Here is a 271,781-nt window from a genome sequence, read left to right as displayed (position 1 = left end):
CAGGGAAAAGTGGCGCGGCGTGAGGAAGCTAATGGGGGCTGGTAAGCGGCTAGAGGTCGCTGGCAGCACAGTGGATGGCTCTGAGTAGCTACCAGGTGGGCGGTGGGGGGCCTGTGACTGGAATCGCTTGTTCTGATCGGTGCTGGACAGGCCCCGGGGGGCTGGGTGTGGGCTGCTGCCAATGGAGGGGTGTGCTGGCGGTGCTAGGCCTGCAGGGCTATAACCAGAAGGTGACCGATGCGGATGAGGTGCTGGTCAACTGGAGCGTGGACCCGGGCGAGGGCTAACTCCTCCCTCCCGGTGCGTGTGGCTCCGTCCCTGACGCGGTGAGTGGGCCCCAGTTCTCCTTCCTGGGATACAGGCCTGCTCAGGATGTGCCACCTGGACATGGGACTTGGCTGGTGGCTTCGGGACCTGGCCCTGCAGCGTCGGAGCGGCTCTGGGTGATCAGAGCACAGGGGCTCTGAGATCCGTTGGGAGCCCAGGGCCGCCCTTAGGAGAGTGTCCCGGGGTCTGTGGACACTGAATGTAGCACCGTGCGGGAAGCCGAGGTAAGCTCAGGAGGGACCAGCCCACCGAGCCGGGTAGAGCCAGCCTCGGCGTTACCAGCTCCTCTGCCTGAGCAGCCGTCCTGTTCTCCCCCTCGCTCTGTGCGCCAGCCCCCTCGCTGGGGCTTAGTTCCTGTCTGAAGGGCCCCGCCTGCTCCCACTCCGGCCTAAAGCAGGGCCCGTTCCAGCCAGGAGGAGTTGTAGCACCACCAAAATGGAGCTCTGCCCCCCGCCCCAAGCGCCGGTCTGTTGCCTGTGGACACCAGTCCCCATGAGTTAGGGGCCTGTCCCGCTGTCCTCTGCTAAAAACACACCACTCGCACCCCTATTCGGTGCGCTCCTCCCCAGGGGTGGCCACACTTCCCTGGTGCTGCCTGCATATAGTCCGCAAAGCACTCATGGCTGAAAGACACCGTACAGACGTGTACGGCTATGATTTTTCTTCTTTAATCCTCCCCACCATGAACCCACCGCTCCCCAGGAGGAGCACCCCTCACGGCTCCATTCGGCACTCCACAGCCCTTTCGGAGGGGCTACTCAATGGGGTAGAGTCGGCTGCAGTGTAATCAGAACTGCAAAGCGCACCAGCCCTTGCTTTGCTCTGAATCCCGTGTGGTTTTCTCCAGGGAGCCCTGTGGAGGCTGCCCGTTATCTGCCATCGATAATTTGGGGGGAGCGGTTCCTGCTTGGTCTCGTGCCATCGGGAGCCGGTGGTGCACTCGATTCCAGCTGCCTCGATAAGATTGTATCTGCTCACTAATAAGCATGGCTGTGCCAAACCAGGCCGGGCAGGAAGGAAACCTTCAAACAATACAGCCGCGCACAGGAAGCCCTTTGCAGCCCTCTCACCTTCCGTGCAAAGGTGTCGGGCGGGTTTTCTGCTGCTCGGAGCCCAGCGGCTGCTGCTGAGTGAGTGCACGGTGCTGCTCGTGGGGAGGAGGGGGGTACTGGGGATGTAGGTCGTGGATGACATTTTCATAGCACCTTACAGGCAGCGTGCAGAAATGCGGCCACCTCTGGGGTAGCGGGCGGCGGGGCGGGGGGGGGGGGAATGGAAGCCAGCCATAGTGGGGATGAGCCAGTATGCAGCGCTGTTACCTGGGTGGGAGGGGAAGTGCTGCAGGGTTGTGGCAAGGTCTCCATTGAAAGGAGCACAGCTCGTCCGCCTGGCTGGGTTTGGCCCTGTGGCTGCCGGGAATCAAGGGCTTGGCGCTGGGACTGGGTCTCAGGCTGAGTACGCTGGCAGTGGCAGCACTGTCCACTCGCGTCAGGCAGAAGCTGCTGCGGGCACACGACACCGGTGCTCTTGGGGGGGCCTTCGCAGACGCCCCGAGGATCTGGTTTCTCTTCTACACAGCCTCTTCGAACACAGGCGTAAAGACGGGAGTTTGCCAGCTCCAGTCTGAGCCTGGCTCTCTGTGCCCAGGGAGATGTGTATGGGGCCGGGGGCAGACTGGTCCAGTGGTGTCCAGGGAGATGTGTATGGGGCTGGGGGCAGACCGGTTCCGTGGTGCCCAGGGAGATGTGTATGGGGCCGGGGGCAGACCGGTCCTGTGGTGCCCAGGGAGATGTGTATGGGGCCGGGGGCAGACCGGTCCTGTGGTGCCCAGGGAGATGTGTATGGGGCCGGGGGCAGACTGGTCCTGTGGTGCCCAGGGAGGTGTGTATGGGGCCGGGGGCAGACCGGTTCCGTGGTGTCCAGGGAGATGTGTATGGGGCCGGGGGCAGACTGGTCCTGTGGTGCCCAGGGAGATGTGTATGGGGCCGGGGGCAGACCGGTTCCGTGGTGCCCAGGGAGATGTGTATGGGGCCAGGGGCAGACCGGTCCTGTGGTGCCCAGGGAGATGTGTATGGGGCCGGGGGCAGACTGGTCCTGTGGTGCCCAGGGAGATGTGTATGGGGCCGGGGGCAGACCGGTCCTGTGGTGCCCAGGGAGATGTGTATGGGGCCGGGGGCAGACCGGTCCTGTGGTGCCCAGGGAGATGTGTATGGGGCTGGGGGCAGACTGGTCCTGTGGTGCCCAGGGAGATGTGTATGGGGCCGGGGGCAGACGGGTTCCGTGGTGCCCAGGCACAGCGAGGCTTGCCTTTCTCCTGGAGGGGTGTGAGGATTGGCTCGGACCTGTGCCACGCTTTGGTGCCGACGCAGTACTGCGTGGTGTGACGGCGCGCCTTTCGCATGGGCACGGGCGTGGTTTAACCGACGATCGTAGCTGGAGGTCTAAGCCCTGACCCCCAACGTGCCAGGTTTCTGTCTCACTCCCTTCAGACATTGTGTGCCGGGGGGGCCTGGGGACCAGTCCAGCTGGGAAAGCCCAGGGCTCCAGAGAAGAACGACCAGTCTCTGCTCTACAACAGAACCGCCGCTTCTTTGCCGGATGACCCCGATGCCCTGTTTATCAGCCCCACCTCCCCCAGAGGAGCGTGTGCAGCGGGAGGGAGAGGACGTGGCGGGAACGACTTTCTTGTGCAACCCCAGTGTCCCGCAGCTCTGCTCTGAGCTACTGGCTGGGCCCAGGTCCAGTGAGCACTGGCTGCCCCCCTTGCACCACGAGGGAGGGGATCTGCGGAGGCCAATCTCCCAGTGAGCACTTGCTCGCCCGGCTGCCCCCGGGGACGTCTACTGCTGCTTGTGTCACTTCCTGTGCCAACCAGGCTGCTGGGTCCACGTCCCCTGGGAGCTGCAAGGAAAGTGTTTGAAAACTCTTCCCCCTGGGTGGGTGGGGGGCACTGGCTTAGCCTGGGGGAGGGCTGCGGAAACCAGGGCAGCGGCTCAGGTGATTGGAACATCGCTGCTCTGTTCAGAGCGGCTCTCTCGAGCCAGGTCCTCGCAGGAAAAGTTTCTGCATAACGCACAATCCCAGGGCTGCAGGGGATTGATTGGGATGCAGCCCCCACACACCTGCTCTTCCAGCCCCAGGTCACCCCCACAGCTCTGCAGATGCCCCTCAAATCCTGACCCCCCAGTCCCCTGCTCTTCCAGCCCTGGGCTCTTTCTCCTGACCGGGGTCCCCAGAGGTGAAAGCACCGGGTGCAAGGCGGGGCCCTCGCTTCACCCTCTCTCTAATAGAGACTTCAGCACAGTTCAAGGGTGTAGCCTCACGGAGAGATCCCAGCCCCAGCCCCTGGACTCTGCCCCAGTACTCGCTGAAAGCTCTGTTTTAACGGAGGGACGGACCTGGGCCTCACTCTCCCTCTGGTCAGCGAGTGTGTTGCAAGTTCCAGTCTGGGTGTCAGGATTCCCACTGCAAAGAACTGACCAAGGACGTCCCCAGAACAAGCCGGGTCCCTGTACTCTGCCACCTCGGGTTAATCATTGTCCCTGCCTCCAAATGACACCCTTTCACACCCTTCCCGCTGGGGTCCGGCTCGGTCTGGTGAGCGGCTTTGAGCTGCTCCAAGCTCCTCTCCTGCCTGTGACTTTGTCGGCTGCCTCTCCCCTTTCCAGCCCGCTGGTGCAGCTTTGCTTTCACGCTTTGTAGGGTTGGGTTGGTCCTAAGCAGCAGTGGCATTGCTCTTCCCCCACCTCTAATGCACCTTCTGCCATGGCACCGGCTCCACCCAGCCCAGGGCCGGTGCTGGTCTAACCCACTCTAAGAGCCTCTCACCAGCCACTCGCAGTGCTGTGTAACGGCCAGAGCCACCCGCAAAGCAGGTCCAAAACGACATGCTGCCTCGGCCGGTCCGTGTGCCGAGCATCCCGGGACTTGGGAGCTGGGTCCGTAGCATGGGGCTTTCGATGAGCTGAGAGCCCCTGGTCCTTGCCATTTCTGGGCTGGTGCCAGCTCCTCCACTGATGCAAAACAGCAATGTAATAGCAGGTGGGGAGCCGACAGGACAAACAGGGCTTTATTGAAACCGGAGGGGGTGGGGGCGTCCCCCCTTCAGAGAGCCGCTATCGGGAAGCGAGATGGAGGAGCGGAAATTCGGGCTGATGGAAGCTGCAGGCTCGGTACCAGACTGGCTGTCACTGTGTGAGAGCCAGGTGATCAGAGCTGCTTTCCCCTTCTCCTTGTCACTGGGCTCACTCCGTTCTTCGCTAGCTGCCCCGGAGCAGTGCAGAGCTGGGGCTGCTCCCTGCCCCTAGGAGCGGGTGAACGGCTGACAAAGGTTGGAATAAAAATATGCAGTGACGAGTGCACCAAAAAAAAAAAGGCAGGCCGAGCAGGACGTGGGCCTGCCTCTGGCTGGGGAAGGGAGTGGGAGAAGATCCCTGCTGGAGGGGGTCAGCATCAGGAGTTAACCTGAGTCACTGTCATCAGCCAGTCACGCTCTGAGGTTTCCCGATCCGGGAAGGGAGGCGTTAAATATAGGGGAACTGGAAGCTAAAGGAAGGTGGCGTCTGCCTGGGCCGTTGTGTGTCAGGACTTGTATTGCACCAGTGTAATGCCGTAGGGGGGGCTGCAGTGTGCAGGGTGAGAGAGTCCCTGCCCCAGTGAGCTCGCAGACCCGACAGAGCAGGGCAGTGAGTTGCCCACGGTTGTGCCAAGCCAGGGGTAGAACCCGCGGTTTCTGAGGCCCCATCCAGTGCCGTACCCATGGGACCGTCCTGCGATGAGCTCCTCTCTATGCCTCCCTGGGAGAGGGTCACGCCCTGCAGGGTGATTGCTGCCTGCCTCTGTGGCAGGGGCCGTGCAGTGCTGCTGAGGAAGGCCTTGCCCGGGCACGGCTGAGGACACGAAACTTCCAGGGATGCCCGCTGTGCGTCACAAGGACGGCCCACCTAGCCCAGTGTCCTGTCTTCCGACAGTGGCTGGAGCCAGGTGCTTCAGAGGGAACGAACAGAGCAGGGCAATCGTTGAGCAATCCAGCCCCAGCTTCTGTCAGTCAGAGGCTTCGGGACACTGAGCATGGCCTGGTGTCCCTGACCATCTTGGCTAATAGCCATTGATGGACCTATCCTCCAGGAATGGGTCTAATTCTTTGTTGAGCCCAGTTATACTTGTGGCATTCACGGCATCCCCTGGCAATGAGTTCCGCAGGTTCATTGAGCGTTCGGTGAAGCTGTACGTTCTGCGGTGTGGGTTGCATGCCATGCGCTCCTCTCTCTTTTCTTTGATAGGTTCTGGTCACTGGGGCAGTGCCAAGTCCTTGCCCGGTGGAGGGCAGGGAGCTTGTGTTGGTAACATGCCAGGAGCTTGGGGCCTGCCCCGATTGGCCCTGCGTGGGAATGAATCACAGCTGCCCACATCTGGACCATGGAGGTTTGACCCTGGCAGACATAGTATGCAACCCTCAATCCGCTGCTCCGCTCAAGCTGGAGCGCTGCATGCTGGGACCTGTCGTCTCTCTGTGACCCACCCCTGGTAAAGATGGCCCCGATCAGTGGGGGCCTGTGCTTGAATCACCATGTTGAGGCCCTCACGTAAGCTGGAATGTCTGTGATGGCTGTCGTGGGCCAGCCCATCTATAGGGGAATTACAGCTCTGGAAATGGAGAGCCCTGGGCGGGGAGGCGCTGGCACTGTTCATTAGGACTGCAGGAGTAATTGCCCGTTACGGAGAGAAATGATTCCTGCTGGTGCATTCTCCCTTTCCGCTCAGGCGGAGAACTCCTTAACAAAGAGCCCTGCAGCGTGGCTTTCCCCAGCAGCCTCCTCCCGCGCTCTGGCCTGCATTAGCTGGAGTAATCGAAGCCAGCCTCTTAGATTCGATCGGGCTTGGCAGGCAAGCGGGGCCGCTAACGACCCTGGAGCCCTCGGTGCTGGGAAATGGCTGGGCAGGCGGAGGGGGTGCAGTAGCAGGGTCTGCAACTTGTTAGCGTGTGTTTAGTTCCCACAGCACTGCGGGGAGGGGCGGGGGGAGAACTGCAGGGAGGGGGGGCCCATGTGGCTGACACCGGAAGGTTCAGCTCCATAGAACCCCGGCCCATCTGGGCTTGGAAGCTCAATCCACGATTCTCCCCCAGGACTCGTTTCAGGCTGCAGTCGAATGATAGTTTAAAGAGAGATGAGGCGGCTGCAGTAACCTCTCTCGTATCCTGGGACCAGCACGGCTGCCCCGAGGCCACACATTGCACCGGAGGATGTTTTGGGCCCTTTCTCCTTTCAGCCACATAATGACAGTTTCATGAAAGGCTCCAGGGCTGCGGAGCCCCCTGGAACTGGCGCCATGTTGTGGTTCCGGGAAACACGGCAGTGGAATACGAGCGACGCGCTGACGATGCTCTGGCTCCGTATCTCCTTCCTGGCTGGCCCCACGCTGGGTGGGAGGTGAGAGCTCCGCAGGATCTAGGAAGCTGGTCAGGTGCCAAAAATCTGGGGCGGGAAGTCCCTGGTGGAAAGGGACAGCAAGAGTCACACCCTAACGCACCCCCTGCCGGGCGGGGAACAGACTGGCCCTGCTTCATGGGTGGGGAAAGTGAGGCAGAGCTGTGCAGGGTCAGTGTTGGGTCTGGGGCTGTGCGTCTCTTCCCCTCGATCCAGGAGGGGGTTCGTTGTGTGACCAGCCATTTACACTGGAACCGTTGCAAATGTGAGCCATCGTTAGTGTAAAGATTGTTGTGTGGATCTCACACACACACACACACACGCACATGCACACACAGTCTCTCTCTGTCATGGGGGAAGATGGATGAGTGGCGCTGGATCTACGTCTCTTTCACTAGAAACCCATTCTTGCCCTGTCCAGCCCTGTAATGAACGAGGCCTCTATTGTTAATGTGTCATGTGCTCCCTGAATTATGGGACCACTTTGCCCTTCTTCGAATTCAGTGACCCACTCCCTGCTTTATGGCTTCAGCAGCCTGCACAGAGGGGCCTGAGATGCCACTTAATCAAAATGTGGAATACTGAAAAGATCACGGCAGGCCACTGCGCTTCAGGGGGACAATACAAGCCATTAAGATGTCAATCGATCTCTTTAATGACAACCTGTAACTAGCCAGGAAGCAGCCCCACGCTCTAACCGACTTGTAGCACGAACGAGAGGCAATTAACCAGATACGCCCTCCTCTCCAGGCATCCTTCGGGAAGTCTGGAGCCCGATTCTTGGAGCACTCTAGTGGATTGCATGCTGCCTGTGGCAGGGACTGCGCCACTGTCTGTCTTGCAGGGTGATTAGCGTGCTGGAGGCGCTTAATACGTGCTTGCTGTTTTGGAGAATCCTTAGCGCCTGGTGAAAGGAGACACCCCTTCAAGTGGGGACAGTCCCTCCTTGGGTCACGCGGGGGGGGGCAGGAAGGCGGGGGAGCGGGAGCCAGTGGATGTGCTCTTGCCTCCTAGTTACTGTGTGTTTCCCTGCTGTCTGGTCTGTCCCAGACAGGCTGCTCCTCCACTAACCCACCCCCTGCCCTGACAAATGTTGCTCTAGAACCAGCCCCAACCATCTGCAAGCAGAACCTCGATTTTGTGAGCCCCACGCTTACAGGTGCCCATCTCTCCCAATCGTTTCTCCTGACCAGGACTGGGGTGGGGAATCCCGTAACAGCGACATTGATGGAGAACAGGGCGTCGTCCCTTCGCGTTCCGTGCGCGGGCCGTGGCTTCGCCGTGGTCGCCGGGCAGGAGAGCAGCGACGCAGCGCGCCGGCTGGAACTCGGGGATGTTCTGTTTTGTGACTGTCGATTTTTTTATGAACTTCTCAATCCCCCGTTAGTTTGTAAAAGAGGGGTTCTGCCGTACGTGACCCAGTAAGAATGCCTCATGCGGGATGGGCCGGGAATGGGTCCTGCTGGCCTCCATCTAGAAGATAGGTCTTGGTTAGGTCCCGTGACGGTGACCTGCCCTCTGGATTTGGTAAATTTGCTGGACGGGAAGGTAGCAGATGCCCTGGCTGGGTGCAGTTATGCTCGTGGTATTGTCTGGTCACGTGTCAGTTTTCACTTGCGTCAACTCTGGCTCTCATCGGATTCACTCTTTTCCTGCTGTTGCTTGTGGTATTAAGGCAGCCGCTAATGGAGAGGAGCAGGGGGAGTCCGGGGGGAGGAACAAGCAACAGGAACAGCTGAGCCGGAGAGCCTGGGACAGGAGATGCAGGTGGTGTTGCTCTGGGATGGGGGAGATCCCATGCATCTGGCGCTGCCTTCCCCCATGTCGAATGGGGGGTGAGGGTCATCGGCTCGTGCGTCTCACTCGATATCTAATGGAGACCGATGAGGGCAGAGATTGGTCGGAGGCTCTTGTGCCTTCAGCGTGGCAGGCCTTAGATCAGAACCAGACCCCCTGAACTGGCAGCTCGCAAACCAGGGGAGCCAGAGGCTCCATGTGTGAAACAGGGGCGCCTTGCCAGGCACATCCTGCGCTGGCTGAAGACGGAACGATGTGCCGAGCCCATCGCGGCAGCCCGGGCTGCAGGGGGTGTGTAGGGAGCGGGGGCTGTGGCTGCAGGGGGGTGAGATACATTGCATGCAGGAACTGAGCAGGGTGCCGTGCTCGGTACTGTCTTCCTCGCTCTCAGGCGGAGATGCCTGCGGGGAGGGCCCGGGTGGGCGATTTGAGCAAGTGCCCAAGAGCAGTTCAGCTGTCTTGCTGCCTGCCAGGTGGATAAATATCTGTAAGGGAAGGTGACCTCCCATGGGGGGACCCATGTCTTGGGGTCTAGCTCAGGAGGAGATGCTCCTGACTCTGGAGTGGGGGCCATGGTGCTGGTTCTTGGGGTAGCCGGGCAGGGAAGATAACCAGTGTCTGGGGTTCATGTGTTTGCCTGCTGCATCTCATGCTGGCTGCGGCGCCCCCATGTAACGGGGTGACCGGTAAATCGCCTGCCAGGTGTGAGTAGGCACCTTGGGGCGCATTCCTGGCTTTGTGCCTGGGCTCGTCAGTGTCTGTGTCTGGCCGCACTTTTCCACCTCCCCAGCCCTGGCTTGGGAGCAGTTATTCTTGACTCCATGGTGAGCACCTGGAAACAGAGCCAGGCGACTGGAGGGAAAGGCCAGTTGTCACTGTTTGCGTGACGTGCTCGGGACGGCAGTTCGGCTGCCGTGCTCAGCTGGGCCACCAGCTGGTCTGGGACGCGGGGAGCAAGACTGGGGCATGTGGCACATCCGCTGAGCAAGGGAAAGAACTGCTTCCTGGGCAGCCAGCGCTTGCGTAGCCTGGAGCTTCAGCGCAAGGCGTAGCCGTTTAGGGTGTGTCTGCACTGCAGACAGGGCGGTTCTGAACTCGGGTTCAAATAGTAGCACAGACACTACAATGGCTTTTAGCTCCAGGTAGTCGCTCCAGCTCCACCTCCGGCTGCCTTACAGGTTTGAACTCGAGCTGCTAACCTGAGTCGAGAGCACCCTTTTTTTTTCCCAAGTTACTCCTGTTTTTCCTGCGCCACTGCACATCCGCAGAATGTATGTCCCCTGCACATTTCTTTGCTTTCCTGCAGAAAAATGACTTTCTGACGGGGAAGCCCCAGGAGCGGTCATGCGACCCTCCCCAGCCGTATGTTTCAGGTGCCCAGAGCAGCCAGCAGAGAGGTATATCACTGTGGGGCAGGGGGTGAGACTGGAGACGACTCGGCTGGTGGCTCCTACCCTGCGCCAGGCTCAGCTGCTAATCCCAGCTAGACTAGGGAGGACGGAACTTCTCTTTCCCTGCACAGCATCGGGGGCTGGGTCAGACCCACCCCCAGATTTCTCCCCCAGCTGCGGGAATCTCTGCAAACTCCCCCTGCACCGCTTCCTGCACCCATCGCACCTCAGCTGCAGGGGGAGGGATCCATGTACAGGGAACTGCTCCTCCATCCGCCCAACCCCCGTGCATCCAGACCCCCTCATGCCCAGTCCCTCCCACTGAGGCTCACCCCCCGATGAGCCCCACTCCCCCTGCACCTGGACCACCCTGACGAGCCCCAACCACCTTCACCTGGACCCCCTGCAAAGTCCCATTACCGTTGCACCCAGAACCCCCCAAGAAGCCCCTGTGCATCCAGATCCCCCCGCACCTGACTCGCCCACTGAGCCGCCCGCACCCAGATTGCCCCACACAGAACTGTCTCGCCCCACACAAAGCCCCTCCACACCTGGATCCTGCCTTGCTGAGCCTGCCTGCCCACACCTGGCATGGAGGGGCAGGGCTCTGGGTGTTTCTGGGGCAGGCCTGGTCCTTGAGCTGTGTCAGGGTTGGGTGCAGCTTCACCGCTGAGTCCGTGTCCTGGGGTGGGGGGAGCTGCAGAGTGATCTCCCACCTCTGTGCAACCAGTGGCCTGTGCTCCCCAATGCCATGCTGGAGCCTCCACATTGATTTGACAAATAAAACTTGTAGAATTTTAAAGTATTGTGCGCAGAATTTTTAATATTTTGGCACAGAATTCCCTCAGGAGTATGCAGTGTAACTGTACCTGTACCCTGTGAGACGAGACCGGGAGAAGTTGACAGGAAAGGAAAGGACAAGTTAAAAATTACTTAGACAAGGCCTGATGAAACCCATCCTAGAATACTTAAGACGCTGACTGAGGAGATCTCTGAGCCATTAGTGATTATCTTCGTAAACTCCTGGAAGATGGGAGAGATTCCAGAGGACTTTAAGAAGGCAAATAGTGCCAATCTATAAGAAGGGGGATAAAGAAACTCCCGGGGAATTAGACAGGCCAGCTTAACTTCAGTACCTGGAAAGATAATGGAGCAAATAATCAAGCAATCAATTTGCAAACACCTAGAAGAGAATAAGGTGATAAGTAACAGCACAGATTTGTCAAGAACAAATCATGTCAAACCAACTGGATAGCTTTCTTTGCCAGGGTAACAAGTTTTGTGACTAGAGGGGTAGCGTAGAGGTGGTATATCTTGACTTAAGTAAGGCTTTGGGTACTGTCTTGCATGATCTTCTCATAAACAAACTAGGGAAATACAGTCTAGATGGAGCTACAGGGTGGGTGCAAAACTGGTTGGAAAACCGTTCCCAGAGAGCAGTTATCAGTGGTTCACAGTCAGACTGGAAGGGCATATCAAGGGGTCCTGCAGGGATCAGTTCTGGGTTCGGTTCTGTTCAATATTTTCATCAATGATTTAGATAATGGCACAGAGAGTACACTTATAAAGTTTGCGGACGATACTAAGCTGGGAGGGGTTGCAAGTGCTTTGGAGGATAGGATTAAAATTCAAAATGATCTGGACAAACTGGAGAAATGGTCTGAAGTAAATAGGATGAAATTCAATCAGGACAAATGCATTTAGGAAGGAACAATCAGTTGCACACATACAAATGGGAAATGACTGCCTAGGAAGGAGTACTGCAGAAAGGGATCTGGGGGTCAGAGTGGATCACAAGCTAAATATGAGTCAACAGTGTAACGCTGTTGCAGAAAAAGTGAACATCAGTCTGGGATGTATTAACAGAAGTGTTGTAGGACAGACACGAGAAGTCATTCTTCCGCTCTACTCCGCGCTGATTAGGCCTCAGCTGGACTATTGTGTCCAGTTCTGGGCACCGCATTTCAGGAAAGATGTGGACAAATTGGTTAAAGTCCAGAGAAGAGCAACAAAAACGATCGAAGGTCTAGAAAACATGAGCTATGAGGGAAGATTGAAAAACTTGGGTTTGTTTAGTCTGGAGAAGAGAAGACTGAGAGGGGACATAATAGTTTTCAAGTACATAAAAGGTTGTTACAAGGAGGGAGAAAAATTGTTCCTGTTAACCTCTGAGGATAGGAAAGAAGCAATGGGCTTCAATTGCAGCAAGGGCGGCTTAGGTTGGACATTAGGAAAAACGTCCCATCAGGATGGTTAAGCACTGGAATAAATTGCCTAGGGAGGTTGTGGAATCTCCAGCATTGGAGATTTTTAAGAGCAGGTTGGACAAACACCTGTCAGGGATGGGCTAGATAGTATTTGGTCCTGCCCTGAGTGCAGGGGGCTGAACTAGACGACCTCTCGAGGTCCCTCCCAGCCCTGTGATGCTGTTACCGTTTGAATGCTGGCGGAGGGTAAATGCGTGCTGGGTGCCAGTTGGCAGGGCTGCGTGTTTGTGCCTGGGGGAGGAGTGCACCCACAGAAATCTCCCTGAGGCTTCAGAGCTGGCTGGGATGAGGCAGCACCAGGACGCTCGTGAACTATGCACCAAGTGAATTCCCCGAGGAAAAGAGCCCGATGCCCAGCACACACCAACTAAGGGACAGGCATGTTTGCTGACCACTAGCAAATGCTCTAAATACAGCCGAGGCGGAGGCCGTGGCTGGCTCAGTGCAGTGGGATTAGGGGCCTTTCCCATCTAGGCTACTCGGCTGGGTCTGGCCCAGTTGGCAGGGACGGAGAGCTGCTCCCATCTGTCTGCCATGCTCGGTGCAGCTCCCCTCGGCCGTTCCCTGTCCCATAGGCTCTGATTGGCCGTGGATTGAACCTCACGTCGCCCCTGGTCCCGAGGCTGTTCCTTCCAGGCCGGGCGAGGTGCGCTAGCAGGGTGAATGGTCTACGGGCAGCTTGCACGACAGCTGCCTGGGCTGGCCTTGCTCCATGGGTGGAGAGGGCTTTGGTCTCCAGCGCTTGCATCACACACGCACACACCCGCTCCCGTCTCTCAGCCGGAGTACCCCCTTGGGGAGGGCAAGCGCCCATCATCGGCCAGGATCGCTGAGTCTCGAGGTGCCCACTGGTGGGGGAAGGTCTCGCTAAAAGGGCTGGATCGAGAGCTTTCTACAGCATCGTCTCTCCAGCCCAGGACAGAGCTGCGGCCTCTTAGGCTGGGGCAGTTCTGGTCAGAGACCTCCCCACTCCGACCGCCTTGCCGCCGTGTTAGGACCTGACTGTGCGCTTGTCTGGGCTGTGTGTGAACGGGCCCCTTCTCCAGGCTGGGCACGCCTAGACCAGAAGTGGCTCGCCGTGGGCTGGGAGATGCCTCGTGCTTTGGAGCTCTGGGGCTGGGGTGTTTCATCAACTGCTGCTCTTCGCAGCTGTGGGAGGGGGCTGCGGATTTTCCCAGTGCTGAGTGCGAGCTGGTCACTGCTGGAGCCCAGCGGATGGTGGTGAGCAGCCCCCTGCCGGCATTGGCCCTTTCTAGGGAGCCTGCAAACCGAGGACCTCGGGCGCCTTCGCTTTGCTCTCGCGTCCCGAGCCGTGGTACTGTGCAGCCTGCATGGAGCGTGCACTGACTCTGGCGTCTCTCCCTTCCTTAGTCCCTGCTGTTCCTGGGCCTGGTGGCTGCCGTCTGCCTCGGCCTCAACCTGCTCTTCCTCACCATCTACCTGATCTGCCTGTGTAGCTGCAAACGAGATGAGGAGTCCGAGACCAAGCGGCCCAACTCCTGCTGTGTCACCTGGACGGCTGTGGTGGCTGGCCTCATCTGCTGGTGAGTGTCCCGCGTGACTGCTGCCTTCGGAGCCCAGCTGTCGGGGCTGGGGGAGACCTCGCAGCCGCTGGCCACAGGAAGCATGGCCCAGTGGTAAGGCTGGGACTCCTAGGTTCTATTCCGGGCTCTGCTACTGACTTGCTGTGTGCCCTTGGGTTAGTCCCCCACCTGTCGAGGGGGGGCAAACACCACTTCCCGGGGGAATACGGCTGAGGTCCTGGCAGGAAAGGCAGGGGAGCAGGCGCAGTGCACAGGCGCCGGGCAGAGGTTCCTGGCCGTTCTCAGCATCGCTCGGTGGGAAGGAATTTCTAGTGGGACGCCTGATGAAAAAGAGGCACGTCACTGAGCGCTTCGCGAGCAGTTGATATTCACAACCCGCCCAGGTGCCGGGGTGATGGGCGGAACACAGACTGTCTTGCACTGGGGAGGCCGCTGCCCAGAGAGGGGAAGGAGCGTGCCTGTGTGAGCCAGCCCGGCTGCCTTCAGAGCGGCTCTCGGGGCGGCTAGCCCCCAAGCCCGAGTCGCTGGCGGAGGGGGAAGAGGCAGGCGGCTTTTTTTCCCCGTCATCCCTATTGCGTGCCCAGGATTCTCCTCTTCTCCCCGCTGAGCTGCCTTCCGACCCGGCTTCGTCTCCCGCCCGGCGCTGGATTTGTGGGCCAGCCGCGCACGTGAATCGCTTTGATTAGATCCAGCTCTCAGAGGCTTAAATACTGATGGCTCCTCTCTGGGCGTAGGCTCCTCGGTCCGGGGCTGGAGGCGGAGGCTGCACCTCCCCTCCCTGCTGTAGCTGGTGGCTCTGGGCCCCGTGTGCATGCGGCCTCCTAGAAGTGCTGGCTAATCCCGGGGGGCAGCGGGGAGTTGGGGTCACTAATCCCAGTCCTGAAGCAGATGGCAGCCTGCAGCCTGACACAGCTGGCAGCCTTTGGTCACATGAGGTGCAGGGTTAATTACAGATGGAGGCTGGGTCAGTTAGAAATGGGGGGGGCAGGGAGTGGGCCCCGGAGGGATCCCAGGCGGCTGGGAGAGGCTCTGCTGTCCTGCTGGGGGTAGTGCCATTCTGGGGTGCTGGCAGAGAACATCCCTGTGACTGGCATGGCCTGGCGCGACTGGCCTTGGCTTGGCACGGCAGGCCTGAGGGGCCAGGAGTGGCACGGCTCTGAGGCCAGGGCAGCAGTGAGTGACGGGGGGTCTCTAGGGGAGTTAGTGGCTCATCCGGTTCTGGGTCCGTGTCTGCATCTAAACCTGCCTGGGGCAGGGAGAGGCCCAGGCGCTCCCGCAGCCGCTGCTCTGCCCGGCGTGGCGCCGTCTCAGCTTGGCGGCGCTAACCCGCTGGGCACTTCTGCTCCAATCTGCTGCTTGGCTCTCCTGCGGTGGGCGGGCAGCTGATGCCCGTCTCCTGCTGCCTGGTAGTTGCATGTCCTCACCGGAGGCGGTTTTAAGCCCTCCCCCGGTTTCAGAAGCTTGTAAGAAAATTTGCCAGCAGCCCAGGCTGGTCGAGACAAAATCCGGACGGTTCGTCAGCCCGTCCTCGCCCTGCCACGCAGGTCGTGTCCGGGGGGCTAGGGCTGCTCTGTTGCTCTCTGCTTTGCGTTGCTGGGATTCCCCTTCTCAGTGCATCCAGGCAGGGCTCCTGCCCCAGGCGGCGGCGGCTCCTGATTGCTTCGGCGTGATCCGCTCCCATGGGAAGGGAAGAAAGCGATGGTTCTTCCCTCCCATTAGACCAGACAGAGCATTCAGTGTGTGGCAATAGACACGCTCTAAAGAGGAAGCAAACGCTGCTGATTAGCTCAGCATGCCCTTCCCGTGACAGCCGGCTCCCCCCACTCCCTGGGCCCATTCCACCACCGCTCCATGTGACTTCCAGGGACAGCTCGGCTCTGATTGCCAGCTGCTTGGAGAGGAATCAGCGTTTCCTCTTCTCCAATGACAAGCAAATACTGCCCAACTTCCTCACTCCCCTGGGGCTTCCCAAGAGGCTCGCAAGTGCCACGGGCAGCAGCTGTGCACCACTGAGAGCGCGTCTGGGCTCTGGCGTTGTAGATTAGGGTGAATGCAGTGTTTGTAGCTGGCATGCCAGTGGCCCCATGGCTCTGCTGGTGCTGCACCACCTGCCCTTGCAAAGTTCGGCGCCACCACAGCTGCCGAGCCCATGTGCCCAATCCCCTGCCGTTCTGGTGTCGGGCTACCCCGCAGCTGTGCCACTGGGCCCCAATCCCCTACCATGACCGCGCTGGGCCTCTGCCGAGCACAGAATACCCAGCTGCCCGGTAAGGACTAGGGCAGGACTCGGAGTCATTTCATTGGTGAGCAAAGGCAGGATTTGAACCCAGCTCCCAGGGGCGTGTTAACCCTCTGTTGCCCCAGGGGAACACGGTGGGACGGGTGGGGCTGTCGGAGCACTCCCTTTGCTAGGGTCCCCTGGCACTGCCCGGTGCCTGGAGAGCTCTCGTAGGTGGCGGGTGTGAGCATCTCGCTCCGTGTGCGTTAGAAGTGCTGGGGGCAGCTGGCGCTGCTCCGGGCCGTGGGGGCCTGTGGAGTGCTGTGGCTTGGGGAGGAGACGGAGCTGGGGCTTTATAGCCCTCCAGAGGCGCCCAAACCCCCATCCATGGCTAAGTGGAGCCTCTTTGGAGCAGAGCGCAGCCATTACCAGGCTAATGGGGAGAGCTGGCTGCTGTCCAGCGTGGTCGCTGACCGCTGCACCTGGGAGTGCGGGAGCAGCGAGGGCCTGCTTTCCAGGAGCCGGGCCGAGCACTCCCCGCTCCTCCCTTCCAGGGCCCCCCAGGCTCTCGGTCCCAGCAGCCCAGCCTGAGCCTAGCCTACGCGCAGAGGGCGCGGGAGCCGCTGGGCTTGGTGCTATCGGGGGCCCTGTCCTTGGTGTGTGTGCTCCCCAGCTGGGAGCGGCAGCAGCCCTTCGCCTTGCTCTGCGGGGTTCACCCCATGCGGCGGCCGGGCCCCTCAAGACAGGTCTGTAGGCCACAATAACGCCCTGCGCTCCCTCTGGGAGGCCCTCAAAACCCTGTAACGACCCAGCAGAAACTCCCTTCGCCTTTCTGAGGCGGGCGAGGCCGAGGCGGGGCTTGAACCCAGCTCTCTGGCTGCCCGGTGCTGTGAGATAGCCCTGCCTTCCCGCTCAGGACCCTGGGGGAGGCATGATGGCTCTGTTAGGGGGCAGGGAGAAGCGTGCACATGATACAGTGGAGCACCTGGGACAAGAGCAAAGCCCGTAGACCCCTTCGTCCGCCCGGCTCGGCTCGGCGGTCGGCACTTGGGGTGGATGCGGAGGGGACGCTGCTGGGGGTATCTGTGAGGCAGGCAGCAGAGCTGACGTCACTGGAGCTTGAGCGGGTGCCTGTGGCATGGCTCCTGGGCTCTGCTCCGGGTCCCGGAGGCCAGCTGGCTCGCAGGGCCGAGGAGGGGCTAGCGGGAGATGCAGCTTTCACTCCTTGTCCCCTCCTGGGGATTAACCAAGGAGCAAGTTTCATCGGAGGCAGCGTTTTCTTTTCTGACAGATTCTCGTAATCTGTTTGGCCAGGCTTTGCGGCCTAAATCTCGCAGCATTCGCAGGGGCTGGCTTCAAATCCAGCCTGTGTGTCTGGCTTCGAGCTTCGCTAAGCCCCAGCGTGAGCAGAGAATCTCCTCTCACCCACCCGGAGGGGCACCGCTGCCTTCCCTGGGACCCAAATCGGGGGTGTTGGCACTTCCGCCTTGAAGCACCTGGATGCTCGTGCCCAGCTCGGTCTCGGGTATTTCTGTGGCTGCTGTCGCTGCAGTATCTGAGTGGATTTATCCTCACAACACACTGGTACAGACGGGAAACTGAGGCACAGAGACCTAGTGAGTCACCCAAGGCCGTGTAACAGGGAACTGAACCACTGGGCCGGGGTGCGTAGGGCAGCACTGACAGTTCTGCAGGTGCCCGGTATCTCCTACCCTGCTTCTGCCCGGCCTGTGTCTCGAATGGGGCCTGCTCCCTGTGCACAGGGGAGCAAGAGATCGCCTTCTGGTGGCTGGGGAAGGGCAGGAGAGAGGCAGGGGCAGGCGACGAGATCGTTGGCCGGGCAGCTCTGGGCTGCACTGAAAGCTATTGATGGCTTTGTATCGAGGATTGAGTTTGTTTCAAGCCTGGACCCCCTCCAGCCCTGCCCCGCTTTTCCATTCTTGTAAATGACGCCCCCGCCCCAGGAGTCCCAGTGTGGGGCGAAGGGGAGCTCTGATGGGTGGGGATCTCCGTGAGCGGCGCTCCTGCGGGGCGTGGAGGACTCTGGTGACGGGCGACGCCCTCCCTTCGCAGAGCAGGTACAGCCGGGGCAGCGATGGGGCAAACCTTCCCTCTCCCGCTCAGCGGCCTCTAGGGCCGAGGGCGATTCAGTCCTGATGTCTCTGACCCAAACCCATGGGTGGGCAGGGAGAAGCGATGGTATAGTTGGCCTTGGCTCCTCCCCTTAACGAGCCCTGAGCCGCCACTCCTGGTGACGCCCCGTTCTGGAGGAGGGCACTGGCCGGATACAGCCCGGTGGCACCCGCAGGGACCCTGCTGCCCTGGCAAGCAGTTGCAGGGGCTTCATTCCATTTCCCAGCTGGCCGTGCCGGAGGCCCAGGACTGGCCGCTCCCCCCAGGAGGCCTGTCCAGCTGGGGTGAGTCACGTCTCGTGCACACACTAAATGTGCTGTAACGGTGCTCAGAGAGCTGCCTTTCGTTCGCCTTCCTCTGCTACAGCAGGGCCAGGTCAGCAGTGGAGAACGTGCCCCTGGCACCTAGAGCCAGCTGTGCTGTTTCCTTCTCCTCTAACCTGCGTTTTCTCTCGTCCCTAGCGCTGCCGTCGGCATCGGGTTCTATGGGAACAGCGAGACCAACGATGGGGTGTACCAGCTGATCTATGCCCTCGACAATGCCAACCACACCCTCTCTGGGATCGACACGCTGGTAAGGGCCTGCTGGGGTCAGCCGCACAGGTGCATTGTGGGATATTCCACCCGCATCCGAAGCAGCTGCTGTTGGTCTTTCTCCCTGGCAAGCGCTGGGGCTGGTGGGTCGGTCGTTGCGGCCTGGGGAGAGTCCAGGACTGCCCCTTGCGGGGTGTGATGCTTCTCCTGAGTTCCTTAGCTTGGGTGGCAGATACGTGGGGCTTTGGGAAGACGCCAGGCATGAGACGCTAACATAGCAGAAACCATCACTGGTTCTCAGTCCCCGGCCTTCAGTCTGTTACAGAGCTGGTGGGTATCGTTAACCAAGGCACAGAGCAGGAAAGTGATTTGACCCGTGCTTGGCCTGGCCATGTTTTCCTACCAGCCATGGGCTTGCTGCATTCACCGGTTTTTCCATCCTCGCTCCTGCTCTAAGCTGCTCGGATGATATAATCGGTGGGTCTCTTGGACGGGCCTTGTCTTAGAGACAGCTGTGTTCCTCCAGAGATTACGGGGATCAGCTGGCATCTCTGCTGCGGGGGCTGCGCTGGCACTCCCTCCTGCAGCTGCTAAGCTGGCTGAGAAATTAAACCTCTGAAAAACCAGGGGTTTATCCCAGCGCGATGGAGTAGGCCGAGGCAGCGCTCCCGGCGTTGGACATTTCTGGAGAGCCACCAGTGCTAGGCGTGGCAGAGGAGGTAACTCGGAGAATCCTCGTCATCCCCTCTCCGGCACACTGCGGGGGTTCCTCGGGGCCTGTCCTGCATCCCCTTCTCTCCTCCCTCTGTACCTGGGTGATCTCATCCGCAAACCCCCGTTCAGCTGCCATCTCTGTGCTGCCGACGCACGGATCTGCCTCTGCTCTAGCCTGTCTCCTGGCCAAACGCAGATCTAGCCCTGTCTCTCTGACAGCTCCCCAGGGGTGTCCGGCCACCCGCCCGAGCTCAGCATGGCTCTTCACCATCTTCTCCCCGCTACCTCCTGTGTCAATCGATCATGCCTGTCACTCAGGCCCGCACCTGGGTGTCCTCTTCACCTGAAACCCCTCGACAGTGGCTCCCATCCAGCCTGTGTCTAAATCTCGCCAGTTCTCCCTGCCTGACGTCCCTGAGCTACGGCCTTGCCTTTCCTGTCCATCCACACAGCGAAACCTCTCGCTCCGGCGCTCGCCAGCTTGCATCTCGATCACCGCAGCGTCCTTCTCTCTGCTCTTCTCTCTTCTCTCGTCCCCGCTCGGCTCCATTCTGAATGCTGCTGCCACGATCCTTTTCCTAGCCTGGTGCTTGGACCGTGGCACCCGTCTATGTGCATCCGGCCGCCTCTTCTCTGGCACATCACACGGAACTACTTGTCTCTACGTTCAAAGCCCTTCACTGTCTGTCCCCACTCTCCCTCTCAGGCGCTATCAGCCCATGAGCCCAGCCTCCGGTGCCCCCTTGCGTTTTCAAACCAGCCCCTTTGTGCTTTCTCCCATGCTGCCCCTGGAGCTTCGGAGGAGCTCCCTGAGACCATCCACAAAGCTCCCTCTTCATCCTCCTTCCCCGCCCTCCTCAGAACGCCCCCTTGCTTGGAGGCCAGTGGGAAAACTTGGCAATGGCTCCGGAGCTGGTGAGCTGAGTGCACTATGCATCCTGCCGACCAGTACTGGCTCCCTGTGCTCCCCGCTCCTGTGTCTGGATCCACCTGTTGTCTCTTGTCTCATACTCAATCCCTGCCTCAGACAGCTTTCGTGCCGTCTTGGACCTGTTTGTACAGCACCTAGCGCAGCGGGGTCCTGGCGCTATGGCCGTGCACGGAATAGTCTGTCCTGATGCCCAACGAGGCTGGGAAGGGTCTGCACATCTGCCCGGCGAGGTCCCCGCTCACGAGGAGTGCAGCGGTGGGGATTGTGGGGCAGAGCTGGGGGGGGAGGAAGGCAGGGTGAAGGAGCGAGCCCAGGATGGGAGTAACAGGGGAGCTGCTGGCTACGGCTCAGATGCGTCGGCCAAACAGTTTGGCTCAGCTGCAGCGCCGCCGACGGCCGAGTCAGCGCGTTGGCACAGCCTCGTGCCCACAGTAACGTACCTGGGGACCACCGGGCTCTCTGGAACGTGCCCGGGAATCCCTGGGAGTCTCATGCGCGGGGGGAGGCAGGCACAGGGTCTGCCATCCTTATCCCCAGTGGTGGGGCAAAGGGCACGGTGCCCTGTGCCAGCCCGTTAGATGGCACCTGGGGAGATTTCTGTTGGCAGGCTCTGGACCATTGGCCATGGAACTGGCCTGCCTGCCAGCTAGGTAATGGTACATGCCTTCCCTACAGGCTGTCGGGGCTGGCCTTGGGCCCGGGAGAGCCGAGCTCGGTCCCCGAGGCGGTGGTTGCTGGTTCTGTGCTTAGCAGGCCTGGGCCCGGGCTGGCGATGGTTGGTGAGAGCTGGTAGGGGCACCTGGACGGATAAACCAACAAATAACAGGGTATTAGTGACCCCTCTGGGGTCTGTTTCCCCTTTGTGGGGTGAGCCGAGAGGGGGATGCAGGACTCCTGGGTTCCGTGCCTCACATCTTCCCCGACACGCCGTGTGACCAACACGAGTGGCCTAAGCCAAAGCTCCCAAATGTTCTCAGCCCCCAGGGAGCCAGGGGCTGGCCAGCCACCTGGACGGAGCTGAAATCAGCGGGAGCGCTGGAAACCAGGCCCAGGGCATTGCAGGTTGGGCAGAGGCACCCAAAATCGGGGGCTGCTTCTGTTAAGCGGGTGCAACACCCCTGGAGATACCATGGGGGCATGAACACGAGCACTTGGCAGTGATGCCATCCTGTCCTGTCTCCCTCTGTTTGGAGGAGCACCGGGTCCCGGAGCGTCTAGCCCTCGTGCTGGGCCTGGCGTCCGGGGAGCGCAGGACGGTGCCGTTGTGCAGACCGCGTGGAGATGGCAGCCGGCCCCGCTGGAGCGGCGGGTTTCTTTCAGAGCCGGAGGCAGCGTCGCAGTCAGCTGAGTGACGGATCTAGGTCAGACCCCAGCTGCAGAACTGCTCCTCTGCGGCACCGCGTCGCTAGATGCCGAGCTGGGAGGTTTTCCAGCAGAGGGGGCTGCTCCCTACAGGCTGATTCCCCGCCCCAAGGCACAGGCAGCTCCCATCCCAGGAGCTGGTGTGCCGGCTGTGGCGTCTGCCCTGGCTTGGGGGGATACAACCAGCCAGGCCTTTCCTCTCCTGCCCACGCCGTCCGGCCTTGCCCTCGCCGAGCTGTCTGTCAGATCTCCCGCTGTCATGCCAGCGCCCGTGGTGGCGACCTGGGCACCGGCAGTTTTGCCACTGGGGCAACTTGACCTGCCCTGGGTCGGGTTGGTCAGCGTGGGGGAGATGTCTGTACGAGGAGCCCCTTTGTTCCCAGGGTGCACTGGGGAGAGCAGAGCGCAGAGCTCTGGCCCTGCTGGGGGCCCCGGGCTGCACTGATCCATCCGCTGCCGCTTGGGGAGACCTTTACAGAGCTAATGCAGGGGCTGGATTTAAACTCGCAAATGCTCCCTGCTGGCCTGCTTTGGGGGGCGAAGGGGGCCCTGTTTGTGCCATTGGCTGGAAACGAGGGTCCCCTCTGCCCTTGATAGACACCCAGCTGAGTCGCTCGCTAGCTTGGGGCAGCCCCTACCGTTGCCAGGCTGGTGCTGTTGGCAGCCCTGCCCCCACTCCCTGTGCCCCTGCGCGGCGCCCTCCCCTTCCTGCCGGGTTACTCCATGCGGGGGTGGGAGCTGCTGTTTGCTGGCTGTGGCGCTAGCCTGGCCAGGGCAGGCGGGGCGGCCTGGTCGTGTGCAGGGCGGCCTGGGCGCTGGGCTGGAGAGGCAGAGAAGCAGATGCTCTGGTATGAGCACTGAGTCACGCCCGGAGCCTGTTCCCAAGGACTCGCCCGGCAGGTCCCTGGGGCTCTGTGACTCCATCCGTAGATCAGGGAGAACCCCCCCCCATTGCGAAGAGCTCTGCTCCTGTTGCTCATCAGCGGCTTGTTGATTCTCCGTCGCTGCACAGCCCGCCGAGGTGGGCACTGCTCCCACGGGCTCTGTCCTGCAGGGGGTCCCTTGGGCCAGCGCTGGGTGGGATGGGGCAGCACACGGGCTGCAGGGGCCACGCTCACTGTTCCTGCTCCTCTCCCCTGGGCAGGTCTCGGGCACCACGGTGCAGATGAAGGTGGGGCTGGAGCAGCACCTGGCTCGGCTGAACGAGATCTTCGCCACGCGGGGCGACTACGTGCAGACCCTGAAGTTCCTGCAGCAAATGGCTGGCAACATCGTCCTGCAGCTCTCGGGGCTGCCGGTCTGGCAGGATGTGAGCGTTGACCTGACGACTGTGGCCGGCCAGGTGGGCTACGTGGAGTATTACAGGTGAGCGGGGGGGCGCGGATTGGGGTCTGCACTGCACCGCCTGGGCCCGGCCAGCACGGCACCGTGGGGCTGGGTAGGGGAGGAGCCCAGAGCTGCGCCAGGGTAAATTCCTGTCTGGTGCCCTGGCGGGTTGCTGCGGTGATGACACTGCTGAACTGGGGGCTCTGCCGATGGGGGATTTCACCGTCCTGTTGCAGACATGGCAGGGAAGGGGCTCGGGGGTGCGGGGAGGGAGTATTGGGGGGGGAGGGGGCAGGAGCTCCCCAGCCAAATGGAGCAGACCCCGGAGCTGTGAGTGCAGCCGTCCGCAGCGTGCGTCCCGCTGCGCTGGAGTCGAGGATTTTAATTGGCTCCTTTGGCTGTGGGCAGAGATTCTAATGAGCAGAAACGGGCTGACTTCTCCCTCCCCTGCAGGGTTAACGAACCAGAATGAAACCGGAGCGCCCGTTGGGCTCCTGCGCCTCAGGGGAGAGACAGGGCGTGCTCCCCTCCTGCCCCCATGCGCCGGCGCTCCCGCTGGCTCCCCACAGACCCGGCCTGCAGCACCGCCTGTGCCCCACGAGGGCTGCTGCAGCCGTATCCACCAGCCCCACTTGGCCTGGTGTCGGGAACTGGCTGCGCCCGGGGGCTGTAATTGGCGTGTGCTCAGCCCCGTCGCTGCCCGGCGCGCTCGGGTCGTATTCAGCGATGCAGCGTCTGACCCGGGGAGCAGAGAGTTTAGGCTGAACCTCGAGGGGGAGGTGCCTGCAGCTCTGAGCTAGTCTGTGTCCCCCGAGGGAGAGCAGAGGAAACCCCATCCCCTCGGGGTCTAACATAGGGAGCTGACCTGGGCTGGCTCCTGGGGTGCTGGACTTGATAGGACCAAACGCGCCTCCATCCCCGCCCACGTGGGCAGCCTGTACACCCGTCCTGCCCGAGCCAGTGCTGTCCCATCTGCCTCCGTGGCAGGGGGAAGCCCTTGCTCAGAAACCAGCCCCTGTGGCAGAGGCGTGAAGCGTGCAACAGGCACAATGGAAGAGCGGCCGGGTCAGGGCCGCGGGTGCACGTCTGTTGCCATCGAGGGGAGAGGCTGAGATCCAGCCGGGCAGCCAGAGACTGCAGGGCTCCTGCCGTCCCCACCCTGAGCGTACGAGCAGCCAGACTGGGTCAGGCCAGAGTCCATCTCACCCCATCTCCTGGCGTCCCTGCGGCTGCAGCTCACGTGCTGGCCTCTCCGGGGGAGTGCGGCTGGCTCTGGGGTAGGTGGCCCTCCAGGGACTCTGACAGCCTTTCCCCTTCCTCCCCTGGGCCCAGGTGGCTCTCCTACCTCCTGCTCTTCATCCTGGACCTGATCATCTGCCTCATCGCCTGCTTGGGGCTGGCCAAGCGCTCCAGGTGCCTCCTCACCACGTGAGTAGCCACCTCTGCCCCACTGTCTGGCGGGGGGTGGGCACTGCCCGTCCGGCCCCACCCTCCTGCGCTGCGCCGAGGCTGCTGCTAGCTTTGGGAGGGGAGATGGGCACCTGCCCTTCCCCAGGCCTCGAACTGGCCCTGCGCCTGCCTCCCTTGGGTTGGCACAGGGGCCCTGACGCACTTGCAGGATGGACATTGCTGCACCACCGAGAGCCCTGCTCTGCCCAAGGGTCAGCTCCCCCCCGCGAGCAGCAGGACAGCGCCGTTATAGTCAGTGCTCGATAAGAGTCACACACACCCCTTCCCAGACTGGGCCAGGGTGGCTCGTTACAGTGCTGCAATTCCCAGCCCGCCCGTGGCAGACGCCCCCTACCAGAGCGTCCGGCTCAGAGCCCGCCTGGGACAGGAGAGCAGGCAGGATGGATCCTTGCAGCGCAGCAGCTCAAGCCGCAAACGGGATAAAGCCAGAGCCCGACTGCAGCGCTTGTTAATAATTCAGCTGTTGAACAGGCTGGTGTTGAGGGAGGCTGGTCCTTGGGGTCACTTGCTGGCTGGCCAGGAGATGGGGAAGAGGCCAGGCGGGCGGCTGGGCATTGCCCTCAATCCCGTAGCATGGGCGCTCTCCCTGCATGGCCATCGCCAGCCCAGCCCTGAGGAGAGCAGCTGTTGCCACTGGCCCAGTCCTGGCACATGAGACCCCGGGGTTGCCCTGGCCAGCAGGGGTGGGCAGCTTGCTGGGTGCTAGGAGTTACGAGGAGCCAAGGGCCCGGCAGCCATTGTGCATCGTAGCCTGGAATTGCAAGGGGTAGGTGGGGTGCGCCAGCAGCAGGAGGGCAGAGGGTCAAAGTTCCTGACCTCTGAACCCTTACGGGCCACATGCCTTCTCTCAATGGCAAATGGCGGGTTTCCTGTCCCCACATTGGACCATCTGGCTGCACAGGGCTCCCCTTGGAGCCACTTGGTGCCACTTTGCACCACTCCTTAGTTGCTCACGTAAGCGTGCAAGGCCCCGGTGCAGCGTGGCGTGATGGGGACTCGGAGCAGTGACTCTCCCAAGGTCATTGGTGAGGCAGAGGCAGAGGCCCAGCCCGTGTTCTGTCGAGTCGAGACCACACCCCCTGCCCTGGCCTGGGCACTGGGAGATCTCGGGTCCCCGTAACTGAGTTGTCTCCCTTTCTCCCGTAGGATGTTGTGCTGCGGGCTGGTGACGCTCATCCTCAGCTGGGCCTCCCTGGCTGTGGACACGTCTGCGGCTGTGGTGAGTGAGAAGGACCAGAGCGGCTGGCCTCGCAGAGCGGGTGTTAGCAGGAGTAGCTCAAGGCCTGGATCCCATTAGGACACCACGCAGCTGCTGCCCACTCCCTGGGGAAGCGGGGCCCTCACTGGCTTGCAGCTGCCAAATCCCCGTCTCTCTCCTGTGCTTCGAGCAGGCGCGGCGATGACCCACGGCGGTGCAGGGGCGCGGTGTCTATTGCGTTGGTTTCTCCCCCCTCAGGAACCGGCCCCTGCTCTGCTCTGGGGGGGGGTCTGATCCTGCAGTGCCTGGGACTAAATGCAAGATCCCGAGGGTGGTGGTGGCCAAAAGGGGCGCTCCCCCCTCACGCTGGGCACGGGGCCCTGTGCGCACAAGCTGGCGGCACCGTGCGGGAGGGGCTGCACGAGGTGGTGCCGGAGCACGGGTGTAAATAGGGTTCGGAGAGGCCAGAGGAATCGGGCTGGTGTCCGCTGTGGGAGGCATGGGGAGACCTGCTTAGGGGACAGACACTGTAAAACTGGTCCTCCACCATCTGTTCAAATGGGCCCAGTTTTGTGTGTGGTGGAGCTGCTGTGGCTCCTAGCGATGTGCTCCCCCCCCCAGCTGTCATTTTGCCCCCTGGCCCGGGTGCTTTCCGAGGGGCCGGGCAGTGCGGTGAGCGTGTGTTCTCTGCTTGTTGCAGGGCACCAGTGACTTCTGCGTCGCCCCGGACAAGTTCATCATGAACCTAACTCGGGGCGATCTCAGTGCAGGTGACGGAATCGCCTCTCTTGTGCGTAGCGCTTAGACACGGGCCCAGCGTGCCTGGCGGGGTGCGGCTCTGGCGCCTGCGGGGACGCCCGTGGGTGGCCAAGTGGGGTAAGAGGCAGGGCCGTGTAACTTGCAGCCATCGGGGATTCCTTGAGGGCTAACCTCAGCCCTGGTGTAAGCGAAGGCAGCTCTCTCCAGCTACGCCAGATTGGTGCAAGTTACGCTGCATTGCTGCTCGCGTCCCCACCTGGAGTGGAGCTGAAACCAGCGGGCACGTTGCAGCATGACTTGGCCCGCTGCCGTCCATGGCAGACAGCCACCAGCAGAGCCGCCCATCTCTCTCTCGTCCAGGCCTCTCGGGAGAGGCGAATGGTTCTCTTGTGCAGAGACGCTGCTTTCCCTGCTCCCGTGCCGCGGGGCCTGGTACCCTGTTGGTGCTGGGGTGGGTTGTTGGGAGGGCTGGAGGGATCTCTCTGGCTTGGCTGAGAGGTGCCCGCGAGGGGCGGGCCGCGTGTCCCCCTGGGTTCCGACGTCTCCCCTTGTGCTTGCGTTGCAGAAGTGGTTCACTACTACCTGTACTGCAGCCAGAACCTGAGCAACCCCTTCCAGCAGGTACGGAGCCCCCAGCCCCTCCTGCAGCCCCTCTCCCCAGAGGCCGGCGCTGGAAAGGAAACCGGCCCGTGCCTGGGTGTTCCCCCTTGCCGTGCCTGCGGGGGGTGGGAGGACAGGGGCTGACTCTGTCTAGGATGGGGGCCAGCGTGAGAAGGGGTTGGTGAGGAGCCCAGTGTCTCCTATGGGAGTTGGGGCAGGAATGCGGCTCCCGATCCCAGTGCTCCAGGCATTGCCAGCGCCAACCGCAGCCACAAGACAAGTCCACGTAGGCACCTTGGGGTGGAAAAATCGAGGCATCAAACTCTCTTCCCGGGCTTGTTCTGCAGATCCCAGGCCCAGAACGGGCATAGCTGGCACTGGCTGGATTTTCCTCTGCAGGGTTACAATGCCCAGCTTGGCCTTTGGGTCTTGACAGCGTGGGGGTAGAGGGGGGGGTTGCTCTTCCTGCCCTCCTGCGGGTGGCATGGGCAGTGCCATAGAACTAGGTCTTGTTTTCTGCCATGCAGGCCCTGACCATCTACCAGCGCTCGCTCACCACCATGCAGATTCAGATCCAGGGCCTGATGCAGTTTGCGGTGCCCCTCTTCCCCACAGCCGAGGTAAGGCGGGGCCTGCGCTGGGCAGTCAGATCCGGGGCAGCAGTGGGGAGGAGAGGCTGCTCCATGCTTCCTCATACCGGGAACCGAAACCCATCCCGTTCCCTCTGCACAGCGGTGCATGCCACCCACCGTGTGTGCCCAGCGTTGAGCCCACAGCGCACCTGGCTGCCCTCTCCCCAGCCACTCTGCAGGACGGGCACGGCTCCTCCTGGGCTGAGAGCCGGGGAGGGGAGGGAGGCGTTCTAGCCCCACCCTAAATCCTGCACCCGAGGCCAGAACGGTTCAGAGGTGTCTGGAACGCACAAGACGTTGGGGATGAAAGTTCAGCTATGGCCAGGGCAGGGGCCACATGCCATGTCCCAAGCTGCTGTGTTTAAGGGAGAACCCCCCGGCCCATCCTGCGCTGTGCATCAGCTCCTGCCCCCCTCCCCCCACACGCCATCCCCATCTGTGCTGCCAGCTCCACCAGCTGCCCTGTTTGCCCAGCTGGCCTCAGTGCCTCTGCCTTGCCCCTCCTCTCTCGGCTGCAGAAAGACCTGCTTGGAATCCAGCAGCTACTGAACTCCTCCGAGACCAGCCTGCACCAGCTGACGGCCATGCTGGACTGCCGGGGCCTGCACAAGGTGGGTGGGGCGTCTCTGCCAGGGCATCGGGGCGGGGGGGAGCTTTCCCTCCCGTGACATGGCTCACCCTGGGGCTGGCACGGTGCCGCCTGCCAGCCCAGTGGTAGCACGGGGGGAAAGGAGCAAGATGGTGTGGTCTGTCCCCACTGCAGGATTACCTGGACGGGCTGATGGGCGTCTGCTACGACGGGGTGGAGGGCTTGCTCTATCTGGCGTTGTTCTCTCTTCTGGCCGCCATGTCCTTCTCCACTCTCATCTGTGCCACGCCGCGGGCCTGGAAGCACTTTGCCGACAGGTGGGTCCGGTCCTGGGATTGCGCCGCTGGTGCCCGCTCTAGGGGGAAGGTGGGAGTCGTTTCGCTCCCCACCGCTCTGGGGAGCCAAGCTGTAATGCTGCATGTGGCCGGTCAGGAACCATCCGGGAGTATGTGCCCACAGAGGGTGGGTGATCTGACTCGGAGCCTCCTTACCCTAGGAGCCGGCTCTGTGAGCCGCCTTTCCCTGGCACACTGGCTGCCTCTGGCTTCTGGTGACTCCTGGGGAGCGTCGCTGCCCGGGCCTGGGCCCTGAACGCTTCAGGCAGTGGCAGTACCGGGTCATGTCTCTTGGCTGGTCCCTTCCTCCAAAGTCATGGCGTCCAATTGCCGTGGGTTTGCCCTGTGCCAGCTCTCCCAGCCCTGGGGCCCTGCCTTCCCCGGGGAGGTGTAGGGGTGGCGGGAAGAGGGCGGATTGGAGGGGAAGTGGGGGGGGGGGGCGGGAAGAGGGCGGGTTTGAGGGGAGGTGGGGGGTGAGGGGAGGAGAGCAGGTTGGAGGGGAAGTGGAGGGATGGCGGGAAGAGGGCGGCTTGGAGGGAAGGGGCGGGAGGAGGGCAGGTTTGGGGGGGGAAGAGGGTGGGTTTGAGGAGAGGTGGAGTGAGGGGAGGAGGGCGGGTTTGAGTGGAGGTGAGGGAGGAGGGCGGGTTTATGGGGAGGGGCGGGGGTGGCGAGAGGAGGGCAGGTTGGAAGGGAGGTGGGGGGGCGGCGGGGGGCAGGAAGAGGGCGGGTTTGAGCGGGGGTGAGGGGAGGAGGGCGGGTTTATGGGGAGGGGCGGGGTGGCAGGAGGAGGGCGGCTTGGAGGGGAGGTGGGGGGCGGTGGGGGGCAGGAAGAGGGCGGGTTTGAGCGGGGGTGAGGGGAGGGCGGCGGGTTTATTGGGAGGGGCGGGGGTGGCAGGAAGAGGGCGGGTTTGAGTGGGGGTGAGGGGAGGAGGGCGGGTTTATGGGGAGGGGCGGGGGTAGCGGGAAGAGGGCGGGTTTGAGCGGGGGTGAGGGGAGGAGGGCGGGTTTATGGGGAGGGGCGGGGGTAGCGGGAAGAGGGCGGGTTTGAGCGGGGGTGAGGGGAGGAGGGCGGGGTGGCGGGAGGAGGGCGGCTTGGAGGGGAGGTGGGGGGCGGCGGGGGGCAGGAAGAGGGCGGGTTTGAGCGGGGGTGGCGGGAGGAGGGCGGGTTTGCGGGTCCTGTTCTCCACAGAGCAGGCACGAGGCCGGGCGAGCTCGGCCCGGGTTCAGACTCCACGGCCGTGCTCTTGTCACGGTGCCTGTGCTGAGGCTGCCCAGAGAGAGGCCCCTTTACCGTCCCCGGGGGCTGCCCCCCTGGGCCGGCCGTGCTCCCGCGTCGTCAGAGGGTGACTAACGGGCCGCGCTGCCCCTCCTCCCTTCCTTCCAGGGATCGGGATTACGACGACATCGACGAGGAAGACCCCTTCAACCCGCAGGCCCGTCGCATCGCCACCCACAACCCCACCCGCGGGCAGCTCCGCAGCTTCTGCAGCTACAGCAGCAGTCTGGGTAGCCAGACCAGCCTGCACCCGCCAGCACAGACCATCTCCAATGCCCCAGTGTCCGAGTACATGTAAGGCTGCTCCGTCCTCAACACACAGCCCCCTCGCCCGCTGGGGAACCCCTCCGCGGTGCTGGGTGCTCATGGACTGGCTGTGAAAACCGCACGCTCAGAAACTCCAGTTCTTCCCCGGCGGGACAGCTAGAGGCACCGGGGCTGCTGCTTGGAGGGGCCTCGGGGGGCTGTTGGGGAGGCTTAGAGCGGATCCTTAAGGCATCAACAGACAGAAGCACCCCTCCCCCATGGGGGGGTGGGGGAATATACAGCTCTCCAGCTCAGAAGGGTGAGAGCCCTGTGCTCGGATCTGGTGTGAAGAGGAAGAAGGCTCCTGGGAAAGATTGGTGCGGCCCCCTCGCCTCTCCGCCCCTCCTTCGCTGTCTCGCTTCACTGCTGACTTCTCCCTGGGGGAAGGCTCAGCGCTGGGGGGGATGTCCTGGGGCAGGGAACTGCTGCTTGGGAGGGATGGGTTCTGTGCCCCACTTGGCTATTGAGTCCCCGTCCTTGGGAAAGTCGCTTCGCCTTGTTGGCCCCTCAGTAGGAGAGAGAGAGAGGACTGATAGGTGTCAGTCTGTAAAGCTCTCTGACCGTGGCATGCACGGTGCTAGAAAACCGCAAACCCCACAACCGTCCATGAGTGCTGAAGGCATTCTCGACCCCACTGTTTGTCTGCTTTACAGCTCTCTGCCTCCCTCCTCCAACCAGTCCCAGAACCAGTCCAGTGTTTGTAGAGGGCTCTGGAGTGTCCCAGATCCCCTTTGCATGGAGGTGCGGTATCCCACTCCATGACTGTCCTCCGACCCAACGAGAGAGGGAATTGGCGCACCCTCCCCCTGGTGCTGCTAAAGACGAGAGCCCTGGGAGATCTGGTCCATTCAGCAGACATGTCCCTCTGGGGTGGTGCTCGGTCAACGTGTGGTCTCCATCTCTGAAGGGCTTTTCCTCCGTCTCCCCACAGGAACCAGGCTGCGCTCTTCGGTGGAAACCCGCGTTATGAAAATGTCCCGTTGATTGGAAGAGGCTCTCCTCCCCCTACGGTACGATGGGCATCTGAAGCCAAGTCGTTTTTATAATAGGGCCTCTTTGCTTTCTCAGTTTTTATTATTTTAATCGTGTTGCTAAGTGATGGGGAATCCTTCCACTTCATCAGAAACCAAAGGGGTTTGTTTGCTGAGCTGGTGACAATGGCTCGTGAACAATTCCTCTTCCAGCCCCTCTTGCTTTTGGGCATTAATGGACGTACCCTGTCCTTTGAACACGGTACCTCTGGCAATGATAATCCCAAGCCAGGAATCGGCACGTTCAGAAATGTAGTGCCGGGACAGGAAGTCCCGCCTTTTGGACTCGGAGGTGGAACTTCTTGATACGCCACTTGAGCAAGAGGGAGAAAATGGCTCATGAAAGAGCAGGTGATTCATTCCCCACGGCTCTCCAGCTACATCACCGATACGTCATATGGCTTCATTTTATTGCATCTTGTCATGCCCTTCTGCTTGATGCCATATTTAAAAACAAATATATCCGTATCTAACTCGTTAACAGATTTCTTCTCCAATCTTCTCCAAGCATTGGCTTTTTTGTTTAAAAAAAAAAGTGGGGGGGAGGTGTCCTAAACATTTCAGAAGACAAACTCAAGTTTTGCTTCATTTGCTTTGGTTCTGATCTTTTTATTTTGTTTGTTTCTCCCAAGATTTTTGTAGAATGTATTCACTGTAACCCAAATCCTGTTTCCATTTACCTGGAGTGTTTGGCTTAATGTTCTTTACAAACATCTTGCCTGCTAATGTTTGCTTTGTTTTTGCATCAACTATTTTGGAGCTAAGTTGCCCATCAAGAGTAAGTTTGGGGTTTTTTTCTTTTCTGTTTTGGGATGGTCATTTTGTTCCCCTAATAATGTCCATCGTTTTAGCTGTCCTGTTTGCCATTTTGTATATTTTCTTTGTACGTGTTTTGCTTTCATTGGAACAGAAATGGGAAACCATTGACAGTAGGGGTTCTGGAGCCAGACCCAGGGGTTCTGTGTATCTCAACACCAGTCCAAAGCCTGAATCCGCCTGGATTGTGTGGAGGGCTCCCAGATTTTCTCAACCCATTGAGTTCTTCAGTATACTCTCCTTGTGTTCCTATGTCAGGAAGGGAAACTAACTAGAACGAGGGACTGAAACTGATCAGGAGGCTGTTTGGAAAATCTCCATCAAAATGCCCTTTCCACAGAAAAGGGGGACGCTTCCCCCCTCCCCAATACTGCTTCCACCTCTCTCTGCCTTAATAGTCTCCTCCCTGCCCTGTCTGAGTGAAATATGACCAGAAGCCAGGATGAGCGTTGAGCCCAGCTGGAGTAAATCTAGCTGGAGGAGGTGGCAGTAACGCTGGGAAGGAATTTTTAGAAAATAACTTAAGTATCTGATCCTCTTTGCCCAGCCAATATTCCTCAGAGCTGCTCCCCACCGGCTTCTTGGAATGAACGCGCTGTGCCAGGGGGATGCCTCTTGCAGTGAGTTACAGCCTCCATCCTTGGAATTGCTCAGACACTGGTGCTCTAGATGACTAGGGAGATCTGGCACCTGCCCAGAGCGGCTTGCAATTAGCTGTGCGAGCACTTTGTACTAAGCAGTGTCAGTTTAGGTGTAAGGGCTTCCTGTTAACGGCTGAAATGCAGGCCTGTCGTTCAGCTCTGCCCAAAGAGGGCCCAGCCAGCCCTGCCCAGTCAGGTGGCGCTTGTGTAATGGCCACCACTGCCCCCGGGAGGGGTGGGGCCACAGCATGCCCAGGGCCCCAGAATGCCTTCACCGGACCCTGTTGCAGAGGCTGCTGCACAGTGGTTTATTGGGGGGTTGCAAATGGGGACTAGGCTGAGACCTGCTGAACTCATCGGACCCTCGGAGCCTGACTCGAGGATTTGAACCCAGACCTCCAGAGCGCACGTGCCTTTCAATGGTTGCTAGAAATCATTAAGCTCCAGCCTCGATAGCATCATCATTCATTAATTCTTCCATGCATTGGTTGCTTCCCCCCCCCACCCCCGAAGACGATGGGCATTGTCCATGAAATCCCATTAGACACCTCCATCTCTGGCTGTAATCCCCCCGGGCCGGTGTCATGTAGCCTATGGCTAGGCGCTAGGCCATTGTGGCCAGCTCATGCCCCGCCCGGCTCTTTGCCATCCTTGCACTGAACAGTCTAATTGAGGTCCCTGAGGAAGGGCTTTTGAGTTCCAAAATAACAAACCCTGAATAATCTTCCCTAATGCCTTGCCTTGGTGGGGACCTTTTTCCCTCCCCTCCCCCTCTTTTAAACTAAATGGGGGAGAGAATTTCCTTTTGCATTGTTGTTGGGATGGGAATTTCTTGAGGCTGTCTGCTCTATCCTCTCCCTTCAAATCTCCCACCCTTGCACCTACTCCAGGGCAGCCAGCCCCAGTCCCCCTGGTTCTGGGAGCAATGCTCATGTCCTACTGCAGAGTTAGCTCGGGCGAGCGACGCCCAGGTTGGCCTACCCCAGGTGTGAGCAGCCACACTGCAAAGCCCTGCTGGAGTTACCGTGTCCTCCACTGGTTCTGCGCTCCCACGTGCGTACCTTCAGGGCCTCTGTGGTATCGCATCGTTCTTTGTGCTAAGACATTCTGATTCATTCAGTGAATTGTGGGAAAACGGGGGGAATTGTGGGAAGGCACTGGAGGACTATAAGCACTTGAATGACTTGGCCTGTGTCCATACTGCAAAGTGGGCGGGTGACCAGTACGGGTTTTAGTTTGTAGCCCCAGAGGAGCCAGCTAGCCCGGGTTGGAAGCACTGCTGAACTTGGGGTCAGTGAGTTTTGTGTGTGGATGGGAGAGGGGCAACACCTGAGTAAGAGCCTGCTAATTCTGCAGTGAAGACAGACCTAGGCTATGTCTAGGATTATTCAGAGCAGGGTTAGCTGTCCAGTGCTCCCACTGATGGAGCTGTCGGTGCTAGTCTGGTGGCGAGTGTGAAGCCGGCTAGTGCAGATGCAGCCTTTCATTACCTTTTCCCACTGCCTGTCTCATCCTATGGGAACTAGAATTGGAACTGGTAATCTCCATGTACTAATAATTCAACAGAAGGTCAGTCGGCAAACTTGCGTCCTATAGAGGGAGTTCTGTGAGCCGTGGCATCCTCACACTATCTCTGGCGTGTCTCGGTGCATTCCTCTTCCTCTCCCTCAGTGCCCCCCTCAGTGATTGGTGCACACACTCTGTGCATTGCATTTGTGCCTTTTCCCTCTTGTCACGTGCAGTGTGTTCTGCTCCGGGGGGCAGCCCGGCATGGCACAGTTCTTTGCAAGGAGGGGTCATCCCAGCAGGCGTACCCCTTTGCCCTCCAACTTGCCACTGTCCAAATCGTATTTGGTAGACCTGGAAACCAAGCACTGATACGTGTTGCCATAGTCAGGACAGAATTACTATAATGAGTGACGGTACCTCTCATTGAAATCCCTTCACCTCAGCGCAGTTAGTATGTGAACCTGAAAGGAACATTTGGATACACTGGGGCTGCTTGGTGCTATCATCATAAAATAAAAGTAGAACAAAATACTTTCAAATCAATTCCTCCTCCATGTACCATGACCTGTGAGCCACCTAAATCAACTGTCCTTGTCTCTCCTGGGCGGCCGAAATAGCAAATGATGCAGGGGAGGAGACCCGTTCATTACTAAGGCACTGCTGGGTGGCTTAGACCCCACACCCATCTGCCGTTGGGTCCCTTCGGGTTTCTTATGGCTTAAAGAACTGAAGGGAGAGTGGTGGAGTTTTTTAATTAGGGTTTAGAATTTCCCCTGTCGTATTTACAGTTCAGTTTCTGAGCTAGGGCCTGAAAATCAGAAAACAAAGGTGAGTGATCTCATTTCGCTGTCCCAGCAGAGTGAAAAAGAAATGCTGGAATTGGGGTAAAATTAGATAATTAAGACATAAATAAAATAATCTCGTTTTACAGATAACACTTTAGATTTCACTTCACCAGGCTAGGAAACTTGCCCATAAATAGGATCAAATTCCTCTTACTCACGGGATCTTGACCGATAAATAAAGGACTAACTCAAAAATTAAAATGCAAAGACTTCCGCAAATCCCCTTGGGACTTCACTATTGCTATTGACTTCATGTGGAAGTTGCCCAGATACTGTGGTGATGGGTGGCAGAATAAAACTCTCAGATAGATAGGTTTGCAACTGAAGCCTACTCTTGTACTGACTTGGGGTCTTAAACAGACATTTCCAAGTTCAGCAGCACAGCTTCTACTACCAAGCGGCTCACCTGATTACTGACCATAGCCAGAACATATTTCTTAATCTCCCTCTTCTCCTCCACAGTACTCTCCCAGCATGCGAGCTACGTATCTTTCTGTCAACGATGAGCATATAAGACATTATGGCAACGAATTCCCAGCCTAACGCGTGCTCTCCCTGAGCAACTTCCAAGAGATGAAAACATGAACAGCGTTTCTGCAACGGAAACCAAAGGCAACTGGAAAGCGCATGAAACAAAAAGGCCTCTTGCTGGAGAAGAGAAGGGACAGGAGCCAACAGGAGAGATCTGGAGCTGGTTCTGGCTGAAGGACAAATTGCAGGTCAAAAGCTGATGGTTGCTGGAAGCCCAGAGCATGTTCCGTGTGCTCTGCAGATCCCTCCTGTATCATCTGGCAGCTTTTGCTCACATTTAGTCTTCCTCTCTGAAGTGCACATGGGACGGTGCCCACAGCCTCCATTCTCAACTAACTTCCCTCATGCCCTTCGCTTGAAACCTGGTTTCCCTATCTCCACCCATCCCCCGCGTGGAGCAGGGATTCCAGCTGGCTTGTGATGCAACAGGCTAGGTGCTGCCACCTCTCTGCCTCGCCGGCCTGGGGGGCTGGATATGGCTCTCTGCCATTTCTAGCATGACAGCCGCTGCCAATTTGAAGACTGAAGCAGCTTTGTGCATGGGGTGGGTCCCTCTTTGCTTCCTATTTGCACCAACTTGGGGTTATTTTATGTATTGGAGGGCCTTTGGCGGGCTTCCTTTTATAACTAGTTAGGTGTGAATAACAAGACCAGTACACTGTCCAAATACACAGAACACAGGCACATCCACTGTTCAGTATCGCGCACAACCACCTTGCAAAGTGGGGAGATGCTCCTCACTCCTGCAGCAATGCAATACCAACCACTAGTGATTCCAGCTTCCTTTTGAGGGTCCCAGTGGGTGGGCTTGCATCATGACGGCATCCTCCCCACACTCTCTGTAGCACCTGTTTGGTATGTACGATACCAGACCTACACACTTCCCCTCACCTGTCCTGCGGTCCATTTGCTACTGGAATAAGCCAGGATGGTCTCAGGTGTTCGAGACTTCACAGTAAGTAGAATAACTATTTGTCCTTGTATTATTTTTTGCTGGTATCTTTTTTCCACCAGTGGTTTTATCGACTATCCAAAGAACAGACATACACAGCACATTTTTTTGCCTTTTTTAGAAGGTTTTTTTTGGTTTTGCATGGTTTTTATATAAAAATCTTTTGCAGGTCTTGTCATTTTTTTTGGCACCGATTTTTGTTCCTAGAACAAATATTTAGAAAATATTTTAATCCAAACCCTGAGATAATTTTAAGAATCGTGTGAGAGGCTGCATCTCGTTCAGGCCCTTTTCTCCTGCCACTCAGCGTGGAGGATAGCAGCCACTTTTGTCCCATCGTGTGGTGGGAAGTGGCAGCTCTGCGACTCCGTCCCCACAGCCGTTGAAATGGTGTTAGCAGCAAGTGGTATGTGGCACTTCTTTCAATTCTGAGGAGTGTGGACGTTGCTGAGCTAAAGAGTGCTATAGACTAAACCCAACAGAAGGTTCTCAAGAAAACTCCCCTGTTCACACTGATCAGAGAAACCTGTTAGCTACAATAGTCTTGTAACACAGCTGTTGCCAACACTATTTTCTCTTAGTGTAGACAAGACCTCAGTTACCTCCTCTCCCTTCCATAATCAAAGAAAGTACAGGTTCACCCTTTGTCATCCTCCTCACTTCTCCTTTGGGACAGGAGAGAATACCTAGTCAGCAGTCAGCAGAAATGCTAATTTCTGGATTCAGAGGATTAAAAGACCCAGATGGAAAGAGAGATTTTTCTACCCACTTGATCCGTCTGGGTCCGTCCTCTTCCCATGGTTAAATACAGCCCTAGCATAAGCATTTGAGCTCCATTTGAAATCAATGAGGTTGCATCTGCTTGCACCAGAACTGAATTTGAATCATGGTTCCTCCTAAGCTGTGGAGCTGTACCCCCTACAAGACTGTGCTCTCAAACAGGGAGAAAAGCCAGCCTGCAGCCACCACCTCAGAACAGAGCAATTGGTCCAGGGTTCGTTCCACCCAAGTACAAAAAAACAGAAACTCTCAACCCTGGATCGTGCCAGGTTGGTTGGATGGCATTGGCCCAGCCTGCCCTGCTGGTGCTGAGCTATCCTTCCACATTCATTTTTGCTCTTCTTAGCCTAACGCTGTGGTTGCGATGCTAAAACTGAACAGGCTCTTCGTCCTCAACTGTGCGGAGCTGCCCTCCCAGGCATGCAGACGCCTCGTGGAGGTTTTATTACCTGGGTCTTTTAAAGATAATTGTACATATCAGGCACCATAACATTGTTTGTACGTCCATATTACGCGTGACTAGCGGTAGGGTATGGTTGAAAATCTTCATTTTTGCTTTTAATGTTTCAGTGTAACAGTACTGGTAGAAGAGCTGTTTTTAAACGCATGTGAATTAACCTCATTCTGGGCTCCTTGGAGGAACTGGGAGTCCAGCTTGATTTGTATGTACCCTCCAGGAAGGAGACAATAAAAACTTGGACTAAACATTCATCTCCTTTTGATCCTTATTAGGGCAAGATGGTGTCTGCCAACATCTTCCTTGACTTGCATAGATGAGGCTTCAGTCTATCCTAGCCTGGTCTCCAGAGCTGGGCGCACACTGCAGCCAACAGTTAGCTGCAGGAACAGTTTGCTGCAAATGCTGAATTGAGTATTTTATCTCCGCAATCCAAGATATCTTTTGATTGGGCACAGGTCACGTGCTATTGCTTCCATTCCCTGACTGACTCATTTATAATCAGGTTTCTGCTGCAAATGCTCACAATCATGCACGGATTATTTAAATGTTGAGGTGCCCTAGTCCTACAGTGCTATTCAAACCCACATAGATCTGTGGGTTTGAACTTGACTTTCTGCCAATAGACTACAATATTCACTTCATGGTTTGCCTTTGCTGCAAATATTCACACCAGCAAACGGATTTGCTAGAGTGTTTACAAGGAACACAAATGCAGTTAAACAGAAGTTGTTTAAAAAAATCTCTGGAATGCAGGGTTTTTTCCCCCCAGTACTTGCCTAGCTCTAATTGTTTAATTTCAGAGCATGAGAAAGTTCTTCCAGATATAAGGATGCTAGGGCCCGGCTATTTGATACAGAGAGCAGTGCCACCTTATGGTCTAACTTGTTTGTGTAATACAGTGGAACCTCAGCGTTCCGAACACCTCGGGAATGGAGGTTGCTCGTAACTCTAAAATGTTCGTAACTGAACAAAAACTTACGGTTCTTCTTTCAAAAGTTTACAACTGAACATTGACTTAATACAGCTTTGAAACTTTACTACGCAGAAGAAAAATGCTGCTTTCCCTTGTTTTTGTAATAGTTTACATTTAACACAGTACTGTGCTGTACTTGCTTTTTTTTTTTCCCTCTCTCTGCTGCTGCCTGATTGTGTACTTCCGGTTCCAAATGAGGTGTGTGGGTGATTGGTCAGTTCGTAACCCTGGTGTTCGTAACTCTGAGGTTCTGCTGTAGATGGATACCGCACAATGTATTTAATTTGCATTAAATTAAAAACACCCAAGTCGCACTCCCAACACCTCGACTACAGTTAGTGCCCTCTAATTCATCTTCGGAACCCACTTGAGCGTAGCAAATGTTTAGTTTTTAAATTGTATTAAACACATGCCGGTATCTAAGGATATTAATCTAGGTTGTTAAAAGACTGAAATGGCACCATGTGTGTCATGGTTATTACCAAAGCTGTTTTTTAGGGCCAGGATATCAAATTTTGGTTTTATTGCTGCTAACAAGGATGGCAGTAAAAGCTCCAGAACGTGGAATCCAGGGAGCAGTTTACAACGCAGGTAGGTGTGGTGCCTCAACTGAGGACAGCTCAGTCTCTCTGGCCCATTTTATTCTTGACCTATCTGCTGGACATGCCAGCAGGCCTGGCTATCACAATGGCTGGTTTTGTGAGGTAGTGTTAAATGGGCAGCTCTAAACAGAGGCTACCAGGGCCGTGCCTTTCCTAGGAAATCCCATACTGTGTAAAACCCATAGTCAATCTGCCTCATTATCTTCTCTAACCGTGCCAGCACCAGATGCTTTAGAGGAACGTGCAAGAAACCCCATAAGATGCAGTGAGATCATCTTCTCGTTAAGGAAGTCTCCTCACATCTAACCATAATTGGCCTAAGTCCAGAACCATAAAAATTCTTATTCCATCAAAACTTTTTTTTAGTATTGGAACTCTGGATATTTTGGTTATCGATATAAATGTCCAGTTCCTCCATGAATTTTGCTAAATTGTTGGCTTCACTACCCTGTGTCAGTGAGTTCCACAGTCTAACTATGCATTATTGATTGCCAAGCTGCCGCTTATGGAGAAAGGAAATCAGATGTTAACATCTGATCATTGCTGACCTGGGACAGATTTGTACAGGTGGTCACCTGTGGGAAGGTTCTATATCCCGTTAGTACAGTACAATTTTGAATAACAGGATTAAAAAAATTTGACAAAATAGTCAGGGGTGGGGGAATTTCAGCTCTTTCCCACGCACCCCAAAAAAGGGGGCCATGGCAAATTGTAGGCAATGCACATTCCTCCTTTAGCTGTTAAAAGCTATTTTAGCCAAGCCATGGTGTCAGGTGAATTGACTGTGCTGTCTTAAGGGTTGCAGTAGAGTTCAGCATTCTCCATCTTCCTCCTCTGGTATCCCAGGATTCTTTCAGTGACTCATGCTTTTACTGAATGGTTTCTAATGCCATCTAGTTTTCACATTGAGCTCTCCTTATTATGTATTCTGCTCCATCTCTCCCCGCTCCTTGCAGTAGTGTCTGGAAATAAGCTGGGGGTAGATAAGGGCTGTTTTGATAGCGAATGGAACTGCTTATAACTGTTGGCAGCACATGGCTGTTGCGTCATTCAGCGCTGTAATAAATCATTAATATAATGTAAAAAAAGTAGCTGCTTTTCCCTCTGACTTTTTGTAAAGCCCCTCATCTATGCACTGAACAGCTGGCTGGGCTGAGATCTAGTCCCTGTGGTGGGCTTGGGCTGAAAGCTGTTCACTTCAATCAAAACTTCCTCAGAGTAGTGGTGGGGTTTTTTCCCCTAGGCCGCCAGTGAGTTTTAAATTTTGGCTGCCGTTTAATGGATGAAAATAATGGTCTGTGTGCACCAACGTGCAGCCCATTTTCTTTCAGCTCCTAGGTTCCTAAGGTAGGAGTCATGACCTGGTCCAAGGGCGTGTGATCATCATTCTGTAGGGCTAGATGGGCGGAGCCCCGACCATCCTTCTTTCTGATGTAAAATGATTGTGCTCTGGTACAGAGGGAGCCGCTACTCTGCCGCTGTATCTCAGTCCAAACGTGTAACGTCCCCTACTGTTCCAGCCCTGGGCCTCCATGCAGTCCTAACGCACTCCGGCCTGAGCTGCCTCTAGCCTCTTCCACCCCCAGCTTTGGCCGAGCACGTCTGTCCACCCTCCCGCCTGCTGTGCCGCGGCTCGTCGGAGCAGCCGTCGGGGCCCCCGCCCCTCCCCGCGTAGTGCGGGCCAGTAACCAGTCTGGGGGCCAGGCGGGGCTGTCGGAGCTGCTGCATCCCAGGGCAGCACCGAGCCTCTTCGCGGGCTGGTCCCACCAACTCTTCCCGGCCTGCAAAGGCCTCGTGCTTGGCCATGGGCCGGGAGCCAGCCCACGCCGCGTGTTCCCCAAGGCAGGCCCAGGGTGCGAGGCCAGGCTGGGTGGTGCCTGCGGGGGCAGGGGCCTAGGCCATGGTGATGGGGGAGTAGCACTGGGGGGGGGGGGATTGGGGGATGGGCCATGCCCTTTCTTCCTCCCCCCCCCAGCCCTGCTCCCTCCTGTAACAGCCTTGCCCTGCCCCTCCCCTCCCCCCAAGATGGCGGCGGCGGCCCTCGGCCCGTCACGTGACTGCTCCGCTTCCAGTCCCTGCCGGCGTTGCTGGGCAACGGGGACACGCTGCCCGCGGCTGCAGAGAGCCGGGCCCGGAGCGGATCTACCCCCCGCCGGGTAAGGGAGGGAGGGGCCCTGCGGCTCGGGGCCCCCCCCGGGTAAGGGAGGGAGGGGCCCTGCGGCTCGGGGCCCCCCCCGGGTAAGGGAGGGAGGGGCCCTGCGGCTCAGCCCCCCCCTTGTCAGCCCTGCCCCCCTTTCTCCTACCCAGCACTGCTGCCCCCTGCCTTGGGGCGCCCCTCGTGCAGCGCCTGGCACAGTGGGCACCCGCAGGCCCCATGCACTAGGGCTCTGCTGGAGCAGTGCATGGGCCAAGGGCGCAGAGCGGGGCCGGCAGCCGGGACTCCTGGGTTCGCTCTGCTAGGAGCCATGTGTGGGGCTGAGGGCGCAGAGCGGGGCCGGCAGCCGGGACTCCTGGGTTCGCTCTGCTAGGAGCCATGTGTGGGGCTGAGGGCGCAGAGCGGGGCCGGCAGCCGGGACTCCTGGGTTCGCTCTGCTAGGAGCCATGTGTGGGGCTGAGGGCGCAGAGCGGGGCCGGCAGCCGGGACTCCTGGGTTCGCTCTGCTAGGAGCCATGTGTGGGGCTGAGGGCGCAGAGCGGGGCCGGCAGCCGGGACTCCTGGGTTCGCTCTGCTAGGAGCCATGTGTGGGGCTGAGGGCGCAGAGCGGGGCCGGCAGCCGGGACTCCTGGGTTCGCTCTGCTAGGAGCCATGTGTGGGGCCAAGGGCGCAGAGTGGGGCCGGCAGCCGGGACTCCTGGGTTCGCTCTGCTAGGAGCCATGTGTGGGGCGAGGGCGCAGAGCGGGGCCGGCAGCCGGGACTCCTGGGTTCGCTCTGCTAGGAGCCATGTGTGGGGCTGAGGGTGCAGAGGTTTGTACTGCTTTAACTGTATTGGTTTGAAATTGTAATCTTAAAGAGGTCTGATCCTCTAGCATGGACACGGTTCTACCAGCATAAAGGTGCTTGCCTCAGTTTATTCCTGTAAACACTCCTGTAATAATGATTAGAGGAATAAGCTCTACCAGCGTAAGGCACCTTTATACTCCTATAACTGTGTCCATGCTAGGGGTGTATGGCTTTAACAATAAAAAAACCCACCGCCTCCCAACTGAAATAGTTAAATGGGGGGGAAACCGTGTAGACCAGGGGTTGCTCTTTAAAGGCCAAGGCCCCCATCTCATGACTGTGCAATCATAGGTCAAAGGAAATGGTGGGAAAGACTGTTGCATGCTAGATCCATGTAAGGAAGTAGGGATACGCTTACAAAACAGAGCGATAGAAATCAAAGAGGCAAGACCCACTGGATCATCCAGTCCAGGATTGTTCCCTAATTTAAACTCTCTCATCATTTCTAAACACAGAATGTAATCCCTTGCGGTAGGGACTACATCTTTCTGTGTCCCCCATGGAGCATCTGCTGTGCAACACAGCAGTAAAACGGCAAGTTTGAAGCAGTGCAAAGGTGCAACGTTTCCTTCTCCCTCGCCTCAGCAGGCACCATGGAGATCGTCTACGTGTATGTGAAGAAGCGCAGCGAGTTTGGCCGACAATGTAACTTCTCCGACCGGCCGGCTGAGACCAACGTGGACATCCAGCCAGACCCGAGCCAAGCCACAAACTTCATCGAGAGGGACCCCATTGATGCTGCAATACAGTGTGCCAGTGATATGTCAGAGCATGAGGTACAGTTGGAGCAAACAGAGCTCTCTTTTAATGAATACTTGCTTGCAAGGCTCCCTCTGACAGGATAAGAGGGATGTGTTGCTGAGGTGGTTGCAAAATTTGGTATGCTCCACAATGCAAGGTGCCCGTAGTCAGTGATAAACTGGAGCTCTTCTGGGACCCCGTTTGTAGGCGGATATAGGTATCAAGATCTCCTCTGGAAGAAATACAGTGGTGCTGCTGGTGTAATAATGGTACAGTATTCAGATAAGTTTGCAATGATATTATCTCCGGGTTCTCACCCATCCCAAAATTCACAAGATGGAGCTAGTGTTTTCATTGCTGTCTCCTGCAGGACAGTTAAGAGCTCGGAGTTTGTCTAGTGGCTAAAGCAGGAGACAGGGTTCTATTGGTTCTGATTCGCTGTGTGACCTTGGCAGCTCTAAGATGCTAAGACATAAAGTGGATTTGATCTTAGCTACCTCACAGGAAAGCAGGTGTGAGGCTCCGTGGATGTTTGTAGCATGGCTTGAGATCCTCCGAGGAGAACCACTGCCATAGCAGGAAAGAGACTAGTGTGTTGCAAACCTGGAATTCCATGAAAAAAGGGGGCGGTTGGGGGGTTCTCACTTCTCTGCAGTCAGTGATGGTAAATAAAGAAAACGATTCATGAATGATTTCTTAAGAGCTCCCAGAGTCGGACTGATCCTTTGCAAAGCCAATCTGCTCCGCTTGGGTAAGATGTGAGAAGCTACTTTGGGTTTGAACAGTGGAGAAGTAGCCAATAATTCTTCATTCCAACGCTGGCCCCTGTTTGCAATCACGTCGTTGGAAACCCCTTTTCCTGTGTGCGGAGTAATAAAAGTAACAACTTTGTTAATCCCATTTGTTAACGTTCCCAGATGAACTCTGTGCCTCCCTTGTAATTTGCCCAGTATACACAATAAGGGATTGCTCAGTTATAAGGTGTAATGCTACATGATCCCCAATGCACTCCAGTAGATGGAAGTTGAGTGAGAGCACTACGGACATTTGGTGAAGTGATTGTCCATAATTCCATTGTTAGCCACAAAGGGGATTACAAGTTCAACACTTGGTTATGGCCAGAAAAGTGACTGTAATGCTGGCAGCTTCTCCCCATCTGCGTGAGTGTGTGTTCAAGTCAGATCTGCTGATGGCACTGATGAAAATAGTGTTTACTCCCCTTTGCCGTGCAGGAGCAGTGCAGCCGGAGAGGAGTGTGCAGGGTTCCAGTCTGCTTTGTGCATCAGTAACTGAACAGCCTGTTCTATTCTGACTGCTGGCTCTTTAGTCTTGGCGATGCCATAAGAATCAGAGAGAAGAGGGCTGAGTTTTGAGAACCCAGGTGGAGTTTGCAGCACTGACAAAGCCAGGGAAATCTTGATTGGTAGTCTGAGCACTGGCTGGATCTGGAATCAGCGAGGGAGTAAATGCTAGACCTCACGGAGCAGCTTTAAAAACCAAGCCCATCAGCTTTGTATCTTGCTTCTCTCTCTCTTTGTGTAACACTTCAGGTCAACACGGAGAGATTTGAGATGGAAAATGAGGGGGTTAACCACTTGGAAGGAGGGTGGCCAAAAGACGTCAACCCGCTGGAGATGGAGCAGACCATTCGCTTCCGGAAGAAAGTGGAGAAAGATGAGAACTATGTCAACACCATCATACAGCTCGGCAGTGTAAGGCCACTGTCCCATCCCTTCCTCCCCCTCTGCCTGTCTGCGTGTGTTACAGCTCCCTTTCCCATCATGCTCTGCTTGCTGCCTGTCCTCCCAAGACAGTAGCTTTCCCAAATGTCACATCACGGCTTATTTGCATGGCTTGCTTCACAGCTGATGGAGCACTGCATCAAACAGAACAATGCGATCAATATCTACGAGGAGTACTTTGACGAGGAGGAGACCGCAGACGTAGCAGATGAGCCTCCGTCTGCAAAAACCATCAATGTCTTCAGGTATTGGCAACCAGGAGGTGCTACGCTGTGCTCTACGCATTCGCTGTTCTGTTCCAGTCCATACTGACCACTTGGCCAGCTGAGGCGGCTACTTCAGTTAAGCCTGCACTGTTAAGCTGCATCTGCTGACAGGAGCAGGCGTAACTGAAGCAGCAGGTCCTAGCCGCAGTCCATCTCAACCAGAATGAACTGCAGGACGTCCCAGCTATTTGAATGGAAGCTGTAGGTATAGCCTTTCTCCTGATAGAGACAGTCTCTCTCTGCACTCGGACCAACCCTGTCAATTTCATCCTTGGAGAGGAATATATAAATATAGATGCTCCTTTAGGTATTTCCAAATAATTCTTCTGGGGGTGGCAATTACTACAAGAGTTTAATGCCCCGCCTCACTCTGGTTATTTGTTCCGATCACTGAAAGCAGACTAGTATCAGAGGGGTAGCCGTGTTAGTCTGAATCTGTAAAAAGCAACAGAGGGTCCTGTGGCACCTTTGAGACTAACAGAAGTATTGGGAGCATACCTGCCTCTGGAGATTTCCATTACTTGCATCTGAAGAAGTGAGGTTCTTACCCACGAAAGCTTATGCTCCCAATACTTCTGTTAGTCTCAAAGGTGCCACAGGACCCTCTGTTGCTGAAAGCAGACTGTTTTTCCTTCACTGTATTTTGAGCAGTAATTAACATGTCCTTCAAAAACCAGTCAAATAATGTTCATATGGGGAGGATCTAATGGACTTGGGGTATTATGGGGCTCTTCAGTGAGTATCCCAGGTTTTAATATCTTTTGTATCACACAGTGTCAAAGGAATCTTCCTTCTTTTGTTTCTCAAATATTTTTTTCAGTGTTAGGGCCTGTGTAGTAACTTTTAAAAGTTAGATTCCGGAATGTAATTGAATTTCTATAAATTTCTAACTGGAAAGGTTTATTAGCTCATCTAGGTCTTCCTTTCACAACCCACTGCAGGATTGTTTCCTGTAATCAATACTCAAGGGTTTTAACCTGTTTTAATTGAGGTTCCCGCCACATCCCTTGGGCAACTATTGCATAGCCTGGAGCATGACAAAATTGTTAGCAAGTTAATGCTATTGTTTTATTATCAAAAAGGGATCCAAATGTAATCAAAAGGACAGCCACCCATCTCTCCTGGCACCCAGATGGAAGCAAGAAGCTGGCAGTAGCTTATTCCAGCCTGGAGTTCCAACGAAGCTCTAAAGATATGAGCTATGAGTCATACATATGGGATCTTGGTAAGAAGGAAAAATGCTAGAGTTAGTCATGCTTGCCACTAACATGGTCCTTAATGTCTATTAAGTGCTCTGAAAGTATTAACTAACTAATCCTCACAACACCCTCCGGGGAAAGTAGAGAGGAGGTTGACTCCCATTTTACACATGGGGAAATGAGAATTGGGGTTTAAGGTATCTGAACCCCGACCAAAATATGGAAAACAACCTATAAAGACCCACTCTCTGTAGGGCCGGATTTACACCTTATGTGCCACTAGGCACAGCATCTTCAGGACCCCCACTGCCTACAGCTGACCTTGGTGTTTTTCGTAAAAAATGAAATGAAAAGAAATATAAACATAGCCTCCCTGGGAAGGCACAAGACCCTCCACCACGCATGGCAATCCCAGCCTGGGCCGGGGCGCAGCCCACCTGCCCCAGGAAAGGTGCAAGGGGGGGGCGGACTGTACCTTTTTCATGGCGAGCAGTCCCCGGGTGTCTTCTGTCCCTCCCGCAGCCTGGCGCGGAAGCCGCGCTCCAGCTCTGCCCATGTAAATGAATGAGGCATTGGCCACGCCCCTCCCTCTCCCTCTCCCTCACTGGCATGGGGTGGAGGCAGCAGGGTGGCTGAGATTGGGAAGGGGCTGGGATGCTCCCAGCCAGCACCTTCAGCAGCCATGGCTCACAGCGCCCCCAGGCGGGCTAATTTGGATGCTCACCCTGCTCCAGCCCCACACGCTGGGCAGCCACCAACCCACACCAGGAGCCTGGCCGCCCCCAGGGGAGCTGTATGTGTTAACTTTTAACCCACTTTTAACTTTTAGGCGCCCCCCAGTGCCTAATTGGAAATCCGACCCTTACTCTCTGGCTTCCCAGGATAGAGCCCTTCTCACTTTTCCCAATGAGCTCAGTTTCGTTTTCCAGACACGCTGGATTGTTGAAGTAACTTAATTGCCCATTCTGTTAAAAAACAAGAAGCAACAGAAGCCCTGGGTTGGGAAAATCGTCTTGCTGCGGAACTTCCCAAGTGGATAGAACTTCAGTGCAGTGGGCACAGGACGGGGGTGAGAGAGAGATGTGGACGTTAGAAGCAGGACTCAGTCCACCACTGAAAAACAAAAGGATGACAAGCAAAGGGGGCAGTGGCAGTGGAGTGTGAGGAATGGACACCTCTTCCTCCCGCCGTCCTTTCACATGTGACTAGACCTTTCACAGCCACAGGGGGCTGCAACCCCAATCTGACAGATAAGGGAGCTGGATACCTTCCTTCTTCTCACAGCTGTCTGTCTAGTGACTTGCATTCCCAGCAGCTCGGAGCTTCTCGGTAATGGTCCCATCTGCTTTTTTTTCCCCTTTAGAAGCAAGGTGCTAAATGGGAGAAGAGTCCTGCAGAATGGAGGCAGAAAGCGAGCACTCAGTGCAACACTCCTCCTCTTTCTGCCCCAAGACATGGCATGGCTAATAGTCTGTTTTGGGGGGAGACGATAAGGTGCATTTTTATCTGAGACAGAGAGAGGAATTGCTGGTCTATTTCAGGCCCAGAACTGGAAGTCAGGACTCCTGGGTTCTCTTCCTGGCTGCTGTGATACCTTGGGCAAGTCATTTCCTCTCTTTACCTCCGCCTGTACAACGGAGAGAATACTTGTAAAGTGATTTCAGGTGAAGAGTGCTGCAGAGGTGCTAGACAGAGATTACTCCAGAGGAGTACATTGTAGTAATGGTTTCTACCCTGCCTCTCGCTAGCATTGATGCTGGGCAGACATGGGTGCTGGAGGTCACTGGCTAGTGTCCAGCATTCCTGAGCTGAATTAGTTGGAAATGTTGTTTTCCTTCTGGGCTTCACTCAAACTTGGCTTTTCTCTGTTTTGTCCCTTCCCGATAGAAAATCCCAACAGACCAGACCTGGTTCTCAGGCCATCATCCCCGCTTGTGAGCCTGGAATACAACCCCAAAGACTCTCACATCCTGGTTGGAGGATGCTATAATGGACAGATCGGTAAGGGACATGGATTGTATATAAAGCAACACTACCAGGGGAACTGCTTAATTTTAATTCTGCGCTAGCCTTGCTCCAGTGCTAATCTGCACAAAGACTCCTTGGTGTCATTAGCTCCAAGGCCTGGAATACTGAATTGGAATTGGAGCCCTGGGACTGGCATGACTCATGAGATAACACACGTTCACCTGATTAGGCAGCAGGTGGTGGCCGTGCAGGCTATGTGGCTAGATAATTCACCGTGATGCACTTGTGATCCGGGGGAAGCCCATTCTGTCAGTGGCGAAGGTGGGTCGCCCTGGACGAAGAGGCTGTGTTATTTCCTAGAACACCCACTTTAAAAAAAGGTGGCCATTTCATCTGTTTATCCCTCAAAATGTGTCAGGCACTTTCCAGGTGGGAAACAGACACAGATGTAGCTGGAGGAATGTTCTGAATTACTAAGTAACTCCAGGGCTAGTGAAATCAGCAGTCCCTGGGGACCAGAGGCTCATGCTTGTCCATAAAACAGGTACAGCCCAAACAGTGTCAGTAAGAGCTTCCTGTGCCCTCTACACGCACTCCCTGGCACCAGTGTGACTCAGCCCATTATGTAGAATGGGCAGGTGGGGCTCTGTGTCCATCCAGTCTGCCTGTGGGCGCTTGTCCCTTCTGCCTCTCACCTGCTGGAGACAGTGCAGTGGGGACAGGAGGGGTGTGTGTGAGAGAGATGTGGACATTAGAAGCAGAACTGTGTCCACCAACACCCATCAACATTTTATTTATTGTCAGCAGTAGCCCAGATGTATCCCATTGACATCAGTGGGGGAACCTCCCTGTCCCCGCCCCGAGATGACGCTGATCCATTGTGTTCAAATAGCTACCATAGCCAATACAAATGTTCTCTCTGGCGGTGCCCTGGGCATGTCTTTGCTAACCAGAGCGTCCTTCCCGGCAGCATGGCTGTAGATACACCGTCTCATCAAGCAGGCTAGAGTTGAGGACAGGAGGCTGTGTTGTCGAGCCCACGTGCTGTACAGAACACTGTGTATCAGGTAGCTGCTGGTGGATAGTGTTACCTGCTATTGCTCGCTTCCCCGCTGAAGTGCCTCGGGAAGTGAGCAGTGGCATTAGAAAAGCTTGGAATAATTGCCTTCATTTCATTTGGAGAATAATTTTTGTTCCCTTGTTTTAAACATTAAAAGAGGCTCCCCCTTTGCCAGATCCGTGTAAGAGTCTATTGTTTATTCAGCCACGCAAGCCTTTCAATTTAATTACGCTCATTTTTATGTTTTCGCTGCCCTTTGCAGCTGCAATCTGATCTGGCAGGGCATACATTAGAAGGGCATTATCATGCGCTCCTTAGGTGATGGAAGAGAGAGTCGATTTCACCTCATCCTTCACAGGGCTCCCCAGGCGTGCAGCTGATGGCCCAGCAGAGCACAAGCTGTCACATTCAATTGTTTAATTATAACCGAGCAAGAGCAAGCGAGTGCCCCTCTGCCACGTCCGCAGAGAATCAACCCGGATCCCTAATCCTGGCCAAAGCAGGGCCGGGCAAGTCATTTACACCCAAAATGGGAGCTGCCTTTGTGCTGCACTAGAGATTCTCCTCAGCAGCATCTGTGCCTGTCTGACGCAGAGATGTGCGTCTAGAACACCCACTGTTTACGTAGGACCTCCGCTGATTTGTGCTCCTGCAGAGCCGTTAGAGGGTGCATGAGTTACAGGCTGTGGAGTGGCTTGACGCCAGCCTGCTATGTGACCTTGGGGCCTGGATTTAGAAGGGCCAAGCACCCAGACCACCAGCTGGAGTAGATGGGAACTGGGGTGTTGCTGCATACATCTCTACTGGGGATAGTGGTCATCCCCTGCCTCTCCAAGGGCAGTTGGGACACTTGGACTTTCCTACACTGGAGTTTTTGGCTGCTGGCGTAGCTGCATCAGTGACTTGCTTACGCCAGCTTCAGGCTGCCCCGGGGAACCCACAGTTTAGCCGTTATTCAGCCCATCCACACTAGGAGTTGCAACAGTTTATTGGCAGCTAAAAACCCCAGTGTAGGTGAGGCCCAAATCAGTGGCTGGTTTGATGGCTCTTCTGCATGAAATGCACAACGTAAGTGCCAGGTAGTCGCAAACCCTGCTCCTTATTCCTGGCATCACTGGGGGCTGCTGAAGTGATAGCCAAAGGAAGACAAACTCCACGTTCTCTTCATCCCGTTAGAAAGCACCGAGAGGAGAAACAACCCATGGGAGCCAGGTGGAGCAGAACCAAAACACTGGGGGGAAATGGTTATTCGCCAGGTCCTCTCTGGGAACTGCAACCAATGGAGCGGGGCAGGGGATATGACAACTGACGGTCTCCTCCCCTTCACAGCTTACTGGGACACCAGGAAAGGAGGACAGCCGGTGGAGCTTTCCACCGTAGAATTCAGCCACAGGGACCCCGTGTATGGAATGATCTGGCTTCAATCCAAAACCGGCACAGAGTGTTTCTCCGCTTCTACCGATGGGCAGGTAAAGGCCAAGAGACAAGGCGGGCTGTGGTCTCCGCACGGCCAGCGCTTGGCATCACCAAACGGCCACATTGGACTTGGTAACACTGACAGTCTCTGCTCCGAGGAGAGCACTCTACTGCCTCCCACCCACAGAGAGGAAGCGTGGATGTACGTGTCTCCTGCCGTTGCAGGTCCAGTCATTCATGTGTTTGAGTCCAGAGCCGCTGCTACCTGATGCTGGGTAGTAAAAGTGCCAGCATCTCTATACGAGAAAGACAGTCTGGGGATTATGAGAGCGAGCGGCTCTGATGTCTCCCATCCCCTCCGCCAGGTCCTGTGGTGGGATATCCGTAAGCTGACCGAGCCCACTGAGACACTGGTGATGGACATCAGCAGGAAAGGAGTCTTGGAGAACGCTTTAGGAGCCATCGCGCTGGAGTTTGAACCAACCATGGTGAGTGCCGCTTGCTGTCTTTCCCACCAGAGCTCACGCTGGAGGCTTTGTCCTGTGGTAGCCATTGTTCCAAAGACCTCAGGTGTCCCATGTCACTTCCCACTCAGGCTAAGGGTGCAGTGCTCCTAGGCCAGAAGCATGGTGGGCAGGATGCAACGCTTCAGGGAAGACGTACCCAGCGGTGGAACCCTTAGGCACCGGCTTGGGTTGTGGCCAAGGGGATGGGGAGGAGGGAACGTACATGTCTGTTGTATTAATTTAGATGGAATAAATGAGCCAAAATTACTGTCTGACATTAACCAGTGTTAAACGAGGTCTGGGGTTCGGTATACAGAGGCATTTGCTTGCTTAGTACTCTGGTAAACACTCGGTTAGGAATCCTTTTAACCTTTTATTAAAGATGCAGCAAAGAAGAGCAAACGGTAAAAACCTTTGAAGTGCTAAATGAGGCTTTCATTTTAAAACAGCCCTTGTTCCCTTTCCCTTAGCTGGAGAGTCTTTAAAGGGAACCCCCCTTGTTTGACAGGCTCTTAGATGGCATTGTCATGGTCAAAGACACCCACGCAGTGATTTTAGTTCAAAGACTCAAGCCTGAGGCCAGTTTACTGACATACATACCAGTGCACTGGGGTGCAGTCCAAAGACTGACACACCGAGGGCCGCTCGCAGGCGGGTTTTTATTTCATTAAACCGCAAGCAAAGTACAAACAGTACGTCATGAGTTAAGAAACTAGGGTTGGGGTCAGTCCCCCCCCAAATCGCGAGTTAAGAAATTAGGGTCGGGGTCAGTTCCCCCCCCTTCCCCCCTGGTACCTTCCTCATTAATTTCTGAGAAGTGGGTGTTTATTTGGGTAGAGGGGCGCTTGGTGGTTTTCCCTGGGGTGGTACTTGGCACCAGTTTGGGTACATTTCTCAAGACATGTTATTTTCCGGGGTCTTTTGGTTAAAGATTGGGGGGGGGGTTCCATGGGACGCCTAAAGAGGATCTATGATTGGCTATTTTTGCAGATAGCCGGAATCACGGAGTGGGTCACAGATCACCCAAAGGAGAAGCTGCATGAGTCAAGAAATGGCATTTAGCTAAAGTTACCTATTGCTTCACACAAGTGGTTATTATATGTCATTAGTCATGAACATAGTTCATTAGTGCTGCTGCTGGGGCTTTTTGTTATTCTTTCCCTCCTTGCCCCCGCCCCTCTGGTCATGACCCTTGACCGCGTTTGGCAGGGAATTGTGCAGTCTAGTCTAGTTCGGGCCCTGGCTTGGGCCCTGGCCTGTACTGCTTTGTGTAAGGGTAGTTAGCATAACAGATCTCTGTTGGAGGGTTTATTTTGGGGCTTTCAGATTCACAGCTCTGGCTATGAAAAAGAAGGCCCCCCCTGCTCTATTTCCCGATAGCGTTAAAGCTGGTAATAATTGTTCTTTTGGGAGAAAAGAGAATAAGTGAGTTAAGCTGGGCTGGAGCTGGCATTGTCACTGTTGTTGTTAAAGTTCAGTCCCATTTCCTTTATTAAACGAAACATGACAGATACCCGGAAAAGGGGGCAAGAAAAGAACAGCTTCTGTCTCTGACGTTGACTCTCACTTGCAGTCTCGCTGCTGGAAAAACACCGGCACAGAACGTGGTCTTATCAGCCACTCCAAGTTCTGGCAAACTTTTACCAGCATGGGGCAGTTTAGGGCATTTTGTTTAGCTGCCTTTTTGGTCAGAGGCTGTCAGCAGTATTGTAAAATGTACCATCTTGGGATGGCTCAGCCAGACTCTTATTACACAGAAGGAAAGAGAGAGAGAGGAAAGAGAAGAAATAAGGCAGGGAAGGAAAAGGACACACGGAGGTGTGGGGAGAGAGGGAGAGACACACACACCCAGATGGTGTTTGGGATTCAGCCAGGAGAAGTGGCGGCATCAGCTGGGTCCCTCTCTCTGCCCTACTCTGGCCAGGACATTTCTCAGGATTAGAATTAAGGTGGTCCAGGGTCCCAAGAGGCGGTGGTGATGGTAGCCATGATGGTGAAGCTCACTCCAGCAGACTGTTTTTCTCCCAAAGTCTTTCTTCGAGGACCCCACAAGGCTGTAATGGGCAGAATAGCCTGTCCACTCATTATTTTGTCCACCAGTTAGGCCTAGTTTCCAACGCATCAGTTGTGGTTCACTGATTTCTGGTGCCACACTTTTCTCGTTTACTCAGCATGATCTTAACACAGTCCTTGAGCTATATCAGGAGGCCTTTGTGTTTGGACTAATTCAGTCTGGCTGCCTCTGCAGCTTTCCCCATCAGCACTTGTTATTACCGGTTACTGGGACATCTTATGAATTTTCACACACTCCCGACAGCTGAGCTCACAGGTAGGGTGAGCAGGGGCTGAAGAGCGTGAGTACCAATTTCAGGGCAGACTATTAGGAACCAGGGCACGATTGTTCACCTACCAATTACCAAGTACAAACTCCTCAGGCACTATAACGGCCGTAACATGGAGTCACAGACAGTTCTCTTGGGTACGCCGATCTGCCTCACCACCCAAGTCAGCCTGCCTTTCTGATGGATGGTCCCTTACACCAAGAACCACAGCAATATTCAGGTTACTCCCAGCCCCAAAGGACCAGTCACTTACCCCAGGTCAGTTGCACCTTAGATCTCACACCAAAGACAATGCTTGTAGCCAATGCTATAATAAACTATCTAAAGATTTATTAAATCAGAAAAGGAAACCAGAGGGTTATTTACAAGGTGAAAGCAGGTCAACATAGAGAAACAAATGAATTACAATCTTAAGTTTCAAAAGATAATAGAAGCTTCTATAATAAGCAAACTCTACGTGTTGTTTAGGGCTAACTCAGTCTCCGCAGCTGGGGATCTCTTGCTTATGCCTAGAAAAACTTGCCTCCCCAGAGTCCCAAGCAGCATGGAGATAATCAGTTCCTCTTCATTAGGGGTTTTATTCTCTTTGGGTTGCAAAGCTCAGCTGATGGGTGGAGTCCGAGCCATGGCTTGTCTTCATGGGGAGGACGCAGAATAACAGCAAAAGTCTTTTGTCCTCTTCCTGACGGTATGTAGGGAAATTCCAGCGGCAGCATCCCACAATAGCCCATCTGATATTGATGGACTTTTCCTGTTGGGAAGAGCATGACACCTTCTGTTGAAGGTCAACCCGTCACACTAGTTAATGTCTCTCTCCTGTCTGGTGATTGACACAGTCACTGAGGTTCACAATACAACTGCTCAAATATTACTTTACAATAGGGGATGTGGATGCTATAAGTGAGCTTAATGCCGGCTGCAAGTCCCAAATATTCAATAAAGTCTAAACACTAAATGCATTTGTAAAACTCTCATACCTATTTTAACAATACTAACCCCGTTGAGCCAGACAGATGCCTACTAAGTATTTGTCAGTGTTCATCTGAGACCGGGGGACCTTGGCATGAACTCGCACCTGGCCTGCCAGCATTGCCTAGGGTACATTTGTAGGCCCAGTTAGTATGACATCTCATACGGTCCTGGCGTTGTGTAGGGTGCAGCAGGCAAACCAGGTTCTCGACACACTGGTTTATATTTCTCAAACCTGTCGATTGCCTGAGCTTCCACACCGTTCACATGCTTCATTACCATGCACCACATCTGTCTGCATTCAGAGTAACTCCACTGGCTTCCATGGGGTTACTCTGGATTTACATCAGCGGTGCTGAGAGCAGGATGTGGGCCCACATGGGTTGTGTACAAATCTGCTTGGATTTCAGAGAGAGGCTGGCCAGTGCCAGAAAGCATCTCGAATGCTGCAGGTGGTAATCTCTGCGCACAGCATGGATTTCCTTCATGGAACCAGCACTTAACAAGCCAGGAATTTATTTATTTTCTCCTGATCTTGGCATGCAACTAAAGGTCTCTGTTAGAAGACTGGGGTGATAATGGCGTGAGATGGTTGTTTGTTGCTAAATAGAGTATTTGCAGCATACACAGGGCTCTTCCCTGGGCAGCCTGCTGGGTTCTCCATTAGTAAGTGTAAATTATCCAGTGCTGTGTTTTGGCTTCCCTTTCCCTGCTATCCCTGCAGTTGGTTGCTGTTCAGAGACAGGAAAAAACAGATGGAGACTCTAAGGGATCTCTGATCTCCAGAGCCAGCAGGGGTCTAGCCATGATAAGCATCTTTATCTCTGTGGTGCAAGCCAAGCAGTGCTGTAGTTGTTGAGAATGTGCGTCGAGCCGGTGGGGGGCTGCAGTTGATAAGTATCCTACTCTGTGTGGTTACAAAGCGATGAGGCCAGCAGTGGCTAGAGTTGGGGGGCTGCTTTGACACTGCAGAGCAAACATGGAAGTGCCTTTGCTTTAAGTGTAGCCCTGAAGACAGAGGAGCCGAGCTGTCTATGACCATGTAGGGCTGGGGAAGGCCTGTTGGATGAGACTTCATCTCTCCAGCAAGGCATCAAGAAATGTAACCTCCGTTTACACACACAGTACATGAAGCGTAGGCAAAAACAATAGCTGGTGCATGTCCAGGGAAATGCCAGAATTCTAGGCAGTCACTTGATCTTCAGCGGATTCCACGCTACTTTTGCCAGCTTCAGGAAGCCAGAGTTGGGCTTGTTCCTAGAACAGTGGATCTCGCCAACAGCGCTCTAGTTAATAGTACACCTGCCAGTTTTCAATGCCGGGTTCACTTCTCCTCTTGATGCACGTTGGAAGAAAGTTTGCCCGCATAACTCCTACGGGCATTACTTGGATCCAACTATACCCTCGCCCTCCACTCATCTAGAGGAGAACAAACCCCCTTGCTAGGACCTGCCCTTCATGTGGGAGATCCTCTCCTGCTGGAAGAGCATCCCCACACCCAGTGACAGTTGCGTTCCACTGTGTTTCCAACCACAGCCGACCAAGTTCATGGTGGGGACGGAACAAGGCGTGGTGATCACCTGTAACCGCAAGGCCAAGACACCTGCGGAAAAGATAGTTGGCACATACAGTGGGCACCATGGCCCCATCTATGCCCTGGCAAGGAACCCTTTCTTCCCCAAGAATTTCCTGACAGTCGGGGACTGGACTGCTCGGATCTGGTCTGAGGACAGCAAGGAATCATCCATCATGTGGACCAAGTAGGCGATGGGTTTTATTTTGCACTTACTGTTTCTGTCCCTGATTTATAGGCACAGGATGGGGTTTCAGAAGCATCTCAGTGACAGAGGAGCACAATTCTCAGTTAATTTTAATGGCACTTCAGTGCTGAATCACTGGGCTTTGGAAATCCTGCCTGCGGCCCCTGCGAGTGGTGGTGGCAGGAAATTGTTCCTCCCTCAACAATTAGGTTTCTTTAGATTTCCCCCTGCAGAGCCAAGTAGAGAAGATAGAAGCAGAACAGGAGTGAAGGGACCTGGGTTCACTCTGTGTCCAGTTGTATGTCCCAGCCCCTGTATATGTCAGAGGCAGCTGCCTAGCGTATCTAGCACAGCAGTGCATGGCGTGTAAAAGCTACGCACTCAGGGAATGTTATGTGGCACTTCCTCCAATGTAGCATAGCTCTTTCACATGGATTCTTCAGCACCAAATGGTGTGAATGAGTTGTTCTGAGAGCTGCTGGATTTGTTGGCAGGTACCACATGGCTTACCTAACAGACGGGTGCTGGAGCACCATCCGGCCAGCTGTCTTCTTCACAACCAAAATGGACGGGACCCTTGATGTCTGGGATTTCCTCTTCAAACAGAACAACCCCTCCCTCAGCGTGAAGGTTGGGTCAGAAACACGTCTTCTTTTACCTTTGTGTCTCCTCCTCGCCCGCTGGGTGGGAGCTGCGGGGATCTGAACCATTGCAGGGATGTGGTAGGTGCTTCGCAGACCTCTCCCGAGGCCGGTGGAAGGCTGCACCCCGGCAATGATTTGAGTTGCCTGTGTTGAGCTCTGCAGCAGAAGTGAGTTAGCAAACACATCCTGGCCAGCCCGGCTGTGGAGGAAATCAAGTAGTCAGCATAAGCTCTGGTGCATACACGGGCACTCACCAGTGTCTCACTGTTTGGGCAACCCAAACCTGTAGGAAAGAAATGTTCCCGCCAAGCTTTTGCAATGTCCGTGTCTCCAATGTGTCCATCATCGTAGTGGCATTCCCGTCTGCAGGAACCAGGCCTCCCTCCTCCCCCGTTTAGGCCACGTCACACGTATGTGATAACATCTTTTAAAATCATTTGCAGCGAGTATTAATGACTAGTGCCTGAGGCGCTTGTGTCAGTCAGTCCTGATGTGCCGAGCCTGCCCTGATACAGGTGCCCTGACTCTCTGGTGATGGGCAGCACCTAAGCAGTAAACTCCCCAACTGGTCCTTCCTCCCCAGGTCTGTGACGAGCCTCTCTTCAGCCTGCGTCTGCAGGACAACGGGCGTTTCATTGGCTGCGGTTCTAAGCTGGGCACCGTGACCCTGCTGGAGGTCTCTTCCGGGCTCTGTACCCTGCAGAGGAACGAGAAGAACCTGGCCACGGCGGTGAGTGTCTCGTGCTGCAACTGGCAGCGTGGGCCTGGCTATGCTCGCTGCCACAGGTGAGCTCGGGGTCTGCTTTGAACCCGGACACTTCCAGTCTCCCTCGTAATGTTTGCCAATAGAAACTGGCGTGATGCAAGCGGTTGGCATGGATTGTCGTTAGCGGTTTGGGAGTACGGCTCTGGGGCACCCAGATTATCGATACACAGAAGCTGTCCTGTTTAACTTCAATTGGATTTAAACCAGATTTAGTTAAACCAGTGCAAAGCCCTGTGTGGATGCACTTATATCTGTTTGTCTAATTCCGTGGGTTTCACTTTGCCCCCAGGCGTAACTAACCTAGGTAAGAGCATCCACACACAACATTGCACCAGTTTAACTAAAATGGGTTTCAAATCAAACCTGCTGTTAAACCAGTGCAGCGTTGGGTGTAGTCCAGGCTTCCCACGGGGTCTCTCTGGCAATAGGACAGTGCAGTGTCAGGAGGGGTACAGAGGCAGGCTATCCTGGGCCCATGCTGCAAAAAGGGGGGCATTCTGGTGGCATTCCAGGTCTCACTAACACCAGGGACATGGACCCCTGCGTTCTCCAGCCTTCCGCCTCTGCGCTGTGCGGGGCTGGCGCTCTCCACTCCCCTGGCGTGTGGAGGAGTTTTAAGTCAAAGACTCACCCCTGGTGGCAGACACCAGGGAAAACACTTGGGTTCCTAAGTAAGTGACCTGATTTCTCCAGGGTGCTGAGCACCCCCAGCCGCTGTGGCAGCTCCTCGGCGCGGCCCGTGGAGTAGGGTTAGGTGCCGAGCTTTAAGCCCTGGAGCTCATCCTGAGGCACCCTAATCCGACAGGATGTAACTGCGTCACAGCGGGGGCCAAAGCGCCAGAGACCCCACTCGCGGGGACTCCCCGCCCCGTGCTGTGGGAAGGAGACCTGTGGCTGATCCCTGGAGGGAGGGGGATTGCAGGCATGCCGAGGGCATGGCTAATGTGCGCACAGAGCAGCGGGGCCTGCTGTGGGGCAGGAGGGGCTAACGGCATGGGTTCCTAGGGGCTCTGCTTCAGTTCAGGAGCCAGGATTCCTCCCCACATCCCTGTCGCTGGGGGCCCAGGTCCCCGAGCCCTAGCCCTCTCCTGCCCCCTGTGCCTCTCAGATGTTTGAGCGAGAGACAAAGCGAGAGAAGATCCTGGAGGCCCGGCACCGGGAGATGCGTCTGAAGGAGCGCACCAAGGCTGAGGGCAAGGAGGAGGACGTGAAGGTGGAGACGGAGGAGGAGAAGCCTGAGGAGCAGCTGGCCAGAGTCCAGAAGGAGTTCTTCGAGATCATCGAAGCAGAGATCAGGAGGAAGGAGCGGGCAGCCAAGCTGTCGAGAGCCCAGGTAGCACAGAGACCAGGTCTGCCAAAGGGATGGGGTGTGGCTCTCTGACCGTGGTGCTGCATCCTGGAACTGGGGGCTAGGAGGCCAGTAGATAAGCTCGGGATGGGCGGGGGAAGGACGCACCACATCACGTGCTGTGAGGAGACCACATGGAAGTGCAGCTCTGCTCTGCTAGGTCCCTGTGATGAGGGACTTGCTGATTCCAAATCAGGTGGACTCAGTTAAAAGTCAGAAGTGATTTCCCTACCTACCAGTCCTGCCATGTGTCTTAGACCTGGGACATTTATATCAGCTGTCAAGCTACAGGATTCCTGCCTGAGAACATGGCAGGGCAGGGAGAGCCCAAGGATCACACCGCTGTTGCAGGCTAATGGTCTGTTTGCCTTTGCTTTCATTTCATTGCAGGGGACCCTTAGCTGTGTCCTGTAGGTTTGCTGGATGTGAGCCTGGCACTGCATGGTTCACACCATTGTCACTGAACATCTGCAGTTATTCACTAAACCCTCCAGTACTGGCTTCCCCCCCTGAAAGTACAGGCTGTTGGACAGAATCAACTGCACTCCTATGGAGAAGCTGATTTCTGACTGGCTGCACTGTCCCATTTCCCAGTGTGCTGCCCATTCTGGGGAGCTCTGCCGGGCTGGCACAGATTCCACAGGAACGGGGGGCTGATTTTTATACCGTTTCTAAGTATTCACTGATAAAAGGCCAAAGCCGCAGAGCTGGGCAGGGAGCCTGTTTCAGAGAGAAAGAGGGTCGGTAAGAGCAGGTTTTCCATGCCTGGGGACTTGGAACGCAACGATCTCCCTGTTCCTTTCAGGAGAAGGAAGTTACAGATGAAAACGAGGACGAGGACCCTTACAAGGTCAGATTACACCCCAGGGTACCCCCTTTCCCTACCGTAGACTGATTCCCCTGTTTCTACCCCCCCAGACTCCTGAAAAGCCCCCACACTGCACCCTGTAGTGTTTTCCGGTGCTCCTCCTCTGAGCACCCCAGCTTGCCAGTCACACGCCAATCCCCATGTGACATTCACACAGGGGCCAAAATTAGGGGCACCCCTGTCCCAGCCGTACAAAACCTCACGCTGCAGCACAGCTGGGGAACGCGAGTCCGTCTCGCCTGCGCCGCAAGAGGGAACCGGGTACCTGGGTCCCTCACAAGGCAGTGCCCAGAGTGCAGCTGGAGCCCTGGGTGCTGTGGGAAAGGAGGGGTTTGAAAGGTGTGTATTCTCAGGGGGAGGAGCCCGTCTTCCTCCTTCCGACCAGCCCCACTCGGGATATGCTGTGGGGCCGGTCCCCTTCCTTAGGATACCAGGCAGGTTTGGCCAATCCTTTATTCTCAGCTGCTGCTTCTGTCCCTATGAACTTCCCCTCTCCCCTTGCACGTGAGCAGCTAACACTACCTCTCCGTGCAGCCAGCCCCCTCTAAGGCGGCCCCCATCCCATCCCTTCAGTCAGCTGCCGTGGGGCCGGTGCAGTGCTCGGACCCCGGCGTCCTGCGTGATGACGCAGCATAGCCAGTGGAGCCAGAAAGAGGAAGCGTGAGCCCCCTTCCCCTGGCTGGCAGGGCATTGGGATGCTGTCTATGGGAAGAGACTCTGGGCCCCAGGAGATCCTCCTTGGCCTAACCCCTGTTCTCTGTCCGCAGGAGAAGTGAGCCTGGCGTGTGGATCGCACAGTCGCACTTCATTTATTCTCGTACGAGTGCAGGTCCTTTCCCCTTTGGATCTTTTCTACAAGAGAGACTGGATTAATAAACTGCAGCATTTTTAAGCCATGTCTGGTTGGGTCCAACAGACGTCAGGGTGGCGGGATCTGTATGTTACAATCCGCTTTGCATCCTGGACCGATGGAAGAGGCGGGCAGCCATTCCCCGGGCGCCGCTGTCTGCTTAGAGACCGTGCTGCCTCCCCTACGCAGACCCGCAGCAGCAGCCGCTGGAGGTCTGTGCCGTGTTCTGTTCCGCCTGCTCTCCTTCACCCACCTGCCCACAGGAGCAGGGGACGTTCCCCTTCCCCTCAATAACCAGGTGGTTTTACGACATGACAAAAGGCCAAACAGTCCTGGTCAAACACTTGGCTCCTCTCCTTGTCCCACCATACACCTGGCAGCCACTGCGCCAGCTCGCCAGGCCTAGTGATCCCAGCTGGGGCGGCCTGTCTAGTCTGTCGAGGTTCCCCTGGGACACTCATCCATGCGGGATCTGCCTCGGTCGTGGAACTGATTGGCTGGTTCCAAAGCCGCAGGCACACTCACCACTCTCCTGCTGACAGCAAAGGGGCCAGGCGCTGGAATACTCCCCGGGGAGGGGTACGAGGATGCACCGCGTGTGTGTGTTTGGCTGCAGGCGTGCATGTGACCCGGAGAAGCGGGGACTGAGTGCCTGTGTAGCAGCAGCAGGAAGATGATCATGGCAGAAGCAAAGCCCCCTTGTATAAATACAGGTGCACTGCTGCGGTAATGTGCACACCTGGCTAGAAACTTCAGGCAGGGATGGGGAGATTGCTGCACATTCGTGGCTGTAACTTCAGTCTGCTCCGGGCAGGAGCTTTCTCCTCCTGAAGCTGCTACTCCGCGGGGAGAGCTCAGAGCTGCGGAGCTCCCGTGCATTGCCCTGCGGAAAGGCCTTTCCAGTGTCTTGCAGTTGGGAAAGTGAAAGCAGCTCTCCGGGCCACTCACCCAGCGTTTTTGTACAGAGCCCCTTCTCCATGTGGCCTCTCAGGCACGTCAGTGTAGTCATCCCCTTTGTACAGATGGGGAAACTGAGGCACGGAGTGAGGGAGTGACTCACCCAGAGCCAGGAATAGAACCCAGGAGTCCTGACTGCATCCGGTAGAGCAGACTCTGTCCCTCAGTAGCCCTGCCCCCTAGCTCCTCCCCCATCCTGCCCCACGCCTGTTCCCATCTGAGTGTTGTTATTGCTGCTATTGATTCTCTGTGTCACCGTAGTTCCCAGGTGACCCAGTCGTGGAGCAGGGGCCCAGTGCGCTAGGCACTGTACAAACACAGAACAGGTACGCGTACCCTGGACGTACGCAGAGGTCTGCTGGGGGGACATCAACTCCTCTAGAGATTTGCCTAGTTTTACAACAGGCTACATTAAAAGCACTAGCGAAGTCACTACAAACTACAATTTCACACAGACCGTGACTTGTTTGTACTGCTCTATGTCCTACACGCTGCAGTAGAAGGACAGTATTTCTATTCCACTGGATTTATTTTATAATTCTGTGGTAAAAAGGAGAAAGTCCGCGATTTGTCAGTAAGTGGCTGGGACACTTTTGTGTTTCTGTGTCTGATGTTGTAAGCAAGCAGTTTTGAAGTGAGGTGAAACTTGGCGTCCGCAGGACAAATCAGACTCCTGAACGAGGGACAGGAGTCCGGAAAGGTTGAGAGCCGCTGTGCTAGAGAAGGGCAAGCTGGTGGAGGGGCTCCGTGCTCCAAGCGCCAGGCTAGGGACGGGATCACTGACAGGAGACAAGCAGGGAGATGGCACGTGGCGAGGCCAGAGGAAAGGAGGTTGCGGAGATCGAGAGGTTGCGAGCCTGGCGAGGACAGGGAAGGCCGTATCTCTGCAGAAAGAATCTGCATGAGCTAGCTAGATGGAGACCCTCCCTGCACCAGTTTCTCAGCCATTAGTCCAATCTCCCCAGTGCGGATTCTCCCTCCCCCCTGCTTGCCCTAGCCTGAGGGGAGGGGTCTGGCCCCACAGCTGGGAAAGGAGCCCAGGCTAAGAAAGGAGGGGTGGGGGTCCTCATCCCTCCCCAGCAAAGCTGTGTTCCCCTAGGGAATATGCTCATTCCCAGCTCTCAGCCGCCCGGGCCTTAGCCAGTGTCATAGGTGGTGCGGTGCAGGGGCGGTGGCAGCCAGGGCTCCTGGGTTCTACACCCAGCTCTGCCTCTCGCTCTCTGTGGCCTTGGACAAGTCATTTCCCCTCCTTGTGCCTCACTTTCTCCTGCTGTAAAGGGGGATGACGCTGAGGCTGCGAGGCCGAATTCCTGCTCCAAGGCCAGGCGCCCTAGAAACCCAACGGCACTCTGGGGCGACTGAGCAGCCAGCAGATTGTGCTGCTGGGATCGCATGCGATGCGGCCAGCTCTGGGGTGAAATGAGGCGCACAGCAACCCAACCCAGCAGTCCGAGGGCAGGAAGTGAAGAGTCCTTGTCTGATGGAGGTTGCCGGGGAAGTTAGGTTAGTAGCCTGTAATGTCCAGAGAGAGATTTGGACAGGATCCCTCCTTTTGGTAGATGTGCCCGGGGATCTTTGATTCCCTCAAGAGGCCCGGCCTCCATTTTCCATCACACCCAGACACTGGATGTATTTGCTGCTTGGGAAACCAACCAAGTGATTTTATGGGAAATAAAACTCTCTGCCCAGAAGCCAGTTCACCTGCTGTCCCGCAAACGCTGGGTGATCTAACCCCGCAGCCCTGCCCGCCTCCGTCTGAGCTTGACTCCAGCTCCGCAAACGGCCACTGTTTTCTGCTGAAATAGACACCTTTAACAAAGCTCCCACAGGCCACACGGGTGCCAATCAAACCCCACAGCGCCTCCTACCGTCCTGTCCAACTGGGGCTCTGCGGAGGGACAACCTCTGCCTCCCTCTGTAGGAACATGTCTGTTTCTGTTTATTTCAAAAGAGCCTGGTTTGATTTCTGAGTCTGAAACCCTCTGGTACATCTGGATTCTGGCCGGGCTGTGTTCTTCCAAGCTATTGATTAAATCCTGCTGATGATTTATAGCATCTGTCCATTCTGTTTCTCCACGTTGCACAGACGCTGGCTGGTGTGTCTACACTGGAAGCTGCTTCGTGACTTTTACACCTTTTTTAGCCCAACCCTCTGTCCACCCCTGACAGTCCCCACACATAAACCTTCCCCAGAGGTCTTAACCTAGAAGAACCCCAGCTGGGGGAGCAAGCACAGGTTCAAAGCATGCAAAAGCACATGTCTCTCTCTTTAAGGTGCATCTACACTGCACCAATCTTACCGCAGCGCGTGGAGTGCACACGCTGCACCTTCCCCAGCACGGACATCGATAGCCGTGCAGATGGTGTGTCCCCTGCACGGCCAAGCGGTGCCTCCCCCGTGGACACAGCTGGTTTTAGCAGCGTAGTGCCCCTCTGCCTCCCCGCAGCCGGAGCCGTCACAGGCGAGTAGCTCCCCACCGCAGTGTGGACCCGGCCTGCTGTGCACGCCCCCTACACGCTGCCACCAGCAGTGTGCAGTGCAGACGCGGCCTGGATTGCAGTAAGAATGTAGACACCACACCCAGGCACTTCCCACACAGCCACCCTTCATGCCCAGCACCACGCGTGCCCACTTGCTGCATAGACGCAGTTCACACGCCCAGCTCCCGTGTGGCACAGCTGCAGGGCACACGCACACACACACACACACACCCCCCACGCCCAGCTCCCGTGTGGCACAGCTGCAGGGCACACACACACACACACCACGCCCAGCTCCCGTGTGGCACAGCTGCAGGGCACACACACACACACACACCAGGCCCAGCTCCCCTGTGGCAGAGCTGCAGGGCGCGCACACACACACACACACCCCACGCCCAGCTCCCCGTGGCACAGCTGCAGGGCGCGCACACACACACACCCCACGCCCAGCTCCCCGTGGCACAGCTGCAGGGCACACACACACACCCACCACACCAGCTCCCCTGTGGCAGAGCTGCAGGGCGCGCACACACACACACACACACACCCCACGCCCAGCTCCCCGTGGCACAGCTGCAGGGCGCGCACACACACACACACCACGCCCAGCTCCCTGTGGCACAGCTGCAGGGCACACACACACACCCACCACACCAGCTCCCCTGTGGCAGAGCTGCAGGGCGCGCGCACACACACCACGCCCAGCTCCCCTGTGGCAAAGCTGCAGGGCACGCACACACACACACAAAACACACACACACACACCCCTATACTTGCCGCCAGAGGGCGACTGAGCACAGCAGAGCCCAGCCCAGCCGCTTGTGTGCTCCTGTGTCACCAGGAGCCGGCTGCGCTGCGGTTGTTGTGTACAGTTTAAAGATCTCCAGGGGACCTGGCGAGATCCCGCAGGCAGCGAAAGCAGCAAGGCAGAGCTGGGCTGGCCCTCCTGAGCACAGCCCAGTCAGCTGGAGAGAGAGGCAGAGCTCCCCGAAGGGAGCAGGAATGCTGCACCCCAGCCCTTCGTGGCTCTGTAGCCTCCAGGGGGGCGGAGAGGACAAAAGGCCCTGAGCCCGTGGATGGGAAAGGGGCAGGCAGGGCTGGCGGTCCCCCCCGCCCCTTTGTCTCTGGGAGGATTAGCTGAAGTCTCAGGTTGTTTAGGAAACAGTTGATGTAAGTGACAGGGCTGTGGAGGGGGAAGTGGCGGTTGCGGGGCCGGAGAGCCATGCCTGTGCCAGCTGCTGGCCCGCCCCTCTAGCCCCTCTGTGCACCTGCCAGGATCATGAAGGAGGTGAAGGAGTCCAGAGACCAGCAACTCACGGTAAGTTCTTCTTTTCTGTCACTTGATTAGCACTCAGGGCGGGGGGGAGTAGGGCTGGCAGGGACTGGCTGCCCACTGTGCCCAGTGATGCCCGGCGGGCACACCAAGGGAACCCGGGGAGAGTGGGGAATTCCCCTCCGCGCTGCCTACCTAGTACATGCTGGTTAATGATGCTCGCGTCCTGTCCGGCAGGGTGAAAAGGGCTGGGTGGCTGGTCAGAACGGGAGGCAAAGCTGGAGTTTGGATGTTGGCCTCAGCGGATGGGGGTGGGAAGGTGGGCGCTAGTCACTTGTCTTCCCTTGCCCCCTGCTCAGTCCGGAAATGCCCCTGTAAGTGTCTCTAGCTGCATTTGTATGTAATGACTGGGCTGCAGCCAGGCCTCTGTCCCCACGCTCGTTCCTGGCTGGGCAGGTTCTCTGGGAACTGTAGTAATTGTGCCTTTGTTGATTGAAACGCTACCGCTGCTGTACACAGTGAGCTGGGGAAAGGGTGTGTGCATACCTGGGTAACATCCAGGTGTATAGACCAATGCGTCGATTGACACGTGTGTGTGTGTGTGTGTGTGTGTATGTGTGTGTGTATCCCTCTGGAGCTCTTACACACCTGGAATAAAGCCGCACAGTGTGATCAGAGATGCTCGGTGCTACAGACCTCCACTGTGTAAGCGTGGTGGTGGTGTGCACGTATATGCAAAATAATGTGTGTATGTGGCTAATCTAGTTGGTGTGTGCACGACTGTGTGTGTGTGTGTGCGTGCGCACGAGTGTGTGTGTGTGTGCGTGCGCACGAGTGTGTGTGTGTGTGCGTGCGCACGAGTGTGTGTGTGCGTGCGCACGAGTGTGTGTGTACTATACCAATATATATTTGTTTGTGAGTACTTGCTATAGCCTCCTAGGACTGGATTTTGCAGCCTTTGTCCTCCTGCAGTTTGCCGTCATGAATTGCAGCAGCATTACACACACACACAAACCAAAGGATGATGCCAGTATTTTTAAAGGAACTGTTTACTGGAGAGCAGTAAAACTGTCTTCTAAAAAATCCCAGCGCCTCTCCAGGTTTCCTGTTTTTCAGAACAGAAGGAGAAAGATACTGCAGAGCAAAGAATGTAAGAGGAACAATAAGAACCCAGAGTGTCCTCAACTCCCTTTGGGGGCGCTTGTGGGATCTGAGGCCAAGCAGTGCACGTTGTAAAGTGTGCACTGGATGCTGCATCGTGTGTGTGTAGGTGCACATGCCCTGGAGTGTAATCTCCCAAAGTGCATAATGATATGGCTGGACTTTTATCTCCGTGCTCTTATGACCAGCCCCTCTCCGCCTCCCCAGCCCCGTCTTGGTTCATATGTTGTGGGGAGAGGCAGCCTCCATTGGAGGGTTGTGTTGGAGTGTCTCTGTGTAAGCGTGTCAGTGTCAATAACCCTCGGGTCCGTTTGCACTGCAGAGTTGTGGTGCTGCCCTCATAGCAGGGCTCAGGAGACGCTCCCCACACAATCCCACGTGTGCCGATGTGCGTCAGTGGCTGGAAAGATGCTATTTCTTGATCTGTTCATGCAAGAGATTCTGGTCAGCGCCACGGCCCACCGATCGTGCTCACACACTCGTGCTTCATTAACATAGATGATGTTTAAGTGCCCAACTCAGCTTGGACTTCGCTAGGAAGCTAGGCCTGGTGTGGGGGTATCACACAGGTCCGGGGATGCAGTATTTGCTACAAATGAGTAGTGGCTCTAGCTACTCACCAAGCTTCCGCCGCGGGATGGGTTCTGCCAGTTTTACAGCGGGGAGCCTATCGGGTGCTTTGGGATAAGAGATAAGTAGACGGTAGGGACGGAGACTAACTCAGCCAAAGTGCAGAGGAGTCTGGGAAATTGGAGTTGCTCGCGCAAGAGAGTTGAAGGTAAGTTGGAAGCAGAGCATTCTGGAAAGGTACAAGTTAGCAAGGCCGGGCCCCAGGGTTGGGTTCCTGGGTTGTGAGTTGTTCACGCGAGGTTTCTAAGCAGTGTTGTTGAGAATCTTGAATGTTTTATTGAAATGCTTCGGTGCTGGCAGTGTGGGAAGGACGCTGATGCAGCTGTTCACCTAGATAAAGTGCAGTGGTGGAGACAGAATGAGGGTAAAGGACAGATTCATATGAATGAGTAGTATCATGGAGTAGAAACGGAGCAGTTTTGCTAAATTGCAAGTGAGCGCCAATTAACATCCAAAGGATCCGGTGAGGCTCTGGGATTCTAAGACTGTACTTCACGCTGTTGTCAGGGGACTGACCCCCTTGATAGACTATTTCATTTCTGAGTGGGCGTATAACTGTAGCATTATGTATGTGGAAATCGATACCTGTTTGCTTCACGGATCATTTTTTTAAATAAAGTTTGGTTGGCTCGTTCCTAGTGGTTCTCTATCACCGAAATGTTCTGTGACCGCCCTAGGGGCTCAAACTTGAAAGCTAAGTTGGGTTTTATTGCATCTTTATCTTTAACAACGTAATGTTCATTGGGACCGTTTCAACATGAAGGATACAAAAGGTTACAAATCCGGGTGTGTTGCCACTGGGTGATGAAGATCGTGGCGCTGTGTCCTGGCTTACAGACAGCACCTGGCACATTGCGGGCACTTCCAGGGCTCAGACACCCACTAGTACTTGAATTGACCCCCTCCCAAATATAGGGCTTCTCCCCTCCTCAGTGCCCAGGCCTCACCCCCATTAGCACCGGTGATGAGTGGGGGCCCGGAACTGACCCCACTTGGCTTTGGACTTTCTGGGTGGGACTCGGCCTCTTCCCAAGTTCCTGGTCCCTTTATAGGGAACGTGACCGTTAGAGAGACTCTCCCCCAGACACGCAGGGGACCCGCTCAGCTGTGAAACACACACGGGGTGAATGAGGCGAAGGAGGGAACCGATGCCACAGTGTCTGGGGAGCTGGTCTGGACACGGCTGCCCCGTCTGGTTTGCACGGCTGCACCAGGAATCACTAGCCGTCAGCACCTTAGCTCTCTCAGACCAAACTTTTTTGCACCTTGGGCTGATGGATCAAACAGCTATGGGGAGCTTCGCTAATTGATGGATTTGATAAGCGTTTTGCAGCCCAGCCCTTCCGGCGGCTGGCCAGGCAGTGAAGAGCTCAGGGTGAGAGGGAGGGAAAAGCCCCTCTGTGGACAGACTGGCTGAAGCTGTCCCTTTAAACTCGCGACAGGGCTGGTGTGTGCAGCCGGAGCCGCTGATCTGCTCCCAGCGGTGTTTTCTTTCTTCCAGGAAAAAGCTGCAATTGCTGCATGCGTGGCCATCGGGGAGGGCGCGCCAGGGCCTCTGCGCTGCCTCGCTAGAGAGGCGATGCCTCAGGTGAGGCGTGGGGTGGGGACTGGACATCGCAGCGAAGTCGCTGCGCCAGGTGGGCGGCTCGCACTCAGCCGGCTTCCTAAGTGCTAGGAACTTTCAGAGACTCTCCGTGCCAGGTGGCACCATGGCTCACGTGCAGGTGCCGATTCCCCGTCTCTTCTGCCTTCCCTCCACCGGCTCCGTTCCCTGCCTGCATCTCTCACCCTCTCTTCGCTCTCTTCCAGGTGGCCCTTCGGATCCGGCCGATCAGCATGGTGGAGCTGGAGGAAGGAGCTACTCTCATAGCTCATAAAGTGGATGAACAGGTAGGGCAGGAGCATTCAGGGCAGGTGGGCGAGCGGGGGGGCTTGCTGGCACCGTGTGTCGGGGACATCGCCCTGGCAGATCCAAGTTCAAATCCTACCTCAGGTCAGAGTAAGTGGCTGTGATTTTGGTGCATTTCGTCAAAGCCCGCGGTGTCCAGTCTAAAGAGAAATGAACCTAAAAGATGGTGTGGCTGGGGGGCTGCGGGTCAGGATGGAGGGGCATTGGCAGAGTTGGGCTAGCAAGGAGGGGCCTGCAAGCTAAGAATGAGGTGCATTGGCAGAGCAGCGTACGGAGGAAGCTCGCGCTGCCCTTTCCCGCATTAGGTGTGAATGGAGGATACTTGGCAGTCTCTCTCTTGCTAAGGGTTGTGATGGGAGACGGGGATGCAACAAGCAAAATCTCCCAGGAGCTCTTTTTCTCGATGCCCTTTAAAAAGCAGAGAGCAAGGTGTTTTCATGCCGGTCCACTCGGTTTCCTGTGTTGCTAGTTTTGCATTGAATCACCTGCTTCCCAAGGTGCTAGAGAAGTCCAGGTAGAATTGTACCCCCTGGGCCCATGTGCCCACAAAGAGCGCACCTGCTGGGCATCTGAATACGGCTGGGCTGCCCAGCACTCCAGCAGCCCCCCACCCCATAGGGGCCACTGGCTTTAATTAGGGGTCATTCTGGCTTTCCTTTAAAATCCAAACCAGCCAGTAAAACCCCCTCCCAAGAAGAAGCATTTTTAAACGCACCCTGGGGACCCTCCCCCCGACGTGGCAAATTGCCTTGGAGCATTACAATTCCTGCTCCCGGTTGTCAGCTGCAGCCTGTCTCAATTCCTGCGCGTGCTCTCCGCAGCTCGCCGAGCAGGGGCATGGGTGGCAGGGCGGCAGCGTGGATGAGGCACTGGGCTGGGATTCTGGAGATGGGGGCCCGATTCCCCATCTGTGAAAGTGAGGCTGTTATCTTTCCTTGAGCGCACCGTTGTCTGGTTAGTGCGTGAGCTCTTGGGGGCCTGGCCTGTCTCTCACAATGTGTTCGTGCCACGCCCAGCACTGCAGGTTGTTGGAGGGGTGGGGTGTATTTCACGCCGCGTGGGAATGCAGGATGCAAATGATAAAGGAAAATGTCTCGTGATGGGGTCAGTGAGGAGTCGATCGCTCACCCTGATCAGTCACAATTCAGATCAGCCGCCCACCCCCAGAAGCTACCGGGCATTGGCATAGCCAAAACTAAATGCTGAAAGGGAGGGAAACAGAACCCGGCCCCAGAATCAATCCCTACCTTCAATGAGTGAGGGGAGTGGCGGGGAGCCGGATGAGAAAAGGTTAACCGCTGCGTCTTCCTTTCCCCCTTCTTGAGCCTTGCGTGACCTTAGGCGATAGCTCTGGGTAGCCCATCCGTTGCTTTAGGAGACCAGGTATTCTCTGGTTTGTTGTTGTAGGGTTCATCAGAAACACCAGGTTGCCCCTGCTGGTCTGTTGTCGTAGGTGGCGCGTGAGCCCCAGGCCTGCCCGCGCTGGTTTGTTAATGGAGGGTTGCTCATGGCACTGAAGCTGCTCTTTAGTGTAAGAAACCCTTGGAACAAACTCCCCAGATCTGGCCCTTGGCTGAGGGTCTGGGCCTATCAACCTTTCCCAACTCCCCTGGCGCTGTCTGACCCTTCGGCTTCCCCTCGCGCCGTTCCATTATCGACCCAGCTCTAAGCACTGGGGCCAGGTCACCGCTCGCCAGCCCCAGTGCGGCCTCATATCAGGAGGAAATTAAGCTGCGTTTATTAGCAGGATATTTTTCCTCCCCTCGAGCAATTACGGGAAGAGCAGGCGGCCGTGAGCTCCGCGCTGTCTCTACCATCTGTGTTTACCTGGGCTGAGCGCGGCGTTAGGGGACTCTCCAGGCAGATGGTAACTGGCTGGGCTGGAAGCAGAGCTGCGGCTGGGCCCAGGGCTGACCAGGTGGGGAGCTGGGCAGACCAGGCCCCCTTCGAGGTGCTGCCGGATTGTGGGGGGAGAGGGGGCTGTCTGTCAGAGCCAGCAGGGGACAACGGACGTTCTGTTTCACAAAGGATTTGGGGATTTCGACGTCTGCCTTCGCTCTGTAACGGAGCAAAACCTCCCAAATCCCCAAAGCCTCGGTGAAGGGAAATTCCTCTGGGGGCAATTGAAACATTTGGGTTTGTCAAAATAGCACCATTTTGTTTGGCTTTTGGCGTTGTTTCAAAAGCGCACTGTTGGATTCCCTTCTGTAACCCGTTTCTGAAGGAAAAGGTCTTTTGCAGCGTGAAATGCTTTGTTCCAAAAAGGCTGCAATGGGACATTTCCGAACTCCCGAGGGAGGGCCTGGCTGATGCCCGGACCATGGGGACAGGGAAGGGGCGGTTACACAGCTTGCGGGGTAGGTTGGCAGGCTCCAGACCAGCAGGTTTTAGAGGTAATTCCCCACGGAGATGCAGGGGCCGTCCCCACTCTAAGCGACTGCCTCAGGCTCCCCATGTTTTCACAAGGGCTAGACACTTCCTGTGGCCCTGCTGTAATCACGAGGCTCTGGCAGCCGGCGCCCTCGGCCTTACCCAGGCCCTGGGTGTCAGATAAGAATCGGGCAGATGGCGGGTGCCTTGGGGCTGTGCTGGGAGGAACGTGTTCCCTGTCATGTTCTCGTGCCATCCCCAGGCCCATCTTTCCCTCTAGGATTCCTGCCTTTCTTTTCCCCTTCCTTCGTTCCCTTCTTTGCAGCAACAGCGGGTAGGCACATCCCCAAGCCCTCTCCTCCTCCAGCTCCCAGGGCATGGCAGGATGGCTCCCTATTGCACAAGCACTCCGGCTCTCACATGTGGTCTCCTCTGCACAGTCTGTTCACACACGCACGGCGCACCAGGCAGGACAAGGGTGGGGTCTGTCCTAGACAGCCCCAGAGCTGATTGGCAAGTTGTCTAGCCCCCAGCAGGGGCTGCTGCAAGTGAGAACAGAGGTGACCTGACATGTTAAGGCCCTACGTCCCAGGGTGTTGTGGGGGGAGCCCAGGCCTGGGATAGGAGGGGGCTGCGACGGGTCTGGGATTGAGGTGCCAGCACAACCGAGTTCACTAGCCAGGAGGAAAAAGTGCCCCCCACTGACCTCCAAGGAGTGCCCGCCCCTGCTTCGCCGGGATGCCAAATCCACAGCCTCCCCTTCTGGGCCTCTTTGGCTGATTTTCTTCCCCTGGTAAAACCGAGAACAAAGGCCAGGCCAGGGGAAGCAGCCATCCTATGCCCGTGGCTCTGCCCGCGCCGTGCGGGGGATGAGAGTGGGGGGTGTTGGCCACTCCTGTGGGGGGGGGGGGGGAGGTCAGACGCAAGCTGCTTCTCTGGGTTGCCTTGGCTAGCATGTGCACCCTCCCCCGGGTGCACAGGGGCCGGCGTGGGCCCCGCTCCGGCCAGGGGACAATGCTATCTCAGACGTGCACTGGCATGGTTTATCGGAGCACCTAGTCGCCGTGGCAACGACTGTGCGCAGGCCGGAGGACGGGGGGGTCAACGCTGGCTCCAAGCAATGGAACTTCTGGAGACAAACCCAGCTGCCACATCAGGATCTGGGGCGACCAGGGATGCCAGGGCCTGGGGGCCTGGACAGGATCTCTCCTGATCCCAGCACCTGGGCATGGGGGCTACGGGGGTTTCCTTGCAGCCTGTCTGATCCTGCCCCCGCCGTCCCCATGGTGTCAGGGATCTGTCCTGCCCAGCTCTGCCCTTGCTAGTTCCTGCTTGAACCCATTCTGTTGGGGCGCCAGCGTGCGGGGCCCTGTCGCTGCCCTGTGCTGGAGGGCAGGGGGCGGGTAGCAGGACTTCTTTCTCCTCTTTGTATTTATAATACAAACGTGGATTTTAATAACAAAAACCAGTGCCCACCACCCTGGGAGACCCTACAATAACAAACCAGCGGGTGTAGCCCTGCCCTTATGGGAGACCCTACAATAACAAACCAGCATGTGTAACCCTGCCCTTATGGGAGACCCTACAATACCAAATCAGTGGGTGTAGCTCTGCCCTTATGGGAGACCCTACAATAACAAACCAGTGTGCGTAGCTCTGTCCTTATGGGAGACCCTACAATACCAAAGCAGAGCGGGACACTACAGGAGCCCTAGAAGTCCTTGCGATAGAAGGAATGCCAGGGGGTGGGGCGGGGGGAGTGATGTTAACCCCTATCTGGTGACCTGGCACCCCAGTAAGTGGCTCTGGGGCAGGGGGATGTCCACAGCCCGGTGGGGGGGGGCACTCTGTTTCTCACCTAGGAGATGCTGGCCAGGCTGGAAGTAGGGCAGGTGGGGTGGAGTGACGCTACCCCGCTCCCCCCGGGGTAGGGTTACACACACAGACACCAGCCTGCCAGCCCGGCACTCGGGAAAGGTCAAAATCTGCATTGAAATGGGAGACGGGGAGAAGGCAGTGGGAGGCGGGGGAAGGGGGCAGTGCTGCGCTGGCTGTGTGCCCTCCCCCGTATCCTCGTTGGGGGGAAGGGGCTGGAGGAAGTGTCCGTGGAGGGGCCAAGGACTGGTGGGGACGGAGCATCTATGGGTCAGGTGGTCTGGTGGATCCAGCCCTTCCCTCCCTGATGTAGCATGGCCAAGGGGGAGAGTCAGGGAGAGCACCCCCGGCCAGCGTGAAAAGCTCCCCACCCCGACTCCCTGGTGGGGGCAGCGAGAGTGCCTCCCGCTGTGTTGCTGCCAGAGTGTGTGGGGAGTGCTCCCTGCTTGTCCCCCCTGTGGAGGGCACCTTGCTGGCGCTGCCCGGGGCGGCCTGCGCGGCACAGAGCCACTTTTGTGTGTCGCTGGGCCGCAGAGGACTGCGATCAAAGCCCGGATTGGCGCAGGGGAGGACAGTTGGATTCTCTTGGCACCGTGCACAAAGCGCTCGTTAAGGGCCGGCCCTGGCCCCGGGAACAATGCCCCGATTCAGGAGGCACAACGGGAGAGCAGCCCATCCCTCCTGTGCCGCTGTCCCGGCAGTACTGGCTCGCCCAGGCCTGGCAGCCAGCACAGGGCGAACATCCTCACCGCAGCCCGTCCACCGCCCGATCTGCCCTGTCCCTCAGCCTCCTGCATTTCCCACCGCTGTCCCCGCAGGAGTCAGTCTGGAGGGGACGGCACCTCAGCGGGGGTCAGGCGGGGCAGCTCCGTCAGCCTGCTGGAGACCCTGGCTGATGCCAGCTGGAAATCTGGCCTGAAGCATTTTAGCCCTCGCAACCTCAGGCACATGTACTGTCTCCCGCCAGCTTGTGAGCTTGACGGGCCATCCCCCACACCTCAGAGGGGGATGTACTCGCAAGACCCCTGTAGCTTCTGCTGCCATCTCTTGGTTGCCTTGACAACAGTCTTAGCATGGATACAGCAAGCCCTTTGTAAGAATGAGCCGGGGCTCGTTAGTGCCTGGGACTCGCTGTATGTATGCGCTTACTTTATGTGCAGAAGGTTGTTAACCCCTGGAACTTGCTGCAGCAGGATATGCTGGAAGCTGAGGGAGGCTTTAGTGGCTAGAGCACCGAACTGAGTTCTAATCCCATTTTGACCACCCGCCCACTGGGTGACCCTGGGCACGTCATTGCATCTCTTTGTGCCTCAGATTCCATCTGTAAAATGGCCTGAAATATCGGCCTCCTTTGTAAGGTGCATTGAGATCAACTGATGGAAAGCGCCGGAGAAGAGCTAGGGGTTGTACATTTCTGTGACTAGCCCAGGCATATGCCAGGATGGAGGTGAGCATGCTAGTGACAGCTTGAGGGCACCATCAGATCAGCTGCTGGGGTTCCAGGGCCATCCCCTGTGCAGCACTGCAGAGCTGGGGGTGTTTGCTGGGGGCTTATGGCTTCCTCTGAAACATCCTGCCCCAACACTGGGGAGCTCTGCCGTCTGCCTGGGATGGCGACGGGGTGGGATGCCAGGCTGGTGGTCCCTTGGCCAGGCCCCTTCCCTGCTGCGCTCATGTGCCTCGCCTGGCCGGGCTGGTGGCTGCTGATCAGATTACGCTGAGCCCTGGCCAAGAGGCTCTGAGGACAGTTTTGTTCTCTCCTTCTCTGAAACCCAACCCGAGCCTCGTTCCCACCCGTTCAAAGAGGAACCTGATGCCAGGCGGCAGCACTCGGGGGTGCGGCGGCATTTCCAGGGGAACCGCCCCCGGAGCTGGACCTGGGGTGATAGCCACTGGACTCGCCTGGACCCTTGGCCTCCAGCTTTTCCCAGCTGCCACTGGTGTGGTGCATGCAAGTGGAGTGGATCCCTGGATCTAGAGCCATCGGGGATCCCTGGATCCCTCCATCCCATCCCCCTGCATTTCCTCCTTATTTCAGTGCTCTGGGCAATCTGCCTCGCTGGGCTCCCCACAACGGACCCAGGCACAGCCAGGCCCCCTAAGCCACCCCCTCCAGAGCCAGCCTCCGCCTTCCTGAAGAACGGCTTATCTCCTCCCGTGGGGCCTCAGCAAACAGCCAGGTGCCTTGTGAATGGGGAGGGATGTCCCAGCAGCGAGTATGGGCCTGTCCTCTCCGCCGCAGCCCTGGGCCGCGCCCGGGAGCAGGAGCCGGGGGCAGCAGAGCTCACAGGAGGACAAAGGAGGATAAATGTTTCCCTGGCGGGGGCTGGGTGGGTGAGGAACGCTGGGTAACGCACAGAGCCCGCAGTCCCTGGCACTCGCCTCTGGATTCTGTGTGGCTCGTGCTGGACCAGGGAGCCCCGCTCTGCCCCTTGCTGTTGCCTCTCAGTCCTGACCTCGCACCCTCCGGCCCCAGCTCTGCTGGGGACCCACAGCCCCCCACAGTCCCCGCCCTTGTTCTCCTCTGCATGCTGCCATCTGGAAAGCGGAGCTGCTGCTCCAGGGCCCTGACTCGGCTCCACCACCCATCTGTAGCAGTGTCTCCCCAGCCGACACCCGAGACCCAGATAATCTTTAAATAAAGGCCACTCCGGCAAACCTGATCTCCTAGCTCCCCTGAGAGAGCAGCAGTGACATTAACCTGCAGGCCCAGTTCTCGGGTGACCCCCATTCGGCAGCAGGGAGGTCTCTGGCTAGCGTTCCCTGGGGAGCGCGGAGACCGTCTCCTTCTGGATCTACCTTCTCCATTTGTCCCTGCTGGGAGGAGAGGCCAAAGCAGAGGTCGGTCCCTGCTAGACAATCCGTACCCCGTACATGCCTGCAGAGATCTCCCCGGAGTGCAGCTGAGCTCCAGGTTAGCGCCGTCTAATTGCCAGCCGAGCCCCCAGGGGCCAGCCCGTCTCACATCTCTGAATCAGGTCAGTTATTAAAAGGCTGCAAACCCTGAGCCCCCAGGGGAGGGTAGCAGCAAACAGAGACTGAGAGAGGGAAGGGCAGGAGCCATGCCAGGGCGGGGGCAAGATGGAGACAGGAGTTGTACCAGGGCGGGAGGCACCATGGAGCTGGGAGTTGTGCTAAGGTGGGGAGGGGAGGGGCGATGGAGCCGTGAGTCATGCCGGGGTGGGAGGTGTGATGGAGCCATGCCAGGGCAGGAGGCATGCTGGAGCTGGGAGCCATGCCAGGGCGGGAGGCATGGCGGAGCTGGGAGCTGAACCAGGGCAGGGGGTGATGGAGCCATGCCAGGGCGGGGGGCATGACAGAGCCGGGAACCCAGCCATCTCGGAGGGCGCGATGGAGCCGGCTGTCACGTGGCGCTCCCCTGATGTCAGCAGTGAAGCTGGCTGGGGAACGGTCAGCGGAACAGATCCCCACTCGGAAAACACCTTTTTGACTAAACCAGTTTCTTTTTTCAAACTCGTGTCTGTTTTGACAAAAAATTCATTTTGGAAAATGTGGGGGGAGAAGCGTTGACCAAAGCGACACGTCCTGCTTTGCCAGGGTTTGTTTTCAAATGGACGTTTCATTTGGAAAGTGACTGTGTTTTTTATATATATAAACCAAATGTAACATTAAAACATGGCCAATATGGAAACAAACCATTTGGACTGACCCCAGATTGGGGCAGCACCACTTCCCAGGCCACGTAGCTGCCAGCTGGCACCAAGTGCCTGCGCCCCCAGCTGGCCCCTCCCCCTGGTGTGCGGCCTCGGGGTGTCTCCCCTGTTGGGGAGTCTCTTGGGTCAGGGGCTCTCCAGGATGTGCAATCCCGGAATCACAAGGAGCTGCTTACCCGTCGCAGAGCGGAATGGCCCCCTGCCCCAGCCGGCCCCCCTGGGAGATGGTCTTTGCCCAGCCTGGTCAGTGGAGCAAGCCGGGGGCTGTCCCAGAGACCCAGAGGAGGTTCATTTCGCTGCCATCCTGTTGTAGAAGGTGCATGACAGCCCAGCGCATGCCGCAGCCCAGGTGCCAGCCTCTCACCATCCCTCGTCCCCCCGACTGCTGCACCGGGACACGCGGCTTCCCAAGGAGAGTGCGGGTCGCAGCGTGTGGGGCAGGCAGGCCTGATCCCAGAGATGCCCAGGAAAGGAGGCTGGCACGTGGCCACACCCCGCTGACCCCTGGCACCCGGTATCCCGGCAGGTGGTGGTGCTCATGGACCCCATGGAGGACCCCGAGGACATCCTGCGAGCCAACCGCTCCCGCGAGAAATCCTATGTCTTCGACGTGGCCTTCGACTTCACGGCAACTCAGGTGAGGAGCTGGGCCCTGGGAATCCTGCCGGGCTCCAAACCCTTCGTATGGGCCACCCAGCCCCGAGTCTGCAGGATTAGGGGGGCCCTTAGTGGGGGGGCCTTGCTATCCCAGAATCCTCTGCCCCCGCCCTGCCCCCTCCCCATCTGTGCGACACAGCGGCCGGGCAGCGGGGCTGGACCAGGCCAGGCCAGGTCTGGTTTCAGCAGCTCCATTTCATGTTAATTTCCACACTATGCTGACACCGGAGAGGCTGCCCCCATCAAATGCCCCCCCGCTCCCTTCTGACAGCCAAGACAAGGGGGGGCAGGGAGAGCGTGTTGGGGGGGGTACCGTGCATCCCCCCTCCTCCAATGCCCAGAGACCAGCCCTTCAGCAGGTTTCTGAGCCCCTCGTTGGCCCTGGGTGGCGGGGAAGGGGATTGGAACTCATCTAGTGGATGGAATCAGAGCTGCCCAGCTGTGTGTCAGCAGCCCTATACTGCCCCCCATTAGTGGTGATTCTCCTGCACCTTGGGTGGCAGGAGCCAAGGCATGGGGCACAGGAGGGTCTGAGCTCTGTCTCTGCGCACTGGGTCTGTCCCAGCACACCGGGGGTGGCTGCATGCAGGTGGGTGAGTAGAGCAGGGGAAAGGTCAGTAAAAGCGGCTGGGGAGGGGCCTGGGACCCGGGGGGAGGCTGGATGGTACACGCGCACCCCACATTTTCAGTTGAGGGGGGTTGGTCCAAGGTAATTGCCTTGGTGTTGTGGAGGGGGGAGGTGACAGGACACGGGGAGGGCAGGGGGGTGTATCCTGACATGTCTGTCTGCGCCGCCTCCCTGCCCGGGGCCTGTCACCCTCCCGCGCTCTCTGGCTGCAGGAGATGGTCTATCGCGCCACCACCAAGGGCCTGATCGAAGGCGTCATCTCTGGGTACAACGCCACCGTCTTCGCCTACGGCCCCACCGGTAAGGGCCGCGCGGCGCTGGGAACGCTCGCCCGCAGGGGCCGAGGCAGGGAGCCGAACGGGCCAGTCGCCATCCGCTCCTCTGGCCAGGATGGCGGTGTTTCAGCCTCGCCACCGGGGTGGCGGGAGGGCAGGGTCTGGGAGGGACCCAGGGCCTGCAGGACCCCAGCCCTGGCACTGCTAAGGAGTCGGCTCAGAGCCACAAAGGGGAGGGGGCAGCATGAAGCAGATGTCCACAGGGGATGCCTGCGAGCCACGGGTGGCTGGGTCCCCTCCCCTCCCGGCACGGACCCGCAGGGAATGCCCCGTCCCCACCCCGCCCAGCATGGACCCGCGGAGTTCCCTGCCCCGCAGAGAGCCCAGACTGCCTTCCTGCCACCCCCCCAGGCTGTGGGAAGACATACACCATGCTGGGCACAGACCATGAGCCTGGCATCTATGCACGCACCCTCCACGACCTGTTCAGAGCCATTGAGGAGACCAGCGATGACATGGAGTACGAGGTGTCCATGTCCTACCTCGAGGTAAGGCCCGAGTGTGTAAGGACAGGCGGGTTGTGTGTGTATGGTGTGTGTGGTGCTCATACAGGGTGTGTTGTATAGTGTGTTTGTGTATGGACAGATGGGTTGTGTGTGTATGGTGCTCATACAAGTTGTGTCTGTATATTGTGTGTGTGTGTATGTGTGGTGCTCATACAGGGTGTATTGTGTTGTGTGTGTGGTGCTCATACACAGTGTCTGCATAGTGTGTGTGCACGCGTGCGTACAGACAGGCGGGTGGGGTGTGTAATGTGCATTCGTGTGTATGATCTGGGAGGTGCCAGGGACTGCGGGGACTTGGCTTCCCCTTCCCCCAGCTGACGCGGAGCCCCCGGGGTCGCCCCGCCTCCCCTGCCCATCTCAGTCGCCCGGCTTTGTGGTCCAGCGAGCACCCGCTCGGTGCCCAGCGGGCAGATAATCGCCATGGTAACGCATGGGGACTCCGCCGCCAGCTCGCTGCCTGCACGGGCTAGTACAATATTGACACACGCAGCCAGGCTGCCGGGGAGGAACCACCCACAAAGACTCCCTGGGAGCCAGGCAACCGGGCCGGGGGGCCGAGAGGATAAATATCCAGGAGCGGGGCCTGGGCAGGGACCGGGGGCACGCCCAGCTCCCTCATGCAGCCAGGACCCAGCCCAGTCCTGCCGCCAGCCTGGTCCAGAGGGGCAGGGCTGAGGGCAGCGTGCCTGCTCCTGGAGCCTCATGCCAGGGCTGCTACGGGGCAGGGTGGGGAGCAGACGCCTGGTCTGGGGGAGCTCACAGGTGCCAAGGAGCAGAGGACGCTCCTGTTCCTTCTCTGAGCGATTCATCCCTAGTAGTGTGGGGGGTTGGGAGCCAGGCCCAGGCCCGGGGCCCTGGAGCCTCTAAGCCATCAGCCAGCGGTGCCCAGCGTGCCTGGGTGCAGACGCTGGTGGGCACGGGAGCTCACACGCAGCACTCGCCAGCTGCTATCAGTGTCCTGACCCTTCCCTGCATATCAGCTGCATTTCCCGGCTGCCGCCTGGCGCTCTGCCTGGTCCCCCCCAAGGAGGGGGTGCCCTCAGCTTGTGGGAAGGTGAGGCCCCTCCTCGGCATGTCCCACGCTGGCCCCATTGTGGGCCTCAGCGTGGCAGGGCTTGATCCCAAGAACCAGGCAGCCAGGGCTGATGGGGAGTGAAGGCAGGCTGACTGTGGAGGGTGCATTGGGTTCCCTGGTGATCTGCTGCAGCCCGGATGAGTGGGGTGGGGAGGCTGGCATGGGGAGGCACCAAGGTGATGCCCCTGCAGCTGGCACAGGATGGCTCACCCCTGCCAGGGCCAAAGGCATGGGGGGGAGGGTTGTTTGGCTGCCGCTCTCCTTCCCCCGTGCCAACCCCCACTCGCTTGCGCCTTCCCACCACGACTAGATCTACAACGAGATGATCCGGGACCTGCTCAACCCGTCACTGGGCTTCCTGGAGCTGCGGGAGGACGCCAAGGGAGTGATCCAGGTGGCAGGGATCACAGAAGTCTCCACCATCAACGCCAAGGAGGTGAGCGTGGGGCACAGACCCTGGTACGACTTTCGATCCTGCAGCTCCCCCGCCCAGCAGAGCCTCTCCTGGCCCCGAGTGTAGGAGCCTAGAGACTCGCCCCATGCCTGGGTGCCGGGCCAGTGGAGCTGGGTCTGGACGAGCCGTGGTTCGGCTGTTGGCCGTGGGCGCCCTGCCCGGCAGTCCCCTCCTCCGTGTCCTGTCAGCGCGCTGTCCTGGCGTGGCACCACAGCCTGCCACGGTGCTGAAGTGACATCCTGCGAAGGGGGGACCCAGGGTCCCTGTTTGGGCACTGGCGGGGCGTGTACTGACCCGGCGCGCTGGGCTGGGGGACGGAGGGGAACGAATGTTCAGGGACACAGGCTGGATGTGCTGCAGGGGTGCCCACCGGCGACGCGAGGCTGCCACGGGCAGCGGGGTGCTGGAGGGGCTGGGTGGCAGAGCGACCGGCCGTGTTCCACTCTGCCCCTCTCTCACCCCGCACACCGTCTCCCTCTCGCCCCCTTGCCGCCCCACAGGTCATGCAGCTGCTGCTGAAGGGGAACAAGCAGCGGATGCAGGAGCCCACGGCCGCTAACCAGACGTCGTCGCGGTCCCACGCCGTGCTGCAGGTCACCGTCCGTCAGAAGAGCCGCATCAAGAACATCATGCAGGAGGTGCGGGTGGGGCGGCTCTTCATGATCGACCTGGCTGGCTCCGAGAGGGCGTCTCAGGTACGGAGAGCGGGTTCCAGGGGGAGCCCGGCGGTGCCAGCGGCCGGGCGGTGCAGGGGGAGCACAGTTCCTTGCACCGTGGGTTCGAGGGGCAACAGGAGGGTGGGCGTACAGAGATGTGGGCAGACTCTCGGGTGGGGTGGAGAGGCTCAGCCCGGGTGCTGCAGCACGTTTTGGGCTGGGGACGTGGCAGTTGCATGATGCACTGAGGGGACGTGGGCTGGGGCCGGGAGCCAGGATGGTGGGTTCTAATCCCAGGGCTGCTGCAGTCTGGCCGTGCAGCCACGGTCGAGCCACGTCCCCTGGCTGTGTCTGTGAGACGGGGCTGGGGACCTGCCCTGCAAGCTGGGGTTTGCAGATCTCAGCGAGGGGGTCACTGAGGCCAGGAGACAGGCTCTGACACAATCAGTCGCTGAAGGGAGGGTTCAGGGGTTCCCCCCCCAATTGCTAGAGCCCCCCAACTCTGCAGCGTGGGGCTGGCCCCTCCATGTCCTGAATGGAGAGAGAGGGAATGTGTGAAAGGCAGGGCAGAGAACCCATCCCTTGCCCGGAAAGCTGGGCCTGCCAAATGCATCCACCTTGGTCTAGGTCGGACGTCCCCCGTGTGCTGTGCTGTGCTGTGGGTACACTGCTGCCAGTCTCTGGGCACAGGTGAGCCAGGGCTGGACTAGGAGGGGGCAGTGGGTCGGAACTGAGAGGCACCGGCACAGCTGGGTGATGGACCAGGAGTAGGTCAGGCTCATGGGCATAATAACACACGCGCTGCCTCCCGCTTGGTGTGCCAGCAATGGATACCTTCGGCCCCTAGATACCGCGGTGATTGGCGCTTCCAGGGGGCCGTGGGTCAGACTGTATGTTTGACAGGCGCCGGAGCTTTGGGGCTGGATCAGTCCTGGGGCGTAGGGCCCCCATGTGTCACAGTCCCAGGCGACTTCGTGTGCCGGGTTCGTCTGCAGGCTGTGCTCCCCGGTGCTGCGTGGGGGACTGGAGTCCTCGTTCCCGGATCCGCTCTGCCCACGCAGTCCTGGTGCCAGGCAGAACAATGGACTTTGCCAGCTGGTGCTGCCCGGGTTTAGTCAAGCTCGCAGCGCCCCCTAGTGCCCCAGGCTTGGGATTAGCCCTCCAGACCAATCCCCTTTTCCACACTCCATTTACTGGGCACAGCATGTATTTCAGGGGGGCTCTGGCGGTTTCCTGTAGGGGGCCAGGTCAGATGCCTGGACTCCTGGCTGGTTCGTGTTGTAACTTCGCCTGCGGCTTGTGGTAAGGTGGCACCTGTGGGGACAGTGCCAGCACTGGGTTAGGAGAGGTTCTGTTATGGAAGTGCTGCCCGCAAGCGGTGGGCTGGCACTGCGCACTGGGGTCTGCTAGAGGTGCTTGTGAGTATTGGTGTGTTGTTGTAGGGTCGTTTGTGGGCACTGGGCTGTGCACACTGATTTGTTATTGTAGGGTTGCGTGTGTGTATTCGTTTGATGTTGTAGGGTTGTTCATGGGCACTGGTTTGTTGTTGTAGGGTCGCTTGTTTGCACCGGCTTGTTGTTGCTCAGAGCTGGGCTGTTGCCTTTGATTTTCTCTCCTTTAAAAAGAAAAAGGCCATTTAAGCAGGGAGGGGCAAACAGCCGAACACCCCTAGTCACGAGCGCTTTGCCAGTGGGGGATGGGGCCCTTGGCCGCGCCATGCCCTGCAGGGGGTGCCGGCAGTGGCTCTTGTGTGGGCAGCACAGTAGGTACAGAACCCGTGCCCTGCGCCGCGCCTTCCCTGATGCCCGTGCAGCCCCGGTTGCTCTGCCGGGCGTTCTCATGGCCAAGCCAACTCTTCCATGTGCTGCTAGTCACCCGCGAGCCGGGGTGTAATCCGGGCTCGGGCGTGGCCATGCACAAAGCCCCGCGTGCCCCTCCCCCAAAGCCCCGAATCCCTGCCTCATGCCCTCGCCCTGCCCCCACAGACCCAGAACCGCGGGCAGAGGATGAAGGAGGGAGCCCACATCAACCGCTCGCTGCTGGCACTGGGGAACTGCATCAACGCCCTGAGCGACAAGGGGGCCCCCAAGTACGTCAACTACCGCGACAGCAAGCTCACCCGCCTCCTGAAGGTACAGCGGGACTAGCGCCCGCCGGACCCTGGGCCAGGGCAGGGCGATCGGCAGCCCCTTGGAGCGGGCACCGGACCAAGCCAAGGGCAGTTGGGTGCAGGCCGGGGGAGGGGACCCAGGGCTGGAGCATCCAGCATGGGTCACACAGCACCAGCTCTGCACGGCTCAGCCTGGCCCACGTCAGCCAGGGTGCAGTGCATGCTGGGAGGTCGGACCACCGATGCGTGGCCAAGGGGCCAGCACAGCGCGGGCCCAGAGCACCAGGCTGGGGGTGAGCAGACGGGCCTGGGCCCAGCTCGTTCCAGGGCAGGGGCTGGGGATAGGGCTGCAGCCTCCAGCCCCGGCAAACACCCAGCCCCACGATCCTCTGCCACCAGGACTCCCTCGGGGGCAACAGCCGCACGGTCATGATCGCGCACATCAGCCCGGCCAGCAGTGCCTTCGAGGAGTCCCGCAGCACCCTCACCTACGCCGACCGCGCCAAGAGCATCAAAACCACGGTACGGCTGGGACCTGGCCCTCCCACCCGGGGCCCCGCCCTCGGTCCACCCTCACCTGGCGCCCGGCCCTCTGTCCACCCTCACCCGGCGCCCGGCCCTCTGTCCACCCTCACCCGGCGCCCGGCCCTCTGTCCACCCTCACCCGGCGCCCGGCCCTCTGTCCACCCTCACCTGGCGCCCGGCCCTCTGTCCACCCTCACCCGGCGCCCCGCCCTCTGTCCACCCTCACCCGGCGCTCCGCCCTCCGTCCCCTCACCCGGCGCTCCGCCCTCTGTCCCCTCACCCGGCACCCCGTCCTAGGGCACCTGGTGTCCTGCCCTCCCTTCCCCCACTCTGTGCCCCAATCCTCCCCCACACCCGGCATCCTGATCCTCCCCCTCGCCTGGGCACACAGCACGCCGCCCTCCTGCCTTCTAGGAGAGACCTCTCATCCCTCTTCCCCGGGAGCGGTCGGGGTGTGGTGCTGGCGGGGATCACCTCCCCGACGCGCTGACCCTTCGCCCCCTGTCTCTGCAGGTGAAGCGGAACCTGCTCAATGTCTCGTACCACATTGCCCAGTACACCAGCATCATCTCGGACCTGCGCAGCGAGATCCAGCGCCTCAAGTGTAAGATCGACTCGCAGGGGCCGCGCCCGGCCCGGGGCGACATCCGCCACATCCAAGGTAACGCCCGCGGGGCCGGCCCTCCCCGCTGCCAGGCCCGCCACCGCTCATGGGGCACGGGCTGCGCCTGGCCCCATCGCACTGCCCTCTCCGTGCCACACCGAGCTGGCACCACTCCCTGCTGCCGCCAGAGCCAATTGCTGGGCTCCCAGCCACGACTCCTCCCCGGCGGAGGGCACCTGGGCGGCCACGCCCCCTCCCTGGCGGAGGCACCTAAGCGGCTGCGCCCCTCCCCGGCGGAGGGGGTTCTGATGACCCAGGAGGGATCCCTGCATGCCCCCATGCGTGCGGTGTCCCAGGGACGGTGGCTGCTCTGTACGTGCCATATCCGGCAGGAGGCGCCCCCACGGTGACCAAACCCACCCCTGGTGTGTTACAGCCGAGGTGCAGCTCCACGGCTCCCTCTGCGACCGGCAGGAGATGGACCAGCTGCGGGAACAGCTGATTGGCGCCTTCCAGGAGCAGATGCACGTGCGGCGCCAGCTGATGGAGCTGGAGAACAGCTCCATGGAGCTCCAGATGGAGAGCACCCGGCACCTGCTGACCATTGCAGAGTAAGCACGGCCCTGCCCAGCCCCCCAGAGAGCCGGGGTGTCCCTGGGGCTCCCGGAAACCTCCCCCCTCCCTGTATAATAGAACTGGCCTGGGGGCCTGGCGGGCTGGGTGTATTGGGGAGATCGCCCTGGCTCAGCGGCCAGTGGGGGCTGGTCAGTATAGCCAGGTAATGCCCAGCCAGGTTTACTGCCCTGTGTCAGTGGGCGAGGAGCGCCACGCGTCAGCAGTTGGGCATAGCCCGGGGCCCTGCCCTCTGCCAGCGACTGATGCTCGCGCTCTCCGCTGGCGGCTCCAGCTGGGACCAGGAGAAGAGGCGCCGCGCCCAGAAATGCAGGGAGGAGCTGAGGAAGGACGAGAGCGAGAAGGATTCGGACACCGGGGACGAGCAGCCGGACGCGCCGGAGCCGCAGGACGTGATCTCGGCCAGGGAGAACATCGCCGCCCTCATGGGGGAGCAGAAGAAACTGCGCAAGCAAAAGGTTCCAGGGGTGGGGGGGTGAGGGAGAGCTTGGGGGGAGGTGCTGTGGGACTGGGATTTGGGGCCTGATGGGGGGGAAATGAGTTTGGTGGGTCTCAGCCCAGGGCTGGGTCCCGCCCCCCAGCCCACCTCCGCCCTACCGCTCGATTGGCATCAGCTGTTGTGACTGCCAGATTCTGGTCAGAATTGGTCCAGGCTGGGATAGCAGGGGGCTGCGGGTCGGGATTGAGGGGCACCAGCAGAGCTGTGGGGGCTGCAGTGGGTCGGGATTGAGGGGCACTGGCAGAGGTGTGGGGAGCCCAGGGCTGGGCTAACAGGGGGCTGTGGGTCGGGATTGAGGGGCACTGGCAGAGGTGTGGGGAGCCCAGGGCTGGGCTAGCAGGGGGCTGTGGGGCGGGATTGAGGGGCACCGGCAGAGTTGGAGGGGGGGCACCCAGGCCTGGGATAACAGGGAAAGTGGGTTGGGATTATGAGGAACTGGCAGAGCTGTGGGGAGGAGCACAGGTCTGGGCTAGCAGGGGCTGCGGGTTGGGACCGAGGGGCACCGGCAGAGCTGGGGGTGGGGAGCCCAGGGCTGGGCTAGCAGGGGTCCATCTGGCCAGGGGTCCAGTCCATGGCATTGTGACCCCTTGGGAAGGGCAGGCCCGTGACGCGGGGCCCTGGGCTGCTCTGCACCCGCAGGCGGAGCTGGAGAAGCGGTTCAAGGAGATCCGCCAGCGGGGGCGGCGGCTGGAGGAGGTGCTGCCGCGTCGGATCAGCTCGGAGGAGCAGCGCGAGGTGCTGAGTCTGCTCTGCAAGGTGCACGAGCTGGAGCTGGAGAACACGGAGATGCAGTCCAGCGCCCTGCTCAAGGACAACGTCATCCGCCACAAGAACTACGTGGTGCGGCGCTTCGAGCAGCACCGCAGCCTCTGCGACCGCATCATCCAGCAGCAGAGGCAGATCATCCATGGTGCGGGCCCCCCCCGGGCGGGGGGACCCTGGGGGGGGGTCGGGGGGCTCTGCGGGGCCCTGGGGCCAGTGCCGTGGGGTCACATCGCAACGCGATGCTGTCGTGACGTGCTGAGGCCGTCACGGCAGCCTGAGCCCGCGTCGCAACGGGCTGCTGCCGTGGCATGACGTGGCGAGGCTGTGTGGCCGTGCAACGGGGCTATGTCGTGGTGATGTCATGTCGCGACGTGATCATGTCATCTCACGCGCCCCCGTCTCCTGCTGGCCTGGCCCGAGCCCCTTCCCCCCGGGCTCGCCTCTGGCCCAGGGACCTGTGTCCGGATTAATGCAGGGCTGGGGGCCCTGTGTAGGTAGGGGGGTGCTCCCCTAAGTCTGTGACACCCCCCCTTCCATCTACTCCTGTCCCTGGCAGAATATCACCTCTCGGTCCCGCACCACCTGGAGGAGCTGTATGAGATCTACCTGCGGGAGCTGGAGGAGGGCAGCCTGGACCGGGTTGCCAGCCTGGACCGCGTGGCCGCCAAAGCCCTGAAGGTACCTGTGGGGGGCACTGGTCCGTCCCTCTCGGCTCACACCCCGTGGGGTCCGGACATCGCTCCGCCCCTTGGAAACAGAGCGGGTCCCTGGGTGCTCTCTGGGCCCTCACGTACCCTGGCCCAGGAGGGGGTGACCAGCTGCAACCTGGGCAAAGTGAGTGCTGCTTCCAGCCCCCAGATGTGCAGCACACACAGTGGGGAGCTGGGGGGGTCTGGGTGTTGGGAGGAGGCAATCAGAGAGCAAGGTAATTTTCCAGGGGAGGGGGTTGGGGGGCTCAATATGGAGAGGTTCCCTGTAGCCCCACAGAGCCAATCCACCAGTGAGTGAAGGGCAGAGAAGCTGCAGCCAGCGGGCTGTGTCCTGCAGTGCCCCCCAGGGGACCCCTAATCTGCAGGGCGGCTGGGCTGGGCTGGGCTGGGCTGGGCTGGGCGTAACAGCGGCTGATTCCCCCGCAGGACACGTCTCTGCCCAAGATCCCCCAGCTCCCGGCTGCAGAGAGCACCCTGGACTCCGACCAGGAGAGCGTGAGGACGCTGGGCTCAGAGCACCAGCTGCTGCTGCAGCGCGACTCCCGCAGGCACGCCCTGCCGCCCCTCGTGCCGGACGCAGAGAGGTAGGGCCTCGCCTGGGGGCAGGAGGGGCCAAGCGCCACACGTCCGGCCCAGGGAGAGTCCAGCACACGTGGGTGTCTGTGTTTAGGACCCAGCCCCGGGCTCTGGCTGCCCGTGATCCTGGGGCAGCACGAGCGGCTGGATGCAGCAGGTGGGCAGAGAGGAGGCTGCCGGGCTCAGCTAGGCCCAAAGAGGAAGAGCCAGGGGGGTTAAGAGGCCACGTTTAGAGCAAAGGGAACCTCCTCGCTGCCCTTCCCTGATGTGTGGGGCTGGGAGGAGAAATGGACACGGAGTCAGCGACGTTTTTGTCCTGTTCCCCCGAGCTGCAGGCAGCTTCCTAGCTCAGAAACCCCCAGGGCCGCCCCTCCTGGCACTCTGTGCCCAAGTAGCTCTGTCTCTGCATCCCACCCGTGTCACGTCACTGCTGCTCCTGGCATCCTGCTGCAACGCCCGGCTGCAACCCACAGCCTAGTCCCGCGTTTGCAGCTAGGGAAACGTCTGTCCCTTCGGCTGGGCTCTGCCCTGCCACGCGGCAGCTCCAGTTTGCTGCTGCCTTTGCTAGATACGTGGGCTTGACTGCTCCTCCTTGAACCTGCATTGGGGCAGCTGGCAGAGCCGTTGGCTTTCCTGAGGCCTGGGCTGGGCTATGGATCCAAGACTCCCGCGATGGGAGCCATTAGCCGCTTTCTGCACAGCATCCCGTGTGTGTGAATTCACACCGTCTCTCTGCTCTGGGTGTGACGGGCGTCTGTCCCTCTCCGGCAGCGACCCGGCCCAGGTGTTCAGGACCAGCCCTCGGGTGCGGCAGATCAAGAGTTCGGCTGTGCTGACCCCGCCCCCGATCCACGTGAACGGCATGGTGACCCAAGAGGTGCGTGGGGCAGCGTGGGAAAGGCCCTGGTGTGGGAGGTGCTGGGGGCCCAGGGCACGGACGCGCCTCTGTGAAAGGCAGCGTTGACTAGTAGCTGGAGCGCTGCACAGAGCCAGGAGTCCTGGGGCTACTTCCGGCTCCGCCACTGGGCTGCTGGGTGACCTTGGGCAAGTCACTGTGCCTCGGTTTCCGCCTTGTCAGCCTGGGCTCTTTGGCCCAGGAGCTCTTTGGGGCAGGAGCTGTTCCTCACTGTCTGAGCAGAACCCGCCCCCCGGGGCTCTGAGCTCGACAATGGTTACCGAGTGTGAGTGATTCAGAACCGAAAAATCCAATGGAAACCTGGCCAGATGCCGCTCACGCTGCCTGGCGTCAGGCTGGGCTTGCTCTGGGTTTACCCTGGGCAGGGCTGGGCTCTGGGCTTTTTACCGCCTTTCTGCCCTGCCCTGCCCTTGCCGGTCCTATCCCAGCCCAAACGGGCAGGCAGTGAGTGCAGAGCAGCGCCCTTTGCTAGCAGGTATTTCTGCCACAGGCAGCGGCCAGACGCGCTCACCTCCCGTCTCTCCCCCAGTACCTGCACCAGGGGAGCCTGGCCTGCCTGGAGAGCCACCCCAACTCCTCCCCGGACAGCAGCGAGAACTGCTCGGACGTCGCCCTGACGCGCAGAGGTGAGGAGCTCTCGGCGCGGGGTGGGCCCAGTTGCGCCGTCACTTCCTCTCTGGGGAAGGGAAGGCACAGACGGTGCCAGGACAGTGGCAAACAGCTCCCGCTGCCCACGCTGGGGCCTCTTCGAGCCCCCCGAGCCCTAAGGGTCAGGGGCTTCTGGGTAACGTGGGGGTGGGGTCGTGTCCTGCACGCTGCCCCCATCTTGGACGCTCTTCGGTTGGGTTTGCGGCCATCCCATTGCAAGGCCCCCGGACTGTGGGGAGATGGGGGTTGGGCAGGGAGCCTCAGGCCCCCAGTATGGTGCAGACTATGACGTGTAGCGTTGCCGGCCCAGCACACCAGCTGCAGTGTTTGCCCCAGGCCTTGGCCATGGGCCATCTTCCTCCCCTCCCCAACCCTGCCTGTCTGATCACAGCCACGGAGCCAACGCAGGGTCCAGGGTAGCCGGTGCTTGTCCCATTTCCCCCCCCCTCCTCCACAAAATGCTGCAGCAGCTCACAGAGCCCTGGGGGGATGGATCTCTTCCCTGATGTGGGTTGTCTGCCCTCCGGGCGTTCGGGGCACTGCGGGCATGGTGAAGATGAAGCTGAGGGTACGATGCTTCCAGTTTGCAGATCCGGGTGGGGGGGTTCAGGGAGGGGCCCAACCACCCCCCTCCCGATCTGGACCATGCGACTGGGGGGACCCCTCGCTCTCTCACGCCGGCGCCCGCTCTTTGCAGAGCGCAGGGAGATCCTGAGCAGCACCAAGAGCATTGCGGTGAAGGCTGCCCGGCGCCGCTCCCGGGTCCTGGAGTCCGACCGGCTGCACCTGCTGGAGCCCATGAAGGAGCGGAGCAGCCTGTCGCTGCACTCCCTGAGCGAGAGCGAAGACCCCCTCTCCCCGGAGACCCCTGCCTCCCGGCGCCCGCCCTGCCCCGGTCTGCAGCATGCCGCCAGCGAGGACAACCTGTCCAGCAGCACCGGGGAGACGGCCTCACGGGCCGAGGGCCTCCGCCCCAGCCACTCCCCCGGGCCCTGGCTCCGGGGGCACAAGAAGGGTGGCAAGAAGCTGGGGAAGAGGGAGGAGTCGCTGGACGGCAAAAGGCGGAAGCGACGGTCCAGGTCCTTCGAGGTCACCGGCCACGGGGTACGTGCCGTTCCCACACCAGCCGATCCCAGAGGAGCTGCTCCCGCAGAGCCCCTCTGGGGCCAGCCCCCCGGCACCCGCGCTAGCAGAGCGGGTCTGTGTGGACTCCCGGGGGAGGGGCTGGGGCTGTGCGTTTGGGGGTGGGGGCCAGGTGCCAGGCAGGCAGGGACGAGCCTGCGGCTTACCCACAATGCACTGCATGCTGGGCTCTCTTTGGGGGGAGCTGTAACCCTGGATCTGAGGCTCAGGGTTTGGGATCCAGGTCCCAGGGCTCTGGCAAGTCACCGAGCTGCCCCCTGGTTTGAGCTTTGCCCCCGAGCCGCTGTGACCGTTTCTCCCCCTCCCCTCCCTCGCAGCTCCCAGGACCGAAGCCCAATGTAACTCGGTGCCGCCCCCTCGAGAGCAACTCTGAGCACAGGATGCCAGCGGGGGGCCCGCCGGCACCGCACCCCCGGGCGCCTGGCAAAGCCAAAGGGAGGCTCCCGCAGAGCCAGCATGCAGGTGGGTGAGCCTCGGGCTGGCTGGGGCCAGGGCGCCCGGCCATCGCAGTCACTCCTGCCTGGGCATCCCCCTTGGTGCCAGTGGCAGCGTGCTGCGGGCAGCACACGGGCATGGGGTCCCGCCTCCATTGCAGGCAGAGCGGGACCCTGGCTTGCTGGAACTGGGCCTGGTGTCCCAGGCCGGGCCCGAGCAGCTCCCTCAGCCCCTCTCTCTGCTCACACACCGGGCACTGCCCAGCCCACAGCAGAGCCAGCTGCTCACCCACTGCCCTCCCAGCGTCCCTCCGCCCCACCTCAGGGGGCAGCCTCCAGCTCCTTCTGCTGGCCATGCTGTGTCCACTGACGCCGCCCCCAGCCTCGGTGCCCCCAGGCCGGCGGGCGGCGAAAGCCCCAGTCCTGCCTGTCCAATCCCTCCCCCAGGACGAGCTGTGTCATGGGCCGATTCTCTGCTCCTCCCGCAACGAGCCCTGTGGCTCCGCTTTGCAAACCTCTTCTGTTTGTTTCCCTCTCCCCCAGGTCCGGGGGACCCGGCGTCTCTCCCGCTCCCCCTCCCTCAGCCCGGCAGCTTGAAGAAAGGCCCCCAGCCCAGCCAGCGCCCCCGCCTGAGCTACATCACCCTGAACGGCACCAACGCTTACGCCAAGGACGGCAGGAGCCGGCGCTACTGACGGGCTGAGAGGAGACAGCCCTGGACTGGGAGGGCCTGGGCCTGGGCTACATGCCCAGCTGCTGCAGGGCTGGTGGGGCGAGCAGGGCGCCGGGGGAGGCTCCTCTGGGCAGAGCCGGCAGCAGGAAAGGGGTTTACCAACATAGTTCTCATGGACGGACGATTCTCTCCCTCCTCCCGGCTGCCCCGCAGCCCTGGCTGCTGGAGTCTGTCCCTTCCGCAGCCGTCTGGACACGTTCTCTCTACCCCTCCGTCCAGCCGTCTCCGCCCGGGAAGCGCTCAGACCGCCGCGTCCCCCTTGCCGAGGGTTACGGGGAGCTGAAGAGTGGCTCGGCTGGTGGCCAGCCGCCTGTTCCCAGCAGGTTGCTCTGTTCACAGCCCCATGCCCCAGCTGCCGTGGGGCAGGTGGGGGCAATGGCGCGCCAGGCATCCCGCTGACCCCGTGTGGACGGATGCCAAGCACCCATGCAGCTCAAGCCCTGTGGTTTGCTGCCCTGTGCCTTCCCTCCGGACTGCTGGTCTCGCCCACCCCTCCCACTGGCCTCCGGGCATGGGCTGGGCTTGGGGTGCCACGCTCCCTATGCACCCCAGAGCTTCCTGTGACCGCTGCCACCCATCTACCCCTGCCTGCTACCCCACCGTGCCGGCTGCACTGCGCCCAGGGCTCTGCCCCACGGGTGCCCCGCACAGCCAGTCAGTGCTGCAGCTCCCTGATGCCTTGCCTGCACCGCTGGCCTCGGGCTTCCAGCCCCCCATGTCACTCCCTTGCTCCCCAGGGGCTGCAGATCCCAGTCCCTGGAGGGTCTCGCAGTGCTCAGCAGCACCTCCTGCTGGCAGAATAGCAGCAGGACTGGCCTGCTGCAAAGGGAGTGTGGCTGGAAAGCCGGCGGCCATGAATCCGGCAGGGGGCACCCCCGGCCCTCCCTTATTGAACCCACGGTGCGTGTGCCCATCAGTGGGGAGTTCAGGGCCCCCCGGTTCTGCTCCCCCAGGGCCAGCTGTGGCTGAGGATGGTCTGCGAGTGTCTTGGGGGGGAGGGCAGGGGGTGCCCCCAAAGTGGTCTCCAGCCCTCCCAGCTCCTGGGCTGAGGGGAGGCAGGGAGGGGATCTCCCTGGCGTGGCCAACAGGCAGGAGGGGTGTGGACCCTGGTGCTGGCTTGGTTACGCTGTCAATAAATCGTGTTGCCAAACTCTTCACCTGGCCGGGGCCCGATCCTGCCCTAGCACGGCCAACGGGACCTGCAGCGCTCAGGATCAGGCCCTTGTGTTGCAGCTGGGGTAGCACTGGATTGCAGCCAGGCCTGAGAGCCTGCAGGGGCTTGGGGCAGGGGGGCTCACTGCTGGGCGCAATCCAGGGGCTCTCAGCGCCTGGGTCTGGCCCATTGGCTGTGGGGCTGCTGGGGCCACCCTGGTCTCTGGGGGTATGTCCAGGGACTCCAAACCTGGGGTTTTTACCTGGCAACGTTGTTTTTTATTCCTCTTGTTAAGGCTAAATTAAAAGTGATTTGTTGAGATTCTACGGCCCGGTTCCATTGTGCTTCTGCAGCATTCGGTTGCTGGTTTTCCTTGTCTTTGGGGAGGCTGGCGCGGGTACCCAACTCGGGCCCGCTCTGAGGGCCAAGCCAGCTGGCAACAAGCCCTGCGCTCTGCTCCAGCCTCTGCCACTGACTGTGTGACTTGGGCAAGTCATTTAATTCCGCTGTCTTGGCTGGCCCCTTCCACAGGGCTGGTCACCTCTCCCTGTGTCTCGGGGCGGGGTTTGCTCGCGGGTCGCTGGGTATAAAGGGTTAATAACAAGCACTACCTGTTAGACGCTAGCAGCCATGGCTAGTGTGTGTTCCGGATGGCTCCGGAAGCCCAGCGGTACAAGGCGTTACACGTGGGTATAAACAGCCTCTTGGCTCCTAACAATTGATTTAACCGTTAACTGAACCATCTGTTCATCATGTATTACCCCTCCGTAAATGAGCCTTACCCCCAGGCGGGACCCGTTCCCGACTGTGCCGTGCTAGGCGAGTCTGCCCAGCGTTTGCTATGTTCACTGGTGCGGGAGCCCCCAGAATTGTGGGAACCGTTCGAACCAGAGAGAGGCGCCGGGCTCCAGGCAGGGTGAGGGGCTCTGGCCTGGGCGAGGCAGGTCAGACTGGATCAGAAAGGCCCCAAAGCCAGAAGGGACCGGTGAGCCCCCAGGGCAGAAGGCCGGAGGTCACCCTGCTACCTGTTGTGAGCAGCGTTTCAGGCCGACGTCCCGACAGAGGGAACGTCTGTGATACTACAAGTCAGCCCCCCTGAAAGCAGCACCACCCAGAGGCTCTTTTTCGGCTGTTTATTTGGAAGTTGGTGCAAGTGGCGTTTGTCCAGGAGGCCCCGAGCATCGCCCGGGAGGCAAAGAGAAGCAGCCGGTGTCTGTCTGTCCGTCAGGTCCCTGGAAGGAGGAGAGGAGAACGCAGAGCATGCTGGGAACTCCCAGCCCGGCACGTCCCGTGATGCAGCGCAGGGGGGCTCAGAACGTGAAGCAGAACCAGGGGGGAGCCAAGTGGGGAACGTGCTGAATTCCCTCGGTTACCCCCACCAGGGTGCCCTGCACTAGCACTGCCAGGCTGGCACTCCCACCGCGCCGCCTGCCTTGGCCGGGAGCCGGGATGACTGGCCTGGAGGGACGCCTGGAGAGCCAGCGATGGGAGCGTTGGGTGGGGACTCAGCTGGTTCCCACGGTGGAACCTGCCAGTGCGGACAAGCCCTCCCTGCTCAAAGCCTGGAGTGCCAGTGTGTGTCGGACCCTCTTGGGAGCTGGGGGACGGGTGCACGCAGCGGACAACAGAACTAGCTTTAAAGGGGCAGGGGGTGGGGGCGGAGGTTGAATTTTGAAGAGAGACACTCAGGGGCTTGGTTTTCAGTGTGCTCCCAAGGGGCGGGACCTCTTCCATTGCCTGTATCCGCAGGCTCTGACCCTCCCAGCATCCCGAGAGCCTGGCCTGGGGGAGACGTGGCATCATGGTCGTCCCCCGCCCAGCTGCAGGGGCCCTGAAGTCGGAAGGGGCGGAGCAGGTACATCTCTGGAAACAATCTCGCTGCTTTAATTCACTTCTACCTAGGAACCCCTCCACCCCTAGCTTTGTGAGCTCAGCGGTTCTCTGCGCGGGGCACAGGCCGCCCTCTCCAGGGGTCTGGGCCCAGCACGCTAGGCTACGGGGTCACCCTGAGCAGCCAGTCCCCAGCACCTTTCCGCCTGGCTACTTCCTGACCTTGATCAGCGAGTGGTAGACGGGCTTGACAATCAGGTGCAGGTGCAGGGAGTTGTCGATCAGGTACTCGGAGGTGCGCTTCTGCAGGTCGGCATGCGCCAGGAAATCGGCCAGCTCGTCCGTGCTCTGGTGGAAGCTGTAGGCGTGTTTCACGAAGATTCGCCCCTGCTGCCGCACCCCCACCAGGATGGTCTTCTGGAAGCTGACGCCCGCGAAGTCGGAGCTGGTCATCGCCGGGGTGATCACCAGCCGGGGCCGCCCGTCCTCGATCCGGATGGACTGGATGGCTCCGGAGACAGAGTCTGAGTAGACGGGGCGCAGGCTGACGGGCAGCCAGCGCGGGGAGAAGAGGACGTTCCAGGTCACCCGTTTGCTGGCGTCGTGGTTGCTGGGGCCCAGCTGGGTTTGGAAGCTGGTGCTGCGGTCGTCACGGGCCGGGTTGTTGATGACCCACGGGGAGCCCCAGGAGCCGGAGAGGTAGTTGCGGGGCACGAACATGCTGCAGTTGACGTCGAAGTACTTGGCGAAGTGGATGGGGGAGGCGGAGTGGAACTGGAAGGCCTGGAAGAGCAGGTCCTGGATGGCGCCGTAGTGCCGCACCATCACCGCCGACTGCTTCTGCAGGTGGAACAGCTGGCTGGGGGGGATCATGGCATAGCGGATGGAGCGCAGCACCTTCACCACCACGGGGGCTTCGGGCTGCTTGCGGCCCACCCACTCCTCGACGGCGGTGTACAGCTCCAGCTCGCTCTGCAGCACCAGGTCCGAGCGCTCCAGGAGCAGTGCCAGCAGCTCCGCGCTCACCGTGGCCCACTCGGCGCCGCCCATGACGGCCGAGAGGTTCCAGGCCAGGAACTGCAGGCAGCTCTCCTGCAAGCCCGCGTCCCCGATCTTCACCGCGTAGTGATACCAGCCGACCACGTGGCCCTGGCTGGACTCGCTCGCCAGGTGGCTCTTCATGTACTCAGCCACTCCGCGCTGGAGCGTGGAGACGTGGTATTTGCTAGCGAGCCGGTGCAGAGGGATGGCCTGGTGCAACAGGATGGAGATCTCCCCACAGTACAGATACCTGGGCGCAGAGTGACACAACACCCCCGGCATTAGCTCTCCCCACACCTCACAGGGAAGGGCAGCTCTGCTGGGGCCCCTCACTCCTGACCCACAGCCCCTGCTAGCCCAGCCCTGGGCTCCCCTCCCCAGCTCTGCCGGTGCCCCTCACTCCTGACCCACAGCCCCTGCTAGCCCAGTCCCGGGCTCCCCCCTCCCCCAGCTCTGCTGGTGCCCCTCACTCCCGACCCACAGCCCCTGCTAGCCCAGCCCTGGGCTCCCCTCCCCAGCTCTGCCGGTGCCCCTCACTCCTGACCCACAGCCCCTGCTAGCCCAGTCCCGGGCTCCCCCCTCCCCCAGCTCTGCCGGTGCCCCTCACTCCCGACCCACAGCCCCTGCTAGCCCAGCCCTGGGCTCCCCTCCCCCAGCTCTGCCGGTGCCCCTCACTCCCGACCCACAGCCCCTGCTAGCCCAGCCCTGGGCTGCCCCCACACACTGCTCTTCCAGTGACCCTCATTCTTGACCCACAGTCGCCTGCTATCCCAGCCTTAGGTCTCTCTTTGGCATAATCTCCAGTCTTTTAACTAAACAAGGGTGACCAGACAGCAAGTGTGAAAAATTGGGACAGTGGGTGGGGGGTAATAGGAGCCTATATAAGGAAAAGCCCCAAATATCGGGACTGTCCCTATAAAATCAGGACATCCGCTCACCCTAAACTAAACTGATGGTGTGGTCTGGGGCAGACTGGGACATCTCTGTACAGCTCCCCTATGAGGGTTTGAGCCCAGCTCCCTGTAGCCCTGATACCCTCCCTCCCTTCTTCTCTCAGCCCCTCTGCCAGTATTTTCCTGGCTCATTTTGTGACTGGCATCAGGCCTGTCCGGCTCTCCCTGTGCCCAGCCTCTCTCCAGATGGGGGAGTGGTGCCTGTGGTCTGGTCCCCTGTGTGAGGAGGTTCCCCCCAAACTGCCCAGGGCAGTCAGAGGCCCCCCCCCCACACACACACACACCTGATGAACTTCTCGAAGAGCGCGGCGTTGTCGGCCGGCTCGTGCAGCGTCACCACCGTCTGGTTGTGCAGGAGGCTCTCGAAGGCTTCGCTCTGCAGGGCCAGGAGCAGCTGGTGGGTGTGGAAGACCTTGACCTCGTCGGAGCCGGCGGTGCGCACCCGCAGCGTGGTGTCGCTGGCGTTGCCGTTCTGCAGCAGCTCCTGCAGCCGGTGGATCAGCGCCAGCGAGTGGTTAATGGTGGCCCCGGTGGCCTCGCCGCTGAGATCCGCTTTCTGGGCTGTGCAGGGGGACAGACACACTGAGCTGTGGCAGGAGCCCGGGTCCAGGGGCTGTGCGGGCAGGGTATGTGCAGGGGGCTGGCGGTGGGCTTGGAGAGCGGGTGCCAGACCGTGACGATGGGTGCTGTGGCACCTGGGGGCGATGGCTGGTGGGGGCTGGGAGAGGAAGGGTAGGGGGAGGAGGATGGGCACAGGGGGGACGTGATGGGGGGCTATGGGCAGGCACAGGAAGCCCCAACACAAAGTGCTCTAACCCCCAGCGCCTCTGCACAGCTCGCGAAGGGTTCACGGCCCCCTGGCCCAGCCCCCCTGCAGTCCTCTAGGATGAGATACAAACGCCCCCAAGTCAGGGCTGGAAGAGACCCAGGAGTTCGTCCAGCCATTCCCCAGCCCCGGAGGACTCAGCCCGCGCCCCCCGGTGCCCTGAGACGAACCACAACGGGCCAGCATGACCCGTTCCATTCCTGGGCTTGGCCTGGGTCCCAGCTGGCTCTGATCACAGGCCCTGATGCAGGTGCCGATCGGGTCTCTCGGGGGGCAGTGGGCGGAGAAACCCGCCCGGGGACGTTATCATCGTGCTGCGAGTCCGTTCTCCCCGGACGGCAGAAGGGCCCCCTTCTCCCGAACAGTTCCTGGAAGATCAGCATAACGTGTGCGCAGGAGGGCACGATCCGAGCCCTGGGCCGGGGACACGCGGCTCCCAACCCCCGCGGGGCTGGCTCAGGCCAGTGCGGGACTGGCAGGGGCTGGGAGATTGCCAGCTGGCCTCGGGTTCCAATTCCAGACCTGGTAGCCAGAGGCTACTCGACTGTGGGGCTTCGGGGCCGCGCCCTTCCCCTGGGTAGCCCACTTGAGCTGCGGGGAACCCCCTGGCAAGAAGAAACGGCTTAGGCAGCTGGCCTGTTCCCAGAGGAGCCCAGTCTCTTGCATTGGCCACGGGCTCACTGGCCGCCCACCCCGTGGAGTGACTGGGAGCACGGCACACACTTCTGCTGCCCCCCAAGTGCTGGGGCAGCCCAGGAGCCCATTCCCGCAGCTAGTGGGGGAGGTCCCCCAGGCCCCGGCTACCAGAGCAGGTATTGGCTAAGCCCAAGGCGCTGGCTCCCAGCCCCCCTGACTCTGATTCACAGCCCGTCATTAACTCAATGAAAACGCTGCCACTTGGCTAACGGGATGAATTAAACCAGCGGCCGAGCCAAGTTTCACTTCGCTGCTTTCCAGCCGCTTCCTGTTCCCGCTGCTCAGCCAGGAGGGGAGGAGATGCAGGGCCGGGGGGAGGAATCGCTCCTTCAAGGGAACTCGCGCTGTTTGGGGATCCGTCCCGAAAAGCCAGCGGCGACTGGGTTTGTGGCTGTTATCCGGAGAGCAGGAAATGCCCCCAACTTGGGCATGGCCTCTGAGCGCCAACTGCAGGGCCTGTCGGCTCTTTTGGATTCGCTCCCTCTGCCAGGCACCCCACCCCGTGGCACTGGCCTACGTGGCAGGCCCGATTGCCTTGACTTCCCTGGAGCCGCAGCCACTTGCACCCGCAGTGAATTTGGCCCACTATTATAGCTCTTAAATCCACGTTGTCGGCGGTTCTCCTGCGGATTACCCTTCCCCGCACAGACGAGCGCCCCACTAAGCCCAACTGAGCGGGGATTAGCAACTTGGTTGCAAGCCAGGCCGGAGGGGCGGGGGGCCATTCCCGTCCCACCGCAGCTCGGGGCCTGGCCACTCCGTCCTGGCGTGGATTCGCTGCGCCCATAGGCTTGGCTGGGGCGCGGTCTCGGCTGAGAGCTGAATGGCCCAAGTTGCGACGTCAAGGTGGATGCCCCTGTCTGGCTGTTCTGTGGCCCCCGTTGGCTGCCAGCACAGCAGTGCCAGGAACGCTGTCTGGCTCGCCAGGACCCTTCCCCAGAGCCATCTGCTTTGCCCCACCCCGGCCCCCCACCCCGCATCACTCCCTGGCGTTGCCCCCACAGCTCAGCAGCCAGGCGCCCTCCCTTACCTGCTTGGACGGGGAGTAGGAGCAGCAGGAAGGTGGCCCAGCTGCAGCCCCCTCGCCGGGGCACGGCCGGCCTGGCCCCCAGCAGCCCAGCCATGGCTCTGCCCGTGCCCGGCAAAGGGAATCAGCCCGGCACTGAGCGGGTGATGTGCCGCCCTGACTCTTTATGTAGGACACTGACCCTCCCAGCCCCGCGCCATTGATTGGTGGAAACGGACAACAGCTGTTACCAAGGAAACCCCTTCAGATGGTGAATTGATTCCTTTTCAGCACAGTGGCGCGCCTGCCCACCCGCTGGCAGCTCGTCCCCGGGGTGGCTGGGTCATCCTGGGCGCCCCCACCCCCCCGCCAGTGCCAGGCAGCCCACGTGTGTTCAGGCCACGAAATGTCCCTGCGTGTTCCCACTTGATCCCACTCTCTGCGCTCGACGGGCGTGGGCACAGCTCGCACGGGCAGCCCTGCTGGCTTGGAGGGGCTCGTGCCCGTCTGCACCAGGGTCACGGGGCAGCGCAGTCAGCAGAGTCGCTCCGGATTTACGCCAGGGTCAGGAATTGGCCCCCCCATGGCAGCTGACCGTTTGCCCGGCGCCCAGCACGCTGGCGTCACATGACACTCTCCTTCCAGGGCCCTGGTAGGACGGGCCTGGGCCGTGCAGATGGGTCTCCTCACTGCACACCCGGGAGAGGTGTGCCTGATGCCAGCCTGCCCGGGTGATGGGCACTAGCTGCTGACACAAGGTGTTTGACCTTCCTGTGAGCGTGTCCCGCTGCAGCCGGAGCGGCTGGCAAAGCACAGCCGGTCGATCGTTTGGGCCTGGGCTGCCAGGACATTGATCACGTGTCCTCGCTTCGCCCCGTTGGACGGCAGAGCTCGGCACTGGAGGCTGGCGCCAGCAGCCGTGATGGCACTGCTTTCTCCCCGGCATCGGGGGGCGCTTTGGTGGCTAATCTGAAAGTCCAGGTCTCCAGATGTCTACAGAGCTCAGACAACAGGCCAGCCCCACTCCAGTGCCCAGGAGACCCCACACCACTCAGCCCCCCACCATGCCCTCAGCCCCCTTCATTCCCTCCAGCCCTCACAGCTAACTGTCCCCATCTGCTCCGCCCTGGGAGACCCACTGGCCCTGTCTCCCCCAGCCCAGGCACTGTAACCGTCTGGGGCAATGGGGCAGGCACCTTATCTGCAAAGCACTTCGTGTGCTGTGAGAGCCAGGTAACGAACCGGTATCACTTTACCTGGTGGGGCTGCTAGCTGAGCAGGGAGAGGGGCCCCCTCCCATCCTACTTAGTTCTGTGTGTTACTGGAGCAAACTGAGACCGAGGCCCCGTTGGGCTGGGCGCTGCCCCAAAGAGCTCTCAGCCTGAGCCAAGGTGGGACATGGAGAGTCATCGAGTCCAGGGCCAGACGGGACCGTTGTGGTCATCTCATCTGAGCCCCTGCAGAGCACAGGCCAGAGACCTGCCCCACAACAATCCCTCGGGCAGAGCTTTGAGGAACACATCCCATCTTCATTGCAACATTGCCCGTGAGGGCGAATCCACCAGGCCCCTTGGGGAACCGTTCCTGTGCTTAGTTACTCTCACCGTTAAAAACGTCCACCTTATTCCCAGGCTGACTGGGTCCAGCTTCAGCGTCCAGCCGCTGGATGGTGTGAGACCTTCCCCTGCTAGACTGAAGAGCCCGTTATCCAAGCTCCCCAGGTCGGTACTTCCAGACTGGGATCCAGTCCCCCCCGAACCGTCTCTTTGTTATGCTAAATCGACCGAGCTCCTGGAGTCCGTCACTACAAGGCAGGTTTTCTAACCCTCTGATCATTCTCGTGGCTCTTCTCTGCCCCGTCTCCGATTCATCCGCATCCCTCTTGAATTGTGGCACCAGAACTGGACACAGGATCCCAGCAGGGGTCGGACCAGTGCCCAGTACACGGTGACATAACCTCTCTGCGCCTCCTCCAGATTCCCGCTTGTGCATCCCACGAGCCCATCGGCGCTTTTGGCCAGTGTCGCACTGGGAGCTCACGTCTGGCTGATTCCCCCCCAAACACCCCAAATCTTTTACAGTCGCTGCTCCCCCGGGCAGAGCCCCCCAGCCTGGCAGCATGGCCAGCGCTCTGTTCCCAGATGTGTACAGTTACAATTCTCCTTATTAAAACACCCATTGTTTGCTTGCCCGCAGGTTACCAAGCGATGCTGCTCGCTCTGTCTCAGTGACCTGGCCTCTTCGTTATTTCCACTCCCCCAATTTCTGTGTCATCTGCAAACTTCATGAGCGAGGAGTTTCTGTTTTCACCCAGGTCATTGGTAAAAATGTTAAATAGCGAAGGGCCAAGAACCGATCCCTGCGGGACCCCACCGGAGCCACACCCGCTCCAGGGCGATTCCCTGGTCCCAGTTACATTCCGAGCCCTGTCAGGTTGCCGGCTGTTAATCCCGTTCAGGGGAGCCCTTCTTCCAGTTTTTTAATACAAACGATTCTGCCCATTTTACAGAGGGGTGTAACTGAGGCCCGGGGCGATGCAGTGATGTGGCCAAGGTCACAGGGGGAGTCTATGGGAGAGCAGGTGCCTAGCCCGGTGCCTTATCCACAAGGATACCCTTCCTCCTGGCTCAAGGGGCCCCTGTTTTGCCCCACCTCCCCCGCCCCCAGCAGGATCAGCAGAATGTGCCTTTGCTGGCAGTCACATGGGGCTGGGGACGGGAACAGACAGCCGCTTCAATGGTTCGCACACGCACCCCACTCCCCCAGGGCACTGCTCGAACAGCTGCTGTGACCTTCATCGCTCACAAGCAGCCAGTCCAGGCCGGTGCCGCGGGACGGGGAGGGGGAGAGATTAGCCCGTTCCCATGTATCGAGTAGCTGTCGGGGCTGATGGGATTAGAGCTGGCATCTGCTTCAGTGCGGCTTTTGTCCGAAGCTGCCAAGTGAAGTGAAAACCCTGCCCGGCTGGTGTGCGCTTCACGCCTGGCTCCGCTGCCCGCTCTCTCCCCCCTTCCTGCCCCTCCCCACGCTGGCAACCAGCCAGTTGTTTCTCTGGATCAGTAACAGAAGACAATGGAGCCCTTGGCCAGCCTCATATGGCCCCCTCCCCTCCCGGCCGCCGTGCAGAGCAGGCACAATGGCTCTGCCAGGCCTGCCCAGATTTCACCACCCCAAGTGCCAGGCAGTCCCTTTCACCCAGCTCTGACTTTTGGCAGAGTCCCTGACCCTGAGCGGCCATTAAAGAACCCGCGGCGTCTGAACCCCTGCGTTCCGGCCAGGCTCCCGCTAGCCGGACGTCACCCTACGGCTCTGCTACTCTTCTCCGGGCCCCGTCCAAAGTGACTGGGCGTTGCCACGGGTGCTGCACTCCATCCCAGAGGCAGCCGAGCGCGCGGCGCGGGGAGGGGGGGAGGCAAGCACCCTGGGATAAGCTGTAAGCGTGAGTCCTTGTTGCATTTACACTCAGAGGGGCGCCTTTTGGGGTCCTGGACGTATCGAACCCCCCCAGACGGACGGTGAGTTAATTCCGCTGCCTTGGAGGTTTGCAGAAACTGCTGCCCACCACGGGCTGGGGGCCCAGACTCACCTGGGAAATCCACCTGGACTCAGCTGAGTTGCATTGGAGCAGGGATCCCCTAGGTGTAAAACGCAGGGACAATTGTGGGAATCCTGGGCCAGGGCAGAGGGGCCTGACCCGCTTTCCGCTGCATGTGGCTGGCGCCGCTCACAGGAGCGAGGTATGTTCCGTAACTCAGCCCACGGCAGCGAGGCCCCGTCCACGCACTCACACTGCACCCGTAGAGCCAACACTGCGATGTGGAGCTCGGTTAGTGAAGGGGGGCAAAGCCCTGGCTGGCCGCTCTCGCTTTGGGTCCACAACCAGCTTGTTTCGGTTTGCTCTAAACAGATCGCTCTTCGGCTCACCACTGAAATCCGCCTGTCCACCCAGGCCCAGCCGCCGGCACCTCTAACTCAGTTTCCAATCAGCCCTTTAGGGCACTCGCAGCAGCTCTGTGGTCTAGACCGGGCCGAAGGGAATCCGGATTCTGCACCCGCGATTCCTGCTCTGAGCCTGCAGGGCCCTGAACGCTGCCTAGCGCCCGGTCCCGGCAGCCCTGCTTCATCCAGCCTCAACAGGGAGACCCGCTGGAGCCCGTGAGCTGCTGCTGTTCTCCGAGTTCTGCCAGGCAGGTGGGAGCTCGTCTTGGGGTGCCCAGGGCATCTACGGCACCATCTGCAGATCAGGGGGGACCCTCTGCTCCCAGCCTCCAACGTGCCCAGGGGTCTGTATGACCAGGGAACCCGCAGGCCCTCAGCACTGGACAGCAGGGCCCAGCCTCTGGGCACAGGGTGAGCCTGCATGAAAAGGTGTGACCCAATGGCAGGAGATGGAGGGGGCCCTGGCAGCTGGGGTGAGCAGCTGGTCTCATCTTCCTGCTCTGGGTGGCACTGCCCCATGTCCCCCCAGCTGCCTCGGAGCGCTCCATTGCAGAGCAGGCAGCGTGAATTCCCCATTAGCCCTGCTCCCTCCCCCCAAGGCCTGTCAGTCCTGGGCATCCTTGGAGGCTTTAGATACAGGGCTGCCAGATGTTTTGCTAGTGCAGATGTTGACGTACTTCCTGAGTATCTGGCTGTCTGCCATGGGGCTCGGGGAGGGGACCCCGCTAAGCTGCAGTGGGAAGATGGATTGTCAGCTCCTAGCCCAGGGCCTGTCACAGCTTCCTGTTGTGGCTGGTCCCCTAGGGGGATAAGAGCCTACAACCGCTGCCAGGTAACAGGGTCGCTCCTCTGGCTCCGGTGTGCGACGCTCCTGCTGTTTGAGCGGCAGCCCCAGGTTTAGTCTGCTGCTGGGGGTCGTTTTGCTTTGAACAGGAACGGCGCAGGAGGAGCGTGGCAGTGCTGATGCGCGGCTGGAAGGAAACGCAGCCAAGTAATCCGTTCAAAGGCAGGGCCCGATCCGGCAGCGCTACTCACAGGAGTACATCTGTTACAGCCAGGGCCCGGTTCAGGGCAGCAGGCTGGCAAGGTCAGCCACCGTGAACTGCACCTACAGAACATTAGAGTGCAGCGCATGCATCTGCCCACCAGAGGGCACCTCGGCACCAGAGCTCATGCACCTGGGCTCAGCAGGTACGTGGCCAGGTGCTGCCGGGGCAGGTGTTGGGGGGGACCAGGAGGGAGCTGCCGGCACTACCTGTGCCAGCCAGAGGCAGTGCTCACTGGGGACAGTGCGGGGAAGCCAGAGCTACAACTGCAACCCTGAGCAAAACTGGAGTCCCGCCCGGCTGGCGGAGCAGCAGGGTCTGGCAGTCAGGCTGGGCCGGGGTCCCCAGGGCATGGCAAAGCGCCCATGGGTGGCTCCCCGGGGCCAGAGCACGAGCAGGGCCACATGGGGATCACGGGTAGCGCCAGGCTGGGTTAACATTCCAGGCTTTGTCCTGCACCCAGCACCACGGTACGTGAGCTCTGTGCTCTCGCTTGCCACGTGGCTCTCACCATCCCAGGCGTGCGAGACAGCACGTTCCAGCAATGCCCCTCCAGCTGGAGATAAGCACCCTGAGTCAACAAGCTGGAGGTGCTAATGCAGAGCAATCGCGCCGGTGTGCTGCCTAGGGTCACCGCGCCCGGAGACCGCTCCCTGGAGCCCTCCCCAGGACTGGTACAGCATCCTGCTTCCCTACGGGTTCCTGAAAACCTTCAACCACTTCAGCAGGACTGTGGGAGAAACCCCCTTCCCGAAGTGGGTGCCAGCTGTGGGGCCTAAGGGATTAATTCACTGCTTGGTTTGGGGGGGTGGAGAGCTAAGAGCGGCCACACTGGGTCAGACCGATGGTCCATCTAGCCCAGTGTCCTGTCTGCCGACAGTGGCCAGTGCCAGGTGCCCCAGAGGGAATGACCAGAACAGGGCAGTTATTGAGTGAGCCATCCCTTGTCGTCTGGTCCCAGTGTCTGGCAGTCAGAGGTTTAGGGACACCCAGAGCATGGGCATCTTGGCTAATAGCCACAGATGGACCTGTCCTCCAGGAACTTATCTAATTTGTTTTTTTTAACCCAGTTGTACTTCTGGCCTTCACAGCATCTCCCGGCAACGAGTTCCACAGGTTGACTGAGCGCTGTGTGAAGAAATACCGCCTTTGTTTGTTTTAAACCTGCTGCCTGTTCGTTTCATGAGGGATCCCTGGTTCATGTGTTGTGTGAAGGGGTCAATAACACTTCCCTGTTCATTGTCTCCACACCAGTCGTGATTGTATAGACCCCTAGCATATTCAGCCATCTCTTTTCTAAGCGGAGCAGTCTCAGGCTTTCTAATCACTCCTCAGATGGAAGCTGTTCTAGTCATTTTTGTTGCCCTTCTCTGTACTTTTGCCAATTCTGAATCTCTTTTTGGAGATGGGGTGACCAGAACTGCAGGCAGTATTCAATAGGTGGGTGTCCCATGGATTTATACAGTGGCATTATATTTTCTGTCTTATTAGCTACAGGGGGTCCCCGGTGTACGTCAGGGTTGTGTTCCTGAAAAGGGCGACGGATACGGGGAATTTTTCCCCATAAGAAATAATGGCCCTACTTCTTCCTCCCCCCCACCATTCACCTCCGACCCGCCTCTTGCCACCCAGCTCCACCCTGTCCTCCGAGCGCGCCCCATTCCCGCTCCTCCCCCTCCCTGCCAGTGCCTCTTGAATCCCGGGGAAGCACCCAAAGAAAAGCCACGCAAAAGGTGAAGTGACAGAGATGCGGATCAGGACTGACGTGTATCAGAACACGTTCCCCTGTTGATGAACACCGGATACGCGAAATGACGGAGACGTATACCGGGGACCCCTATCTCCCTTTCCTAATGGTTCCCAATGTTCTGTTCGCTGTTTTGACTGCTGCTGCCCATTGAGTGGATGTTTTCAGAGAACTCTCCACAATGACTCCGAGATCTTTCTTGAGTGGTAACAGCTAAATTAGACCCCATACGTTTGTATGCATAGCTGGGATTTTCCGATGTGCATTACTTGGCACCTATCAACCTTGAATTTCAGCTGCCATTTCGTTGCCCAGTCTCACAGGTTTGTAGCTCTTCGCAGTCAACTTTGGACTTAACGAGCTTGAGAAATTTTGTATTGTCTGCAAACCTTGGCACCTCACTATTTATCCCCTTTTCCAAATCATTTATGAATATGTGGATCAGCACAGGTCCCTGGGGGACCCCACTATTTACCTCTCCCCATTGTGAAAATTGACCCTTTATTCCTACCCTTTGTTTCCCATCTTTTAACCAGTTACTGATCCATGAGAGGACCTTCCCTCTTATCCCATGACTGCTGACTTTGCTTAAAAGCCTTTAGTGTGAGACCTTGTCCAAAGCTTTCTGAAAGGCCAAGTACACTATAGCCACTGGGTCACCCTTGTCCACATGCTTGTTGATACCTGCTAAGAATTCTAATAGACTGGTGAGGCATGATTTCCCTGTACAAAAGCTGGGCTGACTGTTCCCCAAGGGAGACCTGAGATCCCAGCTGGCCCTCACCTCTTCCTTCTGCTTCTTTGTGAAGAGCAGAATTGTGCCCTAATCTTTATAGACCCTGTAGGCGGCAGGTTCGAATCCTGGCCAGGGCCGTAGGGGCAAAGAGCCACTCCCCTTTGAACTGCCGGGTGGGGCCGGAGCGGCTCCTAGTGGACGTTTGCCCACACTGCAAGCCCAGGCTCACCCTTGGCATTACCCAGCCCCCTTGCTGGCAGCCTGGGGATAAGGAGCTGATGGGACAGGGAAACTGAACTCCCCTCTCCTTCGAGGGCCTCCGTGCAGGGGATGGAGGCTTGGGGGGAAGGGAGCGTACGGTGCTGCCACCTGGGCAGTACCTGCTCGCTGGGTGTATACCAACCCTAAATGAGCTGACAGCAGAGTCTGAAGGAGTAGCTCCACTAGCTGACAGCTATAGTAGACTCTTATCCTCTTCTACCGCCCAGCCGCTAGCAGGGGACGCTCCCCTCGTGTGGGTTTTGAGTTCCTAGAAGAGGTTTGGCCCTGAATTTCCGGCTGGACCCACCATGGTGAGCAAGGAACTCCCCAGCTCTGGCTGCAATATGTCCTAGGCCTGCGGCATCACCCCCAGCACTGGCCATTGGGGTTGATGGCTGAGCTGAGAGGTGCTTGTGTAAATATCTCCTCACTTGATCTGCTGAGCTCAGAGCCCAGCCTCCTCGGGGGACGCAGGCACGGAGAGATAGGGGACAAAAGGCTTGTGAGGTCTTTGCTGACCCTTGGCCTTCCAGATGGCCGGCATTCGCTCCCATGCACACATGCTATCTGCTGCGGAGCGAGTGAGGCTGGGGGTGCGCAAACAGGGCCGTGCTGGGATTCCTGCATTGCCTGGGAGCGCAGGGGGATGCCGGGGGACGCTGCGCTCCCTGCCTGCTCTTTGCAGGTTAATGGCTCAGGCTGCATTTGCCAACGGCTCATTTAACGGCCTGCCTGGAAAACAACAGCTGGCGGGGTGGGGTGGCAGCCTGGCTGGATCGCTGCCAACCATGGGGTCTAATGAGCCAAGTGCCCACCACGGGGCTGTGCACCTGGGGGTGCATCAGGCAGGTTACCCCAGCTGAGACCTCAGCAGTAGCCCCCGGGGACACCAGCACAAGCTTGGGGAGAGGAGCCAAGCGGGGAGTCTCTGGGAACCATCTGAGATGGGAGTTGCCTCCCCCTGGCCAGGCTGGGCAGGGCCAGGCTGGGCTGGGCTGAGAGCCCCTCTGCATTCGGCATCCTTCGGAGCATGCCAGTCGCTGGTGGCTTACCCCGTGCTGTCCTGCCTGGCTCTGCAGCAGTTGTGGGGCTGGATCGCACAGGGCTGTGGGGACGGAGAGGGGAGCCCCAGGACAAGAAAATTCAATAATAATGGGGGATTTCAACTCTCCCCATATTGACTGGGTCCGTGTCACCTCAGGACGGGAGGCAGAGAGAAAGTTTCTTGATACCTTCAATGGCTGCTTCTTGGAGCAGCTAGACCTGGAACCCACCAGAGGAGAAGCAATTCTAGATTTAGTCCTAAGTGGAACCTAGGATCTGGTCCAAGAGGTGAATAGAGCTGGGCCGCTTGGTAATAGTGACCAGAATATAATGAAATGTAACATCCCTGTGGCGGGGCAAACACCCCAGCAGCCCAACACTGTAACATTTAATGTCAGAAAGGGGAACTACCCACAAATGAGGAGGTTAGTGAAAGAGAAATTAAAAGATCCAGCGCCAAACGTGAAATCCCTGCAAGCTGCGTGGAAACTTCTTCAAGACACTATAATAGAGGCTCAACTTAAATGTATCCCCCAAATTAAAACCATCGTAAGAGAACCAAAACCGTGCCCCCGTGGCTAAACAACACCGTAAGAGAAGCCGTGAGAGGCAAAAAGGCATCCTTCGAAAAGTGGAAGTTAAATCCTAGTGAGGGAAATGGAAAGGAGCATAGACTCTGGCAAATGAAGTGTAAAAATACAATTCGGAAGGCCAAAAAAGAATCTGAAGAACAGCTAGCCAAAGACTCCAAAAGTAACCAAGCGTTAACTCGGGTTTCCTCCCTTGCAGGGCCATTGAGACAGCGGCAGAGAGGAGAGAGGAAAGGGCCTGTCAGCTGCAGGGCGCACTAGTGCCTGGGAGTGACTCGGGCCAACCTCCCCAGCACGGTGCATCTAGACTGGGAGAGTTCAGCTCCCTGGGCTGCTCACAAGCTGCTAACAATGCTGTGGGTTCAAATCCCGGCTTAGAGAGAAAAGCAAGCGCGGGCGTTCTAGACCTCGTTTACGTGCCCCACAAAATCACTGCACGATTGGCAATCTGCTCACAGGCAGCCCAGGGCTGGGCTAGCAGGGGGGCTGCGGATCGGGATTGAGGGGCACCGGCAGAGCTTGGGGGGGAGGATCTTGGACACCCCCTGCCTGCAGTTTCCCCAGTTTGCCTGCAGCTGTTAAGGGCAGGAGTGACACAAGCGTTGGGGTCTGGCTTGCCGAGATGAAATGCCCTCGGTGGCGCGCTCCCGCTGGCCGGGCCAGCCTGGGGGAGGTCTGCGCAGCTGGGGACGGGCAGGTGGAGATTGATGGAAAGCGTGGCAATAAACCCCCAACTGATTAACCAGCCTATTTCCTCCTGGACCCAAGCAGCGCTAATGTGCTGGGAACGCGCGGCTCCGAACCTCCCCCGCTCTCGCCAGCCTCGGCCCTGGTGCTGGGAGCCTAGCTAAACCTTGCTGCTGGGCTGCCGAGCCCAGGGCTGGCGCTGCCTGTTGGCACAGGCTAATCTCAGGGCTGGCGAGGGGCAGCGGGCGCCAGGTGTGGTCCTTGGAACTCCACAGTCCAGCCGGGGCCGAGGGCGGCGGGGCAGCCTGGGAGGCCCAACTGGGGATGGGGCTACGCTCGTGGTTTGGTGACTCGGGGCCTGACCCGCCATGCTGGGAGGGATGAGACCCTGGCTCGGCGGCTGGACGCAAAGAGCCGACTTTTCGCCCAGGTGAACAGCGAGGGTCTGGGCCAGGCCCCACATGGGTTAACGCAGTGAGCTGGACAGGGGGGCCGTGAGCAGTGCCGGGGCAGGAGTCACTCGGGTCAGTTCAGGGTTGGGGAGACTGTGGGGCAGAGCAGGGGGACCCACCCCAGCCAGGGGACGGGCAGCACAGTGTCAGGTGAGCATCGTTGCTGGCAGGGTGACGCGCGCTCGAAGGCGAATCCTGGGCTCCGTCTCGTGGCTGGGGAACTTGCCAGCACAGGACGTATTTCGGAGCGAAGGGCTTAGCAGGACTTGGAGGAAGGACTGGCTATGTACATGGCTTTTGAGAACAGCTCTGCAACCTGCCAGGCTTCCGGGCATCAGCCCGCCGCTAACTAGGGGGGGCTCCGAACAAACCTCTGCTATGGGCAGGTTCCTCCATCCAACTGGCCGCTCGGTGGGGAGCTTCTTGCACCTTATCATCAAGCATCTGGGGCTGGCAACTGTCTGAGCCAGGGTCCCACCTGGCTAGCTGACCCCCACTGGCCTGAGCCAGGTCCGGGCGCATCACAGCAGTACAGCCCCAAACACAAGGAAAGGCTGGCGGGGGGAGAGGGCAGCTAGGTTGCATTGGGCAGGATGTTGTGAGCACAAGGCCGAGGTGCCGGCTGAGGGGGATGGACAGTGGCAGGTGCTAAGTGCTGTGACTTATCACTCCGAGTAGCTACGGTGACAACTGCAGCTCTCCCAGGGCCGGACAGACAGACAGACACGGTGCAGGCTCAGCCTGCCAGAGGTACACACACACACTGTGCAGGGCTCAGGACACACACGGACGTCCTTTGTGTAGTATACACCAGGTTCTTTTATCCCTTCTTTTACAAAGAGGGCCTTGTCCGCACAGCGACATATCTGAACCCTGGGGGTGTTTGTTTACTGCCAGGTTGGGGTGTAGGGTTTGCAGTAATTGTTCTGGTTGTTTTCGCTGCGTTGCACCTTTAAATGCCCCAGGCGTGTGTCTGTCAGCAGGGGCAGCTCCCGCAGCATGGTACCGTGCGAGTCACACACACTGCGCTCTCCTCTGGACATTCGATTTCACTCTGGGTGTGCTTGCGTGGTTGGCTGGTTAATGCCAAATCGAGGTTGGATGAACCGAAGAGGGAAGGTTGTTCTTTGTATGTAGAATGTAACAGCAGGGTTACTTTCGTGCAATGTGGGGCTTGTGGGTGGGAGATGCATTGGTGACCGGACAGGAGCTCGAGGGCTTTGTATTCAGTGAGGAGCAGATGGCGGCTGCTGTTAGTTTTAAATCAGATCTGCTGGCCACAGAGGCTCCAGCTCCCAGCATGCAGTGCAGCACCTGGGTCGGCGCAGAGGTGGGATCGGTGTGTATGTGCACGGTGTGTGTGGGGAAGGAATACACCTCGCACCCAGGTTTCAATCTGGGGAGCCCACCTGGGAGTGCCCGGTTCCATACCTGAGCACTGGGATTACCAGCCTGAGCGCTCGGTGCGGGGCCAGGCACCCTGGTTTGGGGGTCCCACATGCCAGCTGAGCTCTCTGTAGTGGCAGGGTGGGCACACGCTCCGCACGCCCAGTGAGCTCTCCCGCCGGGTGGGTGTGATCTTGCACAGATGCGCACTAGTGTGCGCCAGAGCCCTGGCTAAGCCTACCACGGGAGGAGGGTGCACGTGAGCTCCGGGAGGCCCTTGCCAGTGGGGAAACGCTTGGTCCTGCCTCAGCGCAGGGAGGCTCCACTCGATGACCTCTCCAGTCCCTTCTGTGACTCTAGGGTTCCAGTGCCTGTGTCTCAGCCCCCCCTTTGCCCCAACGACCCCCCCCCAAACCCAGCAGGGGCACCTTGGGGTTCAGCGCCGGAGAGGGAGAGCGGAGGAGGAGGGCCATCCAGAGGGCAGGTGAACAAGGCCGCTGCTCTGAGCTGCCAAAGCTACAATCCTAACCAGCAGCCTGGCGAGTCATTCCCCTGAGCGCAGCCAGAATCCGCCACCATCCTCCCCACGCCCCTGGGAACTGCAGCCCCTCCCCAGGGCGGGGCCTGGGCACAAACCGGGCAGCCTGACTGCGACCCATCAGCGTCGCTCCCCGGGTGTCAGCTGAGCTCTGGGCTTGGCTTAGGGTATCCTGATGCCCATCAGCCTGACCAGTGCGGGGCCGATCCCTGGCATCTTCCAGGGCTTTGCCAGCTCTCCCCCCACACCCTTTGGAGACTTTCATCCCAGGCCCAGGGGGACAAGCCTGGCTACTCTGGCCCCATCCTGCTTGCCCTGCCGCTGCCCAGGGGCTCCCTCCCCTGCCTTCATTAGCTCAGCCCACACACACACACACACACACACACACACACACACACACGCTCTAGCATCTCCTCCAGCCGCTCCCCCTGGAGGCTGGCTGCCAGGAGCCCGTGCACACACTTCCCCGGTGATGGTGCATGGGGTGAGATGCTTGGGCGCGCCCTCGGGGGGCAGGGATCAGTGACGACAGCTGTTCGGGTAGCGTGAGGACAGCGAGAGACCCCAGGACAGGCGCTGCTGAGGGGCACCAAGGTAAGAGCCCGTGGATGCAGGTGGGGCCCACGGGGCAGTCTGGGGAGTTCGTCTGGCGGGCGCTGGAGACCCTGCAGCCGAGGGCCAGCTGCTGTCAAAGAGCCAAGGGCAATGGCGAGCGTGGGGGAGAGTGAGGGGAAGACACGTCCCCTGGACACAAGACCAGGGCACGTGACCGGAGCCCGCCCACCAGAGCCCACCGCGGGAAGAGCTGGACCTAAAGACAGGCGAGAGGGTCCTATTTTACCGGCTTGTCAATAAAGGAATCTCTTGGGTGGGAGTGGAGGGTTAGGAGTTTGCCTGGTGGATTATACAGATATGATTTACCGATTTGATTGACACATACCCTATCTCTCTCTCTCTCCCCACCTACCCTGCAATCTGTCTGTCCATCCATCCATCCATCCCCACATACACCCCATCAGCTATCTATCCATCTATCCATCTATCTATCCCCATCCACTCCCTCTATCTATCTATCTATCTATCCCCATCCACCCCCTCTATCTATCTATCTATCCATCCCCATCCACCCCCTCTATCTCTCTCTCTCTCCCCACCTACCCTGCAATCTGTCTGTCCATCCATCCATCCCCACATACACCCCATCAGCTATCTATCCATCTATCCATCTATCTATCCCCATCCACCCCCTCTATCTATCTATCCATCCCCATCCACCCCCTCTATCTATCTATCTATCCATCCCCATCCACCCCCTCTATCTTTCTCTCTCTCCCCACCTACCCTGCAATCTGTCTGTCCATCCATCCATCCATCTCCACATACACCCCATCAGCTATCTATCCATCTATCTATCCCCATCCACCCCCTCTATCTATCTATCCATCCCCATCCACCCCCTCTATCTATCTATCCATCCCCATCCACCCCCTCTATCTCTCTCTCTCTCCCCACCTACCCTGCAATCTGTCCATCCATCCATCCATCCATCCCCACATACACCCCATCAGCTATCTATCCATCTATCTATCCCCTCCACCCCCTCTATCTATCTATCTATCTATCTATCTATCTATCTATCTATCTATCTATCTATCCACCCCCATCCACCCCCTCTATCTCTCTCTCTCTCCCCACCTACCCTGCAATCTGTCTGTCCATCCATCCATCCCCACATACACCCCATCAGCTATCTATCCATCTATCTATCCCCATACACCCACTCTATCTATCCATCTATCTATCTCCATCCACCCCATCTATCTATCTACCTACCTACCTACCTACCTACCTTCATTCTCCCTGCCCGGGTTGGTGGCTGGTTGCAATCCAGGCAGGTGGCGTGTCAGGTGGATTCTCCATGGCACATAGCTGCTGGGGGGTCCTTTCTGGCAGGGGCCGTGCTCCAGTCTGGGGTTCGGCTGAAGCGTTTTGCTGACGTGACGGGTTCTCCGCTGTAACACTTCTGGCTTGTTCATTTCCCTGCGCTCGGGAGGCAGGACAAGACCCTGAAGTGTGAAGCCCTGACAGTTTCAGAGGCCAAATGGGAGCAACTTGGGGCAGGAACTGTCTCTTCCTCTGGGGCTGTGCAGTGCCTGGCACAGTGGGGCCCTGCTCTCAGTTGGGGCCCACAGGGCGCTACCATTATCCAGACATGAGGCCACCACATGCCGGGACCTTGGGCTGGAGTCAATAAGATTCACTGCGTTAAGATCGCTCCTTGGTATCCCCAGTGCTTCCAGCCTGCCCCATTCTGCAAAACCTCAGAAAACCAGGCCCCTCTGCGAGCTAGCAGGAGCCGCTGGGACTTAGCTGCATGCTCTCCAGCCGCAGGCACTCTCTGTGGGTAGAGGACTTTGGTGGCGAAGCTTGGCAGAGCTGTGACTGTGATATAGGGCAATCTGGGGGGGCCCTGCCCCGTGGTGGGGCAGGGGGGTCTGAGCACCTGCCCTGAACCCCGTGCGTGTGATGGAAGGAAACAGGTGCCCGGGTACTCTTCGGCATGCCGTTTGCCTCACTTCAGCAGAGCTGGACAGCGTGGGTCAGTAGTGCACCATGGGGCTGGCCAGCCGGACGTGCCACTGGTGTGTGGGCGTTGTGCTGGGTAAGCCAAAGGCATTGTGAAATCCCCCAGGTGTGGGGTTATTTCTGGGGCGCGGCTGGGCGGTGCAGCTCACCTGAACTTCACAAAACGTGCGAAGAAGGCGCGAGGCTCCATCCCAGACTGGCCACGCGCCCTGTTCCCAGCACTATCGCAAAGGCTGAGCGCAGGGTTGTGCTGTGGGCGTCTTGGGGCATCGCTCGAAGAGGGCAGAGGGCGGATTGTCTGGGCACAGGCCGTAGCGCTGTATGTCCTGGAAGGGCACCAGATCCCACCGGGCACCCTTAACTTTGCGCTACTAGACTTCCCTACAGTGAGAACAAAGGGAGGTGCATAGCGGGGGGCGAGCCGGCCAGCCAATCCGAAAGCACCTCACCCTGATTGTAGTAATGACAGATACTTACCTGTCCGTTACCCCAGGGCTACCTTCTGATTGGCTTAGAAAATCCCCTGTCTCAGCCAATCGTGAAAGTGCCGTGGTTTGTGAATAAACCCGGGCCCACCAGGGCTCAGTCCAGGCCTCACACCTGGGTATCCAGCTGTCAATCTGAGCTGCTACGCTGCAGGGGTCCGATCTGCCTCCCCACGCCCTGCCCCTTGCAAGACTGACCCGGGGCCTGAGCCGCCTGGCCCTGCAGACCACTTTGTAACTCGAGTGAATAACAGCAACGCTGGCACTGGCGTCTTCCAGTCGGGCCCGTCATAAGCCCCCCGCTCTCTGTGTTGGCTCCGCCTCCGATCGCCCCCTGCAAATATTCCCGGCCCGCGAGATGAGGCTAAAACTAACCACAGGCTGTTGTTCCGTCTGCATGGCTGGAGCGTCCCTGGCGCAGCAGAGCAGGACTGGACCGTGCGCTGGGCAGGGACGTTAGGGAAGTAGTAGCTGCATCCCCAGCACACGTGGTTTGATCCAGTTTTCTCCCAGTCGGTAACGGGGTTGAGCAGATAAACAGCGAGAGTGTTTGCCTGCCTGGGCGCTTAACCCCAGCCCTCCCAGAGAGGGGAAGTACCACAGGGAGGGGGAGAAGCCCAAGATCACCCAGGGCTGGACCTAGGCCACCAGCCCATTACTCCAGAAAGGAACCTCTGGGACTGGGAACCTGTAGGTTCTGCAAAGCATCACTGGCCGTGGCTAGCATCACTGCAAAGCTTCACTGGCCATGGCTAGCATCACTGCAAAGCTTCACTGGCCGTGGCTAGCTTGGGAAATGCCCGCTTCATAATATGCTGTGTGCAGCTAATGAATTGTGCATCTGGCGCCTACACGTGGGTGCTCACACGTGCTCATGTAACTCCTCTACTCCAGTCCTGAGACACCGGGTGTGCTTGGCCGTGTGAGGTGCATTGCTGGAGCCTGGCCATGCCCCTGGGGCTAAGCAGAGGCAGTTGGGGAGCCCGCAGCGTGTTCTGATGCCCTTGACTTTCCCCCGCCAGCTGCCAATGGTGAAGGATGATGCTCTTGCTGCCCAACAGCACAGCCGGGGCCCGGGTGAGCCACGCCGAGCCGCTGGAGTGGGAGGAGCGGTCGCCCTGCGTGGAGGGGATCATCCCAGTCATTTACTACAGCGTCCTGCTCGGCCTGGGGCTGCCCGGTAAGGCTGGGACGGGGGAGGGAGGGTTCCCTGGCCCCATCGGGCCGGGTGCTGATGCGGGGCCAGGGATTCAGGACTGCCCAAGACACAGCCGCCACCTCACCCCCGGGGGGAAGGACGTGATTGGCTGTGGTGCGTTTTGCCGTGAGGCTGCGTAACCCAGGGGATTCACAGAAAGGCCAGGCGGAGAGGGGACCTCCGCCCTGCTGACGGCACCAGAGGTACGCTGAGGGCCTTCCCTGGAGCTAGCGGGGCTGATCCTGGGTGGCTTGGGCCCCCTGATCTCAGTGGGGGGTTGTGCTGACCTTGTGTGTCTGGATCAGGCTGGGGCAGAGACGAGTGATGGGCCGGGGCAATACAGGGGTCCGGGCAGCCCGAGTGAGGGATGCCCACAAACTGGAGCATGGGAGGAGAGGAGGGTGCTGCGACTGAGGGTGTGAGGCTGTCTGGGCTCCCCAGGGCCCCCTGCGCCCAGGCTGGTGGGTTGGCATTGAGAATTGTGCCCCCTTTGGGGGGTAGCCAGGGAGGATGCTGGGTGTGGGCATCACATCCTGCCCTCGCTCAGAGGGGCTGAGCTCCTGTGAGAGGCACAAGGCCACAGGCCCGTACCCGAGGGCACAGCTGTGACCAGGACGGAGAGCAGACACCGGCGCCTTAGTTTGCCATTTCCATCCCTGTTTGGCCTGTCCCGGCACCCTCCGGTGGCCAGTTGAGCCCTGACTCCCCCGCTGCACCCCAAGGGCTAGTTCTGCCGGAGCAGGGTGGGAAGTGGTTTTCCCGGCCTGGGAGAGTTCGCCATTTGGGGGCTTTTCCCCATCCCAGAACTCAGATGTTTTTGCAAACCGAGACGTCGGGTCGGGGCCGTCGAAACCTTCTGATCATTTTGCAACATTTTGTTTCCATTTCAACCTGTTTCATTTTTTAACCCTGTTTTAAAGGATAAATTCACTCCAATTTTCCAGTAAAAAATTAAACTTACTTTAGAAAACGTTGGAGGGGAGCCCTGGGACACCTCAGAGTCTTTAGAAAAACATTCGCCTCTGGCGATGGTGGGACCCCCCTTCACAGACAGCTTCGTTGTGATGAATTGACATTTCGCTAAGGAAAAAAATGTTTCCTTGGAAAACTCCTGCCCAGCTCCAGTGAGTGCGCCGAGGGCCTGGTGAGGGGAGTATTTCAGGGTAACATTGGGCCTCCTTCCCCGGCCCATAGACCCACCCAGGCTGTGCAGAGGCAGGCCTGGTAGCTAAGACCGCTCCTTGTTTGACTGTGACGCCTCCGTGGTGAGCCGGGATCGCAAGGTCTGTGTGTAGTGATCACATCCTCTGGCCATTCCAGGGGCACTCGCAGCCTTGTAGGTTTCTGTTAGCACCTGCTGGGTGAATTCAGAGCTCGCTGGGCGGAGGAGCCGATGGGGCCAGGCAGAATGTCGGAAAGGCGCGTGCTGCAAACTTCCCTCCGTTCCTGCACCCGGAGCGCCCTCTGCCAGCACCGTCCCACTGTGCCAGGCCAATGCCAGTCACTGACGGCATCTACAGCTGCTCCCTGGGCCTCCCCACCACACCCGCACGCCAGTGGGTGGAGTTGCAATGATGGGTCACGGGCACCCAGAGACGGCGGGCATGGGCGTGCGCCAGCCCCCGGGGAAGGAGGGAGCCCTGATGCTGCCAGGCAGGAGCCGGCTGTTGTGCTGACCAGGGCCTGGCACTGGGGAGAGCCGCGAGCACACACAGCGGGAGGCGGCTGGCATCTCCAGGGCAGCTTGGGAGGTTCCGGGTCAGGGTTAGTCTCTGGAACGTGCCTGTCACTGAGCCTCTGAGCAGAGATCAGCTTAACCGATCCCCAGGGGGGGCAGGTGCAGGCGGCTCTCACCCCAGCTCCTAGGCAATCCCAGGGGCTCGGGCCGACAGGCGGCACCGAGAGCCCCCCAAAGTGCCACCCCCGGCCTGTTAACACCCCAGGCAGATCTCAGGAAGAGAGGGATTCAGGCCCCTAATCTGTGGAGCTACATCCTACCGTCTCTTCGATGGGGTTAAGACGGTAATAACGGTCTTTGGGAAAAGGGATGACTTTAGTTGAGGGGAGCTGGAGCTGGCGCTGCTGGTAAAGTCCCATCCCGTTTCCTAGAGGACAAAACAAGACAAAGACCCACAAAAGGGGAGAGAGAAGAACAGCGATGAGAGAAAATGCAGCTTCAGTCTCTGGTGTTAACTCTCACTTGCATCCTCGCTGCTGGGAAACCCCAGGCCCAGCCCACGATCTGATCAGCCACCCTGAGACCTGGCAAACTTGTACTAGCGACGGGCTGTTTAGGACCTTGCATTTCGCTGCCTTTCTGGTCACAGGCTCGCAGCACTGTTGCAAAATATACTGTTGTGGCTGGCTAAGCCAGACACTTCTCAGACAGACGGGGAAAGGAGAGAGAGAGGGGAAGGGAAGAAATCAGGTGGGAAGGGAAAGAACCCTGGGAGAAGCGGGGGAGACACAGGATAACTCAAGGAGCGGGAGTTATGGCCTGTTTGGACTAAGTCCATCTGTCTGTCTCCCCTTTGCACCTTCGCACAGCAACATTTGTTCTCCTAGGTTACGGTGACCTGAACTTGCAATTACAGCGGGCTGCCAGGAGGGGGCTGCCAGGAGGGGGCTGCCAGGAGGGGGCACCATGCGGGCGGCCCCCCAAGGTTGGCTAATTTCTGCCTGGCTTGCTTTGCCCAAAGGGCCGTCAAACCTGGGTGAGCAGAGGCCGAGTTGCCGCAGCTTTCAGGGACAGACGGCACCTGCATCTCTCAGGCTGACCCAGAGGAGAGATTAACCAGCAAACGCGCCCTGCGCGGTGGTATTTATAGCTGCCCAGCCCAGCCTCCATCCCCAGGTGCAGCTTACCCCCGACCCATTCCCAGCACCTGGCACTTTGCTTTCAGCCCAAGACACCCCCCATAGCAATGCAGGGGCTGGCAGTCTCCCCGCACCCAGCAGCGAATGTCGAGATTGAGAGGGGAGGATGCTGGTTCCTCTCTCCAGCTCAGCGCCGGGTTACCTTGCAAGCAGTAACTTCACAGGTGGCATCTCCCTGCAGATTTTGAGACAGGGTGGCAGATGCTCAGGTTACCCCAGATGCTGCCTGGAGCCATGCTTTGCTCTTGGAGCACGGGCATCCCCAGATCCGGCCGATCTCAGACCTTCCCTCTGTGCTGGGCAAACGCCTTCAACGTCTTGCTGTGATTTGTCCCTATTCCAGTTAACATCCTGACGGTCATCGCCCTGTCCCGCCTGGCTGCCAGGACAAAGAAATCGTCCTACTGGTACCTGCTGGCCCTGACCGCCTCTGACATCCTCACCCAGGTCATCATTATCTTCATGGGCTTCATCCTGCAGATGGCCATCCTGGCCCGTGAGGTGCCCCACACCTTCATCCACACCATCAACGTGCTGGAGTTTGCGGCAAACCATGCCTCCATCTGGGTGACCGTGCTGCTGACGGCCGACCGCTACGTGGCGCTGTGCCACCCGCTGCGCTACCGCATGCTCTCCTACCCCGAGCGCACCCGGAAGATCATCGCCGCCGTCTTCGGCACAGCGCTGGCCACCGGGATCCCCTTCTACTGGTGGCTGGACATCTGGCACGACTCCCAACCACCCACCACCGTGGACAAGGTCCTCAAGTGGGTTCACTGCTTCACCATGTACTTTGTCCCCTGCAGCATCTTCCTGGCCACCAACTCCGTCATCGTCTGCAAGCTCAAGTGGGGGAAGCGGGTGGACGGGCACCGCCGGCGCGTGGGCAAGACCATCGCCATGCTGATGGCCGTCACCACCGTCTTCACCGTGCTGTGGGCGCCCCGGACGTTTGTTATCCTCTTCCACCTCTACATGGGCTCCACCAACAACGACCAGAGGCTGCACATGGCGCTGAACCTGGCCAACATGATTGCCATGCTCAACACCACCGTCAACTTCTTCTTCTACTGCTTCGTCAGCAAGACCTTCCGCCGCACGGCCGGCGAGGTGATCCGCTCCTGCAGTCCCTTCTGCACTGGGCACGGCCAGCCGCCCGCGAACGGGGGCTTTCTGCACTCAGCTCTGAAACCGCTGGGGCTGCTGGAGAATGTGTCCCTTTAGGGTAATGGAGTCGGTGGGGTCCTGCTCTCGAAGGGTTCCCAGTCACCGGAATGTGCAGCCCGGCTACCCCGTTCCCACGTGTCCCCGAGGGGCTTGGGCTGAGGGCGAGATGGGGCGTGCGGCAGCCAGGGCAAGGCGGTGGGTTACAGTGTGCTGGCTGGAGGGGAGGCAGCTGGCACTAGCTGGTATGGGCAAGATGCCAGCTGGTACCGGGACCCCAACAGAGCAGGAACCGCAGAGCTGGTGGCCTGACTTGAGGCATCTGCGATTGCTGTGAACTCATGTTATGGCTGTGGAAGGGAACCGGCTGGCCCGATCCTGTGCCCATGACACCGTACTGGGCAAGCACCAGGCCCAGTGCACTAGGCCGCTCCACCCAATGCCAGTCTCCCACCGGGTCCGTCCGGGACCTCAGCAAGGGTCAGGCTGTGGGGAGGCTGTTTTAATGCCTGGGCCCGGAGGGAGGAGACGCACTGTTGTGTGGGGATGCTGCAGGGGGTGCTAAGCCCTTAGCATCCCACGGGAGGCCCTGCGGTTGTAACACGTATCCCAGGGACGTTTGATTGCCAGGTGGGGAAGCCGAGATGGTGTGGAACTAAAGGACATGCCCAGGGTTACCTGGCAAGGTTGTGATGGAGACGGGAATGGAGCTCAGGAATCCTGACAAACGGTTCCCTGTTCCAACCACTAGGCCAGACTGCTCACCCGGCCATTTGCCGCTTCTGGCCCCCCCAGATGCCAGTTCAGTCAGGTCGGAGCATTTCATCTCTCGCAGCTTTATTGCCCATCGCTCCTGAAGCAAAGGGCTACGCACGCGGTGCTTGGCCAGCAGGACGCCGGTGTTGCAGGATGTTCTGGGGCCCTGGGACCAGCTGAGCTACGTCTGTGAGCGCCACCGTGTATCAAAGCTTCCCCTAGGGAAGCCGGGCAGCAGCCCCAGGGACAGCGGCTGGCTGCCAAGGATGAGCCGAGAGCGCTGGACAGAGTTGGTGCTGGTGGGGCCGTGGCAAGGGCCCTGCCCACACTGCCAGGGCGAGTCCAATAAACCTCCAGGTCATGATCAAAATGCTCGCTTTGGATCTCGTTCTTCCCAGAGCGAACCTGGCGCCGTGTCCTAGGGGGACGGGGGGGGGGGGGGTCTGGCCTCCCTCCCACTCAAGGCTTTATGGAACCAGCCCGAATGGGTCTGCAACGCACAGGCTTGGCTCCATGACGCATCCTTGACTGGCTGCCCCAGTGCCCACAAGTGACCCTATAATAAAGCACAGGCCCAAGAGACCCTACAATAACATGCCACCATGTACAGCCCTGAATGCCCCTACAATAACCCACCAGGCACAGCCCTGGCGCTCACAAGTCACCCTCCGATAACAAAATCCTCGCTTCAAAGTTCCCCCTCAAGCTCTCGCCTATCCCATGGGGCCTGCCCCAGTGGGTGGGGACTGTGAGCCGTGGGCAGATCGGAGGGGGGGGGTAGAAGAGACCCACGGCTGGAACAGCCAGGGGGCTGCGGGTCAGGACTGAGCGGCGTCAGCAGCGCAGTTTCAGGTTGGGGGGGAGCGAGGTTCCCCCAGAGTCGCCTTGGCCAGAGCCCAGCTTTCCAAGCTGCCAGCCCAGCGCACACACCTGCCTCCTCGCAGAGCTGTGCCCCGGCCGGATCCCCCAGACACGTCTTTCCTCCCTGCCCCCCAGAGCCCAGTGCCAGCGACTGACCCCTCCTGTGCGCTGGGCTCCCCCTCTGCCGTTTGCCTCAAGCCAGTGACTCCCAGCCCAACGCCCCCTCGCTCCCCGGGACTTTTACACCAGCCCACTGCCAGCTGGGGAATCCAGGCCTGACTTTTCACCCGTGGCTGCTCAGCCCGATCGCATGGGCCTCGTCTCGGGGAGGGGCGGGGCGCTGAGTTCCCAGGCCAGAGGGTCTCCAGCTGGTCTCCCCAGACACTAATGGCAACGGCTGAAGGGGGTGACCAAAGCTCGATCCATCTCCCGGCTGCCAGCAGAGGGCAGGAGACCCGGCAGCCCCGGCACAGCCAGATGAACCAGTTCTCCCAGCGAAGCGGGAGGGAGGGCAAGGCCTGACGCTCCTTGCAGGAACCCCCTCCCTCCCCCCACCCCTGCCTTGGAGCTGGGCACGGATGAGTCACTTGTTCCTCCCCATGTCACCCTCAGTGGCGCTCTGCTCTCCCAGCCCAAACCCGTCCCTTCACAGCTCCGCAGACCGGCCCTTTCATTGCCACCACCTGGACATGGCAGATAAACAGCAGCCACGCTCCACCCCAGAGGGGGCTGCATGGCAGTGCTGGGCACAGCGCTCCCCTGGGCATAGTATGGGATTGAAACAGCAGGTGCCTTTATCATTCGTTCCTCAGCAGGGCTGGGGCAGGTTCCCCACGCCGAGTAACTGCCCCGTTGGCTTCCCTGACACCTTCCGGAGGAAGCTCACCAAGCACCTTCCACACATGAATGGGTGGCGGGCAGAAGCTGGCGACCCACTTGCCCCGTGGTGAGTCTGGGGCAGAGGCAGGAGGGAGCCCAGGCGCCCTGGATCCACCCACAGGGCCTGATTTTCAGAAGAGCTCAGCACCCCCGTGCACCGAGCTTGAGGATCCGGCCCTGCCACCATAACCCCCGGCCCCTCACCCCCTGGAGGAGACGCCCTTGATCCCAGCCCTGCCCTGCAGCCCTTACAAAGGGCCTTGTCTTTCCTGCCGGTTCGTCGCAGCAGGGAGGGCGCTTGCGGGATATTTAGCAGCGGCTGGCTTGGCAGCCCCCATGGAAAGGCAGGAATCTGCTTTTTCCATGGGAAAAGGGTTTGTTTAAAGGCTCCTCACCCTGGGAAGAGGGAGGCCTGCGGCATTGCGGTGGGACGGAGGAGGAGCGGGAGGGATGGGGTGTGTTACAGGGACGGGGGAGCAGAGGTTGTATCTATATTTATCTGCACACCCAGCTGCAGCCCTCACTGACCCCCACCCCCCCAGCACGCTGCAAACAGGCAGCTGCCGAGGTGCGGACAGGAGGTGCCAGCACTCCTGCCGGCGTTTAATTAAGGTTTCAAGTGGCATGTGCCCCTCCAGCCCAGGCCTGGCACTGTGCCATCTCCGGGACTCCAGATGTCACCTTGGTGATGGGGCGGCTGCGGGGAGCACTCGGCTGCCAGGCGAAGTGGAGCCAGCCTCTGCTAAGCTGCCAGCCGTCGCCTCATGAGCCCCCGAAGACCACCGGGCCAGGGCCAGTGCCACTCAGTCATTCCAGGCCGAAGCTGGGGCCCCCTGAACCCAAAACGGCCTGGGCTGGAGCTGCTCCTGCCTGTCTCTGCCTCCCAAAGCCAGGCTGGGCTCTGGCTTCGCTAGCGGGGACGGAGCTGGCCGAATTCCTGGGATAGGAGCGCAGCACCGGCTGCTCCACCCGCGCTGTGTGGAGCCTGATGTTGCCCTTTGAGACACTGTGGCCCAATGGGTCAGGTGCTGGGCTGGGAGCTGAGAAACCTGGGGACTAGCCCGGCTCTCCTGGGTGACCATGGGCACCTCCCGTCCTCTCTCTGGGCCTCATTTCCGCCGTCCCTAAAGCCGGGCTGATGAGACGCCGGGTCCTAATGGGGTTGGAGACAGAAAGCTGCTCCCTGATCATCCTGCTTGTGTCCGTGGGAGGTGGGGCTGCAAAGACAGCGTGCTCCAGTGTCGGACCTAGATGGGCCCTGCCCCGAGAGCTGTAATCCCCCCCTCACCGCTCTGTGCCTCAGTTTCCCCTTCTGTGAAAGGGGGATAGACGCCTCCCCTGCAGCAGGGAGGCGGCTGTTGTGAAGGGCGTTGAGCCGCATGGATGGAATTCTGTACATGCCACGTGTGATTATTGCTTTGATTTTTCCCCACTGTATATTTAATCCAGAGGTGGATGCTAGCCCAGGCCCGGACTCTGCTGTGCCAGCGTGAAGCCAGAGGAACACCGTGGATGCACCCACTGTAGTACTTTAGGCTCCCATGGTATCTGGACACCTGACACTCTTTAATGTGTCTATCCTGACACATCGCTGTGCGCCAGGGCCCATGCGGTTAGCCCTGGTTTACAGCTGCGGGGGGCTGAGGCCTGGAGCGGGCTCTACGCACTAGACCCCCCCTCTCCTGCCATCGGGGGGTTACACTGGAGTAAGTGTGGGATCGGGGCACTGTTTCTTGGTGCCATTGTAGGGCTCCTGTCTTGGAGCTGAGCCCGGGATGGCCTTTGTCACGGGGAAGCGTAGCTGATGGAGTCTTGCCCTGGTCCCTCTGGGCTGTGACTGGGCGGGAGGAAATCGGGAGCAGCTGCGTTTTGGTTTGTACGGAGCAGCTCACCTGCCGCCCCTGTGGACTCTCTCAGCCATGCAGCGCACCAGGATTGTCTGCCCCACTTTCCTATCCTAAGTCGTCTTTAAGATCCTTAGCGTAATCCCGCCGAGTAATTCCCCAAGCCAGACCGTGCTTCCCACGCTAAGTCTGCATAAACCATGCGGCTCGGCACCCTGGGAGTCCTGCTTGCACACGGGGCTGCCGCGAGCTACCACACCCCACGGGGCCAGCCGTGGGAGAAACCCGGACGCACAAGGCAATGCCTGCTTTTGTCAGTGCTCCTGGGCATCTGCAGCCGGGCATGCCCGGGGCAGAGGGGACCTGCTGACCCGCCTAACCCAGTCCTGGGCAGCCGTGGGCGTAACAGGTCCGTAGTCTCCATCCAGGGCTTTGTGTGCCATCCGCTCTCCTCTCAGGCTGCCCTGGCCCACAGGAGGCTACCAGAGCCAGGGGTTGGCTGTGCACCCATCAGAGACAAGGGCTTCTCAGCCCGCACACGGACTTCGGACGGGCTGCTCCGGATTTGAAGCGGTGAGAGCAGCATCTGACCCAGCGATCTTCCCTCTCTGCCCTGCGGTCCTGCACCCAGTGCTGACTGGGTAGCCCGGGGCCTTGGCATAAACAGCTGCCAGGATCCCCTCACCGGCTGCTCACGGCACATCAATCCAGTCTGGGTACGGGGGCATTGGCTTTTGCCCTGCTGCTGGCACCCCTGGGCGAGACGCTTAGCTGAAGCCGATGGTGTGATGCTGTCTGGGAATCGGCCCTGTCCCTTGTTCACACTCATATAACTGGCGGGGGGAATGCCCTGGAGTGAACAAGTGATATTTGGCAGGTGATCGGCCCATTAATTTTGGCATTTGAGGGACATTTGTGAAGAGATTAGCTCGCTATGAAACGCTGGGAGGAGGTGCCTGCCCGTGCGAAGTAACCGCATCTCATAAACATTTCCAGAGGATTTGCTAGCACTGTGTCCAGTTCCGTGCCGCACCAGGCCGGGGCGAGTCACGTGTGCAGGTCGAGGTGCTGGTGAAGGGGGGGGGGGGCGCGTGCATCTTGATGAATACAGCTGCTATAGTGATAAGTCAACAAGCTGCAACTGGCAATGGAGAGTCTGGGGGGCCTGCTATGGGGTACTGTAGTGGGGGGGGGATCTTTTGAGAAGCAGGGGGGCACTTCCCAGAGGGGAGGCAGCAAGAGCAGTGGCTCAGGCCCTGACCTGCTGCTCATGAGACCTGGTGTCTACTCCCGCCTCTGCCACTCCCCTGCTGGGTGACCTTGGTCACATCACTTTTTCCCTGTTTTTTCAACCTTTTGTGTGTTTAGACTGTAGGCCCTTTGGCGCAGGGACTGGTTCTCCTTCCATGCCTGTGCAGCGGGGCCCTGCTCTTGGTTGGGTGCTCCTATAGTACACTAATAACTCTGAATTTTGCCCAGTTCACCCTGTGGTGAAAAACAATCCCCCCTGCCCCTTTGTTTTAGCAACGGTGTTTTGTTTTTGCAAGAGGAGAAGGAAAATCTGCAAGGCTTGTGAGTTTCCACCGAGGGGCTGATTTCTGGACAAGCCCAGCTGAGACAGGAATGTGCCCACGAAGCCACAATGTAAGCAATGGGCCACTCATCGTCCACAGTAAAATGTTATCACCTTCTCCTGAAGGTGAGTCTTTCTGCTTGCTTAAAACAAACAAAGGAATTGTTCAAATAACAATGGAGTGGTGACACAAGCCGATAAGAGCCAGGAAGCCTGAATATGCTAGCTGATTTTCTATGCTAGATAAAACCGAAACCAGCATGACTAGAGAGGAAAGTTTAGCCTGCAAAGAAATCCAGCAACCAGTTTTGATTTAGCAGAGTGAATCCTTTCAGTCTCTCCTTCTTAGCAGAGGGAAAGGAAATTCTTTCCTTATTAGGGCCTGATCCTGCAGCCAGTTGCTCCCGCAACCCAAGCCCATGGTGCTAGGCAATGGCTCCAAGTTCTTTTGCATCTCTTTGTGTATTTTCCTTGCTGGTGATAGGGCGACCAGACAGCAAGTGTGAAAAATCAGGACAGGGGGTGGGGGGTAATAGAAGCATATATAAGAAAAAGACCCAAAAATTGGGACTGTCCCTATAAAATTGGGACATCTGGTCACCCTAGCACCAACCAGCAGATGGCTGGGCTCAGCAGGGGGAATTGGGTGATAATTTCTGTATCACAGAATATCAGGGTTGGAAGGGACCTTAGGAGGTATCTAGTCCAATCCCCTGCTCAAAGCAGGACCAATCCCCAGACAGATTTTTGCCCCAGATCCCTAAATGGCCCCCTTAAGGATTGAACTCACAACCCTGGGTTTAGCAGGCCAATGCTCAAACCACTGAGCTATCCCTCCCCTCCACCTTTTGTAAAGGACCTATACAAATGGTGGCCTGCATGTTAGGAAGGTTGTGAATGGCCAGAGATGGGGCGTGAAGCCTCCCCTGTAATAGCAGCAGGGGGAAGGCCTGGAGGAGCCTAGACACGGTCTCTGAGCAGCGGCACCATGGACGGCTGGACCTCTGGCTGGTGGGTAGGAGCTACAGGTCGATCCCTCAGTGCACAGCCTGGCTCGGCGCTCAGTCCCTCTCGAGCCATCTGTTCGCCCTCATCGGCGAGCGGAGACGCAGTGCCTCCACACAGGGCCCTGAACAGAATTTACCGGCCGGGGGGCGCCGGTCGGGCCGAGTGTCAGGTGCAGGGCTGAGTCAGCTTCTGGCAAAATAAACCCGGGCTCCGGGCTGCGGAAGGAAACAGCTTCAGGAAGCCGCGTGTGGTGCTAGCCGGGGCCGGGGTGATGGGTCAGCACTTACGGCCGGCAGGAGAGGGAAGCCAGGCCAGATTGTGCTGTTTGTTGTTGTTAGCCAAGGACAAAACCCTTCTGGGGAGGCAGCAGCCGCCAGACTGGGCGAAAGCCTCGCTCAGCGCCAAGGGCAGCACGGGGCTGCACCACGCCACGGGGGCAGGGGGCAGCATCCCAGTGCCTAGGCCGGGAGGAGGGAGTTCAATCTGGGGGAGGAGATGCAGCTAACCAGACGCCTGCCACCCCTGGGCTGGCTCCCTAGGCCAGGACTGGACATGCGGGGCCCCAGCAAGGTTATTTGGTGGAACGGACAGATTCCCTCCCTCTCCCCACAAACCCTCTCAGTGTTCCCTCCCCCCCAGTGCCCCCAATCCACACACAGCCCCATGGGGACTGTCCCACCAGCCTCCCCACATGTCTCAGGGGTCCCTGTTCAGAGGCAGGTTCTGCTGTTCCCCAAATCCAGCCCCGTCCTGTGCTGGGCAGTGACAAGTGCAGGCCCTGGGGGCTCCAGCTATTGTGGGGGCCACGCTCCTGGATTCTCCACCCCCTTGCCCGTCCACCTCCGCACCCTGGTCTGGTCTGGGCCTGCCCTGCACCAACAGCAAAGCCCCCGACACCATGAGTGGCCGAGCTGGGGACGGGCAGGGCTGTTGGCAATAACCATCTCTGCTGATTCTCACGGCCGCTGGCATAACGGCTTGATTTGTTTCATTTATTGATTGGCATCTCCATGCCCTGCTCCCATCCTCTAGTGTCTGAGCACCCTGCATTCATGAATGGACTGATCCTCCCAGCCCCCTCCCCCAGTGAAGTAGGGGAGTATCCCCCCATTTACAGATGGGGAAACTGAGGCCCAGAGAGGCCTTCCCCAAGGTCCTATAAGGCGTCTAGCGCTGCTGGGACTCAAGCCCAGTTCTCCCCTTGCTCTCACCACTTGTCCTACTCTGCCGTACCTGGGGATGCAGGTGAATTCCTAGATGGCTTTCATGGGGGCATAGCTGGATTCCAGTTTCTGCTTTCTCACCTGCATTAACCAATCTGTGCCGGGAGTCCTGGCAGCTGGGGGAGGCAAAGGCATTTCAAGGCCTGTTTAAAAGCAAAGCCTTGTTTAAAACCAAACCAAACCAAAGTGCACCATGGGAGAGCGAGTCGTATTTTGAAATCTAATACAGCGCCGGAGATTAAGGGATTTCAAGGGGAACTGAGAACAACTTTCTGCTTGGCCAAACGGTCTCAATTTAAAGGGATTACAGGGGAGGGGAGGGAGGGAGTGTGTGTCCACTCTCTAACCCCGGGGGAGGGGGGGAAGCAGAAACTGCCATAGTAGGGTTGAAATTTCAGCTGAATCCTTCACCCTTGTGCCTCACTCTCCCGAAATAGCAGCGGTGATGGTTTACCACATCCTGTGCTGCAGTGGGCATCTGACCCTACAGCCTCCCACGGCTCAGCCTTGACTCCCTGGACTCCCCCGGCCCCACCAGTTCCACAGGGGCTGATCCACCTGGGACTGGGAGCCCTCGGGTTGTCTGGGTTCCTCGCGTGGTTCTAGCTTCCCTCTCCCTTCCCCTGGGGTTGAGCGTGCGCCGCTGACCCAGCTAACCGCAGGGCAGAGCAGTACTGGCTTCGAAAACCTCCCTTTTTCCTTCAACAACGGGCTTTTCTTCCCACTCCAGGGGCTCTTCCTGGATTGGCCTCTCGCTGCAGAGAGCTGCCGGCTGCCAAGGCCAGCTTTTCTAATTATACCTGCGCCCTGCCAAAGGCTCTCCACAGTCAGGTGATTTTCCATACAAGCATTTCCCAGCTCCTAGGAGCCCCCCAGCCTCGTGCGACAGTAGCAAAGGGCTCTACTCGGGCTCTCTTGGGCCTCTTCACTCACAGCCCAGTAAGTGGAGGCTGCATGCACAGCTGGCTAGGCGCCACCCCCCAGTCCCTCCCGAGCATCTGAGAGCTGGGGGTGTTCCCATTCACATGGCAGCTTTGCAACACTCCCCATCTGGGATCACCAGCAGGGTTTGAACCTGAGATTTTCCACCTGGAAGCACAGAGTCTATTACTACCTGAGCCATCGGGGTAACTCCATTAATGCATAGCAGTAGTAGGCTGTTATCCTCCAAGTGGCTCGCCGGGAGCGAGGGCGTGGCCTGTACTTTACAAACGTGTTACACGAACGTGTGGACTTTTTCAATTATCCTGCTTTTCGACTTGAATAATTTAGTGCGGGGGGAAAGTGCCTGATTCTCAGGAGTGTGATGTCCCCGAGCCCTGGGCAGCCACAGGCCGAACTTTCCCCACACGCAGCCCCCTGCCAGCGTTCAGCCTGTGTGGGTGAGAGGGTAGTGCAGCCTCCATTCACCCCTGTGCTCACCAATCAGTACCAACTGGGCTGTAGCTTATCTGTTATATAGAACTGGGCTGAGACCCCAACAGCTTATTGCACCCAAACAGTCCCCCGTTGGGAACAACTGATAGGCATGAGTGACCCTAGCCAGATGTGAAAGCCCTTTCAGCCTGTGCCCAATCCCTGAGCCCCTCAGCCCCTCACTATTTGCATTCAAACAAATGATGTGGTGAACGCTTCCTCCTGCCACGGACCCACCAGACCTGTGTCTGCACTCAGATCACCCAGGCCATTGCAGGAGCTGCGCTGGTTATCCGGCCTCCTGTGCCCGCTCTACAGCAAGGGAACCTCGAAACCCTGAGTTGGGGGCTGGCAGCCCAGCGCGGGACAGACTTGCTCCAGTGCGGCGCCGCGTGAGTATGTGGGTGACATCTGAGCTAAAGGGGGATTTGACATTATTTCCTTTCTATTCCCCCCACCTCTCCATTAGCTCCTTTATTGTCACGCTCGTTACACCTGGCCTGTGTGGGTTCTGAGAGCTTTGTCTGCATGTTAGCCAAGCACATGTTCTGCTTACTACCTACTGCCCCCCCCAGCACACCCCATTCCCAGGACCCCCCGGCACATCCCTCCCCCCCACCTCCTGTAGGAATCCCGCCGTCCCCCGCATGCCAGAGACAGCATGGTGGCTCTGTAGACAGGCTGTATGTGGGGGGGGGGGGGCAGGGCAAAGGGCACTAAGACTGGAAGGTCACCAGGACCCAGGCTGGCAGGGATGTGGAAGCTGTGGCCCTGGGGGTCAGCGCCTCCGGGTCGGGAGTGCAAACACGGGGGGCTGAGTGGTTTATTGATGCTGGGGAACCTACATCTCCCCAAGCGGCCTCCCCCGCCCCCAGCTGCTGGCCGGTTCCTCTTCGCTTAGAGGCCTCTAAGGGGGAAGCAGGAGACTCCTGAAGGACTGAGACCCTCCTGCGTGGAAGTCCCTGGAGCCCCACAGAGCCGCCCCTTTGTGCCCCAGGAGCCGAGGGGGAGGGGTGAATCACCTCTGAGGCCCCAGCTGCATCGTCCCCACCCCACAGGGCAATGCGGGCACCGGCCAGGCGGGGTCAACGCTGGGGGCTCAGTTCTGCCCTCAGCTCCACTCGCTTCCCCCTTGTACGTGAGGGCAGGGCTGGGGCCTCCCCCCTGTGATCGGGAGCCATGGGGCCCCCTGGGGTTTCTCAGACGCTGCCTCTGCATCCTCGTACCCAAAGTCCTCCCCAGAGACAGCAGTGGGGGGTCAGAGCCAAGCCAGGCCCTCGGGAACCCGCTGACTAGAGGAGCGGCCTGGCAGCTGCTTCCCCGGTAACCCAGCAGCGATGCAGGGCCTGCTGCGCAGTGAAACTGCCCCACGCCGGCCGGAGTCTGCCGGGGCAGAAGGACAGAGGGGGAAGGGCGTGTTCATCCCCCGGGCGCCATCAAATCCGCCCCGCGACACAGGAGCTCACAGTCGCACCGCTGAGCTTGGCCGAGGTGCCTGGGGTGTGAGACACACCCACCCCGTTGGTCCACAGGTTCTGCTCGGCCCGGTGTCCGTCAAGTGACTGCCATGCACTTCAACGGTGCTGGCAATTTGGTGTCATGGCGGGGAAGACAAGGGGTGTTTACTGGTGTTTTGCCCCAAATTTTCCCTCCCTGGCCCTCGCCCAGTTATGTGCTGTCCAGCAGTCATATAGTTGCTACCCTCCACCCCAGAGTCAGCTGCATTCCGTGGGTGCCATATGTACCTACTTAATGTATAGCCCCTTTGCCATCCCAGATGAAAGTTTACACAGTATCTCTCTGGGCCATTCGTGTATCCGCCTCAGCGCAGGCCTGCAGATAGCCGGAGTAAACGTCGGCTGCAGTCTGCAGGGGGGGCAAAGGAGGATTTTTGTAGGACCTATAGAAATGATGGGCAGCGAGGAGGTTCGTGGCTTTCATTTTGCAGTTTCCCGTGGATGACGGTGGCCGATTGCAGAGTGAAGCGAGGGGCTAGGACAATGGGGGAGGCTGACGCTTTCTGGTTGTGGGTGCCCAGCAGGATACACCTGGGATCTGTCGGGGGGGGGGGGGAGCTCAGCACCCACAGCTCCTGGGAGCGTTGTACTAGGGGCTCCCTCCATTCCCCCACTGTGTACGTCTCTCCCCTCCCCCTCTATTTCAGGGACTCCCCGCAACTCCTCCTATCTCCCCAGTGCCAGGGGTTGTGTGTGTGCCCCCATTCCCCCTGCTCCCACACACACCCACCAATGTCTCCGTGTGCCCCGCATTCCCCCATCCCTCGTGCCAGGGTCCCGTGTTGTCACCCATGCCGGGGCTGTCTGTGTGCCCTGTTCTCCCCCACCCCATCACTGCCTGTCTGGACGAGAAGTCATGCAGGGTGTTAACCCTGGGCGGATGAGCAGGGCTCAGGGTATTTGTTCCGGGGGAAGGCACTAGCTGTGGCGGTGCTAGACACATGCGGGGGGGGGGCTCTCCTTGTGTTCCCCATGTGCGGGTTTGCGACCCCCCCCCCCCCCCCCCAGGATTCCGCTGCTGTGTGTCCAGAACACGCCCCGAAACTTTGGACCTGCTGGGACGCGGCGTTCGCAGGTTCTGCCCCCCGGCCAGGGACAAACCCCTTTGGGTGCCCCAGGCCGGGCTAATCAGCTGTGACGTGGCCGGGCCGGCGCGCGAGGCGCTGAGTGCGGGGAGATCCCGAAGCCCCCCAGCCCAGCAGGGCGCAGGCAGCCCCCGGACCCGGTCTCAGGGTAGGAGACGCCCCGTCCCCCGCGGCTTGCGCTGGCTGGCGGGTGCGGGGCTGCAGTCTGGGCTCGGGGGCTGGGGAAGCGGAGCGGGCGAGCTGCGAGCAGCCCCCCGCCGGCCGGCCGGGGAGCGGGGCCCGGGACCCGGGCTGGGCGCGCCGCGCGGGGCCGCTTCCCCCGAAGGGCCAATCCCGGCTCCGCGCACGCCGCGATCACCGCCCAGGTAGGAGCCCGGCCGCCCCCCGGCGCCGCTGGGCGGCAGAAGTTGGCAGGCTCCGGGGTTTTGCAGCCAGCCCGCCCCAGCCGGAGCCGAGGGAGCCGGGGCCCCAAGCGCCCCTCGCCGTGCGGTGCGGAGGACCCAGGAGCGGAGGCTCGTTAAACCCCCCCCCCCGGGGGGAGCGGGGAGACCCCGGATCCGGATCTCCGGGCGTGAGTTCTCCGCGGCGAGCGGGTCGCGGCTGCCGGGGCGGCTACGAACAATGGGGCAAGTTCCCCGCTGGAAGCGAGCGGCCCCTGCCCCCAGTGCCACGGACCCGGACGGGCAGGGGCCGCCTGGGCGTGCTTGGGACAGTCCCGGGGGGGCTGGCGCCATGCTCTGGGGCACAAGGGGGCGGCTCTGGGAGGAGAGTGGGGGTTGGTGAGTTAGAGCAGGGGGGGCTGGGAGCCAGGACTCCTGGGTTCTCTCCCTGGCTCTGGGAGGGGAGTGGGGGCTGGTGGTTTGAGCGGTGGAGAGGGGGGGTGGCAGCCAGGACTCCTGCGTTCTCTCCCCGGCTCTGGGAGGAAAGTGGGGGCTGGTGGGTTAAAGCAGGGGGGCTGGGAGCCAGGACTCCTGGGTTCTCCCCCCGGCTCTGGGAGGGGAGTGGGGGCTGGTGGTTAGAGCAGGGGGGGCTGGGAGCCAGGACTCCTGGGTTCCATCCCTGGCGCTGGGAGGAGAGTGGGGGCTGGTGGGTGAGAGCAGGGGGGGCTGTGAGCCAGGACTCCTGGGTTCTCTCCCCGGCTCTGGGAGAAGAGTGGGGGCTGGTGGGTTAGAAGGGGGGAGGCTGGGAGCCAGGACTCCTGGGTTCCATCCCCGGCTCTGGGAGGAGAGTGGGGGCTGGTGGGTTAGAAGGGGGGAGGCTGGGAGCCAGGACTCCTGGGTTCCATCCCCGGCTCTGGGAGGAGAGTGGGGGCTGGTGGGTTAGAAGGAGGGAGGCTGGGAGCCAGGACTCCTGGGTTCCATCCCCGGCTCTGGGAGGAGAGTGGGGGCTGGTGGGTTAGAGCAGGGGGGCTGGGAGCCAGGACTCCTGGGTTCCATCCCCGGCTCTGGGAGGAGAGTGGGGGCTGGTGGGTTAGAGCAGGGGGGCTGGGAGCCAGGACTCCTGGGTTTTCTCCCCGGCTCTGGGAGGAGAGTGGGGGCTGGTGGGTTAGAGCAGCACGGGAGAGGGGCTGGAAGTCAGGACTCCTGGGTTCTATTCCCACAGACTTGTTGTGTGACTTGGGTGAGTGGCTTATCCTGTTTGGCCCTCAGTTTCCCCAGCTGTATCAGGAGCGGAGTGACAGACACACCCTGAAAAGGGAAGTGCTGCGCGGAGGGAGGCCGTGGCTCTGTCCTGGTAGGTGTTTTATGGGGAGAGGAGGGGACATGGTTCTCTTCTCCCCATCTTTCCTCTGTCATATACACATGCACCCCACGCCCATGGCCAGACCCAGGCAATCCAGGATGGATGCGGTGGCCACAGCCAGCCCCCCGGGGAGGGGGTGGGAGACGGAAATGCTGCCTGGCTCCTGTGTGAGCACGAGGTGCCTGGAACCGGAGAGGCTGGGGGGCAGTGGGGGCTGCCCGCAGAGCCTGGGTCAGGCTTGTTTCACCGCCCACGTTCTGTGGCTCGATTCTGCTGTGAAACCTCAAAGAGACGTTTGCCCATGGCTGGTTTGTGCTAAGCACAAGGAAATGTGTCCTTCATGCAGAGCCTCACAGAGCGGGGGAGAGAGGGATGGGGATGGGGATGGGTGGAATGAGGGACCAGCCAGTGGAGGAAAGGGCTTGGGAGGGGCCTGCAATGTACTAGAGGGGTAAGAAAATCTCCCTGTGGGCTGGGTGCAGAGTGGAAGCAGGAATAGGGGCCTTTCTGCCCAGACCTGGGTCTGAAACCAGCCCGTGTGGAACCCAGTAGTAACCACCTGCCCCGTTCTGTAGGCCGGATCCTTCTCCCACAAGGCTCTGTCCTTGCTCCCCTCCCCGGACACGACATGCTGCTTGTAAAAGTCTGGAGAAAAATGGCATCAGCCTAGACTATGCCAAACCAGCTCCTGGAGCGTGATGGCATCCAAGCCGTAGGAAATTCTGAGCCAGGCTGACGTACGTGGGGCAAACATTGGCATGAGCTTTACCCCGGGCCTGGGTTTGGCCTGCTAGGAGACAAGTGAAAGTGAAGGGATCTTTCTGTCCTGGGGTGTAAAGGATTAAGTGCGGCGCCCGTTCCTCCGGAATAGGAAAGGCTCCGTAGCTGCTGCCTGGGGAAGGGACGGATCAGTCCGACTCCCCAGTGCTTCCCCATGTGTCCCGATGGCGAACCAGTCAGAGCACAAGCCTGGGAACCGGGATCTCCCGAGCACTTGGGTCCTGGATTTGCCATTCTCTCTCTTTGGGGCCTTGGATTCATCCAGCCCCTGCAGGCTTCGCTTTCCTCCTCTGGGAGAGGACAAAGCAACGTCCCTGGCGGACTCCGTACGATAACGCGCCTGTCCAGGGAAAGCTGTCCCGACGAGAATGAATCCATCATTCACAGCCACCTCTGGGGCGGAGCCAGAGCAGCCGTTTAACAAGGCACCTTCGGCCCGTTTAGGACAGGAAGCCACATCCAGTTGGATCGGGGCGGGAGGGATTTAGGAAGGATGCAGTCCCCTAGACTGGGATTTGGCCAGGACATCCAGGCTGTGTGATCTTTAGTGATCGCAAGCGATCTCACGCAAACAGCTGCGCTTCAGCACTCCTAGTACCAGGGTTCTCTACTGATTCTCCCCCTAGGGCACTGTGGGTCTCCTAGCCAAGCACCGGCCTGGGCCAGGCCTACTTAGCTTTGGACAACAAGTGTGAAAAATCGGGACGGAGGTGAGGGGTAATAGGAGCCTATATAAGAAAAAGACCCAAAAATCAGGACTGTCCCTATAAAATCGGGACATCTGGTCACCCTACTTTGGAGAGGGGACACAGTTGCCAAGTCACATCCAGGAGGAGCAAGGTGCAAACCCAGGAGCCTTAACTAGGTGGTGCAAACCGGCCACCGTAGCATCCCAGCTCGCTGTAACTTCCACTGGGACGGGAGGGGCAGGGCGGCAAAGAAGCCAATTGTATTAAAGTCACGGCTCTTGATTTTGAAGAGTACAGCGGTGACATTGCAGCGACGGGGTGGAGTGGAGCTGGGAAAGTGACGGGGGAGGCGGGGATCAAGGTGGGGGAGTGTGTGAATCCCGGGGATACAGAGTCTGCCAAAAACAGAGCGAGTGGCAGAGAAGAGCAGGAAGATTGAGGCAGTTTGAGGCGAAGGTGCAGTCGGGTGGTTCTTGGCCTGGGCCTGCAGGACACGCTAGAGAAAGCACTGCGTGCAGGTGAGGGAGGCCGGGGCTCGGTGACTGGAAGAGCCAGGTGCTGCTGGCAGGTAGAGGGAGACGACCCCCCGAGAGCCTGGGAAACTTGCAGCAGGCCGTGGCGCAAGCCTGAGCAGCAGCCCCGGACAGGCGTCAGCAGCTGGAGAGATTCCAGCCAGGCTCCCAGGCCCATGCCCCTGGGGGGGTCCCGATCTCCAGGGCTGATGAATTGTTTTCTCAGGTTACCAACCTCTGTTTCTCCATCTGTCCAATTTTTACAGGCTCCTTGGGAACCCCGCCCGGTGCCTTCGTGACAGCCCAGGATGGCCGCGCCCTGGTTCCTGCCGATGTCCGTGTGGCTCCCGCTGAGCCTCCTCCCTGTGTGCCAAGCTCAGGAAGCCCCTCCGTCCGGGTGCGGCACGGATCTGGCCTCACTATACTACAACCTCTGCGACCTGTCGGCGGCCTGGGGCGTCGTGCTGGAGGCGGTGGCCAGCTTCGGGGCAGTGACCAGCTTCGTGCTCACCATCATCCTGGTGGCCAGCCTGCCCTTCGCACAGGACCCCAGGAAAAAGAGCCTGGTGGGGACTCAGGCGTTCTTCCTCTTGGGCACGTTCGGCCTCTTCGGCCTGACCTTCGACTTCATTGTCAAGCGAGACTTCTCCACCTGCGCCTCACGGCGCTTCCTCTTCGGGGTCCTCTTCGGGATCTGCTTCTCCTGCCTGGTGGCCCATGCCCTCACCCTTAACTTCCTGGCCAGGAGGAACCATGGGCTGCAGGGCTGGGTGACCTTCGGCGTGGCCCTGCTGCTGGCCCTGGTGGAGGTGATCATCAATGCCGAGTGGCTGCTTATCACCCTGGTGAGGAGCAACGGCCCCTCTCAGGACCCCTGCACCATGGCCAACGAGGACTTCGTCATGGCGCTCATCTTCGTCATGTTCCTCCTGTTGGCCGCCTTCGCCACTGCCTGGCCAGCCCTGTGCGGCCGCTACAAGCACTGGAGGAAGCACGTCGTCTTCATCCTCCTCACCACCTCCCTGTCTATGACCATCTGGGTGGTCTGGATCATCATGTACCTCTACGGGAACCAGCAGAGGGGAGGCCCGGCCTGGGACGACCCCACCCTGGCCATTGCTCTGGTGGTCAATGCCTGCGTCTTCGTCTTCTTCTACATCATCCCTGAGGTCTCCCAGGTGACGCGGCCGGGCCCAGAGCAGGCCTACGAGGACAACATGTACCCGACCAGGGGCGTGGGCTATGAGACCATCTTGAAGGAGCAGAAGTCCCAGAGCATGTTTGTGGAGAACAAGGCCTTCTCCATGGATGAACCCGCCTCAGGTAGGCAGGAGAGCTCTGGCCAAGGGGGCCGCGGGCACTGGGGGCGGAGAGGCAGCCGTGGCTCTGAGTGATTGTACTGCTGGGGTGCGGTGGTGGCGGTTCCACTGTCGCGGCACATTCCAGCTGACTCGGGGTCCGTCCTTCGTGTGCACACGCGCTCGTGCACACGGACGTGTGTTCCGTGAGCTGCCCGACAGCGCCGTCCTATGGGAGCCGAGCCTCGGGTCAGGGGACCGGCCTGCGAGCTGTTCCCTGAGCCCAGCCCAGCCCTGCACGGCCCTGAGCAGCCTCTGCCGCCTGACTTCCATGGGAGCTGGCTGCATAGCACCTCTCGGGGGAGCTCGGCGCCGTGCAGGATTGAGCCCTTTGCGACACAGGGCGGCTTCCATTCCCAGTCTCCATTAGCCAAATATTTGGGACGGGGCCAGGGAGCGGTGGTGTTAGGGCTGTTGCCGCTGACAGAGCTGGCCCATCACGTGGACAGAGCGGGCTGTGAGCTGTGGCTTTGGCAGGGAACTGGAGGCTACGGGCCCCGGTGCACGAGGAGGGTTATGTCTGGCATGATACCCAGGTGTCTGATGTTACCCCCGCTGAGGGTGGCGGGGCCAGTGCCTGGGGGCGTGACTGAGATCAAACTTGTTTGTTTATGTTCTCTAATTGTGTGACTCAGTAGGTCCAGGCTGCACCCTGGGCAGCTGCCTGTCTCTCTCCCTGCTCCCCTCCGGCCGCCTCACCCCCATTGCCTCTTCCACTCAGGTAGTGTCTTGGTGTGTTAGGCGGCGAGCTCTCTGGGGCAGGGCCCTGTGTGTGTGCAGCGCCTAGCGCCGCGGAGCTCTGATGCTGACGGGGGGCCCCCCAGGTGCTACAGCAATACAAACACCGCTTTGTGGAGCAGTTGTCAGCCAGGCAGCCTGCCCTGGTGGGAAGGTTTGTTGTGACACGGTCCATTCAGCAGGACCTGGACAGAGAACACCTGCGCGCTTGGATCTGGTGAGGGAACAGCCAGATATCTGCTCACTACCAACCTGGACCGGTTTGAAATAATGACTTCAATTGTTGTCGTTCCGGAAGCACACACAGGCTGCGTGCTGGCCTGGGACATTTACAGCTGGGAGCCCAACTGTTTTCTCCCTTGTGCCTGTTGCCAAGAGCACAGCGTTCTTCACGGGCTTTTCCTCCGCTAAGAGAAAGTGGAGCTGCTACCTCTTCTGGCCTCCCCCTGCTAAGCCCAGCAACGTCCAGGAGACCCTGCAAGAACAAACCTGGGCGGTGCCACAGCTCCATCGAGAAGCCGGACAAGAACAAAGCAGCACGTGTAACCGAGGGCTCACGAGCCACCCTACACTAACACACTTGTGTTTGCCACACATGCGCAGCCCCCCCATAACCAGCCCGTGTGCACAGGCCAGAGCTCCCAGGTGACCCTACGATAACAAGCCATTGCTTGCGTGTAAATAACACGGACTGGGGCTGATTGGCTAAGACTGCATGTGACTTAATTGCTGCTGGGACTGGGGCCAACCAAGCCTGGCCTCCAGCCCCCAGCTGCTCGCCCCCGGGGGGAGGCCCTCTTGTGAGTGAGCTCATTAGAACCTGCTTGTTCGTGCTGTGCCATAAACAGCTCCTTGCTTCACCGCTGCCTCCTGCTCTGTAGGGCTGGTCTGCGCACGCACGTTGTACCCCATTAATGACACCGGTCTAGGGAGGGGCCGTAGTCAGACCGGGACACAGGTGCTGGTACCAGTACCCGCTGGGGAATAAGATAGGAACATGGGAGTAGACGGGTCCCTGAGTCCAGTTCCTGCTGTCGCAGGCAGTCCCATGTATAACCCTAAAAGATCCCAGTATAAGGCCCCTGGAGCGCCGCGTAACTGCGGCCCCACGTGGGGTTGTACTGGTGTAACTCTCGCTGACGTGGCTCTCCCAGTGCGTGGAGCAGGCCTAAGCCAGCTGGTGCACTGGGCTGGGGTGGTCTAGGTTTGCCTGCCACGGGGGGCTGGACTGGGTGATTTCTCAAGGGCCCTTCTAGCCCCAGGTCTGTGTGATTCTATGACTCAACAGTCTGTATGTCACCTCCTGAGTGCTGCCACCTGCCCGCGCTGGAAGGCTGCCCGGTTGTTAAGGCAGCGTGAAAAACAGCACATTGATTTCAGTGGGCTTGTGTCAGACCGCAGCCATCGATGCCGGTGTCCAGCCAGGAGGTCCCTGCCCTCCGGAGAGAAGTCTGTCTACTCCCTTTCAGCGGGGCCAGTGGCTGATTAACGCACGGGCTCATGGGTCCTGTGCCCAGGAGCCCCGGCCACTTTGGGGGTCCCAGGAATGCCAGAACCTTGTAGACGTGGGGGGGGGAGCACCGGTGCCCGAACTGTGACCCCGTCCCCTGCTCCTCCTCTTCCCCGAGACCCCACCCCCTGGCCAGGCCACAAAGCTGGAGCTGGGCAGTGGTAAAAGCAGCCATGGGGAGCCCTGGATGGGAGAGCCTGAGAACAGCCCCTGACCCGTGTCCCTGCCCCCTGGGAAGAGGCTGGATCAGCTCCCCTGCCGCCGCCGCTGCTCCGCGCCTGCCCGAGGCGACTGTGCCCATGTTAACGTGGGTGGGCATGGGCCCCTGGCCAGGCACCTCTGCCCCCGGCATGCAGGGGGCCCAAATGTTCTTTGTGCTCAGAGCCCCAATAAATCTGACTCCACCTCTGAGCGTGCCCGGTGCTTTTTCTCTTTGCAGGCAAGAAACCAGTGTCACCTTATAGCGGGTACAACGGGCAGCTGGTGACGAGCGTGTTCCAGCCCACGGAGATGGCTCTGATGCACAAAGGGCCCGTAAGTCAGACCGGGACTGTGTGTGTTCTCCCCACGTCAGCCAGCCGGCGGTTGCTTGCCTGGGTATCCCCTGGGCGCAGGATGGGATAATGTCCCAGCACAGGCCCCGCTGTCCGGCCAGGACACGAGGCTGTGGCCGAGCAAGGCAGGGCGCCGGGGGGTGTATGTCCCATCCCCGGCTCTGCTGCTAGCCTGCTGAGCTTCCTTGGGCAAGTCGCTCCTCCCTCTGGGCCTCGGTTTCCCCTCCCGCCCTCTGCCTGTCTGGCCTGTTCAGCTTGTGAAGCCGTGTGGGCAGGGATCGTCTCCCACACGGTGACTGCAACGCCTGGCACGGTGGGCCCTGATCTCGGTTGTGTTACGGGAGTGAACTGAGCAAGGGACTGGTCCCCAGCACCCTGCCGTGAGCTGCTCCAGATACCCGTCACGTTAGGGTGCAGCCGGGCACAGCCTGGCATGGTTGGGCTGGGGGCGGGTTGCACCAGGTGCTCTTTACCTGGGCATCCCTGGCCCCATTGCAGATAAGGGAGGTGAGTGGACAGGCTGTGCACTTTCTACCTAGACTGTGAGAGCTGATTTGAATGGCCCCTGTTGGTGCCTGGAGAGCCCCTCCCTGCAGGGACAGGGCTGGGTGCAGGGGTGGGGCTGGGTGGCAAGCCAGGAGACCCTTGGGGAAGCTGTGGGGGAGATAAGCCACTCCGAAGTGCCAGCCATGTCTCTTCTCAGCCCTGTCCTCACTTGTTCTGTTTCCAGTCCGAAGGCAACTACAACGTCATTCTCCCCCGGGCCAGCGCCAGCAGCCAGGTGACCAGCAGTGCCAACTCCACCCTGCGCGCAGAGGATGCCTACGCGGCACAGAGCTGGCACGCAGCAGCCCAGAAGGATGGCAAGGGCGTCCAGGTCTGTGATAATGTGGAGCTGTGCCACTGAGGCAGCATGACGAGTGGTTACAGCAGGGGGAGCTGGGAATCGGGGGCGGGGGGGGGAAGGGGACTTTGATTCTACTGCCACTGTCTCCCTATGGGGCCGTCGTGCTCTGTGCCTCAGTTTCCCTACCTGTTAAATAGGGATTAGACAGACACCCCCCTTTGTGAAGGTGTTTGGAGACCTCCCGGTGGAAATGCCTCCTGCGCGTAAGTCCAAGGGATTGTATTGCTACTGGACCCATCGTCCTTGCATCCTCTTGTTAACTCCAGCCTTCCCAGCTGGCCTGGGGATCTGCAGGGATCGGAGATCCATCATGCTTCATTCGAAGGGTCTGGGAATAAAAACCCTCCTTCCACAGCTGGGGATGAGATTTCCCGGTTCCCTTGCGCGGGGGGTCAGGACTGGTGTCTCCGATGCAGAAACTGAGGCAACGGGCCTTGCCCACCTCCTCACTGCAAGTAGTAGCAGAGCTGGAATAGAACCCAGGAGTCCTGGCTCTAACCCTAGCCCATCCCTGCCCCTCTTGCGTTAGAATTCAGAGACGGTGGAAGTGGGCTGTTCCCCGCTCTCTGAATGCAGCGAGCTGAAGGTTTGTGTGTCCAGGCCTCTCCCCTCTCCAATAAATCCACCCTTCAGATGAAACCCCGCAAAGCCCTCGCCTGCGTGCGACTAGAACGCACTATTCTCCTTGGCATCGTGGGGTTCTTATCGCTGCCTTTCTGATGGGGTCTGACCTGTCCCGGCCAGGAACTGGCTCGTTTCTAGATTCTCAGAACAATCGGTTTGTTTATTTCAACCAAGGCCCAGACTTGGGTGTGTGACAAAGTGAGAGGCCGTTGGGCAAACCCCTGCTGACTTCAACTTGGCCATGTCTAGGGGAATTCCAGGTCTACGCTCCGGCTGCGGAGTCCTGATCTCCGTCTCTCTGCTTTAGGCTCCCTCTCCGTACAGCAAGAGCAGGTGGTAGAGATCCCCGCCCTGGCTTCTGCTGCTCTAGAAATCACCGGCGATCCCCTTCCTCCAAAGAGGGAACCTGTCTCCTTCCCCACCCGTGGACAGTCAAGCCAAGGCCAACGACGGGAACTGATCCTAGAGCCTCCAGCCAGGCTGGGCCTAAGCCCAGGAGAGGAGAGAGAATCCAGCTCCTTCCCCGCCCAGCCGTCCCCAGAGGGAATCCAGAGACTCTGCTAAACACTGGCTTGGCCCTCAACCCCGCTGTGCTATTGATCCTCTGGCAGGGGACGCTGGACTGCACAGGCTCCCTATGAGCTGGGATACTCCGGGGACTGCTGGGGTTGGGTCCTGAACGTGGGAACGGTCCCTCTTGGCAGCGTTCAGCCTCCTGGCAGCGGTGAGCATGTGCTGCCCGGCGCCTCGTCCCGGTGGGAATCGCCTCTCGGCTGCATGAGCCACGTTCGCTTTGCTGCAGGGCCCACTCTCCCCGCTGGCTCCATCGATTCGCTCCCCGTCTCCTCCTGAAGCCCCAGGACAATCTGCCACTCGGTGTCCGGGTGCAGGAGAACCACCCGGCTGCAGGCTTCGAAGGCAGTAGCTTCACGTGGGAGACCGGCGAGCAGCTCTGTCTGATGGAGCCTTCACTTGCAGGGAGCCGAGCTGAGCAGGTCTCGGCTGGGACCTGCCTTGGACAGAGCCACACAGATCTCCCCGGCTGTTGCCCTTGGTGTGGGGCTCTCCAGGGGCTGCGTGGCATTCCCTGCCCCAGAGCCACACCCATTCAGCCCAGCATCCAAGAAGCTGGGTCCCACGACTGGCGTCCTCCACAGGCCCTGCCCTGGGGTCCATTCCTTCCTGTTGCAAAGCCCGTGTGGTATCTTCCCCACCATGTCTTGGCTGGGAGAGCGCAAGCTCTGGCTGGGTCCCTGCCTGGCTCTGAGACGCGTTCTCTCGGTAAGCCCCTCAGCTGACGCGGGAGACCTCATGGTGCTTTCTCCTGGGCGTCTCCGTCCTGGGTTTGGAGAGCGAGGTGCATAGAGGTGTTTGCTCACGGATCTGCTGCACTGCTGTATGGGAACTGACCCTTCTGCAGCAACTGCTGTCTGTTCTCCTGTCCCAGCCGGTGCTCAAAGCGGGGGTCTCCCCAGCCAGGTGCAGACTGGGGCCAGCAGCAAGATGCCCCATGCACATGTGCGGTGGCTCCTGGGGGAGCTGCTGCAGCCGGGTGCGTGCTGTGTGGGGAGCTGGCAACGGTCTCGCATGGGGCCAGGGGCAGCAAAACCTGGCAGTCCACTCGTGTGGATGTGCAGGTGGAGCAGAACTGGGGTTGGGGTCCTGTCCCCCTCCCATCCTGTGAGCACCCTGCGCTGCCAGCCAGCTGCTCTGAGACCTGCCATGGTCTCCCAGGGCTTCCTCTTGGCTTCAGCTGTCCCGGGATCCCTCCCCTCCTCCACCATAGGCGTGGAGCTGTGGGAGGTGTGGGGCTGGGGTCAGAATGCAGGCCGGGGAACCAGCAGCACCACAGCTCTCACCCCAGCCCTGACTCCTGCTGTGCCTCAGTTTCCCCATCTGCCAAGAAGGGATGACGGCACTGATCCCCTTCCCATGCCGCTGGCTGCGGAGAGGGCGAGTGATCTCCTGGCACAGAGTGAGATCAGAGGCAAGAAACAGGCCGTGGTGTGGGGGAAGGGGAGGAGACTGAGTGAGGAAAGACCGAGATCCAGGGCTGTCCCGGGTTCTTGACAGCCTGGTCCGCCTCCCCCCTCTGAACAACCCTTTGGCCTCTTCTCCAGCCTCTCAGAGCGCCGCATTCAGGGCCTTCCTACAGGGACTGTAAAATCATTTGGTTTTTTTACCGATCCCGCAATTGTATGGGATGGGCGTGGCCTACATCATGTGGGCGTGGCCAGTCCCTCTACCATCTTTGGTCCCCGACATGCAAAGGACCAGATTCTGCTCTCGTTCGCCCCGGTGTCCAGGGGGAGCGAGTCCATGTTGGTGTCAGCAGCGGCGTTCCGGGATCACTCCAGTGCCGCCGAGAACAGGGATCACCCTCCCCAGGCTGGGTACCCAGGGCCGCAGGGGTGCTGGAGCGAGCGTGCTGTTGACTCGAATGTTATTCCCCCTCCCCCAGCGCAGAACTGTCCCTTTGCCTTTTCAAGTGACTTTTGGCTTTTTTTCAGTCAGTGTGTGTGCAGAATAAAGCTGGTTTTTCCTACGTGGCGCAGTGGTTGGTCCCTGTCCGGCTTGGAGAGGGCAGCTTCGGTTGAATAGATGTGAAACGGAGGGGAGGGGGAGCATTGCACATGTAGGTCTTCTGGGGGGGAAGTGGGACAGGGAATGGGGACATCTTACAGGCCAGTTGAGTGGAGGAGGGGAAAATTGGTTCCTGCCTGGGGAATTCACTTATCTCTCCCCCGCAATAACATAGGAGGGAAGGGAAGGCGGGGGGGGGGGGGGGGACAGCTGCTTGTGGTGGTGGCTGGAGCTCAGAGGGCCAGACTGAATCCAAGTGCCTGGAGCAAGGGGCTGAGGGGAAATCACCGTTCCAGGGGTCAAGCCGCAGCCTCTGACAGCCCCTGCTTTGCCCTAGTGGAATTCATCCAGTCAACGACGTTTTCCCGGGGCCAGTTGTAAACCCCACCGAGCTTCCTGCCTTCGCCGTCTTGTTCCCCCGCAGGAAGCGCTGGCCCCATGGCCCGATTTGTTCCTTCCGTGGGTCGAGTCGCGGTGCCGCCGAGCACGTCCCTTCCCGGCACGGCTCGGCCTCGTTCCCGCGAAGGCAGCGCCTGCCCCTGCTCCCCGGGTTGCCCTGCAGCAGGAGGAATGTGGATGAGTCAGGTGGCAGGGGTGGGATCCTGCCATGGGTTATAGGAAACAGGGTGTCCCAGCCCTTCCCAGGGAGCCCGGACAGTGTAGGTTGGCTTCCTCTCTTTTTTTGGAGGCAGGATCCTCTCCAGCCTCCCCCAATTTCCCTCTATTCCTAACCACCCCTCTGCACCCTGCAGCCACCGACCCCCCACTCTGCCACTCCTTAATCCTGCCCTGCAGCCCCCTGGTATCCCTGCCCTGGGCTCCCCATCCCCACACCTCTGCTGATGCCCCTCACTCCTGACCTGGAGCTCTCCTGCTGGGCCCCTCTGCAGAGTGGAGGCCGTTAGCCAGGCTGAGATGAGCAAAGGTGCGGGTCATGGGCCTGAACAGGGAAGCAGGGCTGAGACCTACCAAACTCATTCTCCTGGTGGTTCTCATGCACGTTCTGAACTGGAGCCCCAGAGGTGCCAGGCGGGTGCAGCTGCTTGGCTGCATGTTGTGTCCCTGGGGCGGGCGATCCGGCCAGCCAGCTGGGGGAGGGAGGGTGGTAAAGGACGTACCAAGGTCAGGTGAGGTTTCTCGTGCACGGATTGTCTTTCCCCCTCTGCAGTGATTTTCCGGCCAGGCAGGAAGCGGGAGCCTGAGCAAATAGTGACTCCATGAATTATTTAGCACCCGGAGCTCCTCAGTCAGGCCTTGTGTGAGCCTGTGACCTCTTCCTCCTTGAGACGGGGGCACGCTGGGGGTGGGGCAGGTTAGCCGGCCTTGCGGCTGGGGAGTTGCTCGTCAGCCCCTGGGCAGCCGGAGTCGAACCCACATTTCAGAGGGAGGGACTGCGGTCAGGTATTTACCCCATGGCACTGGGGCTCCGGACGCCTGGGTTCTCTCCCCGGGGCAAGTCCCTTAATGGCTTTGTGCTGGAGTCGGCGCTTGGGCTTGGGCAGATCAGTGAGGTGAAGTGGCTCCATGTTTGAGACGTGCCCGTGGGCCCTTCCCTGTAATGCCAGAGCCAGGAGCCATCAGCTAGGCCCAGCGGGAGGAGCCGTGTGCTGGGCCTGGGGCCGCACAAGGAGAGACCCCAGAGGCCATTTCTGTCTCCAAGCCCGCTGCCCGGAGGGTGGCAAAGGGGCTCGTGGGCGGCCGTACCACGGGTGGCATTAATCGGGGCACTGCGGCCAATAGCACGCAGCCCTCGCAGGGCAGGGAGCAGCGGCGAGAGCCCTGGGCAGCCGTTCCACCCCCAGCTATCCTGGGCACGATGCCAGCGTGTCCCCTGCTGGCAATGGAGCGCCCACCCCTTCTCAGCAGGCAACCGGGCATTGGGTCAGGAGCAGCTTCCAGGCAGAGCCTGTCGGACTCCTCCTCCTCTGGCTCCCGGTGCAGACCTGCCAGGCCTAGCAGAGGAAGGGCACAGAGGGCACTGGGCATGGGTGTGAGAGGCGATGTCAGCCTGGCGTTGCCAATAGCTGCTGCACCGAGATAAGAGGAGCCCAGGCAGGAAACGGGCTTGTCGAGCCAAAGCGGGGCTCTGCTGGGCCTGGGGGTCCGGGGCTGCCTGGGGTTCGGCTCACGGCCCAGCTCTGGGCCGAGGCTGTTCAGTTAATCTCCCAGCCCCTGCCTGGAGGGGCACGGACCAGGATGGGGTCCTGGGCACAGCACCTCATAGGCAGTGTCAGGGCAAGGGTTGTAGCCTGCTATGGGTGGACTGGGCACGTCCCACATCCCCACAGCCATACACCCTGGTGCTGCAGGTACACACTACTGCACCCCGCACATTCATGCACAGCCTGCCACTTGCTCACATGCACACACTGCCTACACTCTGTCCCACCCCCTCACCCTTGCACGTGCTCACACACACACACACACACACTTGTGCACACACTGCCCGGCACACTCACTATCGCTCTCTCACACAGCTGCCTGCCAAGTGCGCACATGCTTATCTGCACGTGCCCCATTGCAAAGGCACTTGTCACCCACCCAAGGGCCCTCCCGCACTCTCCCAGTCCCGGGGTGGAAGGGGCGCTCCTGCGTGTGCGAGGAGGTGCGTGTGCGCTCACTGCCCACTCTTGGCTTGATTGCCAGTGTACATTGGGCTATCTGCTCAGAGACCGTGTCCCGGTTACTGAGTAACCCTGGGGGCAAAGGCTGAGAGAAGAGCTGAAGGCACGCTCAGAAGTGGGGCTGGGCAGGGCCCCCCCGGCAGTGAGACCGGCCCGGAGGGGTCGGGGGCAGCTGGTCTGTAAAGGAAAGGCACAAAGCCGGGCAGGGGGCTGCTCTCCTCTTGGCCACCATTTGAGCCTCTGGCTTTCCCTTCCCTGCCTCCTGCAGGTTAGTTGCAGCTCAGGGTTTATAGTGGGACAGCCCCCTCGCCCTGCAGCCGTTCCTGTAGCCCCAGCAGCCCTGGCAGGAGCGCAGGCCCTTCCGCGTCTCCCCAGGGCTCTGCCCGGCCCCGCTTGCTGGGGCGGATGGTTGTGCTCAGGGGGTGGGGTAGGTTGGAACTAACCCCACGATCTGCACCACAAGCCCAGCAGTGGGAGTTGGTGGGTTTCCCGCGGTTCTGAGCCACGGGGCGCAGGATTCGCTCAGCAGGGGCAGCCCCTGGGCCCACTGGGTCAGGCTCTGTAAAGGTGAGAGGGGCGCGGGTGACAGGGTCACAGATCTCACGCTCAGGTCCCTCCTCCAGCGGGGACGTGGTGCGACACTGTGTGGCATCACTCAGCAGCCCCTCTTCCCCGCCCCTCTTCTCTCTCTGCTTAGCGCTCACTCCCGCTTTCTTCTCTGGACTGCGCCACACGGGGCTGCTTTGTTTTCTGTGCACTCGGAAATCCTGAACCAGACTCAGCCCAGGCCCCACGTGACCCCAGGGGCCCTGCTCTAACCACCCTGCAGGGGCTGGGAGCCAGGGCCCCACGGATTTCTGGATCCCCCTTTCCGAAAGCCCAGATCTGAGTCAATAACCAGCTGACGGCACCCAGCTAAACCCTCCAGGCCGGCAAGCAAACCGGGCTAGTGGACCTGTGCCCCTGCATTGCCCACCCCGGAGTGACCCACACATCCCGCCTCACCCCCAGCCCCATGGGGGAAGGGCAGAAAATGGGAAGGGGGGAGGATTTGGCAGTTATCAGTGGCTCTGGTAACATATTAACAGCCCAGAGCTGGGAAAGGCCATAGGTCGGTTGCCTGGTGCAGGCTGCCCTGGACCCACCTGGGCTAGTTTGCAAGGACACCGATTTCCCAGCCTCACGGATCCCGCAGCTGGGGAACCGAACCGTGCCCTGCGAGCCAGCCGCCGCTGCAGCACGGCTCCGTTCCCCACCGCTACCCAGCCTCCAGCTCTGCGAGGTGCACGCCAGGCGAGGCCCCGGGCCCAGCCCGAAGGCTCACGAGGGGGCTGCCATGGGAGTGCCCCAGCCCTGCGCCCCAGCCAGCTGGTGTTTACCAGGCACCTCGCCAGCAGCATGGGGGTAGCCAAGCAACGAGTGTGTGTTTAAGCTCCTTGTGGCCACGAGCTGGCCTCATAAACAAACCACGCTGGCCTTTCCAACAGCCCATCCAGGGAGCGCAAAGGGCAGAGGGGACGGGAAACCCAGCTGCCTCCAGCACTCGCAAGCGCTTGCCTTTCATGCCATGGGCGGCGTTCGTGGTACTGTTTATGTCCCTCCACCCTGAGCCACGCAAAGCCAGATCTCAGCCAAGACACCCAGCTGGGGCTGAGCGTGGGACTGGGACCGGGCCCAGCGGGGGGCCGAGCCCTCCTGGCCGGGGGGGCCTTGGCTAACGTCTAGGACGGGCGTCCGGGGGTAGAGAGCCCTGCTCGGTGCAAGGAGCCCGCTGCGGGTACTTTAGTTGACGCCAGCTTCCAACCGTTGCTATTAGCCAGTCCCTTCTCTGCCAGGCCCAGCCTGGGGGCTGCTCAGGACAGGCGGAAGTGACGGACCAGAGCGTCGGGGGTAAATACAGCGAGGGTGGGGGTAACCGGCGCTCTCCAGATGGGTCTGACTAGCCCAGCGGGGTTCGACCTGCAGCGGCTGCCTGGGGAGGGCTCGGGCTGACGTGGGCTGTGTCTACGCTTGAGACGCTCCGTGCGTAGGGCTAGGTTGGCAGCTCCGGCTCTCAGGGGGTGGATTTTTCAGGGGAGATCAGCGCTCAGAGGCTCCCACGCTGGCTACTGCCCAGCCCGTTGTTTCCTGGGCACGGAGATCAGCGCTTTGTCCTGCCTGCCCTTGGGCTCCCTGGGCTGCCAGCAGACGACTCGGGGCTGCCAGCAGGTGAGGTGTGTGAACAGTACGGCTCCTCTCGCGCCTGGCAGGCAGGGCTCGCTCTGTTCATTCCGCCGGCCGCGGGGGCTGTGCCCAGCTGACGCAGACCCTGGCCGTGCCCTCTCGCGTGGCACAGACGGCTCCGGCCGCGCGCCTGGCCGCCTGGGGCTCGGAAGGGAAGGGAGTAAACAATGAGCCAGCTGGCTGAGGGGCTCGTCCGGCCGCCCTGCCTGTGCTGAGAGCCTGGTCTCTGGGCGTCTCAGACAGCACAGCCCAGGGGCTATCTGCATAGCGCTGGGCAGGTCAGCTGCAGCCAGTGACAGCCCGGGCTCGCGGCCAGTGGGGCTTTGCTTCATACCCAATCCCCTGGACATGATGGGCAGAGTGAGGGGCACAGGGGAACGACCCCAGTAATGACAGGCGAGGCCCCGTCCAAGGCGGCAGGGAAGTGCTGGCTCTAGTGCGAAAATGCCAACCAGAGATGGGGATTTTCCCTCCGGGTTCTCAGCGTGTGGCCAACGCTGAAGATTAGCCCACAGACCTGGCCGCTTTCACCGCCCGCTGCTCTTCCGGAATGTAACTAAGGTCCTGAAGCCACTGGTGGGTCTCAGTCCAGCTCCAAGGGCCCGTCCTAGGGAAACCTGGGCAGTAGCTGGCACCCCGTTGGCACAGCTGAGATGTCAGGGTCCAGCAAGGCCATTGCAGAGCGCGGCTGCAGAGACCAAAGGTCACCCCCATGGTGGACAGCTGTGGCTCCAAGCAGACTTGGCTTTTGGTGTTATGCAGTGCTTGGGTAAAAATCACAGCTCTTGAACGTAAGCTCTTGTTGCTTGAATGCAAAGGACAACGCAGCTATGTGGATTCCACTCGCCCCTGCAGCTGGGCCCTGCGGCGCTGGGCACAACCCGCTTTATCCAGCCTGTATCTGTTGGGCGACAGAGGACGCCAGTCGGCAGGCCTGTCCGCCCAGCACCTTCCACCAGCATTGAATTTCTGTTTGAAAGAAAACCCAAGAATGGAGTGACGCGATGCTGTCGTCAGAGCCAGCCAGACCCAGGCAGACAGGGGCTGCGGAGCAGATCAACACCAACAGGAAATCTTTTGTGCAAACACCGCGAGCAAAGCCAAAGTGACACTCCGCTGGTCGGCGGAACAGCCCTGCCTTTGTCCAGGTGCAGCAGGTGAAGCAAATTGGCTTCTAGCGACTCCCCTTGCCAAGAGGGACCCCTGCTGTGGAATCCACCACAACAGGGGCGGGAGCTCAGTGCCCCCACTGCCTGGCTCTGGGCCAGTGCCCACGCTTTGGATTCTTTCCTTATATCCTTGGTTGCTGTTGGAGGAGAAAGTGGGTCAGCGGGCGAGTGAATTGGCCGGTCCCAAGGTGGCTGGCAGAGCGTACCCCATGGGCACCTGCTATTGGGGTCCACAGCTTTTCATTCACATTGGGCAACCCCTGCTGGAGGATCTCGGGGTACGTCCCCGGAACACCTCTGCACCGGGCCATGCAATTCCCCCCACCCCCGAGCTCTTTTGCCAGAGCCACCGACTTCCAGAGCATTATCAGGAAACCTGGCGTGAGCTGAGAGCCCCACGAGCAAGGCAGCTGCACGCCAGCCTGCCAAGGGAACGCAGGCTGCTCTCAGGGGGGCCCGTTCCCAGCCGTCCCCGCCAGGCTGGCTCTGCTTCTGCACTAACTGCCTTTGGAGGAGCAGCAAGGGCTGCAGCAAGTTCCATCTCCCCTGGGGCTCCCTGTAATTGTTCCCAGTGAACTCAGCCCGGCATCGGGCTCTTTGTTTGCACCTGGTACAAACACCTGCAGCGGCCGGGGCTGGGGGAGGGGCCCTTCCGCTTCACCCAGGGTTTGCAGAGGAAAGCAGGACAGACACCTGCCCAGCACAGAGCAAGCCCTGCGATCCATGGAGCTGCTGCCCGAGCCAGGCAGGCCCTCCCCGGCACGGCGGAGCCAGGGTGCTAAAGCCCCAGGGACTGTATTCGCTCAAGGGCCCTTGCTCGCTGTGGGCCTCCTGCAGTGCAGCGGTAAGGTTTGCAGAGGTATCAACGTCCCTACATAAAACCATGCATGGAAATGCACCGAGCAGGGAGCTAGGCCGACGCATGCAGGGAATGAGGGGCTTCTATGGAGTGGTGCGTGCAGGGAGCCCAGGAGCCGAAGGGGGATGCACCAAGCCTTCACTTCCAAGAGCACAAGCACCGGGCGCTAACTGAACTGTTCCCAGCTGACACAAGCCCTGTGTCTGGACAGGGCGCGTCACACGACAGCCAAATTCTAGAGCTGCATTAGACACGGGAAAAAACTCTCTTTCAATGAACCCTGGTGAAACCTCCCCAAAGGCCCAACAAGAACGGAGCTGGCTGGTCCCGATCAGTCAAATGACCCTGGAAAAGTGAGGAAACCAGCCGTCACGTAGGGCGAACGCTCCACTGGTGTGGGAAACGTCAGGTGTATCGCAGGCGTCCTGTGGATCCAGCTCGGGGTCGGGGCCCTCCATGGAGCTGGGCACAGGAACTCCCGCAGCCAAGGGCGAGTCCCTGCCCCAAAGAGCTTCCAACCCCGGTAGTAACAGAGCCGGGGCCTACGCCAACCTGATTACAGAACAAGCCCCACCTGAGGGGCCCGGACACTGCCTTATAAAGGGCAGAAGGTGGCTGCAGCGGAGAGGGAGAGCCTGGCTTGAGTGGGGATGAAGCCCAGCTGTGGGGGAGAACCAGGTAGGCTGCTCAGCGCAGGGAGGCCTGGGAGAGACCCGGCTTAAGCAGGGAAGAGACTGGGGAGAATGTAAGAGGCTTAGTAGGAAGTGGCCCAGGGAAAGCAGAAGACCTAGCTCTGGACTACAGGGGCTGGGGCTAAAGCCCAGAGTTTGGGGGTGGGGGGGAACTCTTGCAGGGGGGGCTGCAAGCTGAGCCCTGAAGGCAGACTGAGGAATAGCCCAGAGAGGGCGGGAGGGAGAGGTTTGGTTGTGGTAGACCGGTTGGGACACTTGGTTTGGACAGTGGTGACCGCGGAAGGGGGGGACTGAAGATGGTGACCCAGCTGAGTCACGGGAGATCCCCGCGGTGCTGCGGGGGGGGGAGGGAGAGCTGCTCTGCCACAGCTGGTCACTGCAATGGAGCAGGGCAGGGGGCAGTCACCTGGGGGGTGTCCCAGCCCTCAGCAAAGAGAGACACAGAGCAGGGGCTGGATCAGCTGGAGCCAGGCGTGTGGGGCCTCTCACTGGGCTCCCGAGCACGCTGGCCCAGCACCTTTGCCAAGTCCCCATGATGACACAGGAGGCAGCTGCCAGATTTTCATCTTGCTGACTTGGGGACGGGTGCCCCACCCTGCTGGGCTGCAGGGCAGGGCTGAGTGCACGGCCCAGGAGCTCAGCCCAGAGAGCGAGACAAACCGGCAGGGGCAGGGGGAAGATGTTTCCCACTCCGGCGGCTTCGCCAGCCTGAGCTATGGAAGTAGCGGGGGCCTGGCCGGCCCAGGCCATGGCCAAAGAACACTGCCCAGGAGAGCGGAGTTTGGCGCAGGGGCTCGGTGGGCCCGATACAGGGAGGTGCCAAGTGCCCTCTGCTCGCCAACCCCACCCTGCCATAATCCTCCCGCCGCCCAGGTGGCTGCAGGGCCGGTTGGATTCCCCCAGCCGGTTCCGTCACAAACAGCTGCTGTGCCAGCAGCCCTCTGTGCTCGGCCTGACGTGCCAACCTCCGGGGCCATAGATCCGCCCAGCAGCCAGGTTCTGCTCCTTCCGGCTGGCTACGCCCTGGGCTGGGGTGCAGCACGCTGCCCGGGCTCAGGGGAACCTGGGGCAGTTTCAAGCCCATGAACCGTGGTCTGGAGAATGGCAGAGTGGGGCAGAGAGTGAACGTGGGTGGAAGGGGGGCAGCTGCTGGGCTACCTTACCTGGCAATGCTACCTCAGGAGGTGGGTTGGGGGCACTAGGCTGGTTACATAGGGCTTGGAGCAGGCAGACCCAGAGCCCCAGTACATACACCCAGCACCCCACGGGGCAGGGATTAATATTCCTTCCTGCCCCCCGTCTCCAGGCCCAGGCTGGCTCCGGGTTATGCTGGCAGAGGCTTCACCCACAACCCTTTGCAGGCTGTGCCAGGGTAGAACGTGAGCCTCCCGCCGGCCAGGGAAGGTCACTGAGGTCGGGCTGGGAGTGGGGGCAAGGGGCTGAGCCCCGGAGCTGATCTGTCTCTGTGGGGCGGGGCTGGCAGTGCCCAGGCCTGTGATTAGCGCATCAGGAAAGAGCCTGACCCTCACCAGCCATAATTACCCCTTGGAAAGACGTGTGGAGTGAGTGGAGTGCGGCTCATGTCCCAGCACAAGGCCCCAGCGTCTGTTCAAACAAACAGGGGCTGCTCTCCTTGGTGGAGTGTGTCTGGGGGACAAATGGGGGGACCCTCAGCAGGGACCAGTCCAGGGCAGCCTGATGTCTGGCCCAGCAAACATCAAGACACCCAACAGCTTAGCCTCTGCCCCCCAAACAAGCTGCCACTCGCCTCCCCCGGGGGCACTGGAGCTCCTGGCCTCAAGAACGGGATCCACTCTCTAACGCCATGGTGTGGGGGTAGAGGAGCCCCAGCCCTGCTGAATGCAGACAGAGTTCTCTGCTCAGCCTCGCCACCCTGCTCCTGCAAGGGGTGCAAGGGAGCTGGGATGGGGGAGGCTCAATGGTTAGAAAGGGAGGATCCCAGGGGAACTAAAAGCTGTTAAAACTGATGGGGAACCCCCTCAGGGACCAGGGAGGTGAGGGCTGGGAATGGCATGTGTGTAGGACCTACTCAAAACAGTGGCTTGCTGAGGAAATGCCCCAAAGCTGTTCTCTTCCCCATCTCTCCGGCTGGGAGCAGAGGTGCTGGGTCTCTCCGGCTGGGAGCAGAGGTGCTGGGTAAGGGGACCCCAGCCTCAGCGACAGGCAGAAGCTGCGGGAGGAGCGTCCAGCACGGAGGCAGACAGAGGGCTCAGGAGCAGCTGAGGCAGGAACTCTGCCCGACCTGGGGCAGGGTTTGGATGGGGGCCCCCCTTGTGCGTGCAGACAGGCCTGCAGGGGGCAGGCCAAAGACATGCTGCCCTGTCTAGCACCACCCCGGGACGGTCAGACCACACCCTGCCTAAGGGAATCCCAACTCAAACCCTGGTTTTCTCCAGAGCACATGGGGAAACTGAGGCACAGGCACACACAGCCCACCAGTTGCCCAGCAAGGCGGCAAAGAGAGCCTAGGAGTCCTGAGTTTCAAACAGCGACTTTAGCGCACGGTCAATCTGCCTCGGGCTATGGAACAAGCCGTGCACCTAGCGGGAGCTGCAGCGATGGGCGCAGTATCCATGTGATAGTCTCCCCTTGCTCGAGGCCGGCAGTCATACCCACGTTGGGGAATGCAGGTCAAGGGGAGGGGGCCAGTGGCTTGGCTAGCCAGGGCATGCTGCTGGGTGCAGACTGCCACCTGCCGGGGAGTCGTTGCTATTGCAGGGCAGGGAAGGAAGCAGATCCCTGCTCCGGGATTAGGGGCAGGAAAGGTGGGTTCAAAGGGGTGAAGAAATGCGGGGGAGATTTCCGTTCGTTTTCCTGCTGTTTATTCAGTTTGCTCCTTCAGCCAAACATTCCCAAGCTGCGGCTGGCAGGAGCAGCCTGCCGGCTCTGCGGCCACCCCGGGGGCCTGCCCTGCGTGTGCCCCCTGAGGGTGAGGTGCTCAGGGACACAAACAGGCCGCTCAGTGCGAGTGTTTCGTATCAGCCGGTTCAGCACCTCTGGGCGCCGGCCCAGTGAGCTCCCCCGGCTGAGAAGGCAGGCGGCACTTGGAAAGCAGCAGGGATACATGGCCACGAATAGGGTTTTCCAGCGCCTCCCTTTACCCTTCCTTCCGCACAGAGCCCAAGCCATGGCGCTGTGCCTGCCTCCAGTCTCTGGGCTGGGCCTGCGAGCGACAAGGAGCGGATCCCAAAGACTGGGTCTGGGGGCTGGAGTGACCTGCACCCTCCCGTCCCAGGTGGTTCTGCTCCGGCAGGAAGGGGGCAGAGCAGAGTTCTGGGGCCTGATGCAGCATGTGCACTAGGTGAGGGGCTGGCTGCTGTGGGTGCTTGGCTAAGAGCCTTGTGCTCCACACACTGCGGGAGGGGCTGTGAGATCCTGCCCTCCTGGGCCTGTGTCCTGGTGACTCAGTCAGACTGACTGGGGAGGGCTCCTCCCTCTACAGCAGATCCCTGGAACACCTGAGGACACCTCTCACCACATCAGCATCCCCACATGTACTGAGAGACCAAAGCCACGTCTCCGCCCCAGGACGGCACTGGCTGCCCGAGGGCTCACACTGGCGTCTCCTGCTTGTCCCCCGCGAGGCAGCTCTCAGGCGCCTGCTGCTGTCTGCGTTTCTTTAGGTTCCTGTAGGCCTGGATGACCCTCTCCCGCTCCTCCTCCACGATGCGCTGGCGAGCGAGGGACATGGGGGCAGCTTTGCAGGCAGGAGCCACGTGGCCAGGAGCCAGGAGAGCCGTCAGCAGGAGCTGCCTCGGACCAGCCTACAGAAATGGAAAGAGAGCCGCTGAGACTCGACACATTAAGGGACAGAGGGTCAATGCCAGGAACGGAGCCCACTGCAGAGGGGGCGCAGGGAGAAGGCACCTGCCAAAGGGCAGCAACTGATGCCAGGGGCTTCCAAGTCTCTACTGTCAAGAGGCCCCATGGTGCCAGCAGCTTGGTGCCACTCCGCTTTCGTCCTTCCGGAGAGCTGGCTTCATGTCCAGGGCCCTAGCAAGAGAGTTTGGCAACCCCATAACTTGCAAATTCTGCTCAGGGCTGAAATGAGATGGGAGCAACAGCTTACCTTCTCTTTGATTACCCCCTTTCTGGGCTTCACAGTAAGCGCTGGCGGCTGCATGGCGACCTCGCCAAACTGGACTGGATCTGAAAGGAAGGGGCAGAGGAGGAGACGGATGTTGCTCGAGATCTTGGACGTGGTGCGAGTGTAGCCCATAGCATTATTTTGCCAGCTATTCTATCCTACTAATCCAGCCAGCTGTATTAATTAATAGGTTTCGTTTTCTAAAATTAATCCATTTATTCTTATATTTTATCAGTATTAATTCCTTGGAATTTAGGGTGCGTTGAGACATGCGTTGCCTAATAATAGGCTTCTTGCATTTCAGCAAAACTTACCGGCCTGTCAGATCTGCTCTACAGCAAAAAGTAGAATTAGTTATGAATAGGTCAGCATAAAAGCTGGCAACCCTTGGCACCGATAAGAATGGTCCCTGAACATCGGGGAACTAAAGGGAGGAACTATCCACATCACATCACAGGTTTATCCGGCTTCTGCAACCGGTTGGTAACCACAGGGTACACCACAACTCGCGGCCATCAAGAGAGCCTAGATTGGCAGTTTTGGAGTGAGATAATCCTTATTAATATATTTAGAAAGTAAGTGTCATAATCCACTAACCTATAAGAGAAGGGTCCCCATAAATTTCTTAGGGTACAGAAATAAGATGTGGGTATAGTAGGTTGGGCCTATATTACATAGGGCAGGATCCTATAAAATACCTTGTAAGAGAGCTCTTAGTAAGTTAGGTTAGTTTTCACTCCTCTAAATTCTAAGCTCTTCACTCCTAGAGCTTCGGTGTCTCGGACTGCTTTTCATCTATCTATCTATCTTCTATCACATTGTCACCTCAGCTTGTGCAGCACAACTACTCAACGTTCCTAGCCATTGGGGAAGCCAGCACCATTGTGCAATCGGGCCTGCCAGAAGTGAGGCTGGTCCTTCACCTCCTATTACCGGGCTCTCGAGGAAGGGTGTGAGTATGTTAGGTTAAGGTACTTATAATAAAAATGTTACCCCCAGAAGTTTTGAAATTCTTTTACAGTTTTGCAGTTAAGTTTCATTGCATTCCTTATTTTTATGTTCATGGCAATAAAATGTTTATCAATTTGGTACTGTCCTCAGTGTATGCGTTCTTGCCAAGCACCCCCAGAGTCCTCTCCTAATACAGAACTCTCTGAGTTCTTAAACTCTGTAGTCTAAATTGGATAAAAACCTATAAATCTTCTGATTGAATGCGATCAGTGGCGAGCCATAAAAACTAACCCATCAAATTCAGGTCAACACGAGTCAGCAGAGACACCCAACAGCTCCCACCACCCCAAAGCTCTTTAAAGACCCAGTATGTACAGTGATTGCTATGGAAATGCAGCCGCCTCTGGGGAGAGCCGCTTTGAACAGCACTGCAGAACAGCCCAGCGCAGGGAGTGAAGCAGAATCCCAAGCTTAACAAGGATCTGCGGGCAGCATTTCGCGAGGCAGGCTGGAGGAAGTACTGCCCCATCAGCAAGCTATTGTCTGGGCCCCACAGTGTGTTCCCAGGAAGCTCCCTGGGCGTATGCAGCCCATCACAGAGCCAGGAAAATGAGGAGCCAAGGAAGCAAGGGAACTTGGGACCAAATTTCAGGTAACGCAAACCTCCTCTACACCCCTCCCCCCTGGGTATGGCGAAGGGCCAGGGCTCCATGTCCCAGCCCGGAGCCAGCACAGGACTGCCGATCCGTACCCGCTCCTACCTTGGAACAAGCTCTTCTCCAGCATCGCTGCTTTCTTCTCCTCTCGCTTCTTTCGCAGTTTCTCCAGTCGTTTATTCTGAAATCTAAGGATGCCAAGCCGGGTCATTTAGAGGGGACGGAGAGCTTGTTAATGAAAGGGTGCTGGGGGTGGGAGGAAGGGTGCTAACGCTCTGATTAGAACAGTCCCATCTGCAGGATTTAAACCTGACTCAGACTGACTGCGAGCTTCCGGGGCAGGGGGCGTCTCTTACTACTTGTGTGTGCAGCACCTTGCGCACCGAAGGCCCCTGATCTTTAACCTGACACTATCCCTTTAAGAGCTGAACTCCACTCCCTCACCCCAGGGGTACACCCCCCACCCCAGCCTTCTGGGTATCACGCAGGTGCAGCAGCCTCCTCAGAGCGGGTCTGCACAGGCTGCCCTGCGTGAACTCAGTACCAGCTGCTGGATGGCTGATGATGGACGATGCTACCCCCAGGAGGGAAAGTTCCTGTACTGGCCCCAGGGGGAGGATAGGACCCGTCTCTGCCATGGCTGGTGTCAGTTAATTGCTCCCTCTGGGGACTGGCTTGGTCTCCTCCCCTCCCCTCAGTAATGCAACTCCAGTGCCAACAAGATAAGCAGCGATTTCTGAAGGCAGAAGCGGATTCTGCATTTGCTGCTCAGGCAAGCCCCTGCTGCAGCCACTAGGCGCCGTGACTGGGCCCCACGCAGCAACATCGGAGCATTCCCTTGGCCTCCGCATGAGCTAACCCCCAGACCTACTCCTTCTTCTTCTGTGACTTCTGCGGGGCCGGCTCCTCAGTCTCAGGCTCGCGCTGCAGCTGGTTTTTGGTAAGGAACAGGACATGCTGGGTCTCCTGCTCCATGCGCTGGATGTAAGCCGACACCGACTCTTGCTTCCGCCTCTTGAACTTGGGCACGGGAATATCACCCTGGGCTGCAGGATCTGGGGCCGCAGGTTTCCTTTTGCTCACTGTAGCCAAGATCATAACAGCATTTGCCAGAGGAAGGGAGAAGAAAAATCTGTGGGCTCTGGGAATTTGGAACTCAGATTTTTTTCGTTCCTAAGAAGAGCTGTAAACCCTCCTGTGTCAGAGCACGAGACAACTGTCAATGGACATGGGGTAGGAGGAACAGTACCTGGTGGCAGATTATGCCAGAACTGCCTCCAACAGGGTGTCTGCTACTTGCTGGTACTGGCCACCACTGGAACCAGGATATTCAATGGGAGGGACCTATGGTCTGATCCCCTGTGGTGGGGCCATGTCCCATTTTCAGTGAAGTCAACGTAAGCAGTGTAAACTAGGCCTAGTCTGTGTGTGGTGGGATCTTTCAGTTAATCTTTGAGTTAATAAGGTAGGTCCCGGGGAGGCTGGCCTTTACCTGCTTTCCTTCTCTTCTTGCTCTTGGGGTTTTTCATCTCCTCTCTGCTCTTCATAAGCTCCCGGAGCCGATAGGGGATTTCCTGCTCATCAAGATGTTTGGGCTTTGAGTTGGTTTTCTTTTTCTCTTGGCTGAAAAGGAAGAGACGTACCGAGGTCAGAAGCCGGGGACAGGGAAAGGTGCAGAACTCACTGCTGCAGCACGGACAGCCAGGTAAATGGGAGGCAGGGTCTGAGCTGAGAGACAGGCCCAGTATCCACCTGACCGTCCCTCTTCTCGCTGAGACAAGGCGGGTGAGGTAATATGTTTTAGTGGACCAGCTTTTGTTGAAGAAAGAGACAAACTTTTGAGCTTACAGAGCTCTGCACTAGGTTTAAAACACACAGCCAACCTGTGGAACTCCTTGCCAGAGGATGTTGTGGAGGCCAAGACTATAACAGAGTTCAAAAAAGAACCAGCCCAGTTCCTGGAGGATAGGTCCATCAATGGCTATTAGCCAGGATGGGCAGGCATGGTGTCTCTAGCCTCTGTTTGCCAGAAGCTGAGTATGGGCGACAGGGGATGGATCACTTGATGATCACCTGTTCTGTTCATTCCCTCTGGGGCACCTGGCATTGGCCACTGTCGGCAGACAGGATACTGGCCTAGATGGACCTTTGGTCTGACCCACTATGGCCGTTCTTACGCCTGTGTAAGCTCGACAGCTTGTCTCTCTCTCACCAACAGAAGCTGGGCCAACAAAAGATATTACCTTCCCCTCCCTTGTCTCTCTCCTATCCTGGGCCCAACAGCTACACAACACTGCACCCCTCTTCTCAGGGGCTGGACGGGGGTGTTGCCTTACCGGCCGGTAAAACAAGAGTCCCACATTCACGACACGTGGCGGGGACAGGGGTGTAGTGGCTGCCCGGAGGCAGATTCCCAAGGCAAGGCCCAGAGCGGGCGATGGCATCCCAGGGCGATAAGGCGGCGCCAGTCGCACACTTCAGAGGCTGGCTGCAGGCGCCACTGGAGGGGGGGAGGGTGTCCACTAGCCCAGCGCGATGGGCCGCCTTAAGGCCGAGGGAAGGGACCAGGCGCCGCGGTGACAGGCGCAGCAGATCGGCCGCCCCCGCAGAGCCCGTGGGACCCGGAGGGGACCCCCCCGCATCGAGCCCAGATACCGAGCCCGGGGCGGCACCGACCTGCCCTTGCGCGGCTGCCCCCGAGCACCGCGGCCCGAAGGACCCGGCGCCGCCCGTTTGCCCATCGGGACTGAGAGCCACGTGCGCCTCCCAGTCCTCCTCGTGCCTGACTGCCCCCGCTTCCGGCTCACCCCGGAGCCCCGCCCCTCCAATCCCCTTCTCCCATTGGCCCGCGTGCCCAGGGACCGCCCCCCTCCGCAACTATTGGTTCGCGCTGAGCGGACCCGCTGCGGCTATTGGCTGAGGAAGCTGCTGGTTATGCGGAGGCGAGGGGGGTTGTCAGGGCGTCGCGGCCGGGATGTTACTACAGGGGGCGGCTCGGTGCGGCCGGGGCCTGGCGGGGCGGAGCAGCGCGGCCGGGGCCTGTCCCCAGGTGAGCACCGGGGCTGGTCCGGGGGCTGGGGTTAGAGCGGGGGGGCTGTATGGGGGAGGGGGTTGTATGGGGGAGGGGAAGGAGGCTGTTTGGGGGAGGAGGGTTGCAGCAGGGGGGCTGTATGGGGGAGGGGAAGGAGGCTGGTTGGGGGGCTGTATGGGGGAGGAGGCTGTATGGGGGGAGGGGAAGGAGGTTGGTTGGGGGGCTGTATGGGGGAGGAGGCTGGTTGGGGGGAGGGGAAGGAGGCTGGTTGGGGGGCTGGGGTTAGAGCAGGGGGGGCTGTATGTGGGGAGGGGAAGGAGGCTGGTTGGGGGGCTGGGGTTAGAGCGGGGGGGGCTGTATGGGGAGGGGGCTGTATGAGGGGGAGGGGAAGGAGGCTGGTTGGGGGGCTGTATGGGGGAGGAGGCTGTATGGGGGGAGGGGAAGGAGGCTGTTTGGGGGAGGAGGGTTGGAGCAGGGAGGCTGTATGTGGGGAGGGGAAGGAGGCTGGTTGGGGACGGAGGGATCTCCTGCCTGTATTTGGACCCATCTCCTCCATCCCCAATACGGGGTTATCGAGTGCACTTGGTGGACCGAATCCTGCTTTTCTCCCTGCACCCGAGCTGCTCCTGGGGCGCTGTGAGGGAGGCTGCAGCCTTGCGCGCTGCTGGGCCCACCCCAGGGGCCGTGTGGATAGTCCCATTGGCGCAGATGGCCATCAGAACGATGGACCAGACCCGGTTGTGCGGAGCCCTCGGCGTGTGACCGTTCGATATCTCTTGTAAGTTTGTTATTAATTGCCAGGTAAATCTACAACTCTTCAGGTGCACGGAGCGCTGGAGACTGCAGAGATGTGGGTTTCCTTTCTGGGACGGGCTCCCTCGCAGAGACCACCTGAAAAGCTGCTTCTGCAGCATTCGGAGCTTTTCCGTGGACCTGACAAAAGCAGATTTTAGCCACCATCTAAGCCATTCGGACACCCGAGGAGATGGCTCTCAGACTGATCCCCAGCAGAGCGACGGAGAGCCCTGCGCTGCGGGGGGCTCAGAGCCTTTGAAAGACACAAAGCCCCCCTTTTCCAAGCACCCAACGCTGCTTCCCCCCACTAACTGCTGTATGAGTGGCTGCCACAACTGCGTTTGGATTGCATATGTAGAGGAGCTGCAGAAACACTACCAGGATGGGGGGGAACAGGCCTTAGCAGCTGTGGAAAAGCACATAGACGATGAGAACATTAAAATGATTTTAAAGATGGAAATCAGATTCCGCATGAAGAAAGACTGATGCTCACAGCCTGCACTGCATGGCTCCTCTTCTCCCGTGGCACTACAAACTCCAGAGAGAGAGCGAGCCCAGATTTATTTATTGTCCCTTCTCCAAAAAGGCTCCTCATTTAACATCGTTTGTCCATCTCCTTTTAAGCTCGAGAACCCAGTTTGACGACCAGTTGGTAAAGGATTGCCATTATTTATTGGTATGAGTTACAGTACTTGGCGGAAATTCGGTGAGAATAAATTCATACCCGTGTGCTTAAAAATGGGAACCTCTTCTAGGCCTGCCTCTCTGTTCTGGGCTTGTGCAACGCCTACCGTGACGGGGCCCTGGCCCGTGACTTGGGCTCCTAGCTGCTGCTACTTCACGTTTTGTCTCACGCTTACTCCAGTGGAGTCGCTCCTGACGCACGCTGCTTTAAGAGTGTTTGTTTAACATCTAGACCGGCTGCCCCCACTTCCGGCTGATCCCGGAGCCCCGCCCCCTCCCCAAAGGGGACTAAGAATTCAGCACCCAAATCCCACATTCTCTGGGCGTTTAAGTCCCTTAGCCCTCTTTAAAACCCCTGCTGTAGACTAGATAAATAGTCCTTTCTCCCCCCTGATGCACGGCCAGCTGGGCTCCCCTCCGGATCCTCAGCACGGCTGCCTCACCCAGCTGCTTGGTGGCTGGAGGTGAAGAGCCTAGTGCATAACCGCCGATTCCCTGGGAGCCCTTTAGAACCACCCTGTTTGCTGTGTCTTTCTACACTTGTTAGAGGCTTCAGCATGTTGTAAGCACTTGTTGTTGAGGCTTTCTGGCATGTCGGCCCCTCAGATGGGGTTGGCTGCCAGAGCCCAGTGTTTCTTCTCCGAGGAGGCTCGCTGGGGTTTGTAACCTGTCCCATCCTCCTCCTGAGGAAATGGCTTTTCCTGTGGGCAGTGGGATTTGCTGGCCCACTGGGCTCAGAGGTGACTATTCAGCGTGGGTCCCTGTCCTTGCACAAGGGGGTTTCAGCAGCTACCAAGCAATGGCACCAGCCTTCTGCCATGCTGCTCGTTCTGGTTAACCCTTGATGGCTGCAGCTGACTTTTGGCACCCCAGCCTAGTCGGGGCAAAGTCCCCAGTCCGGGCGGTGAGCGCGTGGATTTTATCTCCATCTTGGATGGATGAAGTGTGTACGTTAGACCATTGACTGCAGATGGGATAAACTGCAAGGAGAAAGCTGGATCTGCTTGTGTTAGCAACGCGGCAGAACCTTGCTGAGCCACACTAAACCGGAGACCCTTTGTATCCCTTCGCAGCAAAGATTAATACCGGCGCTCTAGCGCGGCCGCCTGAGCCTGCACTGATGATCTAGTCTGCACTCTGCCAGCCTTGCTAGCGCTTAGTAAAGGGAAGCTACACTGGTCCACACGATTAAAACCCTGTTCACCAGGCAGTGCCCTCACTTTGTTGGCTCTTTAGTGAGTTTGCTCCCTCACCTGTTACTTTGCAGCTGGTTGTGAGAATGGGGGAGGCTCCCTCGCGTGAAGAAACAGCAACTGGGGTTTCTCTTCTCTTCCTGGAGGGGAGAGGGAACTCCTTCTGGAGAGGTGGCTGTGTCCATCCCACCCTCTTCTGGTCAGACATTCTCACTGCAGTAGAACCAGGGGGCAGAGTGTATAAATCAGCGGCTGATTGTGGGTCCCCTTTCAGTTCTGTAAGGGGGTGATAGATCCCTAGTGACACTCTGGACCTGGAGATCTCCCCCCAAAACATCTCAGTTGAGTCCAGTGCACTGAACAGCCTGGCTTAGCTCTGAATTGTGAGATGAGAACGTAACATTTATTTCCCTGGGCTGGAGGTTTCCTTGCTTGTTAGAGAGATAAGAACGGCCGTACTGGGTCAGACCAAAGGTCCATCCAGTCCAGTATCCTGTCTACTGACAGTGGCCAATGCCGGGTGCCCCAGAGGGAGTGAACAGGACAGGTAATGATCAAGTGATCTCTCTCCTGCCATCCATCTCCACCCTCTGACAAACAGTCGAGGGACACCCTTCCTTACCATCCTGGCTAATAGCCATTAATGGACTTAACCTTCATGAATTTAACCGGTTCTCTTTTAAACCCTGTTCTAGTCCTAGCCTTCACAACCTCCTCAGGCAAGGAGTTCCACAAGTTGACTGTGCGCTGTGTGAAGAACTTCCTTGTATTTGTTTTAAACCTGCTGCCTATTAATTTCATTTGGTGACCCCTAGTTCTTGTATTATGGGAATAAGTAAATAACCTTTCCTTATCTACTTTCTCCACATCACTCATGATTTTATATACCTCTATCATATCCCCCCTTAGTCTCCTCTTTTCCAAGCTGAACAGTCCTAGCCTCTTTAATCTCTCCTCATATGGAATCCTTTCCAAACTCCTAATCATTTTAGTTGCCTTTCTCTGAACCTTTTCTAGTGCCAGTATATCTTTTTTGAGAGGAGACCACCACATCTGTACGCAGTATTCAAGATGTGTGTGTACCATCGATTTATATAAGGGCAATAAGATATTCTCAGTCTTATTCTCTATCCCCTTTTTAATGATTCCTAACATCCTGTTTGCTTTTTTGCCCGCCTCTGCACACTGTGTGGACATCTTCAGAGAACTATCCACGATGACTCCAAGATCTTTTTCCTGATTCATTGTAGCTAAATTAGCCCCCATCATATCGTATGTATAGTTGGGGTTATTTTTTCCAATGTGCATGACTTGACATTTAGCCACATTACATTTCAATAAACAGCAAAAGGCAACTTGGGGGATTTTACAATCAAAACTGCAGCTGAGTGCAGAGCTGGAGTGCTGGGCTTTGCTGAATAGGGGCTTGCAGCCGTGCGATGGGATGTTGGGCTCTCTCACCAAGAGCAGGGGTAATCCGCGTTTGCATGGGGGACCTGCAGTGAAAACCCAGGTAGTGTCAGAGGTCAGTGCTGGGCCGTTGCCCCAGTGTGGTGCTAGGGAGCTCTGTGCTGCTGTGGGTGCAGGTTTTTGAAGTGGGATCTAAAACCAGCCTGCTGACTGCTCAAGTTGGTAAAGGTCTTAGGTCAGTGTGCGATTTTTAGCTGGGGAGTCCCGCTCCGATTGAGGTGTGAACAATTGCCTGCTGCCTCCTTAAATCCACCCTGTTGCTTCCACTGCATGCAGAGACTTCGCTGTCTCCTCTGAGAATGGTTCGCTGGCAAATGGCTGTGGTGCTCCTCCCCTAGATGTGGCTGCATTTCAGGGATTTGTGCATCTGTGAAGGGAACGCGCACTGTATGAATGGAGGAGGATGGTGGAGAGTCTGTTCCCTGCCTCCGGGAGACACAGCACAGAAGGCATAGCCTGGCATGCAAGGGGCATGGGTGGCTTTGAAGCTACATTTGTGCCTCGGGGCTGCTGTGGTGGTCAAAATGGCGCAGGCATAAATAAGAGCCGCTGCAGGGCTGCTCTATTTTGCAGCACCTTCCAAGAGCTGCCCAGTGGCTGCTGTGCCATCTGGCGCAGCCCAGAAGCTCTGTAGTGTGTGGAGCCCCACCTCCTGTACCACTCCTGGCAGGGCAGCTGCCCCAGAGCTGCCTGGGGTGGTGCAGTGCTTTGCACTGATAGAATTTCCTGCCGCACCTGGCCCCACGGATCTGCTCCGCCTCCACATGCACCCTGGAGTGGTGTAGAGGGGCTGCGGAGGAATCTGTTCCGCATTCTTTGTGCTAAATGCCAGCATTTTTCTCCCATTTGCTAAGGGGTCTGTGTCAGAAAGCACCAGCCCCCCTACAACTCTGACCGCCAGAGCAGTGCCCTTGCTGTGCTTGGCTGCAGAGTCTGAGATTCTCAATGAAGTCTTGACGGAAACCAACCCCCCCCCCCCCCCCCAGCTGCTGAATCTGGCGAAATGAAGTCGGGTGCCGCTAAGACCTGCTAGCTGTTTAGCAGTGTGCACTCCTAAAACTCAAGATGGAATCAATAATTAACAGGGGTCCTTGTCTTCATCAGAAAAGTACCCAGTTCAGCTGGTGTCCTTAAAACAGTCCTGGATTCGCATAATCCTATTTGCTGAAGCCTGACTAATTGTAATTAGTGGAAGGGCCTGAAGCTCAATTAAAGTGTACTGAGATTATGCCTTTTTATAATTACTTTAGTGCCAGGGGATTAGCTTTGGAATGATACTCATCCAGCGGACAAACTGGGGCTTCCACAGGAAACCTGGGCCAAGAAATTGAGCAGGGATCAGAAGAAGTACTTTTTTTAATACTTGATAGTCAGTTGACCCCTAGGACTCCCTGTCACAGATATTTATTGTCAACTGGGGCCAACACCTTAGCAGTGGTCAGAAAAGGATTAGACAGTCCTATGGAGAATAGGGAACATCTGCCGTGACAGTAGATGGGATTAAAATAAGGAAGGGATAACCACTCTCATGCTTCACTACTCAGGGATAGGAAGAAACTTCCCCAGTGGACAGATAAGGAATAACCTGCCCATTATGTAGCCTCTTGTGCCTTCCTCTGAAGCACCCTAGCAGTGGCCACAAGGACCCTTTCTTCTGCTCCACTCTGGCAATTCCCAGGTTTCTAAGAATACCAAACAGCAAATGACCCAGCAGTAACGCCCGCCCCTTGCATTAGTACCCAAGGCCAGCATTTGCAAAGGTAGGCACCCGAATCCATGCTTGGTTGCTAAGTAACTAGTCTGATTTTTCTAAGTGGCTCGGGGCCCTGTGGCTTCCATTGACTTCATCGGCACAGGGGGGGTTCTTACAGCTTTGCTAGCCTCGGCCAGGAGGATGCTGTCAGATGAGGTAGCATGCCAGAGTCCCAGGCCCTTGGTGACCTCACTGCTTTTCAAGATCGGACAGCAGCTTGGGATCCATATGGGCTGAATCTGGGGCCCATCCCTCGTTATCATGGGGTTTTCTGTCTCGTAAGAACCTCAGGGCAGGGACTTCGTCTCCTGGTTTGTTTGTCACACATTAATTGCACTATATCCGCTATTAATGAATGTCTTTGCTCAGCTTGTGTGCTCCTTGGACTGTCTGATGAATACACATGCATGCAGCACCTAGTGCAATGGGCCGGGATCCATGGGTGGGCCCTCTAACCATATGGCAATACACATAATGAGTCAGAAGGGAAATGTCATGTGCCCATAGGCCGAGCTTGGTGAACACTGCAAAGATCTGGGCCCGCTTTCTGAGCTCCGTTGCAGTCGCTTTGCACGGTCTTCTAACAAATGTGGTTCATGGCAGGGGCGTTCTGAGAATCGGCCCATTTGACCCCAATATTGCAGATTTGTGCAAAGCACATTTTAAATTGGCAGCTGGGACAGCGGGTTCTGAAAGGGCCAGTCGAGGATCCTGCGCTCAGTCTAGCTCTGCTGTCTGGGATATTTGTGACAGCCGAGTTGCAGGCTGAAGTCTGCTCATGAGAACTCCCGGGTCGTTGATTGCCAGCCAGGGATCTCCCAACAACAAGCTTCTAAACTGAAGAGGAGGCAAAATCCAGCCGATAAATTATTTGCTAGGAATTGTTCTACCCCAAACACACCACTACACACTGAAATACTGCGCAGAGCCAGAGAGACGAGCAAATGCCCCTCTGGGACAATAAAATACACAGTCAAACGGGCGGGAGCGGACAGTGTGTAACGATAGCATTACCCCAACGCCCTCTCTCTCACCCACATGCTCCTCTCCTCCACCCCGACCGATGTACATACCATTAGAAATGAGATCAGCTTACCCATTTCTAAAGGAAGGGTCATAATCCTATTAGCCAGGAGCAGAATAAACCCACCCACCCGCAAGAACCATCCAGAGTGTCGTCTATAGGACACGGATCCATCGCGGAGTGTCAGAGGTGGCTGGGGCTAGTGCCAGCCCAGTGCAGCTGGCCCTGTGAAACAGCTGCAGCGGGGTAAGTAATCCCCACTGCTTTCAATACACCGAGTGTAGCTGTTCTTCAGCGTCTCACGTAAGAGGCCTGTGCTCCAGCCTTCGTCTCGCTCACGTCCCTGTCTCGGTCTACTTCTGCCACCTGCGTGAGACTGTACTTCTTTCCTTGGTCTTTAAAATCCTACTTGGTCCCTCCGCTGTGCTCTGAGGGGCGAAGGGGGTCGTTACTCTAGGCCGGGGGGCCGTTAGCCGATGCGGGGCAGATTCGAATCTTATCAGACTGTTGGCATGAACTGGTCCAAGATAGCTAGTCTGGACAGGCACCGAAGAACCAAACTAGATAATAGCTGGGGTGCTCCAAGCTGTCCTCGTATTTCCAGCCTGCTGAAGGAGCCGCCGAGTGCCCGTAGCAAACCTCTGGGCAGCTCGGTCCGTTTCCAAAGGCTCAGGACTGGAGTTGGTCACGATGGGTGAATTTTCAAAGAAAAACTTTAAAACGTGAATTTTATGGGATTCTTTTTAACTGGAATGTTTTGGGTTTTTGCTCTTTCCCCTTTTCCAGTTGCGAAGTGGGGTGGGTGGATCCTGGAAACAGCGCTGGAGGAGGGGGGGGGGTCATAGAAAATTTCAGAGAGAAGGGAAAAAGGCTGGTTTTGTTGAAAACTGTTTTGAAAGAGAGAGTGTTGACCGGCCGCTCGGATTGGTGCCGCTCTGGGGATTTGCAGAGGAGGCAGGATACACAAATCTGTCCAGTTATTGTTTGCAGGAGTTTTTTCCTCTGGCTTGCTGTGGATTAGGTGCTGAGGGCCTGCTCCAAAGCCCCTGAGTTGAGGGCAAGACTCCCACTGCCTTCAGTGGCTGGGGATCAGTCCCCAAATGTTTCTGAGACACTAGTTAAACTAAAGCCTTACTAGAGAGGGGACCTGCAACAGCTGCTGACCCTGGTCCCGATCCTCCAAACAGGCACGTGTTGCCCTATTGCCCGGGAGACTGCTTAATAGATTACACCTATGCTTAACTTTATTATTTGCCTTGCAATAGCACCTAGCGGCCCTCGGCCAGATCAGAGCCCCAGTGAGCTAGGGGCCGCACAGCACACGCAGCCTAGTCTGAATGCGCCAGCCAGCCAGCGGGGTAGAGAGCACGGTGAAGTGACGTAATCAAGATATGGTAAAGGCAAGGCTAGAATCCAAGTCTCCTGACTCGCAGCCCCGGGTCCCTTTCCAGCCTGGCAGACCAGCCCAGCCCCGCACTGAGAGGCGTTGGTAACGGAAGGGAATGCCCCTGATTACAGAACACCGAGTGGGGTGAAGGGGATGCTTTGCCGTTGGAGAAGCCGGGAGGACAGTCTTTCGAAGGGGCAGCGTTTGGGAACGGCACAGGTGGCTGTGTCGGGGATCACTGAAATCCCTCCCAGGTAAGGGGCTGTATAACCGCACTCTCTGTTGAAGACCCAAGCTTCATTGGAGGCACCTCCTAACTCCTCATCATTTATCCACCAGAAATAAACCATAGGGGCTAGACGCTGGCCTCTCGATGCCCAGGGGCTAGTAGGCTATTGAGTAGCCGGGGAGGGCTGCTTGCGGGGTAGCATACTAGCCCACGGGCTTTGGGAGACCAGCATCTGGCCTTTAAAAACCCATTTCTCCTTTCACAAGTTATATATATGCCTTGCTACATCGCCTGTGGTTTTACTGGGGAGTGACTGGAACGGGCGATGCTTTGCTTGTTTCGCCCCGGAACGGAGACGTTTCTTGGGGCCGGAAGACTGACACTGCTGCAGAAACCATTAGAAACAATGGAGTGATAGTAATTTACCAACCGCGAGCATTCAAGAAACCATGAGTCAGCGCCCTCCCCTCTCCAGAAAATACAAGATTGGCTTAAAAAAAAATCATGAGAGGGTTTTTTCCATTATTTCTCTGGTCTCTAGGGTTTGCGTTCCATAGGCCACTGCTAGAAAATTACTACGCTGAAATCCCTGCGTAATGGCATGATGCAGGGGGCCTGGGGCTTTAAGAAAAACACCAGCTCTGAGACTTGTGATAAAATCATGAGAGCTGGCAACCTGCAGGTGAGTTTGGGTTCCCAGGTACAATCAGGCCGGACGCTAAGGCCGGAGGAGAAGTCATGGATGCTGCACTCCCCCCAGTTATTCCGGTCTCGTGTTTCACAGGAACTAATAGTGAAAGCGCTGTGTCCCACCCAGCTACTGGTAAAAGAACAGCATTAAGGCTGGCGAGAGGAGTGCAGGAACCCACAAACTGGCAGGCTGGACGAGAGCAGGGATCCATCTACGCCGGTGGCCAGACCCAGCTTTTTCAGAACATTTCCCCCCCCCTCCACCCCCAGGCAATTCTAGGATAACATTTCCACCTACTCCTTTCAAAGGTCAGTTCATGGCCTGAACCATGAAGGGCTAGGGCCCTTCCAAACTTTGGGTAGGGGGGAGGTTGTGTTTAACTCACGGATGTTTTCATTACCCATAGAAGTGTTCAGCCTTTCTGTGGGTCCAGCTAAACTTGTGGCCTCAATGGTGTCTTGTGGCAATGAGTTCTGCAGGATAACTGGGCCCTGTGTAAACTTTTTCCTCATATTGGTTTTAAATCTGCTGCTTTTTCACTGGTTGAGTGGCCTCTTCTTGTGCTCTGAAGGATACATTGAAATCACCTACCTGCCTTCTCTCTCCAGTCATTATGTTGTATTCTTTCATCGTGTCCCTTTATATTTATCTCCTAACAGCTCTGTCCTTTCCCTCAAAAGCTAGAAAATGCCAGAATTAAGCTTGCCCGTGTAACCTTAATTCTGCCCTTGGTGGGTGTGCATTGTGGGACAGTCTCATTACATGATCAAACTCTCTCTCGACTAGGCAATTTTCACAGCCCAAGAGAAGGGAAATGCAACCAGCAGCATCCACAGTGAACTGTCTCCGAGAGCTCATTTTAAATGCTAATCTCGCGACGCGTTATCTGTAGACCTGGATCTCTGTCTTTTGGAATATATATGACTTTTAGCTCAAGTGGGGCCCAATAACTCCTGTGCTTGCAGCAGCCCATATTGACATGTGCTGGATCAGCGCCCTGGAGCACAGACTTCAGGGCCTGCAGTCCCAGGGAGAAAGGACCTGTTTTGTCCTTGCGAATGCACAGTTTAAAACAAGCCAGCAGGGACATTTCAGTCCCCCGCAGGTGCTGCTCCCGTCCTTGTTAACACGCTGGGGCACGTTATCTGCGTGTGACCCCAGGGCTTTCTGAACACTAACCGGCGGGAAGAGACCTCTGCACAGTGCTGGGCCCAGCAGCCGAGCTGACCTTGCATGCTCAGATCTTCCCTTTGCCAGGACACCAGCATGCCAGCTGCTCCCAGCACCCAGTGTCAGAAGCAATAACAGCACCCCGCAAAGAGCCTCCCAGATTCATTCAGCCCTCTCTGCCCCCAGGTTCCCGCCAGGCCTGGAATGAGAGTCGGGATGGTGGAGGTCGGGGGAGAAGGAGCAAACGGTTGGAACTGCCGGGATTTGCTGTTTAAAGAAATAGACGCTAAAGCCCCCGCTTTGTCCCATGTCAATGTCCTTGCAGTAATGAGCTTAGAGCTGGCTGAGCTCAGCTAATTCCAAGGTTGCAGGAGCTTTTCTTCTGCAGCAGGGGTGGGGGCCTGGCAAGTGGGTCACCGAGCCATGGAACGGAGCCCTGGCCCCCTCTGGGCGGGTGAGTGGCTAAAGCTTTCGTTTAAAAGGCATGGGAGGGGTCTGCGTCCCACTCCCTAGCTAGCCAGCACTGTTCTTGGCCTCTTGTATGCACCAGCTCCCTGGGCGGGAGGGCCAGAGCTGACTGGGGGTTGGCCACCCAGCTCCCATTCGTTCCCAGGAGCTGGGCAGCTACAGCCCCTTGCGGGCACTGAAAATCTCCATCCAGGGTCACGGGTGGGGATTGCTCCGCACCAGAAAGTGCATCCCCCTGCCCCACGAGCGAAAGCGGTAACAGGCTGTCAGTGAGTGAGTCAGCCACTAGAGGGAGGTGTGATCCCATGCACCACCCATCTTGCACCCAGATTCCCTGCTCCCAGGAGCGAGCAGCCTTGGGTGACCCACACCTGCTGGGGTGCTGCTGCGTCCCCCCTCTAGCAGCAGCTGGGTTGAGGGGCCTGCTGCTACACCCTGGGCTAAGGGGGGTGGGTCTAGTTCAGGCACAGAGACTTGGGCATCTAGATCCCTTCCAGCTGCCGCTAGCCCACCCAGGAAGGCAGTAGTACGTTTGCATTGATGGCCTGTCTCAGCAGGCATCGTGGGTCACCATCGCCTTGCTCCCCTCACGTGGCCAATTCTCTTTCCTTCTTTCTGCCTCCAAACGTGTGACTTGTAGGGAGAAGCCGGACCTGGAGCCGGGGGACTGCACCAGCAGCTGACACCCCACCACAGCCATGAGCCTGGAGCCCCCAAAACTGGAGATCAAGTCGGCCACCAGGGTGACTGGAGGGCCAGTCACCCCCAGGAAAGGGCCCCCCAAATTCAAGCAGAGGCAAACCAGGCAGTTCAAGAGCAAGCCACCCAAGAAGGGGACCCAAGGGTGAGCACGTAGGGTGGGAGTGCTGCTCTCGCAGAGTCTGGTCTCCCTGTACTGGTGAGCAGGCAGTCCCCGGAAGATGCTAGCCCAGGGGCTCAGTGCACCGCCAGCCCCTTCTGGCCAGGACTAACCTCTGGGCCTGGGCTCTGCCCCCCAGCTGTAACAGCTGCAACCCCTGAGCATTTAATCCCCAGAGAGCTCGGGGGCGGGGCAGTCTCACAGCAGAGCCCTGCCCCCATCCACTCCCCTCCCCCCCCCCCCCGAACAGTGTCTTTAGGGGAACCCATGTGAGGCTAGAGGGGACTCGAGCGGGTCGGGGTGGCAGGACAGCCCAACAATGCGGATGGAGGGGAGCCACTGGCAACAGAGCAGAGAGACCTTGGTGGGGGCTTTAACAAAGAGAAAGGAGTGCCCCAAACAGCAGCGAAATGAGAGGAGACCACCCATTGCACCGAGAACCAGAGTCGTGAAGGTCATCTCACCCCTATCGCCCGTTCACTGACCACGTCCAGGGAGACGCAGCCAGCTGCGGGCTCAGCAGTTCATGCAGGACACCGCAGCAGTGGGATTCTGCAGGCCTCTGCAGAGCAGACTGGGCGTCAGGTCTTTGGCAAAGGCTCCACGCCCGGAGTGAACTGCCTAGAGCTCAGTTCTCTCTTAGGGGACAAAACCACAGCCACCCTACGGTGCTGGGCAATGGGCTCTTTCAAGGCTGGGTTTCTGGCCAGTAAGCCAGCGAGGGGTATTTGCTGGAGAGGATCCCTCTGTCCAGCCTCTCGTCCCACACCCCTCCATGCAGAGCTGGGTGTCACAGCTGGCTAGGGGTGGGCAGGGATGCTCCCGGCTGAGCCCAGGGCAGGGAGAGTGATGTAATGGTGTCTCTCCTTGCAGGTTCGGTGATGACATCCCTGGCATGGAGGGTCTGGGAACAGGTAACCGAGCAGCTGGTGCTTGACTGGTTTGGAAATAGGGAATGTGTTGCACATGAAAGGGAGAGATTAACGTCGGGGGCCAGGCCGCCCTCACCCCGCTCTGCAGAGGCACCTCAGCCCTGGGGAGAGGCTCACAGCTGTGCAGATATCGAACCCCCTCTGCATTTCCACCACAGCTTGTGCTGGACTCTTCCCCCACTCCCCCCCCCCCCCCCCCCCCGCTCAGCCCTGACCTGCAGCTTCCCACCCCCTTGGTCCCCTTCGGAGAAGTGGCTGCCAGCTGAGCCCTGGCTGGGTTTGCTGTGGATAAATGGAACCAGGAGGGACTGCACATGGGTCAGTTTCACATATGGCCTAAAGCAGGACTTGAACTTGTGCCTTAATTCCCTTTGCAGGCCCCATCCCTCCCCCTTTGCAGGCCCCATTCCCCCTGCACCAGAGAATGAACTTCCAGAATAAAGGCAGAGTGCCCGGGGGAGAGCTCTGCCCTGGGTAAACAGCGCCCAGCCCCAGGGCACCGATCTCCACTGGACAGGCAGGACGCGCTGGCATGGAACGAGCGAACTGGGACTAGGGGCGCCCAGAGCAGGGACAATGCCAAGCAGCAGTGCTGGGGAGAGCGCTTTGCCCAGACAGAAGCCAGACTCTGTCTCACGCTGACACCTGCCTCTCTCTGGTTTTCCCCTTTCAGACATCACCGTGATTTGCCCCTGGGAAGCTTTCAGTCACCTGGAACTCCACGAGCTGGCACAGTACGGCATCATCTAGCCAGCCCTGAGCGTGTGTCTCATGGCAGCCCTCGGATTGTCACTATTTATACAGAGGGGGCTGCAGCGCTTTCGCTGCTAGTGACCAGACCAGCCTGAACAAGCTCTTTAAAATAAACACGCTCACTCGAATCTGCTCTGAGTCTGACCTGGCTTTCCGAGCCAGCTCTATTCCACCCTTGACTCTCCCATGCAGCTTGGACGTGTTGCTTAACCCGGGATTTCCCCAAACACGCTGTGTACCACCAGTCTCACTCACCTCTCAGCTTGCCCAGCCCGCTGGAGCCAGGCCAGTGGGATTTGGCATTTAACGTGTGCTAATTGTTAGAAAGCCCTGGAATTTTCACTAGGGCTGCAGACTCAGCAAACAGGGGAGTGTGAGGTGTAGAATGATCCTCCCTCTGTTGTGGATTAGCAACCTTGTCTGTGTGATGTTCTTCACAGATGCCTAGGGCGGGGGCAGGTTCTCTCTCTGCAGGAGGCAAGGTAGCTTTATATTACCATGAGCTGCAGAGGGTGGATTATACGGGCTAATTACCAGCACTTGTCAAAACCCAGGCATCACCCCCACCACCACCACCACCAAGCCTCCCCATTTCTCAGTGAAAATGCTTTCAGACAGCATCCCCACCCAAGGCCAGGCAGCTCTCCTCCTTAAAACTTCCCCTGCCCCTTGTCTCAAAACATGCTTCTCAGGCAAGAAGCAGGCAGCCCCAGGGAAATGCAGCCAGCTATGGGGAGGAGCAGAGAACTCCCTGCTTGCAGGGGGTGGGCTCCACAGAGGTAGCATAAACCCTGGCTGCTTGGGTGAAAGGAGGGGGCCGAGGTTCAGGGTGTTTGTGGTACTGATTTGAAATGCTGCTTGTGTAAGCGGCTCTGGGAGCCCGGCCTCCTTTGCCCATGGATAATTGATACAGCTGTGCCAAGAGGCGAGGCGAGAGAGGGAGCAGCTGGGCCAGTTTCCCACTCAGCACAAAGCCCTAATTGAGCACTTCACAGCCTGCAGAGGCCGGGCAGACATTAGTCACCTGGAGATTCCCCTTGGGGGCGGGAGGGGATGGAACCGGGGGCAGAGGATACTGCAGCATAGGGGCTGCACCAAGCAGGCCAGCTGGGAGCCTCTGAGTCAGCCGGGCCGGGGTAGCCAGCACCGGCATTCAAGACTCAGCTCCGCACAGCCAAGCAGGGTCACGGCTCTGTTCTACAGGCTGCATCTCATTGCAAGGCCTGGCTGAGGCCGGTTTCTAGAGATCAGAGCAGTTGGACTCAGCGATTGTCACTCCTCAGGGGCTCACTTGCTCTGCCTGCCCTGCATGGTATCTCACTGGGGGGGGCCTTTCCCAGGCACTCCCTCCTCTACAGCCATGGTACAGGTAGAGATTTATTTGCCAGGTAACTACAAAGCTTTCCAGCCCCAGCTGGGCAGGGCACGACCTCCCCACAGCAAGCAGGAGATGGGAGGCAGGCAGCACACAGGGCCTGGAGACGGGGGGCATAGGAACCCTTGCACTCAGCTGAAGGCCTGAGGTTCCCCCCTCTGTGACAGAGGTCAGAGCTGCTGAGAGAGATATCAACGACTTAGATATTGGCATAGAAAGTACGCTTATTAAGTTTGCGGATGATACCAAACTGGGAGGGATTGCAACTACTTTGGAGGACAGGGTCATAATTCAAAATGATCTGGACAAATTGGAGAAATGGTCTGAGTTAAACAGGATGAAGTTTAACAAAGACAAATGCAAAGTGCTCCACTTAGGAAGGAAAAATCAATTTCACACATACAGAATGGGAAAAGACTGTCTAGGAAGGAGTACGGCAGAAAGGGATCTAGGGGTTATAGTGGACCACAAGCTAAATATGAGTCAACAGTGTGATGCTGTTGCAAAAAAAGCAAACATGATTCTGGGATGCATTAACAGGTGTGTTGTGAGCAAGACACGAGAAGTCATTCTTCCGCTCTACTCTGCTCTGGTTAGGCCTCAGCTGGAGTATTGTGTCCAGTTCTGGGCGCCGCATTTTAAAAAAGATGTGGAGAAACTGGAAAGGGTCCAAAGAAGAGCAACAAGAATGATTAAAGGTCTTGAGAACATGACCTATGAAGGAAGGCTGAAAGAATTGGGTTTGTTTAGTTTGGAAAAGAGAAGACTGAGAGGGGACATGATAGCAGTTTTCAGGTATATAAAAGGGTGTCATAAGGAGGAGGGAGAGAACTTGTTCACCTTAGCCTCTAAGGATAGAACCAGAAACAATGGGTTTAAACTGCAGCAAGGGAGGTCTAGATTGGACATTAGGAAAAAGTTCCTAACTGTCAGGGTGGTTAAACACTGGAACAAATTGCCTAGGGAGGTTGTGGAATCTCCGTCTCTGGAGATATTTAAGAGTAGGTTAGATAAATGTCTATTAGGGATGGTCTAGGCAGTATTTGGTCCTGCCATGCGGGCAGGGGACTGGACTCGATGACCTCTCGAGGTCCCTTCCAGTCCTAGAATCTATGAATCTATGAGAGGGTCTCCTAGCAGCAGTCAGGTGCAGGTGGGCTGTTTCTCCTGCGCACGCCCTGCTGCTCCAGCCAGGCACGGAGAGATCAACTCTGATCTCCCGCAGGCCAGGGAGCCGCCGAAGCAGGCTCAGTGGGGCCAGTGGAGTTCCCTGCCTGGGCCAGACTAGTCCCAGAACTAACCCCCTTTCCCACCAGCGGCCCTCTTGCCAGTGCACGAGGGGCTTTTCTTGGCGTGGTTCCACCCCCTTTTCACGGGACACCAGCTGGAACGATAGCGCCGTTTCACACTGGAATCAGCGTGTCCACTGAGGGGGGTCACGCCGAGACAACCAACCCGGCTCAGATTCACACCAGAACTTCTACCAAACAGCCTTTCCCACAGCGCAAGGCCTCAGAGACCCCGAGCTCAGCAGCGAGCCCAGCCCGTCCATCTTGCCTGCTGGACAGCGGTTCGGAGCCCCCGTTTCTATCACATCGGCTTGAAGCTCCACCCCAGGATCCAGCGCTGACCTCCAGCCACGGGCGGCGAGTCACCAAGCCCCTGGCTGCCACCCTCGCGCTCTGGCAAGTGCCAGGTCTGCCAGTAACTTGGTTGCCAATAAGAAGCCTCCAACTTCAACCAGGATCAGAAACACAAAGCAGGCACTCAGCACCCCCCCGTGGCCGTGAAGCCACCGGCTCAGCTGGGGCGCGCAGCCGCCGAGGGCGATGATACTTTGAGCCACAAACTCCTCCATGCCGAGGGCTCCAAAGCCACACTGGGAGTTTGTGATGGTGCCGTTCTCCAGGGGATTCAGACAGCAGGAAGCGGGAACGCCGCAGGCTTGCACACCGGGGGAGCTGCAGTTAAAATACCTGCGAGGGACCAAAGAGAATCCGTCAGTCTCTCAGGGGGTGACTGGAGGACCCCAGTGCTTTGGTGCTCACTATCGTCGCAGCCGGCGCTGCTCACTGCAAGCAGCGAGAACCCCTGAGCTGCAGCTTCAGGGTCCATCTCCCACAGCCAGGAAAGGCTGCAGCGGTTCTACTCTGAGACCCCTCTGTTACGTGGGCCAAGCTGCACTAGGCTCGAATCAGAACTGGAGCACAAGTCTGGGGCTGGCGGTTGGAACCTGAGCGGGAACGTTACCTGCCAGCCCCTCTCTCAGGTTGGTTTAATGGTGTCATTTCCTCAGCCCACCCCCGCTCCCACACCCCACCAGGAGATAAAGACTCCCCACCATATACAAATGCACGTGCCAGCCAAGCCATAGAGGGAGGGCCCAGAGCCTTGAGGCTCTGTCCTGCCCTGCAGTTTCTCTGGGTGGTTGTAAGAAGAAAAAGCAAAGCAAAGAGCCTCCCTTGCAGGAGAACGTGGAGAAGTTTGGGGCTCCAGCACTGTAGACCAGCATCTTCCCATGGCCCAGTCTCATCAGCTCACTCCTCGCGGGAACACAACAGCTTTCCTCTAGTGTCTGTCCACCCACCTGGCTCTCAGTCCACACGGAGCCGCCCTACGGAGGCCAGGCCCAGGAGTGCTTTACAACCGCCTTGTGGAGATCTATCCCGGCTCCCAGTACAGAAAGGAGGGGGAGCGCAGATTGTGCCTTGGCTGGTAAGTTTCCATGAGCTTTGCAAGCGAGGCTGAAGGCATGTGGCTGTAACACGCCTCTTGCCCGTGTTCAGCCTGACCTGCTAGGAACTGCAGCACGAGCCTGTAGCCAGGAGCTGAGTCAGCTGATGCTGTCTCTCCTGCATGCAAGGAGCACTTGGTGCTTTGCTAGCTTGGATCAATGGATTGCCCAAAGCCGAGATTTTCCACTACCTCCCAAGTGAGCCAGACCACGTGGCTGTAGCCCAAACCTTTGTACTCACATGTTCATTTTCCAGTCCTGGTAGGACTCCACGCCGCAGCATTGCAAGCCCATCTGAACTTCGTCCATGATGAATCTCAGATCTGGGTCATCCTGGTACCTTAGGACAGCCACCAGCATGGTGTTCTGCAGGGAGCCCTTGATCTGGTGTCTCAGAGAATACAGTACGAGCCCGCCGAGAATCTCCAAAATGACGAAAGTGATGACTCCCCCAGTAAAGAACTTCAGCAGGCAGGTGTTTTCATAGAGGGCTCCCATGCAGCCTGCCAGAGAGATGGTGCTGATGGCCAGACCCACCAGGACAAAGAAAAGCATGGGGTCAGAGCCCAGGTGGGCTATACGCTCACTTACCAGGGACTCCTTGTCCAGGAGCCCCCAGATCCCAAAGGCCAAGATCAGCAAACCCAGCACAGAGAACAAGAGGTTCCAGAGGAAGGTCAGGTACTTAATGCAATAGCTGCAGGAATCCAGGTTGTGGCCAGGAGGCGATAGAAGATCCCATTGTCCTGGGTGCTTCTCTGGCAATCCAGTGTCTGGGTCTCCAGCGAGAGAGAACGGGGGGCCAGGGACATTGGGTGAAGAAAGCAGCTTGCCCAGTCGGCGTGCCTGATTGGTGGGAGAGAGAAAGAACAGATCATTTCCTGGCTCAGTGAGGAGCAGAAACACACAAGCGTGTCCTCTCTTCTGGGAAGCCCTGCCCCACTGGGGCTCCTGGACAAGATTCCAACTTGGCTAAAGTTTTTCTCGGTTGCACTTAAACTTTGTCGCTTCCCCCACCCCCTCAAAACGTTGTTTTTTGCAGCCTCCCTGATTATGTAGGATGTTAATGCATTGGGTTAAGGATCGATTCCCCCAGCACAACTATTGCTTAAAGAAACAAACGTTTCAAATGGCCTTCATTAGCATGGTAAGCCCTTTGTTCTAGAACAGGGTACAGAAGAGATGCAAACTGTATCTGGATTTGCCATTCTATGAAGTTATAGAAGCAATAGCTAGATTTTTAGCTATTTTAATTCCTTCTCATGAAAACTGGCACCCCATTCAGTCAGCTTCCTGAACAGCCTCTCTTCTCCGCTAATCTGCAGACATTGTGCAAGATGCTGTAGGAAATGCGTCTAACGCTCCACTTCAAAGCTCTCAAATACCGACTGCGTTGTGTGTCAGAAGAGTGAGGAGTCCCCGGGCACAGCAAGCAGTAACGTACTTGCAGTGTTGTCAACTCTCCTGATTTTGCCATGAATCTCATGATAATTATTGTTTACTTAAAGCCCCAGCTCCTGGAGTCAAGTGGATTTGGGATGATTCCAGCCTTCATTCTTTAAAGGAAAAGTAAGTTTCTAGCCCTCCTGGCTGTGCAGAAAACTTCCAAATGGGACCCCAGTGCACCCGAAAGGCTCAGAAAGCAGAAGGCCAATAAAAACACCACAGCTATTATTTTTACATCATTTCCTGACTTTACAGCCAATCTCCTGATTTTCGGTGAGCTGACTCCTGATTTTTGAACATTTGAGGTTCAATCCTGCATAGGGCCAACAGCTGGCCCGGGTATGGGGTAGTTAGCAAAGGGGAGGGGACCAGGGACAAATGTCCTGCAAGTTTTCTGGATGGGGGGAGGGTTGGTGTTTTTAAAGTCCCCAGAAGGAAACGTGTCCAACGCTGGCCATTCTCTCCAAAGCTATGAGTGCGCCCGTCTGGTTTTGCACCAGCGGTTCACCACTGTTGCTAGAGCTGGGAGAGCAGGAGCAGGGATCCCTTGCTGCCATGAGCAAACAAGGAGCCAGGTTCCTTAGCTGCAGCGGAAACCTATGGGGCAGTGCAGGGGAAAAGACCTTGAACTGAACAAGAGCAGCTGTGGCAAGAGAGATTTCAGAGCTCTGAAGAGGGGCGGAGAGAGGGCACTCTTTTGTCCAGTGTTTGCTCTGCGGGGTCCGGGCCAGGACTGGGCTGCAATACAGCTAAGAGAAGAGGCTGTTCCCTGTAGCCTGTTCTCTAGTCGTTGCTCTAGTACCAGAAGGAGGGCAGTGTTTCTTTAGCGGTGGTTCTCCCGGTTTGCATTGATCAAGGCCGCACGAGGCGGTTACTGCCTTATACCTGTTTGTTAATACAAAGTCCATTTTAAAAAGCCAAAGTGGAAGCCGTAGACAGCCCCAGAGGCCTGTGGGTGGCATGGTGCACAGTGGCTTTGCTTTACCTTGCTCTGATCTATTGGTTTTACTCCAGCATAAGTGAGTCATTGCTTACATTGCCCCCAGTCAAACTCAGGAGCCATAGGACAGAGCAATACAGTGCTCTGCTTTGTTCCCTTCCAAGCTCCCACTTTTCACTGGGACGCTCCCTCGGGCTGCCAGGACTGTGGGTCACCTTGTTACCCCCCTGCTTCAGCAAGGGAGAGACGTGCTGGTGCTAAAGTGGGGGTCAGCCCCCCAGCCTTTACTCTGCTTGGCGTACACCAGTCCCCGAATGCCTCGGCAGCCTCTCGCTGCGGTGTCCAACCCCAGCACTGGACACTCACAGTGACCACCAAGGCTGCTGTCCCTGGAGAGACAGCGCACACACAGCTGGGTCTGGGTGGCTACAAGGATCAGGACCTTTGTAATAACTTCGCACAGTGATCTAGTTATGATGAAAGCAGATACGTGTTTATGAACAAAGAGCTGAGACTGACCTAGTCACTGCGGGTCAGGCCCGGCTAGTGGAAAGAGAATGGTTCCAAAGACAACAAACTGATTAGTGGTTCCCGTTCCTAGTCAGTCCAGGGGCGCTTCTTCCCAGGATTCCCTCTTTGACCGAGCTGCCAATTTTCAGTCATACCAGGATCCAGGCTGTCCTGATTTCCCCACGCCCTCCAAGGGGTTTCCCCAGCAAATGGAGAACAAAATGTTCCTTTGCATCTCCTTATTGTCTTTGTTCCCACAGTCAGGATGGCCCCTGGCGTTCACACTCCAGTCTGCTCTGCCATGTCAGTTTCACATCCCCTCCCAACCTGACCTAATATGCAAATGACACTTTCTGTGCCTGGCAGAACAGCTGTTTGTCCATTCTGCCTTGTTCCAGACGTGAAAACATTCTTTCCAAACAGACACACAATTCCCCGTACAGTCTCAGTACAGACAGTTCACTACAATGCTAGTGACCAGCGTGCCATCGGCCAGCCTTTGATACCTTGCATCAGCGTTTGGGTAAGCACCATGACCGCAGAGTGTTAGGTGTGGTGAGTTTGTCAGGCCTACTAGGACTTGCTGACAGAGTAGTGAACCACCAACGGGCCTCTGTGTCATGACAACTCACTCGGAAGCCCAGCGGAAGGGTTTGAGTGACAGACAGATGTTAGGAGGAAGAACCCTGTGCCGCCACCAGAAGAGGGGTAGGCAGGCCAATTCCATCCCAGGCCCAGCCCAGGTGCTGGAGACAGAAAGCTGAACCCAGCCTCATGACACCCCATGGCAAACAAGGCCTCTAGGTCCACCTTAGTTTGCTCAGCCTGATGCCAGACATGATTAGCGTTAGTGGCAAGCACAGGAAGGGAAGCACAGAGCAGATGGAGAGCAGAACTGCGGGGGGGAAGGGAGGGAATGACTTTGGGAACATGTTGTAACCTTAGAGATTTAAGCCAGGGCAAGAATCTGGCTCATCAGCACAAGTCAGGAGTGGCTCTTGACTTCAGTGGAGATGCTCCAGGTGTGCCCCTCCCTGACGAAGAAGAGAGCTTAGGGCCAAAGGATTTTGTCCATTTTTCCCTCCCCGAAGAACACTGGAGACTTTTATTTTCAGGAGCTCCTAAGACCCCTGAAATCAGTTCCGGGTTTGAAGTTAAGCTGAGTCACAGAGTGTGACCCCCACCTACTCCAAAGAGAAGCACAAAGCCAGGCCAGCGTGTAACACAAACCCAGGGTTTACCTCTGGTAACAAGGGGCTCCTCTCATCTTCTTCCACCTTCACCAAGGAAAACGGCGTAGCAAAGGGGGTGACCAGCATGAAGAGCTTCTCTCCTGTGCTTGCTGGGCCATATCCAGATGTCATCCTGCTGCAGGCGTCCCCTGCTTTAGCAGGCAGAGGGATCCACAGGCGAGGCGCTGTGAGCAGCGAAGTCAGAGCTCTGGGGCTGGGCAGACACTTCGGTCAGGCTCCTATCATGTGAGAAGTCACATTTCATGGCTTAAGTAGCCCCTGCAATTAAAGAGGCCCACGCTGACTTGCGTGCCCTGAGCATACCAGTTCTTGAGCTTCTAAGAAGCTGTCTTGCCACATAGCTGTGCATACTTCAAGGTTATTTGATTAACTGACTGCAAAAAGAAATGAAGTGACCATGTTAGGGCTGTAAGTGGCAGGTGATTACTAAGAACAGGGTTCTCAAGAGATCCCCCCACACCCTTCCTTATTGTCATTTGGCTGGTTGTAGTTTATTTTATTTTTTTGTAACATCCTTTCTCTAGCGGTGTCCTTCCCCTGGAGGCAATCGGAGCTTTATTATTCAGGCCTGGGGTTTACCTGCAGCAGTTGCAGGTAGGTAGTGATGTCAAATTTACTATCCCCAGGGGATAGAAGCAGGCTGAGAGCTGACCCCTGCTCCCACTGACGTCACTTTCATCCATTTGGCCCTGTGAAAGCAGGTGCTTTGCATTTCTTTAGCAGTCATCGGTACCATTTTCAAACACACCTAAGGAAATCAGTGGGCGTTGGCTCCCTAAATACCTTGAAGGACATGAGCCTATGTGACTTAGGAGCCTCCATCCAATTTCCAAAAGTGACTTATAAGGGGATTTTCAAAGGCACAAAGAGCAGTTAGGCACCCAACTCTCATTGAAAGTTAATGAGATTTAGGCACCTCATTCCCTTAGATGCCTTTAAAAATCCCATTCTTAGGGTCAAATTTTCAAAGGTGCCTAAGTGACTTAGGAATTTTAAAGCCAGATCTACCTTAGGAATGATTTGCCAGGGTAGCTATACCTGTATAGGTTTCAGAGGGGCAGCCGTGTTAGTCTGTATCAGCAAAAAGAACGAGTACTTGTGGCACCTTAGAGACTAACAAATTTATTTGGGCATAAGCTTTCGTGGGTTAAAACCCACTTCATCAGATCCAAAGAGGGGTTATGGGGCAGGACCGGGGGGAGGGGTTCTGTGGGGTACCCAGAGAGGGGTGCTGTGGGTTACACGGAGGGGTGACGGGGCGGGACCATGGGAAAAGGGTTCTGTGGGGTACCCGGGGAGGGGTTATGGGGTGGGACCGGGCGAGAGGGGTTCTGTGGGGTACCCGGGGAGGGGTTATGGGGCGGGACCGGGGGGAGGGGTTCTGTGGGGTACCCGGGGAGGGGTTATGGAGTGCGACCGGGGGGGGGTCTGTGGGGTACCCGGAGGGGCGGGACCGGGGGGGAGGGGTTCTGTGGGGTACCCGGGGAGGGGTTATGGGGCGGGACCGGGGGGAGGGGTTCTGTGGGGTACCCGGGGAAGGGTTATGGGGAGGGGTTCTGTGGGGTACCCGGGGAAGGGTTATGGGGAGGGACCGGGGGGGAGGGGTTCTGTGGGGTACCCAGGGAGGGGTTATGGAGCGGGACCGGGGGGGAGGGGTTCTGTGGGGTACCCGGAGGGGTTATGGGGCGGGACCGGGGGGGGAGGGGTTCTGTGGGGTACCCGGGGAGGGGTTATGGGGCGTGACCGGGGGGAGGGGTTCTGTGGGGTACCCGGGGAAGGGTTATGGGGAGGGACTGGGGGGGGAGGGGTTGTGTGGGGTACCCGGAGGGGTTATGGGGAGGGACCGGGGGGAGGGGTTCTGTGGGGTACCCGGAGGGGCGGGACCGGGGGGGAGGGGTTCTGTGGGGTACCCGGAGGGGTTCTGGGGCTGACTGGGGGGGAGGGGTTCCGTGGGGTACCCGGGGAAGGGTTATGGGGTGGGACCGGGGGGAGGGGTTCTGTGGGGTACCCGGGGAAGGGTTATGGGGTGGGACCGGGGGGAGGGGTTCCGTGAGGTACCCGGAGGGGTTCTGGGGCTGACTGGGGGGGAGGGGTTCCGTGGGGTACCCGGGGAAGGGTTATGGGGCGTGACCGGGGGGAGGGGTTCTGTGGGGTACCCGGGGAAGGGTTATGGGGCGGGACCGGGGGGAGGGGTTCTATGGGGTACCCGGAGGGGCGGGACCGGGGGGAGGGGTTCTGGGGCGGGACCAGAGGGCGATGTGGGAGGGTCTGTGGGTGGGTTACCGCTCCCCACAGGGACCGGGGGGGGGGGAACCGTTCCTGCCCGGAACCTTGTTGCCGGGGTTGGCGGCGGCGGGGCCGGTGACGCGGCGCACGGGGCGGCGGAGCCGGAGGCCGGAGCCGGGGCACTCGGCGGCCGCTCGGGAACCGCTCCCGGGAGCAGTCGGGGGAGGCCGGGCGGGGCCGGCAGCGCCATGGCGGAGACCATCGTGAGTCGGGGCCGGGGGGATGAGGCAGCAGATCGGCCCGGCCCTGGGCGCCGAGCCGGGGCGGGCCCGGTCCCTGGGGCAGCCGGGCGGGGCCCGTCCCCAGGAGAGCCGCCCCCCGCCCGGCAGCGCCCCCGAGCCGGAGCGGGGAGAGCCCCCCCGGACCCGACCCGACCCGGCCCCGCTGTCTCAGCAGCCACCGGGGCCTGCACCGGTCACCCCGCCGCTCAGACGGGGACAGCGGAGCCCAAGGGAGGGGACCCCCAGCTGCCCGGAGCGGGTCTCGCCTCGGGAATCCGTCCAGCGCCTCCTCCCCAGCAGAGGCCGTCGAGTGAGACCCTGAAGCCTTCCTAAAAGACTCACCACCCCTCCCACCCCGGAGCAACAAGTCGATTTTTTTCCCCACCAAGAGACGGGCTCCATAGAGATCTTGGCGTTTTCACCCTCTTCCCATTTTCCTCCAGCCTGGCTCTAGCAGAGCCTAACTTTGTTTAAACTTTAGAGCCCATTTGAAGGCTTCTTCCCCCCCCCCCCCCGGCTTTTAGGTTTTGGGGTGGGGGTTGAGATGGAGATGTTAGTGGATGGCGGTGTGTCTATTAAAGTAGTGGTTCCATTGGGCTGGGGGAGAAGGACAATATCCGCTGGAAACATTAAAATACATCTTCCCTATGAAATGGTCTGCATGGGTGCCTGGAGCCCTTGATAGGCTTATTCAAAATCAGACTAAATGTAACCTCCCTCTTCCCCCCCCCCCCCTAAATCTCCATCCGGCACATACAACAGACATGTTATGCCACAGTCTGTATCTGCACTAGTGAGGGAAACTGCTATTGACAACCATGTGCAAAGGTGGTTCATAGCACAGTTATGATCCCAGTGTGGACAGTGCCTAAATCTTTGTGTACTCTGAACTTTTTCTTAAAACTCTCCCACCAGTACTGCAGCACCAGTTCTAGCAGTGTTGGGAGTACTAATTTTGGAGCAACTGCCAGTATGTTTACCACCGTGTTGTCTAGATGACGCTGAGATGAAAATACTGGTGTCCAGAAGTGGTAATGGGAAAATTCCCCAAAGTCCCCCAAGTCAAAGGTCCCTTTGGATGGGTGCAGAACCATGTTAAAACTCTGTTCGAAAGCTACCTTCTGGCTTTAGCCCAGGGATCGGCAATCTTTGGCACGCGGCCCATTGGGAAAATTCGCTGATGGGCCAGGACAGTTTGTTTACCTGCCAGCATCCCCAGGTTCGGCCGATCACAGCTCCCACTGGCCGCAGTTTGCTTTTCCAGGCCAGTGGGGGCTGCGGGAAGTGGCATGGGCCGGGAGATGTGCTGGCTGCTGCTTCCCGCAGCCCCCATTGGCCTGGAGTGGCAAACTGCGGCCAGTGGGAGCTGCGATGGGCCGAACCTGCGGGCGCTGCAGGTAAACAAACTGTCCCGGCCCGCCAGCAGATTACCCTAACGAGCCACGTGCCAAAGGTTGCCGATCCCTGCTTTAGCCAAAATTTAGGCTAGAATGCTGTTCTTTGAATGCAGTTTGGCTTCATCCACATGAGTTGATCAGCCATGCTAGAAACTGGTTTAACTGGAACTGCATATAAACACAGTTCCTTTACTCTTTGTAAAGGTCTATCTCAATAGGCCTGTAATTCGCCAGTTGTTAGGCTGCTAAATCAATTGATTTCATTTGTTGCATGCTGAAGCCCAGTCAGTCATTGGCCTCTGGTGTGTTCTTCCCCCTTAGTCATTCTCTTGCCAATGGAGGGAGAACTGGGTGTAGAAACTGACAAAACAAAACAGTTATTGAAAGTGTTTGAAAAATTCTGGAACCTTGCAACAAAACAGGGTTTGTATTTAGATTTTTCTTTCTAAAGCTGCCAGGCAAGCCCTGCTGTTGAAAACGAAGTGTCTCCATTGACTTCCAAAATCACAAGCATCTACGCTGCTCTTGTAGGCAAGACTTTGCCCAACAGTGACATCATCCAGGAAATAGATCCTATTAGACCTTATGTGTGTGTTCTCGGGGGCATCGATGGTGAGGCAGCAACTGGCAGCTGCCTTCCTCTCAACATTTGGAGGTTACTGATATTCTCTTCCTTTTAGCATTTTCTTGGCTCACCTGAGCAGCAGAAAACATCTTTTTTTAACTGGGTTATGGCAAAGTATTCCTTTTCTCCCCCACACACTTCGTGTTAGTTACTGTGACATTGATGCTGGAGATCTTGTTTGAAACACTGTCCTGAGTTGAATGCACCAAAATAAGGTACACAGCTGATTGGTCATATATTGCTATAGAAAAGGTTCGCGTTAGGACCCAGTGGTATAGCTGTGTGCTGCCATGCTAGTGCCAGGCGGTTAAATATTCAGTTGTCTGTTCTGATCTCTGGCTAGCTCCAGTGCCACCTGGGAATTGTGTGGAGACATCCTCCTCTTAGCCACTGGCAGAGAGAATGCTTCAGGGTGTTCAACAGCCTGGGTCCCATTAGCCCATCAAATATTCTCAGCAAGCCCCACAAGTGGGAGACGCTTGAACATTTAAAAAGGTCTTTAGAGCCTTGTTTTGGCATTCTTAGGCTGATTAAATGTAAGTAGGGGGCTTTCCAAGCAGGAAATGCAATGTGTGTTTGAAAAATCAAAGCAAGGTGGGGTTATCCCATAGTCATTAAGGTGCACCATGAAATATAGTAGTAATGAATCTGCAGGGCTGGCTCCAGGGTTTTTGCTGCCCCAAGTGGCCAAAAAAAAAAGCTGCGATCGCGATCTGCGGCGGCAATTCGGCGGAAGGTCCTTCGCTCCAAGTGGGAGTGAGGGACCGTCCGCCGAATAGCTGGACGTGCCGCTCCTCTGCAGAGCGGCTGCCCCAAGCACCTGCTTGGCAAGCTGGTGCCTGGAGCCGGCCCTGTGAATCTGGCCCTCACCTGTGTTGTGCACACTTCTCTGGGGGAAGAGAGAGTGCAGCAACTTGCACTCAAACGAAAGAGTAGTCTGTTACAAACATTTCCTGATTCTAGCATGTTCCATGTATTCTCTCACACAACATTGGAGCGGTGATATGTGAGAAAATAAAAGGAGGGCATTCTGGAGCACTCTGGCAGCCTCTTGCTGTCACGTGTCAAGCTCTGCACTGCTGTCCTTCAGATTGGCAGATTGGTGTTTGTAAGCGCACTCTCCGCAGCCTGGCTCTTCACTGCATATCCTCCTGCTGCTTTGTACTCTGGGCTTGCAGCAGCTCTGAGGTTAGTCACTTTCACACTCCTGAGAAGTGTAAGACATACTGACGGTTATGCCAGTGATCTACAGCCAAGCCTGCCTTTATGGGAACAGTTGCCTTTGGCCCCTTTTCCCAAAAGCAGGTGGCTTTACTCATCTCTCCCATCTCAAATGGAGGCTTGCAATGGAAATTCTATTAACGTCCCCCAGTAATGCCTTGTGCCTCAATGACTTAATTCTCTTTATTGGAGAGAGATGCCAACTGTCAGTAATGTTGTTGAAATGAAATAAAACTGAAGATGACCCTTAATACTGCAAGTTAGCCCAATTCCTCTGTAAAGGAAATTCTGGGATTGACTAAACCGCTCTCATAAAAGCTTTGAGTTATCCTCTAATAATGCTGCATGTTTTGCTTCATGGCTAAATCCAGAAGTTTCATCAGAAAAGTAAGCTCAGTGCCATTATTGACTTTTTAAATCTATTTATAAAAATGCCTTGCATCTTGGAGTAATGCATCTAGCAAATAATATGAAAGTATTGGTTTGTATACTCTGGATATGGTAGGTAAACTCCCCCACCCCCAATTCTGTAATTGTATACTAAGAATGACTTCAGTCATGGGAAAAGGGTGTGGTCAGGGTGAGAGGTTGTGATGATACTCGCTTTGTTTCATGTCTTCAAAAGTGGGGAACTTCTATTGCTCAGAAGCAAAACCAGGACAGGCCGTGGTATTGCTTTGTTGTGTGACCTGGTATACCTTTTAATTCTCCGCAGATAATCCGTGTCCAGTCACCGGAGGGGGTGAAGCGCATCACGGCAGCAAAACGAGAAACAGTTGCAATGTTTCTAAAAAAGGTATCCTGGCTTTCAGCATTTCATCACTTATCTGCCGGCTTCCCTGCTCTCTTCTGAGCACAGCTAGGGTAGTGCTCTGCCTGCCCAGAATTTAGCCACTCTAGACGGTTATGATTTGGGGAACTACTTAGCTTACTGGGTGTATACACAGAGACTTTCTTGAATGAATGATATATGCTCAACCTAATCAGGATAGCCTGATGGTAGTTGTGTGGATCAGCATGCATTAGTCAGAACAATCTCTCCACAGTTAAAGTGAAACTGGCTTTCTGTTATAAACTCAGTTTTGACACCCTCCTCCAAATTCAACCTCTCTGCATCAACTTTCTCAGGTGTCATTTTCTTTGTTGTTTTAAAATTCTGATAAGGCAGTGACTGAGAAGGTGTTTAAGATATGGTTGCTTGGAAAATCAGTTATGCTCCACTGTTTGAAAACTGTTACTTTGGGTGATGAGACATGATTTGTTTTTTAAATGGGTTGGACTGTATATTGGTTGGTCTGTACATCTATACAGGAATTAAGAAAGGGAAATCCTATAACAGTTTATCAAAACTGCATTAAACTGACATGCATTCACGTTCCATCCCCCTTGTTGCAAACAGTGTGTGCAGAGGGAGTTAATCTGATTCCTTTTCCACCTTGATACTTTCAGTCATGTCACCAACATCAACCCTGATTCAGTGTCACTGAATGAATCAGAGACCTGAGGAGGAGGCTGAAAGGAAAGAACTACAATGTATACACACAACATTATGTTAAATACTATAAATAATGGGATTGTGGGGGAGCATTAAATGGGAAATATAGAGAGAATATTCAATATCTGCCACAAGTGATTGGCCTTTCTATACATAATTTGAGTGGAAATTAACTGTTAGCTGTTTACTTTGCTCCTTGAGTACTGTTTCGTGTTTTCTCTTGCAGTGTTCTTTGAATGTCACAGGGGCTCTTCCAACGTAGTTTTGGAGGTTAAGGAAAGATATTGAGCAACTTTTTGAGATCTGTGTGTAGTCTTTAGGGAACAGATTGCTGGGGGAACTAATTCCATAATTGGAAATGTGAGGAGCACATAGAATTAATTTTATATTGGGTGTCAGTTGGTCATCTTTTGTTTGATACATAGACAGTTAGTGTCTCAAATTCATTGTTTAGAGGGAGCAAGAATCTCAGATATTTTGCATTTCTCCTACAATCTTTTTTCTCCTCTCCATCTCCTGGGACCTTGGGAGTAACATGGAATCTTTAAGCTCAGTGCTTTTCTGTTAGCAAGAGGAATATCTTGTTTTATTGTGTTCTTAATCCTTCCCTTCAAACTGCCTGGATTTCACTTTACCTTGCTAGGGAGGATGAACTAAGCGTTCTGAGATTTGTGCTGTGGGGAGATACTCTTGTTTTTCTTTCTGATACAGGATTTATTCTAAGAGAGACATTACAGGCTGTAACACATCAGTGACTAGGCTTCTTGAATCTTAATGGGTTTTACTACTCAAATGCCAATATATAGTGAGTGTTGCATCTAACTAGACAGTTGTAATTTAAACATCAGATTATAGCTTTTTCTGTTTGATTAAATGTAATCTTTTCTTGACACTTTAAGAAAAGCTTGTACAGACTGAAAATGAGGGACAGGCAGAATTCTGTTAAAGGAGTACCTGCTATTGGAAGAACTTTCCAACATACCTTGCTCAAAACACAAATCTCCTTTTCACTGTATTTGTCATAACTTTCTTTGTAGCATTTGCTAATTATTGAGGATATGGTTTATAAACCAGGGCTTTACTCCTTCCTGGCCTGTGATCTCCTCTTAGTTGATCCTGCACAATACTGTATTAATTTCAAAATGTTATGCCATAAGCACGTAATAGTCCTGGCACTCCATCTTTCAGAGCACATAACACCTTATATCCCAGGCCAGGTTACTGAACTCGATGGACCAGTGGTCTGATCGAGTATGGGAATTTCTCTGCTTCATGCAGCAAGGGCAGAATCAGTAGCCGTCTATCTTCAAGTTAGAACTTTAAACTTGGGAAAACCTGTAATTGTGTTTCATAGCTGTAGAATTTGCTTCCTCCATTATATACAAGGTCTCTGACCTGAAGAGCTGATGGTTCGCCTCAGACAAGTTAAAGGGACAATTTAGAAATTGCATTCCTCTGAATAACTTACCTTCTTTTGCTAAAATTCACACCTCAGTTCACTATAACTGAGAGGTTAGAGAAAACAAACTGTATTCTGTTGTTTTCCATTTTACTTTGTGTGCTTGGCAGCATTTTGTGTATCACGCACTTGACTGTCCTGTGCGTAGTCCATCTGAAGAAGTGAGGTTTTTAACCCACGGAAGCTTATGCCCAAATAAATCTGTTAGTCTTTAAGGTGCCACCGGACTCCTTGTTGTTTGTGTGTAGTCCATTTCCTCTGTCTGTGGGTTTGACAAAAGCAACGGGGGAGAAATATTTTTTTATATATAAAAAAATGAAGCTACAGAAATTGGCATAGGGACTTAGGGGAGCAGGCTACTTCTAACTCAGCTTTTAAATTGACTAGCTCTTAAAAGATCAGATGTATAAATGGGCAGTGATGCTATTTAACTGAAGTCAGCATTGCAAGATTAAGAGAAAGTAGGTTTTAATTGAGGCACTTAAAGGATGAAAGGGAAGCTGTCTGGTAGTCTGAAGGAAGAGGCTTTTTCAAGCGTAAAGTCCAGCATAAAGAAAGGCACATGGCCAACAGTGTAAAGAAATGAAAAAAGGAGCAGGAGAGAGTGAAGATTGTGTGGAAAATTGTGACTGAGAAATGAGAGCAGAGATGAATGTGAGGAAGGAAAGGGGTTTGGGGTCGGTTGGGGCGAAGGTGACTTGGTTGGTGCAGTATTCCACAGAAGCTGGCATGGGAGAGTGGAGATTTGGATAATAGTGACTGACGCTTCCTCACCCCAAGTGAAGGTCACTTAGTTTTATAGCAAACACTCAATGTTACATATGAAAACAACAAGGAGTCCAGTGACACCTTAAAGACTAACAGATTTATTTGGGCATAAGCTTTCATGGGTAAAAAACCCCCCTTCTTCAGATGCATCTCCATCTGAGGCTACCCATCTGATAAATGTTACATATGTATTTTATTTACTTTCATTGTCGTCTTTATGACCAGTAGAGCTCCATATTTCTGTCTGCTCTTGTTTTCTTGTAAATTCCTTGTTAGGCTTTGTGTTTTTTAGCTCCCTGACAATCTTCTCTACACGACCGGAGGATGGGTTCAGTTAAAATATCTGTAGCAGAGAATTCTGCTAGCCCTTTCCTATTTTCTCCCCCACAGTGAGGACACAGATGTGAAGTGTTTTGTATTGTCTCGTTCATCTCTTATTTCCTAGGTCGCAAAAGAGTTTGGCTTCAGGAATAATGGCTTTTCTGTGTACGTCAATAGAAACAGGACTGGTGAGATCACAGCCTCACAGAACAAATCCCTTCACCTACTGAAAATCAAGTAAGTTCTTGACAGAGAATACCAGGGATGCAGAGAGAACGTTGTACAGTAGAATGTGCCTTACCCCTTTTGGCAAACCTGTCTGACTTCTCCCTTCTGCGCCTATGTGGTAACTAATGGACAAAACTATGAGCTTCAGTATTCCCTGTAATTGTCCGTTGTCACCGAGTCAGTGCTCTGGAACTACTCCACATGAAGCCAGTCAGGACTCTGGGGGGAGCCTCCTCTCTCTGAGCAGACTGTCTCCAGGGCAAGAAGCCTACACAGTTTTGACCTTCCTGGGTCTGACCTCGGAGCATTCAGCATCCCCTTACCCACCGTACTTCCCTCAGTGACTCTGCCCGGGCGGGGCTCCTGGGGAAGCCAGAGGGCCCTGCACCCCAACTCTGCAGTCAGATGTGACTCTCAACCAGCCAGTAAACCAGAAGGTTCATTAGTTGACACGAACACAGCGTAGAACAGAGCGTGCTATTACAGAAATCAGTGACTTTCAGCCAAGTCCATCTTGCGGGGGAAGGGAGCCCAGAGCCAGGGCTCTGGTCCTCCCCCTGACCCCTAAGCCAGCCAACACTGACTCACTTCCAGCTGCCCGGCCCCTGCCCTGTCCATTGCTCCTCCTCCGGCCTTTGTCTCAGTTTCCAGGCCAAGAGTCACCTGGGTCGCATCCCCCTCCTGGTTCTCAGGTTACAAAAGGGCAGCTAGAGCATCGGTGAAGGCAGCTGGAGCAGCCTCCGCAAAAGTCGCATCCCCTTATTCCCACCACCTAGACATTGGTGCAATACACAGGGAAACTGAGGCACACACCGCATTCATGCAAAACAGTAAGACTCACATAGGCTCACATACAACATAACCAGGGAAAATCCCCACTTCGTCACATCATTGTCAGGTCTGTCACTAGTGACAAGGCAGATTGGATTGGTTGCAGTATTGTGGAAATGTGGGCTACTAAAAGTTACTGTCTGTGGTAGCCCACGGTAGCCACCTAGCTTAGGGTTTTATAGTGCTGCCCACTGCTGTAGTAAGCCTGTACCAGACTCCTCTTTTGCTCCTCTATGGCCAAGAGGGAATTGCATCATTTTTTCCTCCTCCCTATCTTCTGCACTCCTCCACCCACGCTGCATTGCTGCCGGAGTCCATTGAGAATGAGCCAGAGCTCCAGCTCTCCCTCGTCAGAGACTATTGGTAATGTTCTTTCAGCCGCCCATCATCTTTTCTAGTGTGGGTGTTGGTGCAAAAGGAAGGGCACCAAACAAAGCTAACTCATTTGTGTTCCTTAATAGTGCACAAAACGCCTTCGGAAGACATCTGACTACAAGTGTAGGCAACCTAGTTAGCCCTTTGCCCTGCTGAAGCTGTTGTTTCTCTCCTTTTAACCCCTTCCACTCTGTTCTCTTTCTTTTTCTTTGACTCTGTTCTTGGTGAAAGGTGCCTCTTTATTTTGCTGGTGCTAAGAGGCAGAGTTCAGCACCAGTGTTTGAGGGCATCTTGCAACTTCTTAATGCAAATGGGCAAAACAGCAAGCGCACTAGTTAGCTAATGAAGTGGCTTTGGAAGGTAGTTGTTAGTGTTGTGCTAGTTCATTTATACTACTCGTGTCTCCAGATTTCAGGTTCTGGTACCTGGGAAGCTGTGGGAGATGTGCATTAATGAAGGCACATTTTATAGTTATATGCCAGTAAGGAAGCTTAGAAATTTCACCAGGTAACTCAGACAGAAGCCATAGGTTCCTCAGGGTGGATACAGTGAAAATCACGGTCAAACAAGTTATTGCTGAAAGAAAGGGAGGTGAAGGTAATGTACGTTGAACTGTACTCTAACCTACAGAGCGGACGCTTTCCTAACAGCTGTAGCCCCACTGTGTATGTAGGAGGTTAGGCACATTCTAAAGCAGTGCTTGTTTCTCTTTCTCCCCACATAGGCATGGTGATATGTTGTTCCTCTTCCCCTCGAGCCCTGCTGGCTCTTCCTCTGAGAACATGGACACCTCTATTTCCCAAGGGCTGTTGCGCCCCTTGGGGGTCCCTCACGTGGTGGAAGATGAGATTGACCAGTACCTAATCAAACAGGATGGGAAGATTTACAGGAATCGAGACCAGCAACTGTAAATACTACTGTGTTTTCTGACTAGATTCTATAGTGTCGACCACATGTTTGGTGCTTAACAAAATTTAAAATAACGTTCAGTAAGAAACGGATAACCAGTAAGTGTGTTAAATGACCGGCCTTCCTTCTAAACCATACACCGCTCGTTAGCTCCCCCACCCCTTTTGAAATACCCACAAGGAAAAATAGACTTTGCTGTTATCCTAGAAAGTTAAATCTGGGATCTGGCAAGCCAAGGCTGCAAGCAGATTCCAAACTGTAGGGCCTTTGCCAAGAAGGACCTGCTGACAGCCACCTCCTGTTTAAACCAAGGTGGCTTCAGCTGAAGTGCCTCTGATGATGTTCTCTGTTCCCAACCCCCTTACAGCTATACAGATTCAAATCAGCACCTTGAAATGTACTGATAGTTAGTGCAGAGTGCGGAACAATTCTGGAATATGCTCCCAGTGTGACACCTGCCTAATAAGCAGCGGGCTGCATTCTGAAGTAGCTTCTGTTTCCATATGGTTTGTGTGTATTTCCTATAGTGTGTGTTACATTAATCCAGGCTCGAGGTGACAGGCGTGGATAAACTGTGGCATAGTCTGGATTCCACATGAAAGCCACAAATGGAAAAAATCCCTTTTAGCCAAGGCTGCTACCTGGGCATCCAGGAATAACAGAGGATCTCAGTTGCAAATAGTTCATGTACGCCTTTGGTCAGGTGCTCTGGTTGTTCCCCCAGCCCACTAATGTTCTCCCTCATGCTCAGATTAAGCCCCCACAGTTATCCCTTGTTACAAGATACCTGTGTGCCGGGGGGGGGGGGGGGGGGGGGGTTGTGTGGCCCTTCCAGAATGCATTCTTGGACTTGCTGGGAACCTTTGTCATCTCAGGTCCAGCAGTTTTTATAATGGCAAAACCACAGGAGTCAAAGGTGTGTGTGGAAGTGTTATTTACAGGCTAGCCCAGGGACTGGGAGTCAGGACTCCTGGGCACGATGCCTAGCTCCCTTCTGGGTCACTGTAATAATTTCTTGTGCCCTCTGTTTACCCTTCTATAAAGTGAGGTTACCTGCTTAGCTAACGGGAAAGTTGAGACGTAGTGTTTATAAAGTGTGTTTGGATAATCCTAGCCCTTATATATAGTGCTTATCAGTAGATCTCAAAGTGCTTTACAAAGCAGGTACCGTTATCCCCATTTTACAGGTGGGGAAACCGAGGCACGTGGCGGGACATGACTTTCTCAAGGTCACTCAGCAAGCCAGTGTCAGACCTGGGAGTAAAACCCAGGTCTCCTGACTGCCAGTCCAATGCTTTGTCTGCTAGACCGTACTGCCTCCTGGTTTTGGCTGAGAGGAACTCTGGATGAGCAACTTAGTATTTGTTCCCATAAAAATAAACCTTAAGGTATTTTAATAATGCCTTAAATCTAAACACACCTTAACAAAATGTTTTTGGCCTGGCTGGTCACGTAGCATTAATTGGGGAAAATATATGGCAATAATTGCCAACACTAATTACTATTTTCACTTACCCTCAGACTTGGGACTAGATCCCCCTTTGTGAAGTAACTTCTCAGAGGTGTTGAGCAAAGATTTAAAGACGAGCAGGACTTTTTTTAACCTGAATGCCCCACCCGGCCCTGTTATGTTGTCATCCCATGTGGTTTAATCTTTAGTGCTGCAGCAGAAGGGAAGATCAGAAAGGCGTAGCCTTTAAATGGAAAATATTGTCTAACCTTTTCGAGCTGATGATAAATGAGGGAAATGGCACATTAATCTTCAAACAAGAAAGGCAAAACTCTTCACTTCTTGGTTTAAAAAACCCCCAAACCAAAACCTGGGTTTAACGTGACCACATTTTTCAAGAGAAGAAAGGTATTCTTAGCAGGGAGTCGAAGCACAATGACAGATATTTATGATGATAAAAAATGTATGTCTGGGGTTGTGCCTGTATTTGTGGCTGCATATCAATCTAAACCTGATGGGAGGCTGGCATTCTGCTGAGTGCATTAGCAGCCCATAGTGGTCCTTTAATGTGGGAGATAATGTTCATACAACCTTATTAAAAGCAGTGCTGCCCTGGCTCCCATCCATATCCTCCTAGAGAGAGCCAACAGCCCTGATCATCTGCTGGGGTTTGCTCTTAAGAACCAGTACTGACCAGTTCTTAATGCCCTGGCAGGGCTCCCGTGGTTTCTAAGGAGATCACCGCAAAAGGGGATTTTTTTCCTTGTCTTAACTTTGGCCCAGAAGGATTTTGTCAGTTAGATAAGGGCATATTTCACTGTGTTCCAAGAGCATCCTGATAAAGGATGAGTGTGTTGGTCCTCGTTTCTTCAAAGTAATGCAGCCTCCCCCCACCACCCACCCACACCACAAAGCATTGTGTCTCTGGCTTGAAACACTGCCCTGAATTAGAGTGCTACAAATTCAGGGATTATAATCTGACGCCTGTGCATAGAGGTGTTTAACTAGTGGAACTGTCTGCCAGTGGAACAGGTGTGTTAAGAATGTAGGTTAAATCCAAGATCTTGCGCCCAATGTATGTGAAATTATTTTTGATTCCCTCCTCTCCCCCATGGTCTATCTCATAATGTACCAGGAGATGCTCATGGCCCAAATGGTTATCCAAACATTCCAAATCTCTACACTAGACAAAGATTGTAAAGTCTGGCATGGAGTGTCTTTCCCGTTTTAAATGTGACCTTTTGTTTTCTCTTCACCCCACAGGTGTCGACATGGCCCTTTGGGTAAATGTGTGCATTGCGTACCACTAGAGGTAAGGAGTCAAACTAAACACGTTAACCATCTCTTATTTATGTTACTTTCTGAAGTTAAACTTCTTTCTCTAAATTCTCTGTACCTGCTTAAACACTTCTTGATGCTTTGCCTGTGTAATGGTAGCACTTCTGAGAGGCAGACGTCTGATATGTTACCCAAGGCCTCCTGTTCACACCAACAGTAGCTAAAGAAACAAAGTTGGTCCTTTGGCTATAATGATCCCCTAGGATTTATCATGATTAAGGCATTTGTTTTTCTGCTGTAATGGATTTAACAGAAAATATTTTAAAAAGCACCCAGGCAAACCTTTGTGTGTGAGATTTTGTCTCTTCTCTTCACTTTCACTCTGGATCTCTGTGCCTCTCCTTTCCCCTCCCCCAGAGGGATCTCAATGCTTCTCCTCAGATTTCCACCGCACCCTATTTAGATTGAAAATAACCATAATAACAGATACTCTCAACTGTTTGCCTGGTGCGTGCAGAAATGCTTCCCCCCCAAAAGCCTACTCAAATGAGTGTGGTCTCCTCCACCCCGTGAGTTCAAACAACCTCATAAAGAACATTTAGATCAGCTGGTCTTTTTTTGTCATTATTTAAAACGTCTTGTGCCTTTGAGGCTCGCTGTGATTTGTGGAGCAAATCTTGTGTTTTGAGCAAGTATGAAGCAATATTAAAAAGACTCAAGTCCCACTGTACCTGTCGCATGAGACCATAACTGCCATGGAAAAAAAGCCCAGAGTTTCTTGATTGTTTCCACGCCGGGAGCCAGTGGAAAGTTGAATCTAGAACACCCATTTGTTCAGTGATCAATGTATTATCAGACAGGTGTCTGACCTGGCTCTCCTTTGTGTGGTGTTTTTGGCAGCCTTTTGATGAAGATTATTTAAACCATCTGGAACCTCCTGTGAAGCATATGTCATTCCATGCCTACATCAGGAAGCTGACCGGAGGAGCAGACAAGTAAGAAACTCAATGCAATTAAGGGAACCTTGTAGCTACAACAAAGTACACAAACCTTGCATGAATGTTGTTGGTAATAGCTATTATACGGTAACCCTGGGAATATGAATCCTAAGAAGTAGCTTCACTTTAAACTGTGGCAAGGTAATTGCTTACAAGCAGCATTGCTGAAGTTGGGAGGAAGATCAGGTAGAAGGAAGAAAGGGCACAGTATGATCAAGAAGCCAGGAGCCCACCTCAGGGTGGGCTGGACAGTGCTTTGGTGAATCAGGAGAGCTTTTAGCCACAATCCACTTCTGCTTTTCAGTTCCGTACTAAGATTGGTAGAAAATCAAAGCGCCGATTTCCTTGGGGCCTAGTTCCCCTCTGCCAGGGACTCCCTGTGTGACTTTGGGAAGACTCTCTGCATCAGTTCTCTGTCCGCAAAATGCGGGTGACAGCACTTCCTTCCCTCACGGGGTTGTGAGGATAAACTCATTACTAGTTTAGATACTTTAGATAATGCCGTTATGAGGCCCAGGTGGGGGAGGTGCTGAACACGCTATGCAGTTCTCCCACTCAGCTAGCCAGTGGATGTCAGATGAAACCTATGGCTCCAAATCAAGGCCGCAAACTGACGCGATCCGCAGCATTCTGTGAAGGACAATGTCCCTTTCCCTGGAGCTAAGGGCTGAGAACCCATCCGTATTCCAGCATGCCTTTCCTTTAAAGAGGAAACAAGGGGAACCTTCCCCTCGTTCTCTGGGGAGGTTGTCTTGCTGAAGTGAAACTCAAGCATGGATTCTCATTTTAAGAGAACTCCAGCTTGCAATACATTTTATGCACAAAAAAGGAAACTAATTTTGGTCGTGCAGTGTAACACATTCCTTGCCATGTGCAATATAAACTGTTTAAACTACAGCCAAATGACTTTTATCTGCATTTCTGACACTTTTGCTGGCGCCATCAGCTTACTGGAAAGTTGTCCAGTAGTTAGAGCAGAAGGACCAGGACTCCTGGCTTCCATTGCTAGCTCTGCTACTGAATTTACTGTGTGACTGTGGACAAGTTGCAGCATCCTATAGCATTGTGCAAAGTATCGGCGCACAATGTCTGTTCTGTGCCTTGTTACATACAAGGTGCTTGACTTGCTAGATTCTTTCTAGGAGGCAAAAGGTATCCTAATATGCTAAAGAAAACCCACCTTTCTTCCGATTTATTCAGGGGGAAGTTCGTTGCACTGGAAAACATCAGCTGCAAGATTAAATCTGGGTGCGAGGGGCATCCTCCCTGGCCAGAAGGCATTTGCACCAAGTGTCAGCCAAGTGCTATCACACTCAACAGACAGGTGAGTCTTGGCATTGGCTGTGCTGAGGTCTCTTTGTTCTTCTACGCAGAGAAGCTGTTATTTACCTTTTTTATTTCTGAACTAGAGAAAACGTCCAGGAGAGCAGCCATCTTGGAGTCTGGGATCCTTGGCATATTGGCAGTTGCTAGGGAAATGGCTGGTTAATGTCTTTAGCCGCTGCGGAGAGCGACTCTGAAATGTGCTGCGTTCAGTAATTTCCCCATAGTGCAGAGGACATTTGCACTGACCTGAGCTGGGACAGTGCTTCTCAACTCTCCGTCCCCATGGGACCCGAAAAACCACCCGCAACTTCTTGTTGCAACCCATCGAAATTCCACAACGCTTTGCAGTCAGAAAGGATTGTGGGAGTTTGGTCCTAGCAAGAAGCCAGAACTGATTTTGGGTGCTGGGTATTCTGAGTGCTTTCCCCTCATCCTGCCTGCGCTGCGTTCTGCTCTGGTGGGGGGAGATGTGTGGCACTGCAGCAGGAGCTTGGAGAAGGGAGGGATAGAGCAGTCGTGGGAAGGACGAGGCAGGGAGCAAGCTAGCTTCCCCTTCCCTCCCCTTGCTCCAGCAGGATTCTGACTTTTTCCTTCATTGTTGGGTGACACCCCAGGCAGGTCTGGAGAGATGTGACTGGACTGGAAGTAGGCAAACTAATTGATTACATTGGTCTGGAATCCGGGCGTTGGCCTAAAGCACTCTTGTATTCTATCTAACAGAAATACAGGCACGTTGACAACATAATGTTTGAGAACCACACGCTTGCAGATCGCTTCCTCGACTTCTGGAGAAAGACAGGGAACCAGCATTTTGGGTACTTATACGGACGATATACAGAGCACAAGGACATCCCCCTGGGTATCAGGGCTGAGGTAGCTGCCATCTATGAACCTCCACAGGTAAAAATAACTCAGCATAAGAATGTCGTAGCTTTATTTTTTAAAGATGAACGTGGAACCCACTTTGTTCCGGAAATCACGTGATGTTTCCTGCAGTAGATCCTACAGGGAAACTGTCAAGATAAAAATCATATCTTGTGAATAAATGTCTGTATTAATAGTGCCGTCTTAGATTGTTACCACTGAAATTACCATTCAGATTTGCTTTTCGCTGTTCGTGTTATATGATTTTAGTTGCCCGAGCACAGGGAAATGCAAAAGGAAACACAGTGCAAGTGACTTCCTTAGAATGGGTTTCGCTGTCAGGTTCTCTGTGGAATTGTTTGGGTTGCAAAGGCTCCGGGGGAAATGTTTGTTTCAAAACCTGCTCATGGAAATAGTTCTGTTGCCCTTAAACGTTGTAAAAACGTCTACAAAACCAACGTTCTTGGTCAACATTGCATTGTTTCTCTTTATTAGGTAAGAATCAGCCAGGCAGAAATCTACTGTTGCTATGCGGGGGTGGCCAGATCTGTTTGGAGCAAAATATTTAAGTTTTAACTTTACACTGTCTCGGTAGCCTGCATTTCAGAAGAGCGTAAATTAGCATTTGAGTTTACCTGACGCTGTGTCTCTCTTTCTGCTGTTCTTGTTTCAAACTCTGTGAAGTTTGACGATGAGCTGGCCAACACCTTATTGCAGACTGGTCCGGTGCACTAGCTTGACCACCAGTTTCATATTTTAACTTCTACTGTGGCATTTTGGGTTGTCTTTTGTTTGTGTATAGGGCCATAAATACACAGTGAACTTGAAAAGAAAGATTTAAGATTTGTTGCTTGTAAAAGTCACTAGGTGGCGCTGGTCACTGCCTGAGAACCCTTCTGGCCTTATCTTTGAAGTGTTGGACCACAGCCTGGTTTAGGAATAGTTCCAGCGAAACCAAATACATAAAATAGATTTTAATAACTGAATCAGACATTAAAAAACTGAAGCTGTGTAAGTTGAATGATGTAATTGAAAATGTCTAGCACTATAGAGAGACAAGGTGGGGGAGGTAATATCTTTTATTGGACTAACTTCTGTGGTCTTCTCCACGTCTGTGTAGCTCATAAGCTTGTCTCTCACCAACAGAAGCTGGTCCAATAAAAGAAATTCCCTCCCCCATCTTGTCTCTCCCGTGTCCTGGGACCAACACACCTACAACAACACTGTATAATAGCGTAGAGTAAGAATAGTACCTCAGGATCGCAGTGTGCAAGGGCATTCAGAAATCTTAGGGTGTGATTTTTTGTAAGTGCCTGACTTCCTACTGATCTAGAATGGAACTGAGCAGCCAGATCTTAGGCTTTGTCTACACTACCACTTTTGTCGGTAAAACTTTTGTCGGTCAAGGTTGTGAAAAAACACACCCCGGACCGACATAAGTTTCACTGGCAAAAACAGCTACTGCTGCTCATTGGGGGTGGTGTAGTTATGCTGTCAGGAGAGCTCTCTCCTGCCGGCAAAGAGCGGCTACACAGGAGACCTTACAAGGGTGCAGCTGTGCCTCTGTAAGGTCCGTAGTGTAGACGGAGCCTTAGTCTCTTTAGCAGTGTTAAGACTAGCAAAGGATATTGGAGGTGCTCACTGAAGGGCTGCATTATACACAAGGCTTCATCTGCAAGTAAGGGTACAAAAAGTGAAGCTGGAGTAGTATTTAACTTCTCTTTTTAAGGACTAAAGAGCCCCGTAGGGTTATCATGAAAAGCAGCAGGTGTCCTATTTCTGTCAAGCCACAACTGCCTTCACGACATGTTTAAAGATCTCCCTGAAATCCACACAATCTAGGAAGCTGAGTGTTAAAGCTTTGGCATCTTCATCCGTTTCAATATTGCACCATAGAAAGAGAGAGAAAGCTGCCATTCCCAAGGATGGATTTTGGATCAAGTTTGACTCTTCACGTCCCCTCTATAGTGAATTCAAATTGTATGTGTTTAGTGTGTGCTAGGCATAGTATGTAGATGTACACACTGTGGAGGGAGGCATGGAGCATGAATTTCATGAATCCTGGTTTGTCATTGGATTCGCTAGGAGTAAAGTCACAGTCAGTACTGAAAGTATCATTCAGCTTTTTGAGAAGTGATTACTTCATGCATATGTGAATAGCCTTTCAAGCCTTTAACAACTCTGCTGGTTTTATTAAATGCCAGCACAGCCAGTCATTATAAGCCCTTTATATGTTTTAGAGACACACACAAGCATTGGAAGCCAGTACAGCTTGTAGTGTCTTTTCCAGCACCATGATGGTGTGAAGGTAAAAGCGAGGCAGCTTCCTCCACTTTTCTGGAGAGAGAAAACTCTGCTCTTCTGTCTGGCAGAGCGTCTCAGCCCTCCTCCTCCCCAACCCAAAACCCAACAACAAAAACTCCTGCCTTTGAAAGCACACCCACATGGCTGAGTCTTGATTTCCAGAGCTGGGAGGAAAGCCTGAGCGGGCTCTGGGATTCACCAAGTTCCTTCCTATGTGCTACTCTAACGTACGAACAAACAACGTGAGCTCAGACCTGCCAAGTCGAACAGGGATTCAGAAAAATGGTCTCATCTGTGCCTTTCTCTAGAAGTGCTCCGAGACCATAGTGATGGGCTCGATGTGTAATTGTCTAGATAGAGCCCCTTTGTTCGTGCTTTGCAGACTAACCCACCTCACAGGAGTCCCGAGGCTATAAACTGGCTTTCCCACGGTCCTCACAAGTCAGTGGTAGAACTGGGAATGGAACCCAGCAGCTGAGTTCCCAGCCCCCTGCCTCCCCCACTAGACGGCCTCTCTTGAAATGGTCAGAATGATAGGAACTGGTCTGAATGTTTGATGTTTGCTTACAGATTGGTACACAGAACAGCCTGGAGCTCCTAGAAGATCCGAAAGCCGAGGTGGTGGATGAGATTGCTGCAAAACTTGGCCTGAGAAAGGTAGCAAAATGTTGTTGGCTAACGTGTGTCTGGGAGAAGGGGTTCTTGGGTGTCTCTGTGCAGCAGTCACTCCTTCTCGCACCTGGCTTGGCGGGGTAAAATGAAGGCTGGGCACATTGTGAAATCTAGCTTGTGTTTACTGGGGCCAATAGCTCTTAGGCTTGTAGGTGTTGAAGTAAAATAAGAATTTTTCTCTGCATAAATATTGAGCAGTACAGCAGGGCTGTTCTGCTCAAACTCAACAGTCCTCTGTCTTGAACGACATCAAAGGGATTAGAAGTTTCGCCTTGCTTTCCCCTCAGATAAACACATTCCGCAGCATCTCTGGCAGGTGCTAATTTGGCACAGTTGTGGTTTGAGTTTTCTTGTGGATTTTCTTCTTTCTTTGAGATGTTCTGTGGAGGTTTTTTTTGGTTTGTTTTTTTTGGTCAAGATTCCAGCTGTCAAAATCACAGTGCCTATCTCTCAGTATTCATTTGGGGCTATATGTGGCAAGAATTATATTGTGTACAATTTAGATGTGGAGTTCAGCTTTTAGGCCTTTATTTCTCTTGTATCTGCAACCTGTCAGTGATTTAATCAAGACACATGGATTTCAGTGTCCTCTGTATGCAGATGACTTTCAGATCTATACTTAATTTTCCACGCTGTCTGAGGGTATCACTCACAATGCCATGCTACCACTAAGTATTGAATGTTCTGAGATTTTCTGATGCTGAATATTTTCAAGCTGGAGGTCTTGCTCAGAGGCAGGCATACTCGCACGTCTGTGGTGAGCTCTCTTGCTCTCTCAAGATAAAATCTGTGTCTTACTGCCAGTGTCTGAAGCAAGGAATCTGTGGATGTTATTTGACTCCAGTTTTTTCTTTGGTCCTCACATTGGTTCTGTTGAAATCACCAAGGTTAAAAATGCATAGTTACTGTTGGCTGCAGATCTCTAGTGCATGCTTCGTCTGTCTCATGGCCTCCCTGCGAGTGGGTAACAGCATTTCTTAGTTGAACGGCTTGATATTGTAGAAGTGAGTTGCAAGGGAGGATTTGAATAAAGAGTGTATCTGTAGTATATGTGCAGTGAAAAGGCATGAATAAATTGCTGCTCTGAGCAGAGCAGGCTGGGATTGGGGATACATTAGAATTGAGTGGGAAATGTTAGCTTTATGTTAACGAGCGACTGCTAGAGTCAGAAAACGAGATCACTGGTGTGGCTGATGCTGCTTCACTCTGAATATTGCACAGCAAATGGCTCTTTGCTGTGGGGGAGGTGAAGGAAGGCCTGCAGCCTCCAGGTTTTTCCATGAAAAAATTCCCCAGCAAGACATAAAGAACTGCAAGTCCCCTCGGCTGGCTAGCTGAAATTGCAGACGTGTAAGTTGTGTTCGGATGAGCATAACGCAGCTGGGAGAGTAATTTCAGTCGGGTGCCGCACAGCAGGCCCTCGCAGGGAGGTCCAAGGAACCTCTCGGTCGAGTGAAAGAGACTGCCCTTTTAAAAAAGAAGGGGGGGGGGTGTTTTGTTTTGTTTCAATTCAAAGGTTGGCTGGATATTTACGGACCTGGTCTCTGAAGATACACGGAAGGGGACTGTTCGATACAGCAGAAACAAGGTGAGGAGCAAGAGCATCAGTGATTACTTTCTGTATTTATTGTTGTTTATGGAGCATTATAAATGCCCGCTCTGCCCAGCAGAAGCCTGCCCTGAGGAGCTGAAATGGAAGACACAAGTTGAGCCAATGCAGTGTAGAATGGGGTGTGTCTGTTGTAATTACAAGGTTTCGGGGTACACCTGGCTCTTCAGAGGCATTTGAAGGAGTAGGAGTGTGATCAGTGAACGCTGCCTGGGAGCCCGCCACAGGCACAGGAAGCAGCACAAAGTCTCCTTCCCCCACTCCTGAGACAGAACGATGGATTGAGGCACTTTGGCAGAGTGTAGGGAGCAGGCGCAGGTTCACATAAGGGGTGAGAGTTTGGTGAGCGAATCAGCATTGCCTCCTCTGGAGACTGCATTGCTGCCTGAACCTCGTGCTTGTAGTGCCGTGGCGCTCAAACTTCTTTACTTGTGACCCCCTTCACAGAGCAAGCCTCTGAGTGCGACCCCCCCCTTATAAATTAAAAACACTTTTTATATATTGAACACCATTATAAATGCTGGAGGCAAAGCGGGGTTTGGGGTGGAGGTTGACAGCTCGCGTCCCCCCCCATGTAATAACATCACGACCCCCTGACGGGTCCCAACCCCCAGTTTGAGAACCCCTGTTATAGTGTAATATCTGAATGGTGCTTTTTATCTTCAAACTTCAACCTTCCTATGTCCCTGTGATGTAGATCAATATTATCCCTGTCTCCCAGATGGAGAAACTGAGGCACTGGGCGGTGAAAAGATTTACCCAGGACCACGCCATCCTGGACAGAACCAGGATTAGGACTCTGGCCTTCCTGACTGCTAGTCCCCTGTATTCAGTCCTTTACGCCCTCTGTTTGTAGTATTCCATTCACAGCTTTCACAAATGCTTTACTCAGAAGCATATTTTTAACGAGGCATCTTCAGTTGCAGCCCAGTGAAATGGAGGTGGGGCACATCTCATAGCTCCATCATCTTGCCATGTTTTGTTTTTATTTTTTCCTAGGATACATATTTTTTAAGTGCAGAAGAGTGCATCACTGCTGGAAACTTTCAGAACCGGCATCCCAACATATGTCGCCTGTCTCCAGATGGTCACTTTGGATCCAAATTTGTCACTGTTATGGCTACAGGTATAAACTGGCACAGAGTTGCCCTTAAACCCTCGTTTCTCCTGGGATTCTCTCTTGTGGTCACCCCAAAGGAACATGCACTTCTTCCCAATCAAGCTACAGACTGTCCTGACCACCTGAAATCTTTCAAACTGTCTCCCGTCAGTCCTAGGAACAAGTTTTAGATCATTCTCAAACCCATCAAATAAAATAGATTTCCCTTACTCCATGTTCTAACTGTTCTTTTTCCAACTGTTTTCCTAGGCCCCTTCGATGCAGTTAGGACCAATGGAGTGTCCATAGACCCACCCCACACACACTCTCTTACTTCACCTCCATAGAATTTTCAACCAGGAGTGAAAAAAATTAGCCTGAACAACAAATACCGTGTGGCCAAAGGGTGACTGCCTGTTTGTTTTTTAAATGTTACACCTGCTCTTGAGACTCCACAAAAAGCAGCAGCCCGAGCCCCTGGCATAACATGCTTTACGGAGCGTGGACTTGTGGAACTCGAGACCCGATTCACAAAACCGCTTTCAACCAGTTGAATGCAATTGGGCTCTGGGAGGCACTTCTCTCTCAAGTGCCCCATCTCTTATTTACTTCCTTCTAGCTAACAGAATGATAATACCTAGTGCCTGCATCACATGTCACATCTTCAGAGCACTCTGTACTCAGTAACAGCAGCCTCTCTCCAGGGAGGTACGGAATGAGTATTGGCCACATTAAGAACTGAGACCCAGAGATGGTGACTGTCCATGGGCTGCCGAGCGAGGACTTGAACTCCGGAGTTCTCTACTCCCTGTCCAGTACTCAGTCCATTAGACCATGCTAATTAATCTCTTCTAAGTTTAGCTCCATTGGAAGAGGCCAGAGTACCAGTTAGAGCACTGCTGTGCATGAGAAGTGGCTTTGATTCCCATGCTCTTGCTACCCAACAGTGGCGAAGTATTCTAGACAATTTGAGGAACACCATTCTCTAGCTCCCAAGGGTATTATGTACCGGCCCTGTAAGCTGAAATGATGGAGGCTGCAGTACCGGTACACAAGAATTTTGGGGTCTTGGAAGTTGCTTGTGATGGTTCACTGTAGAGCCAGGGACCTTTAATTCCCTCGTGTATCCATCAGTGAGAAACAGATACTAGAAAAACTCTTCCAAGTGAAATTCAGAATCTTCCTAAGTGTGTGAAATGTTTTTGTCCACTAAATAAAATGTCTAAAGTAAAGCATCTTGCAGGCGTCTGTCACATGAGAATTTTTCAGAGACCCTCTGAAGAGTACAGTAGAATACTCTGATACACATGGCCAGTTCATGGAGGCATTGGCATGTGGTGGGGAAATTACAGCATTAAAAGTTCAATCTGCCATTCAGCTCCAAGATGACACAGATGTATTCGTTTAAGGTTTCCCTGAACCAGGTTCTGGGGTCTATTTTAAACAATGAAAAAAGCATGAATTCCAATGTAAAGCACTAAAGTGCAATATGATATTGCCTCCTCCGAGCCCCAAGCTTTATAGATGTTTCTGGAGCCTTTTTCAGTAAAAGGTCCATGTGACCAGACAGCTGCCTCACACATTCCGGGCTGCTAAACACATTCATCTTTTCTTACAAGATAAATGTGTATATCCCTTTTCAAACAAGGTGTTTTACTAAGGAAATGGTGGTTCCCTTTGTTCAGGCCTTCCTCGTGTCTTGGCCCGCGTTTCATTTCTGGGAGTGTTTGCCCCAGAGCAGAGGGAGTCTGAGGCTAGGAAATGAATGTTTCCTTTCCCGATCATCTGGTCCAGATCATTTCATTCTGTTCTGTTAAATCAGCCCGTCAGGTTTCTGTACAAGCACTTGGTTTGTTCCTTGTATGCAGTATAAATGTAAATGTGCAGTTTGCACCATCAGCGTTGCCTTTTTAAGATCCCCTGCATGGATTAATTTCACTTCCCTTCGCAGTATCCGGCGTCACAGATTAGCAACACACTCTTACCATTTATATGTGCCTGATTTTCTCTCTGATCTCTCATCATGTTCTAATAGCGGGCAGCCTGCTGATGCTTAAACTAGCCAAATTAAAGCACTGATTTTTTGATCCATGACAAAACCACCTGAAGCTAGTGTCTTGGCTTCCGGTTTTGTGTGTCAAAATTCCCCTGACCCATCCATTCCTGGCTGAGAAAATGTTATGCTTTTGCACATAGTCCTGTTTGCCAGGTGATCAACCTAAGTTGTAGCCTGGAATTTGTTGTGTAGACCTTATGCCTAGTGCACAGAAATAAAACAGGACAGCAGGGACTATAGTCCTGGTTTTAATTTTGGAGAGTGTTTCTGCTGAAGAGGGAGGCTTGAGGGATCTGACGCTAGGTTGAAATCTTGGCCTAATTAAATAAATGGCAAAACTCCCATTGACCCCAGGAATTGATACCATTAGTTTGGCTGGGAAAATGCTCTTGAAGCAGGGTGCAGTATAAAGTAAATATAGGACATTTATGGGAATCCTTGTTTAAAAGTACTTCCTAATATAGCAAACCATGCACACAACTTGCGTCAATATCTAAAACCAATGTCATGTTTAACCTGGCTGTTTAAACCATAATGCTGTCCAGTGGTGACTTACAAGGATAAGTCCATTCCTCCACTGGAGTGGTTTCAAAGTAACTTTCTATTCTAGGTGGTCCCGACAACCAGGTCCACTTTGAGGGTTACCAAGTCTCTAATCAGTGCATGGCACTGGTACGGGATGAGTGCCTGCTGCCGTGCCGGGATGCACCAGAGCTCGGCTACGCGAAGGAGTCCAGCAGTGAGCAATATGTGCCTGACGTATTCTATAAGGTAAGGATTAAGACTAAAGAGAACAGCTGAAGTGTGTGTGAAAGAGACGATGTGAGCTGGTTCTGCTGAGGGTCTAAAAGTCGATGTGTCCAACTCAGTGAAAGGACGCTTTGAGGTTTTGAACTATTTTTGGTAGTAACCATTCACCGCATGTCCACAGGAAGGAATTGTGTAAGCTTCATTTCCTCCTCCTAAAAGTGCTATTATTGTTTCCAGTGCAGTAGTAGCCATTGGCTATCTAGCCTGTAAATGAGGTCTGCAGTGATCCACATACGGCCTGTAGCAGGCACTCTGAATTAACCACATCTTCTGTGTTTATTGGCAGTGGCTGCCACGCTTCTCTGTTGACTTTTAATCCCCCGCTGAGTGTATTTGCTTCCTCCTCTCCCCAATTACATTTACACACAGTATGCACTGAAGCAAAGTGATGCACCAAGTTAAAGCCGAAATAAAAGCAGGTTCCTAACAAACTGGTGAGAATTTATCGTCTGTAATACTTTTATAAGACACCTACGGAACAGCATCAGGCACTCGACAATAACACACTGAGCAGGAAAATGGAAAATAAGGCTCTGTCTGCCCAAATAGCGCGCCAGCCAGAGGAGAGAGACACCAACCATACCCCAACCAAAGGGGACCAGTAGCCTGTGAGTACAAAAGCAGGGAAGGAAGGGGTTAGTAGATTTAAAAAAAAAAAAAGGCAGGGACAGGAATACATAAGAGTGGCCACACTGGGTCAGACCAATGATCCATCTAACCCAGTAGCCTGTCTCTGCTAGTGGCCAGTCCCATAGCTTCCAGAGGAGTGTACAGAATAGAGCCACCTCTGTCTTCCCCTCTCAGCTTCTGGCAGTCAAAGGGTTAGGGTCACCCCAAGCATGGGGTTGCCTCCCTGACCACGCTGGCTAATAGCCACTGATGGACCAACCCTCCATGACCTTATGTAGTTCTTTTTTGAATGTGGTTATACTTTTGGCTTTCACAACACCCCTTAGGAATGAATCCACAGCCCTGTCTTTTCTCTCTCTGGTGCTGCAGTTAGTGTCTGCTATTAGATCCTTTCTCTTGGGTCGCATGATAAGCCTCAGAAGCCCCTTCTGACACACAGTGGAGGCAACCCACTTTCAGAGCGGGAATCTACAAGAGGATTAGGCCATCAGAACTGTATGTGCAGTGTGGCGTGCAAAAGCCCTGGCAGTAACTGGACTACTGCATGTATGGATTCTGTAGCTTTTGTTAGAGATGAGTATTCCCTTTAGATACTTGTTCCTAGAGTTTTTCAAACCTCTTGCCTCTCCAGAATTGGGTTGGAAAGGTAAGAATAGGATCTCGGTGAGAATAATGGTTCTGCTTCTCAGAAATCCCGTTTGCTGTGTTTTGGTGCTTCACGAACAGGGATGGAGAAAATTAAGTTACTGGAGATGCCTGCCAACGAATTGGCCAGCCGTCATCCAAGCCAGCTCTCTCATCTTTGTTTACATCTGACGTTTGCGATCTGGTCTGCTTGTGACACTTCCTATTTGAGAAGTGTCGGCGAGGCCAGGCTACCTTGCTTGGCGCTGTTAAATGAGGGCAGCGTACGCCACCGATAGCAAATCTTGCAGGAATACTTCGGTGTGCCCCAAAGTGGTGCTGAGTGAAGAGCAGGAAATTGCTGATCGGTGAGCTACTCTGCGTGCTTTTTTCCTGTCAATACCACACTATTGGCTTGCCCTGATGCCACCTGAAATTGTGAAACACCTTCTAGCCACATCTCTTCATCGCTCTAGCAGTCTTTTCCCACTTGTGCTGCTTGTAAAGTATGTTCTCACCAACGAAGCTGATTCTACGTCCCCACCACAACATCATACAGGCAATTCCCCAAGGGTACCCAAATGGCCAACTGAAGGTCTCACTGGGACCTTGTCAGGAGGCCATGGGCTATGCCTAATTTGAGTCAATAAAGCTGGTGCAATTGCGCTTGTCTTGAATGTGAAGGTGCAGCTCATGCTGACTGCAGATCCCCGCGTGCTGGGTTCCATCTTGGAAAGCAGAGACTCAGCTCGGGTCCAGGAAGGGCATTGCATTGGTCACAGCCCATGTCTCCGGTCCAGAGGCATTGTAGTGCTGCACTTTAGTGAGACCTTCAGAGTCACGAGAAACCAGTGTATGTTCCAGCAAGTTCTAAATTCTGCTTTTTAACCCAAATTGACAGAGGTAAACAAAATGCTCACAGATTACTTCAGCGTTCTGTGGAAATTTCCATGAACCAGTGATTCATTGGGTCACTCTTCAGCTTATTTCAAATGTTTTATAACTCGTATCCATAATTGTCTTTCTCATTCTGTGCTTTGGGAAGGCTTGAGGAGCGCTCTGGTGGGTGTAGTTGTCCTTCGAATTCAAACATGTTTGGCTGCAGTACCTTTACTTTTTCTGGAACATTTTTAAACTGATGGGAAGCTTAGTCACTTCTGGTTTTAAAGACCATTTGGGTCTCATTAAATGTAAAAAGGCCTGAGGTCAGAGACACTACCTCATAGTCACTGGGTGTGTGACAGCAAGCTTGGCAAAGCATTGCTTAAGCATTTTGTTGGGAGCAAGCGTCCTGAGTAGGTTTGGCCTTGCAGTGAGAAGACAAAGAGGGTTAGTAATGTAACACCCTGGCCACTCCTGTCAGCACAATAGCAAGAGCATTGTCCAGCTTGATAATTAGTCTGCCTACCTTTACCCTTCAGCCTTTTGCTTCCTGCCCTAAGCTGTCATGCAGGGTTGCTGTGTGCTCTTAAGTCGCTGCCACATTTCACCTCCGTTGGCTGTTTCACTGGTGAGCAAGAATCATCCATAATATATAATGTGTGGATCAGCTTGAGAAAGCACTTTCGGATGAAAGGGGCTATATTAATGTAAGTTTATTGTGATGGTTGGATGAGAACCAAGAAGCTAATGTTTGTGTAGTGTAGAATATATTTATAGAACAATTTAGCATCCGAATGTGGGAGGAGGAACTGTTAAATTCCCGTCTCCACTAGTTGCATAAAGGAGTAGATGCATTTTAAATTCCTGCCAGTAGGAAAAGGTGATGTATGTAAAACTGGAGAAACAGAAAGCTGCAAGTGTACTACAATCTGCTCATCACATAAGGAAAAGATCGTGTATCTTTACTCTTAGTATGTGTCGTCTTTGCTTTTGAAATGACTTAAGAAATGTCTCTGAATTCGTAATGCTGCAGAAATAGAAGCCTCTGTCAGGGATCAAAGCCATACAGCTGGGAGAAATTAATGAGTGTTACAGGTTCGAGGACTCTGGCAAGCAGGCAAAGAGGTGCTTCAAGGCAAAATAACAGCTCTCTTCACTCATCAAGGCTTTCTTGTATGGCGCACATCAAGATGCATTTGTGGAACGGGGTCAGAGGCTAGTATATCCCTCAGTGTGTTACAGCTGTTGCTGAAAATAAGGTTCCCACGTGAACCAGTGTGACTCATCTCAATGGTTTATCAGCTGTAGACATGTCTTAAATATCATGAAAACAGGAAAACTGATGGCACCAGATTTGCTCTGTTTCATAAACCAAAGCATTTTTCCTTAGCTGCTTGCCTAACGATTCCTGTATGTCTTTACCTTTCTCTTTGTATTGGCCTCTTGCCCTGCTACTCTCAGAAACCATCCCATTAGCACTGGCAGCATGGCGCTTTCTCTGAGTGGATATTCAGTCCATGGGGTGTGAAAGCTGTAAATGTGTTCTGGAGTGAAAATCGGGGGCTTTCGGGACCAGGAATATAAATTACTCTGCTAAATAATTTTCTTATCGTGATCAACTCGAAAGGAAAAACCATCCCACTGCTAAACCCAGCGGTTCAAGGTGCGGGATTAGTGAGGACTATCAGGTGTTGCAGTGGAACATTCTGTGTTATTACGATGTTGCCGAAAGACTGGTTAGCGCTTCTCAACAACAGTAACTCCACGCAAATCTGCTAAAGGCCCCCTCTCTTCTCAATAGGCAGACACACAATGGCTGTAATTATGGTGGTAACCGTTCTCTCCTCTAGCACGAGAGAACACGGTATTGTTAACCTCCTCCTTAGTTCATTTTCCAGCAGTATGGGCAGGCTAAAGATTCCACTTTGTATCAGGACTGCAGAAGGCTTGGGTTTATCCTAATAGGTTAGAAGTCCCGGCCCTCTGTCTCCTCACTGGTTTTGTGTGTTTCTGGGAAGTAAATAAATGCATCTATCCATCTTGTTTAAGCTAGGAATGTAACTTAAACATTAGGGGCCTGATAATGGGATTGAAGTGAGTGGGATCTGTGGGTGCTCAGCACCTTTGGAAATTTGATGGTGTATGTATCCTTACGGTTGTCTGTGTGCTTTGTGCTTATGTCCATTGCTGCGCATTGTGTGTGAATGCCGCAAACTCTTCAAGCTGTCTTGAGCTAGTCTGCAGAATTCATGGCTTTCCATTATCAAGCTGTGTCATTTTGTTGTACACCCCAGCGAACCCCAGGCTGCAGCGCTGTCTTGAAGTCGGTGGTAGCACTGCAGGACTCGAGCTCTGGATTTATTTCATGGATGTCTCAACAGTCCATCAGATGGAACAAAAAATGCAAGAGCTGAGTTTTATAGACCCTTTGAAGTAGTCATGGGTTGGTACTTTTGTGGGACTTGGTTCTCCGGTGAACTTTAGGCAAATACGTGGGATCTCGGCACAAACAAGATGTCATCCTTATAGTGCGTTACATTTTATGGCTGTTTTAATGTCCAAGAAACTTGCTCTGGGATGGGAAAAGATTGAAGCCCTTTTTAATGACACTTGTGTTACAAGAGGGGCATTTCCCCTCCTGCCGGAGATCAGTGGGTTTGGTCTTTGCATTTGGACGACTGCTCAGCCTCGTGCAGCATCAGCCACGAGAAGCATCGTTTCAGTTGGAAAACACCCCTCCATCCAGCTCTTGGAGTGACTTGACAGCATTTTGCTGCCTTTTTATTAAGGCCAGACGGGATAACCAACCCCAGTTTCTCCTAGCCCAATCCCAGTCTCGGACTGGACTGCGTTACAGGTGCTCAATATATAAATTCCCTCTCCTCCTGTCTGATTGTTACATACAACACAACTGCACCTCTGGCCTTCGTTAGAGGAATCCCTGCAGGTTATGATGACGGGAATTCTCTGAGCAACGGAAAGATGGAGGGAAGTTCTCGGAAGTGGAGAAAAGAGTGCTCGGCAACCCGTTTTCCTTCTTCCTTTAACACCTGCAGAAGGGTGCTGTGGTGGCTGCTCTTTCCGGCCATTGCTTGGGAGCGGCCAGAGAATGGACCGGGGGGTGTTTCCATCTTAATCTTAACAAGCCTCATACCACAAAGGTTCTCCTCTTGTGCATGCCTTTCTTTTGTGGGAGGAGCTTCCCTGAGTGTAGAGTCCTCTGACCCCAGCCGAGGATAGTTGTGGGGCAGGATGGAAGGACACTGGGTTTATTCTTCTTGCAAAAGCTTGCCACACGTCGAGAGTCCCCAGCAGCGAGAGACTTGATAGATGTTCAGAGGTCACCCTGTCTGAGCTGGTGGGAGAGAGCCACCTGGTCTGTACCAGGAAATGCTTCTGCCTCTAAGTGAGTAAAAAGCACATGGCAGTCCTTAGCGTAGTTCAGAAAATTGGCTAGTTCTGTGCCCATAGCAGTTTGGCTAAGATTAAATCATCAAAAGCAGGCCCCGTGGATTTTTACAGCGTCTTGAGTGAGTGAGTTCTCATTAGAATGCCATTGTGATTGGGAGTGAAAAGTCTGTTCCTAGGTCTGTGCTAAGAGGAAGCGTGTGCATGTAATATGCTACTAATACCCGCTTGCATTGGCCTTCTCCAAGCTGTCCGTGTTGGAGCTGGGAGCGGCTCCCTTCAGTCTCAGAAGTATCCCTGTGGGAGACCGCAGCGTGGCTCTGGACAGGGAGTCAGGACTCTCCGGGGTTCTGCTCCCAGTGCTGTCGCTGACCTGCTGTGTGAGCGTAGGCAGGTCGTTCACCTCTGCCTCAGATTTCCCATCTGTGACACGAGGATGATGCTTACCTTCGTAGTGTAACTCGGAGACCTACAGGCGGAAAGCGCTAGGGGGGAGCTAAGTCACAGTGTACTCAAAAACCCAAATAAGCTTGGTCTAACTCCAAAGCAACATAAGCAGCGTCAACTCAGGGAAGGTCTGATCATGAGGGAGACTATCATCGGTGTAAATGATTGTCCATATGAAAAGGTTCTTCCCTGGGAGAATAAGGAGTCATGGTCCATTTGTTGTTGTATGTAGACCCCAGGAGCCTCAGTCATGGACCAGGATCCCATGGCGCTAGGCGCTGTACAAACACAGAACACAGAGACAGTCCCTATTGCAAGGACAATCTAAGTGTAAGACAAGAGACAATAGATGGATACAGACAGAGAGGGGAATACAAGTGGGATGATATTGGGCAGTGGTAGGTGGTCTCAGATCACTAGCAGTCCAATTTGCTGTCAAGTTTTTTTGTAGGCATCGTGGCAAAGGAGAGTTTGGAGTATTGCCCTCACCCTTAGTGGGTGGCTGATGGTACGTACGTTGGTCCATCATGACTGAGAATCTGAACCCTTCGCGAGCTGTCCTCTCCATGTTGCAAGCCTGCAGCCAGCTTGCCAGCAGAAGCATGAGAAAGTTGAGAGTAACTTCCTTGGTTAATCATATTTCTCCGTGCCAATGGATTAATCATTTTCCTATTGGGAGACAGAAGCTGCAGTACCATTAGGTCAAACTGTTTCAAAATGTTGGGATTGCAGGAGCTGATCTCCACTCCTGTCTCTAGGATGATTCATTGCCCAATTCCTCTGGGGCCTATTGCTTGATTCTTGTCCAGACAGTGAGTAGAATTTGAGCGTCATTAACTCCCTTTGGAGCCGTGGCTGCTAAGCAGAGCACATGGCATTGCATGGCACCGGGAACCCCAGAGTCCTATGGTACAGTCCTAGTAGACCACGTATGTGGATAAAGGCTGCTAGGGCTCTGGCGACTGCCAAATTTGGAGTGATCTCGTAGCAATCCTCCCAGCTTGACATTTGTTAAGCTATAAAATGTAACTGCCTAATAAAACTGTACATGTGGGGGGGAGGAAGGTGCCTACTTCGTTCCACGGGGAGGGAGGCACAGACACTTCCTTTAGCTGGGGGATGTAAGGTGTCAATTTGGTAGTAACAATTTTAGAAAATATCTTTCAGGCCTTCGTAGCATGACATTAAAAAGAAGGCTTTTAACATGGAAATCCCCAGAGGGGAAGATTAAAGCGAACAGGTGCTGGAAAAATGTTTCTGCATATTAGAACTTAATTAGATTTGAAAATGAATTCCAGATGGGCTAATTATGTGTGAGTTGTTGCAGGTTCTTTCTTGCAGGGGCAGGAGAGTGTTTGGGGAACTGATGTAGCGTGATTGGATTTGATTCCTAATTCTTGCAGTATTGCTGAGCTCTAGACACGGGCTGGCTTTCGGGCCCTGTGATCCCTCTGAAAAGGCTCCACGGCTCCTGCTGCTGCTGTCAGAGCCAGGGAGATCTAAGGCCACAAGCAACCAGGCTTGTTGCTAAAATAACCACTGGGCCAACAACCTGTCACGTTCAAGGAGAAATGATTCTTATCAGAATTACTTGTAAAGGAAACTTCAAAGGCGGGACGGTTGATTCTACAAAGGGGGAACTATTTCCAGGGACACATGGTGTTAGGGGTGCCATTGGCTTCTCCAAGCCAAGTAGCGTGCCAAAGCATGCTTGAGCATGTGACAGACTGAGCGTGTGGGGACCGTCCGGAGCGATTGCAGGGGGTGCTGGCCACAGTGCTGCATGTTTCTGATCTATAAATACTAGAGCGGTGGTTCTCAACCTGCAGGCCGCTTGCTACCCAATCAGCACACAGCTGCGGCCCATGTGACACCCTCAGGGCCATACAGGTAGTATATTTATATTGTGTGGCTGCAGCCCACATAACACACAGACAGCTGCATATGTGGCCCACAGTGGTAAATAGGTTGAGAATCACTGTACTAGAGTAACTGAGAAATGTTACTAGTAGGGGCGTAGCAGAAAATGTAGTTTTTAAAGGGACGGTGTTATCCATGAGTGTCTCTCTGAAGTGTTTTGCTTGCTGGCTCTGTTTTAGGGGTGCTTCACAAACCCCAAAAGACATCCCCTCTGTCTGCAGTGGGACTGAGGGACAAATTTCATGGCCTTTTTACAGCGTTCCCCAGGAAGTAAATTGAGCATGCCGGAGCAAGAGCCATGTATGAGTCTGTAACTGTCATGGGCTCTGCCTCCCAGCCACGCTGAGATTGCTCAGCAGCTGAACTTTTCCGTAAGGTCTGTGCCTGGAAATCGTGGATGTGTGATTTGTGTGTGGCTTAATGCATGATTTATATCCCGGGAAGGGATGATTTAGGTAGAAAATACAGTCCCCTCTTACCGAATCTGTAATGAAAAGAGTCAGTTCTTATTCATTTATTTCGGAAGCTGTTTGAACTCAGCGTGTTTGACATAAATCAAGTCTAATTGTCATTTCATGATTAATGAACATATGCTGGCCGTTTTTCTTCATCATTAAACTTTATGTTCAATTCGTCTGACAAAGCCAAACAAGTTTTGGCTTTGGCAGATTGTATGGTTTTTCCGGGTCTGTGTATTTAAGAAAAAGTGGCAGGTTTTCCAATGGCCATGAATAGACCTGCTGGGCGCAAGCGCACGTAATTTGAGTGGAGACTCCAGCATGTTGACCTGACAGTTCAGCCTGTGCAGAAAGTCAGTTTTGTGTGCAGCTGTGGTGTAAAGGGGACATTTCATTAGGAACACGGCACCTTTTGGCTTGTCTGCTTCAAACGTCAACTGAGACCTGGGGTGGAATCATCTGAGAAGCAGGGAAGCTGTTCGAAGGGCAGCCAGCATTGCTTCATCTGCAGGGACAGCTCCACATCTGCCCTTCAAACAGTAACTTAGCACCCAACAAAATGACAGAGGAAAATGAATCGCTGTCTGTGTCTTTCATAAATCTGAAAAACAATCCCAATGGTTTAGAAGCCCCCAGTCTATCCGGGTGTTCCAGCTCAGGGATCCATATGGTCTACACCAGTCCCATCCAGTTCATTAACTGCGCTCTTCTTATTTCAGGACATAGACAAGTTTGGCAACGAGATCACTCAGCTGGCTCGCCCCCTCCCTGTCGAGTATCTAATCATAGATGTAAGTATTCGCTGCAGTGTTTGCTCGTTTGCAGCTGGCTGTAGAATCGAGGCAGCGTTCCTTTCGCACCACCGAACCTTCTGAAAAGCCCACAGGGGCTGAAGGTTTTAACTCGAGTTTGCTTTCTTTAAAGCTGGGAGTGCAACAGGCAGCACGCTTTTGCGTGAGTGCAGCACTCTGGGGTGGGTGGTGATGTGATGCCAGAGAAATGCATTTACTTCTCCAAAGGGTGCTGCTTGGAGTGTCTTATTGCTGTTATGAAACAGAATTTATCCATCAAATGAAGGAAGCCGTAAGCCCCATGGACATGCTGGGCATTAAATCATTGGGAGCTAATTAGAAAGCTCCAGTTGTCTCTTTCGTAGCAGTGATTAAGAACACTGCTCATTCCAGTGATAAGCAAGCTGGGTTTGTACTATGAAAAGGCCTACAGCTCCTTCATTGCCAATTCCTAATGCTTTTCCTAGTTGCAGTTCTGTGTTCAGGACCCATCTGCCTACCACTGAATGTGTCCCCCCCAGGGAGCAGCGTTGTTTCTTGGGCTATGCATCCTTGAGTGTTGGGAGCCAAAGGGCAACTGGTCTAAGAGCCCTGCCTTGTTTAGTAAGTGTTGCCAACGCACTTGGGAGCAGCGTTAAAACTCTGCCACTGTCTTTCAACCTTAATGGGGGCCTTTCCTGGATGGGAGACTGGGAGGCAGATAATTCAGATGACAGAAAATATTGCGGGAATGGAAGTGGTGCCACTAATGATTAAATCCATTCAAAGTGACTGGTCCACTCCAGCTGCTGCTAGTGTGAATACAAATGTCCCAAGCACTGCCCCAGGAAACCCCAGATGTGGGGAAGCAGGTGGACTGGAAACCAACACTCACTCTTCCTCTTTGTTGGTTTTTTTCTGTGGGGTGTGTTACTTATCAAAGCTGTGTTTGGGCTGAAGCCTTTGACACGTGATTCATGCAGTGAAATATTGTGTTTGGAACAATGGGACCCATTGTGTGGCACCCGTCGACGTTCCATTCCAATTGACAGCACTGGAACGTATTTATTACCCCAGCAATAAAGGCATCTGGTTTGGGACTACCTGGGGTGTAATTAAGATGAAAACAGATTGACAGAACATGCACTTACGAGGAGTCTGGAATGATGGAAATCTGAATTTCTGAAGCATCTTTAAAAAAAAAAAAAAAAAACACACCCTAACCAAGTATTTTTCTGGTTAATATTGCAATGGATGTTATTTCTGCATCTTTGATGTCAGCTACAAACTGCACACATCCCTGATTGAAAAGCTCGTGTTTTTTTAATAAGACTTTAATAGCCATAGAATCAGAGGATGAAGGCACCTTGCTGGCCCGCACGTTCTTCTGGCTCACCTGCCACCCCCCTTCCAAGTGATGTAAGCGGCAAAGAGGAGGAATATTAGTGAGTCCCAGGATAGTGCGTGTAAAGCTCAATGTAACAAAAGGCACAAGGCCAGAGGAGGACGGCAGAGGGTTTGTTTGAGCCCTACGTGGCTCAGTAAGAACTTAGGGAGCCCGCTGGCTGGCATGGGATGCATGGGATTTCTGAGCCACGTTCTCTCCTGCATCTGGCAAAGTCCCCGCCAATCCAGTGACGGTATTGGGGGGCCTGGGCGAGCTGACCCAAGAGCGTATCGATGGCAGGAGATTCCAGGATTAGGCAGAGACTGTGGGAAACTCTGCATCAGAGAGGGCTCTCGTCCTTTGCTGGAAGAGCCGAGTCCTGTGGCAGAAAGGTGCACGAGGTTAGAGACGGGCGGGAGGTCCTCCTTGGATGCGCAAGCAGTTGAGGAGTCACTTACCATGTGGATAAAAGCTGGTATCAGCTTCAGTGCTTTTGCTGCTCTTTCTAATGTGCCTTTGTATTGACTGTGCACTGCACGAAGCACCTCGTGTTGCTGAAAGGGTTCAGACTGGACTGAGACAACTGGCAAAAGCCAAGTTCTCGATAAGACACCAACTTTCTGGCTCCTTAATCTTCCTTGGCAAGAAATGAAGGAGCCGTATTTTTATTCAGTTCACTTGCCGTAAGTTCCCCTTCCCCAGCACGCTGGGTGTGACAAAGCACCCCTCTATCCAGGGTGTTCAAAGCCTGCACCCCGTCCAGGTGATAACCGCTCCGAGCCAGGAGGGGGCGCTCCTGTAACCTCACTAGCTTAGACTATTGGTTAGCGCCTGGTGTCATGGCCTAAGTGTTTCATGCTGTTTGTTTCCTTGGGCTGTGCTCAAGGGCAGGCCCTGCAGTGCAGAGAAAACAGTTGTATGTAAAGAAGTGATCTGGGTGAACTCTTTATTCGTTTCTCAGACTGCCCCAAGTCCCAGCCGCAGAGTTCAGCAATGCCTCCCCGTTCCTCTCTAATCCAACCTCCTCCGTGTAATTCTTCCAGTGCATAAAAAGAGCCAGTTCCGAATTGCCAGCCTCAGGCACACAGCTGTCAGATCAGTGGCGGGGTGGGGAGGAGGTCTGGGCTTCCACGGGCTGTGAGCCTGTACGTTTTCAGGAGAGCGTTGGAGGCCGTGCTGGGGCTGCCCTGAAAAAGGGAAGTGTTGATCAAATATCCTTTGAAATGTGAAAAAGGCTTTAGAAGTTCCACATAATAATCACTTTGTGACCCTCATGGCTGATCACTGCGCGGTGCGGTGAGTGGCGTTTCTCAGCTATTGGAGGCAGTGGGTCGAGGTCTCCGGCACCTGTGAACCAGGCCTGGCCTGTTTACTCAGCATCCCAGCACCCTGTTCTAATAGCTCTTCCTTGAATTTTTAGATTACCACGACTTTCCCCAAGGATCCAGTTTACACTTTTTCTATTTCTCAAAATCCGTTCCCTATTGAGAACCGTGACGTGCTGGGAGAAACTCAGGTAAGGAATGCTTTAAAGTGTGTGTCTCCTACCTGTACAGTCCTACACATGTATGTAATCTTCTACATGTTTCCCTTACGCTAAGCCCTCTGAAAGGGAACGGCAGTAGAGAGACTGCAGCAGCTGTTGCATTGAGCCGTCTGCTCATTGTTTGAGCCACACATGGCTATACGCTCAGCAAAACTTCCCTCTCTGAATGCTTTGCACCTCCCTATAAATCACCCCTGTTGGATGTGCCAGTCCCCACCCGTTCCAGTGATCTGAATGAGGCCGTTTGGCTTGCCAAGAATTGCCTCTTGCAAGTAACTTCTAAAAAAGAAGCTGCCAATTCCATGGTGTGTGTTTGATCAAGAATCAGTGACAAGTGCATCCTGTCTGTGACAAAACTGCACTGCTTCACCACACTGCTAGGGGTGGGTCAAACAACATGCCGGGCCTACAGTGGCTCCTGGGTTTAGTGCTGACACCGAGAATGCTGGTTGCTTTGGGGAATGGTTTTAAAAAGCTGAACTGCTCATTACAGAAAGGGGCAGCTATCAAATTGCCCAAGCCACATGTGAGCTGGCCAAATCAGCGGGCATTTTTGGTTTCTTGGTAATAGTAAGGGTCTGTCTCTCAAAAGGGATCGGCATGGAAAATAGCAAAGATTTCTTCTGAAATAGTTGGACGTAAAATTAATCGGGAGTGAATAGTTCCTGCACAAACACAAACTCCTGCAGAAGCTGTGAGAGAGGCAACTGGAACGTGTCACGTAGCAGCTCCGGGGTTTGCTGTATAGTGAAGTAGTCAGCTCTGCAAAGCGCTGTGTGGGCAGCGTGACTGTACAGTTAAAGGATTCCTGACCCTGGCCTTCTCCACCTGGCTGTGAGGCATGGGTCTCTTCCGCACCTGGCGAGCCTACTCCACTTCAGCGCAATTGGCTGATGCAGGCTTCAGAGGGCATGACCCTGTTAGCCAGCTCACTCATTCCTGACTGGGGCACCAAGATGCCACTGGGGCATTATCTTCCCCTGGCCCCTGTTCCCTCACTGCCCCAAACTGGCGTGGCTCTGAGATGCGCTGTCTGAGTGCTCCAGTGTCTGGGCTCAGCTCTCTCTGCCCTGGGGTCTTTCAGATGTCTAAATCATTCCAGATTCCCTTTCTCTGGAAATGTGAAAAGCTGCGATTCAGTCTGCAAGGCTCTCTGATTTCAGGATGTCAGTCTGCATCGCAACTGTGTCTATTGATAGAGGAAGGAATTTTACCAGTGTCTTCTTTGTCAGTGTATCTGAATGGAAAAATCAAGTTATCGCACTGGGGTAAGGAAATATGACTTCTGTATTGTTTTTCTTCCCCTTTCCAATGTCTGCAGGACTTCCACAGCTTGGCCACGTACCTATCTCAAAACACTTCCTCTGTTTTCCTAGACGTCATCTCTGATTTCCATCTGCTCCTTTTTCTGGTCACCAATGAGGTCATGCCTCTGCAGGTATGTGATAGAAGAAAATGATTTTGGCTAATGACAAAGGCTTGCAATGAGCATCGCATTACAGACCAGCACCAAGCTTCTCCTCCTCAGGAATCAAGGCAGGAGCATCCGTTGCATTGTGGTGGAAAACGCCGTGCGTCTGTTACGCCCAGTCTGAGTCCTCAGACGCAGCTTGTTGGCTGGTTTCTCTGTAGTTTGCTGAGAAAATACAGCTTGGCAACTGTCTTTCCTTCTCAGTGACCCTTTTGGTTGATGGGAAGAGGCGAGATTTATCGGCGTTCTGGAAGTCCTGCTCAGCCTCTGCGTGGCTGGAAGCAGTGAGTCGGGGGTGGCTGTGTGAGCAGGGTCCCAGGCTGGATACAGCCACTTGGCTCTGGCTCAGGTAGCTGGAAAGGTTTAAAAGTATCGGAATCAGAAATTCCTGTTCTAATGATAACAAGATCAGAGTCACCAAATCTCTTCCAGGACAACTACTTCCTGTCTTTGCAGCTCTGGCTGCGTTGGCTTGGCACTAGGAGTTGGCTGCGTATCAGGCCCTGCGTTAACATCTGCACCACTCAGATTTTCCCATTTTTAAATAACATACCAACAAGAAAAGCCATGTGTTTTCCAGAGGCTTCGAGAATTGCGCAAACCGAGCCTGTGTAGCACAGCTGGGCTGCCAGTGGGCAGCTGGAGATCAGGACCAATCAGGGGGATTTTGTGTGTGTTGTGTTTGGAATTTTGTCCAGTCTTTTTTTTTTTCTTTGTGATAAAAGTGTGAGCGAGCCTTCGCTCTCTTGCAGGTTCACTGCAGAAGTGGGCAAAAGCTGCCATTCGGGGGGGACAGTGGTCTGGCTGTTTTAACTCCCTGAAGGTGATCTAGTGCTCCTGAAATGAGGGGCTAGTGGTGATGGCTAGAGCCAGACCTAATGTAGGTAGGCACTGTACAAGTTTCCCCTGCGTAAACCTACCCATACACCTCAAAAATATTGTCCGAGCCCTCCTGCTATTCCAGCCCTTGACCTCTTGAGTAAAGTCTCCATATCTTGATTAGGTGTATGGTGGCTTCATCCAATCCTGCTAAATTTTACAACATTAATACAGTTACCAGATACTTTTGGCCCACTTTTCTGTGCAGAGGGGTGCAACAAGTGACTTGGCTCCAGCATATATTCATGTATAGATTATAATGCCAGAAGGGAGCACTGTGATCATCTGATCTGATCTAGACACGCCCTGAATTAATTGCTCTAGCTTCTGTTTGGCCAAGTTTCAGGGAACATGTCAGCCCTGGGGAGAAACTAGAAGCAGGATTTATAAAGCCAATCAAACGCTGTTGACTAGCCCCTTCCAGGCAGGGAGTGTCCGCTTGCTTGTGTCCCCAGAGTGGCACCTCTATAAAAGGGTGAAAGGGGGGGCGGGATAGCTCAGTGGTTTGAGCATTGGCCTGCTAAACCCAGAGTTGTGAGTTCAATCCTTGAGGGGGCCCAAAAAAAAAAAACCTGTCAGGGACAGTACTTGGTCCTGCTAGTGAAGGCAGGGGGCTGGACTCGATGATCGTCAAGGTCCCTTCCAGTTCTAGGAGATAGGTATATCAAACGAAAGGGGTTTTTTAGAATTCCTAGCGGCCACTGGGGAATAAACTCACTATGGAGCTTGGAGTGCAGGGGGGAGGGAGCCCAGCCCTGGTCCGTGTGCGCGGGTTGAGACGTACGCGCTCTCTTCTACAGGATAGCATCAGCTTGCTGCTGGAGGCGGTGAGGACCAGGAACGAGGAGCTGGCACAGACCTGGAAGAAATCGGAGCAATGGGCCACCATTGAACAGCTCTGTAGTAAGTCCCCAGACTCACCTGCTGTTCTCCTGTGACCAACAAGTGGGGATACCGAAGTGCTTTGCCCGGGCTGGCTGCTGAGCGGCACAGCCGTGCTCCTGCACAGGGAATGAGCTGGCTCCCAAGGCCTGCAGGGGCTCAGAGCACTGGGGGCCCAAGCAGTATCCACCTCCTGGGCCAAAGGCAGGAGCGCCACCGGAGGGCTGTGGTATGAAGCAGAGACCCTCAATCCTCGCACTCTGTGGCAGGGAGGTGGCCCTGGAGTACGATTAGACTGAGCTGAGTTATCTGAGCCAATCCTAGATCTGAGAGACAGAACCGGCAATCTCTGGGTGCCGTTGTCTGCCTCATCCTGTGCCGGGTGTTGTGACACCACAGCAGCAAGCAGTCTGCCGGGCAGTGCCCAGACCCCAGACAGCGGGCTGGGCACAGGCGTGGGGAATGCAGGGTTAGTAGCATGAGCCTCTGGCGTCTAAGCCGAGACAGGGGAGACTGCTAGTTTTAGACCCGGAGGTCCCAGGGTCAGGCCCTGCCACTCCCCTGTCCCGGAGTGTTGCGTTACATGTAGAAACTCCCATGTGAACCTCCTCCTGCCCCCAGTCCTCCCCTCTTCCCAGCCTTGACCTCTGCTCTGTTTCCCCCTTACAGGCACGGTTGGGGTCCCGCTCTCAGGGTTACATGAATATGGTGCCATGGGCAGTTCAACACATGCTGCATCCTCGGCCATGTGGGCTTGCCAACACTGCACCTTCATGAACCAGCCCGGCACAGACCACTGCGAGATGTGCAGCCTCCCCAGGACCTAGCCCCCGCTGCTTGGCGCTCGGGGCAGACTGACAAATACAGAGGCAAACCCTTTAAAAAGCAGGCTGGTTTCTCATGCCCCCTCCCCCGTAATGATGCGCCACAAGGGGCAGACCGAGAGGGGGGTGGGTTGCCAGGTCTGTGTGTCCGATTGCAGAGCGCTCTGCACTGTCCTTTCTGGGGCCTAGCGATAGGGAGGGGAGGAAGGCCAGCCAGCCGCTGGTGGGATTTCAGCTGTTAGACGAGCATGAGGAGACCCTTGGCTTCAGTGTCCACACACTCACTCCCCCCGCCATGACGCGGGCTATCTCCCTACGCTGTCATCCTGGGACTGGCTCTCCTGCCATCTCCAGGGGCTCTCTAGGTTTTATGCTGATCTCATTCGACAGCAGCTGCTTCTCCCTCTGAGCTGAGCGAGCTCCGGGGCACAAGGCAAAGCGGGGTGGCTGGGCGGGCCATCTCCACAGGTGCATGGCAGCAAGGGGCTGACCTCTCTCAATTAGTTTGCATGATGTGCAGCTGCCCTGTCCCAGCAACCTTAACACAGGAGATGGCCTGGGAGGAAGTGATGCTGTAGGCATGGCGTGGTCCCACAGGCCGCTCTTAGCAGGGGATCGCTGTCCCCTCTCCCCAGCGCTCCTTCTCCGATGCCTGGTTGGTTTGTCAGCAATTGGCTCTTCTCCAGGGTTTTCTGTAGCCCTCGGTGCCAGACTCGGCTGAGCCTCCACCATAATTACAGCTTTGACTAAATGGTCGACAGCCGGAGAACGTACAACGAGCACCAGAAGCAAAGCTGCCAAGCCCCAGCGCTCATCCACAGTGCTTCTGACGTGCGCTTGGTATCCGTCCCTCTGCGTACCCCGGAGCCCTGTCTCTCCGGGGTGACCCCCTCACTGCAGCCCAGGAGCACGGTGCGCAGATGATTTTGAGCTGCCTCTCCACAAAGTGGATTTGGCAGTCGCTCCTCGGCTCTCCCCTGCCTAGGGTCATGGCACCCAGGGCAGGGCTGGGTCCGCTCCCGCTGGCTAGATCTCCCAAGGGCCGACGAACAAGCAGCGGGAGCTCGCTGCCCCAGAGCAGAGATGGGGCTGGCACCTTGGCTTATCGCTTTTGTTAAAGCGGTTGGTGGACAGGCGCCCCAGCTCTGGAGCAGGCAGCCTTTCACCCCACCTGTCTCCCTTAAGGACACAGCCCACCGCAGGGTGCATGCTCCTTCCACTGCATTTTGTGCCGTCTCCTCCATCTGCCAGCTGCTGGAGGAGCTACTTTCCTTGGCCGTCTCCCCTCTGCAGAGTGAGGCTGTGGCACTTAGGAAGCGAATGTAACTCATAAGTCTGCTTTGCGTTAACAAGTGCAGGGCCTGGCTCCAGCACCCGTTCTGCATTAGACCCCCCCAGGCCTGGGCTGGCTGCTTGGTAGTTAGCCCCAGTCCTGCAGCCAGAGCCCAGGTGCCCAAGCAAAGGGAAGAGCCCCACACCTTACTTTGCAGCAGCTGATCCGCTCCCCTGGAGCGAACTGAGCCCCATAGCAAACATGCAGCATGTTCCATCCTTCCAACTTGCCTGGGTCTCCTCGCAGCAAATCCAGTCTTGTTAACTGCTCTCTAGTGCCTGCAGTTCAGAGCTGACCTTGGGGGCCACAGCTGGGGTGCTTGTGGGGGCCAGGCCACAAGGGGCAGATCTCCCACTAAATCACCACTCTCTGCTGTCCCTTTAAATTTAGAACAGCTGCTGCTGCTGTTTTAACCACAGCGGGGCAGAATTGCAGGTCTTGTTCTTCCTCTGCTTGCGCATTAGTGACCTTAATAACAGCCCAGCTGGCCAGCCCCCGAGCCCAGGCTAGAGGCATCTGTTAGCATGGGGAAGTGCCAGTCGAAAGCCTGCCTTGCCCCTCTCCCGGAGTCTAGCTGAACTTTGTCCTGTTTGCCATTCCCGGAGCAGCACCCGGCCCCTGGGGTTCACTGCCTCGCTCCAGTTGTAATCATTCAAACCCCCCAACGTTTCCTGAGCTGCATTGTAAGGAACCCCTTCCCAGCTGTTCAGAGAGGCCCCCTCTCTCGTTCTCCAAAGAGAATCGGGAGGAGTGGGTCCCCTTGGCAGGATAATGCTGCAAGCTTGTTTCCTCCCAGACTGATAGGGGAATTAGGACTGGCTGATCATAATGGGTCAAACAGACCCTTGGTACCCCATCAGGCGGGGCTTTTCCCCTGGTCCCCTCTCTCCAGGAGGCCAGTAGCAGGGTGGGCAAGCGGACGACACAGTTTGACTTCTCACAGCTCATCCCTGCACTCCCACCCCCTTCGCTGCAACCCATGAACAGCTGGCAGGAGTGACGTGGTTTCTGCCCTTTGCAGTTGAAGGATCCCTCGCGCCGTCCTGCTGCTGTTTGAAGAGTAGTCGATTGCAGGCGCCTCTGTCCGGCACTGGGTTTGTGGGGGGGGATCTCCTGAGCTCCCTGGGGGGAGCTGCTCTTGCTTTTCTGTGCTCTTCAGCTTGCAGAGGTGTGCGTCTTGGGTGTGGACTGGAGTTCTCTTCATTAAAGCCCTGCAAGTAAAATCTAATAAAAGCACCTGAAATGTGAACACGGCTGCTGGCCTCTGCTGTGTTTATTGACCCGGAATCCTGCTCGGTTCTCTGACCCGAGCTGAGCCGATGCCTCCGCCTCCAACCTGTTTGCCTGTGTTCACCGCTGCTCAGGGCGGAGTTGGCAGCAGTGAGGCCGGGGGCCTGTGTAGGCTGGGGGGGACATGAGGGGTTTGAGAGCCAGGCCTGTGTTGTCAGCACGTAAAGCCGTGTCCCCATGGGGCCTACGCTGGCTCCCAAGGAGCATCCTTCACCTGTGTCCCAAGGGCGCTTCGTCCAGCAGGTAAAGGAACAATCCAACCCTCCTGGCTGCAGTGCCTGGGAGCAGGGGGACGGGGCTGAGGCTCGGGGAGACAGCTCACCTGCTGCTAGGGGCTACAAGGAGTCCTGCGTTTGGGTGGAGCAATTCTGCAACCACTTCTGCTCACGTGCCAGTCTGACACCCTGGAGCCTGGCCCCTGCTGTATGTGGCGTAACCACAAATGGAAACAGCCCTCGGCAGTGACCTGAGCTGGATGGCCACAGGACAGGAGGGGAAAGGGGGGGGCAGAATGGAGCCGCTGGATGGTGCAGTGGGGCGAGAGCAGCCGGAGCAGGTTAGTTATCCACCCCCCACCAGGGCGCCAGCCGAAATCTACTTAGCCAGGGCCCAGGACTTGTGCCTGGGAAGTTTTGGCTCCGGGGGGGGGCGAGATACATGGGCATCATTTAGGGTGCTCTGCTGATCTGCCCACAACCACCGCTCTCCCCTGCAGCTGAGCTGAGGGGGGCTGCAGCGGGGCGTCAGGGGCACCCACGGTTCATGCAGAACAAAGGCACAAAGGTCTGAACCCGGCCTTTGCGAAGCCATGTCCATGCTCGGGACTCCCCCGGTTGCCCACAGCAGTGCAGGCTGGGAGCGTGAGTGCAGGGCGGGCGCCAGCGCTGGGCACAGCAGCTCTGAATAGGGCTAGGTGAGATGGTGCCTCTTGAGACAGCTTTCGGGGTGATGCAGCAGTGGTGGGAACCCTTGATGGGAAAAGCCACCTCCAGACACGAGGCGCTCTGGCAGGAGGCTATGGAGCAGCGTGGGGTGCCCGCTGTCGGCCAGCATCGGCTCGGGGAGAGGGGCGCTCTGCTGCTGTGAGCACATGCCACATCTCCGAGAGACACCTGGTCATTTCATGGCCCCCGTTGTGTGCAGAGCTCTGCCCAGGATAGAGGTGACGAAGTGGGTGTGGGCGGGGTCAGTTCTGGGTGCTACATGTAACGCTATCAGCATGCAAGGCACAGCATGAACTGACAAGGCAGCAAGACGCTTCACAGCATCACAAGCCATCTTGCCATCAAAATACAGCTGCCTCTGGGGTGGGATGTGGCGTTGTTAGAACGTCAGTGGAGTGGCCGAGGGCAGGAACCAAAGGACCATCTCTTCTCCAGAGCATGAGGCTGCGGAAGGCAGCCTGGACTCGGCCGGGCCAGCGGGGCAAAGGCTGTAGAGGAGGCCCAGAGTTCTTACAAAACAGCCCTTTAGAGCACAAGTGACCAGAGGGGCCCCCCCCTCGCAGCCCTTCTGAGCCGGGACCATCCTTGGCATGGCTCTTGGCTCCAGATGTGCCCACCCACTTCCTGCAGCCCCGGCTTTCTCCCTCTGAGTCTCCCCTCTGGCCTGGCCCAGCCTGGGACCCTGCCAGCAGGCCCCAGCCCAAGGTTCCAGCCATTCGCGCCTCCTCGGCATCATCGGGGTTCACAACGGCCTCAGCGCCCCCAGGGCTCCCCACTGGCTCTGCACTGGCCGTGCTGTACCTGCCGCAGGGGCAAAGGGTCGCTGCTGCTGCTAACTGGAGCCCTGGGAGGGAGCGTGACCACGTGCCAAGGCCAGAGTTGGTGTTGGGGCGAGATGAGAGCCGTCTCCCCACCCCCTGAACGAAGTCAAATCACAGCAAAGCCTGCGGTAACCGCAGCACTGCACCTCCTGCTGTTGCCATCTGCTGTGCGGTCTCCCTGGCCAGCTCCCACCGCCTGGGGAGGGGCCCGCGGCCATGCTCCGCACTCTGCCCATGCCTTCCTTTTCCCCAGGGAGCAGGAAAGTGCAGCCCGCAGCAGGCCAAGCGGGTCTGTTTGCAATCAGCCGCACAGCTGCCAGGCCCACATCTGGCTTGGCCGCCTTCCAGGGCAGCGTGTTAAAAGGGGACGGAGGGAGGCAGCTCGGAGCCAGAGAGAGAAGGGGGAGCCGAGACTAGAAAGGGCAGCCGCTGCCTCTCTCCGCACCGGCCCAGGATCTCAGCGCAGCAGGTAGGAGAGGGAAAAACTCCCCTTGGCTTAGCTGGTCCTGGCCTGGCTCACACACGGCACCAGCCCTTCCCCACGCAGTGCGTGCCAGAGCCCCCCTTGGCTCGGGGCAGAGCGCTCGGCGGCTGTGTGACGTCTCAGCTGCTGGCTAGGGTGAGGGGTTCCACACGAGCGGCTCAGGGCTGGCACCGGGGGGGGTGCTCCAAGGGGGACCAGGCCCTGGCCAAGCATTGCCTGGTGTTAGCAGGGCTGGGGGCTCTCCAGGGGCAGTGCCCTGCCACTCATCCTCTGCCAGCTCACTAGAGCCGGAGACCTGAGCAGAGAGAAAGATCCTGTCTCCAAGCAAAGGTGGTGAGAGCTGGGAAGGGAACCGACAGACCGAGGGACCCTGGGGCCCTTTACGGCCAGCCTCTGGCTAATGCTCTGTCCCCAGCTCCCCCCAGGCAGCTCAGAAATTGCTGTGTGAAGCAATTCCACTTTGAGCACCGGGGTAGTCCCCTGCCTACCCCGCCCAATGCCACGGTGCCCAGGGCCTGGTTCCTGCGGGGCTCCCACCAGGAGATTTACGGGTGGGACGCTCATAAAATCAGGAATCCAGAGGGGACAGGCCAAAGGCTGCCCAAGGCCAGAGATGTTTGTGGCCCAATATCTGAGTGTCTGCCTCCCCCGGAGGGACGTATTCCTGGAAATTTCATCACAGGGCAATCTTTAATTCAAGATTAATCTTCGGTGTCTGCAGGACAGTCCTGAAGGGTTGGCATCCTGCATGCTGGGAGTGTGGCCAGTGGTGGGGGGAGGCAGCCGAAGTGGAGACATGCTTGGGGCATGGCCCATGGGGGTGCCAGGGGGCACCCTCTGGCAGGACCTGTGGGGGTGGTTGTGGGGGGGGGGGCGCCCTCTGGCCAGGGCCTGTGGGGGTGGTTGTGGGGGGGCATCCTCTGGCCAGGGCCTGTGGGGGTGGCTTGGGGGGGCCCACTCGGGGCAGGGCCGGTGGGGCTGTCTGTACTGAGCTCTCCCTAATCCCTTTCTGCACCCAGAGGACCATGAAGTGGTTTCTCCCCGTCCTGCTCTGCGTGGCTCTCAGCTATGCTGCAAAGCAGAGGCAGCAGCCGGCGGAATGGGACTACCGATCCGAAGGTAAAGCCGCCCCCAAACTCTCAGCACGGCTTGAATCGTCTGGCCCAGGGTGGCTGCAGACACAGGGCTGGGGGCCCAGCCACGGAGCGGCAGCTCCCAGCTGACCCCAAGTCACCTCTGTCCCTGTGGGCTCTGCCAGGGAAAGGTGGCCGCTAGCTCAGACCAGGACTCCTGGGTTCCAGGGTAGCTCCGCCAGTGCTGTGCTGTGTGACTTTGAACCTACTCATTCCCCCTTTGTGCCTCAGTTTCCCCGCTAGCTGTGCTCCCCCCCCAGAGCTGGGAAAGGGAATCAGCGCATCTGTGATGTGCTTTGGGAGCCTCGGCTGGACAGCGCTAGGGACGAGCAATGGGCGTGGGAATCATGGTGTCTCTGAGGGACGTGGCCGAAGTCGAGAGCTGGAGCCGTCGTGGTCCTGGGGGCAGGGAGGGGAGGGGTTCTGTGGGCTCGGCAAGCCTTCCCCAGCTCTAGTCGCTGGCTCCAGGTCCCCCAGCAGCCGGGGCTGCCATGGGCCCAGGTGCTCCCCAGGGTTTGTCTCCTTCCCAGCTGAGAAGGTGAGCCTGAGGGGCTGTGCCAACCTCACCGTGGTCCTGGACAACTGGAAATTCGCCATCGTGACGGAGATCAAGAACCTGCTCCTGTACGACCACCAAACCGTGCTCCCCGACTACGGCAGGTGAGCCGGGGCGCCGGGAAACTCCAACACCAGCCTGTGCCGGTGCCGGCCGCATGCTGACCAAAGCTGACGGGCATGGAGCTCACCGGGCCCGGGTCCCACTCTAGACCTGGGCCCAAGTGAGAGGCGTTTGTGGTGTCTAGTTGTTTATGGACGCGTGTCCAGGCTCCACAGGGCACTGCTGGTCTGGACCAGGCCAAAGGGGTGGGATGGGAAGCTCGCATGGTACCTGCCCTGGCTATGCCTGAACCAGCCAGTGCTGGGTGGGGGGGACAGCAAGGGCTCCCCCATTGTTACGGGGGGGAGGGGCTGTACATCTCTGTGAAGCCTGGGAGGAAGCTCACTCCCTCCCTCACTGTCCCGCCATAGGATCAAATCCCTTTCCGAAGCCCTCGATGACCTCTACAAAGAATTCAACGCGCTGAAGGGCCGGCTCGGAGAGCTGACCACCCGCTTCGAGGGGGTGGAGGCCTTTGTGGATGAGATGAACACGAGCCGAGGCCAGACTCCGGCCAAGCCTCCGATCAGGGCCGCTCAGCCGGAGGCTGACAAACCGGTGGCCCCCGCCAAACGCCGCCGGGTCCTGGTCAGGAACAACCGGAAGCCCGTGGAGCAACCAGGGGATGGGTCTCAGTAGGGCCAGCCCCAGCCGCACGCCCTGGGGGCCAGAAATGCCGCGGACTTTCCCATGCGTTTAGAAGCTGCATGTGTCTTTCTTTCTTCCCTAAAGAGACGTTTCCCCGCAGGTGGCTGTGGGCGGGAGCCGGGCCCCCGGGCATTCCCCTGCCCTCTGGATCAGGACCAGCTCCTAGGTGGGGCACGATGTGGCACTTCCCACTCACTGCCCCGCAGCTGCAGTGGTGCCAGCAGGGAGGACTCAGGCAGGAACCACTGGATCATGTTCTGGGGGGAGCGCCTGGACCCCGCGACTGGGTGTTGTGCCCCTGACCGGGACCAGGCAGCAGGGCCATGAGCTGCGGGGGGCATGGGTTTCTTTGAATCCAGACTCGAGCTGGTCTTAATCCACCACTGGCTGTACTGAAGCACACGCTGGGGCTTGTGGGAGGGGAGCTGGAGCGATGGGGGACGCTGGGCTGCCACCTGCCGGTGGGAGAAAGGTGCCCATTGGCTCTGGACAGCACAGCAGATCAGGCACTTGCCTCTCGCACGTGGAGTGAGTTTAGGGGGTCTGGGGCTCAGTCCACCCCATACCCCCAATTTCCTCCCTGCACAAAATAAACTGGAAGGCCTGCTTGGCCCAGGCTGCTGTGGGACCAGAGCCAGGGGCTGAGAGGGAGCATTGGCCTGGGTGCATGGGGGAGGCTGGTGGGCACCTGCAAAGCCCAGGTCAGCCTAGCTCGCCCTTCGCTTGCACAGCCAGGAGAATTCTTTACTAGCCGGACCTGCTCTCCATGTCCCACAGCGGCATTCCCCTGGGCTTCAGAACCCAACCGGGGGTAGCCAATCTGAAATCAGCCAGGCCTAGCCACAGGTGCATGCAGGGAAGGGCCTTATATACAGGCAGCCCTAGGAAACCCATCAACGGCGTGTGGGACTGGCCAGCAGTGGGCACGCTTAGCGAGGGCAGGGACTGCAGGTGCAAGCGAGCTGTGCCCGGGCAGTTCCGAAAGCCTGGGCCATGGTGGGTTTGGGCGGGAGGGGGGCTGGGCTTAACCTGCTGGGCTCTAGGGGAAATGAGTCGTTCCTGGATTTTTTCCCTCAATGGGAGGGAGAACCCGCCCCTCGCACCACATTGCTGGCTGCCCCTCCAGCCACTCACGGGTGAGACGCCCTAGTTTCTGGAACGTTCAAGTTTTGAGGCAAAACAAACAAAAAAAAATATCTTGGAAATTAAAGGACCTGCCTGTTCCGCTTGCTTCATTCCCGCCCCTCTGCAGGAGCCAGAACCCATGAGCGGGAAGACGGGAGGGACAGCGGAACGCCAAGCTGCCACGTAGCCAACTCGCCCTGATACGCCGCAGCTGGCGAGCGAGCGATGCAGCCGCCCAGCCTGTTCCCTCTGGGGTGAGAGCTGCAGGCACTGGCCCCCTCAGCCTGCATTTCGCATTCAACTCGGTGAGGTGCAGGAAGCTCAAAGCACCAGTATTTTGGAGCAAATCTGGCTGGGGACCCAGAGGAAATAACGGTGTCTGGGCCTCGCTCCAGTCCCTAGTGCAACTGGAGAGGCCTGGGGATGCTGCGGGCCAGGGCTCGCCTGTCGCTTTGCCTGGCTGTAATCCCAAGCTCCTGCTCTCTCGCTTTCACAAGTATATTGGGCGTTCCTTCCTGCTGCGCGGCCCAGGTCCCCTGCGCGCGTGGGGCCAGGGCGCAGCAGGGTGGAGTTCGTGTACCGTCTTCAAATAAAGATTTTTCTGTTACCGTCACCACTTTCTCCTGCTGGAATCGTAACAGAAAAGTCAGCAAACGCCCCCGGCCGGCCAGAGGCCAGCACGGCTGTGATCCGGAGGAGAGACAGCTGTCTCCGCCCTGCTAGTTACCACTAGCATTGCATTGCATACGCACGGGAACGCCAGCCAGGCGCGAGGGCCGTGACGCAGGCTCTTGAGTCGGTTTCAGCCAGGCAAAAGCCTGAGCTCTCGCAAGAAACCTTCGGAGACTTAGTTCCAGCCCTTTCCAGAGCCGAGTTCTGACGGCGGAAGGGCCCGGCAGTGGGTTGTCCGGCCTCTCAGTTCTAGGTTGCTGGTTTAAATCCAGCCAAGGGCAGGCGTCCCCAGGTCATTGTCCTCCTCGTTAGATCCCCACCACAAGCAGTACTAACTGGCCCCCATCTCAGCAGTGAGGCCGGCGCGGGGCTGATCTGGCCAGCCACTCAAGTCCCTTCTCAGGCAGGGTGGTGGTGGGGTGTATAGGAGACCATCACTGCCTCCCCCCTGTGCTGGGGTGAACAGAGGGCTGCCGCTTGGCACTCTGCCATCCGTGGATCCCAAGTGCTTCACAAAAGGGTGGTGGTTCATTCCTTCCACCGCTGGGGAAACCAAGGCAGGGAAGGGCCTTTCCCTAAAGCTGTACAGCAAGTCTGCTGGAGCTGGGAAGTGGACCCTGGACTCCCCACTCCTAGCCTTATGCCCTCCCCAGGGCTCTGCGCTGCCCTCACTCTCCAGGGGAACTCCAGCCAGCCAGAGCGTGTTGGAAACATTCAGCCTGGCCCAGCTCCCAACCCTGCTCCTGCTGGAGCTAGCCCTGTGCTCACAGCACGGCTTCCCTGCTTTCAGGGCAACCAGCGGCCTCCCTCAGGCTAGCCCTCAACCGCCCCTTCCCCTGCGGCAGTCGCTTGGTGCCACCTTGTGGTGCCCCAGAGCTGTGCAAAGGGGGTGGGCTGGCATCACCCCCCTGCAGGCAGGTCTCTCTGTCCTGTGCCTCCTTCCAGGGAGTGTTGGAAGAAAAGGGGGTTGATAACATGGGGCTCACACTGCAGATTGTGTGGCGCTGGACGTGTCTCTGAGTCCCACTGCAGGGCACTCAACAGAGCCCTGGATCAGCACCACCTGGAAAGGGGGCTGGGAGCCAGGACGCCTGGGTTCGCTCCCTGGCTCTGGGAGGGGAATGGAAGTTAGTGGTTACTGGGTGGGTGTGTGTGTGTGTGTGTGTGACAGCCAGGACTCCTGGGTTCTCTCCCGGCTCTGGGAGGGGAGGAGAGTGTGGTGGTTAGAGGGGGGGGGGGCTGGGAGCCAGGACTCCTGGGTTCTCTCCCGGCTCTGGGAGGGGAGTGGGGTGTGGTGGATAGAGCAGGGGGGGCTGGGAGCCAGGACTCCTGGGTTCTCTCCCGGCTGAGAGGGGAGTGGGGTGGGGTGTGGTGGTTAGAGCAGGGGGGCTGGGAGCCAGGACGCCTGGGTTCTCTCCCGGCTCTGGGAGGGGAGTGGGGTCAGGGGGGGAGGGGACTGGGAGCCAGGACGCCTGGGTTCTCTCCCGGCTCTGGGAGGGGAGTGGGGTCAGGGGGGGAGGGGACTGGGAGCCAGGACGCCTGGGTTCTCTCCCGGCTCTGGGAGGGGAGTGGGGTTGGGGGGGGGGGTGGCTGGGAGCCAGGACGCCTGGGTTCTCTCCCGGCTCTGGGAGGGGAGTGGGGTTGGGAGGGGGGGTGGCTGGGAGCCAGGACGCCTGGGTTCTCTCCCGGCTCTGGGAGGGGAGTGGGGGCCCCTGGTTACACCGGGGAGCCGCTGCTGGCTGCCCCGCCCCGGGGGGTGTCCCAGCGAGCCCCTCCCCCTGCAGCCCTTCCCGCTTTACGGCCTGTCGCAAACGCCCCCCCGCCCCATTGCGGCGGCCGCGGAGGGAGCCGTAAGGCGGAGACGCCCCCGCCCCGGTACCTGCGGCCCCGAAGCCCCCGGGCTGGGAGGGGGCCCTGGGGAGCAGGTTTGGGGGCCCGCGGGCGCGGGGGGGGGAGGAGGTTGGGGGCGGCCCGTAGATCCCTGCCCCCCCCCCCCAGCCGGGACAGTTCCCGGGGCGGCGTCTCCTTCCTGGGGGGTTTGTTCGTTGGCAGCTGGGGCCCCTGGGGGGGTTGCACTGGGGGCCCCCTGCAGCGGGGGGGGCATTGCCCCCCTCCCCCCAGCACGAACCCAGCACCCCTTGGAACAGTTCTGTGCCCCCCCCATGGGGCGCTGGGATGGGCCCCCCCCCTTCCGATAACCCTCTCCGTTCCCCCCCCCAGGCTGGCACCGGCCGGAGGATGGCGCACGTGGGCCACAAGGTGGATTACCTGGCTGGGTTCTGCTGCCCGGTCGGGGGGCTGGCTGCGGGCAAGCCCCGAGTGCTGTGTCACGAGAACCAGGTCTACCTGTCCAACGGCAGCGAGTTCGTCTATGTGTACGACCAGGAAGGGAAGGTGCTGAAGGTGAGCGCAGCGATGGGCCGTCCGCTCTCCCCCAGGTGCCCACCCCCGGGGTAACTCTGCAGCCAAAACAGGGCCCCGGAGAGGGGCTAAAGCCTGAGGTTGGAGGTGACGGGCTCCCGTTGAGAGAAGGGCAAACCACAGTACGAGTAGGTCAGTGCGCACTAAGGGACTTTTCGCGGGTAGGAGTGTCACGGAGTGTGGGGGAGTCAGGGCCCGGCACCCCCCCACTTCCTGCGATTCACCGGGACTCTCAGCCAGCCAGTGACACAGAAGGTTTATTAGACGACAGGAACACGGTCCCAAACAGGGCTTGTAGGTACAACCAGGACCCCTCAGCCAGGTCCCTCTGGGGGGCAAGGATCTTAGACCCCAGACTTGGGGTTCCCTGCCTCTTCCCAGCCAGCCCAAAACTGAAACCAAAAACCCCTCCAGCAGGCGCTCTCCCTTTGTCCAGTTTCCCGGGCAAAGGTGTCGACTCCCCATCCCCTTCCTGGCTCAGGTAACAGGCTCAGGTACCGTCCCTCACCTAAAGTCATCCCCTGCTCTCCCATCCCCCATGCAGACAGCCCCAGTAAATCTAAACGACATTCCCAGGTCAATCCACCCCGCTCCCGACTGCATCACAAGGAGCAGGATCCGCACAGCTGAACGGTGTGGGCAGGCTGGGGCACTGTTGACTTGCGCCCCCGTTTGCCACACAGGGAGCACTCCTGTAGACATGTCCTCTGTTCCTGGGGGGATGGCTGAAACGTCAGTGACTTTCTGTAGCTCCTAGAATCTTTTCCATATCCAGGCACAGGGCAGGGTTTGCCCTTGTGGTTGCCTAAAGCTTGGCTCCGAAGTCCTTAGTGGACTGATTTTCAGAACTACAGAGTGCCCGTCAAAGTCATTGGGCACCTCTGGGTTCTCAGCACTTGTGACATTAGACCACTTGCTTAGGAGCAGGTTTGAAAATCTTGGGCGTAGTTCCTGCCACCAGCGACTAGCCACCCGGCTTCCTCCATCCGTTTTCACAAGGCTAGCTCCATGTATGTCCAGTTAGCAGAGTTCGGGTTTCAAACTATCAGTGAAATATTAGTATGGCTTCAAATAACCTTTTCATTGGCGAATCAAGGGTGCTCTTTGACCTTTTCCCTCATTTCCTGGGACAAACCATTTAATTCAATTCTTGAAAGATTTTTTCCTTTTTTCAACAAGATGACGATTTTTGAGTTTTGTGCGCCATGGATTTTTCCCTTTTCTTTGCTGTGATAAGCAGCAGCTTTAGCACCAAGTGAGACATGTCATCTTTTTTAATTTATTCTTTTTATCATTTCTAAGGAAGCCATCAGTGAGATACCAGGATTAGCCTCCTTACCTGTCTTTTCTTTCTCACGGAAGTAGGTCGTCTCTGGGTTTTGAATTTTTCTTTTTTCCATCCTCAGCTAGCATAAAACACTGAATGTTTGCTTTGAAATTGTGTGTGTGTGTGTGTGTGCGCGCGCTCATGTACATGCCACTCTTTCAATCCTATAGCACCACTTGTCCCAAAACACTGTACAAGCTACAACTGCTTCCATCACCAGAGCAATGAAGCCACCTCTGTTGTGAAGTGTCACCTGCTTACAGCACACAGCAGCGACTACACAACTGTTTAGACTAGAAGTGAAGAATGCCAAACCAGGTCTTAAAGTGATTGTTTTGAATTTACAAAAAGAAGAACAGGAGTACTTGTGGCACTTTAGAGACTAACAAATTTGTTAGTCTCTAAGGTGCCACAAGTACTCCTGTTCTTCTTTTTGCGGATACAGACTAACACGGCTGTTACTCTGAAACCTGTTTTGAATTTGGAAATACACATGCAACATTACCCATTAATGGTTCTACTCCTGGCAATTAGCCAGTTTCTGAATATACTGTTTTAACTTGCAGTTGTTCTATATGTGCATCCTCAGCTACTGACCAGGGGAAAATATGATCCTGCTAAAGTTTCCTTTATTCATGTGAGAGAAGTTTGCTCCTAGGAAGGTTGCAAATGTTTGTGTTGAATGGCTAATTTTGACACATGTGCAGTCACACATGTATGTTCTCACATAGCATCACTTGTCCAAGTGCATGTACGGAATGCTGAGCATAACTTGGTGCCTCATGCAGCGCTGGCCGGTTATCACCCCATCCGTACTTGTACATAGAGTTCTCGAGTAAGCACTGGGGAGACTCGAGAGGCCAGATCCTCCATCAGGGTCAGTGGCATAGTTCTGTTGATGTTTCGTGGGTCTTGTCTTCACACACTGCAGCGGTGGTGCTGGACCTGTGGCTGCGTAAGGGGAGGTGGGATGGTGATAGCTGGCATCGGCTAGGTGGCCCCAATGCCTTTTGGTTCTGTTTGCTGCTGCTCTGATAAGTTGTGTCCCTGTGGTGAGCTCTTACAGGGGCAGCTGGGAGCCTGCTTAAAAACCAGGAGCAACCTTTCCTCCAGCCTCCATCCTTGCGGCATGAAACTGACGTTCTCTTTCCCTTTCTGATATCTAGGCCATCTATAGGTTTCCTGATCAAGTTTGGCACGTGGAACTCCTCCCCCTTCGTAGGCAGCTCTACATCCTGTGTGCCGGAAACGGCATTTACTGTGTATCCCTGGACCAGCAGAGCAGGTGAGACTTGGGATGCAGCCTAGCAGGGACAATGAAGTTTGTCTCTGCTCATTAAAGTCCTAACGAGGGTAGCAGGTGGTTTAATGGCACATGCTTCCGGCGCTCTGCAGCGAGACCTGGCTGGAGTCTAGGGGTTACCCTGAAGGATGGTGGTCTCCAAGCATTCCCGACCCCAAGATTTCCATGTGACCATCTTCACATTCCTCCTGTTTGCCTCCAACTGTTGTGTGGTTACCATGCCCTGAAGGAACTGCAGCAGGGTTAACATTTCAGAGGGGAAACACCTGCTCTTCTGAGTCACCCCAAAAGAACCAAACCCCTGGCAGCGGAGTGTCTCGCGGTGCCCTTCCCATGCAGTGCGCTCTCCACCATGCTAGGCTGTCTGTTGGAGGAGTCCTCCAGAGGGCAGGGTGGTGGCACTGGCAGATGTCTAGTCACTGTCAATGCCTTATTTACTCATGATAAGTGGTGGGGGTGCCCCCCTCCCCGTGATCCTAGGGGAGCTGATGGGGCAGAGTTTTGGCCCTCCCAATGGGGCTGTCCTCCTGGTTTGTGGGTGTCTGCTTGCTTCAAGGCCTGTTTGTTAAAATCCATTAAAAAAAACATAAAAGGCTCGGCTCCCAGGCTGGTTTTGCACTGTCCCGGCAGCAAATCTCATCCACAGGTCAGACTGCCAGTCCATTGAGAGTGGTGACTTGCGTCTTGCATTGACTGATTCCTGGGGCTTCAGAGGCCGCCCAGCCGTGCTCCTAGCCCCCTGTGCGGTGCTACATGTTGGGAGAAGGGGAAAATCTATCTGACCCCACCAGGGGTCAGCTTGAAGCACGAGCTCTTGGTTCCCCTTAGGTTAGCTGGTTCGCAGTTTGTGTGATTGATTAGACGCTAAAGTCCCCAGGCTGTGTGACTAGACCGGTACCGCCCATGCAGACAGCCTTGTGTCTGGCACCTGTGCTTCATCCTTTCAGCATGCACACGCCCAACAGCCACTGGTGTTGGGGGATAGCAGAGGAGTGGGATGGCAGGGTCAGGTGCTCTCCATCACGGCCTCATGCACCCAGAAGTTACTGAAAGGGTTAAGGTGTTCCAAACCACACGCCCCTCTGGAGCACTGGCTGTTCCTGCTCTCTCCAGATCACGGCACCCAGTGGGGTTCCTGGAAGCGGATGCTCCTTTTGTAAGCTCGTCTGTAAGCGCGGGGGTGAGAGGCGAGCTAAGGAAGCGCTGGCTTTGCCCTGTGGCTTGACTGAAACCTTTTCCTTGTTTGCTTGAAGGTTAATGAAGCAGACTGATGGCGATGGCAAAGAGGACGCTTGCCCTTCCAGCGTCTTCCCCGTAGACGCCGATGCCTGCATCGTCCCAGACGTCACGCTGTGCACCTTCACGCTGCTGAACGACATTCTCGTCACCCTCTCCCAGGCTCAGGGCCAGTGGTGGATGAAACTCCACGTGCTCCTGGACCCCGATCAGGAGAGCCAGCCCTGTCGGCAGATCAGCCAAGTGGGGTTCTCCACCTGCGACCAAGCCGGAGACGACGGGGATGCGCTGTCCTCGCACTTCCTTCCTGTCTTGTGCTGTGCGTCCGCACCAGGCACAGCCGGGCCCGGGGAGGGTCTGTGGTGTTCGGGGGGGTTCACGCTGGAGGAGCCCCTCTTCAGCCTGCTCTTTGGCATAGACGCTGCCATGCTCGACTCTCCCATGATTCTCTGTGGCTTCCCGGACGGGCAGCTGTGCTGCGTGCCACTGAAGGCCCTCAATTCTTCTGAAGCCGGTGACGCCTGCAGTGAGGTTGCAGGCCAGGCTCCGCCTGTGAAGATCCTTCACCATTTGGAAGAACCTGTTGTCTTCATTGGAGCCTTGAGAACAGAACACAAAGCCCCTGACGATCCCGATGACCAGCAGCTGTTTGGAGACTCAGGCTGCGACTGCGTTGTGGTGGTCGGGCACTACGGCAAGATGGTGGCCATGAAGGCAGAGCGGGGAGAAGAGGCCAAGGTCCCAGAGGTCAGGGAGTACTACCTGCAAGGGCCCATCCTGTGCGCCGCCTGTGGTGGCGGCAGCCGGATGTATTACAGCACGCATTCGGACATCTCCGCGGTCGACCTGGATTGGGTCAGCAACGCTTCCGACCCCGAGAGCATAGATAACACTGCATACGTCCTGCCTCCCGTTCTGTCTCCAGCCAGTTTAAGTATCTGTAGCGTTGTGGCGCTTTCCTTGTCTTCTCGGGCCTCAGAAGGTACTGCCAGCAGTAAAAAAAATTGTCATTCTTGGGGCTGAAATGGGCAGGAATAGCTTTGTCCTAACTGCGTATTCCCGTTTCTACCTCTCCACCATTCCTCGTTAAAGGTCCGGCTTCCATTGGCTTACCCTCGTTATTGTAAGTTGTTTACATCAAGCGTGCCGAGCCAGGAATTGGATGGGAGAGGAAATGTCATGTGTGTTCAGAGATCAACTCCCCATGTGGCTGTCTTTGTGGTGTCCCTTGTGTGGGTGTCTCTCCCACCTTGGAGCAGTAGGCGGTGTGGTCACGGTCGGAGGGGTTGTGCTCTCTATGCTGTGTCTGTGTCAGAGGTAGGATCCTGCGTGGAGTGGCGCTGGGGGCAAGTCCAAATCGACCTAAGCGAAAAGCTTCCCAAAAGGCAATTTACAAACACCGCGGCTGGCTGGACAAAGGGCTCCGCAGTGAAGAGCTCCAGACACAGCCGTTCAGAGTCCGTAAGCTCCTTTCCTTCTTCTGCCTGACAGCTCTGTGTCCACGCATTGCTTACCAGTGAGGGCTGGGGAAGCAGGGGGGTTGCCTTCTCAAAGTGGGGTGCTTTTGTAGACCCAGGCCTGGGCAGCATTTTGGGGACAGTCCAAAGTGCTCTGATTCCCATTGCTCTCTGCCATGCATAGAGATGGGGGCAGAGAAGGAGCTCGGGAGCCCTGTTAGCTCTTACTGGAGCCCCGTACGCTGGTGGCTTTGTGAACACATGGGCACTAAAGAATTGGCAAGAGAGTAAGGTGGCATTTGCCAAAGCAAACGTCCAGAGCATGAACAAGTGGGGTGAGGCAGGGCGCTGCTGGCACCTCTGCAGAACTCAGGGAGCAGCCTGCCCCAGCAGTGGTTGGTTGTACGCAGAGCCTGAGCGTGTCTCCTGATCACAGAGGGACCTGCGTGGAAACAGACTCTTTGCATCCTCGGAGCTGCTTATTTTGCAGCGGTCGTCATCCTGCGGCGCCGCCCGGCTCCTGAAGTCACTGGGGCAGGGAAGGAGCAGTGGGCAGCATGGAGCCACTTCCCATGCATGTGTCCCTGGTAACAGAGCGAGTGAGGGAAGGGGCAGGAGCGGAGTGAGCGCATCCCGCCTGCAGGAACCTGCTCTGCGGGAACCGCCTGCAGGGGGCTGGTGGCTTGGGGGGCACTCTTTGTGGGCACGCCGTGTAACGTTTTGTGTATTTGGTTTCCCGTTGTAGCCCGTCGACAGTCATTCGCAGTCTGTGTCTACAGTTCTCTCCAAATTCCTGTTGTAGGACACCTGGTATTTTGGGGTGGCCCTGGATGGGTGTGGGGGGGCGAGAGGTGAGCCTGCAGTAATGGCATTATGATTGGAGCTCCCCAGTCCCCAAACTGCTCCTGGAAAGGAATGTCTCGTTATGTAGGGACTAATCAGACACTCCTCAGCAGAGTTACACCCACAGCCCTGTCTGCAAAAGGCGTTTGCCTCCTCACACCACAGCTTCCCCTCCCAGCCGGCTTGCTGAGGCGGGTACAGTCTGCGGGCCCCAGTTGTCCCTGCAATCTTCAGGGGGAATGGCTCCTCTCTCTCAGGGCTGGGTGCAGGGCCCAGCCAGAATGAATAACGTGCGCATCGGGGAGCTGTGTGTGATGTCCTAGTCTGTTTGCTGACGGCTAACCTGGTTCTCTCTGTGTGTCCCCCTCTCCAGGTGACTCGGAGCTGCTGGCTCTCTCTGCTAAAGGCCGACTGATGAGCTGTGACTTATGTAGTCCTGATGACGCTCATCCCGTCAGGCTGACCCCAGAAAAAGCTGGCCAAAGGATAAAGGAACTGCTGTCTGGGATAGGCAATGCCTCGGAGAGGTAAAGGGCAGCGTGCTAATGGGTGTGAGTGGGCTGTTAGCTTGTGAACTCCTTGGTTTTATTGGAGGTGAACTAGACTCTCCTGCATCAGCTCCTGGCTCAGAGGTTAGCTGTAAAGTGCTTTTATTAGCTGGCTGCTGTGCTCAAACATTTGCCTTTCCTGAGTGATTCGGAGTCGAGACAGCCTGGGAAGAAGCCCCCAGCCCCATGGGATAATAAAAGCCTTGTTTGCAGCCAGTGCTGCCCGCTGCCCTTTTCCCTTCAAACCAGAGAGCTCTTGTATGCCGAGAATGGCATGGTGTTCACAGCCTCTGCAACAGAAGGTGGGAGGGCAAGATGCCCGTGACTCCCAAGCATCCCAAAGTGGATGCCCATTTGGGGATCCCGTGCAGGGCAGATGTGTGCCTTAGGCCTGAACGTTCATCTGTGCCTTATTTTAAACCAGCCGCTCTCCTTGGGGTTTGTGCGCGTGTTTCCTAGAGCGCCAGGTACCTGCCTTTGTTGTGAGCTGCTTCTGTAGCCGCCACAGCTTTTTGTAGCCACAGCTGAAACCAGGAGCCTTCCTGGGGAAGCAGCTGGGAGTGGGATCACATCGCCTCCCCGATTGGCTAGCATAGCGTTAACTGAACGGGCCCAGGCTGATCTGGTGTCACATGTGAAAGGGGGCAGTTGGGGCACCAAATCCTTGTGAGCAGCAATGCTGTGGCTGGCCAGGTCCCAGGAGGGTTCTGGGGACGACAGGGGGCACTCAGCCTGTCCAGTGCTCTCGGCTGTTGAAGTCCCAGAGCAGTGATATCCGGGGGAGTTTGGAAGGGCTCATGAAATGATCCATGGAAGTTTGGCTTCTCCACCTGAGTGAGAGTGCCACTTGCCCTGGGTGTGTGTAGCCTTGTGTGCTAGCCTTTGACCACCTCGCCTGGCTGCTTTTCTGATTCGTTAGCTCTATGTCCCAAAGTCGTTATCTCTGCGGGAAGTGAGCTCTCTTCTCCCCCTGCTCCCCACAGAGTTTCTTTCCTGAAAAAGGCCGTGGACCAGAAGAACCGAGCGCTGACGAGCCTGAACCAGGTGATGAATGTGAGTGCTGCCTTACTGTCCAACCAAGACGGCCGGAAGCCCGTCACTTGCACTGTTACCGCCAGTTGGAGCCGCCTGCTGCTCCGAGATACCTGGGCCATCTCCTGCGTGTTGGAGAACTTGAGCGAATGCAGCCTGGAGCAAGGCTGGACCCTCTGCGTTCAGCTGTTCACGAGCTCCTGTGCCTTCGACGAAGACTCTGTTGATTCGGCCACCACGTTCACCTTTCCAATCGACCAGCTCCTCCCTGGGAGCAAGAGGGAGGTGACGCTGCCGCTTGGCTCAGCCGAAGGCACCAAGTTGGAGCTGCCTCTGACCGTCTCCTGTGCTCTCTTCTACAGCCTGCGAGAGATTCTGGACAGTGCGTCGGACTCCTATGAGTCACTGGACGACCTGCTTCCTGATGACTCTCCTGGCCTTTCCCCAGACAAAGAGGGGATCTGCCTGCCCCTGAGCAAATGCACCATCGACATCTTGCAGTGCCTTCGTCTGGATGACAGCACAGTGCCTGGAGCCCCTCCTTCCATCGCCACCCTGTCAGACCCGGTGGAGACCTTCCTGAAAGTATCCAGGGTGCAGTCTGACCCCAGCAGCGTGGAAGTCAGCGACCAGCTGCTTCCCAAGGCCCTAGGAGATGAATATCTACCCCCATCAGTGGCTTCTATCAAGGTGTCATCGGAGCTGCTGAAAAATGCATTGAAGAGCTTCTGTGAAGGTTGGTAATTCTCCTAGTGCGTGTTTCTGTCCAGGCAACGTTGTCCTGGGGTGGATTTGCTGCAGTGGTTCCCCCTGTGCAGGGCTGGGCTCTGTGATCGCTTGCCAGAAGTCGTTCCCTTCGGACGCTCAGAGGCTCTTTGATTTGTCTTGTTTCCAGGGCTGTTTGGGGGGCTGCTTGGCCACGGATAACGAACGTTGACGCTTGTGGGGGCTACGTGGCTGGCCTGCCTGGGTGTTCAAATATTCAAATACCGCCTGTGCGGATCAGCTGAAGTGATCAAATGAGGGTTGCCCGAGTCGGTCTCTGTCCCAGCTGTGTCTGCAGCGAGAAGCCCAGACCCAGGCCGGCTGCCTGGCGCTGCTGATGCTTTGTGCTAATTTTCGACTCTCATAAACCAGGATTTTGTGCCCCCTCCCCTGCCTGGGCATGACCCCCTGGATTGTGAGCTTGTGACATAGCATTCCCTTGTGCAGCACTGCCACCGCTGCGCGATCTGGCCTGGACACCCACGGACAGGGACTAGCCCACCAGTCCGGAAACCAGGGCTGGAATTCCATTCCTGCTGCCCCTATTGGAGCCCATCCAGGCCTGCTGGAGTGGGGTGGCATCTCTTCATGGCCAGTCCGTGGGATCGCCACCCCTCTGCCTGGGGAAGAGCAGACAGTCTGTCTCCTGCTGGGCTGTTGGCAATGCCAGGACTCAGTCTCTCGAAGTGGCTGTGCGAGGTGGGGTGAAGGCACCATTGGAGTAAGCTAGAGCTGTGTCTGAACGGAGTGGGTTTCAACGTGGGTGAGGGGGAAGGAACTGCACAGTGTGTGTCCAGGTGTGATGCAGACCTCGCCTGCACAGCTATGCCAAGCGTCTCTCCCTCTGGCTTCCTGAGCAGGGTCCGTCCGTCGTGCCAGTGCGTGGAGCATTCGCTCTGGTGGCGCCGTTAGCCAGAGCCGAACGCTGATCTCAGAGAAATGAAAATTGGCCCGGGGTGGAGTTAACCCCACCATACTCCTGTGGCTGGCACGCTGGCACCACAGTCACCTCCCTCTTCTCCTCTCCCCAGGAGGCGCTGCCTCTGTGCGCAAGAGCCCAGGGTGAGAAATCAGACCTTGGGGTCTCCCACGGGGCGGTGGAAACCCATAACCACAGGGCAGCACTCGTCTGCGGGAGGGGAAGTGTCTAACAGAGCAAGCGTCCTGGGGCCACACAGAACCAGCCCTCACAGCAGCTCCTTTGTGTCCGCGGATCCTCTTCCCCGGGGAGAGCGGATGGGAAGGATCTGCCTCTGACAGAAAGGAGCGGCCGCAAGGGCCCAGGCTTGCTGTCTCCTTTGCTCCTATGGGCGTCCTGTGGCACTAGTTGGGGGCTGTTTCATGGAGGCCTTGACCCCCGCCCGTCGTGTGGCGTGTGTGGCCGCCCTCCCTCGTGCCACAGGAGCGTGGCGGGGTGCCCGGGGGAGACCTCTCCGAGTGGGCTCGCTTAGCGTGACTAACGTGACAGCGGTGCGGGGGAGGCGCCGGGCTCGTGCTTGGAGAGACCCCGGCTGCTGCTGCGAAGGGGAGCGTGTGCAGCCACCTGACCGGCTCTGCTTTGTCTCCTTTTCCCCCAGGAGCCCCGCTCTGCTGCGCTGCTCTGCAGTGGCTGCTGGCGGAGAACGCTGCGGCCGCGCCGCTGAGGAGCCAGGATGTGTCGGCAGTGCGGGGCCTGGCCCCACGTGGAGGCGAGGTGCAGCTGCTCGTCCGAGAGGCAAGGAATGGGTTAGCTCTGCAGGGAAACAGCCCCCGACCCATCCCCCTGAAGAGCCGGCTTCTGCCCCAGGGTCTTGGGGCAAGGGACCAGCCAATGGCAAGCCGGGGGCCGGGCTCTGCCAGTGGAGGCCCAGAGGGAACCACTGCGGTGGGGAGGGAAGGAAGGGTCTAGGTCCCTTCATCGCTCAGGGCTTGACAAAGCGCTGACCCCTCCTCACAAACGCCCTTTGGCAACGTCCCCTGGGACCGGGTGCCCAAGCCCATGGGCGTCAAGGGGCTGCACTCCGGGGGGGGTCAGTGAAAAGCCGCATGGACCTGGCTGCATTGCCCAACTGGCTGTTTCCCCCTCCTTTGCCCCCCGGGTTCTTCAAAGGCTTGTGCTGTCCCCCTGCTGCCTATGGGACTGGGGGGTGGCCACGGGTCAGCTGAGTTCCTCACTTCTCAGACCCGAAGGGGACACAGCCCCTTGTCCACGGGATTGTCCCGGCCCTGCTCTCTCTGCGTCTGTTCAGCCATGCGTCAAATCTGCCAGTGGCCTTATCTGGCCCTCGTCCCTGTGGTGCCAGCGCTGCCCAGCCCTGCCAGGTAGGTGGGCGCCTTGGCCAAGCTTACGCAGGTGCATGGCAGAGCAGGGCACTGTCCAGGTCCCAGTGCGATGCCTTAAAATCCACAACCTCCTTTCTGCCTGTGGGGCTGACGATTGCTCCCAGCCTGGTCCAAGGCTACGGCCCTTCGTGTCTGAGGAGTTCAGACGCCAGGCACCGAGCTAGAATGTGAACGGAGCCAGCGGCTCTGGGAGGGCTGCTTCTCCATGCCTCCCCCGGCGCTCCCCTCCCCCCCCCCCCCCCCCCAGTCTGGCTGCTGTTGCCAATACTGGTGTGAATAAGGACTTCTCTCCTGCTCAGCCCAGCTGCTCCTTCCCGGTCCCGCTGAGTTGCCATCACTTGACAGTGATGGCCCTGATTCGGCATCACGACTTGGCTGCTGGATCCATGGAGCTGGGAAGCAGCAAAGCTCTGGTTTTAGCTGCTCATCCGGCTCGCTGTGTTTTGCTAATTCTGCAAAGTGAGGGGAAATGTGGCTAGATGCTGGTTTAGGTATGATCTGCTTCGGCTTTTCCCTTAATGCGAAAATCCCTCTCTAAGTGCAAAAGAAAAAGACTAATTGCAAACCGGCTCTCCTGCCACAGCCGGTTAACCCTCCGGCGAGAGAGCCCCAGCTGGCCGTACGCTGGCGATGACCTGGTTCAGGTTGCTTCATGCACGAGAGCGTTAATATTGCCAATGTGATTAGTGCCAGCGTTAATTCTGCTCAGGCTAAGTCTCCCGGATTAAATCCGTTGGGGAATGGCCATCGAATCATCTCATACGCTGCCGGGCAGGGCTGGAGCCTGCTGGCCTCCTGCATTACTGCCCCTGCTGGGCTCCACGCTGCTTCCCGGCAAATGCCATGAGTCTGCACTGAGCTAGGCCCCAGTGTAGTCTCGGTTCAGGAGACCAAACGACCTTTTACTTCTAAGGTTGTTGGTTGGGCCAGGGCAGCCTGGCTGGGGGAATCGTTCCCCTCTTCTGCTGCCGCGAGCCTGGAGGTGTTCCTAGTGCAGATGGGCGATGGACGGGGAGGGGCAAGGAATGAATGCCCCATGCCGCTGCCCCTAGAGCACCGATCTCTCTGGCTGTTGGGATCCGCATCTAACCCTCCTCCATCCACAGCTGTGCTGTGTGGCCGAGGGGGTGCCCCCGGGGTCTGCCCCCAGCCTCTGCGCAGACAACCCCTCTGGCTTGGCAATGTTTGCAGTGAGGATCTCCTCTCTCTTGCAGGTGGCCGTGAACAATCTCTGCCCAGCGGGCCCTATCCAGGCCGTGGAGATCCTGATGCAGAGCCCTTCTCTGGCAGAGATGTGCAGAGTGCATCAAGCCGTGATCCGGCGCATCCAGGTGCCGATCCCACCCCCCGACAGACAGGGGGTTATGCTTGCAGCGACTAGGAGCCGCCCCATTGCAGCCTGCCCCGGGGGTTGTTTGAGCCGCCTCTATTTTGGGGTCATTTAGCTGGGAGTGAGCTTTGCCTCTGTCACGCCATTGGCCTGGTTCTGAGCTAAGTTGGGGTCCCCGGGTCGTACCAGCCAGAGGGGTTTGGCGCCTCCCAGCCCTTCGGCTCTCTGGAGCTGCTGCTTCTGACCCTCGTCACCTGGGCTCGTCCGACCCTTCCTTGCCTGTGCTGGGTGCACCCAGGATGTGCTCCCAGTGGGCAGCGTGAATGGCGCTGCGCTGTCCAGCCTGCAGGCCTTCCCGTGGCTGCACGGCTATTACGTGGTCATCCCAGGCCCCAAGCCTGCTGGGATGGGACACCTGGCGCGTTCGCCACCAGCGTGGCCCCAGCACGGACTCCAGCCTGCTGCTTGCCGCTGGCAGTGCTGCATAAGCTGCTGTGCGTGGCCTCTGTCCGTGACCAGCCAGCAGAACCAGGGCTGTGTAAGAGCCGAGCATGGGCAAAGGCAGAGCGACCTGAGCCCTGGGCTCAGAGGGGCCCCAGTGCAGTTTGGGTTGGAGCAGTTGCTTTACGTGGGCTCTCCTTGGCACCACCCTGTGGCAGAACTGGACAGTGCAGCTTGAAATCAGCGGGGCACTAGCCGGGGAATGCGTGACTGGGCTGGCCCTGGCTAACACGCTCCCCATCGCCATTGGAGGCTGTAGCAGCCTGAAACAAGAGTGGGCCCTGCTCAGGGCAGTGACTAAATGGAGCCGGGCCAGAGGGGTCCGTCAGTGGGGAGTGCTGAGGCCTGGAAAGCCTGGAGGCTGACGCAGAAACGGGAGTGGGAGTCGGTGCTGCAATGCGTTCAAACCCAGGCTGGGTGGGCGGGGGAGTGTTTCAAATGGTGCGGCACTGAGAGGCTGGGAGTGGCTGCTAGGAACAGCAGGCCAGCCCCGGGCAGGCAGAGTTCCAACAGGACAGGAGCAGGAGCAGTATCAGGCCTGGCCGAACTCCAGCCAGTGCCGTAGCCATGCCCGAGGCGTCTGGCCTAGCGAGGCTCCCCCCCTCGGCGAGCGTTGCCTAGGGGCAGCCTCGAGTGCTCCACGAAAGCAGCTCCCTCTAATGCCACGTTCTCTGTTCTGAAGCAGACTCTGGTGCTGGAGCAGGCGGCCCAGGGCTCCGGTCCCCCTGACCTCCGCATGCAGTATCTGTGCCAGATCCAAGCCAATCACGAGGTAGGCAGCGTTCCCGGGGGGCGCGTGGAGCGGGCGGGGGGTAATCTGCACATTGGGCGAGTGCGTCTGTGTAGCCGCAGAGGGGGGCAGAACGCCCCTCTCCCGAACTGCGGGGCGTGAAACGCCGAGCCCAGGCGCCGAGCGGAGCCCTGCCGTGGGCCCACGCCGGCGGGGCTCCTTGCTCGTGGACAGCAAAGCCAGACCCTGCAGAGGCTGACACACTAGACTGGCAGAGGCTTCCAGGCCCAGCGTGGCGTGGTCCCGTTGAGTGCTTGGCTCCTGGCAGCCAGGAGGCAGCGGGGCTGGGGGGTGTTAGCCAGGAGGCCGGGGGGCTCTCTTGCCATGACATTTGCAGCTGGGCCCTGGTGTGGCTGCAGGACGCCTGTGCGGAGGGGCCAGGGCCCGGCAGGCAGCGGCGGATCCAGCTTCCTAACCCCTCTCCTCTCTGCCGGGCAGATGCTGCTAAAGGACGTGCAGGCCCTGCGGGACCGTCTGTGCCTCGGGGACGACGCCAGTGCCACGGCGGAAAAACTCCTGCACGTTTACAGGCAGCTGCGCAACCCCAGCCTCATCCTGCTGTGAGCACGGGGCCGGCCTGAGATGCTGGGGCCAGCGCGCTCCACGCGGGGCTCCAGGCAGCGCTCGCTTGGGCAGAGCCAGGCGTGCTCGTTAACCCAGCCAGGACTGGGGAGAGGCAGTGCAAGTCCCCACCCCGAGTGGGGAGCCCGAGGCTGAGATCAGGGGTTGTGTGTGTGTGTTGTGGATGTGTTTTAAGCAGCGTGGGGGGTTCCCAGGGCTCCAGAGTTCCTGGCCGAGGCGGGAGTGTCGCTGAGCTGTGTTGTGTGTGGCTGGCAGCCAGAGTAGGTGGCGTGTTTGGGGTTGTACTCGACGTGCTCGTTTAGCTTCTGTCTCGTGCCAATGGCCGTGACTTTGCTGTGCACAGCGTTGGGAGCCGGCTCCCTGGCCGGGCACTCGGATCTTCGCAGGGAATGATCCGCACGGTGCTTTCCAGCTGGCTCCCCCCCTCCAGAAAGGGCTATGCCTCCCTACAGCGTCTCGCTTTCAGGGTGCCTGACGGGCTCACCGGGGTCCCACCCCCAACCTGCGGGGCCCCTTTTCATTTCTCAAAAGGCTGTGCCGCGTGTCTCCGTGGGGCAGGTTCGTCCTGCTCGCCGTGCTGTGGCAAGCCAGCACGTCCCAGTGTTTGTAAATCTGTCGTGTGCCATTGAAAACGACCCTTTGCCGCTCAGCTTGTGCCCGTCTCCTTTCCTTTCTGTCGCAGCCGAGCTCTCGCCCTGGTGAAAGCTGCCTCCGAAGCGCCTTGCCCCGCGCTGTGCTGTGCTGGCAGCAGAGGCCGGGGGCAGTTCCCCAGCACGTGGGCTGAGCACCGTGCCCTGGGCGGGCCGCGAGCAGTGCTTGTGTTGACTCACCACGAGCAGCCTTTCGCTGGGACCTGGCGCCCCGCAGCATGCTACCGCTGCCCCTCCCGCGGCAAGCTGAGGCAGGGGAGAAAAGCGATGGCTCTAAAGGGGCGGGATGGCGGCCTTTGCCCTCTGCAGACCTGGGTTCGAATCCTTCGCCGCTCACACCATTTCCCCAGCCTGCCATGCAGCGCGGTGCCCTTTGGCACTGCCGGGGCGGGGGTGCTGAGGGCCTGTGCTGGCCGGGCAGGGACACTTGAGTGGAGTGATTGCTCAGCACCTGCCAGACGAAGCCCGGCCCGTCCAGGGCTTGGCTTCCTCCCCTGAGCACCAGCTCAACTCGGAGAACAAAGCGAGCCTGGCCGGAGGGAGGTGTTACCCGCTTCACTGCCCCTGGCTGGTCCTGTCTGACCCAGCGTCCCACGGCTTCCCAACCCCGCAGCGTTGGGGGGAGGCGCCGTGCAAAGGGCTAACTCAGCCCAGGATGTTCCTGGTTCGAGGGGGTGGGAGCGGCGGAGGGTCTGTCCCTGCCGAGGGCTGGCTGGTGCCTGGCTGGGCTGTGGGAACCTCCCCCCTTGGCTAAGCAAAGCGGAGCTGGGGCCTGCTGCCCTGGCACCAGAGTCCCAGTGGCCTCAAAGTAACACCCCCCCACGGGCGCACACGCGCTTTCCTCCTGCACCTCACCTCGAACGCAGCAGCTGGCCCTGGGTGCCCCCGAGCCGAGCCCTGACTGCCCCTTTCTGTCGGCAGCGTGGGAGCTTTGTGCTGCCGTGACCTTGCCTTCGTGGGCAGCCTCGCACAGTGCCCGGCAGGGCTGGCCCTGGGCAGAGGAGAGCCAGTGGCAGGAGGCAACAGCCTGTGGCCACACTGGCTGCTGTCGGCACCGGGGCCGTGTCGCTGGCAGGGGGCAGCAGGCCGGGCTTTGGAAAGGTTAATGGTGGGCAGGCTGCGCTGGGTTCTGTCTGATGTAATTATCCACCCCGCTGCCTTCGCTCCCTTCTCCGCTGCGCGTGGTATGGAGTCAGAGCTGACAGATCTGGGTCTCTGGGTCTTTTCAGTCCCTGCAGGGCTAACCTAATTGGATCTCGGCCAGCTGCCAGGCAGAGACGAGCGAGCCCAGCGAGACGAGTTCTGTGGAGCTGCTGGTGCCTGCTGTATTCAGGGCGCACGGCGTGCTTACAGATGGGCCGGGCCAGCGGCACGAGGGGGCAGAGCACATGCTGCCCGCCCCGCTGGCCCTTGCCAGGGAGCAGCTGCTTGCTCACACAGTTTCTGAGCCCCGCTGCCCTGCAGCAGGAGGGTTGAGCGGCCGGGTAATCCCGGGTTCCGGCGGGGGTTTCCCTGACAGTGCCGATCATGGGCTGGTCGCAAGTCTGGGAGCTGAGAGTCAATCTGGGTTCGTTCTTGTTCACGCATCCGCACCAGTAGCAGAGCTAGGACTAGAACCCAGGCGTCCGCGCCCCTGGCCCTGTGCACTAACCGCTTGTCTCCACCTGCTCAATTACAACCCCCAAAGGAAGAACTTAATTCTTGTTCTCCTGCAGCCTTGGCCATGGCCGTGGCCACCTGCCCTGGGCACCAGCGTACCAGGCTGGGCTCTGCCCTGCCAGGGGATTTTATTTGCATACAGATGTTGTCCAGGTGCAAACCCCTGCTGTCTCCTCCCTACCATGAGAGCCCCCGTACCTGACATGTGCCAGCCAGGGCCCCACAGAGTCACAAGCCAGGCCCCTGGCTTGCCAGCTGATGGGATGGTTTGGCCAGCGGTGGAATTAGCAGCCCCGGTCAATGGAGTTGTGAGCACTTCCAAGCAATGCCAGCCGGGGGCTAGGCAGCTGCACTGCGGCTGGGTTGGCAGCAGGGGGAGTTCTGGCACTGTGTGACTCGGCCGCTCCTCCCCAGAGTGATTTCCCTGCAGCTGGCACTGACTTGGCCTGCCTTTGAGCCCCCTGCACTTGCGCTCCCCACGGGCTGGCCCTCTGCAGCCTGATCCTTGTTGCCGGCCTGGCGGACCCGCTGCAGCCTTCGCGCTGGTGCTGTGAGCCACATCCCAGCACGGGGTAGGGATGTAGCTGCGTCCCCCTTCCCACTGCTGTCTGATCCCACCCTCCGCGGAGCTGGGAGGATCCAGCCAGGTGCAGCCAGAGCCCCCGCTGACCTCGCGTTGTGCTGGGCAGGGTCTGCCCAGGGCAGGGGACCGCCTGGGGGTCTCATGGTCCTGCCCGGCGGGATCTTGTGTTTCAAGGGCGCTTCCCCCTGCTCTGCCCGGGGCTGGGAGATGCCAGGTGAGGCCTGGCCCAGCATGACTAGTCCTCACGCTGCACCCCCACCACGGCTGCACTGGGAGCAGGTCCTTTGTGCCCCCTGTCCCTGGGGGGCTGCCGGCTCACCTGGCGCTAGGCCCCAGCCCTGGTTATGCTGGCCAGGCCTCCGAGCAGCCCGGCCTGCCCCAGCCCTCAGTGACCTGTCCTGGGGGGCAGCTCAGCCTGGGTCTCCTGGTGCTCCCCCCGCCCCAGGCCTGACGTTCTGGCCTTTCGCTGTCACTGCTGCTCCTGGCTCGCTGGGCAAGGGGACACGGGGGGCAGCCAGGCCCTTTGGGAGACCCCTCCCCGTAGGTGCGGGCAGCCTGGGGAGGGGCAGGTGGAGGAGAGACTGCACAGCATGGGCAGGCGTGGGCCAGTTTCTCCTGAATCCCAGCCCCCCTTCATCCCATCCTGCCCTGGCTATGGCTGCCTGCCGCCCCGCGGGGGTGAGACAGACGGGGGGGGGGCCCAGGCTGCAGGAAGCTGACACGCACCCAGGTGGGACACACCCATGGTGAGCTGTATTCTCTGGTGGTGCTGAGTCACTCTGCAGGTGTCCTAGCTGGGGGGCAGAGAGGCTGGCCCGGAAAGCAGGAGGGAGTGCGGTGGGGGGGTGCTCTGGCCCGCCTCGGGCCATGCTCCTGGAGTGGGGCAGCGGTGGGAACTGGGGCTGGGTTGAGGCCTGGCTGGAGAGGTCTAAGCAGTGGACGTGCAGGGAGCCAGCGGACCAGGGGGGCCTGGACTCCTGTTCCCAGCTTGGAGTGAAGAGGGTACGGGAAAAGTAACTGAGCAGGACCCCCAGCCGAGGGCCCCTGGCCTCCGGCAGCCTGGGGGCCCAGCCCAGGTGCCTGCAGGGAGGAGAGGTCTCACCCTGTGTGACGGGGGCTGGCCCCAGAGCAGCTTCCAACCCAGCCCTGAGCAGTGTGGGGTGGAGCGCAGCTCCGTGGCGGGGGAGATCGAGCTCCTGCTGGGAGACGGGACAGCCCAGCCTGCTCCCCCCTAATCAGGTACCCCGAGAAGCAGCTCCTAGACCAGCCGCTCCTAAAGAGCTCCGGCACTGGTGGCTCAAAGCTGTTCATCGTAATTTACCCATTAGCGCTATGTTCCCAGGGCTGGGATAGCAGGGGGCTGCGGGTCGGGAGTGAGGGGCACCACCAGAGCTGGGTGGGGGAGCCTGGGGCTGGGATCACAGGGGCTGCTGGTTGGGAGTGAGGGGCACTGCCAGAGCCCAGTGTGGGGTGCCTGGGGCTGGTCTAGCAGGGAGCTGTGAGTCGGGATTGAGGGGCACAGGCAGAGCTGGGTGTGGGGTGCCCGGGGCTGGGATCACAGGGGCTGCTGGTTGGGAGTGAGGGGCACAGGCAGAGCTGGGTGTGGGGTGCCCGGGGCTGGGAGAGATGGGGGCTGCGGGTCGGGAGTGAGGGGCACAGGCAGAGCTGGGTGTGGGGTGCCCAGGGCTGGGATCACAGGGGCTGCGGGTCGGGATTGAGGGGCACCAGCAGAGCTGGGTGTGGGGTGCCCGGGGCTGGGATCACAGGGGGCTGCGGGTCAGGAGTGAGGGGCACAGGCAGAGCTGGGTGTGGGGTGCCTGGGGCTGGGATCACAGGGGGCTGCGGGTCGGGATTGAGGGGCACAGGCAGAGCTGGGTGTGGGGTGCCCGGGGCTGGGAGAGATGGGGGCTGCGGGTCGGGATTGAGGGGCACAGGCAGAGCTGGGTGTGGGGTGCCCGGGGCTGGGAGAGATGGGGGCTGTGGGTCGGGAGTGAGGGGCACCGGCAGAGCTGGGTGTGGGGTGCCCGGGGCTGGGAGAGATGGGGGCTGTGGGTCGGGATTGAGGGGCACCAGCAGAGCTGGGTGTGGGGTGCCCGGGGCTGGGAGAGATGGGGGCTGCGGGTCGGGAGTGTGGTGTCTCTGCAGGGTGGGAAGCCCCAGGGGTACCCACCTGTCTGGGCAGCTGTTGATTTTCTATCCAGACCCTTGGGCTGTGACGGGCAGCGCATCCGTGCCCGGGCTGCTAATGGCGCTGCAATGAGGTGAGGGGTGCCCGGGTGCCCCGATGCCCATGCTGCTGCCATGGGCCCCAGCCAGGAGGCGCTTGAGCAAACAGCATCCCTGGGGGTGGGGGGGCCCCAGCGCTGGGCTGAGGCAGGATCAGTTCCTGCAGCCTGGGAGGTGGGGGGGCTCTGCCCAGCTGCTCCTCCCCCAATGGACCCTCTGCTGGCCTCGGGCGCGGCGGGGTTAATGGGGCGGGCCCAGCAGCTGCAATGCGCTGGACCCCCACTAGAGGGCGGCAGAGCTACACCCTCCGGCACCCAGCCCCCGCCCCGGCTGGATCGTTAACCCCTGCCGTGCCGCAGCAAACCCAGCTGGGCTGCTCTGAGCATCTTGGCAAGGGCGGGGACAGACCCAGATTCTCCCCAGGCACGGGGAGCTACAGGAGAATCTCCCTCCGCTGGCTTCCGTGCAGGGGCTATGACACAGCCGAGCAGTTCCCGTCCGCCCCCCCCCCCCACCCAACAGGGATGCCCCAAACCCCCAGCCCAGGGGCTGCTGATGTGTCCCTCGGCCCTTTGCGGACTGCCTGAGCCCTGCCCCCCTGGGCTGCCTTTCAGGGGACATGGGCCTGCCAGGGCCAAGGCCCCTCGCTCCACCCAGGAGGGAGCCACATGAGGCTTGGCCCAGCTGCTGCAGGGCCAGGGAGGAAGAGCGCCGGGGGCCTGCTGCGGGCGGCCTTGTCCTTCCTCGGTGTCCACACCATGCAACCGCCTCTGGGGTGGGGTGGGAGCAGCAGCCAAGTAGCATAACGGCAGGGCTGGGGACTAGCCTTGCTCCTCCTGCTCCCTGCGGTGTCCAATACGGGGACCCTCCCACTACAGGCCGGGGGGGGGGAGATGGTGCAGGCTGGGGGCAGGAAACAAGGGCTAGGGGTTGGAGGGGCTGGGGGTCAGGACTCCTGCGTTCTGTTCTGAGCCGACCCAGCTCCCCACCCCCAGCTCCGCCAGTGCCCCCCAATCCCGACCCGCAGCCCTGGCCAGGTCCTGGCCCGCGGCTGCTCTCCGAGTCCCACCCAACTCACTTCACTTGTGAGCTTTGGGACTTGGCTGGGTAGGCAAACGCGCTAACCCCGGGGCACTATGGGCCCTGCCCTGTATTCCCCCCTCCTGCGCTCCCCACATATCCCCTCCCTCCCCCGCTCCCTCCTGAGCTCCCCACGCATCCCCTCCCTCCCCCCACCCCATCCTGAGCTCCCCACGCATCCCCTCCCTCCCCCGCCCCCTCCCACGCTCCCCACATATCCCCTCCCTCCCCCCGCCCCATCCTGCGTTCCCCCCATGCATCCCCTCCCTCCCCCCACCCCATCCTGACTCAGAGTGTGAAGCTGTCTCTGGCCACCCCCGGGGAAGGGGGGGGGACTTGTTTGTGGAAGGTCCCGTCCCCCCAGCTGCTCTTCCTGCCATTTCCCTCTGACCCACACTTCCGCCTGCTGTTTCCACACGTCCCTTATCCCAGCCAGCTGCCAGGAAGGGGGGGGGGCACCAGCTGGGCCTCCGGTGCACTGGGCCTGCTGCTCCCCAGCTGCCCCCATAACCTCTGCCCTGGTGACAGCTCAGGGCCCCCAGCCCCTGATGCAGGTTGGGAGCAGCCAAGGGTGCAGGGTGTCTGGGGGGAGCCCGGGGGGCTATCAGGGGGCACTGGTGTAGCTGGGGGGGAGCCTGGGGGGGAGCTAGCAGGGGGCGCTGGCGGAGCTGGGGGGGGAGAGCCCGGAGGAGAGGGCGCTGGCGGAGCTGGGGGGGGAGAGCCCGGGGGAGGGGGCGCTGGCTCGGCCTGCTGGGGGAGCTGCTTCAGTTGACATGTCCCCTGTTGCTGCTCCTCTGTTCTTTGCTTAGCAGGAAATGGTGAGTTCCCCGCCCATAGCCAGGAGGGGCAGTACCCCCCCCTGCACCTGGGCTTGCCCCACGCAGGGACCCCAAGAGCCCATTCCGGGGGGCAGCCGAGCGAGGGGGCAGGCTGGGGAACAGTGCCGGTGGCACCTGCCGGAGCCCGCACTGTCCTCTGGACCCGGGGCCACGGCTGGGCAGTGAGGCCCCTGCATTTCCAGCGCCCCAGTGCCAGCACCAGCTTTGGCTCGCAGCAGCCGCGGATCCGAGCGGGGCCCAGGGCAGGAGACGCCCTGGCTGGGAGGAGTCAGGTCAGGATTTCTCCTGCCTGATCCTGAAGGAAGCCTGGTGCCCGTAGACTTCCCCAGCGTGGCCACGGCACCGCGTGGGACACCACAGCCCAGCGCCCGGGCCGCCCGCCGCCACGGGCCTCCCAGTGCCCCCCTGCCGGAGCCTGCTGAGCCAGCGGGGTGCAGCCACCTCTGGGCTGGAGCCACCGTGCCAGTTGCTGGCCCCTGGGCCGAGAGCGCGGGCAGCCCTGGCAGCGGGTGGGGCGGGCAGGACGCGCTGGGTATGGCCAGCTCCCAGCAGCTGCATAGCTGGGATTCCTCGGGCAGGGTTAACTCTGCCCACATGCCCAGGAAGGGGCTGGGACTGGGGCCGCTCCATCCCTGGGCTCCAGTCCCACCCCACAGGCCCCCCACCCCTTTCCCCCCACAGCCCACATTCCTTCCCCCTCCCCCACCCACTCCAATCCCTTTCCCCCATAGTCTCCTTCCTCCGCAGCCCCGATCCCCCTCCCACCACGCTCCAGGCATGGCTGGTAAATGTGCTCTAGGGAAGCAGAATCTGCTGCTCAGGGCTGGGGGAGCAGGGGGGGCCTGGCAGGGAGCCCCCGGCCGAGGGGCTGAGCGAGTGGCAGGCAGCTCCATCCCTCCCCAGAGCCCAGGCCGGGCGATGCCTTGGGGGGCCTGGTGCCAGCCCGCCCAGCTGTGGTTCTATGGCTCATGGCACTAGCCATGGGGCAGCTCGGTGGCACGGGCGGGGCCCCCTTGTCCCAGGACGGTGTCTGCCAGCCCGGTGCCGGGGGCCCTGCGGGGCACTGCTGGTGAAGGAAGACGAGCGACCCCCCCCCAGGGTGCAACTCAAACGGATTTTAATGAGCTCAGCGAGGGGGGGAACGAGGGAGGGGCCGTCACCATGGGGGAGGTTAAGGACAGCACTAACACCAGGCATCTACCATGTCAATCTCTTGCAAGCCCATAAGCCCCTCCCACCAGCCCACCCCAACACGGCTGCCCGGCGGGGGGTGGGGGGAGCATGCCCCCTTGTGCCCGTCCCTGCCCCGCAGCAGGTGAGAGCCTAGCAGGGGTCGCTGGGCGCGTGCCGAGCTGGCTTAGCGGGCGCGGGCCCTAGGGGTCTATGTGCTAGGGGTGGGGGCCAGGCTCAGTACTCCCAGAGCGTGGCACGGGGCAGGGAGTCGGCATCGGCGCGCAGGGTGCCGGCTGTGTCCCCGCGCAGGTATTTGCCGTTCTTCCCCCGGATGGCCACGCGCCCGCGCTCCCGGAACTCAAAGAAGAAATCCTCGGACATCTCCCCGTCGCTGCAGATGGCACCGCTGCTGGCGATGTACCAGAACTTGCCGCCCAGGCCTGGGGAGAGAGCGGAGGGGGCGGGTGAGGGCAGGGCCCTGCCAGGCCGTGCCCGCCCCCCCCGCCCGGCCCAACCCGGCACTCACCCCGGATGTGGTAGGCCCCGTCGCTGAAGAGCAGCTGGAAGACGTCGTAGGTGGCCCGGTTGGCATCCAGCAGGTTGGAGCCGCGGTGGCAGCAGACGAAGCCGTGGTCGCCCCGCAGCACCAGGATGGGCCGGTTAATCAGCTTGAGGATGAACTCCTCGTCTTCCCCTGGGGAGCGCGGCAGGGCTGTGGGCAGCAGCTCGCGAGGCAGCCCTGCCCAGTGGGGCCACGGCCACCCCCTCTGCCAGGGCCTGGGCACCAGGCACCCCCTGCTCTCCCCAGTAGCCTAGCCACTTGACAGCCAGGGGGACGTCACCCTCCATTGGGGAGCATCTGGAGCTCGCTGGCACAGGGTAGGCGTCGCAGCTGCAAACCCCTCTCACCCAGCGCCCCCCAGCAACGCTGCCCTCGGCCTGGCCCGGTAGGTGCTGAGCCCCGGGCCCCGGGGACGCGGCAGGGCCTCCTGCTGCCTCCCCACCACCCGCCCCCCGGCTGAGGCGGGACTTACCAACGGAGTCGCTAACCGCGGCCAGCTGCCCGTTCTTCTTGGCGCAGATGTACTTGCCGTTGCTGGCCTTGAGGGCCACTCGCCGGCCGCACCACTCGATGTCGAACATGTTGTTGGCGGCACTGGGGGGAGCGAGCGAGACAGCCCGAGTCAGAGATGGGCTCTGGAAGCGGCAGCTTGGGCAGGGCAGGGCAGGGTGCACCTGCAGCGGCTAATCTCCTTGGTGCTCAGTGCCTGGCAGACCCAGCAGACTGGCCCAGGCAGGTACCCGCCAGGAGGTGCCAGCACCTGCCTCCAGCACAGTGCTCCAGCAGCCAGAGACCCCGGTGAGTTTTACAGCCTGATCACAACTCCCGTGATGCGTGCTCTGCCACTCAGCGCCCTAGGGCTGGCCCCAGACCTGATTCTCCCTTTGTCCCGGTGTCCCCTGGGGCTGTGGCGCTGAGCGCTGCAGTCGGGCCGAGTGTGCCCGGGGAGCGTGTGGGACGGCGCGCATACTCACACGCTGGTGGCAGTGACTTGGATGCCCCCGTGCGACACCAGGGTCCAGGAGCTGCCCGCGTTGGAATGGAAGACGCACTTCTTGGTCTCTCTGTCAATTTGCATCTGGAAGGTCTCGTGGGTCATCTCCTCGTCCTGGTTGGCCGAGACGTTGACACCTGCAGGGAACGAGGAGGCCGCAGGGCATGGGGCAAGGCTGGGGGTCAGGACTGAGGGGCACCGGCAGGGCAGAGCTGCGGGGAGGCAGAGCCCAGGGTTGGGCTAGCAGGGGCTGCAGTCAGGATTAATAGAGAACAAGGATGTGGCTTTTTGGCCCATCCCCTGCTCATATGGACGCACAGCCCCGTCTCCCCCGGGTCTCGCTGGCGTTGTGTAGCTGCTCAGGCCGGAGGGGCACTGGGGAGCCCCCCAGCATCCCTGCAAGGCACCCACCAGGAGCCAGCGTCGCCAGCCCCTGCTGCCAGGGCGTGCACCCGGGCGAGCAGACCATGGCTGACCACTCAGGTCACGGAGCCCTAATTCCCTGTGTCTCAGCCCCGGCCACGCCCCGCTCACCCCTCCTTTCCACTGGGCGAGCAGCTGATCTGCAGGCGCCCCCCGCCCCACAAATCCTCCCAAACAATCGGCGCTAATTGGGCTCATTAACCTGATTGCTGTTGTTTCCATCTGCTTAGCGATTCAGAAACACAACCCCCCTATTTATAACTCAGCCCTCAGCGTCACCCGCACATAAGCCGCTTGGGCCGCGCGCAGCAGCGCTGTTAGCTGGCTGCATGGGGCAGCCCCACCGCCCCTCGCTCCACGGGGTGCCCTACAGCCCCCCTGCCTGTGCCCTAGAGAGCCACCGCTCAGCCTGCAGCCCGGGGGTTGTGGGCCCTGCCCCCAGGAGGTGTTTGCAGTTTGTAGGGGGCACAGGGTTGGGTTATAGAGGCCAGCCCAGGGCGAGGCAATGCACCCCGGGAGATTGCTGGGTCTCCCCTCACCAGGGTCCTGAATTTGGTGGGTCTCCCTCCAGCGCCAGCTTTTCGTCCCATGCACAACACTACCGCCAGGCCGTGCAGTGCGGCTGGCTGGAGGGGCTCGGGGAGACCCATGCTCTCTCACACACACACCCCATGGGTACATATGCACACAGACCCACACACACACACTGACACCCCCCCATGTGTACACATGCACACAGATCCCCCTATACACACACACACACCATGTATACACATGCACACAGACCCCCCCATGCACACACACATCTATGTGCGCACACACACACACACACACACACTGTGTGTACACATGCACACAGACTCCCCCCATGCACACACACATCTATGTGCACACACACACACCGTGTGTACACATGCACACAGATCCCCCTATACACACACACACACCATGTATACACATGTACACAGACCCCCCCCATGCACACACACATCTGTGTGCACACACACACACACATCCCATGTGTACACATGCACACAGACCCCTCCCACGCACACACTTAGACCCGGACACACACACCCCAGATCCATGCTCTCTCTCACACACACTCAGACTCACGTGTACACACACCCACACCACCTGTGCACACACACCCAGACTCCTGTTCTCACACCCACCCACCCCCGCGGTGCGCAGGCCGGGCTGGGGGGCCGGGTTACTATGGCGATGGAGCAGCGAGCAAAACGCCGCCTGCACACGCCCCTCGGCGGAGAGAGCGTCGCCTGCTGCCACCTGTTCCCCGTCGGGCCATATGGCCCAGCCTGACTCACCGGGTGGGGGGAGGAGGCGGCTCGGTGCAAAGGCAGCCCCGCCCCCTGGGTCTCCTTCGCTGGTGGGGAGGATGGGGCAGGAGGGGCAGCCCCCCAATTGGGCGTGGCCCCTGTGGGGGCTGTCGGGGGATCAGGCCTTGGCTAGGAGACCAGGGGGCCTGCCCCATGTTGCCCCCCCCCCCCCCAGCTCCCTTGAAATCTGCCAGGGATGGACCTGAGCCGTGACTGCCACAGGGGAGCCAGCCCATGTCCCGGACCCCCCTGCTCTGACCCCCCACCCCCCTTAAACAGCGGGACCAGGCTGGGTTTGGCCAAGTGCCCATCTGCAGGAGTTCAGGCAGGACAGAGGCGAAAGGCCTGCGGTGGCCTCCAGCCGGCACTAACTTGGGTGAGCGTAACCCACGTTCACACGGGGCAGCCGGCAACCCAGGGCTGGGCACGGCTTCCTCCAGCTCCAGGGCAGCTCCTGGAAGGGAAGGGACGGGCTTGGGGGCCTCCTTTGACAGCCTTTCGGCTTGCCAGGGCTGGGCTCTGGGAAGGCCCGGCGGGGACTCAGCATGCAGGGAGCTGCTCTGCAGAGAGAAAAGTCTCCCGCTTCGCTCAAGACGCTGCCCCTGAAATGCCTGTCGCTGGCCCCAGGCACTGGCAGGCAGACCCTGGGAGTAACAACAGCAGCTGCACAGGGAGGATTGCAGGCATGGGGCTGCGGTGCCCGGAAAGTGATTGTCAGCAGAACCCTCGTCTGTTCCCCTGGAAACCACAGTCTGCACCTGGCCAGGTGCATTGGGCCTGGCTCTCGCGCCTGTGGCAAACAGGGCTGGAGAAAGACGAGCTGAGGTGGGCTCCGGGACAGGCAGGATGCTGAGTAAGACGGGTCACTGTTCCTGGGGGCCCTCTGGGGGCCGTGTCATGGACGGAGGGGTTATTAGCTACCAGGACACCAGGCAAAAGGACCCGCCTGGGCTGCTCCTGCGTGGGAGGAGCGAACACCACATTCCCCGGGGCTGATGGTCTCCAGGTGCAGCAGGGAGCGAGCTGGTCACTTCCTGGTGGCCCAGGGATGTGGTTTATTGAAGAACCGACTGGCGTCCCCCACCCCACCCCACCCCGCGGTGTGGGTGCCAGCCAGAGGGGCTGCTCATGACCAGGGAGACGGCAGGAGAGCCCCTCGCCCTCTTAGCAAAGCCAATGCCACTTTGCACCCGCCCCCATGGGGCAGAACCCAACTAAGGAGCGCAGCTGGAGAAAGGGTGAGTGTCAGCCCCTGCCCCGCGCCAGCCAGGCCCACAGCAGGGCTAACTGGGAATCTGACCCCAGGGGCTGGGCCCGAGCATGGGCTGCCAGTGTGAGTGGGGCGTGCCCCCACCCCAGACAGAGAGGGAGCTCGGGAAGGGGTGGGGAGTGCACTTGAAATGCCACCGTAAAAGGGAGGGGGGTGGGAAAAGGGGGAGGAGCCAGGACAGCCTTGACCAGGCAGCCCCGAACCTGCACGAGCCCAGAGGGCCCGGAGCCCCTGGCGGGTCCCTCCAAGCCGGCTTGGCTGAAGAGTCTTTGCAACAGGCAGGGTGGCACCCAGGAAGCGGGATCTCCTGCTTCTAGGTGCTCAGGTGTATGGGGGCAGGGCACCCTCCCCCCCAGAGAGGGGAGCTGCCCATGGGGAGGGAAGGGGGCAAAGGGGGGGCACTTACCTTGCCGGATGGAGACGTATCTGCCATTGGACGCCAGGAAAACCACTTGCGGGTGGCTCTCCTCCAGATCAAAGAGTTCGTCCTTGCCCGGCTTGGAGCTCCTCCCGGCCTTCAGGGTGCCCGTGGGCCCCATGGGCGCCAGGTACTTCCCGTTGCAGTCCTTGAAAGCCAGCTTCCCTGCCTTGAACTCCAGGGTGTAGCCGGTGCGCGGGCCAGGCTCCGGCACCAGGGCGCCGTCGTTCTGCAGGTAGCGGTTGTCGCAGGCCCGCAGGCAGTACCGCTGGTTCTGGAAGGTGAGGGTGATGAGCGCGTCCACACCCCAGGGGATGTTGCTGTCGGTGGAGATCTCGTCCTCCAAGGCGCTCAGGTGTGCGTACCGCCTCCGGCTGATGCTCAGCAGGTTGGCCTGCGGGTGGATGGCCAGGTGGACGGTCCACAGCTCGGCCTCGGTGACGGCCTGGGCGAAGCAGGACAGCCTGTCTTCCGAGCCCCCAAAGAAGCGCTTGTAGGGCTGAGACTGCAGTGCCCAGCGCCCATCTGACTGGGTGACAATAGTGAAGCGCCCGTCTCTGCCTGGCTTCTCGGCTTCACATGACACCTTCCCGTCCTTGTCAGCGGCCAGGTACCTGCCCAGGTGGCTTCTCAGGAAGACCACGGAGCTGTCGGCCTCATCCTGCTCCAGGGTCCAGATCTGCTTCCTCTTCAGGCTGGGCGCCGAGGCGTTGACCTTGTAGCCAAAGCTCTCAGCCGTCAGGTAGCGGTTCTGGCAGTTGATCAAGCCAAATTGGATCTTCAAGACCTGGTGGATCCCGTTGGTTGGCATCTTCTGTTGGTTCCCGGGGAGTGGGGCGCAAGTCGCGGTTCTCCCAGCCCTGCTGAGGACACCGGTGGGTTCGTGCTCGCACACTCGCTCCCACGCGCAGCCGGCCCCAGGCAGAGCTGGATTAGAGCCAAGTGCCTCAGGCCAAGCCGCCCTGACTTGCCGCTGCCCCAGTTCCTGGTCCCTCTCCGCCGGGCGCAGCCTCGCTTGCCTTCATCGAACCTGCAGCCTGGAATGCCAACCTCGTCTGGACGTCTGGCCGCTGTGCGGCCGCTCCGGCTGACCTCTCCCACTCCGGCGGGCCGGGGGTGCAGGCCAGGAAACACACGGGCTTCGGCGCTGCAGCCGGGGTTAGTGAGGGCCAGCTACGATTACAGAGCTCGCCTGGATTTCAATGGGCTCCGAGCCCTCGGCAGCCAATGGTGGGGCTTGCGCGGACACAAGCGAGGGGGTTGATGCGGGAGACAATGGGCCTTTGATGGAGTGCTCCGGTGTTCGGCTCCGCTGGGCCAGCCTGGGGTTGGGGCCGTGGCTGGTGTCTGTGTCCCTGACCCTCTCCGCGGCCGGCGGGCTCTTCCCCTGGTGGCAGGTCCTGCCACCTTCCTCTGTGCCACCGAGTCTCAGGTGGAAAACTTGGGCCGCAACCCGATCCGCCCCTGCCGGGGCCGCGCTGCCTTCCCGTGGGCACCCGGCTAGGGTTACGGGCGTCTCTGATTCGGCAGGAGGTCACCTCCAGCCGCACGCTGGCTGGTTAAGCTCCTTAACAATTAGCCCGGCCTTTTGATTAGTTTAAACCGTTTATCCCTCTTTGGGCCTCTGGCCTCCATCTGTCCTGCAACCCCTGCTGCTCCAAATCCTCCCCTGGCCCAGGTGGCGCCCAGGAAGGATCCCAGCGCTGCCCCATGGCCGTGAGCGCAGGGGATCAGCCCCACATAGAACTCCACCTGGCTAAGGGCAGCTAGTACCCCGGGGGACAGTCACCTCAGCACGGGGGCCGTGGGAGCAGGGGGCGAGGGGGCACGCTGGAGAGGAGTTTGCAATGGGACATAGGGCTGCAAAAGGCCAGGGCCGGCGTGGCTGCCATCCTGGGGCAGGGGAGAGGGCCCATCTCTGTGGCCCTGGGGTGTGAGCCCAGCTGGGCCGTTGCCCCCATCTGGCAGCCAGGCGGAGCCTGACAGCCGGGGGAGGGCGGGGGGGTTGGAGAAGAGCAGCCGAAGGGGCTACGGCCGGTGATGAGGAAAGAGCGGGGGGGGGGAGAAGGGGTGTGGATGGGGTGACAGGCGGCAGGGTCTGAATAGGGAGGAGGGTGGCCCATGGGGGCATGGGATGAAGCCAAGCCAGGGGGCCTGTGCTCCGGCCTGGCCTGGCTGTCCCCAGCCCTGTGGTGTCGCTCCCCTGGGCTCTGGGGGTGCGAGTCCCGGCTGGCGCACACAGTGGGGTTTGGACGGGCTGGGGCCGCTCGCCCCCCTGCGCAGGGTAAGCGCTGACCCCAGAGGCAGGGCCAGGGCATCTTGGCACGGAAGTGCTGGCAGAGCCGTGGGTTGCGGTGTTGGGAGCTGGGCTGGCTGCGTGTGGGGCATCTCGGCCTGACCCATGGCCACGCTGGCTGCTCGGGGATAAGCACTTGTCCCACTGGATTCAGGGAGAGGCTCCAACGGGATCAGGGGTGGCCCTGGCCTGCAGAGGGGGCCCAAACCAGTGGGTGTCAGGCCACCCGGGACTGAGCCTGCAGCGGTGCCAGGGGGTTCCATGGGCTCCTCCCGAATGGGGTACAAGCGCCGTGGGGGGGCACTGTTACTTCTCTGCGCTGCTCTGTGCCTCAGTTCCCCTCCCGCCCGTCTCTGTTGCGATTTAAACTCTTTGGGGCAGGGTCTATTACTGTGAGTTTGTGCAGCTCCGAGCACAATGGGCCCTGATCCTGGCCGGGACCTCCAGTGCTGGGCACCAAGCTGCAGGTGCTGAAGGGGAAGCTATGCCACACTTGGAGAGGGGTCACGCCGCGGACCCCCTTGGGCTGCCCTAACGACCTCTGCAGGCAGCAGGGAAGCCGAGGGACTCCGCCACGCTCTGCTGGGTCGTCGGGCTCAGCTGGAGGGGCCGATTCCTTTGTGCCGGGCCCCGGGGAGCAGCTCCCTTGGTCTGGGCCCAGGTTCTGATTGCTCGGGCAGCCGCTGGCTGACGGGCGACTCGGGTTGCAGCGGGACCAAGAGGCAGCCATTGTTCCTGAAAATAGGTCCCGGGGATTGGTTGCCTAATAATTTTTTCATGCTTGAGTTCTCGCTTTCTTTGGCGGTTCCGCTTACAGCCGCCCGCGGCCAGCTCCTCGCCTGCCTGAAGCCAGGTGCACGTTACCTGAGCCGCACGGCCACGGGTTAGTGTAACCGCCGCGTGTCACGCCCGCTGGAAGGGAGGCGGTGCTGTAATGTATCTGCGGCAGGCAGGTTGTGTTTCCGGGCTGGGCTGGGGGCTGGCCAGCGCTGGATTGCTGGCATGTTTGGAACTCAGCCGCGCCAGTGTTTCACAGGGCTGACTGCTGCCCTCCAGCCCTGCTCCTCGGACACACCCGCCATCCACCCCAGCACGCCCCCCGGTTACAAGGGGGAGGGAATGAGCAGGGACCTGGGTTTCTGTTGGGCTCGAAGATGCTAAAAGCACATGGGTCAAATTCAGCACCAGGAGCCAGTGGGGTTGCTGGGCTGGAACGGAGGGCAGAATCCGACCGTGGGTAATCAGAGCCGCAGGAGAAACCAAGCTAGTGCCGTCCCTTGTAGCTGGGATCGCAAGGTGGGTGTGCATGGGTGTGAGCACACACGCCTGGGCGGGCACCTCACCATGTCTGTCCATGGCTCCCTTCCCCCACCCACTGGGTACCTCTCAAGGATTATTAGTGGGTGAAGACGTCTCTGCCACCTGCCCACTGGAAGGATGGCAAAAGGCACATTTCTGAGCCCCCATCTGGACAGGAATAGGAGCGGGATCAGTTTAAAAAATCCCTCTGCCACCTCTTAGTTGATCCCATTTCTAGCCAGCCTACAGTGGAGGGATCCAAACTGCCCCTGCAGTGTCTGATCCAGGGTTCACTTCCTGTCCTAAACTGTTGTGTTGTGTGGCTGTTAAATCGTTGCTGGGTTCTACCCCAGAAGTGGCTGCATTTCTGTGGCAGGTGAAGCGATTCCTGAGCTAACCGTCTATAAACCATCTATAAAGTCTCCTGCATATGTGAATTATTGAAACCTCCCAGGCCAGAGAGCCTGAGACAAACCACACACCCCCAGCTCAACTCCAGAAGCAACAAGCTGAGAACTGAGCAACTCATCCCATGTCACTGGTTTGGAGCTAGGGTTGTTCCCGATGTGCCCTGCTCTTCCCCTTAATCCCGTTGTATTCCTCTTTGCCCTGGCCTGGTGCCCTCCTCAGAGCTGGGCGCAGGTCACTGGTAGCAAGAGTTGCAAACCCCCGTGGCTGTCCTCAGAACAAGCTCCCTGCACGCCATCCTGTATGTGCCACACGCTGCAGCAGGGGTGAGGCTGTCGGGCACCAGGCTGTGCTGTGTCAACCCAGGGACCCACCTGGTGGCTTCCACACGAAACTACAGTGCCCTGGCCCCAGGCTCTGTGTGAGCAGAGAGGAGCTGAGCGGGGCGCGGATCGGGGCGCTGTCTGGGGAGCGCAGCGCTCTCCCGGCGAGAGGGGAGCTGAGCGGGGCACGGTGGGGGGCGCTGTCTGGGGAGCGCAGCTCTCTCCCGGAGAGAGGGGAGCTGAGCGGGGCGCGGAGGGGGGCGCTGTCTGGGGAGCGCAGCTCTCTCCCGGAGAGAGGGGAGCTGAGCGGGGCGTGGATAGGGGCGCTGTCTGTGGAGCGGTGAGAACACCTCTAGTCTCGTCAACCCCCAGTTTTAGGGAGCCATCTGTACCCGTGCAAAGGCAGCGTGAAACCAACCCAGAATCTTCCGTTCACTTTGTGCAAATGAGGCAAGGAGGCGTGGGGGCTCCCACCCATGCACGGAGCAGGCCCAACCGCGCTCGGCTAGCGAGATCTCCCCCAAGCGCAGCCGGGGGTGGGGGGCGCACAGGCAGAATCAGGCTCTGGGGAAATCCTCCTGGCAGACCCTGCGCTGGCTGGGCCAATGGGGATGGGCTGGGGGGGGGCTGGCCAGAAATGACGTAATGCACAAGGGGCTGGGTGGGCCCTTACTGGTGTGTGTGTTTCCGTGTTAACCAGGGTGGGTGGGTCCTGAAAATTACCAGCCCCTGGGGCCTGCGATTGATGGCCAGCAGCCCTTGGGGTGCCTGGGCTGCCAGAGGGTCTCTGCAAACGGGGGAGGGGAGCAGTGTCCTTAGATGGGGATGTGGCTTGGTCCTGGGGGTGCTGAGCACCTACAGCTCTGTGGGAGCTTGGCCCCGCTCAGGGTGAGGCCTGGAGCTTCTCTCCTTATCCGCTGTTTGGCTTCCGGAGCCCGAAGAAACATCAACCCCAGAGGGGCTGGGGAGGGTCAGAAGCAAAGTATTAACCCTGCCTAGGCCATGGCCCCAGCCCCCCCGGCCCTCTGCTCTCCGGCCCCTGGGCAGTGGGCGGCTAATGCTTACCAGAGCGGCTGGGCTCGGCTCTGGGGCGGTTCAGACGTCATTTCTATCTGCGCTTTCCTGAGGCAAACCCAGCCAGTGGGGACCTGACCCTGTACTGGGGCTGGGGGTGAATCAGGAGTGACTCCGCCGTCCCTGAGCGCCGGCCTTAGTGAGGGCCCGCAGGCTGGCTCAGTGACCGGTGTCTGCTAGCTCTGTCCTAGCGCTAAGGGGCAACCCCAGGCCATCGGCACAGCTGGGCTGGGACAGAGCTGGGCGGGGGCCAACAGCAGAGCGGCACCTCCCTGCATTGGGTCTCTAGCCAGGGCTATCGATCTATCGGCACAAGACCGAGGTCAAGGGGTTTGCGGTGCCAGGAGCTGCATCACGATGAATAAGGCATTTGGAAGAGGCCGCGTCATCGGAGGCGTTCCTGGAAGTAAGATTCCCGGCTGCACAGAGGACCTCGGCTGTTACAATCTGATGCTTCTGCCAGGAAGACGCCAGAAAGCTGAAGGCAGCAGGCCGATAGCGTGGTGGGACTTGAGCGGCCCAGGCAGGAAATCAGTACATTCTACACGCCGATCCCTCCCTCCCTCTAGCCCCACGGCTGAGAGCACATCTGGGCACTGCCCTAGAGACGAGAGGGTGGAGATTTTAATGTGGCAGCCTTTAGCTTCCACAGCCCAGTATGCAAAGCTGACGTGGGTCCCGTCCCAGGGGTCACCTGGTCCCAGGCAAAGAGCCATGGGCATGAACACTCACTCCAGACATTGCAGCCACCCGCTGCCCGCAGTGTGAAGGATAAAGCCAGGTGGAACTGCATCCCCCAGCCAGGCCCACGTATGAGGGTACAGAGGGCTCCAGGCCCAGGCAGTGCAGACCAGGCCTTGCTGAACCCAGGACATGGGCTGCAAGGGTCAGTTCAGATGCTCCTTCCAACCACTTTAGTGCATCTGTCTGGCTTTCTTGTGAGCACCCAACACCTCCCGGGCTGGGATGCGGAGACTGGCAGAGACGCCACATGGGTGGGTATTGGGCTTTCGTCTTGCCAAAATTGGGGACAGGGGGTTCTTTCTAAACACACTTGACAGCTGGCATCTGAGTTTGGGGTCCTGGCTCTAGGCTGGCAATGTTTGAGTTTGCTCTAGGCCAGGGGAAGGTTCAGGTCAGTTCTTCCATCCCAAGGACTTAACCCCGTCTTGACCCAACAGAATTTACACCCAAAGCGATTATCTCACAAGCTATTTCCACTCTTTGTTAGTGACACCCAAGTTGTCCCAGGACAGGAGCCAGGGAGAGCGGCAGCCTGGCCTGGCCTGGCCTGGCCGGGACCCAGGGAAATCACTTGGATGGCACTTTGTAAACACTCATCTTGCTGGAAAAAATCAGGGCCGTCCATCGGATCTCTCGGCAGACGACTCTTCTCGCTGTCACCTGAGAAAAACCTCCCTCCTGAGGGTGGGAACCAGCCGTGGCTCATTCTAGGGGGCATCCCCGGGCCTTTGGAGAGTGCCCTGCGTTCATGTCCACCCCCTGCCCATGTCTCTCCCTGGCTCCTGGGGTCTGAGCAGCAAGAGAGGAGTGGCTTGCCTGGGAAACATGGAGACACAAAGCCCCTGTTCGTGGCGGGGAAAGCTGCTGGCGAGAAGACTGGGGCATGGTCTTTAAATAGTTGGCTGCTCCGCCCAGCGGAGCCAAGGCCCAGGGAGACTCACTGAGGAGAACTGCCAGTGAAACCGCCGAAGGGGGGCAGGGGGCGGGTGGTGGGGCTTTCAGAGAGAAGTGACTTGCTGCTGTTCTGCATTTGCAGAACTGAAATATGCGGTTCGACGGGGGCAAAACCCAGCTCCCAGCACCTGTCTGAGGCACTGGGGATCCCCCGCCCTGATCTGCTCCAGTCTTCCTCCAACATGCCGCCCAGCATCGGGCCGGACTTGCCCCCGGGCAGCATCGCTGTGGCGGGCGACGGGTGCAGGCTCGTGCCAATTTGATGTACGATGCTGCTCCAGCCAGGGGAGGCAGGGCCAGACCCCCTCCTCCCTGCTCAGCTGCAGCGCGGGGGAGAGCCGGGCCCCGCTGAGTCGAGGCTCAGCACAAAGCAAATTGTTCAGCCGAGTGAGTGGGGAATCCAGTGGGGCCGAACAGTCCCTCTCGCCCAGAGTCCTGCCGCTGGCTGCTGCAGAGGGAGGTGGAAAAACCCCATCGTACAGCTGGGCTGAACATTTTGCCAGGGCCTCATGGGATGCCACGTAAGGCCCCCTTGCTTAGGTGCCACACTGGGGGTTTGTGCCTGTGGTGGTGTAGCCATGGATGTGGGGCAGGGAGTTTCCTCCTGACCCCGGCTATAGGCCCTGAAGCTGCAGATGACTCAACGCTGAAATGCTATTTGCTCAGCATGTGTCTTTAAGGTTCCTTCTCTCCAGGCAGCCTGGCCCCTCCTCCGCAGCGAGATATCCCTGCTCAGAGTTGGGGGACGGGATCCTCTGCAGAGGGGGGCTCCGGACGGAGCTGGCATGCTAGACTCCACTTTGCGCATCACAAGGGCTATGCAGTGCCCACCGGGAGCCCGCCCATCAGAGCCGTGGGCTGGGCAGCAAACCCTCCAGCTGCGCCCCTGGGGAGGGCCTGGAGATCAGCACCAAGGCAGCCCAGCACACGGCAAGCAAGCCCAGGTCTGGGACGGGGTGAGCAATCACAGGGCCCCACGGAAGAGCAACCCAGCTCCGTTTCCCATGTGTCCTGGGTGAGAGCCGGGGTCAGCACTCTCCTCCCCAGAGCTGGGCGGCAGAGCCGGAAGCAGGCAAGCCTGGGAGAGCAGACGGTGCCTCTGCGCAGGGTGGGCGCTGGGCAGGAAGCGC

The 271,781-nt window shown here is 57.6% G+C and overlaps 13 protein-coding genes and 1 long non-coding RNA gene across 32 annotated transcripts in view; 10 read left to right on the top strand and 4 right to left on the bottom strand.

The window, feature by feature from the left end:
* Positions 1 to 37,952, top strand: part of TTYH2 (tweety family member 2) — a 42,409-nt gene extending 4,457 nt beyond the window's left edge. The window contains exons 2-14 of the mRNA XM_054047316.1: positions 13,582 to 13,754; positions 18,567 to 18,678; positions 22,790 to 23,010; positions 24,304 to 24,399; positions 25,588 to 25,660; positions 26,340 to 26,409; positions 26,964 to 27,019; positions 27,526 to 27,618; positions 28,149 to 28,241; positions 28,394 to 28,536; positions 29,939 to 30,124; positions 31,068 to 31,146; positions 35,441 to 37,952. Coding sequence (XP_053903291.1) covers positions 13,582 to 13,754; positions 18,567 to 18,678; positions 22,790 to 23,010; positions 24,304 to 24,399; positions 25,588 to 25,660; positions 26,340 to 26,409; positions 26,964 to 27,019; positions 27,526 to 27,618; positions 28,149 to 28,241; positions 28,394 to 28,536; positions 29,939 to 30,124; positions 31,068 to 31,146; positions 35,441 to 35,521 — 1,476 coding nt within the window. The 3' untranslated portion in view covers positions 35,522 to 37,952. The remainder of the gene's footprint in view (positions 1 to 13,581; positions 13,755 to 18,566; positions 18,679 to 22,789; positions 23,011 to 24,303; positions 24,400 to 25,587; positions 25,661 to 26,339; positions 26,410 to 26,963; positions 27,020 to 27,525; positions 27,619 to 28,148; positions 28,242 to 28,393; positions 28,537 to 29,938; positions 30,125 to 31,067; positions 31,147 to 35,440) is intronic.
* A 3,437-nt stretch (positions 37,953 to 41,389) lies between these two features.
* On the top strand, positions 41,390 to 63,730 carry DNAI2 (dynein axonemal intermediate chain 2). 2 transcript variants are annotated; one of them, XM_054047595.1, is made up of 14 exons: positions 41,390 to 41,432; positions 42,862 to 43,052; positions 44,568 to 44,729; positions 44,883 to 45,004; positions 46,108 to 46,250; positions 48,112 to 48,225; positions 50,582 to 50,721; positions 51,034 to 51,156; positions 56,022 to 56,245; positions 56,740 to 56,875; positions 57,473 to 57,619; positions 58,764 to 58,988; positions 59,809 to 59,853; positions 60,639 to 63,730. In XM_054047595.1, the coding sequence occupies exons 2-14, from the start codon at positions 42,870 to 42,872 to the stop codon at positions 60,645 to 60,647; spliced, it is 1,773 nt and encodes a 590-aa protein (XP_053903570.1). In that variant the 5' UTR covers positions 41,390 to 41,432; positions 42,862 to 42,869; the 3' UTR covers positions 60,648 to 63,730. The 2 variants fall into 2 exon arrangements, with proteins under 2 accessions (XP_053903570.1, XP_053903571.1); XM_054047596.1 differs by having other exon boundaries at positions 41,398 to 41,432; positions 42,865 to 43,052.
* A 1,269-nt stretch (positions 63,731 to 64,999) lies between these two features.
* Positions 65,000 to 93,140, top strand: KIF19 (kinesin family member 19). 4 transcript variants are annotated; one of them, XM_054047594.1, is made up of 20 exons: positions 65,000 to 65,480; positions 69,036 to 69,116; positions 77,581 to 77,691; positions 78,552 to 78,639; positions 79,026 to 79,162; positions 80,566 to 80,691; positions 81,210 to 81,404; positions 83,351 to 83,497; positions 83,875 to 83,997; positions 84,514 to 84,661; positions 85,041 to 85,215; positions 85,512 to 85,695; positions 86,376 to 86,646; positions 87,058 to 87,179; positions 87,638 to 87,795; positions 88,559 to 88,664; positions 89,233 to 89,329; positions 90,049 to 90,455; positions 90,812 to 90,956; positions 91,472 to 93,140. In XM_054047594.1, exons 1-20 carry the CDS (start codon positions 65,442 to 65,444, stop codon positions 91,621 to 91,623), a joined length of 3,012 nt encoding a protein of 1,003 aa, XP_053903569.1. In that variant the 5' UTR covers positions 65,000 to 65,441; the 3' UTR covers positions 91,624 to 93,140. The 4 variants fall into 4 exon arrangements, with proteins under 4 accessions (XP_053903569.1, XP_053903565.1, XP_053903568.1 ...); XM_054047590.1 differs by having other exon boundaries at positions 89,194 to 89,329; XM_054047593.1 differs by lacking the exon at positions 65,000 to 65,480 and adding an exon at positions 68,771 to 68,814 and having other exon boundaries at positions 89,194 to 89,329.
* A 792-nt stretch (positions 93,141 to 93,932) lies between these two features.
* BTBD17 (BTB domain containing 17) lies at positions 93,933 to 99,301 on the bottom strand. 2 transcript variants are annotated; one of them, XM_054047597.1, is made up of 4 exons: positions 99,191 to 99,301; positions 96,923 to 97,199; positions 94,867 to 95,935; positions 93,933 to 94,046 (listed from the first exon to the last, which is right to left on the bottom strand). In XM_054047597.1, the coding sequence occupies exons 1-4, from the start codon at positions 99,282 to 99,284 to the stop codon at positions 93,948 to 93,950; spliced, it is 1,539 nt and encodes a 512-aa protein (XP_053903572.1). In that variant the 5' UTR covers positions 99,285 to 99,301; the 3' UTR covers positions 93,933 to 93,947. The 2 variants fall into 2 exon arrangements, with proteins under 2 accessions (XP_053903572.1, XP_053903573.1); XM_054047598.1 differs by having other exon boundaries at positions 93,933 to 95,935.
* A 3,829-nt stretch (positions 99,302 to 103,130) lies between these two features.
* On the top strand, positions 103,131 to 105,403 carry LOC128847868 (uncharacterized). The gene is made up of 3 exons (XR_008446959.1): positions 103,131 to 103,357; positions 104,039 to 104,296; positions 105,222 to 105,403. It is a non-coding gene; the product is annotated as an uncharacterized LOC128847868 (long non-coding RNA).
* A 10,298-nt stretch (positions 105,404 to 115,701) lies between these two features.
* GPR142 (G protein-coupled receptor 142) lies at positions 115,702 to 120,946 on the top strand. The gene is made up of 2 exons (XM_054047599.1): positions 115,702 to 115,843; positions 119,082 to 120,946. Exons 1-2 carry the CDS (start codon positions 115,702 to 115,704, stop codon positions 119,960 to 119,962), a joined length of 1,023 nt encoding a protein of 340 aa, XP_053903574.1. The 3' UTR covers positions 119,963 to 120,946.
* Positions 120,947 to 132,130: 11,184 nt separating this feature from the next.
* Positions 132,131 to 144,024, top strand: GPRC5C (G protein-coupled receptor class C group 5 member C). Of its 7 annotated transcripts, none has more exons than XM_054047373.1 (6): positions 132,131 to 132,212; positions 133,714 to 133,798; positions 136,055 to 137,111; positions 139,834 to 139,928; positions 140,679 to 140,825; positions 141,787 to 144,024. In XM_054047373.1, exons 3-6 carry the CDS (start codon positions 136,097 to 136,099, stop codon positions 141,817 to 141,819), a joined length of 1,290 nt encoding a protein of 429 aa, XP_053903348.1. In that variant the 5' UTR covers positions 132,131 to 132,212; positions 133,714 to 133,798; positions 136,055 to 136,096; the 3' UTR covers positions 141,820 to 144,024. The 7 variants fall into 7 exon arrangements, with proteins under 7 accessions (XP_053903348.1, XP_053903347.1, XP_053903350.1 ...); XM_054047372.1 differs by having other exon boundaries at positions 133,667 to 133,798; XM_054047371.1 differs by lacking the exon at positions 132,131 to 132,212 and adding an exon at positions 132,365 to 132,635.
* A 2,936-nt stretch (positions 144,025 to 146,960) lies between these two features.
* PDE6G (phosphodiesterase 6G) lies at positions 146,961 to 173,882 on the top strand. 4 transcript variants are annotated; one of them, XM_054047775.1, is made up of 4 exons: positions 146,961 to 147,253; positions 171,880 to 172,083; positions 172,972 to 173,012; positions 173,704 to 173,882. In XM_054047775.1, the coding sequence occupies exons 2-4, from the start codon at positions 171,938 to 171,940 to the stop codon at positions 173,778 to 173,780; spliced, it is 264 nt and encodes an 87-aa protein (XP_053903750.1). In that variant the 5' UTR covers positions 146,961 to 147,253; positions 171,880 to 171,937; the 3' UTR covers positions 173,781 to 173,882. The 4 variants fall into 4 exon arrangements, with proteins under 4 accessions (XP_053903750.1, XP_053903749.1, XP_053903751.1 ...); XM_054047774.1 differs by lacking the exon at positions 146,961 to 147,253 and adding an exon at positions 148,609 to 148,894; XM_054047776.1 differs by lacking the exon at positions 146,961 to 147,253 and adding an exon at positions 167,293 to 167,540.
* Positions 148,950 to 161,915, top strand: OXLD1 (oxidoreductase like domain containing 1). 2 transcript variants are annotated; one of them, XM_054047771.1, is made up of 3 exons: positions 148,950 to 151,615; positions 158,976 to 159,049; positions 161,177 to 161,915. In XM_054047771.1, exons 1-3 carry the CDS (start codon positions 151,588 to 151,590, stop codon positions 161,654 to 161,656), a joined length of 582 nt encoding a protein of 193 aa, XP_053903746.1. In that variant the 5' UTR covers positions 148,950 to 151,587; the 3' UTR covers positions 161,657 to 161,915. The 2 variants fall into 2 exon arrangements, with proteins under 2 accessions (XP_053903746.1, XP_053903747.1); XM_054047772.1 differs by lacking the exons at positions 148,950 to 151,615; positions 158,976 to 159,049 and adding an exon at positions 160,315 to 160,393.
* CCDC137 (coiled-coil domain containing 137) lies at positions 154,456 to 160,120 on the bottom strand. Its single transcript, XM_054047769.1, has 6 exons — positions 160,021 to 160,120; positions 158,837 to 158,967; positions 158,216 to 158,426; positions 157,450 to 157,532; positions 155,720 to 155,799; positions 154,456 to 155,414 (listed from the first exon to the last, which is right to left on the bottom strand). The coding sequence occupies exons 1-6, from the start codon at positions 160,083 to 160,085 to the stop codon at positions 155,202 to 155,204; spliced, it is 783 nt and encodes a 260-aa protein (XP_053903744.1). The 5' UTR covers positions 160,086 to 160,120; the 3' UTR covers positions 154,456 to 155,201.
* Positions 173,883 to 176,239: 2,357 nt separating the features above from the next.
* On the bottom strand, positions 176,240 to 182,152 carry TSPAN10 (tetraspanin 10). Its single transcript, XM_054047927.1, has 3 exons — positions 182,030 to 182,152; positions 178,134 to 178,738; positions 176,240 to 177,134 (listed from the first exon to the last, which is right to left on the bottom strand). Exons 1-3 carry the CDS (start codon positions 182,150 to 182,152, stop codon positions 176,810 to 176,812), a joined length of 1,053 nt encoding a protein of 350 aa, XP_053903902.1. The 3' UTR covers positions 176,240 to 176,809.
* Positions 182,153 to 184,399: 2,247 nt separating this feature from the next.
* On the top strand, positions 184,400 to 227,353 carry NPLOC4 (NPL4 homolog, ubiquitin recognition factor). The gene is made up of 17 exons (XM_054047073.1): positions 184,400 to 184,530; positions 188,507 to 188,587; positions 191,959 to 192,071; positions 193,993 to 194,175; positions 196,891 to 196,939; positions 197,806 to 197,900; positions 199,104 to 199,227; positions 199,950 to 200,129; positions 202,968 to 203,054; positions 204,586 to 204,657; positions 205,678 to 205,804; positions 208,444 to 208,604; positions 217,732 to 217,803; positions 220,590 to 220,685; positions 222,037 to 222,153; positions 223,866 to 223,968; positions 224,617 to 227,353. The coding sequence occupies exons 1-17, from the start codon at positions 184,516 to 184,518 to the stop codon at positions 224,772 to 224,774; spliced, it is 1,833 nt and encodes a 610-aa protein (XP_053903048.1). The 5' UTR covers positions 184,400 to 184,515; the 3' UTR covers positions 224,775 to 227,353.
* An 8,325-nt stretch (positions 227,354 to 235,678) lies between these two features.
* Positions 235,679 to 250,985, top strand: FAAP100 (FA core complex associated protein 100). Of its 4 annotated transcripts, XM_054047355.1 has the most exons (10): positions 235,679 to 235,754; positions 236,100 to 236,282; positions 238,794 to 238,912; positions 240,184 to 241,148; positions 242,840 to 242,993; positions 243,998 to 244,782; positions 246,389 to 246,525; positions 248,348 to 248,464; positions 249,647 to 249,736; positions 250,193 to 250,985. In XM_054047355.1, exons 2-10 carry the CDS (start codon positions 236,118 to 236,120, stop codon positions 250,316 to 250,318), a joined length of 2,658 nt encoding a protein of 885 aa, XP_053903330.1. In that variant the 5' UTR covers positions 235,679 to 235,754; positions 236,100 to 236,117; the 3' UTR covers positions 250,319 to 250,985. The 4 variants fall into 4 exon arrangements, with proteins under 4 accessions (XP_053903330.1, XP_053903331.1, XP_053903328.1 ...); XM_054047353.1 differs by lacking the exon at positions 235,679 to 235,754 and having other exon boundaries at positions 236,015 to 236,282; XM_054047354.1 differs by lacking the exon at positions 235,679 to 235,754 and having other exon boundaries at positions 236,016 to 236,282; positions 249,650 to 249,736.
* Positions 250,986 to 258,473: 7,488 nt separating this feature from the next.
* On the bottom strand, positions 258,474 to 264,710 carry FSCN2 (fascin actin-bundling protein 2, retinal). Its single transcript, XM_054046699.1, has 5 exons — positions 263,542 to 264,710; positions 260,083 to 260,239; positions 259,581 to 259,702; positions 259,073 to 259,240; positions 258,474 to 258,986 (listed from the first exon to the last, which is right to left on the bottom strand). The coding sequence occupies exons 1-5, from the start codon at positions 264,362 to 264,364 to the stop codon at positions 258,781 to 258,783; spliced, it is 1,476 nt and encodes a 491-aa protein (XP_053902674.1). The 5' UTR covers positions 264,365 to 264,710; the 3' UTR covers positions 258,474 to 258,780.
* Between the last annotated feature and the right edge of the window lie 7,071 nt (positions 264,711 to 271,781).

This window comes from Malaclemys terrapin, chromosome 13 (genome assembly GCF_027887155.1).
Source record: "Malaclemys terrapin pileata isolate rMalTer1 chromosome 13, rMalTer1.hap1, whole genome shotgun sequence".
NCBI lineage: Eukaryota > Metazoa > Chordata > Testudines > Emydidae > Malaclemys > Malaclemys terrapin.
Note: the sequence above shows the minus strand (reverse complement) of the source record. Positions and strands in the feature narration are given on the sequence as shown.

Excerpts from the sequence above, each read along its gene's own strand:
- DNAI2 (XM_054047595.1), top strand. The coding sequence starts at position 42,870 with ATGGAGATCGTCTACGTGTATGTGAAGAAGCGCAGCGAGTTTGGCCGA. Across the intron at positions 50,722-51,033 it reads CCGCTTCTACCGATGGGCAG|GTCCTGTGGTGGGATATCCG; the intron begins GTAAAGGCCAAG and ends CCCCTCCGCCAG. Across the intron at positions 58,989-59,808 it reads CCAAGCTGTCGAGAGCCCAG|GAGAAGGAAGTTACAGATGA; the intron begins GTAGCACAGAGA and ends TGTTCCTTTCAG.
- KIF19 (XM_054047590.1), top strand. The coding sequence starts at position 65,442 with ATGAAGGAGGTGAAGGAGTCCAGAGACCAGCAACTCACG. Across the intron at positions 87,180-87,637 it reads TGGCCGCCAAAGCCCTGAAG|GACACGTCTCTGCCCAAGAT; the intron begins GTACCTGTGGGG and ends ATTCCCCCGCAG. Across the intron at positions 88,665-89,193 it reads ACGGCATGGTGACCCAAGAG|GCAGCGGCCAGACGCGCTCA; the intron begins GTGCGTGGGGCA and ends TTTCTGCCACAG.
- BTBD17 (XM_054047597.1), bottom strand. The coding sequence starts at position 99,284 with ATGGCTGGGCTGCTGGGGGCCAGGCCGGCCGTGCCCCGGCGAGGGGGC. Across the intron at positions 97,200-99,190 it reads CCTACTCCCCGTCCAAGCAG|CCCAGAAAGCGGATCTCAGC; the intron begins GTAAGGGAGGGC and ends CCCCCTGCACAG. Across the intron at positions 94,047-94,866 it reads TCTACCACTCGCTGATCAAG|GGACCTGACGGACAGACAGA; the intron begins GTCAGGAAGTAG and ends TCCTCCTTCCAG.
- GPR142 (XM_054047599.1), top strand. The coding sequence starts at position 115,702 with ATGATGCTCTTGCTGCCCAACAGCACAGCCGGGGCCCGGGTGAGCCAC. Across the intron at positions 115,844-119,081 it reads GCTCGGCCTGGGGCTGCCCG|TTAACATCCTGACGGTCATC; the intron begins GTAAGGCTGGGA and ends TCCCTATTCCAG.
- GPRC5C (XM_054047375.1), top strand. The coding sequence starts at position 136,097 with ATGGCCGCGCCCTGGTTCCTGCCGATGTCCGTGTGGCTCCCGCTGAGC. Across the intron at positions 137,112-139,833 it reads CATGGATGAACCCGCCTCAG|GCAAGAAACCAGTGTCACCT; the intron begins GTAGGCAGGAGA and ends TTCTCTTTGCAG. Across the intron at positions 140,826-141,786 it reads AGGATGGCAAGGGCGTCCAG|GCTCCCTCTCCGTACAGCAA; the intron begins GTCTGTGATAAT and ends TCTCTGCTTTAG.
- OXLD1 (XM_054047771.1), top strand. The coding sequence starts at position 151,588 with ATGAAGCCCAGCTGTGGGGGAGAACCAG. Across the intron at positions 151,616-158,975 it reads CAGCTGTGGGGGAGAACCAG|GAAGAGACGTACCGAGGTCA; the intron begins GTAGGCTGCTCA and ends TTGGCTGAAAAG. Across the intron at positions 159,050-161,176 it reads GCTGCAGCACGGACAGCCAG|GTAAATCTACAACTCTTCAG; the intron begins GTAAATGGGAGG and ends ATTAATTGCCAG.
- CCDC137 (XM_054047769.1), bottom strand. The coding sequence starts at position 160,085 with ATGGGCAAACGGGCGGCGCCGGGTCCTTCGGGCCGCGGTGCTCGGGGG. Across the intron at positions 157,533-158,215 it reads AAGTCACAGAAGAAGAAGGA|ATTTCAGAATAAACGACTGG; the intron begins GTAGGTCTGGGG and ends TGGCATCCTTAG. Across the intron at positions 155,800-157,449 it reads GGAGAAGAGCTTGTTCCAAG|ATCCAGTCCAGTTTGGCGAG; the intron begins GTAGGAGCGGGT and ends CCTTCCTTTCAG.
- PDE6G (XM_054047775.1), top strand. The coding sequence starts at position 171,938 with ATGAGCCTGGAGCCCCCAAAACTGGAGATCAAGTCGGCCACCAGGGTG. Across the intron at positions 172,084-172,971 it reads CCCAAGAAGGGGACCCAAGG|GTTCGGTGATGACATCCCTG; the intron begins GTGAGCACGTAG and ends CTCTCCTTGCAG. Across the intron at positions 173,013-173,703 it reads CATGGAGGGTCTGGGAACAG|ACATCACCGTGATTTGCCCC; the intron begins GTAACCGAGCAG and ends TTCCCCTTTCAG.
- TSPAN10 (XM_054047927.1), bottom strand. The coding sequence starts at position 182,152 with ATGACATCTGGATATGGCCCAGCAAGCACAGGAGAGAAGCTCTTCATG. Across the intron at positions 178,739-182,029 it reads GGAGCCCCTTGTTACCAGAG|GCACGCCGACTGGGCAAGCT; the intron begins GTAAACCCTGGG and ends CCCACCAATCAG. Across the intron at positions 177,135-178,133 it reads CAGGACTGGAAAATGAACAT|GTATTTTAACTGCAGCTCCC; the intron begins GTGAGTACAAAG and ends GGTCCCTCGCAG.
- NPLOC4 (XM_054047073.1), top strand. Across the intron at positions 200,130-202,967 it reads CCATCTATGAACCTCCACAG|ATTGGTACACAGAACAGCCT; the intron begins GTAAAAATAACT and ends GTTTGCTTACAG. Across the intron at positions 203,055-204,585 it reads CAAAACTTGGCCTGAGAAAG|GTTGGCTGGATATTTACGGA; the intron begins GTAGCAAAATGT and ends TTCAATTCAAAG.
- FAAP100 (XM_054047353.1), top strand. The coding sequence starts at position 236,055 with ATGGGCCCCCCCCCTTCCGATAACCCTCTCCGTTCCCCCCCCCAGGCT. Across the intron at positions 248,465-249,646 it reads CCGTGATCCGGCGCATCCAG|CAGACTCTGGTGCTGGAGCA; the intron begins GTGCCGATCCCA and ends TCTGTTCTGAAG. Across the intron at positions 249,737-250,192 it reads AGATCCAAGCCAATCACGAG|ATGCTGCTAAAGGACGTGCA; the intron begins GTAGGCAGCGTT and ends TCTGCCGGGCAG.
- FSCN2 (XM_054046699.1), bottom strand. The coding sequence starts at position 264,364 with ATGCCAACCAACGGGATCCACCAGGTCTTGAAGATCCAATTTGGCTTG. Across the intron at positions 259,241-259,580 it reads CGCGGTTAGCGACTCCGTTG|GGGAAGACGAGGAGTTCATC; the intron begins GTAAGTCCCGCC and ends CGCGCTCCCCAG. Across the intron at positions 258,987-259,072 it reads CGGGGCCTACCACATCCGGG|GCCTGGGCGGCAAGTTCTGG; the intron begins GTGAGTGCCGGG and ends CTCTCTCCCCAG.